This window comes from Neltuma alba, unplaced genomic scaffold, assembly GCF_004799145.2.
Source record: "Neltuma alba isolate B1F8T4 unplaced genomic scaffold, ASM479914v2 tig00005777_pilon, whole genome shotgun sequence".
Taxonomy (NCBI): domain Eukaryota; kingdom Viridiplantae; phylum Streptophyta; class Magnoliopsida; order Fabales; family Fabaceae; genus Neltuma; species Neltuma alba.
In genome coordinates, this window is record NW_021634229.1 from 1 (window position 1) to 279,003 (window position 279,003).

General features: G+C 35.4%; 40 protein-coding genes and 2 pseudogenes across 53 annotated transcripts; 22 read left to right on the forward strand and 20 right to left on the reverse strand.

Annotated features, from left to right (window-relative positions):
• Positions 1-6,236: 6,236 nt before the first annotated feature.
• LOC114748702 (protein SPA1-RELATED 3) lies at positions 6,237-13,281 on the forward strand. Of its 4 annotated transcripts, XM_028937151.1 has the most exons (9): positions 6,237-6,333; positions 6,675-7,059; positions 7,096-7,740; positions 7,899-8,056; positions 9,041-9,986; positions 10,069-10,215; positions 10,347-10,658; positions 11,978-12,037; positions 12,788-13,281. In XM_028937151.1, the coding sequence occupies exons 2-9, from the start codon at positions 6,880-6,882 to the stop codon at positions 12,974-12,976; spliced, it is 2,637 nt and encodes an 878-aa protein (XP_028792984.1). In that variant the 5' UTR covers positions 6,237-6,333; positions 6,675-6,879; the 3' UTR covers positions 12,977-13,281. The 4 variants fall into 4 exon arrangements, with proteins under 4 accessions (XP_028792984.1, XP_028792983.1, XP_028792985.1 ...); XM_028937150.1 differs by having other exon boundaries at positions 6,675-7,740; XM_028937153.1 differs by lacking the exons at positions 6,237-6,333; positions 6,675-7,059 and having other exon boundaries at positions 7,618-7,756.
• Positions 13,282-14,807: 1,526 nt separating this feature from the next.
• LOC114748705 (beta-glucuronosyltransferase GlcAT14A) lies at positions 14,808-18,943 on the reverse strand. Of its 2 annotated transcripts, none has more exons than XM_028937158.1 (5): positions 18,652-18,943; positions 17,492-18,128; positions 17,225-17,300; positions 17,021-17,136; positions 14,808-15,577 (listed from the first exon to the last, which is right to left on the reverse strand). In XM_028937158.1, exons 2-5 carry the CDS (start codon positions 18,048-18,050, stop codon positions 15,078-15,080), a joined length of 1,251 nt encoding a protein of 416 aa, XP_028792991.1. In that variant the 5' UTR covers positions 18,051-18,128; positions 18,652-18,943; the 3' UTR covers positions 14,808-15,077. The 2 variants fall into 2 exon arrangements, with proteins under 2 accessions (XP_028792991.1, XP_028792990.1); XM_028937157.1 differs by having other exon boundaries at positions 18,635-18,943.
• A 12,343-nt stretch (positions 18,944-31,286) lies between these two features.
• On the forward strand, positions 31,287-41,876 carry LOC114748703 (proton pump-interactor 1). Of its 6 annotated transcripts, none has more exons than XR_003740495.1 (13): positions 31,287-31,431; positions 32,053-32,460; positions 33,212-33,397; positions 33,517-33,696; positions 34,206-34,400; positions 35,507-35,605; positions 35,745-36,260; positions 36,342-36,652; positions 38,781-38,893; positions 39,158-39,289; positions 39,376-39,449; positions 39,554-39,659; positions 40,459-40,527. XR_003740495.1 is itself a non-coding variant. In XM_028937155.1 (10 exons), exons 1-10 carry the CDS (start codon positions 37,714-37,716, stop codon positions 41,593-41,595), a joined length of 966 nt encoding a protein of 321 aa, XP_028792988.1. In that variant the 5' UTR covers positions 37,626-37,713; the 3' UTR covers positions 41,596-41,876. The 6 variants fall into 6 exon arrangements, 3 of the variants coding, with proteins under 3 accessions (XP_028792987.1, XP_028792989.1, XP_028792988.1); XR_003740497.1 differs by having other exon boundaries at positions 36,342-36,634; XR_003740496.1 differs by lacking the exons at positions 39,376-39,449; positions 39,554-39,659; positions 40,459-40,527 and having other exon boundaries at positions 39,216-39,290.
• Positions 41,877-42,032: 156 nt separating this feature from the next.
• Positions 42,033-42,719, reverse strand: LOC114748677 (protein GRIM REAPER-like). Its single transcript, XM_028937125.1, has one exon. The coding sequence runs from the start codon at positions 42,717-42,719 to the stop codon at positions 42,237-42,239; it is 483 nt and encodes a 160-aa protein (XP_028792958.1). The 3' UTR covers positions 42,033-42,236.
• An 11,689-nt stretch (positions 42,720-54,408) lies between these two features.
• On the forward strand, positions 54,409-55,503 carry LOC114748676 (VQ motif-containing protein 4). Its single transcript, XM_028937124.1, has one exon. The coding sequence runs from the start codon at positions 54,421-54,423 to the stop codon at positions 55,321-55,323; it is 903 nt and encodes a 300-aa protein (XP_028792957.1). The 5' UTR covers positions 54,409-54,420; the 3' UTR covers positions 55,324-55,503.
• A 2,552-nt stretch (positions 55,504-58,055) lies between these two features.
• On the reverse strand, positions 58,056-63,555 carry LOC114748706 (probable bifunctional methylthioribulose-1-phosphate dehydratase/enolase-phosphatase E1). Its single transcript, XM_028937159.1, has 12 exons — positions 63,232-63,555; positions 62,684-62,820; positions 62,439-62,534; positions 61,466-61,585; positions 61,270-61,359; positions 60,909-61,085; positions 60,530-60,685; positions 60,064-60,213; positions 59,886-59,987; positions 59,671-59,780; positions 59,469-59,587; positions 58,056-58,340 (listed from the first exon to the last, which is right to left on the reverse strand). Exons 1-12 carry the CDS (start codon positions 63,464-63,466, stop codon positions 58,249-58,251), a joined length of 1,584 nt encoding a protein of 527 aa, XP_028792992.1. The 5' UTR covers positions 63,467-63,555; the 3' UTR covers positions 58,056-58,248.
• Positions 63,556-64,691: 1,136 nt separating this feature from the next.
• On the forward strand, positions 64,692-71,081 carry LOC114748710 (uncharacterized). The gene is made up of 12 exons (XM_028937164.1): positions 64,692-65,018; positions 65,474-65,538; positions 65,723-65,821; positions 66,264-66,396; positions 66,728-66,787; positions 66,886-66,945; positions 67,852-67,974; positions 68,650-68,721; positions 68,897-69,034; positions 69,317-69,472; positions 69,829-69,933; positions 70,427-71,081. The coding sequence occupies exons 1-12, from the start codon at positions 64,794-64,796 to the stop codon at positions 70,460-70,462; spliced, it is 1,272 nt and encodes a 423-aa protein (XP_028792997.1). The 5' UTR covers positions 64,692-64,793; the 3' UTR covers positions 70,463-71,081.
• Positions 71,082-75,772: 4,691 nt separating this feature from the next.
• On the reverse strand, positions 75,773-86,088 carry LOC114748709 (early nodulin-like protein 2). 2 transcript variants are annotated; one of them, XM_028937162.1, is made up of 3 exons: positions 85,993-86,088; positions 77,311-77,473; positions 75,794-77,158 (listed from the first exon to the last, which is right to left on the reverse strand). In XM_028937162.1, the coding sequence occupies exons 1-3, from the start codon at positions 86,074-86,076 to the stop codon at positions 76,029-76,031; spliced, it is 1,377 nt and encodes a 458-aa protein (XP_028792995.1). In that variant the 5' UTR covers positions 86,077-86,088; the 3' UTR covers positions 75,794-76,028. The 2 variants fall into 2 exon arrangements, with proteins under 2 accessions (XP_028792996.1, XP_028792995.1); XM_028937163.1 differs by lacking the exon at positions 85,993-86,088 and having other exon boundaries at positions 75,773-77,158; positions 77,311-77,550.
• LOC114748708 (protein DETOXIFICATION 18) lies at positions 80,890-83,625 on the reverse strand. The gene is made up of 7 exons (XM_028937161.1): positions 83,158-83,625; positions 82,179-82,717; positions 81,932-82,018; positions 81,803-81,859; positions 81,456-81,694; positions 81,228-81,346; positions 80,890-81,126 (listed from the first exon to the last, which is right to left on the reverse strand). Exons 1-7 carry the CDS (start codon positions 83,470-83,472, stop codon positions 81,031-81,033), a joined length of 1,452 nt encoding a protein of 483 aa, XP_028792994.1. The 5' UTR covers positions 83,473-83,625; the 3' UTR covers positions 80,890-81,030.
• Positions 86,089-86,304: 216 nt separating the features above from the next.
• On the reverse strand, positions 86,305-91,743 carry LOC114748707 (protein DETOXIFICATION 18). The gene is made up of 8 exons (XM_028937160.1): positions 91,463-91,743; positions 88,967-89,364; positions 87,689-88,233; positions 87,436-87,522; positions 87,309-87,365; positions 86,973-87,211; positions 86,746-86,864; positions 86,305-86,632 (listed from the first exon to the last, which is right to left on the reverse strand). Exons 2-8 carry the CDS (start codon positions 89,276-89,278, stop codon positions 86,537-86,539), a joined length of 1,455 nt encoding a protein of 484 aa, XP_028792993.1. The 5' UTR covers positions 89,279-89,364; positions 91,463-91,743; the 3' UTR covers positions 86,305-86,536.
• A 1,681-nt stretch (positions 91,744-93,424) lies between these two features.
• Positions 93,425-95,373, reverse strand: LOC114748694 (probable 3-hydroxybutyryl-CoA dehydrogenase). The gene is made up of 3 exons (XM_028937142.1): positions 95,320-95,373; positions 94,158-94,270; positions 93,425-93,794 (listed from the first exon to the last, which is right to left on the reverse strand). Exons 1-3 carry the CDS (start codon positions 95,371-95,373, stop codon positions 93,425-93,427), a joined length of 537 nt encoding a protein of 178 aa, XP_028792975.1.
• Positions 95,374-97,067: 1,694 nt separating this feature from the next.
• On the reverse strand, positions 97,068-102,195 carry LOC114748717 (protein DETOXIFICATION 18-like; annotated as a pseudogene).
• On the reverse strand, positions 101,642-105,022 carry LOC114748718 (protein DETOXIFICATION 19-like; annotated as a pseudogene).
• Positions 105,023-108,200: 3,178 nt separating this feature from the next.
• On the reverse strand, positions 108,201-110,923 carry LOC114748712 (3-hydroxybutyryl-CoA dehydrogenase-like). The gene is given in 5 exon segments (XM_028937166.1): positions 108,201-108,530; positions 108,533-108,848; positions 109,214-109,326; positions 109,502-109,723; positions 110,642-110,923. Coding segments are annotated over 5 exon segments (948 nt in total). The 5' UTR covers positions 110,885-110,923; the 3' UTR covers positions 108,201-108,476.
• A 1,118-nt stretch (positions 110,924-112,041) lies between these two features.
• LOC114748715 (uncharacterized) lies at positions 112,042-113,249 on the forward strand. The gene is made up of 2 exons (XM_028937168.1): positions 112,042-112,752; positions 112,838-113,249. Exons 1-2 carry the CDS (start codon positions 112,375-112,377, stop codon positions 113,108-113,110), a joined length of 651 nt encoding a protein of 216 aa, XP_028793001.1. The 5' UTR covers positions 112,042-112,374; the 3' UTR covers positions 113,111-113,249.
• Positions 113,250-114,580: 1,331 nt separating this feature from the next.
• Positions 114,581-115,646, forward strand: LOC114748716 (squamosa promoter-binding-like protein 3). The gene is made up of 2 exons (XM_028937169.1): positions 114,581-114,934; positions 115,141-115,646. The coding sequence occupies exons 1-2, from the start codon at positions 114,615-114,617 to the stop codon at positions 115,322-115,324; spliced, it is 504 nt and encodes a 167-aa protein (XP_028793002.1). The 5' UTR covers positions 114,581-114,614; the 3' UTR covers positions 115,325-115,646.
• A 2,115-nt stretch (positions 115,647-117,761) lies between these two features.
• Positions 117,762-118,800, forward strand: LOC114748714 (uncharacterized). Its single transcript, XM_028937167.1, has one exon. The coding sequence runs from the start codon at positions 117,817-117,819 to the stop codon at positions 118,513-118,515; it is 699 nt and encodes a 232-aa protein (XP_028793000.1). The 5' UTR covers positions 117,762-117,816; the 3' UTR covers positions 118,516-118,800.
• Positions 118,801-119,569: 769 nt separating this feature from the next.
• Positions 119,570-122,544, reverse strand: LOC114748711 (protein RICE SALT SENSITIVE 3-like). Its single transcript, XM_028937165.1, has 7 exons — positions 121,911-122,544; positions 121,773-121,823; positions 121,407-121,535; positions 121,074-121,179; positions 120,859-120,900; positions 120,669-120,725; positions 119,570-120,447 (listed from the first exon to the last, which is right to left on the reverse strand). The coding sequence occupies exons 1-7, from the start codon at positions 122,039-122,041 to the stop codon at positions 119,743-119,745; spliced, it is 1,221 nt and encodes a 406-aa protein (XP_028792998.1). The 5' UTR covers positions 122,042-122,544; the 3' UTR covers positions 119,570-119,742.
• A 21,952-nt stretch (positions 122,545-144,496) lies between these two features.
• On the forward strand, positions 144,497-154,016 carry LOC114748725 (serine/threonine-protein kinase 25). 3 transcript variants are annotated; one of them, XM_028937176.1, is made up of 21 exons: positions 144,497-144,702; positions 145,319-145,459; positions 145,711-145,767; positions 146,651-146,678; positions 146,764-146,886; positions 147,586-147,697; positions 147,833-147,870; positions 148,013-148,066; positions 148,471-148,539; positions 148,668-148,784; positions 148,913-148,981; positions 149,464-149,543; positions 149,823-149,951; positions 150,026-150,272; positions 150,688-150,777; positions 150,889-151,053; positions 151,829-151,953; positions 152,044-152,176; positions 152,470-152,594; positions 152,704-152,877; positions 153,726-154,016. In XM_028937176.1, the coding sequence occupies exons 2-21, from the start codon at positions 145,365-145,367 to the stop codon at positions 153,763-153,765; spliced, it is 2,070 nt and encodes a 689-aa protein (XP_028793009.1). In that variant the 5' UTR covers positions 144,497-144,702; positions 145,319-145,364; the 3' UTR covers positions 153,766-154,016. The 3 variants fall into 3 exon arrangements, with proteins under 3 accessions (XP_028793009.1, XP_028793010.1, XP_028793011.1); XM_028937177.1 differs by lacking the exon at positions 144,497-144,702 and adding an exon at positions 144,796-145,208; XM_028937178.1 differs by lacking the exons at positions 144,497-144,702; positions 145,319-145,459; positions 145,711-145,767; positions 146,651-146,678 and having other exon boundaries at positions 146,805-146,886; positions 147,574-147,697.
• Positions 154,017-155,449: 1,433 nt separating this feature from the next.
• LOC114748719 (ribosomal protein L11 methyltransferase) lies at positions 155,450-159,306 on the forward strand. The gene is made up of 7 exons (XM_028937170.1): positions 155,450-155,710; positions 156,374-156,457; positions 156,967-157,107; positions 157,320-157,385; positions 157,585-157,752; positions 158,250-158,558; positions 158,864-159,306. The coding sequence occupies exons 1-7, from the start codon at positions 155,450-155,452 to the stop codon at positions 159,011-159,013; spliced, it is 1,179 nt and encodes a 392-aa protein (XP_028793003.1). The 3' UTR covers positions 159,014-159,306.
• Positions 159,307-165,405: 6,099 nt separating this feature from the next.
• LOC114748696 (ethylene-responsive transcription factor 4) lies at positions 165,406-166,596 on the reverse strand. Its single transcript, XM_028937144.1, has one exon. It carries the CDS (start codon positions 166,382-166,384, stop codon positions 165,758-165,760), a length of 627 nt encoding a protein of 208 aa, XP_028792977.1. The 5' UTR covers positions 166,385-166,596; the 3' UTR covers positions 165,406-165,757.
• A 5,594-nt stretch (positions 166,597-172,190) lies between these two features.
• On the forward strand, positions 172,191-174,062 carry LOC114748695 (putative pentatricopeptide repeat-containing protein At3g15200). The gene has a single exon (XM_028937143.1). The coding sequence runs from the start codon at positions 172,196-172,198 to the stop codon at positions 173,873-173,875; it is 1,680 nt and encodes a 559-aa protein (XP_028792976.1). The 5' UTR covers positions 172,191-172,195; the 3' UTR covers positions 173,876-174,062.
• An 829-nt stretch (positions 174,063-174,891) lies between these two features.
• On the reverse strand, positions 174,892-176,944 carry LOC114748698 (30S ribosomal protein S20, chloroplastic). Its single transcript, XM_028937145.1, has 3 exons — positions 176,775-176,944; positions 176,465-176,634; positions 174,892-175,393 (listed from the first exon to the last, which is right to left on the reverse strand). The coding sequence occupies exons 1-3, from the start codon at positions 176,908-176,910 to the stop codon at positions 175,163-175,165; spliced, it is 537 nt and encodes a 178-aa protein (XP_028792978.1). The 5' UTR covers positions 176,911-176,944; the 3' UTR covers positions 174,892-175,162.
• A 4,655-nt stretch (positions 176,945-181,599) lies between these two features.
• LOC114748720 (protein CUP-SHAPED COTYLEDON 2-like) lies at positions 181,600-183,773 on the reverse strand. Its single transcript, XM_028937171.1, is given in 5 exon segments — positions 181,600-182,193; positions 182,475-182,641; positions 182,644-182,757; positions 182,872-183,057; positions 183,723-183,773. Coding segments are annotated over 4 exon segments (1,056 nt in total). The 5' UTR covers positions 183,053-183,057; positions 183,723-183,773.
• Positions 183,774-192,021: 8,248 nt separating this feature from the next.
• Positions 192,022-194,217, forward strand: LOC114748700 (uncharacterized protein At4g28440-like). The gene is made up of 2 exons (XM_028937147.1): positions 192,022-192,404; positions 193,733-194,217. Exons 1-2 carry the CDS (start codon positions 192,149-192,151, stop codon positions 193,918-193,920), a joined length of 444 nt encoding a protein of 147 aa, XP_028792980.1. The 5' UTR covers positions 192,022-192,148; the 3' UTR covers positions 193,921-194,217.
• Positions 194,218-194,599: 382 nt separating this feature from the next.
• LOC114748721 (uncharacterized) lies at positions 194,600-195,112 on the reverse strand. Its single transcript, XM_028937173.1, has 2 exons — positions 194,846-195,112; positions 194,600-194,755 (listed from the first exon to the last, which is right to left on the reverse strand). Exons 1-2 carry the CDS (start codon positions 195,110-195,112, stop codon positions 194,600-194,602), a joined length of 423 nt encoding a protein of 140 aa, XP_028793006.1.
• Positions 195,113-196,698: 1,586 nt separating this feature from the next.
• LOC114748691 (signaling peptide TAXIMIN 2-like) lies at positions 196,699-197,396 on the forward strand. Its single transcript, XM_028937139.1, has 2 exons — positions 196,699-197,077; positions 197,184-197,396. Exons 1-2 carry the CDS (start codon positions 196,974-196,976, stop codon positions 197,305-197,307), a joined length of 228 nt encoding a protein of 75 aa, XP_028792972.1. The 5' UTR covers positions 196,699-196,973; the 3' UTR covers positions 197,308-197,396.
• Positions 197,397-197,416: 20 nt separating this feature from the next.
• LOC114748692 (homeobox-leucine zipper protein ATHB-52-like) lies at positions 197,417-199,243 on the forward strand. The gene is made up of 2 exons (XM_028937140.1): positions 197,417-197,946; positions 198,067-199,243. Exon 2 carries the CDS (start codon positions 198,488-198,490, stop codon positions 198,956-198,958), a length of 471 nt encoding a protein of 156 aa, XP_028792973.1. The 5' UTR covers positions 197,417-197,946; positions 198,067-198,487; the 3' UTR covers positions 198,959-199,243.
• Positions 199,244-199,849: 606 nt separating this feature from the next.
• Positions 199,850-203,833, forward strand: LOC114748726 (E3 SUMO-protein ligase MMS21). The gene is made up of 8 exons (XM_028937179.1): positions 199,850-200,020; positions 200,501-200,572; positions 200,844-200,954; positions 201,055-201,165; positions 201,991-202,130; positions 202,896-202,981; positions 203,056-203,252; positions 203,768-203,833. The coding sequence occupies exons 1-7, from the start codon at positions 199,931-199,933 to the stop codon at positions 203,187-203,189; spliced, it is 744 nt and encodes a 247-aa protein (XP_028793012.1). The 5' UTR covers positions 199,850-199,930; the 3' UTR covers positions 203,190-203,252; positions 203,768-203,833.
• Positions 203,834-204,759: 926 nt separating this feature from the next.
• On the forward strand, positions 204,760-208,203 carry LOC114748673 (uncharacterized exonuclease domain-containing protein At3g15140). Its single transcript, XM_028937122.1, has 6 exons — positions 204,760-205,062; positions 205,899-206,101; positions 206,524-206,604; positions 206,846-206,962; positions 207,232-207,355; positions 207,779-208,203. Exons 1-6 carry the CDS (start codon positions 204,829-204,831, stop codon positions 207,977-207,979), a joined length of 960 nt encoding a protein of 319 aa, XP_028792955.1. The 5' UTR covers positions 204,760-204,828; the 3' UTR covers positions 207,980-208,203.
• A 2,514-nt stretch (positions 208,204-210,717) lies between these two features.
• On the forward strand, positions 210,718-219,234 carry LOC114748693 (uncharacterized). The gene is made up of 6 exons (XM_028937141.1): positions 210,718-212,418; positions 213,293-213,433; positions 213,562-215,308; positions 216,081-216,385; positions 216,705-217,561; positions 217,664-219,234. Exons 1-6 carry the CDS (start codon positions 211,126-211,128, stop codon positions 218,895-218,897), a joined length of 5,577 nt encoding a protein of 1,858 aa, XP_028792974.1. The 5' UTR covers positions 210,718-211,125; the 3' UTR covers positions 218,898-219,234.
• Positions 219,235-221,063: 1,829 nt separating this feature from the next.
• LOC114748678 (sufE-like protein 1, chloroplastic/mitochondrial) lies at positions 221,064-222,251 on the reverse strand. The gene has a single exon (XM_028937126.1). The coding sequence runs from the start codon at positions 222,187-222,189 to the stop codon at positions 221,080-221,082; it is 1,110 nt and encodes a 369-aa protein (XP_028792959.1). The 5' UTR covers positions 222,190-222,251; the 3' UTR covers positions 221,064-221,079.
• A 2,573-nt stretch (positions 222,252-224,824) lies between these two features.
• LOC114748674 (uncharacterized) lies at positions 224,825-226,568 on the forward strand. The gene is made up of 2 exons (XM_028937123.1): positions 224,825-225,369; positions 226,075-226,568. Exons 1-2 carry the CDS (start codon positions 224,878-224,880, stop codon positions 226,501-226,503), a joined length of 921 nt encoding a protein of 306 aa, XP_028792956.1. The 5' UTR covers positions 224,825-224,877; the 3' UTR covers positions 226,504-226,568.
• A 537-nt stretch (positions 226,569-227,105) lies between these two features.
• LOC114748701 (uncharacterized) lies at positions 227,106-229,445 on the forward strand. The gene is made up of 4 exons (XM_028937149.1): positions 227,106-227,616; positions 227,912-228,130; positions 228,869-228,894; positions 228,980-229,445. The coding sequence occupies exons 1-4, from the start codon at positions 227,248-227,250 to the stop codon at positions 229,218-229,220; spliced, it is 855 nt and encodes a 284-aa protein (XP_028792982.1). The 5' UTR covers positions 227,106-227,247; the 3' UTR covers positions 229,221-229,445.
• A 727-nt stretch (positions 229,446-230,172) lies between these two features.
• LOC114748680 (uncharacterized) lies at positions 230,173-232,593 on the reverse strand. The gene has a single exon (XM_028937129.1). The coding sequence runs from the start codon at positions 232,266-232,268 to the stop codon at positions 230,385-230,387; it is 1,884 nt and encodes a 627-aa protein (XP_028792962.1). The 5' UTR covers positions 232,269-232,593; the 3' UTR covers positions 230,173-230,384.
• Positions 232,594-233,605: 1,012 nt separating this feature from the next.
• On the reverse strand, positions 233,606-238,152 carry LOC114748683 (reticulon-4-interacting protein 1, mitochondrial). The gene is made up of 7 exons (XM_028937132.1): positions 237,734-238,152; positions 236,716-236,943; positions 236,375-236,448; positions 236,031-236,190; positions 234,805-234,924; positions 234,573-234,681; positions 233,606-234,003 (listed from the first exon to the last, which is right to left on the reverse strand). The coding sequence occupies exons 1-7, from the start codon at positions 237,950-237,952 to the stop codon at positions 233,822-233,824; spliced, it is 1,092 nt and encodes a 363-aa protein (XP_028792965.1). The 5' UTR covers positions 237,953-238,152; the 3' UTR covers positions 233,606-233,821.
• A 1,082-nt stretch (positions 238,153-239,234) lies between these two features.
• On the reverse strand, positions 239,235-243,994 carry LOC114748687 (RNA exonuclease 4). 2 transcript variants are annotated; one of them, XM_028937135.1, is made up of 9 exons: positions 243,852-243,994; positions 243,677-243,752; positions 243,484-243,562; positions 242,543-242,624; positions 242,098-242,206; positions 240,392-240,480; positions 240,229-240,293; positions 240,027-240,105; positions 239,235-239,814 (listed from the first exon to the last, which is right to left on the reverse strand). In XM_028937135.1, exons 1-9 carry the CDS (start codon positions 243,918-243,920, stop codon positions 239,644-239,646), a joined length of 819 nt encoding a protein of 272 aa, XP_028792968.1. In that variant the 5' UTR covers positions 243,921-243,994; the 3' UTR covers positions 239,235-239,643. The 2 variants fall into 2 exon arrangements, with proteins under 2 accessions (XP_028792968.1, XP_028792969.1); XM_028937136.1 differs by having other exon boundaries at positions 239,709-239,814; positions 240,197-240,293.
• Positions 243,995-247,692: 3,698 nt separating this feature from the next.
• LOC114748690 (28 kDa heat- and acid-stable phosphoprotein) lies at positions 247,693-251,241 on the forward strand. The gene is made up of 8 exons (XM_028937138.1): positions 247,693-247,890; positions 248,586-248,623; positions 249,097-249,159; positions 249,255-249,338; positions 249,420-249,454; positions 250,049-250,134; positions 250,717-250,782; positions 250,866-251,241. Exons 1-8 carry the CDS (start codon positions 247,824-247,826, stop codon positions 250,898-250,900), a joined length of 474 nt encoding a protein of 157 aa, XP_028792971.1. The 5' UTR covers positions 247,693-247,823; the 3' UTR covers positions 250,901-251,241.
• Positions 251,242-256,920: 5,679 nt separating this feature from the next.
• Positions 256,921-260,530, forward strand: LOC114748681 (probable E3 ubiquitin-protein ligase ZFP1). Its single transcript, XM_028937130.1, has 6 exons — positions 256,921-256,963; positions 257,624-258,380; positions 259,172-259,566; positions 259,692-259,778; positions 259,880-260,041; positions 260,140-260,530. The coding sequence occupies exons 2-6, from the start codon at positions 257,630-257,632 to the stop codon at positions 260,284-260,286; spliced, it is 1,542 nt and encodes a 513-aa protein (XP_028792963.1). The 5' UTR covers positions 256,921-256,963; positions 257,624-257,629; the 3' UTR covers positions 260,287-260,530.
• Positions 260,531-261,815: 1,285 nt separating this feature from the next.
• On the reverse strand, positions 261,816-263,735 carry LOC114748688 (ras-related protein RABA1f). The gene is made up of 2 exons (XM_028937137.1): positions 263,298-263,735; positions 261,816-262,361 (listed from the first exon to the last, which is right to left on the reverse strand). Exons 1-2 carry the CDS (start codon positions 263,516-263,518, stop codon positions 261,926-261,928), a joined length of 657 nt encoding a protein of 218 aa, XP_028792970.1. The 5' UTR covers positions 263,519-263,735; the 3' UTR covers positions 261,816-261,925.
• A 7,304-nt stretch (positions 263,736-271,039) lies between these two features.
• Positions 271,040-274,913, forward strand: LOC114748682 (homogentisate 1,2-dioxygenase). Its single transcript, XM_028937131.1, has 9 exons — positions 271,040-271,402; positions 271,493-271,723; positions 272,145-272,224; positions 272,795-272,962; positions 273,116-273,291; positions 273,414-273,483; positions 273,597-273,751; positions 274,110-274,193; positions 274,479-274,913. Exons 1-9 carry the CDS (start codon positions 271,188-271,190, stop codon positions 274,704-274,706), a joined length of 1,407 nt encoding a protein of 468 aa, XP_028792964.1. The 5' UTR covers positions 271,040-271,187; the 3' UTR covers positions 274,707-274,913.
• Positions 274,914-276,095: 1,182 nt separating this feature from the next.
• LOC114748685 (pre-mRNA-splicing factor ISY1 homolog) lies at positions 276,096-277,499 on the forward strand. The gene has a single exon (XM_028937134.1). It carries the CDS (start codon positions 276,249-276,251, stop codon positions 277,164-277,166), a length of 918 nt encoding a protein of 305 aa, XP_028792967.1. The 5' UTR covers positions 276,096-276,248; the 3' UTR covers positions 277,167-277,499.
• The last annotated feature ends 1,504 nt before the right edge of the window (positions 277,500-279,003 follow it).

Here is a 279,003-nt window from a genome sequence, read left to right on the forward strand (position 1 = left end):
TTCGATCTAGGTGCACTTCGATCAATTATTTTATTTATTGAAAGACGTATCCAACTATTTTGAAGTTAAACACGCTAATTCAACGAAGAATATTATTTTTTGTCAATTGTTGTACCTATAGGTTAAGGTGATAAAAGCTAAAGTAATTAACTTTAGCTAAATGAGAAATCATATGATTTGAGTTGAAAACCAGATCACCCACTTCGTGGTTAGATGACCGAATATCCACTAATCCTATAATAAATGCTTGACACACACTCTTATCACTTAACAATTATCATTGTCATGATTTAACTTTCCCCACAGAACCAATCTTGGGACTAAAATTCTCTGTTGGGGGGCCGACTTATTTGTAATATTTATAGTTACACTGAGAAAAAGTTTAAAAAAAATTTCATTTTTTATAAGAGGCAAATACCGGGATTTTTATGTCTAATCTGCATGTGCACAAAGAACATCTTAAAAAGAGCTCTCAGCTTAAACTGAACAGAAGCTTAAAATATGGGGCTGTGGTAAATTGACGTACTCATTGATAATTTGAACTTACTAGCCATGCACAAAAAAGAATATTGCGGTTAAAAAAGTCAAGTCTTTTTGCTTTCAACATCATTCACAGTTAAAGATAGCATGATAGATAATTCTAATTAATTGGATGATATTGAGTTGTAGTACATGTCAAATAAAGTAAAAAGTATTACTTTATTATTTTACTATTTATTTGCATTTCTAGTTACTACCTACCTGGCAATTATATTACGACATTAATAATAATAAATTTTGAATTCATGTTGGTATAAATTCAAGACCAACTATTGCATTATTTGGAGAACGGCATGTAGTAGTTATCACAAAGACAAGTTAGGAGTAATCATCAATGAACAAAGTAAGAGGGCCTCTGTATATGATGTGAAATGTTAAACCTAACTGAGATCACTTTTTGGAGTTGAAAATTGACATAGTAAATCACCAAATAGGCAGGCATATGGATCCCACCAGGAATCTTGCTCATATCTTCCTAAAGAATAGGGGTCATCTAGTTGACTAGTTGCTTATTTTTATTGTCTCACTCACACAACACTAGACAATGCACCACTCATTGCTAGACATGATGGGTAGTGGTGGGACAGCCTTTTCCATTGTCTTAAAGTTGACATTTTTGCCATATACAAAACCTGACTGTTCCAATAATTTTAACATGCCTCTCATCAATGGCTGCATCAAAATATATGTACTAAACAAATGTTATAATTGTTTCCTCATTACCTTTTCTCCCTTCAGTTGCTTCATGATTATCTGCTTCTTCTACTTGAGTTTAATTCCATCATATATATATATATACACACACACACACATATGCATTGCTCACGTAATCTGTGATCTTGTTACATGTTGAGGTAATGCTGTTAATATTTCACGGTACAGAAGCTACTTTTGGATTTTAGAATTGTTACAGGCAGTGATATGGTTTTCGTTCTTGAAATGAAATTGGTGGTTATTTGACCTTAATACTGCAGTTTTTGAATGTGATGCAACTTTATCAGTGCATGTGAGGTAGGGTTTGGCGTTGTTTGGCGAAGAATTTGTCAATTTTTATGATGGTTTGTGCATATGCGGTGATATGCCATAAATAATAAAGGTTACGTTCTGTATTAACTTTCTTTTTTTTTCATGAGTTGCGTGTTAGTAAATGGATTGATACTCTGATAATCAATAAACAGATTCAGTTACCACTCGTTGAATGTTATTTTCACACACTAATCCATTAAAAACTGTCTACTGCAGAACTCAACTCATACAACTGCTCATACAACTGACTGTTTCATATTTCATGCTGCTGATTGGTTATGCTTTCAGATCTTGGTCAGAAAACTAGAGCCCTTTTAATTTTTTCTCTTGAAATATTGCGTCTTCTTCTTTGTAACAGGAGAGATTATGCCCCCCCATCAAAAGCTAGAGTTAGAAGTTCAACCCTCATTTTTGAAGAAATTAAACTCCAGGATTTCCCACTGATCCTATTAGCCATTAGGCCATCTCAAGCTAGCTGTGTAGGTTACTTTCCGTATGACGTACTGTTTTTTTAACTCGTACCTGCAATATCTAGTACACGGCCATTCTTGTAAAGCTCCTCACCTACCTATTACCTTTAGATTGTAGGATGCTCTAGCAGGATGTCTTCCACACGTTAGAATCACTCAGAAATGTATAGGTATGATGTGCCTTATCTTCCTTATCTTTTCTTCCTTCCTTATCCGCTTTATTCTCAAATACTTCGTTGCTATCGTTTTGAATTCATCAGGTAATGAGTTTTATTTCTTTGTGGCGTGATGAACTATAATCATTTGGATTAGAGGATATATTTCACATCATTTCATTCAAACTTGCTTGGGTTAGTTAAAATCTATATACAGTACCTTTGGATTATATATGCAAATTAACTCATGTTTTGATCTTAGTTCAAGGTCCAACTTGGGATTTATATTGGGAAGTTCAATTTAACTTCCAACCATATTTGGCTACTTTGAAATCTATGTTTTATAAACTAAAGGCCTTCTAAACCCCTAAAACCCCAATTTTCCTAACACCGCTTAGAGTATGTTTGGATTGACGTTAGGTAAAACTGACTTCTAGCTCAACTGACTTTTATAATTGAAGTTAGAGTAAAAATCAGTTAGGGTATGTTTGGATAAGTGTTTTTAAAAAGTCAGTTGAAAAAGTTAAAAATTGTTTAGATGATTAATAGAAAAATTAATTTAATTGTAAAATGACTAAAAAGGGTATGGATTTTATTAAATAGTAGTGTTTGAAATTTTATGTTTTAATGTGATAGTAGTTTAAAAAAATACGTAAAATTTTATGATAAAATATAAATCGTTTATTTATGAAATTATAAAATAAAAAATATTGTCTGAAGAAAAATTTGAAAACCTATTGTAGATAATTAATTAAATATACATAATGGACAAACATGAATATAAATTAAAATTCATCTGATCTGAATAAAAGCTTATTATGCTAATGAAGGAGCTGAGGCAGAGGGCAAAATGTGGCAGTAAATCTGGGATGTCTCATTTTAATAATCACTGTTTGAAACTGCAGTTTGAAAAAAATCAAATTTTTTTCTCCTTGTTGAGTTCAACTGAGATTAAAAGCCAAAGTTAGTTGGAAAAGTTAGCCTGACCAAACAACAGTTTTAGTCTAACTCAGTTTGCAACCTCAGTTTCATATATTTCAAGGCACAACTGCAATTTCAAACTGCAATCCAAACATGTCTTTAGAATTGGATATGTAGACTCAGTTTTGCAAATTTACTTTTGTTTTAACTAGGTTATAAATGGAATTCCAAACACAGCCTAGAGTGATGAAATGTCTAGATACAACAACTCTGTGATGTAATATCTCAAGGAACTAAGTAAAAGTTAAGGATGTTTACATAACAAACACTCAAAATGATGTAGCAAGGAGAGTACCAAACGGATTGAGAGCCATCCTTGTTTTGCCATTCTTCTAATAAAATAACGGATATTTAAAACTAATAAGCATCTGTGATTTTTCTTTTGGTGAACTGAAGAAAGCCCCAAAAAAGGCTTCGAATCTATTTTGAGTTTGGCTCTGTGCTTATCCTGCTCCACAATTTTTTTTCCCAAAAAAAAAAATGAAAGATTTTGGGAAGCATATTAAAGGAACATTCTAGTAACATGACTTTGATTTTTTTTCCCATATTGCGGTCTCCCTTATTTTTCTCCTTAAAAATTGTATGGTGCGTGGTGACGAATGATCAACCGCTACTGTATAGTTCATAATTAATTTTATGGTTGATGCAAAGCATTATCTTTCATTGGTTTCAGTTTGGAAAATTACACTCAGGTCCCACAGAGTACAATTAATATCAAAAAGGTCCCACGAAATCGCGAAATGATCTGAATTCCCCGGGACCTGTGTGTAATTAATTCTAATTGTGAAATTACCTACTTACCCTTGTTAATTTTATTGTAACAATTCGTTTACAATCTCAACAGTGGCTGTTAACAACCCGAGAAGACGTGATTGACAATCTCGGCAGTGCTTATGACAACTCACTTTGTGGAATGCCAGGGGCGTTGTTGAGGTTGTTAACCACCTCTTCTCAAGTTGTTAACAGCCACTGTTGATGTTGTAAATAGGTTCTAATTTTATTTACAATCTCAACAATGCTGTTAACAACCCGAGAAGACGTGATTGACAACCTCGGCAGTGTTCATGACAACTCACTCTGTGGAATACCAGGGGCGTTGTTTGAGGTTGTTAACCACCTCTTATTGGGTTGTTAACAGCCACTGTGAGGTTGTAAATAGGTTCAAATTAACAAAGGTAACTACGTAATTTCACATTAGAATTAATTACACACAGGTCCCTGGGGACTTCAGAATCATTTCGCGATTTCGAGGGACCTTTTTGATATTAATTGTGTTCTGTGGGACCTGAGTGTAATTTTCCCTTTCAGTTTTCTCGTGAGAATGAAAATAAAAAAAAAACAGAAAATAAGAGAGAAAATGGCAGCCACATTTTTCTTAAGTTAATTAATGAGATTTGAAACTTGAAAAGATCAAGAGGGAGAGAGAAAGAGAGAGGAAGAAGAATCCAAAGAGAGAAACAGGCAAAGTGCATTTATGAGATCTCACAAAGGTGGTACTGTTCACATAAGATCACAAACAGTTTGCAGATTCGAATGCAGTGGTCCGAATTAAACATGAAGCTCCGGTTCTCTTTGCCATACGTTTTTTTTTTTTTTGGTTTTTGGTGCCACTAATTAACTTCATAACCTAACGCTGAATCTGCAAAATTGTTTGATTATCATATTTAATAGTATAAAATATAACTTTATTGATAAAAACTTCAAAAATATATGTTGAGGGTCGATCGAAAGAATCAATCTTTTTATCATATGCAGTAATTTAATTTACTGAGTATTAATCAACAAAAGTGATGATTTTTTACAATGTCACTGAAGAAAGGCTACAAATATATATTTGTGTAGTCAAAAACCATTAAATCAATTTCAAAGTTGAGACCTTTCATTATCAGCATTAAATTACATTCTCATACTGGCCATACAGCTAAATACCCACTTAACCAAGTTTGGTATAGAAAAAATGAACATTGGATAGGCATTTAAGTGGCTGTCAATCTGCCATGCCATGCCGTGCCAATTAATATAATTAATATAATTTGAATTGCACTCATAGAAGCAACTTCCTGAAATTTTGAATAACTAATGACGAAAATAATGTTTCCATCTTGAAGAGACCCTGAGAAAAGATTTCTGATATAGTTACTATTATTCCACTGTTCTTCCAGATCATTCAATGTCTATTGCACAGAAAATGACAAAAACTAGAGTCTGGTAAAAAAAAAAAAAATAGAAATCGCTTAATCCTAAAACAGAGAATTTTGCATTCTCCGAAATGATGAATTATACGGAAAGCTCGAATGTTGGAGCTGACCCACATTTCAGCGCTTCCCATGTTGATATTGGTTTTACAAGTAGGCAAGTCTTCACATTCATCCATGCATTATCTCGTCTAGTTCAGCAGCTAGCAATAAAAAAGTATCGTAATTAACCAATGATTACCTGTTAATCGGCATTGATTTTATTGAAGTTCTCTGTTCAATAAGGAATAATTTATATTATTTGTGTGGAATTGCCCACTTTTTACAATCTTCTACTGACTTTTTTGGATTATTAGATTCGGTTCCGCTGCTTTGTTCAGCTAATCTCGATATTTTTCAATTGTTTATTGGTTCGGCTTCGCCAATGATTTTCATTTTCCTCTTTGGGTAAGGGGCGTTGCTTTCCAGGACAAGGCACCAACTTTTAGTAATTACTGGCGAAGGTTATTTATTATTTAAATTTTCATTATATGGCCCACCGATTATTAAAAAATTACTCAACTGGCACTTTCCATGGCTTCCTAGAGGGCATGGTGGTGCCACGTCGCTTATCTGGAATAAAGCGCGAGGATAAGAGTGCTCTGGATTTAAAAAATACAGTGAATGCAATAAAGAAATGATATTAAAAAAAAGGGAAATTCCGTCAAAATTACTTTTTTATTTTTAGAGGACGAGATAAACAGGTGCTTTTTTCATAATTCTCAAAACGGTTTCTGCAGATTTTTTTTGTTTTGTTTGTCTGCTTTTCCTTTTTTCCTTTTTTATTTTCTTTTCATCTGAAATGCGAGGAATTTATGAGGCTGTGAAGCTTCAGGGTGGCTATGTATCAAGAAAAAAAATAGTTCTGTGCGGTTCCGTTCTCAGTCTGGCCTAGCTGAAGCAGGGGATCCTCCTATGGTGGCTTTGGTATACTCTCTCTCGCTCCCTCCCTCACTGTTACTTCTCTACCGGTTGATGTATATAACTATCTGTGTTTTTTGTTTTGTTTTAATTTCTTAATGCGCTATGGATGCATGGGGTTCTGATGAATTTGAGAATTTGTAGTTCATTAGAATTTGTAGTTCATTTCGAGAGCTCTATTTGTGCTATTTTGTTCTGGAGTTTTCTGTACATCAACTGGGAAATTTGTGATAGATTTAGCGTTTTGTTTCCGTTTTCTGACTGTTCTAATTTGTTCTCCTTACTAGGTAATCGCACTGCTGAAATTGCGTTCTGAACAGTCTGTGAATTGTGTTGGTGCTTGGCAGGAACTTCTCATCACGTAGATTCTCCACCGGCGGATAAGTTGATCATGATTTTGGGATTTTTATGTTATCTCGGGAACCATCGAAATGAGTTTTTAAGTCACGATGTCGACGGTCGAGGTGCAAGACTGTAGTAGAAGTTGGAGAACTCCTCCGAATATTGGATGCGAATTTCGCGGCTTGCATGCAACTCAAAAGTAAATAAAAAATGGAGGGTTCTTCTGGGTCTGGTTGGCAGAAGTCTGACAGTTCTAGGGCATTCAATACTTCTGGAGTCTCAGACAGGAACACAAGGCTTCTTTGTCCTGAAAAAAACACCACTTCTGGTGAGGCGTCACAGGACTCAGGTTTTATAAGAGAAAGAGATAGAATAGGGTTGGCTCAGGGTGATCAGCCCACACGCCTGGGTGGTTTATCTGGGGCGTGCGGAGGTGATGTATCAGTTGACCCTTTTGTTCACTCTATAGGATGGGGTGATATTAGCTTCAGACAGTGGTTAGATAAACCTGATCGGTCTGTGGATGTCTATGAATGCTTGCACATATTTAGGCAAATTGTAGAAATTGTTAATATAGCGCATTCTCAAGGAATTGTTGTTCATAACGTGAGGCCTTCCTGCTTTGTCATGTCATCTTTTAACCATGTCTCCTTCATTGAATCGGCATCTTGTTCTGATTCTGGCTCAGATTCTGTAGAAGATGGATTAAACAGCAAAGCGGCTGAGATTAAAACACACACATCTCTCCTTCCTCATGGTGTGCATAAGAAAATAAGTTTAGAGAGTAAAGATATTGTACCTGTCAGGACTTCAATATCTGCTTTGTCAGAATCTAGCTGCATGCTGTCCAGTGCAGTATACGCAGCCCGGGCATCTTTAATAGAAGATAGTGAAGAAAAGAAAACCAAAGACAGGAGAAAAGGTGACGAATTAGAAGTTGAGAAACAATCTTTTCCAATGAAACAAATACTATCAATGGAGACAAGTTGGTACACTAGTCCCGAAGAGTTAGCTGGCGCTCCAAGTACATGTGCTTCAGACATATACCGATTAGGGGTTCTCCTATTTGAGGTTCATAATGAAAATTGTACAACTCTTATTTTAGTTTTTATGTTTTAATTGCATGCATCCTGTTTCTGTATTATTGTAATATAAATAAAATTGACTTCTAAAAGGTCCTATATAGCTAGTGCTGTTTTTGCTGACACGGCTATTCTGCTTGTGACCAGCTATTCTGTCCGCTCAGCTCAAGAGAAGAAAAGAGCAGAACCATGTCAAGCCTTCGACACAGAGTTCTTCCTCCAATGTTACTTTTGAAGTGGCCCAAAGAAGCTTCATTTTGTTTGTTGTTACTGCATCCTGAGCCTAGCTGTCGTCCTACACTGGGGTAATGTCTCCTTTCCACTTAGTTCCAGGATATAAAAAATCTTAATTAGGTTAGGTCCTTGTAAGCACTTAGTTCTAGGAGATCAAATATCTAATTAGGTCCTTGTAAGCTTCTTCTACTTGAGATCTTTGGTCGGCTGATATTCTGAAATCAGTGTCTGCTCATATTAACAGCTCATAATAGTGAACTAAAAAGATAAAGTCTATATGTCTTGTAGTAATTTTTGCACTGATGTTTTTCATTTGAATCAGATTATATTTTGAAAAGGAGTTTAGAAGCTTACATATGTATGTGTGGATGTGTTTGTGAAGGGAAGATAGGTTATGAATTATTTACCAAAAATTATATGTCTAACATGCTAATCAAGTCGAACCACTTTTGGTTCTATTTGATTGCATAACACAAGAATTTGCAAAATGATTAGGCTAAATATGACCTTTTATATTTTCTTTGAAATATTAATGCGCCCTTTAATCACCTTTAGTCTCGCTGAGAGAATCAGCAGAATCTTGCATCATAAACCACTTGCACATCTGGCATGTAGAATGATAGAAAAGGAAATGTAATGGGAGAAAGTGATTTTATAGATTGTAAATGACTCTTGTACCCTGATTCTTAAGTTATATTAGAAACAAATAGGAGTAAGTATCATATAGGTATAAAAGACATTGTACACACTTTCCCAATTTCTTCTTCTTTCCTATCAATAAACCGAATGGGTGGTAAGAGCAGGCATCTGGTATTTGCAATCATTTAAGACAAAGTTGTACAGTCTTTGTTATTCTTTGCTTTCCTGTAGGTAGAAATATTATTGTTTATATGCGAAATTCTGCATTTGAATTGCTTTCATAAACTTTAATATGTGGTATGACTGGGAATATGGACCTGACAGATCAAAATATCAATAGTTTTGCGTTAAATTAAGTAGATACTTTTTTTTTCCCCAAAAAAAGAAAAAATAAGATTCATCTCCATTTGCACCAGGGAGTTGTTGCAAAGTGATTTCCTCAATGAGCAGAGAGATGATATGGTAGAACGTGAGGCAGCAATAGAGCTTAGAGAAAGCATTGAGGAACAAGAGTTATTACTAGAGTTCCTCTTGTTGGTTCAGCAAAGAAAGCAAGAAGCTGCTGAAAAGTTGCAACATACTGTTTCTTTTCTGTGCTCAGATATTGAAGAAGTGACCAAGCAGCAGGAAAGATTTAAAGAAGTTGCTGGCTCTGAACGAGGAAGCAATAATCATTCAGCACCGAGCTTCCCGTCCATGACTGGCATTGATAGTGAGGATTCTGCTTGTCTAGGTAGCAGAAAACGGGTGAGGCCAAGGTTGCATGTTGACAACATTGAGGAATGTGATGATAACATAGGTGATGATCGGAGAAATTGTGGAAGTGTTCTTTCAAAAAGTTCTCGGCTAATGAAGAACTTCAAGAAATTAGAGTCAGCATACTTTCTAACCCGATGCAGACCGTCCTATTCGTCAGGAAAACCAGTGGCTAGACATTCACCTTTAAGAACTGATGGTAGGGGTTCCTTTGTCATGTCTGAAAGAAGCTGCATCAATAACTTGACATCAAAAGAGCACTGCAGGGACAGTAGAAGTGCTTGGATAAATCCTTTCCTTGAGGGTTTGTGTAAGTATTTATCATTTAGTAAGCTAAAGGTTAAGGCTGACTTGAAGCAAGGAGATCTTTTGCATTCCTCCAATCTTGTGTGCTCGCTCAGTTTTGATCGTGATGGAGAATTTTTTGCTACTGCTGGAGTTAACAAGAAAATCAAAGTTTTTGAATGCGACACAATCATAAATGAGTGTCGTGATATCCACTATCCGGTAGTGGAGATGGGTTGCAGGTCAAAATTGAGTAGTATATGTTGGAATACTTATATCAAAAGTCAAATTGCTTCTAGTAACTTTGAAGGTGTTGTTCAGGTAGGCTAAGGCTTGTGCTAGGTTGTCTGATTTCTTATGACAATATCATAACTTACATTATTTTTTATTTTTTTGGATTCAGTTATGGGATGTGACAAGAAGTCAAGTGCTATCTGAAATGAAGGAGCATGAGCAGCGGGCGTGGTCTGTTGATTTCTCATCGGCAGACCCAACAATGCTAGCAAGCGGGAGCGACGATGGCTCAGTCAAGCTATGGAGTATCAATCAGGCAATTCCATTTTTGCACTTGGTGGATGTCAGCTTTGAAACTAAACGTACTGCAGTCATCTATTGCATGCTTAATATAATTAATTCTGGATGTATGATGAGTTGTTTCTCTCACTTGGGCTGGTACTGCAGGGAGTTAGTATTGGCACCATCAGAACGAAGGCTAATGTGTGCTGTGTTCAGTTTCCTCCGGATTCTGGTCGATTCCTTGCATTTGGTTCCGCAGATCATCGAATATACTACTATGATCTCCGCAGCCTAAAAATGCCCCTCTGCACGTTAGTTGGACATAATAAGACTGTGAGCTACATCAAATTTGTAGACACCATGAACCTTGTCTCAGCATCCACAGATAACACTTTGAAGCTTTGGGATTTGTCAATGTGCACCTCTCGCATAATAGACACACCAATTCAATCATTTACAGGTCACACAAATGTGAAGGTGAGTTTGTTTCTGACTGTAAATTTGTGTAAATTTGTGTATTTAACGCCAAATTGCATTTAGTGTGAAAATTATTTTGAGTTAGGCCTATTGAGGAATTTGGTTTATTATGGGCTCTTTTGCTCCATGCTGGTACTATTTAGTTTGTTAAATTCATAAATGGAAAGCAACAAATAAATGTGCATTACGTTTTTTTCCCCCCAAAAGGAAAAAAGGGGGGGACGAGTTATAGCATAGTCAAAGGAACTCGAGTAAAGATCAATACCACATAAAGAAATGGGCGCTTGTGTGTAAGATTCTCACGAATCTTTTCAATCACACCCCAATCTTTTTTTAATGAAAAAATGATTTGATCAGAAATGGAGTTTGATTGCAAGGAAAGTAAGGTAACTGGAGGTTTTCTGTATCCCTGGAAAAATATATTCTTCTAGACAGTGGAGAAACTTTGTGATATGCTTGCTATATTTGTCTCCAGTCATTCTCATTTGTCCTGAGTTAAAATTTGATCTTTTCTAACTTCACAAAGATCAACTTCCCAATTTATGAATTTCCAAGAAGGCTGGCTACTATCAGAAATGTGGATTCGATAAAGTTGTGGTGTATCTAGAAATGGATTTCGTAATTAAGAGGTTTTCCAAGCCTAGGCTCTTAATCTACTTCTATTACTAAGTTTTCAATGGTTAGGCAGTTAGGTCCTTGATAAAACTTAGCAAGAGTATTATTGAAAATTACCATGTTCTCTATAAACATTCTTGTCTTGACGAAAGAATTGGATAGTTGCTTCTACATAGCATTGCGATACTCCCTTTATCCATTTTGGATGGGTCTTTGTCATCTTATGACTAGATAATCATGGATTCAAGAGTCTTTGTCCAAATCATATGGAGATCCAGAGAGAATCATTTCATTAACTATTAGGCATTTTAATCTTTTGGAACAACTTACAAATTTATTAGATCTTTCATGGAAGCCCTAGATATTGCAGATAATCCCAAGCAATTTTAAGAATGGACAGTTGCGTGATCACGGACTTGTGGTGTCTTTTTCTTTTTCTGGGTCAATGTCTTTTGAAATCTTATGACTGTTTCTATAATATCAGTCCATGAAGTGTCTCATCTTGATCTGCTTTACGAAATCCCATATCCTGTTGGAAATCAATTTGCAGACTTGCCTGCAAGGGACCAAGGTTGAGCATCTGTATGAGAAACAGATGCAAAATTGGGCCATGTCTAACTGATTATCGGAGAATTTTGTGTTCCGTATTTTAGACCAAGTGGGACATTTTGTTATCTTGCTGATTCATTTTTCTTTGCTTGCAGAACTTTGTGGGGTTGTCTGTGGCTGATGGTTACATTGCTACCGGTTCAGAGACAAATGAGGTACTTCATAAGCTCTTTAGGTGATCTTAGAGGCAGTTATAGTATATATTTTTCTAATTGAATTTCGATCTTTTCGATTTATTTTACTCCTCCGGTTCTTATTATAAGACCCAATTTGACTTTTTATTTGGTCCTAATTATAAGACCCAATCCATTTTGTCTCTTATATTTATGCATTTTTTTCCAAGATAATCCTTCTAATAATGATAGTTTTAGCCAATATACTTAATTAGCAAGGATATTTTAGGAATGACAACACTTATTTATTATAAATAACCAACTTAACTTACTTCCTTAATCTCCTCAAATAAGTCAATTGGGTCTTATAATTAGGACCGGAGGAGTATTATTTATGTTCCAATAAAGATGCATTGCATTTGCTTCTGCCTTTCTCATAGCTATAATTGACAGAAGACATTATCTGATTCCGAGAAGCCCCTGTGGCTATAAGTGTATGCCTTATAGCATGTCTTGAGAAGTGGGCATTCGTGAAAAATATCGTATTTTTGTATCTTAATAGGGAGGGGTGTGTCCAATTCAATGGTAGCAAATGTATCTGGCATAGTGATATTAACAAAGAATACCCGTCATGTGCCTTCTTCATTTTGCTGTTTGTCTGCTCTGGTCGTGCTGAAATCTTGAATCCACCAGATCGAGATATATATTACCCTGTTTTCCGTCGTTTCTTAGTTTTTCTTCCTCATTGTCTCCTATTGTTTTCCTTCTCATGTCTTATGTTGTGTGGATTAGGTTTTCGTATACCACAAGGCATTTCCCATGCCGGCATTATCATTCAAGTTCCAGATGACAGACCCACTTTCTGGGCATGAATTGGATGATTCTTCGCAGTTCATCTCTTCAGTTTGCTGGCGCGGCCAATCGACTACCTTACTTGCGGCAAATTCCACCGGAAATGTCAAAATTCTGGAGATGGTTTAGTCAAAGGTTGTTTGAAATAGCAGATTGTTGGTGTACATGAGGTGACAGAAGGGGGGCTTTCGCCTTTCTGTTTGCCTTTAAAAGAGGGGGGCAAAAAAAAAAAAAAAGGTTATAGAGAGAGATATACAGATTCTGTGATTTACTTTTGAAGTTGTAACATAACAAATTTTTGCATAAGATCATAGCGGAAGCAGTCACAAAGGAGAGTGAGATTGATCTTTGTTAAAAGATTTCTTGTAGATAAAATTCTATATTAATGAGAAGAAAAGGTGGAAAATGTTTAGATTTTATTATTATTATTACTATTTTGATCTGTGTATATTCGCCCCTGAAAGAATTTCTCTTTGTATATTATCTCCATAGATAGAAACCGGTTTCAATGTTGTGCGATTCCCATTCAATGGTTTAAATTTTAGATTTTCTTTGCCCAAAATTTTTTATAGATTTTCTAGATACTGATTTTTAAATAAAAAAATAATTTTTGAAAAAAGAGGCAGTTGATGTATTATTTTTATTTTAAATTTTGCACACATTAAATTACATTCTTAAATTATGAAAATAAATTTAATTTAATCTGGACTATTTAGATTCAATGCACATCGCCCCCGCATGAACCTTTTGTTTTACGCGAGTCAGCTGAAAATTTTGCTACTTATCCCCCCCGGGGGAAAATCCTTATAAATCCTAAGAAAAGAATGGCGAGAATCCCAAAAAAATATTTTTGAATTTTAAAATTTTAAATCCGTCTTACTTATTACACTTTAATAACAATTAAAAACACTTAAAAAACAAATAACAACACACTTTTGTAGTCATTTGTGATTTGAGATTTTGAAATTTCAGATGTTTTTTTTTTGGATTTTTTCAAAAGAATATCCTACTTACTAAAAAAATTTAATAATAAATGAGGAGCATCAACTTTTTTGTTCATTTCCTCTATTAAAAATTTGGAGCTTGTCATTTTTTTTGCCACTAGAACTACTGTTAGTAAAAAAATTTATAATTATATTCCTTTCTTGAAATTACATAAAATTTTCCCTATTTTTTTAATACCCAGAGAGAAGATTTTGGTACTTGTTCGTCACTTATTTTGACACACAATGAATTAATCGAGTGTTCTTTCATGAATTATTAATTCGTATTTTTATATTTTTAAAAAATACTTTTAAGACAAAATTTCTTCCGAAAGCACGTTTTTTAATGCTTTTTTTCAGTATGCTAAACTCTCCCAATTGTTTGTATTTACTAAACTTACTTTATTTTATGTTATTCTACCTATTAATCACACTGATCAGAATTTGACCCAATGTCTAATTTTGGCGCAATTGATTTTTTTTCCCCCCAAACAAAAAAAAAACGATATTCGGAGGGATCAAGTGGTCGAACACAGATTTAGATGCACTTTGCAAGAATGTAAATACAATTAAATCGTTCAAATCTTTTTGAGAATATTTTTTAATAAGCTTACTCGTATAAATATTTATTAACCAAAATCAAATCCATCTCAATTTTTTTTTATTGCCCAAAGTATCCTCCCATTCAAATGTTAAAAGACTAATATCTCAAAGTACTGTCAAACACTGTAGTAGGATCCCTTCTAACAGTTTTTTTTCCCATACATACTGTCTTAAAAATCGAACCTAAACCATCACTTGTTGGTAAATCCACCTCGATTAAATTCATACATGTTTTGAGTGTTCTTAGGGTTGTGTTACTATTCGACCCAAACAAGGGTTTTGCATCGCTAGGCTTGAGATTCGAACCCCAACCCAACGGATTGGCTTCGCCCCTGCCGTTAAAAAAAAGAGGATATTTTAAAAAAAAAAAAAAAGAGAAGAAAATTTTGATTCCGAACAACACCATCTTATAGTAATAAGATATACGTAAATACTCAGTTATTTTTAAGAGAACTTAATCTCCCTTATATTTAGAAGTTAAAAAAAAAAAATTACCAATGAGACTGAATAATGTCCTAAAGAATTGGGTTACAGTCGCAAGTTGCCACTCCAACATCATAGCAATCTGCTGGAACGACGTGCGGCCATGAACAATAACATCAGAAATTCCATCTCTCTGCTTTTTTCCTCCCATGAATGGAATCCTATTTACACTGATTCACACCGACTCTAGCCCTCAATACCAACCTCCCCACAAGGCTTCTAAGCCTCAAAGCTCCAGGACCAGGTTTGATTTCGTTAAGGTTGCCGACCTCAGAGCATGCAGGTTTCCCAGAGCACCAACCACCAGGTGTGAACATTCCTGCTTCCCTGTGCAGCAAATCCTTATCAATCAAATCCAATGCAGCGTCGTCTTGCTTAAACTTCCTAGCAAAAGGAGCATTGCTTGCTATTATATTTCTTGTGTCGTTAATGTTAAGGACACGCGGGTGTTGTCTTGGGGGGTTGTCCCATGAAATAAAGTGCAAGTCACTGTTCACTGCGGTTTTTGCAAATTCAGGGACGTTGCAGATGACCGTCTGAAAATAGCCTTCTGGGGAAGACACAAAGTTTGTGTAGTACATTAGAAGTGTCCTAGGCAAGTTGTCCCAACCCCATACAACGTATTCCACAAATGAACGTGACAGAACCATCCATGCTGATCCTGCAATTTAAGCTAATCTGATTTCGTCAAACACACCTTGCAAACCAGATAACAGATTGAGAATCACTCATACATAGTATGGTTCAGTCTGTAATAAGAAAATCAACTTTTACTTGGCCAGTGATGTCTTATCATTACATCCTTGACATGCTTATATGTTTATACACGACATACTGAATAAATAAACCGACCAAAATAGAGATTTGTCGGCAAACACATATATATAGAGCGGGGGTGGGGGAAGAGATCCAATATGCATAGAAGCATGATAGGAAGATTCTCGGTGAGATCCATCTTAACGTGAATGGGACACCAATAGAATAATTACCATTTGAAACTGCTTTGTAGCTGATTTAGAAAACCTATTAGATTGCATCTCCCAAGAGACTACTGCCATGCAACACAGAAATGGAAGGATATTCATTACTAGAAAAATGGGACAGTTTCAAGAATCTAAATGGGGTTGAGTGGATATGGAACTTCAAGAAGGCAGATCAAAAGGATAACACCACGAAGGTACCAAGGAACCCTCATTACTTATGTTTGCTGGGACCTTTGAAAAGCAAGATTTTAAAAAATGTTCTCAATTGAAAATAACAACAGAAATCATTATGTTAATGATAGTTTTCACAGAGCCTGTACAGATATGACCGTTGCTGAAAACTCATTTATGCTTAAAAGTTCCTAAAGGGAAAATTCTTGGTCGACGGTGTTCACCAAACAGGGGAGAACATAGACAAGACATTGATGGTTCAGTAAGCAGGGATGTACTGAGTACTTGCCGCAGTTCAGGCCGCTAGCCCTCTGAAACTAACGAACTTTAAGGAGTGATAAGGGGTCTTGCACTATGTTGGGGGAGAAGGGCTGAAGAAGAGGTCCATGTTTTCACTAGTTATGCAGAAGATTTCAACTTGGTTACAAGACATAAGACAGCAGAGCATCCTTAACGAGATCTGATTGAACAAAGTAGGATGCTATGGACTAGGAACTGAAATATTTCAATTACTTTTATCTACAGAGAGGCTGGCATGGGACATGATAATGTAGATGATTTTTGCTCCATTGATCATTCACTGCCTTGTTGCAAGGAGATGTTGGATGATGAAAGGTGGTTAGCATTAGCTTATGGATAGTTGTTGTGTATTCTCTCATTTTTTTCATCTATAGTTTCGTTGTCCATCCCAGACAAAAAAGAAAGGCCTATTAGAGTTCCATCTGCTCATACAAAAGAGACTTACAGAAGTTATCTAAAGTATAAAGAATGCATGAAAGCGGTCTTTTGAAACATGAAAAAATGGGAGCATCCGCAGAATCCAGTGGCTTAGATTCTCTTAGACGTACCATTTCGAAATTAGCAGAAGTGAACCTTTTGAAAATCAAGCAAACCCAAAGATCAATCACTATATGGACAAGCAGATGAAGGAGTTGAAGGGGAAAGCTAACCAGTGAATAGTTTAAACGCAGTAGGCAAAGTTCTTCCAGGAGTAACCCAAAATATATCAGATTTGTTTGCCATGTAAAGCCCTGGGTCTATCATTAAAGGCTTTGCTCTTTTGTCACTGCAAATCATGGTTCAATCAACAGTATAAACAAATCAAAACTTGTCTGTTTCAGGAAGCAGAAGCAACACAGGAGAACGGGGCTTACAACTTCCATCCCAACTGACTCATGTGCTCAATGAAGTTAAGATTTCTGTCTAAACTCCAGAAAGTGTGCAGAAGATCTGAACAATTTGAAACAAGAGGGTTAGAAACAGAACAGACAGACTAAACAAAGAAACTGAATGGCAAATATGCAATTTGATCTGATGCAGATACAAAATCACGAAGATGAATAAATCTAAACGCTATATCATCCAAGGATTGGTCTTTATATAGACTAAATATTAAAACAAGCACAAGATGAGAAGCTAACCATCTTGGGTCACAAGAGGATAGTCTGAAGCACTGAGATTAATAAACCAATCCCAATCTTTATTTCGCTTAAGATGAATGGCACAAGCATGAAGGGTGTTAGATACCATGGTTGGTCCTCTATAAGTGACCATATTAGCCTTTTTTATCATAAAAACATTTCCAGTTTTAGCAAACAGAGGTTGCTTTTCAATTCTAGAAGCAAGCTCCAACCTTTCCTCCAATGGCGATTCAAGGTCGAGATGAACAACATAGTAGTTCCGAGGGTGGTAGAGAGCGAAAAGGGTCCTCCAAAGCTTATCCAAATCACCCTTTGAACCAGAGATCAAATAGGCAAAACGAGGAATCGCAGGTCCAGAAGGAGATAGAGGAGGAGAAATCTTAGTCTCCACAAAAACTGAGGATGATGTCTGGTTTGCGACCGTAAGAGATGAGACGAAGAATGAATTGATTGAGCTTATTGAAGAGACAAAGCCGGTTTTAGAAGAAGCAGCTAGGAGATATATAAATATTGCAGAGCTCAAGAAGAGAGGAAATAGCCATTTGTTCTCCATGCCCATTACTGAAAATTCTCATTCATCTCTCACCCTCGAATACACCATTAATAGCTGAAATGAAGTTGTGCCTTCGAATAGTCTCTGTTAAATCAAAGTCAAATATCAGACTCAACACATAAATCATGGTCTAATTAGAAAAATGACAGGCAGCGATGTAGGAAATTAAGACGTGCCTAACCACACGCATTGCCAATAATCAGGACAAAGCCTCGAGCATAAATATTATCGTCATCGTCAACTATGAAAGAAGAATGAACCAGCAGTAAATTAATTAAATGGTTCCTAAATTTTTCTTCCTAGCATAAATGCCATCATATCCTGGCGATAGATTTCGCAGGTTTCAGCACAGACACCGGATTACAGAATTCTATAGCCAACAGTATTTCTAATTTCCAGTATAACTGGAGAGAGCGAGAGAGGGAAGGAGTTTCTGGTGAGCCCAGGAAAAAGGATCATCAGAAGAAACAGGACAATACCCATTAAAAAATAAAAATAAATTTTCTGACAACCCATTTAGTAAGCACAGCAGAAACATTAAAACACAAGCTGAAATATGCAAGAAATAATCGATAAAACACAGAGCAAACCAGTTTCTGAAGCAGACCAAAGTTGCAGCCGTCGGGGTTCAGGATCAAGGATGATTATATAAGTATCAGGAAAAGCTCGATTCAGAGATAGACTCGCTGAGAGGGCCAAAAAGGGTATCTTTTTCACAAGAACACAAGAAGAACGTTGGTAGGTGTAAGAGTGAAGTATTTCAGTTTGACAGAAAGAAGCCTGAATCTAAAACATGAGTTTAAAGGCGTTTCTGTCACTGAGAGAATCAGCTGGGAAGACGGGAACTATATATAAGCAAAAATTAACTGTGGCCTTTAACCGACAAATTTTGTTGTGTTGTGTGATTTTCTTGTTTTTCTTTTCGGCTTCCGAGAGAGATGGTGCTGTTAAATACAGCCCTATTCAGAGTTCAGAATAGGGACCCCTTTATGTCAGGTTGAGTCAATGAATAGCAGGCGTCGAAGTGTCAAGCAAGATGTTGAAATACTCAATGGTAAAAAGTGAATGAATCTGAAAAAACCTTTAAAATACTTTTTAAATTAAAAAAATAGGTAAAAAATCCCTATTTAAAATTTTAATTAGTTAAAAAGACCTGAATAAATTTGAACAAGTACAATTATAATTCGTGAGTATAACATATCTTTCGTTGTATGTAAATAACTTTCATATTGATCATTATTACACATCATAAATGATATATTGCACACACAAATCATACTTGTACTTATTCAAATTCAGATCCTTTTGACTAATTGAAATTTCAACCAAAGATTTTTTACTAATTTTTCCCTTAAAATTTTAAAATTTTAAATAGGAATTACCAAAAAAAAATTGTATTATTATTTGTGTAGTCAATTCCTAGATAATAATTAAGACTATTTTAAAATTTAAGAATTTAAAATATATATAATAGAATTTTGTGTTTGCGGCAAAAATTAATTTGTTTAAAGTACATATGACAAAAAGTAAATTTTTTTATAAAGTATATATTAAAATGATTTTAAAGGGGCTAAAGTTGGTGTCAAAGTCCACTAAACTTACTGAAAATTATTTTAAAAAATTCATTTTTTATATAAAGATGCTACCTTTTTTTATGCTTCATCATTAGTTGCATGGCTGTGAGGGTTATAATGCTCTTGGTTAGTATGTGCATCATAATTTTGTAGATCAAGTAAAATTTAACATCATGATATTATTTTCTTAATACACTTTAGCACATCAAATACTATTGTCACGTTGTATACGCCATCTTAATTTTATTCATAACTTTAAAATACTAAATGCACTATAAATCAATCAAAAAAAATAACATTGGAATACTAAATACATCATAAATAAAATTAGAAAGTTTAATGTAACTAAAAAATAACATATGCTTTGCTTTATCCTAATTTTTTGGTAACCTTTCGGTATTTTTCTTAAAAAGCATCTCACATTATGTGAGAAATGGAGTTCTTTTCTTTTTGCATATCCACCCACTTATTTAGGGATTAAAGTAGTAGTAACTCCTTCGCTCCATACATAAAATAATGTTTTTTAAATGAAATTCTAATTCTAATTTCTCCCTCTGCCTAAGCTTATAGCAATAATTATCTTTTTAACCACGTGCTAGTAAATTAGATCTCCACTTTCTGTAATCTTCAAGATTAAAGTGATCAAACAAAGACCTTATTTCTGTAATCTTTGATACAAACAAAGAGCTTCTATTAAACCGAATATTGAGTTTTACGTAATTAATTATGTCATCCGCTGTGTAAGCTAACACGGTCTTCGTGGATTTTTTTTATGCAAAGGTAAAAGAATCTAAATTTACGGAATCATTATTGTTAATTAAAAAAAAAAGGACGTGCTAATTTGGTGTAAGTTATTTTTTTTAATAAGAAATTTTGATTATGAGGTGGGGAAATTTTAAATACTAATTCCACTTTTAAATATAAGACGTTATTTATAGTTTATAAATAAAGTATATTATTGTTACTTTTTATTAAAAGTAAAAGACTAATCACTTAGCGGAATCTTTGGACTTCGGGTGCAGAGGACGTGGCCAAAAGCGTCAATTTTAAGTTTTTTTTCCCCAAGAGATTAGGCTGCTGTGCAAGTTTGAATCCCTGGCAGATAAATTCAGACTAATTAAGATTAAGGTTTGATTGAGAAGAAAATATCTTTCCCCAGGGTGATTAATTTGACTAATTATGAAAACACAGCAGTTTGAAAATGCCCCTGCCCAAGTCTAATCAAGTACCTGTAAAATATTTGTCCCATCATTGATATTAAATAAAAAAGTTCAAACATATTAACGAAGTTTGGCACCTCAAATTATTCAGACCTAACTCTATTCACGCTAATTTTGACCTTCTTCTTAAAATTAGTTCTTTTTTTTTGGCCAACCTTAAAATTAGTTCTTTTACCATAATATAGTTACGTGATTAAGAGAAAAACTAATAAACAAAAAAAAAACAAAAGTGCGCACAAAGTTAATTTTCATATTTACATTTTTTATCCTAATTAATCTGGGATCAATCAAAACAAGCATTTAATAAACTACATAAATAATAAAGTTATCTAAGCTACAATAATTCATTTGTAACTTTAAGTAATACTTACTCTAATTTGGGTCAAAGTCAATCATCCGGATTACAATACACGGTATTAAATCAATTAATAGTTAATCAAAAGAAGGGAATTTTCTGAGTATGAAGCTAAGGGCGGTTATGGGACTTTCAATTATGACAGAAAATTAAGGATAGTCAAATGATTTGCATACGTATATATATAAACGAAATTAAAGTTCAAGCATGACTCTTTAAAAAATAATTATTACCGAAATTTTAATACAAGGAAAATAATCATGAAAAATCAAAAGATTTATTGGGTCATGTTAAATTATAGAAACGACATATTTGTTGATTTTCCCATCATATAGGCCTTCGTGTTTCACTTATCTTTAACTCCTGAAATAAGAAAATTTTCTTCACAATTAAGAGACACTAATAATTTTTTCACATTCAAATTAAACTCACGTTGTTTAAAAAAAAAAATACACTTTCATATATTTTTGCCAAAAAAAAAATGAACGTATCTTTTTGTTGGCCTAACACGTTCATTTATTCAGCGAGTACATTTTGGCCTAAAGTATGCAAAATAATAAATCCATGTGGGTCCCTTCTTAAATGCTTCCGCATGTACCTCACATTAATTTTCAACAAACCTTTTTAAATGATTAAAGGTGTTTTTCAAGAGACTCAGAAACAATATGTTAATATTTAAATATTTTTATCATGTATTTATTTTTAAGGTTTTTTATAATTATTTAGAATCCAATATTTATTTTTCTGAAAAGAATATTCGGTTTATTATAATGATAAGAATTTCACGTGTGTCATAGATTTGTAAATCACTTCAAGCTGAAAAAGTAAGAATATAAAATTAAATGGCTGGCAAAATAAATATAAAATTAAGTGAACACGTGATTCGCGTCTTTTCCTTTGGAAGGCGTTTAAAATCTGTATTTAATTATTTGAAAAACAATATGCGGCTGATGATAAAGATAAAATGTTTAATGACTTTAATTACTTCAAACTAGAAAAGTAAGAAATTAAAATAATTAAATCCGCATGCAAATTGCGTCTTTTTAGTAGACGCTTGAAGTCTTTAACTCTTTATTCATTCGGTTATTGAAATTCGACATGCTGCTGTAAATAATTGATATGAATTTCGTGTGACTTAAGGCAGACTACTTCAAAAAAGTAAGAATTTACGGCAGCGATTTTAAAATTAATATTAGTTATATATATATATATAAGACATATTCTATATATTTAACAATTTTGATTAAATTAATTCTACTGATATTTTTTTCAATAATAATCAAACATGACAAAAAAATTAAAAAAAATATATTATATTAATTAATTTAACTGATATTTTTAATCTATTCAAAATAATTAATTACTCACTGTAAGGCTACGAAATATTTAAATGCCAATGTAATTTGCGTCTTTTCAGAGAACAAGATTAAAATATGGAATAAGGAGCCGGGTCATGGGATCCGTACTTATCGCGCATGTCTGGGCCTGATCAATCAGTTACGCTTTCTCTCACATGATGTGGCGCTACCCACGGAGTCAACGATGACTCGTCATGCTAAGATGGTCCAGAATCTAAACTCATGATTCCTGGATTTACCAAAATAATTTTCACTATTTGAATCCGCTCTTGCCAAACTTTGTAAGTTGACTTTGGTAAGAGAGAAATTAAACAAAAAGAAAGAAAACGAGAAAATTTTAATAAACTTAATTTAAAAAATTTTAAAAAGTTGAATTAAAATATTTTAATTAATTTTTATTAAAATTTTAAAACCTCACTTTTTCACTTTTTTAAACAGAGTTTATTAGAAATTTTCTTCTCTCTCCCCTCCAGTTCCCTTACAACAAACAGTATCTAGATTTAGTATTTTTATTTTCTTAGTTTATAATGTTATGTGAACAGCTAATTGTAAATTTGATTGAATTCGCTCATGAGTTGGCTTTTTGAGTTTATCAAATTTATGAGTTGCATGAGCCAAGTATTTACGTGACTGAACTTAAATTAGAGAATGTATGAGAAGACTGAATCCAGAAAAGATAAAAATTAATAAGTACAAACTAATGCTAACACAAACTTTGAATTTCATCAAAAAAATTTACATCGAGCATGATAAATTATGAATATTTTTCTTATGATGTTTCTTTACCTCTATGGGGTTTTGAGCATTTTATCATTTACTTTATTAATATGACTGCTTTATGTTAAAAAAAATCAATACTTTAAATTTGAAATATATTTAAATTAAATTGTTGTGGTTTTTTTATTTTAACTGTTTATCATGATTATTTATTGATAAACATAAACTAGTAATTTTTTACAAATTTATTGTTCAAGCTTATGATTCGAATTTACACCTGCGTCACGATTTTGCTAAAACCAGTAAGGCAGACAACCTGATTGAACTTTTGACCAAAAAAAAAAAGACAACCTGATTGAACTAATAAAATATTTTTGCTTTTTTTTTTGAAATTCAATCTTTAATAACTATGAGGTACCGTTTGGTTCAGGGTTTTTGTGGGGAAAGAGAATGCGAGGGGAGTAGGTAGAGCTGTCAATAAGGGCCAGCTCGGCCCTGGCCCTTCAAGGGCCAAGGCCTAAAAGGGCCGGCCCTTTAAAGCCCATATACCTTAAAATTATTTAATTATTAAAGCTCGGCCCTTGGACATGCGGGCTCAAGACTTAAAAAGACTGGCCCTTTTATGTTATTTTTTAAATTTTAAATTCTTTTTAATTATTTTAAAATAAAAAATAAAAAAACAAAACTTCTAAGATTTTTTATTCAAATTATAAATATAAGTAAAATAAATTAGTGGTGTATAGAAAAAAAATTAAATGCCAATAAACTATTATCCAAAATTAAAAAAAATCAAAATATAACAAAACACGAAAAACAGAAAGATAAAACCTAGCAGTTAAATATTAACAATATCAATATAATTATTATCTTTATCTTCATCTTCATCAGTATCATCAAGATCAGCAATATTTGACTGTTCTTTACTACAAGTGAGCTCTTCTTCAGTGATAAAAATATTAAGATTTTTGTCTTCATTTACCTTATCTAAAATAAAACTATGCACTAATTATAAGTACAAATAAGAGTCTGAACATTTTTTCGAATAAGAAAAGTTTTACAGCTATTATGGTGATTAAAATGTTAAGAATATCAGCTACCATTTTTTGAAAGAATTGAAAATTGTTCTTCCACAAGTCCAAGACATCTAATTCTTTTCAATTATCTTGCTTAAGTATTGATTCTTCTAAGTATTTTTTTAATTTAAACTTATTCATAAAAAACTAATATATAACTTTATAAATATATTGATTATAATAAAAAAATAGGCGGGTTTAAAAGGGCTAGCCTTTGGTCCTAAAGGGTTGGCCCTTTTATTTTTGAACCCTATAGGACTAGTCCTTTTAAGCCCAATTTCCTTTTAAACCACCTAAAATACAAGCCCGACCCTTCACTTAAAATGGCTTAAAAGGACTGGCCCGATGAGCTCGGCCCGTTTTGACGGCTGTAGGAGTAGGCAATAAAGGCATTTGGGGTTTTTTTTTCCCGTCTTTCTCTCCTTCAAGAAATAGGACTGTGTAGAAATTCTCCTCCGTAAATAAGTTTGTGAAATAATAACAGGCCTATAGAAGTGCAGAACTAGAATAGCAAGAACTTCTCTGATCTTTAAATATATAAACTAGTTAACAGATTTACCCCACATAGATATATACACACTCATATGATATTATTTATAAAGTAGAAAGAGAAGGTTTTTTTGTTCTATTTATAATTCATTTCATTAAATTTTTATCATAAATGTACCATATTGTTCTTCATTTATTATAGCGTAGATAATTATTTTTTCTGAAAGAAGTATATATTAAATAAGGGTAAAGTTAGAAAGTTGCTATATTTTAATAAAGAGTTAATGCAGTTTAAGGTTTTTCTTGATCTATGTGAAATATTGAAAGTATCTTATAAATAGAATTAGAGGAGTATATCATATAGTTTTATGTAAAATCTGAATTCAATTTATTTTTTAAACTTATAATTTTCTTAAAATATTCTTATTTATTGTGCAAATTAGTACGTAACTTAATTTCTTTTTCTTAATAGCAGTCGGTGTCTTGGGAGTTATATTCCTAACTTAAAAGGTGTTTGGTAATCTTCAAAAGTCCTTTTCAGAAGTATTTTTTTGCAAAACAAGACAAACTCCTCCACATATTTATTTCGTAAACCGTAAAAACGCTTTTAAAACTATGATTTGGTTTCTATCCAAACACCCTTTTAATGTTATGTGTAACATCCTAAAAAAAAAGAGTTATTTTTTTCCCAAAAAAATATATATTATATAATATTTTATTATTATTAAATAATAATATTTTATTAATATTTATATATAAAAAAATACAACACACCCCAACTTTTCCACCAAAGTCGGTGGAAAAGCAGGGTGAATTGAAGGCGAAGAAGAATTTTGAAGTGGGTAATTAAAGAGGGAGGAGGAAAAAATGGGGAAGGATAATAAATGAAGGTAGAAAATTTGGGGTGGACGGTTGAAATGAGAAGGATAAATAGAGGAGGGAGTGTTATGTAGAGTAGAGAAAGAGAGGGTGAGAGACGCAGGAAGAAAAAGAACAAGAGAGTGAGTGAAGATTTATGCAAGTACGTTGCTAGCATTTGGGGATCATTTAAGTACATAAAAACACTTCTTTCTATTAGATTTTTCTCTATGAATGTTTTCTATATATTAGAGCTTTATATTAGTAGTATCATTATAATGTTTGGAGAAAATTTTGTGATTTGGGTATCGAGTAAGTATTGAGTTTCGAAAATATTTGACTGTAGAAATTTAAAGATTTAGTATTAAGAAATTTTAATCGGTTTAGATTTATCCATTTATTACCTATGGTATTTAAAATCAAATTTATTTTGTTGAAAAATCTGTCATTTATGATATATATCATATTTATACCGATTAAAATTAAGTTAAATAATTTATTTGGGTTGTTTGATATATTATTAAAATTTTAATCGATTTATATTTGTTTATTAATTGTTTTGAGAATTTTAAACTAAGATTTTCATTGGAAAATGTATTATTCAAGATATATATAGAATGTTTTTACCGATTAAATTTAAGTTAAATAACTTATTTGGATTACTTAATATATTATTGATATTTTAATCGATTTAAAATGTAAAATGGGTTAAGACTATATTATTAGAAAAATTTTGAAACTGGAAACTTAAGTTATAAATTAAGATTCTTACAATATTAGATAAAAACAATATTTTATAAATATTTATAATTTAAATGAGTTATTTGGGTAGAGAAAAAAAATTGTTATTTGAAGTAAGAATTTTTGGATAGTAAATATATGTATAGATATTATTAATAATAAATTCTATGTAATTTAAGTTAATTATTTGTATGTATATTACATTGTATCTATATTATTTGTAGATTATCTTGTACTTCAGAGTTTGTAATTTGTGCTCTTATTTCTCAAGCTGTGAGGTTAAACTTGGAGTAGAGGTAATCGGGGTTAATTTATTTTATATACATGCTTTGGATTGTAAGGTGTTTATGATGTTTTTATTTTCTCAAGTTAATTTGTGAAATTATGCCTATGAATAAAGAGTATATTTTCTTATATGACAAATTTTGGTGAAGTGGGAAGTATGTTGATTTAAGTATGCTTGAGTTGTGCTTTATTATAAATCTTGTTTTCTTGTGGTGCTGAATTTTAATATACTAATATTATGTTATAAAAAAAATGCAAATGTGTCGTATTTTGTTTGGAATTATACCATCTTACTTTGAAAAATTAGAAGATTTTTAATATATATATTATGACTATGCATGGGGTTCATATGTGGAGGTTGAGATTTTGTTATGTGGAGGATAATTGTTCTTGAAGCCCGCGCGGCATGCCTATACTATGGATCCCAGTGTTTGGCTTTTTTGTTAGACCTATGTAGTTCTTCCTTTTCCTTGGCCCAGAATTGAGAACGAACTCTTGGGTAGACACCTCTTGCACCATAGTCCATTCTTGGGCGGTGTAGATATAGGAGGGGGCCCGTTGCTTGATGTGAGTGGGGTGACCTTTGGCCAGGTTACTCAGCACAGAAAGCCCAGGTCCTTGTCAAGGAGTCATAAGGAGGAGCAAAGTGATGGAATGACATATTTCATTGTGTTGTTGCATATATGTACTTTTATATGAATTGTGTTGTGGATGGGGAGATATACAACTTTTATGTGATTGTATCTATTAAAGTATCATTTATTTCTTAAACTATATTTAAGCACTACTTCACTAACTTACCATCCTACTTCTATATGTCATAAATTAATACTTGGTTACTGGGACTTTACGTCTCACCCGGCTATTCCATCAATGCTTTTCAGGGGAGCCATCTAATTTGGCTCGGCGCAAAGGAAAGCAACCAGAGGTATAGGCGAGCATAGCCTAGTAGTCCTCTTCTAGTTTAGGCATGTAATGTTATGTATATTGTCATCTTAGGGCCCATGACTGTGTTGACGTATACTTTCTTTTGTTTGAATGACTGTATTTGATGGAATGCTGTTAAAATGACTGAAGGCCATAAGATTCTGTTGTATGTGATACTCTTATGTGTATGACTTATAGGTTGGGTTAGGCACCCTATGTTTCTTGTGTCATAAGTCTTTGTGAGATGAATATTATGTTGGGCTTGTGGGTGGTTACTATGCCCTGAGGCTTTGTTCTAGATGTTGTTAAATCCATAGGTGTTTTATGTATCCTGAGCCACTTAGGATGTTTTTGAAATAAGTCAAACTCTTTATAGTCATGGTAGTATTTTAACACTCTAACTCAATTCTTGTTCTACCATGATTATCATTTTAAAAATAATTTTATAATTATGTATTAAGAAGAGGTCTTTTCATTATGTTCACGCGAGCTACTGGTAACCTCAGCACAAATAATACATAGACACATATTTTAAGCTAACAGGTCAGCAGCATGTAGTTAAATTTTAAGAAAAATGACAAAAAAAATTACCAAAATAAAAAAATTACACACAAAAACCGATTTATAAAAATTATTGTGATGAGTCATTATTTACAATTTTTTTATTCAGCAGTTTTTTTTTACCATTTTTTCTAAATTTTAATTCGTCCCATGGTAAGAAATTAGTCACTTTCGCCTGAACCAAGCCTTGCCCGGCTCTTCTCGAGGTTCACAAATATTAAATCATTTTCCAGCGGGGCGAATATATTTTGCTTAGGAGCACGTGCATGGATGTGCTGTCGAATATTCTGGAGATAAGGCCCAAAGAATATAATTAATAATAATACAAGAAACTTATAAGCACATGCACATTTCATTTGTTTTTTTGGGGGTTAACAAACACACATTTCATGTTATTTGTCCACACTCTGGTACGTCTTTAATGGGCCAAGTATAAAAGTCAAGACCATGATCTGTATTCCTACTCAAGGGACTTCCTCCATTACCATTTTCTCCTCCTTTGGGGAAAAAAAATGCTCAAATTAAACCAAAATTCTTAACTAGTCGGCAACTTTTAGGGGGTGTTTGAATAGAAACCAAACCATGATTTTAGAAGTGTTTTTACGGATTACGAAGTAAATATGTGGAGGAGGTTACCTCGTTTTGCGGAAAAGTGCTTCTGAAACCGCGGTTTTGAGAATGTCAAACACCTCCTTAGTATCCTTGATTAAGGGGTATTTGGATTTGTTTAAAAGTATTTTTTTGTAAATTGAGACATATTTCTTCACATGTTTATTTTATATACTGTAAAATTATTTTTAAAATCATAACTTTATTTCTATCCAAACACCCCAAGTGTCAAAATCTAATTCTAAACCAATTAAATTGAGGATTATGAACAACGGATAATATTTGCATCCTTGCCTTATTTTACAAGTAGGGAAAATCATATATAGATTCGAAATTAAAAAAACAAATACTTATCACCTGATAACTTTTTAAAAATTCAATTTTGATGGTAGGTACTTAGTACCAAAAAGATCACTCTAGACCCAATATTCTTTGGTTCAAATTTGAATTTCAGTCCGCTCCGATTCACAATTTGCCACTTCCTAATATGACAGGCTTTTATTACGTAATTTTGAAAATTTATAACTTATTTGTTACATATCCAGAAATTATAAACTATGAAATTAAATTATTACTTTATTATTGTTGTTATTATTATTATTTGCAGCCATGGGAAAAAATTATAGACACGTCTTTAGCAAAGAGTTACACCGGGACCAGCCTGCATGGTACAGAGTAGTTTTCAAGATCTGCGTGACACGAATGAATGTCCTTTTTTTTTTTTTTGGGACCAGACACTGATGAATGTCTTGGCAAACACAAACAAGAAGACAAGTCAAAGATGATTGTAAGAAGGCCACGAAAATAAATAAAGACAAGTGAGTAAATAAATAAAGCTCATAATTGGAGAAAGGTTGAAAACTTGGATCAAATCACATTATACCCCACTCGTCAATTGTCACGTAGTGCAACGAACTCGCTTTTACCAAAGAAAACAACAGACACATTTTTTTCTCGGCAAATCATTGCAAAGGACTTGATTTATAAATTAATTATTAAAAAGTTCCTCAGATTTATAATAAAAAATTAGTGTAAAGTTTCCGCTTAAAAATTTTATTACTAAAAAAGGATTGAATTTGAGTACTAATACTTTCCGTACATGAAATCCCACAAAGTCAAAGTATTGATAAATTATGTGCAAAAAAACATATAAAGTCCCTCTAACCAATAAAATTTGTAAATATAAATTTTCCTTTGATTTTTCTAATTTATAACTTGCAAGTATGTATTATTTACGTAATACAAGTTTACAACTAAAAAGATATTTGATGTAAACCAAAAAAAAAAGATATTTGATGTCATTTATCACTCAAATAATATAAATATATAAATAAAATAATAAATGTTTATTATTTTTGATAGAGCAAACGCAACGCATGTTTGGACCGAAGGAGAAAAGAAGTGGACAAGGGCAAACAATAAACAATAGATGAGACAAGACAAGGGACGGGCTGGATTGAGGAATGATGGAGATGGATTTACACACGTCACACGTGTCAGATTTAGCTCAGATAGAGCTAGCAAGGGCATTTCTGTAACATGAATATAAATTCTTGTGGGCCAAAAAAAAAACTCCAGTCATTCATAAAAGTCCTAATTAACTAATTAGAGGAAATTAAAAAAATTAATTAAATTATTTATAATAAATTTATTTTGTCTTTCTTAAAATATTTTTATTAATAATGTGTGTTTAAATCATTCAATCATAGTAACTTTTTAACGAATACAATTATTATAAGAATTATTTGAGGATAAAATAGATAAATATTAGAGACAAAGTAAATTATATTCTTATATTTATATTTAGATGAAACTAATTACCATATTAGATTTTAATTATAAAATATAAATAAGATTTTATAATTAAGAGGCTGTTAGAATTATATTAAACTACGCATATATAAATTCTAAACTCCTTCAGTCGAAATCCTGCACTTGCACGTCTCTCTCTTTCTGCAACCAACTAGCCACGGCGAATGGAATCTAGTGCGTCATCTTTGAGACCCCCGATCTGGACGTACTCTAATAATTCGCTTTGGTATTAGATTACGTGAAAAAGTTACACCAACAGCTAGTAGAAGATGCTTTTTCAAACAGGGCATCTCGACAATAAATTTTTTTTTTTAACCAAGCATTTTTTTATATTCATATTACGGGCTCCCCTGTCTCTTTCAAAGATTGTTTCATTTTTTATGGCCTAAAAATTTTCTTGGTATAATTTTAAATAATCATTATCTTTTATGAAGTAATTTTTAATTTTTTTTGTTTTAAAGTATATATAATTCAAACAAAATATTTAGCCGATAAATTCAAATTATTTAATATTAAAAAAAAAAAGGAGCAGTCCAATTCTTTTACTGTTGGACTGTTGGTACTTCATGATAGAAGATCAGGTCGCGAAATCCGGCGTTTAATCTTGCGCCTTCGCTCCATATTATAAAAGGCGCAATATTTATGTATTTCCGCCTCTGTTTCTCTGCGTGTAGCCTCAGTGGCTCCAAGAGCACAACCGAGCGAGATCGGATCAACTTATGTTTATACCGCCTGAGCTAAATTTGGAATTGCAGGCCACTCGTCTAACGCGTCTTTCTTCTGTGCAATCTCTCTCGCTATCGTCCGAGTAATTAACATTCGATCCTTTTCGTGCTTTTTTCACTGTGCACTGGTGTTCTCACCGGATCGCTTGTTTAGTGCTAGTTTTGTTTTGCTTTGTGTTTCAAATTTGTCTTATGAGCATTGCATGGTGAGAACGATCTTTTAAGGACTAAGGTATTTAGAGTTTTTGATGCCACGTGCTTTGGATTTTTCTTCGCCGTCTTCACCAAAATAGGACTTGGTTTTGCACCAGTGGTTTGTTTATGTAATAATACCCGATCTTTGTCTGGCAGCTAGATTTCATTGTCTAACGAGGTAGATTGTTAATTATTTCATTCGCATGATTGATATGGAGATTTTGGTGCTTAGACTCCTTTGTCTTAAGCATTTTAGTTCAAATGCTCAGTGAGTTAGTATAAAATGATGTATGATTGATAATTGATAAAATGGCGATCCTGTCATTTTTATCCGCAATGCATGCAAATGTTTCTAATTACTTATCCCGATCAACATTCATTTTATTCTTCTTCTTTATGCATGTTCTAGCATTATTGTACTTGCTTGACTAGCTTTTGGATCAATTTATTGAATTTTACCTGTTTCTGAATCTTACACACTCATACGTTGGGTCTTCCTTTGGAATTAGGTTTCTTGGGTATTTTGAAGCTGTCTTCTTGTTTGTGCCATGGCTGTTGAGGTTGACGGGTTTGAGATGGTTCAAGGCCCGGAAAAAGGTGCTGAAGGAGACAAAGCTGTTTTGCCTGGAAAAGTAAATGGACATTCGGAAAAGGATACTGTAGTAGCTGAATCCTTAAAATTTGGGTCACATGAAGACGAACCTACCAAAGAAGGGAATAAAATTTCAGATTCCATTGCACGCAAAGATGCAGTTGAAGATTGGCCAGCTCCTAAGCAGATACATTCTTTTTATTTGGTTAAGTTCCGGCCTTATGATGATCCTAACATAAAGTCTAGACTTGATCAGCTCGATAAAGAGATTAGCAAGAAAAATCAAACCCGGTTTCAGCTCACTGAAGCTTTGAAGGCAAAGCGGGTGAGTTGAGAATTTGTTGGGATTACTATGTAAATTTTGTTGTGTGCTCCCCCTGGGGGGGGGGGTGTTTGGGCAGGCTTTTCACTAGCGAATATTCAGTCCCTTTCCCCATTATATTCACCTCTATTGAGCATTGCCTTTGCATCAGGTAAGGCATACATTTATCATCCACTGGTCATAATGGCATCGTATACAGAGGATCTAATTTTTATAATTATTGCAGCACTTGGCCGCTTGCACTTTAAGTTAAAAAAATCAAATTTCTAGTTGTCTCTTCACCATTTTATCGTTCCTTATCATCACAAGGTCAAATATTACTATCCTGACGCTAAATTCATATTTGTTTTGTTGGTGCGACACATGTGCATTTAGGTCACGAACTTTCTCTTTCTTGTCATATTAATAAACGTACTTGTGAATGATAAAAGGGATATTTATGATAAATCACTTCGACAGCTTACGTTGAGAAACTCTGGCCAAGATGCATGTAATGTTAGGATTTGTTCTCAGGCCTGCTTGGTGATGGATGTTAGTATCATCACAAAAGTAGACATGACAAGACTTGAAACAATGTTGAGTGAAGTCTCATGAAAAAATTATCTTAAAATTCATCTTCCATTATCTCAAATAGCAGAGCTTTCATATCAATTAATGATGGGCTGTTGTTTCCTGGGAAGTTTTATATTCATGCAATGAAATGGCATGCTAAACTCCATTAATTTAACCTGTGTGGATATTGTCTTTACCGCAGTCAGAACGAGCGGAATTAATTTCTCAGATTAAGGCCCAGAGAGATAACGATAGGCAATGCCAGAGTATATTGGATGACAAAAGAAAAGCAATTGAACCTCTGCAGCAGGCACTGGGCAAGTTGCGTACACCAAACAATGCTGGTCGGGGTGGTTTATGCTCATCTGAGGAGGAACTGAATGATATTGTAGGTTATGTTTATCAAGTTCTCTTAAATGCTAAATTTGGCCCTTTGTTGTTATTGCAATTATTCATTGACATCTATCTCCTTTTCACCTTTACTTCCATTTTTATTGGTGAATGCAGATCTATGGATTGCAGTACCGGATACAACATGAGAGCATTCCGTTGTCTGAGGAAAAACTACTCCTTCGTGAAATCAAGCAGCTTGAGGGAACAAGGGAGAAAGTTATAGCTAATGCTGCCATGAGGGCTAAATTACAGGATTCACTTGGGCAGAAAGAAGCCATTCAAGATCAGGTTAAGGTAAAGCAGCTTTATTTTCATTTGATTACAAGCTTTATATTTTGTTATAGCGATGCCTCTTCATTCTTCATGTGCTGGAGATTTGATGGGCATTTGAGTGAAGCGGGGAACCCTCGTTTAGGTGAGAGAACCTACCTATTCAAATACTCCACAGAGTATCCCATACTGCTCAATCTTGGAATTTAGTCATTCTATACAACCTTAATCTCCATCAATTGGCCCCCCTTAGAAAGCTAATGTCTCAGCAGTTATACTTGATGACACTTCGTTTTGTCCCTTGCCTGCCACAACCCTCTGTGATGTAGCCTTTTCTGGACCTGGGCATTTAAGTGAGGTGGGAAACCCTTCCTTAAAAAGTAGCTATTGAGATGGGAGAACTGGCTTATCTAAATACCTCATAGAGCATCTCATGCTACTTAATGTGTGGCTTAGACATCTTCTACTGCCTTAACTTCCGTCATAAACCTTTACAAAAGAAAAAGTTTTTTATGTATTCTTTGTTATTGCAGGTTATAGGTGGGGATTTGGATGGAGTAAAGAAGGAGAGAGAGATAGTTCGGTCCAAAATCAAGCAACTTGATGATTCTCTGAAAGTCTTAGACAAGGATATTCAGTCTTTACAGGATGAACTAACAGATGTCATTCAGAAGAAGGATAAAGATTATGAGAGCATTCAGCAGCTGAGAAAACAACGTGACGAAGGGGTGTGTCCACTTTCTTTTTGATACCATACATATGTTGATGTTTGTTTAAACATTGTTTTCCTCGCATGTATTATTAAGTAGTTGTGTGACATGGGATGTCCTGTGCAATTAAATTGCAATGTTTATTCGGAATCAGAATGACAAATCCTATCTTTTTAATGAAATCATATCCCACATTAAGTCAAGTGAGACATTTAATTGGAGTAGGATGGATGGTTTTGACTCTCTCTCTCTAATTTTCAAAAATCTAAAATGGGATGAATGGTTGTGATTCACTTGATATCAAATGTAAGTCATGTCCACTCCATTTTCATTTCATCCTTTTTAACTCAACTCATATTTCACTACTGCTGTTATCATTCATGCCAAGCACACCCTTAATCTTTTTAGTTATGATAAAATAAGTGGCTTTTGATTTATAGATGTCATTGTAGCTGGAGCCTTGAAGACTGAAGTTTTACTAGATAATCAATGTTTAATTAGTCGCTTATGGACTCATAAGTGTTAGGCTTACGGGAGAAGGATGAAGAGAGAATAACTCAAGGGTCACAGGGGGGCCCAATTCTGGGTTACCTGCTGATGAAGTGGAAGGAAAAAGGGGAAAATGTATTGTAACTGACCATGCACATGAGGAGTGATGTGGAGGTGGGAGAGTAGGTCACCAGAGGAAAATAATTAGGAAGGATGTGGGTCAGAGAAGGGCAAGGAAGAATTTGGCTGGGAAAAGTGAGGTGTCATTTACCTTGAGTGCTAGAGTTCTTTGCTTTGTTGTTTTATTTATTTCCCCGAGTTTATAGTTCTTTGCTTTGTTCTTTTATTTATTTCCCGAGTTTTCTTTCTTTTATGGTTTCCATCTCTAGTCATCTGAGACTGTCAATTTCCATTGATTCGCTGTTTGAAGAGGATTACAGCTCTATATACATAAATAATGCCAGAAATACTTCTGGTTGCATCATATACCAAACCAGGAAAGAAGAAAATGACGAGTGAATTTTACATGCTTGATGTACCACTTAAGTCCTTATTTCTGAGCTCAATCTTTTGTGAGTTTTATGTAGTCCTGCAGAATAAATTATTTATTGAACTAATTTTACCATGTTGTTCAGAATACTTACTTCCACCAAAGCCGTGCCATTTTGAATAAAGCGAGGGAGCTTGCTGCAAAGAAAGATATTAAAGCTCTTGAGGAACTTTCACAAGCAGAGGTTCTACTAAATGCTACTCATTCTTAGGGGCACCATAAGATATCAATAGCTGCTTTGCTTTCTATTTGCCTAATTGTGTTCTCCTGCTTTTCTATATGGTGTTAGGATGTGGTTAATTTTATTTATTTTTTGGCTCTAGGTTGAGAAATTTATGTCACTCTGGAACAGTGACGAGACTTTTAGGAATGATTATGAGAGAAGAATTTTGCCTTCATTAGATATTCGACAATTGAGTAGGGATGGACGGATTAGGAATCCAGATGAAAAGCCACTGTTGGAAGAGTCAAAACCGTCTGAAACTGATGCAGTGCCAAAGATCAGCAAAAATCAGCTAAAGGAAGAGCCCAAGTCTTCCCCGAAAGATAGTTTGCCAGCTCAGAAGGTCCAGAATGAAGCCAAAAACAAAGAGAGAGATTTGAAATCTAAGCTGGAAAATAAAGAATCAGCAGAAGCTGATAAATTGAAATTTGAAAAGCCACTAAAGGAGAGTGTTGTCAAAGAGCCTGAAATTGATCCAGCAAAGTTGAAGGAGATCAAGAGAGAAGAGCAAATTGCAAAAATGAAGCAGGCCTTGGAAAGGAAAATGAAGTTAGCAAAGAAAGCTACAGCCAAGGCAGCTGTCCGAGCACAGAAGGAAGCTGAGAAGAAGCTTAAAGTAATTCTTTCTTTCCATCTTTCTTTGACACGTTTTATTTTTGGTTCTGTAATCTAAACGTGGTTCCTTGAGTTCTTTTAGGAGCAGGAAAAGAAAGCAAAGAAGGCGGCTTCTGCCTCTGCTCCCATTCCCAATCCTCAGGAACCGGCAGATGTTGCAGTGGAGGCTACAGAACCAGAAAAGTTAGATGAAAATGATGATGGCCCGGTTGTAGTGAAGGAAAAGGTCCAGAAAGAGAGTAGTATCAGGTCCAGGGATCGAACAAAGGGCCGTGGCTCGTTTCCTAAAGTTATTTTGAAGAAAAAAAGGTCTAAAAATAACCGGGTGTGGGTTGCATCTGCTGCTTTGTTACTGTTGCTCTTGGTGGTGCTCGGGTATTACTATCTTTACTGGTAAAGTTTGAGTGTAGAAAGAATTGTAAACCAATTTTTCAGGGCTAGTTTGTGAGGTTAGCCAAGTTATTTCTGTTCTCTACACATTTCCTGGGGTAAGGGATCAAACATGCCAGAGCTGGGTTTGCGGTCAAGCTGCTTTTGTTCGGGAACTCGTTCACGTGTTAGTCTGACTTGGTGATTTTTCAATTTTTTTCCTCCAGATTTTGAGATGTTGCGGGAAGCTTGCATTTTTCTGTTAGTTAGTATTCGTAGGAACTATAATATATACACACACTGTACATTTTACTTTCATTAATATCAGTAAACCAGGCTAGCATCTGGATTGTCAAGTTATACATCTATGTGTGATGCTCAATAATTTAATGTGTCAAACGACTTGCTTCTGAAATTTGTTGCAAAATCGAGCCCTTTCACTTTATGGGGGCCTAAATGCTAAATGTTTTTTTTTTGGGTTACATAAATGCTAAATTTAATAGACCTTGTGAGTAGTTTTCGGGTAGTATTTTTGGTTGTGTGGTCCCTTTTGGCATCATGAACTACAGAATAGTCATGCACAGACAATTATGATCATGTACTTATCAAATGCTTTTGTTTGGTTAGTATAGGAACCGAAACAAAAGTATATAAAAATTAACATCTTTTACCTAAAAATAATTGTTATTTATTTATATGATTTTATATAATTATCTGAGATATGATATTATTGTATTTGTATTGGCTTTGAGCTTTATTTATCTGATCGAGGGAATCTCTCTTAATATAATTTTTTTCCCCAATCTTCAAAGTTTGAATCTTTAACACTAACGGAAAAGAACTTAATGTTTGAATCGCCTACATTATTTTATTTAATATTGAAGAAGTTGTACTACTTTTATAAATCTAAATTTCATAAAAGAAATTCAAATTTTTTCGTCGGCCTATTACGACATCGTTTTCGGCTTTTGGCCCATTCGTGAAAAATTTCCCGGATTTCAAAACTGCCAAATATTTTTTTGGGCACCGAAAACGGCCAATTTTGAACTTCCGGTGCGGTCGTGTTGAGGAAGCGCGCCCCCGCCATGGCCGCCGCTAGCTTTGTAACGCCCCGGTGTTTGAGCAGAGCAGCTCAGGCTTTTGCATTCTCTACTTTTCCTCGTTGCGACGCTAAACTCTCTTTTCGGCGGACCATTTCCTCTGACCCGTTCGCTGCTTCCTGTCCTTCAGGTCTGGACTTATCCGTAAAATTTTTCCTTTCTCCTTCGTTTTTCTGACAGGTGTTCTATGTAATTTGATAAAGAGGGTCTCGTTGGTGTTTAGATGTTTCGTCAGATTCCTGGGATAAACTTTGATAAGTTGAAATTTTCTTGTAATAATGTTTGTGATGCGGAAAGAAGTCTTCCTTATTGGCAGCTGATATGGCTGAAATTGACAGTTGGACACACACCCATAAAGTCATAATCATACTGCTTGGCGCTCCCATTAGGCTTTAGTATGAGGGTATGTGAAAAACCTTGTCATAATAGAGGCCCTTGCTAGTTATTAACGAAAACATCTAGGAAGCAATAGAGGACCTTGTCAGCAATGACGTACATGCCAGATATATTCTGCATTCGGGTAATAATCATGGTTAAATAATACTCCTCCGGTCCTAATTATAAGACCCAATTGACTTATTTGAGGAGATTAAGGAAGTAAGTTAAGTTGGTTATTTATAATAAATAAGTGTTATTATTCTTAAAATATCCTTGCTAATTAAATATATTGGCTAAAACTATCATTATTAGAAGGATTATCTTGGAAAAAATGCATAAATATAAGAGACAAAATGGATTTGGGTCTTATAATTAGGACCAAATAAAAAGTCAAATGGGGTCTTATAATAAGGACCGGAGGAGTAATATATAACGATATATTTTATATTTCTCTTGCTTCCCTGAACAACCAGCCACTTACAAGTATTATCCTTTGATCATCTGGCTGAAAGATGCTTAATAGGTGATAGCACGGCAAAGGTTTATGCGCGATATTTTCTTCAGAGCTTTTGAACAATTGTTCATTGTTATATGCATTAGTTGTATGATAGATTTCTTATTTTCATCTCAATTATGACATGCTATTCACATTTTCAACGCTTTATGACTTGCAGCTTCAGGTGTAAGCCAGACCGTACAAGCTTTGAAGGGACAGGAAGGTGATGTGCTACTCAGGGGAGTAAAAGAGAGAAGTACGATAAAAGAAGTGAAGCATATTCTTGAGATGGTACTATGCAGCCTTTCTCTTCAATCTAGATTACCTCAAGCATCTCTTAAGAAGCCTTGGAAGTTGAAACTCTTTCCGTGTCATTCTAGATATATCGCCGTTGTGTTTGTAAATTGACTGATTCATTGAGTTATCTGTACTGAATTGGAAGTTTGGAAAGGGAGGGGAGTTCATTAAGTTTTGAAATTCAAGGGAGTTATCTGTGTTTTGGCGTTACTGTTTAATTCCTTACCCGGTTGTCAGCTGTCATCCATTTTATTATAGGCTCAAAGCGCATCATCTAGACGAGAAGTTCTTCATACAAATTTTCTTACTCCTCCAGTGCTGAAGGAATCTATGGAAGTAATGGGAAAATTAGCTGGTGTGAAAGCAATTGCTCAAGGAGGTTACCCACAGGTAACTATCTGGATAAGTATTTTCCGTTGCCTTGGGACATAAGTTCTCTGTGCTTGTATATAGACATACACTCAAATATTCTCCAGGCTGAACGCTGCCGGATTTCTGTTGGACATCCAGAAGAATTGACAAGTGACCCTGATATAATTGCAGCATTGAGGTAAGTCTTGTAATTTCCTACTTAGTAAATTTGCAAGCTCGCCAGCACCCATTTTTAGGTTTCTAGATCCCTTTCTAATATTTACCTAAACTTTCTCTTCTCAGCATTACAGGAAACTTTCAGTTTGAACCTTGTTCTCATGGAGACTTCCTTGGTGCAATCCTTGGTACAGGAATCACCAGAGAAAAACTTGGAGATATAATATTGCAGGTATTTCTTTTCTTCCATTTACTACATTATATTACAGAAGATTCTGTTTGAACTTGCTTTCAGTGAACAGAAAGAGGCTTCTAGTAACAGATATTTATTAATATTACTAGTCTGGATCTGTAAGATTTCTTATATCCAAACGAGGAATTGTAAAATCTTACGAGGAGCAGCAAAAGCTGGTTTCTAAACATCAGTATCTTCTTATGGCACATTTTGACATAAATTTATATTGTTTGTGTTATAAAACACTTGTATTTCCTGAGCCAATAATAAATGAAATTCATGCTGATGGAATAAACTTAAGCCAATAATAGCTAGCAGTCAATTGCGTTCCAAAATCTGTTACTATCGTTGATTTTATTGTGAATTTTCAGGATTTCTCACTTGGTCTTAATATCCATTTCATTTCAGCTTATTCACAAATAAAGCTTCCTTTTTTCTCATTCTTTCTTTCAGCGGCACCCATTAGGAAAATCATTCATAGAATGGATCTGAACAAATTCAATTAATTATGTCTTAAAAAAAATCAAATCTTTATCTGGAAACCGAATTCAGGAAGAAGGTTGACAAATTCCATACAAATAGGTGGTTATCTAGTAGTTGGCTGAAATTCAAGTGATGGCCTCAGCTTGGGATTATGTTCTCACATTCGCATGCATTCTGATTTCTGTGTGACTCTATCCATATCCAAAAGCAGTTCTTCAAACCCCCCCCCCCCAAAAAAAAATCCCCTTTCTCCCTTCCTTATAGTGCGCAGATGCACAGATTTCAGTGATTTAAATTTGGTTTTGCTACCCAGGGCGAACAGGGTGCTCAGATACTTATTGTTCCGGAACTTGTTGAATATGTCATATCATCGCTGGGTAAGGTAGTGTTGTTTTACTGTTGCTGTATGGTTTTTTTATTGCTTACTTTTCTCAGGAGACATCGATTACCAAAACAAAACAAAAAAGGTTTCTGTTATAAACATTAATAGCATATCATTATATTTCTAGGATATGAATATTAGATATATTATCCATGTTGTTCTGATTGCATCTCTCTTTTTAGGTTGGTAATGTTCCTGTATCTTGCAGCAAGATACCATTAATTTCTCTTGATTATGAACCACCCAGGTGCATCACTAGTTCTGGTTTCAACTTCTTTTTAATTTAATAACATTTTTGTAACAGACTACCAATTTCGTCTGCTGCGCAGAACCAAGTCATTTAAAACCATAGAAGCATCATTAAGAGTTGATGCGTTAGCAAGTGCCGGGTTCAACATTTCACGTTCAAAGCTAGTTGACTTGATCAGGTAGGCAATTGCTTACAAATTGTTTGTTGCACATGGTTAATTAGATTTTCTGCATAACAGGGTAAATCTCTATGAAAATTGCTCTGTTTATAGATAGAACCCGTCTAGCTGTAGCCACACTTTGATAAGATATATATCTACGGTTTGCCTATGAGCTTAAATTTCTCTGGTCGAGTGTTGAGATGTTTCTGGTATGCACATTTTTTGGGATGAACTTGTGCTATATTCATTGGATTTTCACCACAAATCCTATATATATATATATATATATATATTTTTTATGGTAAGGACCTAGATTTGTGTGATAACGATAGCGTACAACTCATGCTTGTAGCGATGGGGCTGTTCGTGTTAACTGGGTCCCTGTCTCTACCAAAGGAGCCACGCTCAAGAGTGGGGATATTGTATCTGTTAGTGGAAGGGGAAGATTAAAGGTATGATGCCGATATTTAAAGAAGGCAAATACCATCTGATCTAATCAAGCTTGATCTTACCCGTTTTTGAAGTGATGGAATGTGAATCTTCCGATAGTGTTTCTAGACAGTTGTTCCAATTGCCCCGCTTTATTTTGATGCAGATAGGAGAAATAAACTCAACAAAGAAAGGAAAGTTTGCAGTGGAGTTGATTCGATATTTGTAAAAGGTTTCTGCAGGAGCTCACTTTTAACTGAGATAATCCTTCCCGTGGAAGACATGGTCCCCTTGGAAAATAGTGGAAAGAAAGAACTTTAATCATTTGATGTGAAGATTGTGATTATGGATGAAAATGGGGTTAGTGGATCAAGTTGCAGAAGAGAGTCGGGAAACTCAGGGTGAGAGGAATTGGTCGTATAATGGAAATTATACGCGTTTATGAACATTTTTTTTATCACTCATGCTGACAGCATCTTTTCCTAAATTTATGCCATTTGCGTACAAACACACGTTTTGTGAATGTAAAAAAAAAAAAAAACTTAAAAGGAGTGCAAGAACGGAATTATATAACACAAATATATATATGTACACACACATACACACACGAGTAAACAAAATTAAGCACCTGGCAAAATCAAATCAATTGTAATGCCGTGAGATAGTTCAATTATTGAATCCAACCCATTTCTTCTTCCTCATACCTCTTCATCATGTAATTTTTGGAAAACTGCGGAAAAAAGTATTATCCAACAAAATCTTAAAACACATTGAGACATAACCCTCTACATCTCAAAACTGATTGTGTTGAAGCTTGGAAGTTTAGAAACATTAACCTTCCAATAAATAAATTTATAATTTTGTTAAATTTCAAGCATACCCACAAAAACCATTGTCACAAGAAACTCCAGCAGAACACTTCTTGTTACACTTGCCACAATGGCTTCCACCATTGAAGAGCACATTGGTGCAAATTCCATTGCAGCATCGCTCTCCTTGCTTACACTTATGACCACATTGTCCACAGTTGTTCTTGTCGCTAAGAACATTGCGACAATGCTTCTTACAGCAGAAAAGCAAGCCTGTCCCTTTGCTTGATGGTATCCCATTGCAGATATTGTGAGCGACACTGGAATTATCACAGCGTCTGCCTTTCTTTATAATTATCTTGCTGGCCAAGAACCTGCTTCGTGTTCTCAAGTGGGAAAACAATGGTGGGTCAACAACGTACTCTTCTTCTTCTTCATCCGTATCTTCTGTACCTGTTGAAAGGGCCATTTGGGGGTGAAGAGATAGAAGGACAATAAGGGTGGTCAGAATAATGGTGGTAAGCTTCATGAGGGTCTTGGCCATGGCTGGCTAAAGGTGTAAGCTTATTGTTTAGTTCGAGATGTGTAAGAAGGTTGAGATTTGGAAATTTAAACTCAAGTTTTTGTGATAAAATATTGCAGAATCTTAGGGGACGAAGGTGTGTTGCTTGGAAGATGCATGAGAATTATTCTATTTTGGCAGTGCTTCTTCCCTAATTATCGGCTTAGCATTACTGAGTTAAGCTTTAATTGATTAGAATAATTCTGCACAAAGTTGCATTCTAAGCTGATGAAAAAAAATTGTTTTCGCCGTTTCTTCTTAGATTTGGTACTCTGGCTCAAGGTGTTAGGCTGGTAATTAACTTCACAAATTATAATAAATTATCGTCCATTAAGGTTGGCTTGACTGAAATTTAAGGTGTTATATCAAATTACCTTAGTTAACTGCAGCTAACAATTCACAATCAAATCAATAATTTCTGGTAATCTCTGCGCATAAAAACTAAGATTTATTTATCCTGAAACATCACATTTTCATTGTTAGATTTACACAGTTAATAGCGTGGTTTTTTATATACTAAAAACAGAATAGTAAATGGAAATTTCATTTTAAAGTTTCAAAAGTCATGAGATTCATCTGCATGGAGTCACATATCATTTTGGACATCACAACAACTTATTTCTATCTCACCAAGAAAACCCATAGACACATGAACCTAGGCATAATTTTCTGGCTCAAAAACAGAATCTTTGGCAAAATTTATATTAACGGAATTTGACTACACCCAGAAACAAGAGCCACATACGGTGGTTTATCTTCAACAAGACCTCGTAATTTATCTTAGGATTACCTTAGATTCACAATTAGCTAGCTGTGGAACGGACAAAGAAAAGCTAAAAGAAACTCGAACAAAATGTGATGAGGCATGCATGTTAAGGCCAACATGTTGACCATGGAAATATAAAGGCAGGCACACATGCAGGGGATCTTGTTTATCGGCAAATATGTTGACTTTTGAAGCCAATGCTATATCCTTGCATACATATGGCTTGACTTTGTAAGTCTACTCTTCTGCCCAATTGCCCATTCCCTCTAATATTCTTCACTCCAAATCATTCAATAGCATACCCTTACAGTCCAAGCCACAAATATACATACACATATGTGTGTATATATATGTGTGTGGAATTTATTGCCTCCACTTCTTGACCTAGAAAGCCATGGCCAGCTCTAAAATGTACGTTGACCTTGTAGAGTAAATTAAGGTTCGTTGCATGTTGTTAGCAGTTAATTACACGCAGGTTTCTGATGCTGAATACGAAATAATTAGTCAATGCTAATTAATTAGATTAGATTGTCCGTGATCATTTCTGAACCTAGCTAGCTAATAGCTACATTTCAATCGCCTCATTCGACTTATATCTGCTTCTAGAAAGAAAGGGTTTTTGAATTTTCTAGATATGCACATATAATATTAGGCGACTTTTTAATAGTCAATTATTACGTGGACTACACTAAATAATATTAGTATTCCTCCGGTCCTTAATATAGGACCCAATTCTTAAGTTGGTTTTGGTCCTAAATATAAGACCCTTTCTCATATTTATCGATTTTCTCTAAATTACCCCTATGAATACTCCCTCAACTATAATCAAGTAAAAGAGGGAGAGGGAGTATTAAGAAAGACGATTATGGTATTTTAGAAAAAATATGTCACTTTTCTTATAATTAACTAACTTACCTAACTTCCTTAATCTAATCAAATTAGTTAAATGGGTCTTATATTAAAGAACGGAAGAGCATATGCTTATTATTTGCATGAATGATCCCGTTTTAGATACACAACTACCAACCATTAATAAGGCTCGATACCTACAAACTCGTAAAGTCGTGGACTTGGGCACAAATTTGGTCGAGACATATAGCTTCCACGCAAATAAACTGTAACTGATTATAATCAAATTCCGAAAAGCTATACCTAAATTCACATTTGAGCATGTGCATATATAACTATCATATGCAAATTTAATTTTCATAAATATGAAGAACCATTATTCATTTTCAACAAAATTCTGCATTGATGTTGGATATAACAAGAGGTTCTTTGAGAAGTAAAGTTTGACTGACTTACCAAGTTTCAAGTTTTTAACCTTCTTCTGGAAGCTAATTTCGTTATACAATTAAGAGCGCTTAATGTGAATATATGTCTTCTTATTGAGAAATAGAGTTTGACCTGTTAACCTACAGGCAGTTTGAGGCTGATAATGACGTAGCTAGCTAAAACAATTATATGAAATCACGTTTTTAGATTGAACATTTCCATATGCTCCTCAAGTTCTTAATGTAAAACCTATTTAACTAGTTTAATTAGATTAAAAAAGTTAAGTAAATTAGTTAATTACAAGAAATATGACATGTTTTTCTTAAAATACCATAATCATCTTTCCTAATATTCTTCCTCCTCCTATTTGATTATAGTTGAATGAGTATTTATAAAGGTAGTTTAGAAAAAACTGATAAATTTAATAAATAGATATAATATTTACGACTAAATTCAAATCAACGATTAGATTATATATATATATATATATTAAGGACCGGAAAAGCATTCCTTAAATGTCAATGTATTATGTAACTTCACTGAATTTTTTTTTTTAAAAAAAAACAGATGGCTTTGATGTATATCTTGTGAGAAGAAATTAAACTAATTTAATGGCCATATTGAATATGTTCGTGCGCGCGTAAATGTAATGTGGGGAAAGGTAAATTGAAATAATATATTCTGACGGTCCCCTCTACAACTTGTTCGTTTTAATTAATTTTCTCTTATATATATTTATTTACTTTGCACAGACCATTTTGTCCACTCATATGTACGTTTGCCAGAAAAGCAAGTTTGAAGGATGGCAATACAAAAATTAATGGATTAAGAATAAAATATATAAAATTTTCAAAGCTGCATGTGAAGGCAAGTAATAACAGAACCGTTTCAGTATTTCACACGCAACCCACATAACATTTATAGCAATTCAACGAAGTGTAACCTAAGAAAATTAGAATTCAATTCCTTCAATAACAGCAATACGTTCGAGTTGCGCAAGTCAATGATTAGTTTGGTCAAAAGATCAAACCATTAATTTGAATAAAGGATTCTTAAAATATCATAAGAATAAAACCGCATATAATATAACCAATGGAATATGACCTAGCATGCATCTGACTTTAATAGAGGGAAAGAAAACGAAAGGTTTGGCTTCCATAATCCAAGCTATATGTAGAACTGAGAGAATTAGGTACCGTATTTTAATTAAGTTGGATTAGTATGTAAAATTGGTAATACTCCTTAAATGAGCAAAAATATGAAAAGAAATATAGTTAAAAAGCGGGTCAAACTGGTAGCCACTATGTTTATATATTGTTTCTGAAAAAGAAAAACCCAGTTTGAATGTTTAGTGCGTGTCATGTCGTATGCATCAAAACCTTATTTTTAATTCTTCTTTAGGGTTGTCTTTCCTTTCTTTTATGTATGTGGAGGGATGAGAGAAGATCTTTAGGGCAAAGAGAGTCCTAATTAAGTGGGGAGTCCTTGGGGTCCTATATAATGATTAGATAGACTCAAGACTAATATTGGAGTGAAAGGAGGGAAGGAAATTGCAGGGAAAGTGTTTGAGCTACAAGGTGGTGGGGTTTCATATTAACGTCATAATTGAAAGCAATCATAATCGTTTTAGGCTGTGTGGGGCCATTAAGTTTGACTGAAACTAGTGTTTTCATTTGCTTTGCTTGACGGAAAGGGGAGAGGAGGTTTCAGAAGCAAAATAACATCATATGTATATATATTGTCCTTGAATCTTGTATCGCATTCTCATTAAATTCAATATAAAAAAGTTACTTTCTTCTTGTAACAGATACACTCGATCGAAGGGAAAAAAAATAAATTAGGTACAATAATTTCTTTGGTGTCTCTATCCCGAACCACATTTAGAATCATGGATCATAACTTCCAAGTATTTATTAGGCTATTTAAACGAGAGTGGATTTGAAGCGATGTGAAAAATATCATATTGGACAAAGTTAATTAGGATTAATAAATAATACATATGAAGGGGAAAGCCTCATATATATACAACTAATCTTTATGATTTTAAGTTGAGATGAATATGCGGTCATATAAAAAAAAGAACTTGAAATAATCATATGAAAAGTAGGGGTGATGCCTGCTGAAAAGAAAATGATAGAAAACCATTGAAGATGTACAAAGAAAGCCATTGAAGATACCAATACAAAAATTAGACCCGACGGTATGAAGTTTTTAAAAAGTAACAGAGGAAAATAGAAGAGAATGCTCAATAAAGTAATTGAATATGACTTTCTGATTAACAACTTATATAAAGTTTTGGTCATTGATAGAGTATAATCACATCATACAATTCACATAATTAATTAACCTCACCTAATAAAATAAAACTGATGGTTGTTATTACAGGGAGTCCTCCACCACTTATCGCCTATTTGTTCTCTCTTCAAGGTTTGCTCTCCTGTTCCCAACAGTATTAATATCAATGGAGAAATGTTTGAAAGGACAAAAATAGAGGTGTGTTTCCCCTCAAAACAATATGTCTGCAAATACAACCAAACTTCTCTTCACCCAGTAAGAAGCTTCGTTCATGCTTCTCTTTGTGTCATCCTTCCTAATTTCCCCAATCTTCATATCTGTCTGTCTACCACTTTGCGTACACAAAATCTAACCTACTATGTATATATCCTCTCCAGTCCAACTCCACTACAATCATATGGATATATCTATATATATAGTGATCGATCAGATCCCCCAGTATGCATATACCCACTATTTTCGGGCTAGGTTTGATTTTGCTGTGGCTGATACGATTTGAAGGTGACCATTTGCTTTGACCTTGTTCCCTCTGGTCTCTGGTATGTCGTCGTCCATTCATTCTGATCCACCCATCTCGTGCTAACTTCCTTTTTCTCTGCCTTACACTGACTTTAATTTAAAGACATGTACCCTCTAATTAATAACCAAATCTTCCATATAATCTGAGATGACAAGTCTCTTCTCTTAACTTGTACTCTAGCATCAACACGAAGGAGTGATTTCAAAGTGAAAACGTACTTCTTAAATAAACTACTACTTCACTAATCTTTTCTTCGTAGTGATGACATTATTAGTATTTAATTTATATATCTGTGTGGTCTTTCTTGCAACAAATAGACTTCTTATTTTGATAGAATTGCTGTGAGATTTAAAGATAGATAATTACTAAACAAATCTCAATAACAAGTAGACATCATTTTTTACTTTAAAACTTGTCATTGTATGCTACTCAGTTGTTATGAGACTGCTTAGTAATTATTTTTATTTCTTGTGAGCTTGTAACAATTCTCCCTTTTATTTTTTATCTATTAGGATGAAATGATCAACGATAATTTCTTTTAAAATATTTGAATTGAGAAAAATTAATACAACTGATGAGATCGATGTAAGAAAGTTGAAATTAAAGTTTTAATTTCCTAATCATTCAAAAAAAGTTTAATTTCCTATGATTTTGTTTAAATCCTACATCGGAATGATGTTTAACTTTTATAAAACCGAAATCAGACTTATTTTTCACTACTTTATATTAACTTCAACTTTGAAGATACAAATGATAACCATCAATAACTTTGTTTAGGCGTGGGTTCGCAGAACACCTCGCCGAAAGGGAAAAAAACAAAGAAAGAAAGATTGATTACTAAGTTACAAAAAGTGACAGCAAAAGCAGATATATCCGCAGGGACAGTTGAGAATTGCAGTTTTAGGTTATTTAGCAGAGGAAAGATGAGAGACAAAGAAATTAAAAAAAAATGATATATGTTCCTTTGTGGGTTTGTCTTGTGGAATTTGGCCAACCGAAAAGTGAACTGTACCAAGGAAGTTAGTCAAACCTTGCGGCTTAGGTAGCCTTCCGTGATTGAAACTGAATAATTTTGGTTTGTTGTTTTTGCTTAAATTAAGATATAGATGAAAAAGATGGTCACCACCAAAAAAGAAAAAACAAAGAGTCGTATAATGTAATAGAAAAAGATGGTGAAGTACATAAAGCTCAAACCCATGTGGCTACTTTTAGGGTTTCAGGCTTAGACCGGCTGTGACGGTGAGATCATTAATTAAAGGTTGGCGGACTCTTCAAAGTCATCCTTCTTTCAAACCACCATTGGTTGTCAGTTGTCACCACCCTCCTCCTCCTTGCATCCGAATTTATATTCCGAGGCATCTCTTGGCTCCACCATGAGAGGTCACAAGAGCTAGCTAAGTGACTTGGTTTTTGTTTAAAGTATTTAAATAAAAATCAAATCATAATGTATATAAAGTAAATATATATAAAAAAATTTATTTCAATTTATCAAAAAATGTTTTTAAAAAATACTTCTCGTTATATTCAAACACCCCCAAAGAGTAAAATATTTTCTCAACTTTATTTAGTGCTTTGTTTAGAATTGTGGTATTAGGATGTTTTAAATAGTTATTTTAATCATGATTTATAAAATACAAAGTAAATTTTGTAAAAAAATTTAATTTCAATTTATGTGAATGTGCTTATATTAAGTAGTCCTAAACAAGTGCTTATACTTAAAAGTACGGAGAAGTATTCATCTGATGTTATTTATATGTCACTTTCAATATATTAAATCTTAAATTTGATCTAATTTTACTTTATAATCTACTCTCTCCGGTCCTAAATATAATACTCATTTTGTAGTGTAAAATGGGTCTTATATTTAGAATTGAATATTATCATATTTTTAACTTTGTCCTTGTGTATAAAATAAGGTAAAATCGTACATTTATGTCAACTATATGAATTATAAATAGAATTAAAAAAACAAATACTACACTAGACTTCAAAATCTTGTCCTTGTAAATTATAATATGAGTGATATTTGGAAAAGGTGCTCGTTAATGAACCACTGAGTTAATCACTCCGCCACCCCCCCCCCCACCCTTTAAAAATACTCAGTCAAGCCAGCCGGCCAATCATCTCTCTTCCTATATATACTAATGTTTTTTTTTAGGGCTCGAAGTCACTCGTTTTATTTATTGTGGATAATGAAGATAATTATTATAATAATGTGCCCTTAGTTTTTAACAGATGTGTGATAGCCAATGGAAACTGCGCACGTGTACATATGGTGTGGAAACTAGTGAATGCATGCATGCATGCTCATGACAGAACGATGATAAAAATAAATTACTGATGAGAGGTTTGTTAAAGTTGTAGCATCCCTCAAATTATTTTAATTATTTTTCGTATTATATATATGCATATGCCTGTATCTATTAGATTGGCACGAATCTGCTAATTAATTAGGTTTTCGGATATATGTGTGTGTGTCAGCTGTTTCTGGACATGTTATCATCATCTGGTTATTGCGAATTCTAAATTATCAAAATAAAAAAGGTAATTAAATTAAAGTAAGAATCCATCAACTAATGGGTATCCAGCTTAATTATTAGTTTTTGTTAATCAAATTCATAGATTAGATGAGTATTATAAGCGTGAAAATAATTAACTTTTTGACAATTATACTGAGAATTTAGTTTGGGCATAATTTATTCTGCAGGTCGGATAAATTAAGAGAGCACACAAGACTGAAGACAGACTATGCCATATATACACAACAACAACAACCACAGTTTTCTAATTAATACTACTACCTTCCGTCCTTAATATAGGATCTTGTTTGACTTTTATTTTGGTCCTAAATATAAGACCCCAATCCATTTTGTCTCTAATATTTATGTATTTTTTTTCAAAATGGTCCTTCTAACAATAATAGTTCTAGCCAATACACTTGATTAACAAAGATATTATAGGAAAGACAACACTTATTTATGACAAATAACTAACTTAACTTCTTTCCTTAATCTCTTTAAATTAGTTAACTAGCTCTTATAGTTAGAACCAGAGGTAGTATTATTGTTTTATCATTGGGAATTCAATTCTTATCTTTTTCTCTCACTCTTTTTGTTTTTCCTTTTAAAGAACCATTTAATCCGGTAATTCTTGTATCAGTTTTAAAAAAAAGAAAATCCGATGGTGCGTACTTGTATAATCTCATACTCTTAATTAGATATCTTTGAGTTAGCTGTGAATAAGTAATTTTGTGTTATATAAAGTAAATATACAAGAAAAATTATATTGTCCTGTAAATCACCAAAACACTTACTTTAAACTGATCAAACAATTACATAATATGAGAGGATCCAAATCTAAGAGAATTGTGGCTTAATTAACTAACTTTAGAATATATATGATGAAATATGATTTATTCGTTGGTCAAGGTATAATAGAAATAAAGCCAAATAATTGGTATTCCTAGTCATTATTCTTCAATGCTTACTCATTTTCCACTCACTGGGTGGCCTTGGTATCTCTCACTTTCTTCCCCCTCTCGAAAATATCTGCATCACACGTTTACACATTTCACCATCAAATCATCAAATTCAGAACTCCAACCAAGAAATTAAAAACAACAATTAATATTTTTTTTAAAAAAAAATAATCTCTCGACTTTCAACAGCCTATTACAAAGCCAATCCACTAAGTCATGAGTTGTGTTCTAATTATATTATCGTGTATGTTTCCCGCATCCTGAGGTCGATGATATATTACCTTTTCCCTTTCTGAGAATTCAATGTAATTAACATTTATGCTGTGTGATTAATTATTACAGACGACGATACAGTGTCCGTTGCTTTTCTGGCACTTAAACCAGCAATCAAATTCATAATAATAATATTTTTTTTTTGGGATATAACAGATGTACATAATGAAGCTTAAGAAGGGATTCCCACGATCTTAATCATAATTAAATCCTTAATGACGGCAATTAATTAATTATACCGAACCAGTAAAGCAAGCCGGGGCATTGTCTTGTTAAATTAGATAATGTGCTAAATTGGCATTGGATGGAACGGTCCCCAGCTTCCCTGTCCGCTCTTTGAAAATCAGAATGTGATTCTCTTTTTTCTCTTTTTAATTTGATTTGATCTTTTTGAAAAAAATAAAATGGTGGGAAAGTATCAGAAGCACTTAAGGTTAAGGGAGTGGACATGAATGAAATTTGGTGAGGGCAGTGAGATGCTGCGTGGTGGGAGAATGAAAAGCGGGTAAATTAGGATCCGACAAGTACTTCTGCTGCATTTGTTTTGGGAACCGAACTGATTCACTCCATAATTGCAACCATTTTTATTATAATTTAATCACTCCCGTTCTATATACACTAACGCAGGACTTTCCCCTCTCCTAAATATATGAATTTCATAATTAATTTATAAAAATTTAAAAAAATAGTTGAATTAGTTATTTTTAATAAAAAAATTATTTGTTATAAATATGTGGTAGTTTTTCCAAACACCCATTTAATCATTTGTACAATTAGTGAGATTGTTTTGAAAAAGAAGAAGGATAAAGGAGTATCCGGTATTTTAATGTTATTTTTTTGATGCTATGTTATTTTTTAATTACATCTAACACTTTAATATTATTTTTAAAAAAATTATAAATTTATTAAACAATATTTGAACCAAAACAAGCTCCTTTGTTAGCAACTAGAAGGAGTAGTACTGGTACTCGTCAAAACTATAAAATGTAGATATTAAACTACTGATTCATACCAGTAAATAACCCTCTATTAAGTTGGAAAATAGATACATCATTTTCTGAATAAATTACATCGAATATGTATGTGTGTGTGTGGAAGTTAAAAATATTTACGTATTAAAAGAAAAGAATATTTTTTTTGGGGTGGGGATCCTTTTTGTCTTTAGAGTAATTTGTCTGTAGTTGGGGTGACGACAGGTCGACAGTGGGGAAGAGGTTTGAATAGTTGACATCCTATAAGGGGATTTGGGCAAAGCCTCTCTCCTATTGGACACTTCCCTCTCGCTTTATTCTTCTTTCCTCTCTCTTCAGCCCCAAATCTGACCTCTACTACTATATCTATTTATAATTTTTTATCCTTATATCTATATATAATATAAAAAATTATTCATTCTTATATACTACCTACCTCTAGTTCTTAATATAGGATCTTATTTAATTTTTATTTTTATTCTAAATATAAAATCCCAATTCGTTTTGTTTCTCATATTTATCTATTTTTTCTTAAGATAGTCCTTCTAATCATGATAGTTCTAGCTAGTAAACTTGATTAGCAAAAATATTTTAAAAAAAACAACACCTATTTGTTACAAATAACTAATTTGATTTATTTCTTTAATCTATTCAAATTAATCAACTAATTCTTATATTTATGACAGAATGTAGTATTAAAATACATAATTTTTTTTTGTTACTTATTTTTTTTTGGTAAATGACTACTCAACATCCCCAAGGCATGAATCTATTGCCAAATCCTTCAACACGCAACTAGTTTAAACTCAAACCTTTATTGTGAGAATTAAAAAAAAAAAGACAGAAGAACAATTTTCAAGTGGGCAATGTTTGAACACAACATAATCAGACATTCATGTGAAAAAAAACTGAAACCTGCTTTACTGTGAGATCAAACCAAGAGGAGCTCTCTTATGCATCTATATTGCGCATAAACTCAAATAATTATGCTTAAGTGAAACTAGGTCTTCTTCACTTAAATTAGCCTCCTTTGGTAATCTATTATCATTAATTTTGACATATGGGGTTAAGTATTAATTCGAATATAATTAATTTGATCCTAATAAAACTGATCATCATAGTACTGATGGATTTAAATTAAACCAAAAGCGAGGGCTCTATTAAATGAACAATGTTTGATTTTAAAATAATTGATATACATCTTATAGAATTATACATTGAATAGAGATAATGTTGTGCATGCACATATAAAAACAACAAGAAGAAGAAAAGCAACAACCACTCATGTCCTGTGCAAGAAACTAGTATTTATCACACAAGCATATATAGCATATAATGCCCGTGTTAACACTTAACAGTCTCTTTTTTGATTTCATTAGACGTAGCCTAAGGAGTAATTAAGTGATCAATAAGTAAATAATCATGATATGTTCACTTTTGCAAACCATATATATATAAGTGTTACTTACAAGTAAGGACTCCCAAAACAAATGAGTCTTTCGATTTTGCCTTCATCTTCCTTCAACCTCTTGAGATTATATTTGGCCTCCGTAACACACAAACCCACACTAACAATAATGCCTACAATAACTATTCTGTGAAAATCAATAACTCAATCATTGTTATAGCCAATATTGAATCCCAAAAGTGCCACCACACAGAAATCAGATGGCCCTACTTTAATTTAACATCTCACAACATGTAGCCATCCATCCATGTGGAAATTAAGAGACAAAGCAAGTTGCTTCTTCTACTGAAACTCCTCTCTCTCTCTCTCTGTTCTTCAGGTCAAACAAGAAAAGCCACAACCCAAACATAACTTTTCACCTATTCAGATGTGATTGTGATGATAAACTAATAATAATAATAATGATATGAATTCATTGGATCAGAGGAGTTGCAGCACAAAAGTTCTGCAGAATTCTCAAATCCGTGCTCACCAGATTGCAGTATATATATATACACACAGAGCAGCGGCAAACATGAAAAGAGAGATCATGGAATGGGAATCCCAATATGGAAATGAGAAGGAGCAATCCAATTAGTACAACAACACAAGAGTCTCAACAAAGTCAAAGGGACTGATGTATTTTAAAAAACCCATTATGATGACTTTCTTAGTGCTGTGGTGTCCACAGAGAGATTCCCTCAAATTCCTCATTACACCACCCAACAACAGTTCTTCATATTTACTCATTTGCCCCTGCTTTTCTCCGGTTCTATCTATAAATATCACTTGCCTCTGCCACGGTTCATATTTTCTCTGCACTTTCCGGCGCTACCACCTTCCTATCTCAGGCCGTATTCCTTCAATGGAGATCATGTCCAAGTCAGTGGACAGAGACCATCATCATCAGTCTTTTATGGATTCGCCCAGAAGCAATGTCAGCTCCACTACCGCCAATGGTGCTCCCCAGATTCCCACGCCTCCTCTCACCCCTACCACTCCCACTTTTCCCAGATCTGACTCCAATCCTTATCCCACTACCTTCGTTCAGGCCGACACTTCTTCCTTCAAGCAAGTCGTTCAGATGCTCACCGGTTCTTCACACCCACCATCTCAAGATCCTGCTTCTGCTCCTCCTCCTCCTCCGCCGTCCTCCGCCGCCAAGAATTTCAACATCCCTCCGGTGAAAACGGCCCCGAAGAAGCAGGGATTCAAGCTCTACGAGAGGAGGAACAGTTTGAAGAATAGTCTCATGATCAATACTCTTGTTCCTAATTACGCTCATAGTTCGGGGTTTTCGTCTCCTCGCAAGCCGGAGATCTTGTCGCCGAGCATTCTTGATTTTCCGTCGCTCACGCTCAGTCCCGTCACGCCGCTCAACGACGATCCTTTTGACAAGTCATCGCCTTCGCTCGGGAATTCGTCGGAGGAGGAGAAGGCAATCGCTGAGAAAGGGTTTTATCTACATCCCTCGCCCATGTCCACCCCCAGAGACTCAGAGCCACAGCTTTTGCCTCTCTTCCCCCTCACTTCTCCCAGAGTCTCCGAGTCCCCTTCTTGAGCTTTAATTGTTGTTATGGCTGATTCCGATCATAGATTATTGGGTTTTTTTTGAATGATTCTCAGAAAAAAAAAAGGGGGAAGAGGTATAGAGCTTGGTCTAATTGTAAAATTGGCTTCTTTTTATTCCATGAAATTGCAAAAGCCCTGCTTTGTTTCACACCCATTGATACAGTTCTCTCATATTCTTCTTCCATGAACCTTTTCATATATATATATATATATATCTTACTACGAAACAACACATCGTAGGCCATTATAGATCGAGTTTCATAGCTTACTATGATAATTATCATCGCAATCAATCAGTGTTCTTTTTACTGTGTTCGCATCTGTCAGTGTCTGTGTTTTGTGTTGTACCCACCATAGCATTAGTTTCAGACCAACCATTATAGAGAAGGCGTAGATTAGAGAGAAAGAGACTCGACTCATCAGAAGAAAAGTGAAGAAGAGGAAGGTGGGTGGGTCAAGTTAAACGAAGGGTGAACAAGTCACTCTCCTTTGAGGTTGGCTGTTGAAATTTCTTTATGAAGATTTAGTTTTCTAAGCTATTCAAACCCAAATTTGATTTGATCATTTCTTTTTCCCTTTTCTCTGACTCACTCAACTTGGAAGCAGCCCCCGTTTCTGTATCAACTTGACAACTGCTAATCCTGAATCCCAAATTTATAAAAGCAAACACCTTCAGCTTCTGGGTCTGGCGAATGGTAATTTTTCTACGCAACCCCCCCCCCCCCCCCAAAAAAAAAGGTTGTCCTCATATTTGATTGATTTGTATGTTGTGTGTCAAATATAATTCACAATTATACTATGATGTCATATAATATCCGTGTCAATATTCGTATTCTTATTAGATGTTCTGTTTTTATTTCTTTTGAATCATCGAATCTGAATTCATAATACCTGGCAAATATTGATCCAGAATTTGAAATGATATTTTTCTTTCTTTTTTCCAAAAAGAAAGATATTTACATGAAAATCACATTTTGGAACTTTTTTTCTGATGGAAAGATATCTGAAAATGGAAAGAAAAATAAGAAAAGTGAATAATTGAGGTATTGAATCACTGCTGTGAATTAACAAGGTCAGGTAGTGAGAAAGAGACAAAGGATTTTGAATTAAAGTTTAATTAATTGAAGGAAAAAAGAAGGATAAATGGAGGCAATCATGCTAGTTGCTGAATCTGTAACATTAAGGTCCCGAAAGCAATTATTAATGTTTTTGATTCAAACTATATAAGATAATAAAGCAGCCATTTTTCTTTATTATCTTTCTTTTATTTTGGGGTTGGTCTAGAGATTGTGAGGAGAAGCAACAAGTCAAGGAAGATTGACAAAATGACAAGAGACGAAAGGCTAAAGATGAAGGCAAAAAAGAGGGTAGTGGGACTTTTGGTTGGAATGATGATAATTAGAGAAAAGTTAAGATAAAAGGAAAGAAAAAAAATGAAAGAGAAAGCAAAGGGTAATAACAAAAGGTAAGAAAATGTGAAGACTTCGGCTTTTGCTTTTTGTGTGGCCCATTTGGACTTTGTTTTGTCATTTAGGGTACAAATTGGTTTTAGGTTGGACCCAATTGTTGGTGCATTGAACTGAAAATCGGCAATGTTTCTTTACTGCAGCTTGGACCTCACTTAGTACACGTTTCTCTCTTCACTTTTTCAATTTTTTTAATGACAAAGATAGCAGTTAATTAGGTTGTTTGAAAAGAGGCCAGGTTAGATATGATGGACGAGAAAGTTTTAAAATTAAAGGACGATGTAAGAGAGTGCATTCTAGCTGAAGTTCAAAAATATCTCTTTCTCCAAGGATCTTATCTTCTAACTCATCTAATCAAGCAGGATCAAGGGCTAAAATATCAACCACTCTGTAGAGAAACGTCACACTGAGGGAACCTTGAGATCACTCTCGTGTGATTGGTAGAAAAATAGGAACATATTAGTAGCGTGTGGTAGTATCTATCTCTCACGACCGGCCAACGAAATGAAGGGCACTTTTGTTCATCCATAATCTTTGTTTTATCAAAAAATCAGTCACAGATTTTAGTCATTTTCTAAAATTTCAAATATTGGTGATTTTTAATTGTCTTCAACTCTTTCAGACGGTCTACAATTCTCATTTTTCCTTAAACGTAGATGATACTGATTCTTTTTTATTGTTTTCGGAAGAATTATTACGAGGTCTTGAGGAAAAGAATGTAACTATAAAAAATTTCATAAATAACCAGTGACAAATTTCATCACAAGAAATTAACATGTTCATACTACTTATTATTAAAATTTTTTATAATTATATTATTTCTGATTGCTAGATAAATAACTTACGAATACTAAAAAAATTAGTTAAATAAATTATTTATAATAAATAAATATTGTTTTACCTAAATTATCTCTATCAATGCGGAAGAAGACCTAGCAAGCATTATTTATTATTTCAGGTTCCCGAAGAAAAACGAAGTCGTTCGCACTCACTTGATCTCTACAATTTTCATGACAGAAGTCAACTCCAGAGTTGGCCTAACGATTTTTATATTGAGATTAGACATTCACACAAATTTTGGTCCCTCGTGAAAATTATTAAGCGCTCCTTCCAGCAAAGATACAATAGAAACTCACCACAATTGATAGAGACCTATTTTAGTTAGCTTCTTTCGGTAAATATGCATTCATCTGAAGTGTGAGAAATTTATGGAAGAATTCTTCACAAGCATCATGAAAGTTCTGTCCTAGTAATGTGGCATGAAAGAATTGTGAAACTGACAATTCTGATCATTTATTTCCTTAGCCAACTTGGATTTTACAACAGTATCATAAAGACGAGGTCAGCTACGAAAACCATCCATTTAAGCAAATATCTCACAACAACATTTCCCTTAAAGGTGTCAAAATTACAATACCCACATCCATAATGTTGCATTGCGATTCCTCTCAGATCTCCAAGAAGGAGTTGATAGTCTTGAATCCATGATTTTCAGGAAGAGATCCATTTCCAGGCCGAATAGAAATTATCACCTCCAAACCTGAAATATGGACGATTGTAACCGAATCAATGTGAGAGGACAAATGAAAAGGTTCTTATTTGGCCGCATATATTACTGGAGTCGTGGAAAAGACTTTAATACATTAAATACTTGATATATTTCACTTGTATAATATGGAAATTAATTGATATATTTCACTTTTACAATATGGATCTTCTTCCCTATCAAGGTAAATATCTAGAAGCAAAGACAAAGTGCCATTGCTGCAATTCTGCTATTCCAACGGGTCCCTTCATATTATGCTTTAAGTAAGTAAATGAAAAAACTAATTGATTGTCGTAGTTTGATATCTATCGGACATTTATAGGCACACTTCCAAAACCATTTAATTCATGCAGAATGTTGAAATAGCATAAACTATGCTTAGCAGGTAATAGGAACCAGTGGTCCACTTTTTCATTCACTTATAGTTTGATTTTTATGAGAGACATTTGGATGCTTTAAGTAAGAGTTCAACTAATGCACAACCGTTATACCCCTACGATTAGGCTTTTTGACGTGCCTATTAGGTGGGGATAAAAGCAGTGGCTTATGGAAGAAAACAAATACTCTTCCAGTCCTTAATATAAGACTTATTTAATTAATTTGATTAGATTAAGAAAGTTAGGTAAGTTAGTTAATTATAAGAAATACTCCTCCGGTCTTTAATATAAAAATCAATTCTTGAATTAGTTTTGGTCCTAAATATAAGACTCATTCCTTATATTTATCAATTTTTTTTAAATTACCTCTATAGATACTTCCTCAACTATAATCAAGTAGAAAAAGGAGAGGAGGTATTAAGAAAGATGATTATGGTGTTTTAGGAAAAATGTGTCACTATTTTTATAATTAACTAACTTACTTAACTTTCTTAATCTAATCAAATTAATTAAATGGATCTTATATTAAGGACCGGAGGAGTATGACATGTTTTTTTCCTAAAACACCAAAATCATCTTTCTTAACATCTCCTTTTCCTCTTCTACTTAATTATAGTTAAGGGAGTATCCATAGAGGTAATTTAGGAAAAACTGATAAATATGAGAAATAGGTCCTATATTTAGGACTAAAATTAACTTAACAATCAGATCCTATATTATATAAGCCTGAAAGTAAAGCAAGTACCTGCTGCCTTTGCAGCCGTAGCTTCTTGATAAACGTCAGTCACAAACAAAATATCGGATGGTTTATCAACACCAAGAGATGCAGAGATTTCAGAGTAACTGCATGCCTCTCTTTTGTTCCTGAGTGGGGAAAAAGACTTCAGCATGAAAGGAGGTAATTTTAAACAAGAATTGTCCAGAGGCAACAAGAAGTTGAACATTACCCCACTGTGGTGTCAAAAAATCCAGATAAATATTTTCTTAGGTCCCCAAAGTTTGTGTTTCCAAATATAAGCCTTTGTGCCAACCTGCTACCACTAGAATATATGTATACCTGTTGTATTGATCAGAAATAGCAATTGAAATATCAGCAATAGCTGCATGAAAATTAGGGTAAACAGAAAAAAGTTACAGCCACAAGAATAAGTTAGATGTAAACCTTTATGCCCAAGTCATGCCACTTTTCCAAAGCTTTTGGTACATCATCAAAAACGATTCCCTTCAATTCATTATTCTCATAACCAGTTCGCCATATATGACCCTGAATGGCTAAATGTCAGCTATCGTCCATGAGAACCCAAAAAACCACATAAATATGTTGAATTTAATAATGATACCTGCAACTCTTTCAAGGCAGTGATCTTTCTATCAGCTTTAATCATAGCTTCTACATTTGCGACCAAAGCAGTAATTACCTCCTCCTTCCCAGCATCATCAGGTGGGATAGGGACAGCACCCGCAACCCCTTGTTCCAGGTCACTTTGAACCTGAAATTATAATAATCAGTATTTTAAATTTTATGAATATAACGTACACATACAATTCTCTAGTTTTCAATTAAAAATAAATTTCATTACCCTTTGTTTGAGACTCAAGAGTCAGGGAAGGAGGGCTAGTCCCGGGCTTCACACTTCCCTTTCATACATTTAAGTTTTCTTTCTGGCCGATTCTTTCCAGAATCAAGTTCAGTTCCGCCAGTAAAAGCTCAACACTCCACACAATGGTATTACGGTTCAATGCCTACCCCACATGTTCCCATCACAGAATTAGAATACTATAGCATTACAGATCTATAAATTTTACCTGGGACCGAAGTAATTTAATATCATCTTGGGTCTCGGGGGCATCATATGTAGCAGATAGATGCCTCCTAACATTGTCACGGGCATAAGGGAAGAGAACCTCAGAAACAAATGATATGGGAGTAGTAGTCCCTTCAATGTCAAGAACAATGCAACGCTGCAATCCAGATAGATGAATAATTACAATCTAGTTTACAGCGATGGGGCACATTACATGTATGAAATGTAAATATTGTCGGAATTGTCCATTAGCACTTCCAGACGGAAGAGAATTAGAAGTTTGTTTCCGTAATTTTAAGGAAATAATACTAACGATAACCTAAGTTTTTAAGTTCTAAGGATTTAAACAGAGGGGACTGAGGAGGGTTATGATAACTCACTGGGAGCAAATTAAATTCCCCATTAGCTTTCCTTGCCTTAACTGACACATCTGACTCTGAATAAATCCTTCGATCACTTCTAACACTTTGGATTGGACCATGATCTGGAGTAGACCAGTCCAATCCCATCTGGTGAAGCTTGAGAGCAGCATCAAAGAGGTAATGGTAACACTCAGACTGAAAGAAAAAAATAATCAATTTATCACGAAGCATGTTGAATAAACTACTCAAATGACATAGAGAGCCAGGCATTGTCCTCAGGAGAGTATCATTTCTTCAGGAAATGATAAGCATAAAGTTCAAATAAAAGTTGTAATAACAAACTTTGCTTTCCTTCAAAGTTATTGTGGAAAATGCAAACCTGAGTTTTAGCATTGATCCACGAGTCTCCCCAAACATATATCCCATGGTTACGAACAAGCACAGCTGTGGTTTTTGGGTAGGCTTCAATCTAAAAATTGGAAGTTTAGGTTATCTCAGCAAGCCATATCAAATACAATAAAAGACCGTACAATCTAAAAGCTGACTTAACTTTCATAAGAAAACTAGAAACATACAGCTTTCGCAAGAGATTCTGTAAGCTCATATTCATAGGCTGTGTTCTCTATAATCGGGATCACAAGTTCATCATAATAGCCATGCCCCTTGATTCCTTTTATCATTTCCATGTGAGTGATCTGCAATTTGTGGGAACAAGCATGACTATATGATGTCTTGTAGAATGAGAAAATATAAGCATAGGAAAGAGGTCCAACATAAAAGAGAAACTTTAATCACTTCCAAAAAAAAAAAATCATTAAACTGAAAATATAATAAGCTATAACAGCACAAGAAAATTGCTAAAAAGGGGGGGAAAATTACAAGGATGTGAAGAAGAGGCTTGGCACCATTAAAAAAGTTAGTTCACTTTATGAAGACAGCATAATTAATCTATTAGCACAGTTATATATAAGGAGCTGGGTAGGGAGCCACACACAATTATAACATCAGATACATTTAATATCTACAACTTAATAATGACTCCCCTGCAAAAGTCAATTCAACTTGAACAATTTATTGCCACGGGTCAAAATGGCTTTTTTATCATCCGATTCAGAAATCCCAGTTTTTTACGTTTATCTTTGGATTTTCTCATCATTAACAAGAGGCATGAGAATATAAGTTCAGCAAAAATGCAACCATGATGTCTCATTCAATTCCGAGATCCTATAGTGAACAGCTCAATCTGATGTCATAAGAAAACGTTATAGGCATCTAACACTTTGCAAATTATCTGATAGCCTCCCCCCCCCCCCCCAAAAAAAAACAATAAAAATATTTAAAATGATTAACATATACTTACATTTTTGCATGGCCTCTACTTGATGTTCACAAAGTCACAAACTATCTTATATCCAATACCAATCTCAATCACTCCCTTCTATCCTTAATATTTGGATTTGATCGCAAACATCAGTCAGAGATCTAAAGATTACAAACATGCAAACCATGATATTGAACCCGCTTCTTTAATCTCAAGACAACACTTACTCGAAATTCTTTTGATAGGGGATTGATCATTGTTACAAGACAAGATTCTATCCCATGACTATGAATGACAGCCCCAGCATCACGCATTTGGTATGCCTGGAAAGAAAGAAATTGCAGGACGATATAAACAAGGGCACTTCAATAATAAGTCTAATATAACTGATTTACCATCACTTCATTCAAAATCTTCAAAGCATACTAATTCCACCTCTGCCAGAGATCAATAAAAAGCAAACTAATTTTACCTTCATGAAGAGTGGACCACAGTCAGAACATTTCGGAGGTTTATGAGGGTAAGGCTTAGGAGAAGGTGCAGACAAGACCGATCCATCCTGGGACAACACGTACATATCCTCTGGTTCCATTCTTTCCTTCTGGACACCTGCACGAATCAGAAAAGAAAAGAAAAAGAAAGCCACGTTAAATAGCTAGAATTTCAACACCATTTGCTCAAGAACCTATCTTCATTACTAAAACTACGCTGACCGATTCACTGAGAACTGAACCCCAAACTGAAACGCAAGTACCGTTATCGGGCATAGTGATACAATATAAACTGATAGAAGTATCAAAATAGGCTGGCCCATGTTCCGGATCATCGACCATGAATTGAATAAATCCAGAAACCAATCGTCCCAAAAACAGACTAGGAGTATCAGAAGATTCAAACTTGAGCTGGCATATGCATACTCAGAGATCAACAGAATATAACATCACACGTATATCATCAATCACAAACAACGCACACCAGAAATGATAAAAGCCAGAAGAAAATCGAAGGATTGATTAATACCTGAAGGGGACATGATTATAAGCTGCTGAGATTTAGGAACAGAATCATCGTGGACCTTGACAGTGATGCTGCCACCGGTGCCAGAGACCCATCCCAGATTGTAGAAGTGGCGACAGAGTTCAGAAATCAAAGCTCTGGTCTCCTTCACAGCCTTGCCTTCCAGGTACGCCTGCGACGTCGTCTCTAACTTGCCTCCGTTCAGAGCCACCGCAGGAGCTTCTGCCATTGCTGCCATGGATTCTTTTGTGAGACACAGCGAATCCACGGAGAAAGAAAGCGAAGGAGAAGACAGTAAATTTGCCGAACTGAGCTTACTATGGAGGCTATCTACGAAAACAAAAAGTGCGTTGGGATAAATATCAGTGCAGTAATTAGTAGTGGTAATCAATAAAATTTGTGATTTAATGTGGTTCTTGTTTTCTGGTATCGAGATGCATACTGATTGGGTGCGTGTGGAGAATTATGCGGCTCCATAATTAATTTGTTTAGGAAATCTGCATGCTGTTTTTGGAATTAATGTGGGATTTACTGTGCACCCGAGAAAATAACCTGACTCTAATTTATTAAAAAAAATAATCAAGTGCTAGTTTAACAACATCTTATAATTAGGCTGATAAAAAAAATACATTTATTCAGGGGAAAATTCTATGATTTGTCCCTCGAATTACTTCAGCATGAGAAACTTACATGTTGTGGCATGATTCATGTGATGTGGAGTCAAATGATGGGCAGGTTCATTGTTCAGTTATATAGAGAAAATAACCTTATATTTAAATTTAAAACATTATTAACCTTATATTTAAATTAAATAATTTTTTAATGCCAACCCGTTTAATAGAACGAAAAATAATATTATAAAACAACGGATCAGGAATAAAATTATATATTTACATAATAAATTTAGTTAGATGAGTTACTTTTTTTTTTTAAAAAAAAAAAAAGAATCATCGCCCTCTCCTCCTTGTAGTAACGAATCAGGCGAAAGGGGTGTAAGTTTGACCCGACACCGACCACGTACGCAAGTGCAACGAATGTATGCCTTCTCAACTTTGGGGGAGCCCCAGGATTTTATCACTTGAGCTGATCCGTTCACTTTTTTTTTTTTTTTCTGGATAAATTATTACATTGACTTGGTTCATTTTTTTCTTTTGTTTTGGCGTTCATAAAAGACTTGGGTAATTGTTTAAAAACAAGGGCTTACGTAATTGCATCGCGTGGTCCACGGTGACACCATATAAGATGGTTGGATTTTTGCCACCCAAAAAAATGGTTTGGATTGTGCTTGGGATTTAGAATGGATCTTATTTAGGTCTATGGGCTCTAATCACAACGAAATTGGGCTTGATACTAGTAAATTATGGGCCAACACTGGCGCCATTTCATGGCCCATTAAGGAGCGAGACGTCTGTTTGGCCACAGGAGCATTTTATTTCCTCGAACGCTATTCTTCTTCGGGCTAAAGTTCGAAGCTTTAAACTGTAACCGGCCAACCGCGGCAAGGATGCCCGCTAACTTTATCCTCTCCGGGTAGTGCACACTCCGTCTGAAGCAATTCGACAGCCATGTCGAGAGGGACAGACCGTCTGGTGAAGAGTGTTCAACAGTTCATCGGGGTTCGGTACAAGGTTTTTTCGACTCGTTATGGCCAGCAGCTCATTGACATTTTTGAGTTCCCTATTAAGCTCGTTTTGTCTCCTTTCACTCTGGCTTTCGACATTGCCGGCTCTGCTCCTCGTGGCTTCGGTGTTCCTGAGCTTATCTCTAAGCTTTCATATGCTTCCGTCTTCGTATGCTCTTTCTCTGCATTTAGTTTATTTCAGCTAAGAGCACTGCTATTCTATTAAAATCCTGAAGCTTTCGATGTTATTTTGTCATCACTACATATTCGTCTTCAGTCTTCAAGTTTTTCTGAAATTTACCAACTTTTATAAATTCTTCAGAATTAGTTGATTTTGACTCGGGGTCGTTTATCTTCTTGTGTAGTTTGACTTGTCCATGTATCTTCATCTGCGAATTCCTTTTTCATCATCTTGAGTATTTGAGACAAAGTTGATAAATATTCAACTTCTCTATATTAGATGGTGGGAATCATTTTTTTAACTTAAATTATGGTCAGTGGGATTTCATTTTGTTATTCGTGGGAACCGTATCGTTTGAAACAGCTCCTTATTAATTATTTGGTTTAATAATTGTTTTCCTTGAAAGAAGATTAATCAATGTTTGCTGCATGGTTTCATTGTAGGCTATTGCAACCTTGGGGACTTATGACATTGCATTAGAGATGGGCAGAAAGGTGATATGCCAAAGGTACATCTTGGTATCCCTCGACAGTTTTCTCATTTCAGCGTTTTATTCTACTTCAGAAGTTTCTGACTACATTATGCATCTAACTTTTCTCTGAAATTGTCTGTGATGCTGGAGCACTCGCCATGAAATAACTTGTGTATTGAAATCAAGGTTGGTTAATTTGTAACTCAACGTTTGACGGCAGGAATTGTCGAACATGCAATGGATGGCAAGCCTTGCGGTGTACAATGTGCCGAGGAACTGGAATGGTGCATTATCAAGTTAAAAATTACAAATTGAAGAGGTAAATTCCCTCTCTATGTCCATTTGGAGAGGTTGCCGGTGACATCAGTATTAATTCATAGTACTTCAATCTTATACTTATGATAAGGGTACAGGAATTATGAGGATGCGCAACTGCAGCTAGAACAGAATAAGAATTAAAATATAGTACTATATAAAAAACAATTGAATTTTAGTAATTAGGAGGAATACCAATATTGAACGTCTATGGTTCAACTTGGGGTAAATCTAATACTGTTTCTTCATCTTTTCATTGATCCTCTGCTATTTTAGTTACCTTCATCTTAGATGATGGCAGTTAGCTTGAGGGTTTAAATTTTTCTATAATCGTTTTACCAGTATTTGCATTCTCATTGGCTTCAGTATTGTTTTGAACTCTTAGATCTTACATGATTTCATGTGGCTCTTTACCTGTTGCCCTTTTTCCATGTGTTCTTAAATAGTGGGGAGAAACCAACTGCTGAATCTGTAGCAGATGCCATTGCTGATAATCGGGCCGAGTTAGTGCATCTGCCATCCTCGTTGGGTTTCACAACACCATTACCATCAAAAGACTGTCCCTCATGTGATGGAACGGTAAGAACTGGGTTTTCAGGCAGCTATGTTGTGGACATATTTGGTTGACTCATTCATTCTAATTAAATCTGCAGTACTTCATAAGTAAACTGAGGTTTTTTTTTTTTTTTTTAAATTGTTATTAAGAGCTACTTCTCGGAAGAATAATTATCCTCTTTACCCCATCCCTCATCAGAGAGAGATGAGTGAGTGATTGACAGTTTAGTGAGTAATAACTACATTGGAACATCTACTCTTACATTGATGTGTAGACACAGGCTTGCGTCCTTAGACAGCTTAAACAGTTGCAATGTAATCCTTCAATTTTCAAGTGTCAAATTTGCTGATACAGGGAGTAATGAGCTGTCCAGAATGCAAACACAAATTACAAATTAGGATCTCTGCGGATGATGTGAGTTATTTGTTGATTTAAAGCTGCTAGGTTCTTTGTTCTATGTCATTGTTAATTTTTATATTCTCAGTGTTTCTATAATTCCTTTCTTTGTGTAGATCATGGAGCCCCCGTGGACAGCCTATAATGTGTTGAGAAGGATGGAATATCCCTATGAGGTCAGTTTCATAATTCATGTAACATCTACTTCTGAAGTAATGCAATATTATTAATATATTGTGTGATATGAATAGCTATAAATATAAGACCTAATTCAGCCTTAAACTCCAAATTTGTGGGCGGCTACATTAGCTGTTTGATTGTATTCCCTCCTACCTTGCCATTATTTATGTTTGTCCCCTTATATATTGTAAATAAAATTTTACTCAACAATTTGCAAGACGAGGAACTTTGAAAACCCATTAACATGTTTAAGATGTAGGCCTCAATTGAGAGAGAGAGAGAGAGAGAGAGAGAGAGAGTCGGTGAGGGCTTAATAAAAGGAGACAATTAGAGTGCAAGAAGAAAATCCTCAAGATAGAAAAGACGAGCAGATACTATAAACAAGACGAAGAGGGCTAAAATAAAAGAGACCGAGATTGAGTTGTAGAAAATTCAACAAGTCTGAGCTTTACAGTTGTACGCACTACAATCTGTTGCTTTCTAATGTTTTTCTCACACAAGGGAATACTTTGCCCATATTATTTATCTCACTCTACGTCAAACATGGGTTACCACACCCTTACCATACATTGATTCTACCGGCCATAACACTGGGGTAGGTTATCATAGTAATTCAGGTTTGAATGATCAGGCTTTCTTTTTAACCTAATATTGGATTGTAATAAGTATTTGCATCAAGAAATATTCAACAACAAGTTGTTTAGTTGTGATATTGACAAAGAGGATGTGGCGTGGAACATTTTCCAATTTGCATCGATGCTATACTCTCCTTACTCTGTCACCCATAGTAGTGCGTGTTCTCACATCTTTCCATGTAATATACACCTCTCTCTGCCTGCAAATCGAGGCTTCTCATCTCATTCATATTTGAATTTGTAACATCAATCTTTTTGGGTTTTCAGCACATTGTACACAGTATGAAAGATCCCAGTATTGCTGCATTTTGGCTTATTACCTTTCCTCAGATTATGGGTGGATTTAACTATGATGATGAGGTGAAGCAGAAAATCTGGTGGCAGTACAAGGTTGTTGGTTCATTTCCCTCCCATTGTTTTACATTGAGTTCAATTATCCATCTATTCATTTATGTCCTTCTTGGGTCTTTAAATATGCTTTTTCTTTCGCTACTTGCATATCCTTATTTCTTATATTTTTTGGATTCATTGGATTCATTCCTCAGTAACCTTAAGGCTGTGCCAGTATGTGCTAGTGTACATACAAGATAATGTGCTTTGATTTGAGGGTGTGAAGGCCCCAGTTTTTTAAATCTCTTCTAGCCGATAAGGTCTCATGATCAAGGCAGCATCTCTTTACGGTTGTGCCTGTGGTGATGATGCAATGAGAATCAGCATGAAAGAATTGAAAATGATTAGTGAAAATTTGTGAATGACAGCTTGTAAAAGTTAAAATCACGTAAAAGTTATTCTTTGGGTTGAATTCTGTGCTCTGCAAGGCATAGGACAAAATTGAAAATGTCAGGAGGCTTGTTATACCTTTGGCTATATGATTGGTTGTGTTCCTTTCCATGTTCTGTTTGCTGTTGACAACAGTTATGTGATCAAGCTTTGCAAGAGTTGATATGGTGTCTTGTATTTTAACTTAGCATTCTCTATCTCATTTGTACAATTTTTTTTCTTTCAATTTTATATTTCCATTTACCATTCTCAATATAATTTTCTTCCTTCTGCGGGTGGACCTAGGAATCCATGCGATATGATCAGCTCCGAGATGTAGTGGCCAAACGGAAACCTGGGTGGGAATATCTGCAGGAAGTAAGTTTCAAATTCTTCTTCTAAAGATTGTTTCTTATAACAGCGTCTATAGACAAGGTGAAAGAATGTATAAAGTTATGAAATATCAATTTTTTTCAGGTCGCTAATTATCTGTCTTCCTATTAATCAAATTTTGCAGGGCTTTTTTTAATTTGAAATCATATTGTAATTTCAGGCCTTGAAATCTATAGACCCTGAGCGTGCAAGGGATGATCCTGTTATAGTGAAGAGTGTTCCCCACTATAAGGCTAAGAAGGCCCTAGAAGCAGAGGTTATGAAGCTTGATCCTCCACCAAGACCTCCAGCTTGGGGTGTGCGTATCCACTTCTTTCCTGCCAATATGCTAGTTTAATCCTTTTTAGAGCATACCTGTCAGACCTCCTGCATAGGATAAACTGGCAAGATTTTCACATTCCAGATTTCTTTGGTCTTTAAGCTTAAGCTTAGCAGTAATCATCGATCATTCTTTCTAGAATGCTCACTTTTCATTTCATTTAGTTGTACATTTATTTGTGTTATATACTCGAACAAGAAAACAAGTATAGAATATTATCTGCTCTGGAGTGAAATGTAACTAATTGCAGAGCTTTGGCAGGAGCTGGACCTTCCATTGAATGCATCCTCTTGGAGCGAGGAGGATCTCAAAGATCCTCAGAAGTTCTATGAAATGACTGTTCTCCTAAATGCTCAAAGAGAAATTGCTGATAAAATCTTGGATGCGCAATGGGAGACTAAGTGGCGACAAGATAAGGTTAGTGATCTTTGTCTCATTCATCCTGTTTGTGTTTGTGTTGAATCTATGTCCAACAGCAAGCTTCTGTCTTCCTTGTTCGGGAGTATTCCTCTTTGTTTCTGCTGTTTGTGGCTTACACAATTCATGACGGTATTCTTGAGTTGCTTCTGATTTGACATTGCCAACTACTTAGTTTGTCGGTGGTTTACGGAGTTCTATGCACTTACACCACTTCAAGAAGTTGCTTTAGGAATCAGTCTCTTGTAACATTACAAACTTTTTAAATTGGACAATATTCTTCCTTCCCTGTTATTCTATACCTCCATGCTAACACATCTTTGGTGCTTGTTACTGATGCTTGATTCGGTCCACAGGTGAACGAGATGCTGGAGCAAAAGGTGCGGCCATACATTCAAAATATGGACAACGCAGTCCTTTCCCAGCCTATATTGTTGCAACAACAAACTGAGGATAAGAAGGTATCGCCAATCTCCCCCTCCCCTTCTTCTTTCTTTTATTACCCTCTTCCAGACTCAACTTTTTTGAATTTTCCCTTCTCTCTAAAGTCTTGCTTTTTGAATAAAAGAAAATGAAATAAGAAGCATTATGAACAAAGTCATATTAGTTTCGGTGTAGTATTAGTCTGGTTCACATCTTCTCATGCACTATAAGTATGTGTTGACAGGTTGCTAAAACTTCTGAGAAGGCTTAAGTTTATGAATAGGCTACATTTGAATACGAGCATAAGGCCTCTAAATTTAGGTTAACGTGCAAATGAAATTGCTTAAAAAATCCCTGGACAATGGCTAGTATCATTTGACATGTTTATGTGATTAGGATCTCAGAAATCCTTGTACAAAAATAAAGATCGCGCTTTTGATAACTAATATTGTAACATGCCCGATGCTACATTTTTATCCTCAATAAGACCATGTTTTGACTGCCTATAAAATATGCATGTTATTGTTGCAGAGGCGCCGTCGACAACGAAGGTGGTTCTTCTTTTGACAAACGTGTTTATGGTTTTCCTTAGTCAGTTGTTCATTCAAATCCTGCCCACCTAAGGATTTGGTCATTTTTCATTGGTGTAAGTCTTAATACAGTGCCTGTGATCTTATAGTTATGGATTTATACTGAGAAGTTGTTTTGAGCCGTAACGGAAGAAATGTTAGCATTTCTGAACAGAGAAACAGGTTGCTGCATAGCGTGACAAGTATCATGAACCACCGTGCTCCCAAAGCTACACGTATCACGGGATTATTGACTTTTTTCCAATTCAAATTCACTTGATCAACCATTAGAGTCACTTATAGGAAGAATAGTTCGTTGTGCGTGTTCACCAATATTTTGTTTTCCAGTTTGAAGTGGAAGACAGTAAATGAAAAGTAACCTGCTTAACCCGTTTTAACGTGGTGAGGATCTAAGGACTATGAGCAAAGTCAGAAGAATTTTTGTCTGGTTAAGAAAAGTTTCAAGAGCAAACCTTTCACACCCTGAAGTACTGTTGAAATGGATGATAGGTTACATAAAGCTTCCGAAATCTTTGTAATCTTGACTTTTAAACGATTTGTGTGTGTTTTTAAGAATAACATTAATTTCTGAGATTTCAGTGAAGGTGATAATATCAGGGTGGTTGTCGGTTGAAATAACGTCTTGTTGATCTCTTCAGTGAGCTTCGGCCTCCAAGTGTTGAAAAGTGACGAGGCCCGATCCATTGCCGACAATGAAGGAGTTTAATGCGTTCTCACTTATTCACAGTGATTGAAAACGACATGACCGCGATCCTCTGTCTCAATAATTCAGAAGAAAGGTACCATCAACTGTTTCGGAGGCACCATTGAAGATTAGGGTACGGGTCTGCGCTCAGCGTTCCTTTTCTGATCTTATCAGCAGACCCGTTTGTGATTTCATTTAATAGATGCTCCCTCCTTACTTTTTATAAGAGTTGACCAAATTATGTTGATAAACAAATTGATTTAAATTATGTAAAATATGCTCTAATATTAACATAAGTAGGGGTTGAAAAGAAATATTAAATAAAAGAAAAATAGAAACTTAGTGCAAAAGAGATTGGAGAAAATATCTAAGTAAGAAAAACTATAGCTAAAAGTTACTATCTGTTATTATCTCTTATGGAAAGGAGCCGAGGGAGTAACTCCGGTATAAACTATGAGGCATGCTTTATAAAATATGATGTTTTAATGATAGTTGAGTCCGCGAGGGAAGATGAGTTGCCAATACTTTATCCAAAAAAATTATAAATGTAATAGTCTCATCACAATTTTTTTCCCCCTTAAAACATACGTATCCTCTTATTAAAGCAATTCTATTCAAGATACTGTATGGAATAAGATGTGAAAGTCTCAAGCCGGTCCTTTTTTTGTTTTTTAAATATTATGATCTGGTTAATTCGGTTCAAGATTTGTGACTTTTTCTGCCTATAAAGGTGCCTCTTCTTAAACTTGAATTTGAGTATCTCTTTCTGAAATTTGAATTCGACATCCAAAAGAATTTAGTGGGATTTTATGCCGTTAAATCAACTCTTTGTCGGTGCCAATCCTAATAATTCAGAAAAAAAATTCTCATATTTCAATTTATTTAGATATTTTTAAATCATCATTATCATAAAAAGTACTAGCATTTGACATTAAAATGATGTTTTTTAACGCACAATGTCGTGGTCGATGTTCATGAGAATCCCGTGTCAAATGATAAATATATGTGTGGATGTGCTGTTCTCTTATCTTCTTTCCTTTATTATACCAGACACTCCCCAACTTAGTTTCTGTAATTTTATTTTCTCATTGTCTTTCTTTATAAAATTAAGAAAAAAATATCATAAAACATCTATTAAATTTCAAACGGTGTTGACTATTCTTAGACATGTATTGGCTATTCTTGTAAAGGTTCTCATATGCTAAAATTACTTATTTTTTATTTTAAAATTCAGCAGGTGTTTTTTTGTTATTTTTTTTCTAAAACTAATTCACATGGGAAAAAATTAAAATTTAGTACATGATGAAATAAATATTTAAGCCTAAAATTACTGAATTATCAACACCTCCTACTGTAATTTGTCGGCTTTTATAGTTAACTCTGGATATGGATAGGGATGAAAATGAAGGAATTATCCAATAATGATGAATTAATTCCTTTGAGATAATTATGGAATTATAAATTGAAAATTAACATATCTGAAAAATTTACAAGTGGAAAAAAAATGATCATGATCTTGTCGTATTGCCTGTAATCATGACTTTGGAGCGATTAGTATTGATTGGGTGCCGGAAATTTCCAGCTATTAAAAGTTGGGCAATGCAAATTATTTTACTGCAAAAAAAAAATAGTGAAAATGGTTTATTATTATTATTCATATTAAATGATTTTATCCTCTTACTCAAGATTTTAAGGGTGTTTGGATAGAAACCAAACCATGATTTCAGAAGTGCTTTTACGGATTACAAAGTAAATATGTGGAGGAGGTTACCTCGTTTTGCGAAAAGTGATTTAAAACCATGGTTTTGGTTTTACCAAACACCCCCTTGTCCTCTCATTAGTCTTTAATGGGAAAAAATAAAGTGGAAATATGAGCATTACTTATTTATTTACAGTACACGTGGAATGATTGTGTAAGGTCACACTTTAATGATTGGGGGTCCGGACGGCTGATTATCTAGTGACACGTGGAACAAATTATAAGGCTTTTAAGAAAAAGTTCAATTTTACTTTCTGTTAATGAGTTTCGGGAAAAAAACAATATACGAAGAGTCTGTTTAAATGCTAATTATAGGAACAAAATTCATAAATAAGCATTAATGACTCTTCAATAAAAATAAAATATATATATTATACATGACTTTTTTGGTGATCATTATATTAATAATACTATCAATTTTTAATATAAAATCTAATTAATTAATTTTAAAAGATTAAAAAAATTAACTAAGTTAGTTATTTATAATAAATATATTTTTTTTCTTATAATACTCTTACTAATTATTTGTATTAACTAGAATTATTATTTAATGAAACATTTAACATATATAACTATTATAACAACTACTTTAAAAAAACTAAATAAATATAAAAACAAAATAAATTAAAATCTTATAACTTTAAAATTGTGTCGCTTTCATAATGGGGAGGCAGGAGCATATCATTGTCGACATAAAATGGAAGCTGCTTTCATTCGATCGTTAAATAATTCCATCTTCCTGGATTTCACTTCGCCAGTATTAATTAATCCGACAACCTCTAAATTATTCATTCAATTATTAGTATGTATTTTTCATTATTCCTACTTCATAATAATATTGTAATATAAAGACTGTATATTGTTATTTATTTATTTTTTAAAGACGGGTGAATATCAATCACTAGCAGTCTAGTACAACTCATCAATGAAATTTTGAACACTGTACGTTTGCGACTTTTAAAAAAGGTTACATCATTAACAAAAGATGCTCTCTAGTTTCTGACTTTCTTGCGTAGATAAAGCGATTTTTTTTTTGGGCTATTTATGTTTTTTTTTTTTTTTACCACGATGAGAAATAACTTAGCTATGATGAGCCTCTGGAGGTTTCAGAAAATGAAAAGACGATACCAATATTGACGCCAAGAGCTAAAGATCTCATGCGGTCCAAATTCAGGACCCACCCGTCCTTTCCCGTGTCCGGCATTGGGACCACACCTTCACATCTAATTAATATAGTATTCTTGTATAAATTTATTACAAAAAAAAAAGTCATATTTTACTGAAATAATTGATAATTGATGAAATGGTTTACCTCAAATTTCATACGTACACTTGTGAAAAATATCGCTGGGGAGCCGACCAACGTATAATAAGAGAATTGTTATGAAATCTTAATTAATAAAAAAAATATAATTATTAAAAACAGAGTAATAGTCAATGACAAACTTTAAAATAATAAAATAATTACTTATTTCTTATTAAGACTTGTTAGTAATTACTACCTCCTATTCTAATTATAAGACATTATTATAGTTTATAAATAAGATCTTATAATTAGAACTAAAAATAATATTTTTTTTCTTAAAAATTCATTATGATTGTAACACGTATCAATTTGCGATGCGGGAAACTAAATATGCAACCAAATAATTTGTGAAAAGTTCTAGTAACAAATAATAGTACAAATAGTCATAGATATGAAATGGCTGACCTTTCTATCACTACTTATAATAATGGCTGAACTTTCTATTGGATATGAAATGTGACAACTAATCTTGGAAACAAATTAAATATTCCTTACTTCTTAATATAAGATATCTAACTAATTTGATTAGATTAAAGAAGTTACGTAAGCAAGTTAACTATAAAAAATATGACATGTTTTTTCTAAGACACCGTAATTTTTTTCTTTAATATCTTCCTTTTCTCTTCTACTCGATTATAGTTAAAGGAGTATTGATAGAGATAATTTAAAAAAATTAATAAATATACAAAATAAGTTTTATATTTAAAATCAAAATCAACTCAGTAATTATGTAAGACACAACAATAATAATTTTGAGACAGATAGAGAAAAAAAAAAACATAATTTTTGGTTCGAAAATGCCAATTTTCTTTTTAAATCCGCATATCCATTATTTAGAAACAGGCTTGGCTAGCGTGACAAAATTTTCCACCCGCCAATCTCAAACTACTAATATGTCTTTATAATTAAAATTGTTATATGTTTTTCTTGCAAACGATGTTAACGGCAAAGTCTTCCATGACCAATATGATTGCATGGCAATGGGGTCGAATTATAAAGAGGTTTGTTTCTGTCGGAATAAAAAGATTCTAAATATGAATCTCTACTCTTCTGTTTCCTCTCCCAACAAATTATCTAATATTCATCCGGCATAACCTAATTTAAAAATTGATATTAATCCCAATATAAAACTCATTTGATATGTTTATCAACCAATCACTTAAGAGACAGGGAAAAAAATTTAAAAAATGATTAAAATATTTTAAAAAACATATCATATTAATTAATTTAATTAATATTATATCATTTGGGTGAATTGGTAGCAGAAAGGAACAAACTGAGTTTTTCAGCCCCCATTCAGAAAAAAGAAAGAATTGAGGGAAAAAAAACCATCAATGTCGGTGTGATCCCGTTATCATCAGTGTACATGGACACGAGATACATTACAAGTCATTAAAAATCTAAACCCTAACTATAATTTATTTATAATTGTCTAAAAATTAGTGCAGCCTTTTCTTCTACAGGCACCAGTAAATTTCAACGGGGATTTTAAAATTGAATTACCGGAGGATAAGGTGAGCACCAAACAATCAAACATAGAATCAGAGGATCCAAGAAGTCACAAATACTGAACTGAAACACATACATGCGGATGTATAAAAGTACGAGATGAGATCTCTTATGTCCAAATAATAACAACAGCAACTAATCACAGAATCATACGAGAAAAATTAAATACACAAGTAAGTAACAATGATAATAAAGGGTCAAAGAATTTAACTCCTAATAAATCCTTCCCACACACAACTCTCCGCTAAATAATTTTAAATGTTTTTTAGTGTTTTTTTTCCCCACTAAGCACCAAAAATGGCAATGAGCCCAGCACCGACCATAATAGTAACTGCATACCCCGACAAGTTCGGAGCTTTTTCAGCCCATGCCGATGATGGAGCCGGCGTCGTCTCGTTGGACGCTGCGGGTGCCATAGGACCTCCTGCTGGGCCCGCCCCCGGTGCACCTGATGGAGTGGTTCCTGTAGATCCCGGTGGGGATCCCATAGGTGACGATGATGCTGGTGAAGTAGCTGGAGATGATGCTGATGGAGACATCCCCGGTGAAACCATCGGAGGACTGCCCATTGGAGACGCTGCTGTCGGAGATCCTCCGGGAGCCATAGATGGTGGGTTTGGTGTCATGGATGGAGCATTACCCATTGGAGGCGACGCTCCCGTCGGAGATCCTCCCGGAGCCATAGATGGTGGGTTTGGCGTCATGGATGGAGCATTACCCATTGGAGGCGACGCTCCCTTCGGAGATCCTCCCGGAGCCATAGATGGTGGGTTTGGTGTCATGGATGGAGCATTACCCATTGGAGGCGACGCTCCCTTCGGAGATCCTCCAGGAGCCATAGGTGGTGGGTTCGGTGTCATGGATGGGGAATTACCCATTGGAGGTGAATGTCCAGGGGCATTGCCCGGCGCCATAGGTGGTGAGGATGGTGTCGTGGATGGAGAATTACCCACCGGAGGACTGTTCCCAGGAGATGGCGTTCTAATAGAGCCTCCCGGTGCCGGAGATGGTGGAGAGGGCGATGTGGATGGAGCTTTGGGAGAACTTCCGGGCGACGGAGTTCCCGGGGCGAACGGCGGAGGGTTACCGGACGGGGAGGGAACGGTAGGCGTCGTCACCGGAGAGCCTGGAGGTACAGGGATGACTCCACCAGGAGAAGGAGCTGCCGGAGGAGTAGGCGATGGCTTTCCCGGTGGTGATGATGACCGGACAGCCAAGACAACAATCGTCAACTTCTGACCCTTCTCACAATTCCCATCTTGTCCGCTGATAAAGTAGAAAGGTCCAGATCGATCAAACGTGAACTGCGAATTACCATCATCGAACTTCTTGATAGGGTTCTTAGTATTACACTTGTCGTAATCCTCCTTGTTCACCTCCAACACCGAGTCCGAACCCTTCTGGTACTTAAACACTGACAACAACAATGGAAAAATATCAGTGTAAGCCATAGTGGTGCGTCCAGTAGTAATCTTTGACTTCACCTACTAAGAGGAGGAAGACAAACTTAAAACAAACAGAAAGACGAAATTGAAGAGCGGGAATGAAGCTAGGAGAAGAACTCACCGAGAACGTCGTTGACCTGAAACCTGTTTCGAGAAGACCATTGACTGTAACTCTCAGAGGGGTTCAAAACCCAACCATCTGTGTTACCGACGTAGAACATACGAGCATGGGAGAGATAGAGAAGGCTGATGAGGAGAAGGAGGAGGAGGAGAGGTGTGCGAGACTCCATGAGCGGAGGAGATGTGATCGGAAAGTGGAGGTAGCAGAAGAAGAAAGAGCTCGCAGGGAGGAAGAAGAAGTGAGAGGTATAAAAAGAGGAAATGATGAAGGGGAAAGGACAAAGATTACCCGTTGCATGGGGTAGATGAGAGAGAGGGATTGGAGCATGCGTGTAAAATGCGAGGGTACGACGTGTGTAGCTGAAGTCACCACACGTGGCGACATATTAGTGGGTTAAAGGAAACGGAGTTAAGGTGGTAGTAATAGTGATTGGACTAGAGCTCTCTACCATGCCAACATGGTGGGACTGCCTTCACTTTGTTGCTCTCCTTAGCCCTTGCCCGTTCTTTTTTGAAAAGATGATTTCTTTGGTAATTGAATTTTCAAATCAGTACATTTTAATCTTGATAATTTAAAAACATTTAAAATCTTAATCCTTAAGTATCATAAAATATATTTATTTTGCAAAATATAGAGACAAATATTTTAAATAATTAAACTATAAAAATTAAGTTATAATTAAGTCAAAATTATAACAATTATATTATACTGAATCAAAATTTTGGGACTAAATTACAACCTAGTCATAATTATAGAGATCAAAGCTTTCTTTTTTTTAATTATTCTGGCAGTCAGATCATCTTCAAAATCACATGAAATTCTGATTAATTCATACTAAATTGAAAATGATCACAAAGGCTCCACTGGCTGTAATTGTTGAGTGACTTGAGTCCATCGAAATCCTCAAACTTATTAACCGTATGCACAGTTAATAATAATATAATAATTTCTTGTCTAATCTTTCGGAGAGCGAGCTCAAATGCCATTAGTTGGACAATAATTGTCGAGATTAATAATTAATAGAGCGAAAGTAAATAATGATTCTACAGGCTTTGTTTTTCACTTTCGGCCTTGTTCACTTTTTCTCTGCGCTTTTACGCGATTCCCTTTTTACCATATAAGCCGCAGAGAAAGTTTGCATTTTACTTCATCAATTTTACTGATGGGTGTACATGTTGTATTTGCTTTTCCTGGTGGTTGGTTGAGTAACAAAAATGTTGTATTTTCCTTTACCTTCGTTGGAATCTAACTCATGCTATATTTTCTAACCCTTCTCTTCTCCGGGCAACTTTTTTTTTTGTTGGTAAATTTAAACAAAAAAAAATTCTTTGAATTAGTTCGTTTTATATAGCTTATATTTATAAAATAATATTCTGCCAGCTGAGATTATAATAAATGTTGTCTGGTAAACACGACTCAGGGCATGAGATTGAGAGAGACTGTTCTATGGTTGAAAATCAAACACGTGTCCTACCTCTCAAAATCAATCGTTTTAGGGTTCATAAACGGAAAAGCTCAAATTTATTAGGTTGGTGACTTTTTGATCTCTTCCCTGTAGACTTTTTCCCCGTGGATTAAGTCTTTTTATGAAAGTTTCGTGGCTTCTCATTTCATATTTTCTCAAATTTTTATCGCTTTATTTCTTAGTACTGTGGTAGTATGAATTAATCAGCCGACATCATAACGTTTACTTGACCATGAGATTGCTGTCAACGTGAATTTAAGACGTTTTGATATTTCAAACACTAAACCATGCAAGCACTCAGCAAACTTTCACAATCTTTAGATTATTTAAGATGTTAATGTTCTTTTCCTTTGTAAAAATAATTTCATGTTATATAAATATTTTTATTGTTTCATTTTCATTTATGTTTGGAAAAATTACAAATAAAGACCCCTCAATATATAAAATTGTGATTTGGGACCCTGAATTTAGAAAATAACAAATAAGGACCGGGTCTCACTTTTGCAAATATGAAATGTGGGTGAAATGTCTGAAATGCCCTTCAGTTAAATTGTGATTTGGTCTACTGAAATTGTAATTCGCTAAGGTGAACTTGTCATTTTTCACAGTCAACTTCTCATTTGGTATACCCTCAGCCAAATTGTGATTTGATCTATTGAAATTGTCATTTGCTAAAATGCACTTGTCATTTCTATAGTCAACTTGTCATTTGACTGAGAGGTATTTCAGACATTTCACCCATATTCCACATTTGTAAAAGTGAGACCCAGTTCTTATTTGCTATTTTTCAAATTCAGGATCTCAAATCTCAATTTTACATATTAAGGAGTCTTTGTTTGTAATTTTCTCTTTATGTGTTTGCAGACAGATTCTCAAGAAGCTATGTCCAGTTCAAACACATATACAAGCATTAAGTTTAAACGAAAAATCGTCAAAGCTTTATAGTTTAATGACACCAAATGCCTGCCCTAGGTACTTCTTAAGCGTATCTATAAGTTCAAACCTCTCTACAGGGTAATATACTATATAGCTATGTGAGTAATTAAAAAAAATGGACAAAAATGATTTTTCTTATTGTTATTTTTATCAATCCAAACATATTATAGATGTGATTGGATTTCTAATTTTTTTTAGATATAAATATTTTCTTATTAAAAGTAACCATGTTCGAGATAATATTAAATACTAAATGCAAATATTTTTTTAAAAAGAAATTCAAACCTTAAATCGTGATTACTTGAATTTCTAACCTATAAGAAGGAAGGTGAAACAAGAGGTAGCATACGAGTTTTGGCCAAAAAAAAAAAAAAAAAAGAGGTAGCATACGAGTAATGACACATCTAGTTTTGGTTGGACTATGTGCCAGTAATGTGATAGAGATCCATGAGTGGTCCAATGTCTCTCTCTCTCTAATGTCCATTCACTTGGATTTTTTTTCCCAGCTCCTTCCTCCATTAAAACTTTATCACACGTGTCTTTTCTTTAAAGGAAAAATTACACTCAGGTCTCACATAAGATAATTAATTTTTAAAAAGTCCCTGAAAATCCCGAAATGATTCTTAAGTCTCCAAGAACCTGTGTGTAATTAATTGTAATTGTGAAATTACCTATTTACCCCATTAATTTGAACCCAATGTAATTCATTTACAACATCAACAGTAGCTGTTGACAACCCGAGAGGAGGTGGTTAACAACCTCGGCAATGCCCCTGGCATCCCATAGAGTGAGTTGTCAGGAGTACTGCCAAGATTGTCAACCACTTCTCAATAGCCACTGTTAAGGTTGTAAATGAATTGCTGCAATAAAATTAATGGAGGTAAATAAGTAATTTCACAAATTACAATTAATTACACACAGGTCTCGGGAGACTTGAGAATTATTTCGAAATTTCAAGGACTTTTTTGAAATTAATTGTCTTCTGTGAGACCTGAATGTAATTTTCCCTTCTTTAAAACGAAAAATCCATCCAACTCCAAACTGATATTTTACCCATTATTTATTCTGGTGTATGGCTACTTGATCAATCTCAATATCTTTTGACCGGACAAGAGAAAGAAGCAGAATATTATTTAAGATGCCGTTCGTTCGTGCTTCATGGTGATATTCTCGAGCCATAAAACAATTTTGGCTGTTTGATTCTCATAATAATCTTAACTACAGTTTGACAGTTGAATTCTGATTAAAACAAAAAGTTAACTAACTTTTGGAGCCGTGGAAGCAATCACCTTAGTGTTTTGTGTTACCATCTTCAAAACTCACGCACTCAGTTTTTTCCATCTGCCAAGCTTTATGAGGACTATGAAAGCTGTAACTTGGCATACCAGCCCACAAATCACCCCAATCCATAAGCCCTGTATCATAAGAAGTTTATATGTATATATTAGATGACATATTTATATAACAAGGCTCAACCTGCTTGGTCAGTAACGGAAAATAACTGAGTAATTCTCACCTTGACAGTTAGGCTGGTCATAAATCCAAGGATGCAAGATATTGGTAAGCCAATGAAATAAAAAGTTCCTAGGTTGACATATACAGCTAGGTGTTGCCAACCACATCCTCTGGCCACACCTGACAATATCAGAATCAATTATTTTCTGATTATTTGAACAAAACATATGAAGAACAAAGAACAACTGCAAAACACAGCTTCAATTTCTAGGTTATGAAAGATTTGAACCTGATAAGACGCATTGCGCAGTATCAAGAAGTATAGAAGTTACAAGTAGAGGTGTCATGGAAGCAAACTCTTGTCTGATCACAGAACTGCTATTGAACAGTTGAACCCAGAGGCCATGACCAAATGATAGTGCTATAACAAAACACAACGCGGGAATGATAGAGAGCTTCAGTGTCACACCCATGGCATGCTTGGCTCCATCTGGGTTGTCTGCTCCAAGTTCATTGGAAACCCTTGTGCTGTGTCAAGATTCTAACTTCTTAATAAATGTAACAAGAATGCCAATTCAGGAAGACATGAAACAGAATATAAGGAACGGAAACTATGTGTCGTTAATTATTTCTGACCTTGCCGCTGCACTCATAGAATAAGAAATCATGTAGGCAAGGGCTTCTGTATTGACGCTGCAGATATAAATGATGATTAATAAGACTAACACAAAGCCTAAACAAAAAGCAAAGGCATCACAGTCATACCATATTGCAATCAACGAAGTGGTTATTTCTGGATCTGGCAGTAATCCCGCTAAGAAAACCAAAATCTCGAAGACCCAGTACTCCAAGCTTGCATAATATAAACATACAGTATGATTCATGAGTTCAAAGTAATACATCAAACTGAATTGAGATTACATTCACTAAAAGTTGTACCTGTATCTGTGGTTAACGAAGGCATTGCTAATAATGGAAATGAGTGAAGCGGAAGGTAAGCAGAGAAACATACCAGACCATACCAGCAGAGGGAAGAGCTAGTTTCAATACAGTGAGGACGTAACTAAATGACTGAAAAGAGAACCCTTTCCAAGTATCCTTGAACTTCCTTGATTTTGTCACATACAATGCCAACAAAAGAATTGCTACCCAAAAAGTGATAGAAACTGCAATCGGAGCACCCTTAAAACCCAAAGAATTGACCAAGGCATATAAAATGCCAATATGAACAAATAGCGGAATAGATGAGATGACCACCAATGGCATTACAACAGATTGTGTCTGAAGGAATCTCACGAAGTTTTGAATCAAGCCATATGCAAATAATCCTGGGATACTAAACCTCATATAGACTGCAGCTGTGCTTGAAATGTCTGCTGATTGATGAAGCAAGATAAAGATAGATTTTGTGAAGAGCCAAATGACGGCTATAATGGTGGAGAAGATGAGGGATATGATGCAGCAGGCTTGAACATAGATTCCCAACATTGCATATTGTTCTGCTCCAAATCCTTGCCCGCATAAAGTCTCTAGTGCCCCACTTAACCCAATCTGAGACATGAATAAAGGGAATAGCATGTTACGTTGTAAGAACTTAATCCTTAACTATAATGCTTGACGGACCTAGCTCTAAAAATTTGTAAAGTAAGCCATACTTTCATCTCAATTTTGTTATCACTGTATAAGTGCATGGCATATCAGCTTAATTTCTAAATCATATTTCAAGAAGCCAATCCGATGGTCCCATTGCCTTTTTCAGCAATATCTCTCCCCCATTTTTATTAGCCTCTTCACCCACACGTTTCGATTCTTGAAAGCACTGTGAACTCTATCTTTTTCATGGGTCTTGCTTGCTTACCAACTAGTCAACGCATTTATTAACTTCTTTTAATATATGTTGAGGAATTTATAATCGCATTGCAGTGTAGCTTCCAGTTTTAAGAATATCTAATGTGGGAAAATAAGCATACAAAAACGGAAAAGACTCTTACCATAACGGCGGCGCCGGTGACGGTGGACCATGAGTTACCCAGAGTAGCACCAGCAAGTTGAAGGACACCAAGCTGGCCAGCGAACATGACAGCAATCAAGGTGACTAAGAAATAGGACACGTTAGTGAGAATCATAGGTAATACAAAAACGATTTGATCCTTGGCCTCCTTCAAGTCCAGGATTTTGCTACCCCAGCCATGGACGGTGTCAGTTCTTGTGTGTTCTTGTCCTTCCTCTCCACCATTAGTGACCTCTGGTATAAGAGGCCTCCTGGATTGTGTCTCTTCGTCATTTGAACCTCTGTTTCCCAACATCTTTTTAATCTCGTTTTCGCTATCCTTTCCTCTGCTCTCTGCGTGATGTATTGAATCTAGAGGAGTCTGAGAGTACTTAGAGACGAAGGTGAGAAGCGGAGTGATGGGACTATTCACACATGTGCCTCTTCTGCGATAATGCCGCCAACCTAACGGCTCTTCTCTCCTTTTTTTTTTTTCACCCCCAATTTTTGTTAACTAACAGTTCGGTATCTTGTGCTCATAAACCATGAAGTATGCAATTTTATATATTTTTATATGATAATTTTATATTTTTTATGAACGTAAAATTTACAACCATGAAATGGTGCAGTTTTATGGTTATGAAAATATAAAACTTCACCCTTTCATAACTAAAAATTCAAAAAGGCTTTCTCTTTTTGAGTTTTGGATTTAGATTTTGCTCTATTCTGTTTTCCGCCAAAGATTTAGATTTTGTTCAATCGTTATTTTCCATCTATAATAAAATATACATACTTTTCCGGTTCTTAATATAAGAATCATTTAACTAATTTGAAAGTGACACATTTTTTTTAAAATACCATAATCATCTTTTTTAATACACATCTCTCTCTTCTACTTAATCATGGTTGAGGGAGTATCTATAGAGGTAATTTAGAGAAAATTGATAAATATGATAAATGAGTCTTATATTTAGGATCAAAACCAATTCAAGAATTGGGTCCTATATTAAGGACCAGAAGAGTATATTTTAAGTTAGAGGTATAAATTTATCCTAAAAGTTTTTCACTCAGAAACAATATTATGAAAGGTTTTTTTGAATTGAAGGTTGCCCTGAAAGTATTAAAATGGAGCAATGTTGTCTGTTACCATTGCAAATTTTACCAGTGAATGTTAGTTTTTAAACAGGATGAAATACCATTGCTATGTCTTGAAACTTTTGGAGCTATAATATTAAACCTGAAAAAATTTTCGTGACAGCATTAGTCCTAAGCAAAATCTTCCAACATAAATTGTAACTTAACCCTGCGTTATATTTGTTTTAATTTGACAATTATATTCCAACATAAATTGTAACTTAACCCTCGTTATATTTGTTTTAATTTAACAATTATATACTAAGGACAGGAGGGATTTTTTTTTCCTTTTTGCCATAACTGGTGTCAATTATACTTTTTATACAGATGGTATCCACAAGTCAAACCTAAGTGAAATAAGGGAAGAGTTTGTTGTCGTTGGACCTCGTTACGATTTGACAATTAGAATTTTTTTTTGGGAAAAATGACAATTAGGTCCCACTGGAATTAAATACAAAAAGTCCCTTAAAATCATGAAATTATTTTAAAATCCTAAAAAAAATTTTGCATTAAATTTTATTTATTTACTTACCAAATTACCCTTTTGTTTTTTTTTTTTAAGTTTGCATTGACAACTGAAAGAGCAGTGGTTGACAATTCAGGGTGCAATGATTGACAACTATCGTGGCTGGTTTGACAACTTATGGTGTGATATGCTAGAAAATGTGTTGTCAAACCAGCCGCGATAGTTGTCAATCCTTGCACTCTGAGTTGTCAACCACTGCTCTTTCAGTTGTCAATACAAATTTTTTTTAAAAAAAAAAGATAATTTGGTAATTAAACAAATAAAATTTATTGCAAAAAAGTCCCTTGAGACTTCAGAATAATTTTATAATTTTAAGAGACCTTTTTGTATTTAATTCCCTTGAGTGGGACCTAATTGCAATTCTCTTTTTTTTTTCTTTTGGACCAGAATTGACAATTACATATTGAGTCATGCTTTGCATGGGCATGGGTTTTATGTCGTGTCAGTTGTCAGGTCATTTACCAGAAAGTTTTTTATGGCATTGAAGACGTACAGCCCAGATTTTTTTGTTTGCTATATTAAATCGGAAACTTTTAAATCGTTCCATAAATAAATCTCGACCCTTTCTGCAATGCCAAAGGTAAAGAAAAAAAATCAGCGATTTATAACTATCAACAGCGAACGCTTCTATTTTAACAAGCAAGTTTACAAATGACTATTAATGGCTTCATTTTAATAAGGAAAGAAAAAATAAATAAAAAATGGTCTTCAATCCAACCTATGCAAGGATCTTGTCTCTATCTAGATCTTCGAGTATGATCTATTGAACAAATCAACTTACGAAAATATCGGATTACCTACTTGTGGGCTATCTTTCGAAAGCTAAATCCTACTAGGAATTTCCCTCGTCAACTTCCAGATGCTGGTAGAATTCTCTTTCCCAGAGAAAATAATTAACACTTGAAAGTGGAAGTTGATTGAAATAAGCCTTATACTTAATACGGAACTTGCTGCTTATCCAATAAAATAGACCAGAAGGAAATGAGCATGACAGGAACAGGATAAATTATTTTGCATTCTTAGCAGTTAAAGGCAATGTATATTTTGAAACTAGCATCCGGACTTCATTTGCATATTCAGGAAGCAAGACAAGTGAGAAGCAGAAAGGAAAGAGAGACCAACAATCAAAGATATAAACTTCCATAATGAGCATTGACTCTTTATCAGTAGGGTCACTCTTTCTTTTTCTGTTTTTTTTCCCTCTATCTCTTCCTCGGTTTCCAAACAGCCGCTTCCTTTTGGGTTACATCGCCCACACATAATTCAGAAAGTGCACAACTTTCTTATCCATTGCCTTAGACAGAGATATTCCTAAGCTGGCAATCAATGAGAATACAACCTTCAAAATATGAATTTAAGATTTGGACCATTAGACATAATCTCAATATGAAGAACCTAATTTCAAAATTTATTGTTTAACACCACCTTCTAGCTCGCTTTCTCCGTTTAACACATCCTTATTCTAAAATGAAGCATGCAGCATAGAGGTATCTCTTCCAACTTTATGCTCAGAAGTCCTTACTGTCCCATGAGATTTGCAACTTCAAGGCTCAGTATTGATAACAATCTTACTTGCGCCTTCAGCAATGGTGTCATAATTATCGGACAAGACGGAAACTTACTACCACCAAAATGATGCTTGCGGTGAATTGAAACAAGTTAACATGTTTGCCAAGTTAAAACAAAAGTGGGTTGCTGGTATTTTTTTCCCTTCCGTCTCTCATACACTCAGTTTAGTCCATTTGGCACGCTTTGTGAGGAATAGGAGAGCTAGAGTTTGGCATGCCAGCCCACAAATCAACCCAATCCATAAGCCCTACATCGTTAAAAAAAAAAAACGGATTATTTTTTAGAGAGTACATATTTATATAACTAGGCTCAACCGACTCACTCTGTAACGAAATATAACTGAGTTTTTTTTTTTTTTACCTTCGCACGTAGTTTGGACTTAAATCCAAGGAGCCAAGATATTGGTAAACCAATGAGATAAAAAGTTGCGAGGTTGACATATACAGCTAAGTGTTGCCAACCGCATCCTCTAGCCACCCCTGAAGTATCAAAATCAATTCTCCTCTAAAAGATCCGAACATAAATCTGAATATCAACATAGAAAACTTTGTTTCAAGATTCAACCTTCGGTTACAAGGAATTCAAACCTGATAAGATGCCTTGTACAGAATCAAGTAGTATAGAAATTGCTAGTAGAGGTGCCATGGAAGCAAACTCTTGTTTGATTACAGAACTGCTACTAAATAGTTCAATCCAGAGGCCATGACCAAGTGAAAGTGCTACAACAGCACACAAGGAAAGAAAGATAGAGAGCTTCAGAGTCACACCCATGGCATGCTTGGCTCTTTCTGGATTGTCTGCCCCCAGCTCATTGGAAACCCTAGTGCTATGTCAAGATTCTAACTTGTCAATACATGTAATGAGAATGCTAATTCAGGAAGACATGAGACAGAATAAGGAGACTGTGTTCCATTATTTCTAACCTCGCTGCTGCACTCAGACCATAAAAAATCATGTAGGCAATGGATTCTGTGTTGACACTGCAAATATTGATGAGGATTAACAGGACAGACACAAACACACACAAGCGCAAAAGCATCACAATCATACCATATGGCGATCAATGAAGTGGTTATTTCTGAATCTGGCAGTAATCCAGCTAAGAAAACCAAAATCTCGAAGGCCCAGAACTCCAAGCTTGCATAATATAAACATACAGTATGATTCATGAGTTTAGAGTGATACATTAAACTGACTTAAGATTACACTCTCTAAAAGTTGTACGATCTATATCTGTGTCTGTAGTTAACAAAGGCATTGCAAATGGAAATCGGTGAAGTGAAAGGTGACTAGAGGAACATACCATACCATAGCAGCAGAGGGAAGAGCTAGTTTCAAGACAGAAAGGATGTAATGAAATGAATGAAAAGAGAACCCTTTCCAAGTGTGCTTGAACTTCTTCGCATTCATCACATACAGTCCCAACAAAAACATGGATACCCAACAAGTGATGGAAAGTGCAATCGGAGCACCCTTAAAGCTCAAAGATGTCAAATGGACTAAGGCATATGCAATGCCAATATGAACCATCAGTGGAAGAGCTGAGAGGACCACTAATGGCAACACAACAGATTGCGTTTGAAGGAACCTCAATATGTTTTGAAGGATTCCATATGCAAATAACCCTGGGATAACAAACTTCATATATAGAGAAGCGGTGCTTGAAATGTCTTGAGATTGATGAAGCAAGATAAAGATAGATTCTGTGTAGCACCAAAAGATGGATATAATGATGGAGAAGATAAGGGATATGATGCAGGAGGCTTGAAGATAGATTCCCAACATTTCAAATTCTTTTGCTCCAAATCCCTGCCCGCATAATGTCTCTAGTGCCCCACTTAACCCAACCTGAGAGAAGAATGAAAGGCATAACATGTTATAAGAACTTGTTTCTAAACTATTACGCTTGATGGACCTAGCTCTTATAATTCTTAAGAAAAGTAGGCCATACTTTCATTTCATACTTTCATTTCAGCTTATTATCATGGAATAAGTGAATGGCATATTAGTTCAATTTCTAAGTCATACGTGGAAAAGCTGTCCTACGGAAAAATGCAATAGAGTTGAGAGAAAACTAAAATCAAAGCGCTAATGTGCAAGACCATAAAAGAAAAACAAATTAAGGATTAGCAGCACGTGGCTCCTCATACAAGTCAAAACGCATTAGGCTCTCACACTCAACTAGGGGATTTGAAAGCACTTTAAAGTCCATTCATTCCATAAGCCTTATAAGCCATTATCTAGCATACGTATGAACTTTGAATATGCTGAATAGAATGAAAGTGAAGGAGAATACCCAGTTTAATACTGTCTTTATAAAAAAAGTGAGGCGATAGAAGTTACAATGAAATTAGTGGTGCAAAACAGGTATGAAATATCAAACAATCCCATTTAGGAATTGCCTAACCTACCCATTCCATAACCTTTTAACCATCCAAGAGTTTGAAGTATTTCAAACACACTGTACACTGCCAAACGCCCCCTGATTAGAATATTCAGAACCAAACAGCAGTGCACTTCCAGTGTTTAAGAATATTCTAGTGTGGGAAAATAAGCATACAAAAAGGAAAAAGAATCTTACCACAACGGAGGCGCCGGTGACACTGAACCACGAGTTGGCTAGAGTGGAGCCAGCAAGCTGAAGGACACCAAGGTGACCGGCGAACATGACAGAAACCAAAGCGACTAAGTAATATGACGCGTTTGTGAGAATCATAGGTAGTGAAAACATGAGTTGGTTCTTGGCCTCCTCCGGGTCCAAGACTTTGCTCCACCACCCATAAACAGCGTTAATTCTTGTGTGTTCTTGTCCTTCTTCCCTAACATCAGTGACCTCTGATAATAGAGGCTTGGATAGTGTTTCTTCGTCATTTGAACCTTTGTCTTCCAGCATCTTTTCTATCCTGTCTTCGCTATTCCTTCCTCTGCCCTCTGCGTGGTCTTGAATTGGAACTTGGGTTGATCAATTTAGAGAAGACACTGAGGCAATAAAGAAGTGGATGAAAATACAGGCAAGATCTTTTGTTTACTTTGTTGACCATATCAAATTAAAAATTTACAAATATAATGAAGCCGGTGCACGGACACTTGACCTTTTCTGCTAATCCACATCCACAATGTAAGAACAAAAAAATGGCTGGGCTGAATATCTGAGCATTATTTTTTTTCTCCCATTAAAACATAGTTATCCTCACAATTATATTTAACGTACTGTCACATATTAAATATAAATAAATTTTGATTTATCATATTATGAAGGATTAATCTATTCTGTTAGACCTAATTTTTGTTCAGTGTATGTGAATATTATTTGATTGTAGTCTTACGTTCAACCAGTTGTCCTTTTTTCTGATGACGATGGTAATAAAAAAAATTGTGGCAGTTGCGGTTTGGATTTAATGGGGGCGACTCTCTATTAGAGTATATGTTCTCACTCATAATTTTTTTTTTCAAAATACTACATTCAATTTTTTATACGATCCAGCTGGCCAAAAAAAAAATTCTAAGACCAATTAACCGAATCACATAGTTTTGAAAATATGTTAACATTAATTAAAAATAATAAATACATAAGAAATGTATTTTTTTTTCCAAATACTATTTATAAGAGGGGAGCTTCAGAGAAAAATTATGAGGAAAAAAAATAATTAATTAAGGATAAGATTAATAAAAATGTATTTAATATTTAGACAACACCAAATTGAATTTTATAAAAAAATACTGGACCAATTTAAAATTTTGAATTTTATAAGAAGGAGCGGACGCAACAATTTGTTGACAAGTTGCGGGTTGCATTAGCGGCTCTCCTTATTAGATTACTATGTTCTCATTTATAAGATATTTTAGTAAAATATTTTAATGTTTTATTTAATAAATTATTTTTAAGAAAATAATAATTCATTGATGACTTTCTTCGAAGAATATATTTTATTAATAAGTGTGAGTTAATTAAGCATTAATATTAAATGAATGATATTTTTAGAAGTTTATAGTTTTTTGGAACGAAATTAAAGTTTTTAACTACATTTAATGAGATTTATTGATTTTCATAATTCATTAAAACTTTCTTATAAATTGATCAGGTAGAGAGTAATATCTATTATATTTTTACGATTTCTTATTTAATTTTTTCAAATAGAAAAATAATCTCTTAATGTTAAAATAATTTCTTTTGATTCCAATACAAATCCCTACCTACGCTACAAAAGCGTCCCGTGTTGAAATGTTTGTTTGTTTCCTACACTCGAGGATTCCAGAAAAAGACACCGTATGGGATCAGTTTGTCAGGATGATCAAAAACATCATTAATACGTCTTCATTTCTAAGAAAATAAGAAAAACACTGTGAGCTTACTATCAAAAGTTATCAATAATACTCCTCCGGTCCTTAATATAAGACCTAATTATTGAGTTAGTTTTGGTCTTAAATATAAGACTCATTTCTCATATTTGTCAATTTTCTCTAAATTACCCCTATGGATACTTCTTCAACCATCATCAAGTAGAAAAGAAAAATGGGGTATTAAGAAAGATGATTATAGTATTTTAGGAAAAACGTGTCACATTTCTTATAATTAACTAACTTACCTAACTTTTTTAATCTAATCAAATTAGTTAAATGGATTTTTTATTAAGGACCGGACGAGTAATTTTTTCTTTAGATAGATGCATGTACAAAAATTAGTACTCGAACCGTCACTCGTGAAACTCGCTTTAAAGAGTGTGTGCTTTTTCCAACTCCTACATAATCATAAGTAAAGAAAAAAAAATCATCCCACATACTTAACTTTTTCGTAGAACCACTTGGGGAAAAAAAAAACTAATCCACACATTGAGCGGAAAAAAAAAATTAAAAACAAAAGAGTCAGATTTGATGGCGGAAGAAAACCCCGGGGGGAGGGGTGCGGGGAGAGAGTAGAACACGCAAGTTTATGGATGACTATTAAAAGCTTCATTTTAATAAGACAACAGAGACGGTATTCAATTCAAACCCATGCAAGGATCTTGTCTCCATCAACTCTGGATCTTCTAGTATGATGTAGTAATAAACAAGTAAACATGTGAAAACCTTGGATTACCTCTTTGTTGGCTGTCTTTTGAAAGTTAAAAAGCTGCTGTTTCTGCACTGGGAATTTCACTTGCCAACTCCTAGAGCCCGGATGAATGTTCTTTTCCAGCGAAAATAATTAATATGTGGAAGGAGATCGGAATAACTTTCATACTTAACACAGAACTTGCTGCTCAGGTTATTTCTAGGCCACTATCTCTGTGAAAATTTTGGATCCATACAATAGAGCAGGCCAGAAGGAAATGAGTATGACACGAACAGTATAAATTATTTTCCATGCTTAGCACTTAAAGCCAGGGCATTGTGCATTTTGAAGCTAGCATCTAGATCGCATATTCAGGAAGTAGAAAGTAAACTCAAGATTTTGAGCATGTTTAGAAGACGAGTGAGAAACAAAAGGGAGAGAAGATACCAACAATCACAGACAAACTTTAATGATTGAGCAAGTATCAGTAGTGTCACTCTTTCTTTTCTTCCTTGTTTTCTTGCTTCTCTTCTTTCACTTCCTTGGCCTTTGGTTTTCCCTTCCTGGGCTTCAAGAAGCAGAAGCATGAGCAACAGGGGCACTGAAACAAGAACTTCATCTCCTTTCTTGCTCAGATCTCAAATCCCAGACAAAGGAAAACGGAAAACGGAAAACGGAAAACCTCAGCTTCCGAGCTTTCTCTCTCTACTTTCTTTTCTTAGCTATTTATGCTACACACTTTCTTTCCTCTCAAGTCTTGATCCAATCCTTGTCAACTATGATGCCTACCTAGTAATGATGACATCTGTAGAGCGATTAAAGGGTGGCAGGTAGGTCTAGCTAGGTTGAAATTGGGGTGCTCAAGGATGACTAGTAATAAAACTTCTGATAAAAATATATTAACAAAATAGATAAAACCATCAACCCATGAAATTAAGATTTGAATCCCCGGCGGTGTAATCTTAATACGAAGAACCTAGTTTCAAGATTTACTTTTTAACACCAAATTCTTCAAGGCTCCTTCCTCTGTCTAGCTGTAGTTATACATCCTCTTATTCTAAAATGATGAATGCAATATGCAGTTGTCTCTTCCAATTAATTTAGACTTAGAGTGTGTTTGGATGAAACCAAACCGTAGTTTGAAAAAGTGATTCTGGAGAATAGATTCTGAGAAGAATAGATTCTGAAAAGAATAGTTGTTATCAGAAGCACTTTTTATATATACAAATTACTAAAAAAAAGACATAAGTTAATATGATAATTACAGAAAAATAGATTTTATGATATATTTTAATTTGAAAGAATAAAATTGTTAATAATATATTTTTTATTAACATAATTAATAATACATAAGATAATATAATTAATAAATAATTAATATGTATATATATTTATAAAATATAAGATTAAATATGTTTATAAAAAAATAACAAGATACATATCCTATAAGCTCTCACACTCTCCCTTTTTTCTCCAAAAGCAAAAAATTTTTGTTTTTTCCAAAATCACGGTTTTGGCCCTAAAACCATGGTTTGTGCAAATTGGGTGGGTGTTTGGGTGATTTATCACCCAAACCATGGTTTGAGTCCCCAGACTATGGTTTGGGGTGTCACCCAAACAGTGCCTTAGAAGTCTTTAACGTCTAATGAGATAAAAGCCTGGAACTTGTGGATTCACCATCTTACTCGCACCTTTAGCAATGGTGTAATCATTATCGGACAAACCAGAAACTTCCACCCAGATGATGCTTGCGGTGAATTGAAAACAAATCTCCCAGAATCTTAGAGTTCTACAAAATGATAACATTTTACAGCACTTAGATTGCCATCGGCCCATATGTCCTATGATTATATTTTTGCTAAGCATTTCCTTTCGTACATTGCAATCTCATTGATTTCAGTAAATGCCAATTCCAATTTCAGTTGTTTGCCTCGCGAGCAGACACAAAGTTGCCATAAGACTAATCCGGATGAGCTGCTTGGACATTTTATTTTCAAACCGTGCAGCTTAGAGTCGAGAAGATGATTTCTTCCCCTTGGGCCCCCTACGATAGTCATATACCCCAATACCTCGTTTTCTTCCAAGTCGGCCAGCATCAACATACTGAATTAGTAGAGGGCAGGGTGTGTATTTATTGTCACCAAGGCCAGCGTGAAGAACTCTCATTATTGACAGGCAAACATCCAATCCAATGAAGTCTGCAAGCTCCAAAGGACCCATTGGATGGTTAGTTCCCAGCTTCATTCCTGCATCAATATCCTCTTTAGTTGCAACTCCAGTGTAAAGAGCAAAGAATGCTTCGTTTATCATCGGCATAAGGATTCGATTCACTATGAAGCCAGAATAATCCTGAGAGGTTATTGTTGTCTTGCCCAACCTGCATGTTTTGAACTAGTAAATTAGAGCAAACATGTGATGATGTCCTTATCAAGCTGTGTCTGACATAAGAAGGGCCAGAAAGTGTAAATAAAAAGAGAGAAGTGTAAAAGGAGAGGAAGCTATATCAGCTTCAAAGGGCATCCAATGTCCAGTCTACCACATCATGGTCAAACACACAGCATTTAACTGTTCGTGTTTACATTTCTTTGTGGGGCAGAGCAGCAGGAGGGAGATTAGAAAGTTAAGGTTATAAAGGAAAATTAGAATAAAGAATTAGAGGAATCAAGATCTTCAAGAAAGGGCAGGGGAATTAAGGGGAAAATTACATCCCTTTCACAATGGAGAATGGTAAATAACTAACCTCTCAGACAATGCTTTTGTTGCCTTGAATGTGTCTTCTGAAGTGTCTGCGCCTCTCACAATCTCAATCAGCTTCATGACAGGAGGCGGATTCATAAAATGCATCCCTATCACCTACAGATAAAATCAATTACTTTTAACAAATCATTAATGAGCTCACAGTCATCAAATGGACTGAACCATCTGTTGAAGCAACAAATTCTGGTAGCAGGGTTTTAATGATAAATTCTGATTTTAATATATTATTTGATATTTTTTTAGAGATATTTATCAATTAAAGTGGGATAAATTGTATTGATTGTGGGTATTTTGAATCAAATACTGATTACATGAAATTAGAGATTTAATAGGAGATCTTATCATATTTTTATCTCTTTTTAAATAATTTATTTTGGACCTTGTAATAGTATTTCAATTTATCTTTTGCAGGCCTTAAAAAAAAAGAAAATAAAGATAATGAGAAAACTGAAAGGAAGGGAAAAAAAATATAAAAAAGGGAAATTGGAAACACAGCTTGGATGGCATCAGATTATAATATTATCTATATTTTTATGGATTCAAAAAAAAAAGCCACGGAAATTATCCACACCCAATCCTTCATATTTGATTTGGATATATATTATATCCCCTCCTTCACGCAGTATCACGACCGCCTCTCTCCATTCCTTTCCTATATATACCACCGAGCCATGACACACTCACACACCCTCGTATCCTCTCCACACGCATACACCCACGCTGCCACACAACTCAATTTCTTTCTCCACCAGTTTTCATCCTTTTCCCTTTCGGCCATATTCACACCCCACTCATACGCCGTACTCATACACCCGCATACCATCAGACCGCGACACTCCAATTCCATTCAATCACCCACCATCACTATTCATCCAATTTTCATACCTCTCCCGCCTCTCTCCATTCCTTTCCTATATATACCACCGAGCCATGACACACTCACACACCCTCGTATCCTCTCCACACGCATACACCCACGCTGCCACACAACTCAATTTCTTTCTCCACCAGTTTTCATCCTTTTCCCTTTCGGCCATATTCACACCCCACTCATACGCCGTACTCATACACCCGCATACCATCAGACCGCGACACTCCAATTTCCATTCAATCACCCACCGTCACTATTCATCCAATTTTCATACCTCTCCAGTGGTGAACAACAATTTTTCACATTCATCCTTCCTCCATGGCCTCATGGATTCTCACTCCTTCAAATATTGTAGATGCTGCTAGAGTCATGAGAGGCTAATTTTCTTGTGCTTCTTGAAGATGGAGGAGTAACTTGAACTTAGAGCTTCAATTAGGGGAGTATTTAGTTTTCCAATTAATTTTTTTCTGAACTTCATTAGATTTTTCCTGTGTTAGGAATATTTTTGATTTGGAGACTAAGATTATGCGTTATAATTTCTGTTAATTAGATTTTGCAGTTTAATTTGAGTTGTATTACTTAGAATTTGAATTTATATATATTCCTTTGCATTCATTAAAATTATTTTATCTGGCACATTATTAGATTTTATGATTGAGATGTATTACAATTGAGTGTCTTCGTGAGCATTCTTTGAGAGGGGAAACAAGTTTTATTAGCTCAATTTAAATTGCACATCAAGTAATTTTTAAAGGTGACTTAATAACCTGATTACTATCTACCGTTTAGGGTAGTAAGTGTTAAGTTTACTTGACCCAAACCGTTTTTGGGGTTATTTCTCTTAACTTGTGCATTATTTTACTTCCATATCTTTATTAAATAAGGATAGCTACATTCGTTTTCAAGAAGCATTCTCATTACTGATTTTTGAAAAGTTCAAATTTACATTTTTCATTCTTTCTTTATTAAAATACCCAAAAAAATAGTTTAGATTTATTTCTTATTTCATAATTAATTTTATTAATTGAAAAATCCTTTTTCAACCCCTTCCTTTTTCAACCCCCTTTTTTATTCTTTGTCACTTAGTTAACTTAGGATCTAATAAAAGGTTCTTCAAGAGACACGACCTGAGTTGTATTTACGCCTGATAATTTGGTTTATTGTAATTTAACCCAAGACGACTAAAAAAGGTTCAAATCACCGAAACTAAATCTGTAGCAATGAAAAACAAAACTTCAATCTCAAAACATGAAATGCATCCTATAAAAAGACTGTTATGGCTGCTTGTTGAAGATGCCAGACGAGTGATTGAGATGGAACTTGTATTAGATGCCAAAATGGCAGACAGATTCTCGGGAAGCTATGTCAAGTTCAACAAACACGTATACAAGCATTAAGTATAAACGAAAAATCGTCAAAGCTTTATAGTTTAATGACACCAAATGCCTGCCCTAGGTACTTCTTAAGCGTATCTATAAGTTCAAACCTCTCTACAGGGTAATATACCATATAGCTATGTGAGTAATAAAAAAAAATGGACAAAAATGATTTTTCTTATTGTTATTTTTATCAATCCAAACATATCATAGATGTGATTGGATTTCTAATTTTTTTTAGATATAAATATTCTCTTATTGAAAGTAACCATGTTCGAGATAACATTAAATACTAAATGTAAATATTTTCTTTAAAAAAATTCCAACCTTAAATCGTGATCATTTGAATTTCCAAACTGTAAGAAGGAAGGTGGAACAAGGGGTAGGGTAGTATACGAGTAATGACACGTCTAGTTTTGGTTGGACTATGTGCCAGTAATGTGATAGAGATTCATGAGTGGTCCAATCTCTCTCTCTCTCTCTCTAATGTCCATTCACTTGGATTTTTTTTTTCCAGCTCCTCCTTCCTCCATTAAAACTTTATCACACGTGTCCTTTCTTTAAAACGAAAAATCCATCCAACTCCAAACTGATATTTTACCCATTATTTATTCTGGTGTATGGCCACTTGAACAATCTCAATATCTTTTGACTGGACAAGAGAAAGAAGCAGAATATTATTTAAGATGCCGTTCGTTCGTGCTTCATGGTGATATTCTCAAGCCATAAAACAATTTTGGCTGTTTGATTCTCATAATAACCTTAACTACAGTTTGACAGTTGAATTCTGATTAAAACAAAAGGTTAACTAACTTTTGGAGCCGTGGAAGCAATCACCTTAGTGTTTTGTGTTACCATCTTCAAAACTCACGCACTCATTTTTTTCCATCTGCCAAGCTTTATGAGGACTATGAAAGCTGTAACTTGGCATACCAGCCCACAAATCACCCCAATCCATAAGCCCTGTATCATAAGAAGTTTATATGTATATATTAGATGACATATTTATATAACAAGGCTCAACCTGCTTGGTCAGTAACGGAAAATAACTGAGTAATTCTCACCTTCACAGTTAGGCTGGTCATAAATCCAAGGATGCAAGATATTGGTAAGCCAATGAAATAAAAAGTTCCTAGGTTGACATATACAGCTAGGTGTTGCCAACCACATCCTCTGGCCACCCCTGACAATATCAGAATCAATTATTTTCTGATTATTTGAACAAAGCATATGAAGAACAACTGCAAAACACAGCTTCGATTTCTAGGCTATGAAAGATTTAAACCTGATAAGACGCATTGCGCAGTATCAAGAAGTATAGAAGTTACAAGTAGAGGTGTCATGGAAGCAAACTCTTTTCTGATCACAGGACTGCTATTGAACAGTTGAACCCAGAGGCCATGACCAAATGATAGTGCTATAACAAAACACAACGCAGGAATGATAGAGAGCTTCAGTGTCACACCCATGGCATGCTTGGCTCCATCTGGGTTCTGCTCCAAGTTCATTGGACACCCTTGTGCTGTGTCAAGATTCTAACTTCTTAATAAATGTAACAAGAATGCCAATTCAGGAAGACATGAAACAGAATATAAGGAACGGAAACTATGTTTCGTTAATTATTTCTGACCTTGCTGCTGCACTCATAGCATAAGAAATCATGTAGGCAAGGGCTTCTGTATTGACGCTGCAGATATTAATGATGATTAATAAGACTAACACAAAGCCTAAACAAAAGCAAAGGCATCACAGTCATACCATATTGCAATCAACGAAGTGGTTATTTCTGGATCTGGCAGTAATCCAGCTAAGAAAACCATAATCTCGAAGGCCCAGTACTCCAAGCTTGCATAATATAAACATACAGTATGATTCATGAGTTCAAAGTGATACATCAAACTGAATTGAGATTACATTCACTAAAAGTTGTATCTGTATCTGTGGTTAACGAAGGCATTGCTAATAATGGAAATGAGTGAAGCGGAAGGTAAGCAGAGGAACATACCAGACCATACCAGCAGAGGGAAGAGCTAGTTTCAATACAGTGAGGACGTAACTAAATGACTGAAAAGAGAACCCTTTCCAAGTATCCTTGAACTTCCTTGATTTTGTCACATACAATGCCAACAAAAGAAGTGATACCCAAAAAGTGATAGAAACTGCAAGCGGAGCACCCTTAAAACCCAAAGGTGTCAAATTGACCAAGGCATATACAATGCCAATATGAACAAATAGCGGAATAGATGAGATGACCACCAATGGCACTACAACAGATTGTGTCTGAAGGAACCTCACGAAGTTTTGAATCAAGGCAAATGCAAATAATCCTGGGATACTAAACCTCATATAGACTGCAGCTGTGCTTGAAATGTCTGCTGATTGATGAAGCAAGATAAAGATAGATTTTGTGAAGAGCCAAATGACGGGTATAATGGTGGAGAAGATGAGGGATATGATGAGCAGGCTTGAACATAGATTCCCAACATTGCATATTGTTCTGCTCCAAATCCTTGCCCGCATAAAGTCTCTAGTGCCCCACTAAACCCAATCTGAGACATGAATAAAGGGAATAGCATGTTATGTTGTAAGAGAATTAATCCTCAACTATATAATGCTTGATGGCCTAGCTCTAAAAATTTGTAAAGTAAGCCATACTTTCATCTCCATTTTGTATCACTGTATAAGTGCATGGCATATCAGTTTAATTTCGCCATCATATTTCAAGAAGCCAATCCGATGGTCCATTGCCTTTTTCAGCAATATCTCTTCCCCATTTTATAGCCTCTTCACCCACACGTTTCGATTCTTGAAAGCACTGTGAACTCTATTTTTCAGGGGTCTTACTTGCTTACCAACTAGTCAACACACGTATCAACTTCTCTTAATAAATGTTGAGGATTTATAATCGCATTGCAGGTGTAACTTCCAGTTTGAAGAATATCTAATGTGGGAAAATAAGCATACAAAAACGGAAAAGACTCTTACCATAACGGCGAAGCCGGTGACGGTGTGACCATGAGTTACCCAGAGTAGCACCAGCAAGTTGAAGGACACCAAGCTGGCCAGCGAACATGACAGCAATCAAAATGACTAAGAAATAGGACAAGTTAGTGAGAATCAGAGGTAATACAAAAACGATTTGATCCTTGGCCTCCTTCAAGTCCAGGATTTTGCTACCCCAGCCATGGACGGTGTCAGTTTTGTGTGTTCTTGTCCTTCCTCTCCACCATTAGTGACCTCTGGCATAAGAGGCCTCCTGGATTGTGTCTCTTCGTCATTTGAACCTCTGTTCCCAACATCTTTTTAATCTCGTTTTCGCTATCCTTTCTCTGCTTCTGCGTGATGTATTGAATCTAGAGGAATCTGAGAGTACTTAAAGACGAAGGTGAGAAGCGGAGTGAGTGATGGGACATATTTACACATGTGCCTCTTCTGCGATAATGCCGCCAACCTAACGGACTCTTCTCTCCATTTGTTTTTTTTTTTCCGCCCCCAATTTTTGTTAACTAACAGTTCGGTATCTTGTGCTCATAAACTATGAAGTATGCAATTTTATATATTTTTATATGATAATTTTATATTTTTATGAACATAAAATTTGCAACCATGAAATGGTGCAGTTTTATAGTTATGAAAATATAAAACTTCACCCTTTCATGACTAAAAATTCAGAAAGGCTTTCTTTTTGAGTTTTGGATTTAGATTTGCTCTGTTATGTTTTCAGCCAAGATTTAGATTTTGTTCAATCGTTATTGCCATCTATAATAATATATATATTTTAGGTTAGAGGTGTAAATTTATCCTAAAAGTTTTTCACTCAAAAACAATATTGTTATGAAAGGTTTTTTTGAATTGAAGGTTGCCCTGAAAGTATTAAAATGAAGAGCATGTGGTGGTACCATGAAAAATTTTAACAGTCAACTGTTTAGTTTTTAAACAGAATGAAATACCATTGCTATGTCTTGAAACTTTTGGAGTACAATATTAAACCTGAAAAAATTTTATGACAGCTTTAGTCCTAAGCAAAATCTTCCAACATAAAATTGTAACTTAACCCGCGTTATATTTGTTTTAATTTGACACATTATATTCCAACATAACTTGTAAACTTAACCCTACGTTTATTTGTTTTAATTTGACAATTATATACGAAGGACAGGAGGGATTTTTTTTCCTTTTCCTTTTGCCATAACTGGTGTCAATTATACTTTTTATAGAGATGGTATCCACAAGTCAAACCTAAGTGAAATAAGGGAAGAGTTTGTTGTCATTGGACCTCGTTACAATTTGACAATTAGATATATATATATATATATATTTTTAAACCAGAATTGACAATTAGATATGAGTCATGCTTTGCATGGGCATGGGTTATTATGTCGGGTCAGCTGTCAGGCCATTTACCAGAAAGGTTTTATCGCATTGAAGACGTACAGCCCAGAATTTTTTGTTGCTATATTAAATTGGAAACTTTTGAATCGTTCCATAAATAAATCTTGAAAGCCAGAGGTAAAGACCCAAAAGAAAAAAACCAAAAAGAATTGGTCCAGTTAATAAGGAGTCGGCTCATAACCTATAAGGTCGTGAGTTTGAATCCCGCTGTCGATATGAAAACGTTGTTAGTAGGCGATCTGTAAGTACTTCTGTAAACGCTCTCTAAGTCTAAAGCATACCCTAGCCCTGGTGAGTCCCAGGACCTAACTCACCTAAACTTTTTTGTATAAAAACAAAGGTAAAGACAAAAAAAATTCAGCGATTTATAACCATCATCAGCGAATGCTTCTATTTTAACAAGCAAGTTTACAAATAACTATTAATAGCTTCTTTTTAATAGGAAGAAAAAAAAATTTTAAAAATGGTCTTCAATCCAACCTATGCAAGGATCTTGTCTCTATCTAGATCTTCGAGTATGATCTATTGAACAAATCAACTTACGAAAATATCGGATTACCTATTGTGGGCTATCTTTCGAAAGCTAAATCCTACTAGGAATTTCCCTCGTCAACTTCCAGATGCTGGTAGAATTCTCTTTCTCCAGATGCTGGTAGAATTCTCTTCCCAGAGAAAATAATTAACACTTGAAAGTGGAAGTTGATTGAAATAAGCCTTATACTTAATACGGAACTTGCTGCTTATCCAATAAAATAGACCAGAAGGAAATGAGCATGACAGGAACAGGATAAATTATTTTGCATTCTTAGCAGTTAAAGGCAATGTATATTTTGAAACTAGCATCCGGACTTCATTTGCATATTCAGGAAGCAAGACAAGTGAGAAGCAGAAAGGAAAGAGAGACCAACAATCAAAGATATAAACTTCCATAATGAGCATTGACTCTTTATCAGTAGGGTCACTCCTTCTTTTTCTGTTTTTTTCCCCTCTATCTCTTCCTCGGTTTCCAAACAGCCGCTTCCTTTTGGGTTACATCGCCCACACATAATTCAGAAAGTGCACAACTTTCTTATCCATTGCCTTAAACGGAGATATTCCTAAGCTGGCAATCAATGAGAATACAACCTTCAAAATATGAATTTAAGATTTGGACCATTAGACATAATCTCAATATGAAGAACCTAATTTTAAAATTTATTGTTTAACACCACCTTCTAGCTCGCTTTCTCCGTTTAACACATCCTTATTCTAAAATGAAGCATGCAGCATAGAGGTATCTCTTCCAACTTTATGCTCAGAAGTCCTTACTGTCCCATGAGATTTGCAACTTCAAGGCTCAGTATTGATAACAATCTTACTCGCGCCTTCAGCAATGGTGTCATAATTATCGGACAAGACGGAAACTTACTACCACCAAAATGATGCTTGCGGTGAATTGAAAACAAAATAACATGTTTGCCAAGTTAAAACACAAGTGGGTTGCTGGTATTTTTTTCCCTTCCGTCTCTCATACACTCAGTTTAGTCCATTTGGCACGCTTGTGTGAGGAATAGGAGAGCTAGAGTTTGGCATGCCAGCCCACAAATCAACCCAATCCATAAGCCCTACATCGTTAAAAAAAAAAAAAAGGGATTATATTTTAGAGAGTACATATTTATATAACTAGGCTCAACCGACTGACTCTGCAACGAAATATAACTGAGTTATTTTTTTTTTACCTTAGCACGTAGTTTGGACTTAAATCCAAGGAGGCAAGATATTGGTAAACCAATGAGATAAAAAGTTGCGAGGTTGACATATACAGCTAAGTGTTGCCAACCGCATCCTCTAGCCACCCCTGAGTATCAAAATCATTCTCCTCTAAAAGCTCCGAACATAAATCTGAATATCAACATAGAAACTTTGTTTCAAGATTCAACCTTCGGTTACAAGGAATCTTTGTTTCAAGATTCAACCTTCGGTTACAAGGAATTCAAACCTGATAAGATGCCTTGTACAGAATCAAGTAGTATAGAAATTGCTAGTAGAGGTGCCATGGAAGCAAACTCTTGTTTGATTACAGAACTGCTACTAAATAGTTCAATCCAGAGGCCATGACCAAGTGAAAGTGCTACAACAGCACACAAGGAAAGAAAGATAGAGAGCTTCAGAGTCACACCCATGGCATGCTTGGCTCTTTCTGGATTGTCTGCCCCCAGCTCATTGGAAACCCTAGTGCTATGTCAAGATTCTAACTTGTCAATACATGTAATGAGAATGCTAATTCAGGAAGATATGAGACAGGATAAGGAGACTGTGTTCCATTATTTCTAACCTCGCTGCTGCACTCAGACCATAAAAAATCATTTAGGCAATGGATTCTGTGTTGACACTGCAAATATTGATGAGGATTAACAGGACAGACACAAACACACACAAGCGCAAAAGCATCACAATCATACCATATGGCGATCAATGAAGTGGTTATTTCTGAATCTGGCAGTCATCCAGCTAAGAAAACCAAAATCTCGAAGGCCCAGAACTCCAAGCTTGCATAATATAAACATACAGTATGATTCATGAGTTTAGAGTGATACATTAAACTGACTTAAGATTAAACTCTCTAAAAGTTGTACGATCTATATCTGTGTCTGTAGTTAACAAAGGCATTGCAAATGGAAATGGGTGAAGTGAAAGGTGACTAGAGGAACATACCATACCATAGCAGCAGAGGGAAGAGCTAGTTTCAAGACAGAAAGGATGTAATGAAATGAATGAAAAGAGAACCCTTTCCAAGTGTGCTTGAACTTCTTCGCATTCATCACATACAGTCCCAACAAAAACATGGATACCCAACAAGTGATGGAAAGTGCAATCGGAGCACCCTTAAAACTCAAAGATGTCAAATGGACTAAGGCATATGCAATGCCAATATGAACCATCAGTGGAAGAGCTGAGAGGACCACTAATGGCAACACAACAGATTGCGTTTGAAGGAACCTCAATATGTTTTGAAGGATTCCATATGCAAATAATCCTGGGATAACAAACTTCATATATAGAGAAGCTGTGCTTGAAATGTCTTGAGATTGATGAAGCAAGATAAAGATAGATTCTGTGTAGCACCAAATGATGGATATAATGATGGAGAAGATAAGGGATATGATGCAGGAGGCTTGAAGATAGATTCCCAACATTTCAAATTCTTTTGCTCCAAATCCCTGCCCGCATAATGTCTCTAGTGCCCCACTTAACCCAACCTGAGAGAAGAATGAAAGGCATCACATGTTATAAGAACTTGTTTCTTAACTATTACGCTTGATGGACCTAGCTCTTATAATTCTTAAGAAAAGTAGGCCATACTTCATACTTTCATTTCAGCTTATTATCATGGAATAAGTGAATGGCATATTAGTTCAATTTCTAAGTCATACGTGGAAAAGCTATCCTGCGGAAAAGTGCAATAGAGTTGAGAGAAAACTAAAATCAAAGCGCTAATGTGCAAGACCATAAAAGAAAAACAAATTAAGGATCAGCGGCTCGTGGCTCCTTATACATGTCAAAACGCATTAGGCTCTCACACTCAACTAGGGGATTTGAAAGCACTTTAAAGTCCATTCATTCCATAAGCCTTATAAGCCATTATCTAGCATACGTATGAACTTTGAATATGCTGAATAGAATGAAAGTGAAGGAGAATACCCAGTTTAATACTGTCTTTATAAAAAAAGTGAGGCGGTAGAAGTTACAATGAAATTAGTGGTGCAAAACAGGTATGAAATATCAAACAATCCCATTTAGGAATTGCCTAACCTACCCATTCCATAACCTTTTAACCATCCAAGAGTTTGAAGTATTTCAAACACACTGTACACTGCCAAACGCCCCCTGATTAGAATATTCAGAACCAAACAGCAGTGCACTTCCAGTGTTTAAGAATATTCTAGTGTGGGAAAATAAGCATACAAAAAGGAAAAAGAATCTTACCACAACGGAGGCGCCGGTGACACTGAACCACGAGTTAGCTAGAGTGGAGCCAGCAAGCTGAAGGACACCAAGGTGACCGGCGAACATGACAGAAACCAAAGCGACTAAGTAATATGACGCGTTTGTGAGAATCATAGGTAGTGAAAACATGAGTTGGTTCTTGGCCTCCTCCGGGTCCAAGACTTTGCTCCACCACCCATAAACAGCGTTAATTCTTGTGTTCTTGTCCTTCTTCCCTAACATCAGTGACCTCTGATAATAGAGGCTTGGATAGTGTTTCTTTCGTCATTTGAACCTTGTCTTCCAACATCTTTTCTATCCTGTCTTCGCTATTCCTTCCTCTGCCCTCTGCGTGGTCTTGAATTGGAACTTGGGTTGATCAATTTAGAGAAGACTATGAGGGAATAAAGAAGTGGATGAAAATATAGGCCAGATCTTTTCTTTATTTTGTTGACCATATCAAATTAAAAATTTACAAAATATTACCTCCTATCTTTAATATAAGATCCTGTTTGACTTTTATTTATCCTAAATATAAGATCCCAATCCACTTTGTCTTTGTCTTCATTTTATACATTTTTTTTCAAAATAGTCCTTCTAACAATGATAGTTCTAGTTAATACACTTGATTAGCAAGGATATTTTAGGAAAAACAACACTTATTTAGGATAAATAACTAACTCAACTCAACTTACTTCCTTATTCTTCTCAACTGACTCTTATATTAGGATCGGAGATAGCATAATGAATCCACATCCACAATGTAAGAACATAAAAATGGCTGGGCTGAATATCTGAGCATTATTTGATTGTAGTTTTACGTTCAACCAGTTGTCCGTTTTTCCAATGACGATGGTAATAAAAAAAATTGTGGCAGTTGCGGTTTTTAGAGTATATGTTCTCATTTATAATTTTTTTTTCCAAAATACTACATTCAATTTTTTATACGATCCTGCTGGCCCAAAAAAAAAATTCTAAGACCAATTAACCGAATCACATAGTTTTGAAAATCTGTTAACATTAATTAAAAATAATAAATACATAAGAAATGTTTTTTTTTCCAAATACTATTTATAAGAGGGGAGCTTCAGAGAAAATTATGAGGAAAAAAAAAATAATGTATGAAAAAAATAATATAATTAATTGAGGATAAAATTAATAAAATGCATTTAATATTTAGGCAACACCAAATTGAATTTTATAAAAATACTGGACCAATTTAAAATTTTGAATTTTATAAAGAGGAGCGGACGCAACAAATTTTTGACAAGTTGCGGGTTGCATTAGCGGCTCTCTTTATTAGATTACTATGTTCTCATTTATAAGATATTTTGTTAAAATATTTTCAATGTTTTATTTAATAAATTATTTTTAAGAAAATAATAATTCATTGACGACTTTCTTCGAAGAATATATTTTATTAATAAGTGTGAGTTAATTAAGTATTAATATTAAATGAATGATATTTTTAGAAGTTTATAGTTCTTTGGAACAAAATTAAAGTTTTTAACTACATTTAATGAGATTTATTGATTTCATAATTTATTAAAATTTCTTATAAATTGATCAGTAGAGAGTAATATTATTATATTTTTACGATTTCTTATTTAATTTTTTCAAATAGAAAAATAATCTCTTCATGTTTAAAATAATTTCTTTTGATTCCAATACATATCCCTACCTACGCTACAAAAGCGTCCCATGTTGAAATGTTTGTTTGTTTCCTACACATGAGGATTCCAGAAATATTGATTTTCATAATTCATTAAAATTTCTTATAAATTGATCAGGTAGAGAGTAATATTTATTATATTTTTACGATTTCTTATTTAATTTTTTCAAATAGAAAAATAATCTCTTAATGTTAAAATAATTTCTTTTGATTCCAATACATATCCCTACCTACGCTACAAAAGCGTCCCATGTTGAAATGTTTGTTTGTTTCCTACACATGAGGATTCCAGAAAAAGATACCGTATGGCACTAGTTTGTCAGGATGATCAAAAACATCATTATACGTCTTAATTCTAAGAAAATAAGAAAAGCACTGTGAGCTTACTATCAAAAGTTATCAATAATAATTTTTTTTCTTTAGATAGATGCATGCACAAAAATTAGTATTCGAACCGCCACTCGTGAAATTCGCTTTAAAGAGTGTGCGCTTTTTCCACCTCCTACATAATCACAAGTAAAGGGAAAAAAATCATCCCACATACTTAACTTTTTGGTAAAACCACTTGGAAAAAAAAAAATAATCCACACATTGAGCCAAAAAGAAAAAAATGGCTGTCTTTTGAAAGTTAAAAAGCTGCTGTTTCTGCACTGGGAATTTCACTTGCCACTCCTAGAGCCCGGATGAATGTTCTTTTCCAGAGAAAATAATTAATATGTGGAAGGAGATCGGAATAACTTGCATACTTAACACAGAACTTGCTGCTCAGGTTATTTCTAGGCCACTATCTCTGTGAAAATTTTGGATCCATACAATAGAGCGGGCCAGAAGGAAATGAGTATGACACGAACAGTATAAATTATTTTCCATGCTTAGCACTTAAAGCCAGGGCATTGTACGTTTTTGAACTAGCATCTAGATCGCATATTCAGGAAGTAGAAAGTAAACTCAAGATTTTGAGCATGTTTAGAAGACGAGTGAGAAGCAAAAGGGAGAGAAGATACCAACAATCACAGACAAACTTTAATGATTGAGCAAGTATCAGTAGTGTCACTCTTTCTTTTCTTCCTTGTTTTCTTGCTTCTCTTCTTTCACTTCCTTGGCCTTTGGTTTTCCCTTCCTGGGCTTCAAGAAGCAGAAGCATGAGCAACAGGGGCACTGAAACAAGAACTTCATCTCCTTTCTTGCTCAGAGCTCAAATCCCAGACAAAGGAAAACGGAAAACCTCAGCTTTCGAGCTTTCTCTTTCTACTTTCTTTTCTTAGCTATTTATGCTATACACTTTCTTTCCTCTCAAGTCTTGATCCAATCCTTGTCAACTATGATGCCTACCTAGTAATGATGACATCTGTAGAGTGATTAAGGGTGGCAGGTAGGTCAAGCTAGGTTGAAATCGGGGTGCTCAAGGACGACTAGTAATAAAACTCCTGATAAAAATATACTAACAAAATAGATAAAACCATCAACTCATGAAATTAAGATTTGAATCCCCGGTGGTGTAATCTTAATATGAAGAACCTAGTTTCAAGATTTACTTTTTAACACACCAAATTCTTCAAGGCTCCTTTCTCTGTCTAGCTGTAGTTATACATCCTCTTATTCTAAAATGATGAATGCAATATGCAGTTGTCTCTTCCAATTAACTTAGAAGTCTTTAACGTCTAATGAGATAAAAGCCTGTAACTTGTGGATTCACTATCTTACTCGCACCTTTAGCAATGGTGTAATCATTATCGGCAAACCAGAAACTTCCACCCAGATGATGCTTGCGGTGAATTGAAAACAAATCTCCCAGAATCTTAAAGTTCTATAAAATGATAACATTTTACAGCACTTAGATTGCCATCGACCCATATGTCCTATGATTATATTTTTGCTAAGCATTTCCTTTCGTACATTGCAATCTCATTGATTTCAGTAAATGCCAATTCCAATTTCAGTTGTTTGCCTCGCGAGCAGACACAAAGTTGCCATAAGACTAATCCGGATGAGCTGCTTGGACATTTTATTTTCAAACCGTGCAGCTTAGAGTCGAGAAGATGATTTCTTCCCCTTGGGCCCCCTACGATAGTCATACCCCAACCCCTACCTCGTTTTCTTCCAAGTCGGCCAGCATCAACATACTGAATTAGTAGAGGGCAGGGTGTGTATTTATTGTCACCAAGGCCAGCGTGAAGAACTCTCATTATTGACAGGCAAACATCCAATCCAATGAAGTCTGCAAGCTCCAAAGGACCCATTGGATGGTTAGTTCCCAGCTTCATTCCTGCATCAATATCCTCTTTAGTTGCAACTCCAGTGTAAAGAGCAAAGAATGCTTCGTTTATCATCGGCATAAGGATTCGATTCACTATGAAGCCAGAATAATCCTGGGAGGTTATTACTGTCTTGCCCAACCTGCATGTTTTGAACTAGTAAATTAGAGCAAACATGTGATGATGTACTTATCAAGCTATCTCTGACATAAAAAGGGCCAGAAAGTGTCTTCATTAAAAGAGAGAAGTGCAAAAGGAGAGGAAGCTATATCAGCTTCAAAGGGCATCCAATGTCCAGTCTACCACATCATGGTCATACACACAGCATTTAACTGTTCGTGTTTACATTTCTTTGTGGGGCAGAGCAGCAGGAGGGAGATTAGAAAGTTAAGGTTATAAAGGAAAATTAGAATAAAGAATTAGAGGAATCAAGATCTTCAAGAAAGGGCAGGGGAATTAAGGGGAAAATCACATCCCTTTCACAATGGAGAATGGTAAATAACTAACCTCTCAGACAATGCTTTTGTTGCCTTGAATGTCTCTTCTGAAGTGTCTGCGCCTCTCACAATCTCAATCAGTTTCATGACAGGAGGCGGATTCATAAAATGCATCCCTATCACCTACAGATAAAATCAATTACTTTTAACAAATCATTAATGAGCTCACAGTTATCAAATGGACTGAACCATCTGTTGAAGCAACAAATTTTGGTAGCAGGGTTTTGCCGAAACAAAATCTGTAGCAATGAAAACAAAACTTCAATCTCAAAACACGAAATGCATCCTATAAAAAGACCTGTTGTGGCCTGCTTGTTGAAGATGCCAAACGAGTGATTGAGATGGAACTTGTATTAGACGCCAAAATGGCAGAACTCTTAGCAATCTTGTCTAGCTGAACAAATAAAGTTTTCTTTACATCTTCTGATTCTACAATAGCTTCAATGATAAGATCAGCGGAACGGAGGTCTTCCATATTCGAGATACACCTCAGACGCCCCAAGATATCAGAACTCTGTGCCTGTTAGACTTCGATACTTAAATTATAATGACCAAAACAATGAAAAATACTAAATTCATAAGGAGAATGATTTTCTATAGTAAGTTAACATAAAAGGGCATCGCACATGTTGATCTACGAAGAATTTTATCGAATTTTACCCACATAAGCATTTTTTACAACAGTTCGACTAATAATTCTGGGCTTGCACGTGATGTCACTGTCTTTGTAGCCCAAGCTGGGACTAAAGCATCACTCTCTAAATCATCAAAACTTGGCCTTCAAAAAATGAAAATTTAATTCCAATATTCGATAAAGTTGGTGATGCAGGCTTCCCCCCTCCCGGGTTTCAACTTAGAATGGCCGCCTCTTAATTTAGAAAAGCGACTAGTATGATTAACAGGAGCAGAGAAACATTAATATTGATCTGATCGATTTAGGGGGTCAGGGGGTATTAAGTGACTACATATTCAAGATCAAACGAGAAAGGAAAATACATGACAGATGGAAAGCAGTATCACTCACTCAGACCCCAATTCCCGTTCGAAGGATACCATGCAAAAACATCCAATATCCGCTTCCAATCAGTCTTGATGCTTAGAAACATCAACACAGTAGCAGAAGCTAGGTTCAATAATTCTTCACGAGCTTTTTAGAGCCATGGCAAGAAGTTGAAGAGGGGAAGTTTCTTACATGGGAGAGACGACCTTTGGAAACAAGAAAGATTGATGGAGGCAGAGATAGAGGAGGTGGCTCTGACGAGGGCTTGAGGGTCGGTGTCGAAGAGGGAGACGTTGATACCATGCATGGCGGCAACCTGCCGCTTCCAATCAGTCTTGATGCTTAGAAACATCAACACAGTAGCAGAAGCTAGGTTCAATAATTCTTCACGAGCTTTTTAGAGCCATGGCAAGAAGTTGAAGAGGGGAAGTTTCTTACATGGGAGAGACGACCTTTGGAAACAAGAAGATTGATGGAGGCAGAGATAGAGGAGGTGGCTCTGACGAGGGCTTGAGGGTCGGTGTCGAAGAGGGAGACGTTGATACCATGCATGGCGGCAACCTGGGCAATTCCGGAGCCCATTTGGCCACCTCCCACCACTCCAATCGTCTTGATTTCCGCCATCTCAACGGGTTGGCCGAGCTGCACAGTGAGTTTTCTGCGCCAGGAAGAGAGACCCATGAAATGGTTGTCCTTTGTGGATAGTGAATAAGAATAATATTTATATTTTATTCTTAGTAATTACTGTTATCTCGTACAAATAATCAAAGTATGTTGATTAAAAAAACAGTTAAAATTAGTTAAGAATAATTCATGTGTAGAAAGTATAATTTTTTTTCAAAAATACCCTCATTAATAAGGAGAGAGCATGAGTGAGAACAATTAAATTATTAAAATAAAGAGAAGTGGGAGGGGGAGAGAGTGTGAGTTGGAGATAATAAATATGGATAAAATAGAAAATTACCACAAAAAAATAAATAGAAACAACTTTTAAGTATCTCCTATATATAAAAACATGCTATAAGTATCAAATATCTTTTATAATAAAAAATGGGAGTAGTACTAAATATGAATGCTAAAAATTGCAACTTTAGTGGGCACCAACCCCCGGACCAACCCTTTTGGTAATGTACTAATTATTTTGTCCATGTGCAGTGTATATACGGCTAAGATCAGAGATTTCGGACATCCTCCGTGGCGCATGTCGCAATAACGGGGCCCAGAGAATGGTCCCCTATTATGGTCTTTTTCTTTTAAGTAAGACAAGAGGAAAGCATTGTTGAGGCCTAACTCAGCCATTTGTTGGCCCATGTTTTTTGGGCCTACTAGCCATGAAGTCATAATGGAAAGTAAACCAGAAAGAAAATGTCTGAGTTTTTTTTTTTTTACTCAAAAATATCCTCCATCCAAATAGTAAAAGACTAATCTCTCAGGTACTAAGTACTATCAGGCACCGTAACGGAGGACCCTCCTAACAGTATTTTTTCCATACACACCACCTCAAGGATCAAACCCAGCAGAATTTTAAGGTATCCAATTCCTTTCTACTTAAACCAATATGGACCAACACTTGTTGGTGTTTGAGCTTCTTTTTTAACTTATAGCCTCTGCATGTTACGGGGGGGAAAAAAAGCCTTTACATCATATTAGTATGCGTATACGTTATCCATTTGGTATGGAAAAAGGGATGCAAGTTTTATTATCTATTTTCTCAAACAACTCATAGAATCTGATGAACTTATTAAGTGGACATGATTCGTAAGTGTTAAAGAACGGATCTAAAATCCATGTGGCTGAATAGACCGTACATATATATTAGTATATCCTTTCCTTCTTCCTTGCTAGGGTTGCAGATTTTGCAGATGCTTACAAGTGTCCTGCAAGCTTCAGAGCTACATCTCCACGAGTAGATGACTCATTCTCATCATCTGTGCTAATTCCACCACGTGTCACCGACCCAATTACCTCTCCCCCATCTTCCTTTCTCTGTTTTCTACCCTCTTTCACAATATTATAAGTCACCCAATCACACAATCAACCCTCGCCACCATCTTCACAACGCCAAACAGATTTCCCCTTCTCTCGCCTGCATAATTGTTTCTATTCTTTAGAATTAAAGGTTGAAGGGGTACTATACCCATAATTTACCATGTTGGATCCTCTTGAATTTGATGCTTTCCTTCCTATACTCACCGGTTGCAGATTTTGCACATACTTACAGGTGTCAAGCAGACTTGAAAGCTAAATCTCCAGAAGTTCATGACTCATTCTCAGCATTTGTGTTACTTCCTCCGCCACGTGTCACCGACCCAGTTACCCTTCTCCATCTTCTTTTCTCTGTTTTGTTTTCAGCTCTCCCTCATAGTATTATAAGTCACACAGTTGCACAAATTCATCATCTTCACTCAGAAAAAAATGGCAAACAGATTTCTACTACTCTCTCTCCAATTCACCAAACAATTCTCCAAACCATCCATTCATGTTTTCCTTCAATCGCCTTGATCACCACCAGCTCAATGTGCTTCTCAACTGCTTATCCACGCCCTCAAGTACTGTGATCTGGTCCAATATCTGCATCAATAGTTCAGTATCATTTTCAGTTTTTCTGAGATCCTCATAATTTTTTTTTTCCAGGGTCATGATGATGAGGGTAGTGGAATGTCAGGGTACGTGGCTGATGCAGCAAAACAAGGGACAAGGAAAGCAACTGAGGTTGTGGAGAGTGTCGGTGGAACAGCCAAGGAGACAGTGGATATTGCATGGGACGCTACAAAGAAAGCTACCCAGAACATCAAAGAGACAACTACGGCAGAAGCTGATACCAACGTTGTTGACACAGCAGAGTACAGATGTGCTGAGGATTTGACGGGCCAGCTTGGAGATGGATGTGATAAGACAGAACTATAGCTAGTGGCAAGTTTTGTACGAATATTAGGTTCAATTTTGTGCTTTGTTTCCTTTTTCTAACAAGCTGTGACGTTCACTTACTTTGAACTAGTTGTAAAGCGAAAACATTGTAGAAAAGGAGCTTGATATTTTGAACCAGTGATCATTGATCAGAGGACATTACAGATTCATAAACTAGTTAGTTTAAGCCATTGAACTTGTATTTTAACTAGACTAATTTCTTGACAAATTGAGATATAAGCGGATAGATTCTGAGACTCAAGTTGGCATGAATATTTTCTGGGAAAAAATAAGTCAATTATGGACCTTTTGAGCTTATCACTTGTACCTAAAGTTGGCCAGAATCAGATACGCACAAGTCCTCATATAAAGTAGAGTAGCAAAAATGACAAGCCATGAATCAGAGAAAAGACAAGTTTAGAAAAGCGCAATAGCAAGATTTTCTGTATCTTTCAATAAGGCTGAAAGGAAACTTCGTGATCATATACTTCATAACTCGGCTGTGAAAACCAGACGCAGGCTTTAGGCTTTATTCATCCAAAAGCTTGGGACCAACAAATTCTATGCTACTTGAAGAATGTTCTACCACTACAAGGCTTTCTCTTACTTTTGTTCTTCCACATTAGAATTGTTCACAACTGTACTGCACAACGCAAAAGAAAACAACAACGAAAAAAGGACCCTTGGATATGATATCACAAACGTATTCTTCTTAGTCCACCTTATTGCAAGTCTTAACTATGTGACAAACAGAAGAAGAATAAAAGGAAGAGCGGGGGACCAAGCCCACTCACTAGGAGAATGATAGGTGTTACATTCTGATTCTCATGGACAAAAGAGGAAGAGGAAGAGGCAAGCAATGCAGAACTGAAAAATCTGGCGGATGTATAATTTTTATTTCTGCAAGTCTTGACGATGCTTAAGATATTAAATCTAGTGCATAAATACGTCACTGTCCTGCTGTACGTCTTAGATTAATGCTTGATCTTACCATTGATGAAGTAAAACCAAGTAGAACAAAGAGATAATGCATACCTAAATCCACTCAAAAGTTTTGCAATGTAAAAGTACAACAGGACTTAAACATAGGGCATAATCTTCCTATTTCCAAGTGATCTTCAACATCAACAATAAAGCATCTAGAATTGACTAGCTTGTATTTATCTGTGAGCCTATCATTTTCCAAACACCACCCATACAAGATCAATTCCCACTTACTGCAAGATTCCAAAGGTTCGTGTGGAAAATTACCAGAGCATCCAAAATCCTCCATCATGCCCCCATTGCCTCTCCTATACAGATACAGGCCAAAAAAAAAAATCTTAAATTGATACTTCTTTTTTTTTTGCCTTTTTTAAACTTAAATGGTCTGGACACTCTTAATCACCTTGTCTTTTCTACCTTTCTGCTCCCTATAATAACCTCCTTATTTCACTTCATTGCTCTTCAAAGTCACAAGTTTCTTCCTCATCATCATCATCCCCGCCTGTTTGTCAGGCGCACAATGGACAACAGAAGTATAGAGAGGAAACGACCATTCAATGAGAAGTCAAAGGATAAAATAATTGAAAAAGCAGAAGACGAAGAAGAGGAAGAAGATGAAAGGAAGAGTGTTACTGGTAGTCATGTAGAAGACGAAAAGAAGAAAGGGGTTGGTGGGATTAACAGAAGAGGATCAAGTGCCTGTCAAGCAGACAGGTGTGGAGCTAACTTGGCTGATGCAAAGAGATATCATCGCCGCCATAAAGTGTGTGAGTTTCATTCCAAGGCGCCTGTTGTGATCGTTGCGGGCCTGAGGCAGAGGTTTTGCCAGCAATGTAGCAGGTGATTCATCCTAGTCATCTCTTCTCTTCATCTGAATCCCTAGCTTCATCATTTTACCATCAATGTTGGACTTGATCTTCGTGTTCTCTAACATTAAATTAGGAATTTTGCTTCTGAAATCCATTGTTTTTCTCAAAGAATCATGATTTAAATCTGCTGCTTTTATAATGATCATCTTATAAGGTACTATGATGGGGAATGTGCAGGTTCCACGACATAGGGGAATTTGATGAGGCAAAGAGGAGCTGCCGGAGGAGATTGGCGGAGCACAATGAGAGGCGGCGGAAAATTAATTCTGAAACTCACAATGATGGCGGCGAAAGTCATCATCAGAAACCAATGGAAGGGCGTTTCAGGCATGTTGATGACAGAGGAAGAAGAGTGAATTAGATGGACGCTAATTCTGGGAATTGGAGCAGCAAGTCTTTCCATATCAGATAAAGCTAAAGAGCTCAGCAGCAGGCTCTCTGTCTTCTGTCATCTTCTGCCTCCTTACCTTGCTTGCCAAGGCACATGCATAACAGCTTCTGTTATAAGAATAAATAAAGCATCCAACTCACAGAAAATGGTGCATTTTTTTGTTTTTAGATTTACAACATGTGAACTAGTTTGAGCGTCCCTTATTTTAGTGATCTCTACTCCTAATAAAGAACCCTTTTTTTTTCTCTGCAATAGAGGGCTAGAGTCCGAAGAAGCTAACAAATTAACAATGACGGGAATCTAATCCCAAGCACGCGTCATAGATCAATAAATTCTGGGTCATGTAATAAAACAAGTCTTCTTCCCCCAAAGAGGAGATTGTTTATTGATTCAAAATAGGTTTGATAATTTGGGCCAAAGCGAACTTGTTTCCTTCACAACACTGGACGTAAAGCAACAATGAAGTGAAACATTCTGTAGATTTGGTCATTGGTCCATCCTACCAAATCCAACCCATAGGCTAAGTACATCCATAAGTCCGCAGGCCTAAGTCCCAACCAAGTTTAACGGAGTTTCTATTTTAAAGTTAGGAACTGTCCTCACGCAAATGACAAATCATTTAACTAATGTGAAATCCAATGAAAAAAAATTTTGTAATATTTTTGTTAAAAACATCACTTAATTATCTAAAAAAATCATTTCAAACTTTATTTCAATGAAGTTTAAATTGTGTTAAAAATTATAAATTTAATTCATTCCAAATTGTATAAGCCAACTACTTCAATTACTCAGATGTCTATGCTATAATTATTACATTATATAAAAAAATTTATACATATATGAATAAATTGATGAAAATAAATGTAATTGCACATAACACATGCTCATCTATCAAGCAGGTTGGTATAGTATATGTTTATTTGTGAAGATCATATGATTAATTAAAAAGAAACACACACACACACTGTCTCTCTCTCTCTCTCTATCTTCTTCTTATTATTATTTCAAATAAATCGGTATACAAAAAATAATGCAAAAACTTTGGCAAGTAGGTGCATAGAAAATGGTGCTTGACAAATTCAAAGGTATAGTCAAAAGAGAGCTAAATAAAAATGGAGTCATGAAAATCATGGAGGCTCTTAAACAAGGCTGTGTTGAAACCGATGGGGTTTGCCTCATAATAGGCTTCACAGGTGTGCTTTGCAAGTAAGATTGAGAAATAATTTGCTTGGGTTGGATCAAAAGACCAACACGATAAATCTGGCTGACCTGTGGTCCCAGAGGCATCATCATCTAAAGTGGGACCCCATGTCTTCTTCCTCACAAACCCTAATCACACAGACCAAGCTATTCCCTAATCCCCACTTTGTCCCCTCCTTTAATTTCAGACTCATCGTCAAAGAGAGCCCTTTGATCATAATCAACACACTCCCACATCCCTCGCCTTATTTTATATACCTTTGACAAGAGCCTTTGCTTCCTCCTGCAATCAAAGCTAGCCAATTGCGCTATACTCTTCCCCACCACCACCACTCCTCACACATATATATATTTATAGCCTCTCTTTTTCCTTTTCTTCTTTCTTCTTTCTTTTGTAAATATGCTTTAATATGTATGGGAAAGGGCATATTTGGGACTCTGTGTCACTTAGAAAAACCAAAACACAAAAAGCGAGCTGATCAGAGGGGCTATATATTGTCACTTGTTAATATTATGAGTAATCTATTCAATTGTACTTGGGATTAACGAAGACTGATGAATCATAATCAAACATGTTGTGATGGCCAAGAGACATTATGATTCTGCAAAATTTCCCACTTTCCAAACCCACTAAACCCTCTTCATCATCCATCAATCTCATTATATATTATTATTCACCACTACCCCATCTGTCATCTAATCTCCCACAACAAAAAAGCCTTCGTCTTTGCAATCATAGGTCATTTCCCACATTATTTATACACAGTACTAATCTATCCCAAGCAAGTTTAGTTATCCGCCACCATTTATCTATTACTTCAGGCTTGAAAGTAAACGTCAAGAGAACTTCATATTCTCTTTTCTAACGAGTCATCATCCAATTTTAATCCGATATGGACACATTAATGCAAAGAGATCATTTGTGTTTTCTTCCCCCTTTTTAGTGCAAAATCATGTGGCATACACTTACACATGTGAGAGGCTTAGAGCATGATTACAAACTATGTTAAACTTAAGATTGAGTTGTCGTCCTATGCCTTACATTATTCGCGCCACCTTAGTCTTCTCACTTTGAACCCAACATAACACCTTCTTTCCCTCCCACCATGTCCCACCTTCCTCTCTCTTTCTCATTTATTCCTCGTATCTTTTATATATATAAATGCTTCATCAACCTCACTGATCTATTCATCACTGCCAGTGTATATATATACAACCACACACCAACCGACCCTCCACACCCAGTACACCAGGCCACCTCCATGGCAAACCACCACGGGCCGCGGCACAACAATGGCTCCGGCGGTGACTCCTTCTCCTTCCCTAGCACTCCCAACCAAGACTCCTGCGCCGGGGACGACGTCGATGACTTTGAGTTCGGATCCTTAACCCCGGACTCTCCCTCCAGCGATCCATCTAGAGCCTCCCCGGCCGATCATATCTTCTTCAACGGCCGCCTTCTTCCTCACTCTTTCCCGCCACTCCAACCCCACCCCACCATTCTTCTCTACGACCATAATTCTCGTGCCGTGAGCCGAACCAGTAGCAAGAACTCGCGCTCCATGGTGTTATCATCGCGAAGTAACAGCACCAACAGTAGAAGCAGTAGTTGCAGCAGCGCGAGGACAAGCTCGAGTGATAGTTCTGAGCGAAGGTTGTTTTATAGCAGAGTGTCGTCGTCCGGTGGGAGACCCTGCCAGGGGAATAATAAAATGGCTTATGGATGTTCACAGAGGTGGCAATATATAACACCAGTGCCGGCCACCGCCTTGAGCCGAGACTCGTCGCTTCGGAGGAAAGGAAAGAAGGAGGACTTCGTGAACAAGAAGAAGAAGAGGGAGGATCAGAGATTTCCGTTTGGCCGGAGACTTTTCCGGTGGATTGTGATGGCATGCAAAGAGTGCCACGCCTTGGAGCCGTCGAGAAAAGAGAGAATAAAGTTGCGAGAGAATGTGAAATAATGATATAGATTTTAATTTCACCAAATTAACTAATTTAGTCCTCATTTTATATTCTCAAAACAAAATAATAAATGCACAGGTTAATTTGCAAATTCGTTACTTGTTAGTTCTTTCAAAATGCTGAACCTTCGGAGGAAAGAACTGGCATATATTGCTCTCAAATTCACTTGTGTATTTATTAAATCTCTTGAGAATGCGGTTAAATGTTTAACCTGTTCACATTTGTACTGGTGAGCTTTTTTTCCTTTTCCTTTTTATGGGTGCATCATATCCTATTTATATATATATATAGGATCCTCGGCTCTAATATGATGATGTGCATATCAGCTTAGCCCTTGATTTGATTTCTTTGTTTTTGCATATGGATGCGAAAAAATACTTTTGTTTCGATCTCCAAGGATTGACCAAAAGGGTATATAGTTTGATTTTGAGACATTGTATGAAAGAAAATTAAGATTTGCATTGGCTTGTCGGTCATTGAGTTGTTCTCTTATAAGATCTAGTAGATATATGATCTGATATCACTATATTATTTTCCAAGGTGCATACCTAATCTAGGCAATCCCGGTAAGGGAGATAAAACTATGATTGAAGCGGGTGGCTGATTTCGAATTTCTGTACGAAAAATAAATGGACTGCCCAAAGCGTAAGCTGCTTTCTTTTAATCGAGTACTTGTTTTGAAACATAGCTTTCATCTTTTCATGGATGTAGGAAGTCAATAATGGTGGGTACGTGAACACCAGGGCATCCAGGAAATTTGCTTGCTTATTTTCGATTAAGATTAGATAGAAAGACAAACGACAGCAACGTATGAAAATTCTTATCTTCACGTTATATTCGTAGGTACATTATTCCGATCAGGATCAATCCGATCAAAACTGGTCATAGAACAATCCAATATGAAGTTCTTTGGAAAAATTTTCGTTCCTGTAATGGATGAAGTTTTCTTCCATACATGCCACTGAAATTGCAGGCCTCTGGCACCCTGCATTGTAAAGTATGGTATACGTGGGGAGTTGGATGGATCAAATGCATAACAAAGGAAGCTTTATGTGAAGCTGAACTTAAAGGAATGATCATTACTAAAGTCCGATTAGGTCAAAACACAAACACAGGATTACAATGTGGAAGAAGGCAAAACACATGGTACGGAAAAAGAAAAAGAAAGGAACACTAGTAATCAACCGTGCCTACATACAAACACCTTCTCATCCTTCTTCTTCCGTCTACTCCAACAAGGTCTCCATGACATCCGAGTACATACCTCCTTCGGGATTCCTATACTCCACAGGCGGTTGTTGTTGCTGATGATGATGATGATCCATGGAGGTTGATGAAGAAGATGAAGCCACTCTAGCAGGTAGAGTGAAGCTCCTCTTGAACTTGTCCATTTTCCTCCCACTTTCTGTCTGGTGGTGGCTGTCCAAGCTCAAGAACTCGTTAGGGTTTGAGGATTCATCTGGTTTGTTTTCTAAGCTCTCTGAATTGAACAAGAGCTTGGCAGCATCATCATTTTGTCCTGTGAGAGCATTGAAGAAGGACAGTCCATTTGGCCATTTTATGTCATTCTCATTCTCTCCCATCATGTCTTCCATTCTTGCAGGTTGATCAGCTGACGAATGATGAGCCATCAGAAACACATGGGGCTCGTCTTTGGTCTGTGGGAACCCTCCAAGTCTTGCCGTATGTTGAAAATTGGGTGAGGATAGCATTGAAGCTGCGGCTGAAGCTACGAGTGGCCTTTGACTCCAGTTGAAAAGAGGAGGAGGCGCTCGAATCGGCATGGTGGAGGACGGTTTTGAAGGGAGCAAAGTTGAAGATGAAGTGTTTCTTGTTGAAGAGAAGAGCTGTGAGAGGTAGAACCCAGATTGATACCCCAGAGATTCGAATGTATGCCTCATTCTCAGCACAAAATGGAGGTCTTCAGGAATCTGAAATTAATAGCAAATCAGGATATATATATATATACACACACGTCACAGAATACCATAGTATGTGATGTTTTGAAACTAGAAAGGTATCTGTCATCTTAAAATCAGTATCACAGAGAAATCCACTGACATCTCAAGACCAAAATGTACGGTTAAGATGAACAGGTATTAAACACAAAATGTGAGCGTGTGAACGACAGAAAACGAGTGGTGGTACTCACAATCTTGCAAGAGCCAAGTTGGAGAAGGCCATGGCCAGCTTGAATTACAGCGATGGTCTGGTTCATGAATTGAATGCCAATAAGAAATCAAAGCTAAAAAAAGACTGAAACTTGAAAGCTCTTTTGCAAAGAAGCTTTCTGGAAAACCAATAATAATGTCAAGATTTAACATTGATTCTCTTTTGCTGACCTGAATGCCTGATTCAAACTGGTCGGTCCATTCAGGAGGGAGCTGCAATTAATGGCATCAAAAAGAGAGGGGATTGAGTCAATCAATCACTACGTAGCTACAGATAACCAAGAAAAAGGCTAAAATTAAATGCTAGATTCTCTTGTGCTGGGAAAAAAAAAATTTATATTTTAAAGGGAAAAGAAGGAAGTGAAAGTATCATCGATTTATCATACAGCATCAAAGGAACTCTGCCAGTAGTTGGAGATGTTGGGTTCACATTCTGTTGGCTCTTTGAAGACCCACTTGTGGCACTTATCAGATGCAACCTTTCCCATCAGCCTATTTTTACAACCAAAAAAAAAAAAAAAAAAAAAACCATTTAAGACCCAATCAGAAACACGGACAAGAGATGAGAAGATGAAATTTGCTTAGTGTACTAGCTTTTAATTCCTTCCAACCACATGGTATCATCAATCAGATGTTGTTGGTCGGAGACGCAGAGAGACAGGGAGAGAGAGTAAATAGTAACAACCACAACAACATATAAACACCTACCCAGTACCCACCCTTCTCCATAATTATATAACTGAATGGACATTTTGCTGAAGGCTTTTCTGACAGGATCCTCTCCTTCCATCTCCTCCAGACAATCTGAAACCCTTCCTCGGCAAAACCCATCTTCCCACATCAGCATCCTTCGCACAAATTTCACCCAACAAAACGCACGTCAATTCATAAAAATATCTAATTTAAACAGTTCAGAGAATCACTAATGACTTAGCATCAAGTTTTACAAAGTTATGTAGCTCGTAAGAACAGAACTGTACACTCTGTTTGGATGCCAAGAAAGTAACCAAGAGAACAAAGAGCAAGTTAGCTGGAGCTGAGTATTTTAAGAAAAACAGAGAGAAATTAAGAGAAAAGAAGCTTACAAGCTGCCGTTATCGTCCCCAACCTTGCAGCCATTACCTCCTCTGACTCTTCTGCAAGAAGAAGAGGAAGAAGTTGAGGGAATGAAACCATGGCATTAGCAAAAAGAAAGGAAAAGGAGAGGAATAAGAAGGGCATACGGGCGAGGACGGATGGTCCAGAAGACAGAGTAAGTCCAGTCTGAGTTGAGACAGACGGTTCTGAGGGCCTCATGAAGGGCCATCATCCCAACAGCTTCTTTGCTCCTATCTGATGCTCCTGAGCCCACCATCTCTTTCTTTCTCCCTCGTTCTCTTTCTAATCTCACTATATACCCTTTTTCTCCACCCCCTTCACTATTAATTCCCTCCCTTTTGTCTTCTTTTTTTTTTCCCCTCCTTCCTTCCTATTCTTTTTTCACCTCTTCTTCTTTACTGCGTACGATCTCTAAAACACCTCCCTTTTAGCTGCTCTACAATGCTTAACCACCCCAGAGAAGACCAATTCTTCGTCTCAACCAAGTTGCTATCTTTTCATTTCAAACTTTACTTTGGAATTACTTTTGTGCTGTGAGGTCTGTCCTGAGTCTGTGAGAGGATGTGCTGGCCCAGAGAAGGTTAGTTCGGGAGGAGGAGGGAGGTGAAAAGAGGGATTGGGAATGTAGTAAGTATGTAACCATGAAACGCTGTGGGGACAGCCTTTATCCTTTTTCTCTGTCTCTTCCAGAGCGCAACACAGGTGAAAGGAACGGGGAAGGAAGAAGAGCCAGCTCGCGCTCTCTCTCGCCCCCCCCCCCCCCCTCTCTCTCTTCTCTACCAATTCACATTTTTACCCTTTTGTCTCTTCCACAAAATTCATCTTCAGAAAGTAGGTTACTTTGGACTGCTAGCTCAGCTCTCTCCTTGATATTTGAATCCCATTATTCTCACCTCTCTTTTACTGTCCCAGGACGCATCAATCATCGGATCCTGATCTTCATATGCTGCGGGCATTACTCTGATGACTTAAAATATAAATTAATTATGTTAAAAAAATTTAGTTATATTTAATAATAAGTATTAAAAACATTTTAACATGTACATAATTAATAAAAATGTTTTAAAAAATTATAAATTTAAAAAAAAAATATTGGAGTTTTAGACTCAGAATTAAAGTGAACTTTTTATCTGGTTTTTTATATCATGTGCCGGTAATAATTAATTTATACTTTTTGAGTAATATCTGGCCAACAAAATTGTAAATAGTATCATTTATAATAAAAAAAATTTAAGAATGAAATATGTCACGAAATTTATGTTTTTCTATTAATTATTTAAAATAATTTAATTTCTTATGTAAGTGTTTGTATTTTTTTTAAGTGTTTGAGTATGATGCGAACTCAACATATAATATCTGATCCAAAAAAAAAAAGAACTCAACATATAATAAAATATAGAGCAAGAAAAAAGTATCTCATATTATTGAAAATGACATTGATCTTTCAAATTCGTGTAATGCACGAAGAAGGATGTGCAATTTCATTTACCTACCGAGAAAAATGATATTCAATTCCAATCTGCTTTTTGGGATGAAAGGGGACTACCGGCCTCAACGGAGAAGGGCTCGCTTTAGATTTGGTGATAAGCATGTCCTTTGAAAAAAAAAAATTTAATTCCATTTCTGAGAAAATTATTTGATGAATAAAGAGTCCTAGTATTTATATACTGCAATAATAACTATTCCTTAAAAATACATGCAAAAAATCGACTAGTTTCGTTTTAATGCAGAGGTGGGGGAATAGAGTCCCAAAGGTGAAGATCTAATTTTACCATATTTTATCTGCAATATTCTGTTGTTAAAAAAAAAAGGGACAAACTTCATTGTTATTTATTAGTATAACTGAAGGGGTTATATTTCCAAATATAGAGTAACACTTGTGTCTTAATATATTTATTATTATTCACTAGACGTGGAATAATAGAAATTGCATGATGCATGCATATGTGATTTGTAGCTAATTTTTATATCAATTTTGTGCTTGCTTTATACGAATATTAGTGATGCTCATTGCCCCTCCAATGAAAGATAAATACAAATTCTCCATTAAGTGGGGAAGTAAAACTTATAGAAAAGAGCTTGGTTCAAGAAAGTTATAATTTGGCCAAAAACAAAGAAAGAAAGAAAGAGGGTAATTCAAATAATTTCTCTAATATTTTATATTGATGTACCTAAATACCTTTCATAATTAAAATCCTTAAACACAGAATTTGTTTAATGACACAAAAATATGCATCTTTTTAAAAAAATACTATTACCGATTCTTAATATAAAAACTTGTTTGACTTTTATTTTGATCCTAATATAAAAACTCTAATCTTACTTTGTTTCTTTTATTTATTTATTTTTAAGACAGTCTTTAATAATAGTAGTTCTAATCCTTTCCTTTAATTAGCAATAATTTTAGAAAAGATAACATTTATCCATTACAAATAACTAATTTAATTAATTTTTTAATCTACACAAATTAATCAACTGATGTTATATTAATTACTGAAGTTAGTACTTCTTTTTTTTTTTTTTTCACCTGAAAGGCTGAAAGCATTTCTATTTCGTTCTTGTTCATTTGATGCGTGAAGACATGCTTAGGACATCGCGTCGTGCACATAATGGCTTTTTAGTGAAAGAAAAGCTGCTAACTATCAAATAATAATTAGAAAAATTATTACGCGGTACATATAACAACAAATTTTAATATTAAAAATAACAACAGATTCATATTACCATTTGTTGTTGAAATTTCCTTCATAATTACATGTCGAAATCTTACAATAATTTATCCATGACATCTTGAGTTTATGTATATCTAACCTATCACGATGTAACTTAAGAGCATGAATCAATTGAACCCTTAAACCGCTTTAAGAATTTTATATTTAGCTAACACAATGTGCATTACAAAACTCTATAGACATTCATTAACATCAAATATAATATTGATAACCAGGTCGTGTGCATAGAAAATGTTTTGTTGAGAGGCAAAACCCATTTCGATGATCTCTACGTCTCGGGAGAATTAGTCTTTGGCTATTGGTTAGGGGATACCTCTAGTTATACCAAAAAAAATATTGATATATATATATATATATATATTCAATCATAATTTTATACTTTTTGCTTTAGCATCGATTTAAGGAACACAATCACAAATAATGCTCTAGTGGGGGTGCGATAATATAGAAAAAATGAACCACTTTGTGGACGAAAAACGCCACGACCCATCTAGTCGATAAAACGAGCTTAATTTATCCTCGTTATTATTTTTTAATAAAATATTAATTAACAAGAATTCAGACAATTGACCTTATGAAATCCCACCCACCAAAACAAAGCACATTTGGTATTATCAAGAGTTGATCCAGTTAATAAGAAGTTGGTTTATAATCTATAAAGTCATAAATTTAAATCATAAGTATTTTATTTGTAAGCGATTTGTATTTAAAAACAAAAAAACAAAGCAACGTTTGGTGATCTCTATCTCACACACGCACACTCGTTGTCTCGCGATGAACACAAATAATTAAGAAGACGAATCTGTTCCATGTAGATTCTCCCTCATGTTTAAAAATAGTATCATTATTTTTTAGAAAGTTTTTATTATGTTTAAAAGGAAGAGGATTGGAGACACATTTAGGGGGTGTTTTTGGATAGAAACCAAACTATGATTTCAGAGTGCTTTACGGATTACGAAGTAAATATGTGGAGGAGATTATCTCGTTTTTGCGGAAAAAGTGCTTCTGAAACCACGGTTTGAGACACCCAAACAGGCCCTTAAATAAAAATAAAGGGAAGAAATTTTAATTTAAATAAATTTAACAGTTAATAGTTCTTTTTTTATAATCTCAATGGGTTAGAAGTGACTTATATTCTGGAAATATGACTGGTTTGGATGTGACAACTACTGAAGGAGGGGCTCTGAGATGAGTGCGATTTGGGGTGAAGAATTCCAAACAGGGCATTAAGGAGAAGTTGGTAATAAGAAAGCTGCAGGATAGAATGACAAAATTGAAATACGGGGGGTGGCAGGGAGATCTTCAGCAGTTAAAAGCTAGCGATCAGAGGCTTAGATTTGGATTAATATAATACCCATACTTATCTCATAATCTCATTATTATATTAACCTATGTCAGCACCTCCTTCACTTAACTACTGTTTATTTAATCTCTATTTTTTTTTTCTTTCTATTATTACTGTTGGAACTGCAAAAAGCCCTTGTCCCCACCCTCCCGTTCTTCCTTCCTGTTAAGGCATTGCGAATTTCCAATTTTACCCCTATGAGAAAAAAATATTATGCCTTCAAATCAACATTTGTTCCCCCAGTTTATTATAAGTACCATTCAACCACTTATGGTCCTGTACATGCCTTTTATTTTCTATAACACGACAATTTTGAAAAGTGTTATAAATTTACATTTTACGCTGGGGATTTAATCAAAATTCAAAGTGAGTTAGAGATGCATTGAAGTGCAAGATGGTAATTTAACAGAAGACTGGTCAAAACCCAAAAGCAAAGAAAGGAGAGGGTGGCCTCATGTCATCTGCATCGGAGTTCAGATGCAACCTCAGCTACTCATTCCCAATTGCAGCTATCCCTATTAATTAATTAATATAAATATCTACGCCCTCTGTGTTCTGCAGCTAATTAATTAAATTAACAATACGGAATATTGAGATTAAGCTGTCACGTGCACACGTGCCTTGCCAGTGAGTCGGTGCCTCGTTTCCCTTAAAGTAATGCATTTTTAGCGCACGATTTGCGGGACGTTGCGTCCCCCCAACCTCTCATCTATAACCCCCTCTCTTCACGCGCCATCACTTCACTCGCCATAATCCACGCTCTAGGCCCCTGTGCCGCTTGCTGCAGCCCGTACGATTAGAGCGTGCTGCTTATCTGCGAGTGAGAGAGCGTGAAATGAGGGGGCAAACGCACGCGTCAGTCTACATCGTTCGGCCTCTCTCTACTCCGCATTGACCGGCTCAGCCCTCGCTCTAACCTCCCCACGACCATATCTTTTGTGGACCCCACTCCTAAATCCTTTTACAAAATAAATCCTGACAATTAATTTTCCACTTAATTCTTTATATTTCTTCAAATCTAAAAAATAAATCATACTCTTCACATTTATTTATAACACTATTTTTTACTTTTCCATATTTTTATCAAGAATTAATATCTTTTAAATACAACATAATTTATAACACGATCTTTCAAGATTTTGGAAATTTCAAATTGAAAAGGTTCATTTTTTTTAATCATTTATGATATATTGTGTGTGGCATCGCTTCTTTTATTTATTTTACAGACGTTCTAAATTTTATCCTTATGAGGCTGTTCTTTTTAACTCTTTTATTGGTGGGGAGTCATTTCAGAGAGTTGCTTGTGAAGAATTAAATAATGAATTTAGAATAATATAATGATAATGATTGAGGGAGAATTCGAGGGTTATGGCAAACTAAAAGAAGCCAGAGTTGAAAATAATGATACGCCACAACTAAATCTCGTTGGATTCTCGTGTTGAGCTCTTGTCTTTACTTCAGCTCCCGCATGAGACAAAAACAAGGAGGAGCGATCTTATACCCTATGTATGCATTACCTCATCAGTGAATTTTAGCAACCTATCTCACTTTATTCAACTAATAATTCCTCTTATGCTCGTGTTGTTTTTGTTTTAATTGATTGATTAATGGTTAGGTGAAAAACCAACGAGCACGTACTCGTTTATCATATTATTGTTGCATCAATTGTTTAATCACTCATCCCTGCAATCCGATCAATTTTGGTTTTAATCCCTGAGGTTATAATCATAAAATATTGGTCTGAATTTAAATATAAGAACCAAAATAAATTAAAAAAAAAATTGTTAAATTTTAAGGATAGTTTGTTAAACTCTGATCAGATGCTTATGAAATTATAGAAATTTAAACCAACAATTTGTGATTAAAAAAAACCAAAACTCGATCAAACTATACGGACCAACAATGGTAACAACACATAATAAAATTTAAAAAATTATCAAAAGTAAATTACTTACTAGTTATAAATAATACTTTTCTGATTCTAAATATAAGACTCGTTTTGTAAATAAATTTTATTACAAAATAAGTCAAGAGTAGTAATAATAATAATAATTAACAACTTATATCACTTAACAGTTTAGTTGAAATGAACATCGTGTTTAAAGAATTCAAAGAATATACAGTAATTGCTTTATAAATCTCGAGTCAAATAGTGTTTGGATTGTTAAGCTAACCACACCCCAGCTAATTCACCACTTCTGTCTTGTCAAGCTTTTATATATATATAATATATAATATATATTTATGAGCACACATATATGTTGTGTCCAAACTGTATCAATATGGGACCTGTTTGAAATAGTTTATAAGCTTCTTATAAGTGATTTTTTAATAATAATTTACGAAATACGAGACAATATGTGAAATGAGTTTTGTCTCGACTTATGTGAAACGAATTTATGGGGGATTTCCACCGTTCTACCAAACAGGACCATGATATAATTCTCACTTAAAATTTACATGAATTAATCCAAGCTACCAAATAAAAAAAAATGTGTGAGGGGCTTAAAACTCGTACTCTATGTCATTGTGATATAACAAGCTGATTATCATTGCCATTAGACAAACTAATAAATCAATATTGGCGGACGAATCTTTGATTAATTAAATCCATCAAATAATTCGAGAAACGATCTTCTTCCTCCTTGTGGTAAGAGGAATATGCAGCCTCTCGAGTCTCTTTCCTTATATAACCCAGCGCTCCTAATCTAGATATATTACCCAATATATTACTCTCTCTCATCTTTATTATAAACTTCAAATAACTCATTCATTGATAATGAACAATTAGTTAAAACTAATTAAAAATAATAAATAGGTTAGAAATAGATTTTTATTTTCAAACATACCCTCATAGTAAATAAGAAAATGATTAAAGAGAATGCAATAAGAAGCGTGATAAGAGAGAAATAATTAAGGGTGACGTTGAAGAAAATGCACTAAATATCAAGACAAATCTAAATTGAATCTAATAAAATGGATCACACTTTTTGTCAAATTTCAAGCTTATAAATAAGATAGAAGAAGTATAATTTTGCAATATCCAGGTCAATAAAAAAAGGAGGGGGAAAAAAAGAAGAAAAGGAGCATCAGGACAAGAATCGAAAGGGGAAGGTGGTGGGACTTTCCATTTTGGGAACAGTAAGTATAAAATGTGGAGGGTTTGACTTACATGGCAGAGGGTTGGGAAATTACTAGGCGCTTTCCCAACTAGGTTCCATTAAGGTAAGCAAATCAAATCAAAACCCAAATAAAAGCTAACTTCAAGTAAAATCTTATCCCGCTAATTTAGTCAAAAGTTTCAGTTTCCCACTTCAACCACGCATACATAGAATCCAACCCAAAGAAGTACCATCTCATTATTTGTTGATTTAACTTGCATTTATAATCGTGCATCTGCCTCTGTTCTTATATTAAGCTGGCTGATTATGAGTAAATTAAAAAGTTTGTTAAGTTAGTTATTTATAATAAATAGATGTTATTACTCTTGTTAATAATATATCTTAGCTATAATTATTATTTAATAGAACATTTAACATATGCAACTATTGTAAAGATTTTTTTAAAAAAATAGATAAATATAAGAAATAAAGTGAATCAAAATATTATATTTATACCCAAATTAAATATCAAATTAACTTTTATATTAACATCTGAAAGTAGTATTACTTATTCAAAGTTTGAATTAGATCGCCACTTGTGCGTTGGCAAGCAAGTAAGAAAAGTATAGATGACAAATAGACATGCAGTTGTTTTGTTCATAGATAACAGTTAATTTGATATTTAATTTAATTATAAATATAAGATCTCAATTTATTTATCTTTTATATTTATTCATGTTTTTTAAAGTAGTTGTTAGAATAGTTGAACATGTAAAATGTTCCATCAAATAGAAGATACATATAATATATATGACTAGCAAGAATTTTATAGAGAAAACAACATATATTTATTATAAATAATTAATTTAACTAATTTTTTTAATATATTTATAAATTAGTTATCTAAATATTATATTAAGGATTGGAGATACAGTTGTGATTATTAAGACTTATCACATGCATGCAATATCACGTGCACGTCTCTCGATATTTATTTAGCGCAGCCCAAATGAGCTTTTGGTCGAAATCAAGCTTCCTCTTTCTCGTGGAGCAACAGGTCAATAATCAAGCCTTTCCTCCAATCAGCTACATTCATTAATTCAATTTTCCAATTTAAAACTTACTTTAACTATTTACATGTTATATATATATATATTATTACTCCCTCCATTTCTTATTATAGAGACATTTAATGCTTATGGTATGTTTCTATATATAAGAGACACTTAAAAGTTGTCTCTTTTTTTTTTGTATTAATTTCTTATTTTACCTATTTATTTTGTCTCCAACTCATACTCTCCCTCCCTCCCACTTCTTTTTCTTTTAATAATTTAATTGTTTTCTTCATACTCTCTCTCCTTATTAATGGGGCATTGTTGGACAAAATATTATATTTTTTACACATTAATTGTCCTCAACTAATTTTAACTGTTTTTTTATCAACGTAATTTAGTTATTTTGTCTCTTATAATAAGGAACGGAGGGAGTAATATTTAGAGTTGTAGAATTCAGAAATTAGTAAGGCCTTTTAAATGTCGTTATTATTTTTATCTTCATTTTACTCTAGTATCTTAATAATACTGGGTTTCTTTGCATGGATTATATATTAGAACTGTTGTTAATTTGATATGGTGATTTATTACACATACTAGCACGCGCGCGCACCAGAATATAATATGAATATAAAGATCAATTTAAAATTTCAGACCGATCGTGCCAGGGGTAATTTGAATATTAAGTCTCGGATGACTTGAGGGGAGCAAGTAAAGGAGAAAATGACAATGAATTACGTGTTAAATGATCGAAAAATGATCTGATAGATATGGAATATTCTTATTAATAGTTTTGCATCTTAGCTGTAGGCAAACTATATACTATTCTTATAGTCTTTAATACAAGAAATAATTTAACACTCTCCGTTCCTTATTATAAGAGACGAATAATCGAATTACGTTAATAAAAAAAACAGTTAAAATTAGTTAAGAACAATTAATGTGTAAAAAGTGTAATTTTTTTTTCAAAAATGTCCTCGTTAATAAGGTGAGAGAGCATGAGAGAGAACAATAGTAAATTATTAAAGAAAGAGAAGTGGGAAGGAGAGAGAGTGTGAGTTGGAGACAATAAATATGGTAAAATAGAAAATCAACACAAAAAAGTAGAGACAACTTTTAAGTGTCTCTTATATACAGAAACATGCTATAGGCATCAAATGTCTCTTATAATAAGGAACGGAGGAGTATTTAATTTAATCCTAATATAAGACCCAATTTACTTTGTTTCTTGTATTTTTTTTTTTAAAGTAATCCTCGTAGTGGCTACGCATGTTAAAAGTTTTATCATCAGCTGACAATTTTTATTAATACATATGATTAGCAATAGTATTTTAGAAAAGACACATGTTTATTACAAATAACTAAATCAACTAATTTTCTTAATCTACTCAAAATAGCTAATTAACTAATTCTTATATTAAAAATAGAAAGTAGTATGACATCCGGTTCTAATTATAAGATATTATTATAGTTTGTAAATAAAGTCTTATAATTAAGACTAGATACAGTGTATTCTAAACTTTAATTAAGACTAGTATATCATATAACGTCTTGATGGCAATTTTTCTGCCAAGGCAGGTATTAGATTGTCCAGTCCATCACGTTCACACCCACATTCACATCCCATAAAATGAGCTGGTATGTTAAAAGTTTTATCATCATGAGGTGACATTTTAATTAATACAGTTTTAATTAATACATATGATTAGCAATAGTATTTTAAAAAAGACACGTGTTTTATAAAATAACTAAATCAACTAATTTTCTTAATCTACTCAAAATAGCTAATTAACTAATTCTTATATTAAAAATAGAAAGTAGTATGACATCCGGTTCTAATTATAAGATATTATTTATAGTTTGTAAATAAAGTCTTATAATTAAGACTATACACAGTGTATTCTAAACTTTAATTAAGACTAGTATATCATATAACGTCTTGATGGCAATTTTTCTGCCAAGGCAGAGTATTAGATTGTCCAGTCCATCACGTTCACACCCACATTCACATCCCATAAAATGAGCTGGTGTTTTGAAATTAATTATGGTAGGTATGACGGAGACTTTTCTTGTTTATCAAAATGAAAAATGCAAAATTCACCTATATTGCCCCGCCCCCGGCGTTTTCAATCCCCATGTGAAAAATGATTTAAATTGATGGAATGAGACATCAACAAAAAATGTATAAATTATACAACGGTTATATAAATACTGTTGAAATCATACAAACATCTTATGACATAAAAACTAAACACATATTTTAGTGTTATTTGGAATATTTTTTAGTGTTTAAAAATATAAATATGTACTTTTGAAAAAAGTTGGCAGATGGTAAAAAACCGTAAGAAAAAACAAAAATGAACGGTGAAAACCTAGGGGGAAAATTAATTAATTAATTCCAAAATTCCGGTTTTTTTTTTTAAAACCTTTATTAAACTATAGTCAATAAAGGCTGAAGATCAATAACTAGAAAACAATAATGGAGTTGTTTGAAATTAAAGAAAATAGGCTAGAGCGTAGGGAAAGGACCGTGTGAGGATTAATATTGTGCATATAAAAAAAAAAAATCAAGTACACAGGTTTGAAACTGGAAAGAATATATATGTATTAATGTTGGATTTGTCAGGTTCATGACTTAGGTAGATCCCCTCAGTGTCAAGTGTTGCCTAGCGCCCTAGCCTTTTCCATATTCAAATTAAGCTCAACTCCAAGTTAGACTTTACATGCCTTGTCTCAAACCAAAAACATGTAGGAATCCTTAAAATTTTTTTTTAGTAAAGAGGGCCAGAACACGGATATTCTGTGTGTGTACGAAATTTATAAGGGATAATTTCAAAAAAAAAAACATCTAGAATTTTAAAATATCATATCATAAATGATTATAAAAATATGTTGTCATTTGCTTTTTAAATATTATTCATTATTATTCAAGTGCAATAAACAAAATTGATTGGAAATTTTAAAATTTTAAAATATTTTTTTGGGATTCTCCGAATTTGTAATGCACTGATACTTTTTATGCATAAAAATTTATCATATCATTTTCATTAAGTAATTCTTTAATAGGAGAGTTTTTCCCAATTTTTTTTTTAAATAGGAGAAGGCTTTTAATTAAGTAAATCAAATTAGTAATCAGCTGATCGCCTGATTGCCAATATTAGGGGTGTTTGGATGGAATCAAAATCATAGTTTTAAAAATACTTTTACAGTATACGAAATAAATATATAGAGGAGTTTATCTCGATTTGCGGAAACGTACTTTTCATAAATACTTTTGATACTTCTAAACACCCCCATAATGTACTAACGTTTTGAGATTTTTTTTAATGAATAATTTATGTGTTTTAAGAATAACGGATCTTTCAAAGCCTAAATATTAAACAAGGCACCCGTTAAAACTATGCATGCAAGATTATATCATATAGAATCATAAAGCCTAATTTATAGACTATAAATAATATTTTATAATTAGGACGGCAGGCAGCACTTCACTGTTTATTATTCTTCATCTTATCCAAGGATCTTGGCAATTATTAACGAAAATGTACCTTTAGTTCTTTTTTCCCCTGATTTTATATAATGTTTCATCTCGATTTATTATAAACTATTTTTGAGTTTTATAATTTTAATATTATTAGTTTTATTTTAAAAAAGCCGGCATCAAACTTTAAAATTTTTGACAAAATACTCGCAGGTGTTAGTTAACATGCATGTTAAATTCAATTTTTTAAATAACAATAATTGACAAGAAAAAAAGGTATTACCTGGAAGTAATAATATTAAAGATAGAGAATTGAAAAAATAATTTATAAATTTAAAAAAAATCAAATTGAAATTTGACATGAAATTAGAAGATCAAATGTCGGGCTTTTTGTCGCGATCCTTTCTCGTTGAAAGGCAGAAATTGCCTTGATGAAAATCAATAGAATTCATCCATTTTGCACATGAATTATTATTCTAATTCCCTTGTTAACAAATTATATACTCCTCCCATCCTAAATATAAGATCTATTTAGTAGTATAACTTGTACTATAAAATTAGTCTTATATTTATAACTAGAGAAGTATAATTATAAGATATAATAGGCTTGATCGGTGAACTTTACCTACCCACCCCCATCTTAAGTTATTCACTTGCATATGTACATATTAATACAGGGACAGTGATTAAATCCTTTAAGTCGATCACACATGTCAAGCATGCACGTCACGTAGAATTAATGGCCTGCATATTTTGAACCATATTCCTTAATTAATTAATGTATCTGTGTGTGTGTGTGTGTGTGTGTTATAAGGTATGGAATATGTACCACATATATATAGGTGGGGCATTCTTTTAAAGTTGGATTAAGGAACTTGAGCATGCCATGGAGAAGCTGTAAATATATTTATTTATTTATTTAAACAATAGTCAAACTAAGTGTCTAGCAACGCACGTTATATTCCAAGCTATCCATAGTAGCGTTATATCTATATCAATATATTGGGGCATTCTTAATGCAGAATCTAATTAAGGAGTTGATATTAGTTTTATATGTAAAATTTATTTTAAATATTTATCAATTTTTTCTCAAATTAATCATATTGATATTTTCTTAACAATGATCAAATAAGAAAGGAATTGAGAGAATTGAGAAAGATGATTATAATATTTTAAAAAAACACATATCATATTAACTAATGTTTTTGATATAGTCAAATTAATTAATTAGATCTCACTCCACACACACATATATATAGGGGTGAGCAACGGTTTTCGGTGCGGTTTTCGGTGAAAACCGAAAAACCGAAATTTCTATACTTTCAAGACCGAACCGAAACCGAAGCACCTTAAATAGCCGAACCGAACAAAACCGAATTAGTTCGGTTCGGTTATTCGGTATTGTTCGGTTATTGGGCTTTTTTATTGGGCCTTTTTGTTGCAAACTTGTCCACTTAAAAAATTGAAGCCCAAGAAACCTTCTGCATAGTATTTCTTGTTATTTTGGGCATAAAAACAAGTTTGAACTAAAAATAAACAAAATTATTACAATGAGGAGGATAACTCTTTTTTTTTTTTAAACTACAGAACTGAATCAGAATCATGCATTAAAAAAAAAAGTTTGCAAGAATATAACACGCATCCACTGATCCACATATGAGAACATAAAACGCATCTCCATAGGCCACAAAGCAGCAACTAGCTGTGATCAATCCATTGATTAAAAGTTCAACAAATATCCACAGACCACAAAGCAGCAACCAGCTGCGATCAATCCATTGGCATTGATTAAAAGTTCAACAAATATCCACAGAACACAAGCAAATATCCAAAAGCGGACAGACCGCATGCTACAACTTGTATCAGAATGAGACTTGATACAATCAATCCATTGATCAAAATATAAACTAGATAACTCTATTTAATATTGCTTGATCCAACAAAAACATAATAAAAGTTCAAAAAACATGATAATTTCTACCTTGCTCCCTGAATGCCACCTACAATTACAACACCAACAAAAAGTCAATTAAAAATCATAATCTGTAATGATATAAAAATGATAAAAAATTACTTGCAACTCTTGCAATTTGCTTCATATTGCATCTACAAGATATCAACTGTTGCCTCCAATGCAATTTTTTGCAAATCTATCAATTAAAAGAACAAGATTAGACTTAACTTCATATATCAAAATAAATACAGTATTATTCTTACCAAGATATGATTTATGAAGTATTAGTAAAATATTACCAAGCTCTATTTTTTGTATATCATCATCTGCTTCTTCTACAAGATATTGCAGTGACAACCTCAACCAATCTTGAGCACAAATAAGAGATTGCACAACTTTGGGAGTTAAAGAGCTCCTAAATGAATCTAGAACTCGTCCTCCTGTGCTAAATGTAGATTCTGAGGCAACAGTAGAAATTGGTATAGCCAAGATATCTCTTGCTACTAGAGAAAGAATAGGGAATCTTGGACTATTTGGCTTCCACCAACTTAAAATATCAAAATCATCTTTTCTAAGCTCAATTTCTTCATTCAGATATCTATCAACCTTTGTTCTGCTGGTTTTCCCACCAAGATGCTCATCCATGAATAATTGCTCCTCCATATCAAGCAATTTTCTAACCTTCAAAGCAGGGTCATCATCATCATCAAAATCAACTTGTGTGTCACGCATTGACTCTTTTTCAGGTTGTGTTGAGGGAGGAACACTATGATTGTATTCATTATATAGAGAAACTAACACTTCTTTAATATGCATCCCCAATTGTTTACCAACAGCATTTGTATACATTTTAGACAAAGCAAATTGCACCCAATCTAACTTGTATCGGGGATCAAGAACAGCAGCAACATAAAGAAGTTTGTTCATTTTCATAGGATCTCCCCAATACTTATCATACTTCTCTTTCATTTTTCTTGCTATGTTTGCTAACTCCATCACATCACTTTTTCTCCACTCATCCAAGATGCGGTACAGCTTATAAATTTCATAGAAAAAACAATTAGATGTCACAAAAAGAGAGCCAGAAATACGTAAAGTAAGATCATAAAAATGACCTAACATAGTGGTTAACCTCCTAACATTCTTCCAATCTTCAGCTTCAGGCACTCCTTCCTCAACTTCAAGGTCAAATCGAAAATAAGGATCTTTATGCTCATATCTTTTAAAAGCAGCCTCAAATTTTTGGGCAGTGTCCAACATTAAATAGGTAGAGTTCCACCTAGTAGAAACATCTAAACACAACATTTTTTTACTCTGAATCTTTTCATCCTCACAACTTTCTTTAAACTTTCTCATTCTAATAGGTGACTGCCTAATAAAGCGAACAGCCTCCCTAACCTTTTTAACTGAACACCCCATTTCTTTCAGTCCATCAGTGACAATTAAATTGATTATGTGTGCAACACATCTCACATGCAAAAACTGACATTTCAGAATCGAACAGCCCCAATTTATGATTTTTTCTTCCAAATATTGACATGCCAAATCATTAGAACTAGCATTATCCACTGTAACTGTCAACACTCTTTCAATTCCCCATTCAAGTAAACATTTTTCAATTTCCATTCCAATATCCCTCCCTTTATGGCTGGAAATAGGAATGAAATTTAAGATTCTCTTTTTCAAAGTCCATGTGTCATCTATAAAATGAGCAGTAATACACATGTAATTTATTCTTTGGATAGAGGTCCAAGTATCAGTAGTAAGGCAAACCCTTTGTTTTTTACCACCCAAGTACTCTTTAAATTTGACTTTTTCATCAATATAAATTCCAAAACAATCCCGAGCCACAGTCCATCTAGATGGAATTTTAAATTTAGGTTGAGCACATTGCATAAATTGCTTAAAGCCAGCCCCCTCAACAAACTTGAAGGGCAATTCATCAGTGATTATCATACATGCCAAGGCTTTTCTAATAGCTTCTTGATCAAATTTCCAACTAAGAAGACCCATCTTATCATCCTCTACATTAAAATTTATATGAGACTGTGCAAGTTGATCAGGAGGGGGCCTCAATTTACAGATATTCACGTGGTTGTTAAGTGCGGTAGTTCCATTCATTTTTGGATCACATTTAATATCACTTCCACAATAATTACACTTACCTCTAATTTCACCCGCATCATTCACAAATCTAGTGAAGTGTTCCCAGACTTTTGATCTTAGTTTCATGGCTTTTCTTTTTCCAGCCCGGGTTGTTGAAGGCTTATTCTCAGTAGCTAAAGCTTGATTTTTTTCACCTCCTCCAATTGTTTGGTCAGCCATGGTTTCACCTTCACAGTATATAAAATGGATCAGAATGTATACCGCAAGAAGGTAATAATGCGTGTACATTTATATTAGAAATCATCTTCATATAGAATGAAGAAAAACGAAATAGAGAATCATTAATAAAAAAGAGATCAAAACAAAACGATGAACGCATGAAAGATGAAGAAACAGAACGGTGAAGTGTTGACGAAATCACGGAATCGCAGGTTGAGTAATAAAATCTTTAATCTGAGTAATATACAAGTTTACTTACCAGAATGGAGTAATAGATTGAGTGGAGATGCTCAACCTTGATGGAACACTGGACGACGGGATTGAATAGTACAGAAGATGCTCAACGGCTTAAGTCTCAACCTTGAATGAACGGAAGACGGAACTGAACGGCGAACACTGAAAGCACAACGCCAACCAAACAACAGCACTAAATAGCAACCGAAGATGCTCGACCGTGACCGAACCGAAGACAGGACTGAACGGCGAAGAGAGCACAATGTCAACCGAACAAGTAACGGTGAATGACTGAAGAGGAAGCGAGGAGATGAGGGTTCAGTCGATGGATTCGAACGGAGAAGGTGTGAGGATTGACCGATTGAGGAGGTAAGGCCGTGAGGGAGCAAGGGCAGAGACTGAGAACGATTGAGAGATTAGAGAAGGGTTAGGGCTCAGCTCAGTTTCTTCTTTCTTAACCGATATTGAGACTGAAATTCGAATGAAAGGGGGTTTTCAATTTTTTCTTCTTTCAATTATTTTTTTTTTAAAAACCCCCAAGTTAAAAAAGAATTGTTTTTAAAATGCATCCCTCCGGATTTGTCCATTAGTCAGCGGCCCATGTCCATATGATATATGATACATCTGGTCCAAAAATATAAATATCTTGGATTTTTCAAATGGAGCTAATAGCCTAATAGCCTAATATGATGTTGTTTTGAATTATTTCGGTTTTTTCGGTTTAAACCGAAATTTTTTATACAAACCGAACCGAAAACCGAACACTGAAAATAATTAAAAATAAAACCGATAAAAACCGAAAAACCGAAAAAACCGAACCGAAAAAACCGAATTATGTTCGGTTCGGTTCGGTTATCGGTTTCGGTTTGATTTTGCTCACCCCTACATATATATTTATATATGAGTTGTCTTCGGTGAGGATCACATATAGATATATACGGTGTGACGTCGAATTCGGCATAAATTAATATGAGCCCACTAGTCTAGGCTCTACTGGTAGGGTGTAAGGTCATGGACAATGGAACCCAACTCACATTTTATTGTTAGTGATGAAATGTCTGATTCTAAATATAAAAATTAATTTGATTTTTAATATAAGATTTTAATTTATTTTATTTTTTATATTTATTTATTTATTGAAAGATAGTAGACATGATGATTATATATATTGAGGAGTTTTAATTCTAATACACGTAATTAATAAAAATATTTTTTTAAAAAATAACATTCGTTTGTTATGAAAAACTAATTTGATTAATTTTCTTAATATTTATAAATTAGTTATTTAGTTTTTATACTAAAAACTAAAGCTAATACTTCCTTTGTTTCTTATCATCACAATAGATATTTAACTAATTTAGATGGATTAAAAAATAAGATAAATTAATTATTAAATAAGATAAATGTGAGGTGATCTTTTTAAAGTATTTTCTGGCTTGTAAGTAAGATAAATTAATTTAAAAAAATATATATAAATATAAGAGACAAAATAAATTAAAATACTATATTTACTCTTTGGTTTGTCAAGTCAACTCCCAACCGAGTCAACTTTTATATTAGAAATATGACTTAGTAATGTTAATATATTAATTCAAATCCTTGTTCACTTTGTGCTCCTTCTTTGAAAAATTGAAACTTAAGATATTATAACTTTTTTTTACACTTATTAAATATTTAGCATTATTAACTCATATTCCTGTATTATTATCGGGGTAAATTAAAGTAGCACTCGTGACATGAAATAATTTTTTTACTGTTTACAGAACCTGAACTGGATGTAAGTATTAGAGCACGTTGTTAAATCACAAAAGCTAATAATTACTGGCTAGTCGAATAATAATCCATGATTTGCGAAGTGACTTATTTTGCAAATGCATGTGACTAAGCGCAGAAGGTATTGAAGGAATAATCGAATATGTGTCACGTGAATTCACACCCACGAATGTCACGCAGAGCTCGACTCCATAATTCATGTTTTAGGGATGATTGATTAACCACCACCACCACTAATATGATCCGTAACACTATTTTCAGTCATTAATGTAAAAATTAATTGATTAATTTGGGTAGAATAAGAAAATTTATTAAATTAATTATTTATGATAAATATATATTGTCTTCTTTATAATATTTTTACTAATACCGTGTATTGGCTAGAACTACTACTTGATGAAACATTTAACATATACAATTATTATGAGGACTATCTTAGAAAAAATAGATAAATACGAGAGACAAAGTGAATTTATGTCTTATACTTAAAACCAAATTAAAAGTCAAACTAACTCTTATATTAAAAAATAGAGGTAGTATAATAAATCAACTCATATTCATCACAAATAGCAAATTTAACCAATTTTTGTAATCTATTTAAATTAGTTAAGTAATTCTTATATTAATGATCAATTTTCTCAATATAAAATGTGAAATTTACTTAATCTTACCTAGATGATGAAAAAACATATAATACTAGCTCACGTGAATCTCGGACACCTTATATTTGTTCCATTTTTAAAATTGATATCCTGCTTTTTGAAGAGAAATCGATAATTACATAGATATTATTTTATTAATAATAATATGCACGGTTCTTGACCATATTTTTTATTTTTAATTTAATCTTAAAATATTTATATCTAAGTAAATTGGTCGACACTAAGGTCTTCTAATTTGTGCCCATCTCTGCCAACTTGCATTAGCCTCTTCAACTATATCCCACCTCCAACCCATCTCTAAAATTATCTACAATGCGAATAAGTCAAACCCCATTTTATTTTATTTTCACACACTATACATATTAAATTTTTTTTGTTCGGTCCAATTATCTTATTTTCAAATACTAAATCGTGCGATCTGCTTATTTATATGTAGAAAAATAATACTTTCTTTTACTGAGTTTAAGTCAACCAGTCAAATTGACTACTAATAAATTTATGGGTTAATATACTTTTTAGTTTTTTAAGTTTGTCTTCATTTTTGTTTTGGTTTCTCAAATTTTAAACTATAAGTTTTAGTCTCTGAATGTTGGATTACGAGGACTAATGTTGTAAATGAAAAGAAACTTGAGGAACTAAAATATATAGTTTAAAATTTAAAAGATCAAAATCAAAATAAAAATAGACTTGATGGATCAAATTTTGTATTGCCCCTAAATTCATTTAATAAAACAAATATATAGAGCGCGTTGTCCCTTCACCGGAGCAACATCTTTCACTGTAGTGCTTCTCGGCATCCTCCCCGGTTTTAAAGATAAACAATAAATATCTGGGAAAATCATAAAACAAAATCATTAAAATAGAAAAATTACATTCAAGAACCTATTTATAAAAATTGTTGTCAAAACCTACACTATTGTTATTAAAACACATACTAATATTGTCATGGGTCTTAATCTACAATTTTTCTATTTCGGTGATTTTTTTTGCTATTTTTCCTAATTATTTCTATCTTGTATCCTGGCTTTAAAAATTAATGTGTGTGTGTGTGATATTTAAAAATATAATAAAAACATAAAATGTCCTCCGGTATTTTTTTTTTTTTAAATATAAGTTAAGACAGGAAAGGAGAAGATGGCCACATTAGTAGGCCTGAGCAGCGTGGGCCATTCTGAGGCCTCTTCTTTCATTCCACAAGCCCACAATAAGCAGATCCTTCCCTTTCTGGGCCAGACTAAAAACAAGGGCCTTTTTTGGGCCATGTGAAAATAAGATTTATAACTATTTTTTTTCATCCCTTGGGCCACGATAACTTGTTGTGTTGCCCCCAACGCGTGATGATATAAATATAATCGGCACATTTGTCTTTTTTCAGTTATAAAACTGATATTTAAGGGAAAAAACTGATATTTTTATGTCTTAATCATATCAAAGCACTTCTCAAAACCAAGACACGTTTTAAAATTCAACAAGCATTTATAAAGTCAACAATCCTATAATATAATGACATGAAAGCTCTACTATAAATAAGAAGTCATAGATTAAATCTCACATCCAACGTAATAATTTCTCAATTAGTTGAAAGCTTTATGTAATTATATAATTAACTTTAAAACTAATGTCCAAGATTAAGTTGGCAACATTAGGTGCAAGTAAAAAGGAAACAAAAAATCAGTTCAAATCATGCTACGTAATGTCCTGTTTTGCACTTTTTCTTATTGCTTTCTCTCAGACTTTTGCCCCACCTTTGGTACGAAACCTTCCAAAACTTAACATTGACAATTTAAACATTTGGAGGTGTTTATATGAAAACCAAACTATAGTTTCAGAAGTGCTTTTACGGTTTACGAAGTAAATATGTGGAGGATTTTATCTCGTTTTGCAGAAAAGTACTTTTGAGAAGCACTTTTGAGAGTTGTCAAACACCCTTTAGTCACACACACTTCATTCTATGCTTTCACTTAATCAGCAATTAATCACACCCCCACACATTAATTGAAAAGTTACTTTGCATTGTTATAATATGACCATCTGTCTAGTTTTTAAACCCTGCAGATAATCTTTATTATCTGCCCTTGAATATACTGCATCTGGTTCTTAATATAAAATTTTATTTGACTTTTATTTTGGTCTTAAATATAAAACCCAAATTCACTTTGTCTCTCATATTTATGTATTTTTTTTAAAAATAGTCCTTCTAACAATAATAGTTTTAGCTAATACACTTGATTAACAAAGATATTTTAAGAAAAACAATATGTATTTATTACAAATAACTAAGTTAATTTTTTTTTAAATTTTCTCAAATTAGTTAATTAGTTCTTATAAATAAGACCAGAGCTGGTATTAAACAAAACAAGATTAATTAGATTACGCACACAGAAAAGCCGAACTACCGTAGGTGGCAGTATTCAAATTAAAAGATTAAAACGTCACCAAATATTAATTCAACTAGAAGTTCAATTAATTATTGGAAGATGGTGAGATGCTGAGAGTATTAATGGTTGGCTCCATTCAGAGCCAAGCTGGTTTGCTTTCGTATACTGACACATCAACAAATGTTTATTATCACTGCCTTTTTTTTCCATCCATAATAAATCAAACAACCAGCTTCACACATGAGAAAGTTATTAGGAGAAGGTGACACCCCAAACCATGGTTTGGGGAATAAATCACTCAAACACTCACCAAAAAACCAAAACTATGGTTTTGAAAAAAGCAAATTTTTTTTGCTTTTGGAGAAAAAAGAGAAAGTATGAGAGCCTATAGGATATGTATCTTGTTATTTTTTTTATAAACATATTTTTTATAAACATATTTAATCTTATATTTTATAAATATATATACATATTAATTATTTATTAATTATATTATCTTATGTATTATTAATTATGTTAATAAAAAATATATTATTAACAATTTTATTCATTCAAATTAAAATATGTCATAAAATCTATTTTTTCTGCAATTATCATATTAACTTATGTCTTTTTTTAGTAATTTGTATATATAAAAAGTGCTTCTGATAACAACTATCCAAACACTCTCACTTCTCAAAATCACTTTTTCATAAAATCTATTCTTCCCAAAATCTATTCTCCCCACAATCTATTATCCAGAATCACTTTTCCAAACCACGGTTTGGTTTCATCCAAATACACCCTTAAACTAGACACATAAAAGGATGTGTTGGGGAAAAAAAACTTATTTTGATAAGTTCTTTGGAATATATATAATACAAAGAAAGCTAAAAATAGCTTTTTGGCCCTCTAATCTTTTAAACAATTTGACTCCAAATATTGTCATGTCTATGTTGAAAATAGCTCTGCCAAGGCATTTTTCTTTCTCTTCTACATAGTCAAATTTTGACTTATCATTTCTTTTTTAAGCGTGTAGCATGTTAATTTAAAGACATTTGAATTTAGGACAGTCAATATTAAATCGGCAATAATGGTACAAATTTTTTTTTTTTCAAATTTAGAATTTAGAATTGAAATATAGATATGTGTGTGCGCAAATCAAGGCACCCTTGCACTATGCACAATGGCACATGATGATGTTCGCCCATCATATGCATCAAACAAATTATTAAAATTTTAAATGCCATTCCCACTCGAGGGAAAAAAAAAAAACTCTCTTCATTAATTAAATTAGATTTATGCATTAATGATGCGAGGCAGTTTAGTAAACATAACACCACAACATTCTTTAGGAAAAAAACATCAAAACAAAGAACAAACTGCACGCGGCAAAAATTACAGAGAGATTATTACAATGCTCAAATTGTAAAATCACAAGGTTCAGGGCTGGATCAAAGGATGAACCGACGAAATACATTTTCTGGGAATAAAAAGGAAAATGCCAGGAAATCACATCTTCAAGTTTCAACTTTTCAAGTGATTTTCCAACTGTAGCATACAATCATTGCTCTAATGTCGTCTTGGATTTCTCCAACTGGGTCGACGATCCGGCCCGAAAATTTCTTTGTAACCTCAACCGGAAATTGGAAATTTAAATAATAGAAAAACGAAGCACGGAGGAGCAGACGGGGACTCCATTTTAACAAACAGGCACAGTTGCTTCGATCCGTTGAAGCTCCCAAAGGCCTCTGCTGAAGGAGGAGGCCCCAACTGCAGCTACGTACAAGGACAAGTGGGGACATACATACTCTCTGAGAAAGCCATGGATTTGACGGAGAGATCGACGGCTTAAACCCGCGAAAGCTAAGCTCCCTCCTTTGTCCCAATCTCATTTATGGGTGAGTTTGAATCTCGATTAGCTATCTCAGCCCATAAGACATTCCAATGCGATAAAGACTCGGGGACTATCAGAAGCTCACCAACCCGAATTCGAACCCCATATGGGATGGTGTGTTTCGCTTTTCTTTGGTTTTCGCCACTGAAAATTTTAGTGTTATCGCGCATTCAATTACCACTGGGTGGTCACTTTAGCGTCCCACTTCCGTCGAGCAAACACCTGAAGTGCATCCAAGCTCATATTCTTACTTTTAGCTAAAGAGCTTCATTGCATTGTGTTTTTGGTTGTTTTCTGTTCTTAAATTTCGGTTCCTTTTTTTTTTCCTTTTTTTTTTTTTTTCCTTTTTACCCCTTCCCAGAACCTTGGTTGCGGAAGAACTGAGTTTGATGGTCTTCTTGTATGCACTTATTTGAACATTATAGTGATTGATCGATTTATTTCTTACAATTGCTATTCCAAAACTTGGTGTTCGAAGTCAATGGTTGGTTGCATGAATTTCCACATAAGGTCATTGTCTGAACATTTAGTTTGATCTGGGTGATGTACTACGAGGGATATGGGGACATGCGGATACTTATATTCACTATATGCCTCAGCTGTTCTGTTTGGTGTTTCAGATACATGTGTAGCCAGTGTATAAGGCTTTGAAAGTTGCTCCTCAGAATGGTGGACGCAGCAGGTTTGGCTGAGGCAGCAGGATCAAGATTCACTTCACTGGAGCTAATTGGACAGGGATCATTTGGGGACGTTTATAAAGGGTAGGTGTTAAATTTTGGGCTAGTACCTTGTCACTGGAAAATTAAGCTTGAGACCTTTTTACATTGAGTTCAAAGGGGTGCTTCTAAATGCACTTGGCCTAACCAGTGAGTTTCGCGAGTAGTTCTGTGAATTTTCCATCTTTCTGTTTCTGCGCATGCAATATCGAGGATAATATTATTTATGATAATTTTAAACTTACTTTGAAATTAACATTAGTTAACCAGTGTTTGCTGTGCTTTCTTATTTCCAGCTTTGACAAGGAGCTCAACAAAGAAGTTGCCATCAAAGTGATTGATTTGGAAGAATCGTAAGATAATACTTTATGCTTCTTGTTGTATTGACTGTTGTTTTGCCAATTCCTTTTCTTTGATAGAATATTCCACCATGGTTTTCTGCAAGACTGGCGTATAGGGACTTTAACTTAGTGGCTCAGAATTATGTGTCATAATCTGAGTGGTATAAGGGAGAATAATTTAGCTTCCCTTGTATTTCCTTGATATGCTCCTTTTTCCACAGAAAAAGAAGAGTTTGATTTGTGCTAACATGCGGCTTTCATGGTCAACAAGGGAAACTTGAAGGATTAAGAACTACTAAGTATTGATATAAGTTCAGAATTCAAAGGGAATGATTAGACTAATATGTATACGTAATTTTAGCTACTTCTTCTTGTGCTTAGTGTAGAACTTATAGCATATGTATGGAAATAGAACTATGGTAACTTTTAGGGTCTGATGTTGCTGAAGAGAAACACATACAATGCCTAAAGGCTACAATTATTCTCAATAGGTAAGAACTAGCACCTAAATTCCTGTTTGTTACCTGGCATCCCTGTAAGTGGCGCTACAGCCTACAGTGCTGCAACAGAGTTTCAAATCCTTCCATACCCATTGAGTTTACTGTTCTTTATTACAAGACTGAACTTGTAACTCAGAAGTTTTCTAAGTTATGATATGTTTCTGAATTCTGATGCATTGCATATTCTTAGAAAGTTTACTGTGCATGGTAAATCGTGGGGCATTTTGAGGTTGGAGGATTTTCCTGTGCTGGATGTTGTAGTTCTTATATAATCCTTTCCCCACTTTCATGTTTTGCCGTGTTGCACTCAATCCTTTTCCTGCTGTTTATTTTTGATAAAATTTTGTTGTCACTCTGAGCTGCTTTATAATGAACATTTTTATTTTCTAATGCAGAGAGGATGAGATCGAAGATATTCAAAAGGTATAGTATGAAATAACTTGCACGTGACTTTCAACATACCTAAATGCTAAATGATTAATTATTTCATCAAGTTAATCTTTGGCAGGAAATTTCTGTTCTGCAACAATGTCGATCTCCATATATTACTGAGTATTATGGTTCCTATCTCAACCAAACTAAACTTTGGATAATAATGGAATACATGGCTGGCGGCTCTGTTGCTGACCTAGTAGGTTACTTCTGTTGACTTGATTTTCTATGCTTGCTGCATGAAATTTTTTACTGTTTCTCCTTTAATGTTTACTTGAAGTACAGTTGGTGACTAGAGAAAATGGTTTTGCATGTGTACATTTTCAAAATACATTTATGAGTCTGCAATTGGACGCCCTACTTATTGATTACTGTTATGTCATCATATTTGGTTCAAATCCCCTTGGGAGCAAGTAGGGGGGATGATCTGCACAACCTTAGTGGAGCCTCTGATGGACCGAAGGAAAAGTATTGAGAGGACTTTGTGGTGTTTAGTAACCAATGGAGAACAGATAAAAATTCGATGTCTATTGTCATTATGCTTTATTTACCTATGATTGATACTGTGCTACCATGACCTTTCTCACTGTCAGTGACCAGACAAGTTTTAGATTCCTGTTGGTAAATTTAGTTGTTCTGGCTATGTTACATCTTATATACTCAATATTTTTTTATTGGTTGCTTTCATCTTATTTGTTTTTGTTATTTGTTGTTTTTTGTGAAGGACTTTTTATTCTCCTCTTCCTTGTCTTTTCAAATTCTTCATTTGGTTATCAAGAAATACTTAGCCTGCTCATTTTTATTTTCTCCTTTATTTATGATTTGTGTATTTTTAAGGGTAATTTTACATATTGAATTATGATATGATGTGTGTTTTTCTGTGGAGCTAAAATTGTAGCTCCAATCAGGTCCTCCACTTGATGAAATGTCAATTGCTAGCATTCTACGGGACCTGTTGCATGCAATTGATTACTTACACAGTGAAGGAAAAATCCATAGAGACATTAAAGGTAACATCCCTACTCCTCTTTCTTTGGTTGTGAACTGCTTTTGCCTTTGGCTATTCAATTTCAGAGTCATGGACTTCACTCCTTTTGTTTGCATTTAGCTTTTCTATTGACAACATTTACCTGCCAATTTTGCAGCTGCAAACATATTGTTGACTGAGAATGGTGATGTGAAGGTAGATGTCTTGTTCTTGGAGATCTATATTGTCCAAGCTAATTATGGTTCCTTTGATAGTCAATGAATCTGTTGAAAAATGACACACTTAGGTTTGGACTCTCATACGCACATGAATATTCCATGATTTTTGTGATTTGAAGGTTGCAGATTTTGGTGTTTCTGCTCAGTTAACAAGGACTATGTCAAGGAGAAAGGTAAATGTATTTGCTTAAGATCAAATGCAAATGCTTTATTGACATAATTGGTTTCTTTTCCTTTACATTTAGATTAAAGCTGACATCCATTCTCTTTTGAACTTGTTACCCCACTCTTAAGTCTTAACCTCTTTTCTAGAGCCCTTTTATTTTGTCTCCTTGCAATTAGATAATGAAATTGGTCGTACATTGTACCCTTGAAGGATACAGGACTAGAGCAATCTCTGGTGGATTCATGTGATATGGGGCATAGTGAATTTCCAATTGTTGTTTTTAATTTTAAGCTGTCTACTTTTCTGCCATTACTTTATATAAGTGTGTTTGTAATCTAACAATATGTATAGGATTTTTTATCTGTACTCTTCATCTCTTACTGTATGTGCTGATTTCTTTTCAAACAACAGACGTTTGTAGGAACCCCATTCTGGATGGCACCGGAGGTCATTCAAAATTCAGAAGGATATAATGAGAAGGTTATCTTATATTTATTTTATAAGTCTTTTGTAAATTCTTTTAAGCCCATATTTTGATTGTATCTTCTTTCTTGGCTACTGTTCTTCTAAGATCTCAAAAATCATCACCAGCCATTTTGTTTGTGCAGGCAGATATCTGGTCTTTAGGGATCACTGCAATTGAGATGGCGAAAGGGGAGCCTCCACTTGCTGATCTCCACCCAATTAGAGTTCTTTTTATCATACCCCGAGAGAATCCGCCCCAGGTTATTATTTATATCCAACTCTTTGATCTTTCATGTTTCTAAGTTTAACTATTTTTTGTTAATAAGGATTTGCAGATAATGTAGCTTTTCCTAGTTTGAGAGTTGATTGTTGATATTCATATGTGCAGCTGGATGAGCATTTTTCTCGTCCCATGAAAGAATTCGTGTCTCTGTGTCTAAAGAAAGTTCCTGCTGAGGTAAGTATCTATGCATCCACACACCTTCTCTGGTTTCGTTTTGTTTCTGTGGGCTGCATTTTGTTAATGAGCAAGTTTTGTTTCTAGCTTTAATTTTAGTGCGAAGGGCTAATAGAATGCTGTTCTAGGATGACTATTTGCTTCAGTTTATCAATCCTGTGAGGAGCCAGAAAAAAATTTTCATGTTATCGAAGTTCACACTAAATATGCTTGTTTGTGACATCTCATATTTCTTTCTTTCTTTTTTGGTTGAATTTTATATTTTTAATATTCCTGGAACAGGGAAGCAAGTAATCTTTAGCAGTATGTCAGTCTTTCCTCCTAAATTTAAAATAATGGGGATAATTTTATGGCTTTGATTGAATATTTCCTGGGGAAGTCATTAGCTGATTGGTGCTACTCTTTTTTTTTGGTGGGGAACTGCTGTAGTCTCTCTGTCACCTTTGCTGTAATTTCCTCCTTTCTAACTTCTTCAATTTCAGAGGCCAAGTGCTAAGGAACTTCTCAGACATCGTTTTATTCGGAATGCAAGGAAAAGCCCTAAACTTTCGGAAAGAATAAGGTGCAAATTATTGCTAATGATTTTTGTGCCTTTCTTTTATGTAATTGACTAACTATCTATTTTACTTTGGCTTTTAGTTTTTTTAATCTGATTTCTTTCTATTTCTTTTTTGTATACTTTAGAACTCAACTAAATATGAGATATGTCTGAAACATTGGATCATCCTTTTTTTCCACGTGCACTTCGTAGCATGTTTTCATGAGTAGAAAATAACAATGTGTGTGTGTGTGTGTGTAAATTTCCCCAGCTTGTGGTTTAACATCCTGCTTTTCATGATAGGGAGCGTCCAAAATACCAAATAAAGGAAGATCAATCAACACCTAAAAATGGCCCTCGAGGGGCAGGGGAGGGATCAGATACTATGAAGGTGGTAAGAGATACAAGGGGCGAAGAAGCTCAAAGACCTAGGTAGGTTTTTACCATTGCTCTAATTTCTTCCTGCTTAACATTGAATTTCTAACAGGAGTTTTTCTAATTTGCAGTGGTCAGGGTAAAAGCGTGAAGAATACTGGATGGGACTTCAGCATTGGCGGATCACAGGGTAGTGGAACCATTCGCAGTTCACGCCCACCTCATAGTCCAGTAACTGTTAATCAAAGAAAAACTTTAGAGAGTGGCCATCAAGGGGCATCTGCCTACAGAAGTAGATTTAATGAACCTTCGGAAACTACCGCTGGAAAAGATGTTAGGGCTTACCATGATGAGCGCAGGGGCAATCACCTGGATGATGTAATTGACTCTTACTGTGTAGCCTATTTATCTTTGGTGAAGTTTTCTTATTAACTGAATGATGTATCAGGTATATACATATGTTAATATCAAGAAAAATGGGGCCTCTTTGGCAGTTTCTGGAACTTATTATTGATAATTAAAGCTGAGTCCTGGACTCAGAACTGCACGTTTCTTGGATATTTTGACCCTAAGCCTATGAAATATTCAATTTCCATCCAGTACCTCTGCCCATTTGGCAGATGCATAAACAACTTAATGTCTGGAGTATAATTTAGACATTTAGTATGTTCACCAAGTCAATTATGCTCGAAGTTTCAGTCACCTGTGTAGGAAGGTGAACACACTACATTTAATAAAGCATGATGTTTTAAGACTCAACATGATTTTATCTTCTGAATTGTTCAAATTGCAGGATGAATTGTCTGGCAATGAATCAGGAACTGTTGTCATTCGATCTCCAAAAGGATCACATCAATCATTGAGTCGTGATCATAGCTCTCTGGTATTCTTTTTTTTTTTTTTATTTAAAATCTGAGCTGACCCATTAAGAGGCTGATTAGCTCTTGGCTCTGTTCTATGAGGTCACTTGATAACAATTTTATATACTATGCAGTCTAGCAGCAGTTTTTTCTCTCTTGAAGATGCTTCTACTGGCGGAACTATTGTCTTCCGTGGTCAGCATGATGACTCTGATTCGCAGACAGTGAGATCCAGACTGGTTCTTGAGGAGAGAACTTCAAATGCCTTTCTAGAGGATAGTGCTGCAAATCTTGCTGAGGTTCTATTTCTGATATAAAAACTTTGAATTAAGGGGTGCTAGAGCTCGGCAAACTGGATCTTTTATCCTTTTCTTTTTCTTTATACCATGCATATGGTTAGTAGTAGGACCCAAAGAAGGTCTTGGGAACCCACCCATAAAAATACACTCAAGGGTTGAAAACCACCCGCTCTTCATGTACCACGCCTACGTAAACCACATGGCCAGAGCTGCTTCTATTTTAACTAGTATGAGGAATTAATTCTTTTAAATTTTTTAACAGTTTTTTGTGCACAGCCCTCAATCCATTATTGTTAGCAGAGGCTATTTGATGTAACTTTTTGCAAGATGAAAGGGGGTGTTTGGGATCCCCCAAAAGCACTTAAAAAAAGTGTTTTCATACAAGCCGAGACAAAACTCCTCTCAGACAGTAATTTCTATAAAATCACTTCTGAAAAGCTAATCCAAATACCCCCGAAATCTCCGTTCTTTAAAAATTGCCACACCTACCATTCTGTACTACTTGATGTGGAATTTAGGCATCTCATTACAACCAATCCTTATTAATTACCTGCATAATTACATTTCTAAATTCATATTTGCTAGTTTCTTATACATTTTGTGGTTTATCTGCATTTTAAACCCCCTTTTCAGAGGATGTCTGAAATTTCTACTCTTTTTGTTCATTACTTCATTTACATGTTTATTATGGGAGACTAGATATTTTTGTGATTACTTGGTGAAATTAACATCATTTATTTTTGACTGTATGTTGTTTCTTAATTTGTTTCCCTAGGCAAAAGCTGCCATGCAAGGAGGAAGGAAAGGGAATGCCCGGGATAGAGTTGTGGTGGGAAAGGTCAATAATGATTCACAAGAAGGCAGGAGAGACCAGGCAAGAGGCAGCCCCGATTATTCCAGGTGCACCCATTATCTACAACCATAAAATAGTTGTTTTTTCTGCCGGTGAAATAACGATGTGATAATAAATTTTAGAACATTCTGTTGCAGATTATCTCGTGACTATGTGGATGTGCAAAAGGGAATTTCAAGATCTCGCCATCCTTGGGATGATGAAGAAAGTGCTAAAATAATGTCATCCTCTGTACCATTATCCAATTTGGTTATTCCTTCTTTGAAAGAGGTGAATCCAAATATAGATTTTACTTTTAGCATTTGGAAGCAGTCTGATGGAGCTAAACCGTTAAACCAGTTTGTGATGCCAAATAGAGCATTGAGTTGATAGATTGTGTGTGAAGAATGCTAGTTTCCACAATTGTGATGACTGCAGCGAGGATTATTTATTTGGACATCTCTGTTTTGATTTGAGGTCCATGATGAAAGTTGATATGTCCTAAATGAAGATAAATATTTCACCAGCCTTCTATTCCCCCCCCCCCATTTGTTCGTTTAATTATGGTGATGTTCATTTTGTAGGCTGTTGCTAACGATCCAGAAGGCTCAATTGTAGAAGAAGTCGTCAATTCACTTGTCAGCATGGAGCGGGCAAATCCTAAATCCTCTGATCTTCTTCTCAAAAAGTTGCTTCAGCGGTTGGCAAGGTTTGCTTTCTACAAACATTCACCACACAAACCTGTTGATGAAAATTTTGATTTTTTCAGTGCAATACTTGCTAGCCCGTTCCCTAAACGACAAATGAAAATTGTGCAGTTCAAAGGAATCTTCATTGAAGGAGCTTCAGGAGCTGGCCGGCGACTTATTCAGCAAGTCAGCTTCAGAAGAAACTCGAAACACAAGTGCGGCAACTGATGACCGGGGGAAGCAGCAGAGAAAGGATACTCACTCAAGCAATATAAGCCCACTAGCAAAATTTCTTCTCTCCAGGTCTACAGAAATTGTTATTTGCCTGCTTGATCAACTTTTTTTTCCCCCCAAAAAGAAGTACATGTTTCTGGAAATTCTCTCTAGTTGACCAAGTCAGTCATGAATGAATGAATGAATATGTGGCTTTCACTGATAAGATAAAACTTATATAAATTTTTCTCAAGTTCTTTATATCTACTAGATTAAGTTTATAGGTAAATTTAGAAATACAGGCACACATTTTAACAACTGCCAATAGCCAAATAATAAGTGCCTATATTTCATGGGTAAATTTATAGGTGCAGATACTCATTTTAACAACTAATAATAGTAACATAACTAGTGTGATTGGAACTTGACCTAATTAATACTACCTCCAGTCTTTAATATAGGATCTCGTTTGACTTTTAGTTTGGTCCTAAATATAAAACCCCAATCCATTTTGTCTATAATATTTATGTATTTTTTTCCAAGATAGTCCTTCTAACAACAGTAGTTCTAACCAATACACTTGATTAGCAATGATATTTTAGGAAAGACAACACCTATTTATAACAAATAACTAACTTAACTTTTTTATTTAATCTCCTCAAATTAATCAACTAGCTTTTATAATTAGGACCGGAGGTAGTATAAACAACTTGACGCAAGTTTTGTTCTTATTGAAAAATGGATCTAACGAATTTGTAAAATATGTATTCTATGACCGGTTCGGTCTGCCTATCTTTTCTGAACTGATATTTTGAGGAATACACCCCCACCTACTCCATTGCTTTCTTTCTCTTTTGGCATTTAGATTGGAGGTTTTGATATGGAGGAAGGAGAAAGCTCATTTCTCACATCTACTGTGTGGCTTTTTTGTTTCACAGATGGCAAGGTCAAGTCTCAAGGGATCTAAATCCAACTTAAGCGGGGAATGATTGGTGGTGGACCTGTTTTTGTGTTTACGTATTTGTTTTCTGATTAAATGTACATAGATCATTGTAACAAGTTGTTTTTGTATGTTCTATTGTCATTATTATTATTCTATTTCTTTTCCTACATTGTTTTCTGGCCTCAATAGTGACAGTAACGCTGTATAATTAGGGGTTTTGCTCATTGACGTCATAATTGTAACATACAACCATTAATTCGAATTTACAGATAGTTTTTTCTCCGGACTTTATGCTCACTTGGATTGGAGGAGCTTAAAAAAATACTTACGCATTATAAGGAGTAAATATATGAAGAGTTTGTCTTCCGAAGACACAAGTTTTATGAGAATGAGCCGTTACGTAAATTGGCATCCCGGTTCCTATTGTTATCTTTTCTTCTTCCTTTTTTTTTTTTGATGCAGCACAAAATATTCTTAACTCATTTTGAGTTTAAAACCAATTTTTGTTAGGACCAGAGCGTTAAGGTCAAAGTTTTTCGAACAAATTTTGAAATTTAAACTTGTGTTTTCTTTCTTAAAAGAGACTATTTATCATCTCAAACAATTTTATTGTTCTCTTATTTTGCTTGAGCATAATTCACTTTTATTAAATATCAACACTTTTTGTTTTTGATGGACAATGAGTGAACCCATCTCATTGCATACTCCTCCGGATTTTGCATGAATTTAATAAATAAGTTTATACTGAAAAATAAGTCATGGTTCAGAAAATAAAGAAGTTTATATTGAAATTAAATATATTGATACTATATTAATAAATTAAATCACTCACAGCAATTTTAAGCAGTAAGAGTGGATTGAAATTAGAAGTTTAGAATTCAAACACTCTTTTGTAGAAAAGATATCAATAAAACTAAATATGAATTTTGTGCATCGTACAACATCTAAAATATAAATCACACTTATTATAAATACTACTCCTCCGGTCCTAATTATAAGACCCAATTGACTTATTTGAGGAGATTAAGGAAGTAAGTTAAGTTGGTTATTTATAATAAATAAGTGTTGTTATTCCTAAAATATCTTTGCTAATTAAGTATATTGGTTAAAACTATCATTATTAGAAGGATTATCTTGGAAAAAAATGTATAAATATAAGAGAGAAAATAGATTGGGTCTTATAATTAGGACCAAATAAAAAGTCAAATTGGGTCTTATAATAAAGACCGGAGGAGTACAATTTATTATAGCTTTTGTATTTGATATTGATATTATTTATTTATAATTGATAATTTAATATCAGCGGGTGGGATAAGTCATGGAGTGTCTAGAATTTAAGCTCTCTTGACCCACAAAAATAATAATTTAAAATAAATTATTTTTATTTAAAAATTTAAAACTTAACTAAAATATTTTTTTTTATGTATAGGTATGTTTTCATTGAAAGTAATTTTATATTTGGTACACAATATTAGCATTTTTTTCAGTAAAAATTTAAACCTTAATTTGTCGAGGGATCAGTGCCATCCTTGACTAAAATATCATAAAATAACTTTTGCCTATCCAATAACAAGAACAATATTCTGGTCAACAAAAAAAAAACCAAGAACAATATTCAAATTTATGAAAAAACATACTGTATGTCGAAAAGTTACATCCATTTAAAATAAAAAATAATACTATGAATTTAGAGGAGCAAGTTGTACTTCAGACACGGTCATGGCATCGTGGCTTTTCCTCAGACGGCTTGCCGTCGCACTTGGAGCTCACTCACCCGCTCTTTCCCGTCGCCTCATTCCCTTGTCATCTTCTCTGTTCAGTCACTGCTCTTCATCTCCATCCTGTTTTTCAAGCTTCAGACTCAGGAACCAATGGCTACCCCACAGGAAGATTTCCGCAACTTCTTCGGAGGCTGTAGGAGACTATTCCCTTGCCACGCCTTACCTTTCGGTTCTAATTCACTGTCCCAAAGATGTCGCAGTAAGCTTTTATCTCTTTTATTTCTTTTCTCATTCTTTTGATGTGATGAGTCAAGCTTTTAGCTCTTCAGCTGACAAAAGTTCAAAAATTTGAGTCACCCATGGCGTGAAATGAGCGTATGTTTCATTTATGGGTTAGTACTCTTGACTGGTGTTTGACTTTTTTCGTTTTCTTTAGTATGTCTTGTCAACTTTGACAGGACACGAATATGGGCCAAACATATGATATGTGGGTCTTCTGCTGGTTGCTCAGCAACCGAAAAAAAAAAATGCAATACTCAACCTCCCATGTGAAATAAATGTTTGTTTCCTTTATGGGATTCTTCTGATTTTTGACTTATGTTTGTAAAATGGACCGAAACGTATAAAGGTGTTTATATATGTGAGCCACTGATATAAACACTAACAAAATGTAAAATGGAATATTCCATTGGCCAATCACAAGAATTGTTAATGTAGTTGACCAATCTACTAAACTTAAATGTCATTATTGACCAATCTCAGCAAATGGAGCACATAAGCTATGCTGCATTGTTAATGTAGTTGATCTTATGTGAAAAGAACGATGAACTAGGCTGCCATAATAAATTTAGTTGTACTAAAACATATTAGGGTGGTGAACAATTTATAATGTTTGACGGGAATTCCTCCTCTTTTTCACAAGGATGGGCTTGCAGACGCTCTCTTATGCTTTGGCGCAAGTTCTGCCAGCACGGATGAGGATGATTTCTGTGCAAATACTGATGAGGTACAATTTTGTCCCTTTTTTGGGGAATAATATTTCATGCTATATTCTCTGGCTTCTCAACTGTCATATTGGACCTATACTTAATTATGGACAACGTTTTCATATTAGAAAATTGGAATTAGGCCAATGATGGCAATAGATAGAGTATCGGATGAAAATCATATTGAGTTTTGATATTTATGATTCATAATGTTTACGGTGTCTAGTCTATTTGGTTATTAGAGCTATAAATGAATATCAAGCAAATAGTATTTTCGAGGTCTTGAATTATTAATAAATCTTAGTTCTAAAATTAAGCAACATGTAGCAAATCTTAACTCCTTTACCATCTAGCAGTGCTCATATTGGAAAATTTTCTAGTTCCCCTAAACCAGAGAAATAATGTGCTGCTGTTGCTTCATGCCATTTATATGTGTCTACATAAAACATCAGTAGAATATGAAAAATGTTGGAAAGCAAAAGTATTAATAGACTTATTTTGAATTCTTAGAGAACTTTAATTTATGCAGGTTTGCATTAGTTCCATTTTCCCTGAAGATCAGGACATAAATATGTGCATTTCACTCGCTGCTGATTCCATTGGTTTGAAAAACACACCAAGATATGAAGTTAAAATTGGTGAACATGATGACTGGGTAAAGAAAACTCAGGTCAATCTCTGCTCTCTGCTTTTATGCTTCATTTTTTTCACTATATTTATCTTATTATCATTTTCCGTCTATAGGGGCTAATTCCCCACATTATCTAGTCTCTGTTCAGTTATGTGTATAGAGCAGCTTTGGAGCTTTGAGATTACTCGTACTCAATGCCAGAATTTATCATTGCAAATAAGCTGATCAAATATGACTCGCCATTTTTGCAGGAATCATTTCATCCAGTAGAGATCACTGAAGGTCTATGGGTTGTGCCCAAGTGGATAACTCCTCCTGTATGTTGTTACTGTTGTTGATCATGCTTAGACAATCTCTCCACACACGCTTGCACGCGCACATGTGCGCACACAAAATCTAGTACATGAGGTCTTCTTATATACATCAATACACCTAAGTTCGCTGCTTTCTGGGATTATTAGTCTTTTGTCATTATCAAACAAAGACATGGAATCAGCTATTGCTTCACTTATACAGGATAGTCAAGCAACAAATATAATTCTGAATCCTGGACTAGCCTTTGGGACAGGAGAGCACCCAACTACTAAATTGAGTCTATTACTCTTACATGGCTGCATAAATGGGGGAGAACACATACTGGACTATGGCACAGGCTCTGGAATTCTTTCAATTGCAGCGCTTAAGGTATACACTTGTTGATAAGCACACCTTAGAATTTGAAGAGTTGCGAGGCATGCAAAATTATTATATTGATGCCCATACTGAGAATGGAAAGCGAGATGCTCAAGCAGCAGCAGAACCAGGGATACTCTTGTGGTCTTGGTACATTGCATAGTCTTTTCATCCACGTGGACTGTTGAATGCAGTTGTTAAATGTTAAGGATGTGTGATATTTGTTCCAGGGTCCTCATGTGTTAGTAGGTTTGTTTTTTTGATCGCCCTTAATTTTTCATAATACTAATAACATGGATTTCTTGAGAAGTTGTTGTTCTGTTTTCATAATATGCACTTCTTTTTATTTTGAAGTCAACCTTTTTCTTATGTTTTAAGATTCAGAAAATAGTCAGGATTATGCATCATGCATTAGTATTTTCATGCTCTTTCTTTACACTCTGCTCATGCTTTGTATTTATACCAGCTGACTCTTTAATTCCCATTTTGCAATATGGCTGCCACGCCAGTTTGGTGCTGCCTTTGCTTTTGGAATTGATATAGATTCTCAAGCGATTGCATCTGCATCTCAAAATGCCACCCTAAACAACTTAGGACCAGACAAAATGCAACTGTATCTTTTAACTGAATCGTCCCCTTCATGCGAAGCTGTGGAAGGACAAAACAGATCTGAGATGACAATTGCTACAGAAAAGAACAAGTATGATGTGGTTGTTGCAAATATACTCTTAAATCCTCTAATAGACCTTGCAGATCAAATTGTTTCTTATGCAAAACCTGGAGCAATTATTGGTCTCTCCGGCATCTTATGTGAACAGGTGAATTTGAAGTTGATATAATGTAAAAAAATTTCTCTCTCTATTCGAGATGTAGCCTCCCTTTTCTCTCAAGTTGCACGGGAGATTCTTTAAGTAGACCAAAATAATCACCAATAGAAATGTAAGCACATCAGATTTTGATCTATTGGGAAAATGTACCTTGGACATACTTGCGTGTCTATTCATAAATGATTTGGTCCATTCGTCTTTTATTAAGCAGGTCTACCTGAGAATTACTTTGATTCTTCTGGAGACAGGACCAACAAATGATGGGAACACTTAAATGTGATTGTTTTTTGATGCAGGTTCAATACATCTTAGAAAGATACTCACTTCTCTTGGAAGGCACAGTAGTGTCGGAAATGGATGGTTGGGCTTGTGTTAGAGGCAGAAAGAGAAGTAATTTGGTTTGTGGTAGCATCATCTTTAATACAAGTAGTGGGAGGCATCTCTGACCTGCCATACCTTGAATTGTGATAAAATTTGCAGATAGATTCCCCAGTTTCATTCCTTGAACTGCTCTTTAAAACATTTTTTCAAAGAAAAAAAATTGTATTATTCTCAATTATTCTTTTTCCCCTTTTCAAATTTGCAAGAGATACGCAATGTATTGTAACAGTAATTCTAGAATCCAAGTGGGGCGTCAGAACAGAACTCATATTGTGCTTCTATTTTTATTTTGGAGACAAATTTGTTTTCCAAGATCACGTTGTAGCTCGGTCATGGTCATTGAATTTCTCAATGCTCATCTGAACTGCAGCTAGAACAGTGTTATCTGCATTCTTGTTTACATCAGATGTTTGATAAAACTAAATCTAAGAATGATCCTGAATTTCGTCTTGCCCGTTATTCAAGTGAGCTCGGATACTAATGAAGGACACGGCAAGAAGGGAAGTCATGAAGAGCAGAACAGTATCCTTGTGATTCTCATGCTCATTGCTAACCTGAGGCAGAGAGAGAGCGAGAGGGAGAGGAATTTCAGGAGCAGGCCTATGAGTAGGTCTCACATTTCCCAGCCACTTCGGTGTTGGATTATGAGACCCTATTTATAGGATTGTCTGAATAGGGTTATGTTGCCTCCCTCAACTTTCTGCGGCACTCGTAGCATGACGTTGATGCTTACCAGAACCAGCTTCACAGTCCCCATTAACACTTGTTTCACTGTTAATCATTCCCCCAAGCCAGTTAACCTGTCCCCTTTTACATCTGTATCATTAGCAAAGGACTTGTCTTTATTCTTTTTCCCCCCACAGTTGGTGGTGGCCTCACATGACGCATAGTTGTACACACACGTATTACTTCCGGTTCTTATTATAAGATCTTGTAATTAGAATAAAAAATAGTATCACTAGATCAAATCTAAGACAGCGTTAAACTTATACGAGAGTGGCTCGCTCAATTTGTATGTTGGTGATAAGGAGCATTATGGAACATTGTCTGGTTGTCCAATCCAATTCCCTTTGTCCAGCAAAGTGAGTGATGATCTAGCCATCCCTCACTGCCCCAATGTTGGTTGGACAAGGTAATCGTGACCATAATTTACAGCCACTTCTCTGCTTGGTCTCATCTCTGCGTAATCCCCTCCCCTCTTCAATGGCAATAGCTTAATGCACTCACTTGGTATTTTTATCACATTTGTTCCGGAAATATATTATGTGTAAAAAAAAAAGGGGTAAATGCTGAAAAAAATCTCCCTTGGAAATATTTGTTGCCCAAAATTTTTTTGTACTTAGGTCATTCAACTTTCTTTTTTGTATGCAACATATTTTTTTTACATGCAAATTTCTTGCTTTGATGATTTACGCACATGGTTGAAGAATGGTTTCACCCGCCTAGAGAAAAATTAGACCATTAAAACTATTTTTCCTTATTAAAAGATTGCGTCTGTTAAGATGAGCTGCGCATCTTTTTTTAAGAGAAAAAACAGAAGGCAAATATTTACAAATAGGTCTTATATTTAGGCACTATTATTTACAAGTGAAGAAGATTTTTTTTGGGGATTTAGGATAAATTTCACGTAGCTTTGGTTATAAATATTTTAATTAAGGAGTTGATTTAGTTAGTAAAGAGTTAGCTTATAACTTATAAGGTAATGAGTTTGAATCCCGCTGTTGGTACGAAGATTTAATTAATAAACGATTTGTAAATATCTCTATAAATATTTTTTGAGTCTAGAAATATATCCTGAATTTTCGGATCTGATTCACTTAAACTTTTAATACAAAAAAAAATTAATGGGACCATTTTGAGCAATTTTTGTTTTGAAGAAATCGGCGTGACGGGCACGAAAGGAAAGAAGAGAAAAGAGGAAGAGAAGATGCGGGCGAATGGAATCGGGGAAAGCAAAGGGAAAGATGAAATGAAGGCTGCCATGAAACATCCTTTCCCAGGTAACGGATATGGATTCTGTCCATTCAGACCGACCATAAATAAATAAATAAATGAAAGGGCGAATTGAAAATCCGCCGACGCGCCGATGCCCACTCTAACTGTCTGTCCATCATCAGACCCCACTGGTGGCTCCGTACTCTTTGCCCGCTCCCCTTCCCACGTGATCCCCTCCACGTGTCTCCCTCCCACCCGCTCTTCCTCGGTTTCATGGTACCCCTACATCCCCCGCTTGGCCTTTATCTGCTTCGCCCCATTCCTCCCCCGTGGGACCCATCCCCTCCTCGCGGCCGCCGCGCTCCCTCCCTTTTCCTGGCCCCTCCTTTTCTCCACTCATCTCAATTTTTTAATTAATTATTATAAGAAACAACAATTAATTGCGGCCGCCTGCTTGGTTCCCCCCATCCTCCCCCGCTCTTCTTGCCATTGGATCTCAGGAAAAGTCACATGAATAAATCTGAACTTGTCACCGGATCTTCAATCGCAGGACTGTTATTTTTTCAAAAAGCAGAAGGTATTTTGGTAATTTTGTGCATGAATATGTTTTTATAAATAAAATGTCAATAGGTCTCCCTGTTTTAATTTTTGGTCATTATTATATATAAAATCGTGATACAGTCCAGATTCGTATCTCCATTTCGTGTGTCTTGAGGCCTCCCTTTTGCCGCCATTTGAGCATATTTAAATGAATAATAACTCGGCCGCTTCCTTTTTCTTTTTAAAAAAAATTCGGGGGAAACATTGGCGGCGCTCATTATAAATGAAAACAAGGGGATTGTGCCGGAATTTTGGTGCCATATATAAATGATAGTAGTAGTTAATAATTCTATCTAATACGTATTATCAATAAAACTTATTTATCATAGACAATTGACTTAATAAATTTTTTTAATATACTCAAGTAGTTTTTATACTACCTCTGGTCCTAATTAGTGACTAATTTGAGGATATTAAAGAAATGAGCTGAGTAGTTATTTGTCCTAATAAATAGGTGTTATCTTCCATAAAACATCCTTGCTAATCAAGTGTATTATCTAGAATTATAATTATTAGAAGGATGATCTTAAAAAATTGAGTAAGTATGAGAGACAAAGTGGATTAAGGTCTTATATTAGGGAAGAAGCAGGGACCGCAGGTGAAGGATATGAAAATGGCGTAAAATAATGAGAGGCGCACAGTGAGGCCAACAAAGGTGGTTGAACATGAGAATTGAATACGACAGCGCTTTTGGGATGAAGGCATGGAAGACGAAGAGATGAGAGTGAGCAGGAAAGTAAATGGAGGACACCATCCAATCCACAGCGTACACATTCACACATACTCCTTCTAATCCGTATCTATCATATCGGCGGCCATTCTGTTTCTGACTGTGTCTGCAGGTCAAAATAATCGGTTCTTGGGCGATATCATGGTTGATTCGCCGAATCATATATAACAGTACCTGAAATTATTACGTTTCTTTTATTCAAAGGGCACAAAGTTGGAACGTGATAGGTGACCAGATGGCCGCAATACTTTTTTTAAAAAAGTGGAAGGGGGGGGGGGCAGCGAAATTAAGAAAAAGATAAGACGGATGGTGGGTAGTATAAGAAATGAATATATATATTAGGTTGCGTACATGCAGGGCATGATCCTCATTAAAAAGGGGGAAAAACCAATGGGTTAGTATTAAATTAAGAAAAGGAAGAAGATAAAAGAGCGCAGGAAGGGATTAGGATTGGAGAGGAGGGGAGGAGAAGGAAGGGAATAAAAGTGGGGGGCAGAGGGAAGAAGCAGCGCTGAAACATCACGTGAAGACAACATCAACTCCGACAGCTGCATAGTCAACACGCTCATCCCCTTGTGGGCCCCCCCACCTCCTTTTACATGTCGCCTCCTCATTGGCCTTCTCTTCCCCCACCCGCGCGTTTTCGCCGCCCCTGCCGCCTCCCTCCAACTCATTATCACTACTCGTATTTGCCTCCATTTAAAACATGCGCTTGAATTTCTGAACGTAAAAACTAATTATTTAATTTAAATAAAGTATACTAAATTTGTATTATTTTTTTTAGAATATCCTTACTCGTTTCATGTGTATTAATTAAAATCCGTACATGTACCGTTAGGAAGCGAACCGGTATTCTTGCCCTCCAAAATGATCCACCATTTAAACTGAAAAAAAAAAAACAACAAAAGGTGGGTAAATAGGAGTATTAACAGAAATATGGGTAAGCGAGGGATGACACGTTGGTGGAGCCGGTATTGGGCGTAGGATTGGGTTGCATCGAGATTCGCAGCACCCCAATACACGACAACGAATCACACCAATCACGAGGTAGCGCCCTGAATTTTATACCTATGCCCCGCCTGCCAGTCCTCCTTCACGCTATCCCTTCCCGTTACAAATAAATACTGCCAACCCAAAAAAGAAGAAGAAAAAACTACTGAAAACGTTAACATAACACTTATAATATGAAACCCTGCGTAAAGATGAGCATGTTAAAAAATAAAAAAGAATTGCTTGATGATGTTATCCTCTGTGTCATTGCATTAGCCTTGAGTTAAAGAGGGGGTTGTGGGAAAACTGGGTAGTTTCATGGGCAATAAAATAAGGCGGCCAACGGAATTGTGATTTGTGAGCCTGGTGTTGTGGTACTTTAGTTGTCAGCGTGTGCTCCATTTATTTGAAGTTTGACCAAACCCTACTAATAATGTGGTTTCAACCCTGGCTTGCTTTTCTGCTCCTTCAATCGCCACTATCTCCGGCAGCACAAAATAGGAGTACACTGTACCAAACTTTGTGGCCTTTTCCACTCACCAAATGCCTACTCTGTTCTTTCGTTTTTTTTTTTTTTTTTAATATTTGCTCCCAATTGTTGTGGCACATAATGCATTTTGTCCTATCCTACGCCTGTTTTTCAACTCCTCCGATATAAATGAGTTGAAGAATAGAGGCAAATTAATGCCGACAAAATATGCAAGCTCACTCCTTGTTTGTACTATTAATTTTTCCCCCTGTTTATTGCTTTTTATTTTTCTTTTGAATTATTTTGCTAGAGCAGGTTAAATAGAAAAGTTAGAAAAGAAGGAATTAGATGAGAAAATGAATAATACTACCCCTTGTCCTTAATATAAAATCCCGTTTGACTTTTATATTGATCCTAAATATAAGACCCGAATCTATTCTGCCTCTTATATTCACTATATTTTTTTAAGATAATCCTTCTAATAATTATAGTTTTAACTAAAATATTTGATTAGTAAGGATATTTTAGGAAAGACAACACCTATTTATTACAAATAACTAACTTAATTTTTTTCTTAATTTTTTCAAATTAGTCAACTGACTCTTATAATTAAGACCGGAAGTAGTATAATACATTGACATATCCCATACGCGTCGCGCCATCCTTCAAAATTTACCACCACTGATCACTCCCCGCCGCACGCTCCATGTAATGATTCATAATATTCTTGCCGCCTTTTTTACTCCACGCAAACCCCCGGAAAAAAAAAAGGGCTTCTTAACGCTCCCTCTTGTTTGAATGGGGGGTCCACAGTGACTCCAGAAATGCTATGCATTTTTTTTTGCCACAGTAACGTTTTCAAATCTAAAAAAATATTTATCCGGTTCTTAATATAGGATCTAATTTTTAAATTAATTTTGATATTAAATATAAGACCTATTTTTTTATATTTATCAGTTTTTTTTAAATTACTCCTATAAATACTCTATCAACTATAATCACGTACAAAAAGAAAAGAGGTATTAAGAAATATAATTATGATATTTAAAGAAAAATATATTATTTTTCTTATAATTAATTAACTTATCTAATTTTCTTAATCTAATGAGTCTGGACTGAAGGAGTATTCAAACTCAAATCTAAACCGTGTGTGTGTGTGTCATTTTAAGATGAGAATTTATAAATTTCTCATAAATTTAAAATGTTAAGAATAACAATGTACTCCTCCAATCCTAAATGTAAGACCCTTATATATATGTATAAAGGTCTGACATTTAGAACCGGAAGAGTAGTAGTTACCAGTATAATTTAAAAAGGAAGTTGTACTCCGTATATCCAAGCCAACAAACAAATGAACAAATGAAGGCTAATAGCAACATTGCGTCGCCTATCATCTTAAGTGAAAAATATGAACCAATCAGGAAACAAGAGACCCACACGACAATGCCCAATCAAACGCGCAACAATGCCGGCGACATGTCTGTCAGATCTCAACCAACGTAATCCGTAAGGACCACGTCAGTTGCCTTCCTGTTTGGTTCATCGGAAAATGCACGAAAATCCCACCGCTTCACCAACCGCTTCTTAAATCCTGTTCCTCTTTTTTTTTTTTTTAACAAGCCCCGACCCAAATGGCATCCCTCTGCTCTGCATAATAATTTTACCATTTAACCTGTAACCATTAAACCTACTCTCGACGGCGGAAATAAGCGAGCTCACCAAAAGGTTCAATCTTTAAACGAGATCAGAAATAGAATTAATTTTATATATGGTCAACATAAATTGCAGAAACAACAGTGAGAATCTCCTAATAGCTTCTCGGTTCGCCCAAAAAAAAAAAAACAAAACGCCTGCTTTGGGTTATAATCTATATACACATCCGCTCGAGTCATCCTCATCAACAAATCCGAGCATGTCAGCTACGTCCTCGTACACGAACCCCCTCTGTCTTTGTCTCTCCGTAGAGAGTGGTTCTGTTCTTCCAAAATGGTTCACTAGGAAAACACTCATTAACAGTATTAAAGCGATGGAATGATGGTGGGGAAAAGAGATCTTAAGCCGTCAGGTCTTCGAAGCGAGGCCAGATCAAGCAACTTCCGCCGGAGGAGCAAGGTTAAGATCGAGATCCAGAAGCCTCCGGGGCTGGGGAGCACGCACATAGTCCACAACAGACGACGAGTCGGAGTCACTCTGCGCACTACGGGCGTCGGGACGTAAATCGGTCACCGGGCGGTCAAACCCGCACATCTCGCGGCGGCCAACGCTTTTCATGTTGTCAGCCCTCGCAAACGCGTCGAAGAACACAACGGGACGAGCCACGGGGATGAGGGGAAAGCCCGCAGCACCGATGCCGGTACAAAGAGGCGTGAGGCTAAGGTCTAACGGCGGCGGAGACGAAGAATCCAGGGTGCTGCTCTGGCTAGGACTGCGGGTGGAGTTGTTGGTGTTATTTACAAGCTCAGAAGGAGTGGGGAAATTGGTCTTGGCCTTGGCTCCACGGAAGTCCCGCGCAGCTTTGTCGTAGGCACGCGCCGCCTCCTCAGCGGTGTCAAAAGTGCCAAGCCAAACCCGGGTTTTCTTACCGGGGTCCCGGATCTCGGCGGCGTAACGGCCCCAAGGCCTCTTCCTGACGCCGCGATAGCGAATCTCTTTGGCGGAGAGAGTGGGGTCGGTGGGTGCAGCGAGGGAGATGGGTGGGTCTCGGGGAGCCATTGGAAAGGGAGCAAGAGAAATAAGAGTCCAGAGAATGAGGACGAAAGATGAAGGAAAAGACGGAGACAATGTCTGAGGAAGAGCAAACGGAGTTGGAGGCGTTATATAAGCGAAGAGGAAGAAAGAGAGAGAGTGTGGGTGTGTGTGCGTGCGTGTAATAAAGCTACGCTCCTTTTAGGCGCTTGACGCTTACCCTCAACGTGGCTTCCATACCACATTCCACTTGGGTGGATAGTAATAGTATGCTCGCCATTCTCCACTCCTCTCCCGCCACTTTCCTCTTTACCCATTATATCCATTCCCCCCGCCCCCTCCTCATCCCACTTTCACTTCCCACATCATTATTCTCTTCTTTTTCCATTTAAATTATTTTGTATTTTTATTTAATAATATATTATCTCTCAATTTTATATATACTTAAAATTGTTCCTGGGTTTAAGCTTGAGATTGATGTGATCCATACTTCGCTTCCATATGAATAAATTGAAGTTATTCTGCCTAATTCATTTAACTCATTCGATCTATTTTAAATTCAAAATTTGTTCACAGCTTTACCAATATTAAATGAGAGTTTTGAAAAAAAGAATAATCATATTTAACCATTCATTACTGAAATAAAACTCATAAATAAATATTAATTACTTTTCACATAATTTATATTATGAACCAGAGTAAGTGCTTCTGATATCATTATTCAGTATATATATTATTTGGATGCTTTATTTATTCCTATTTATAAAGTATAAATTTTTTAATACAAATCACTTTATTAAATTCATCATATAATCTCATAATTCATTTATTATTTTGTAGAGTCTTATTTTTTCAGGAAGTATACACATATATATATATATCAAACTGGAAGAAAGATAAGAAAAAAATACAATGATGTACTGCTACTGAGATGGGGGGTGCTGCTAAGGTGGGGGGCGGCACCTGAAATAGAAATGAATGGGAGGTTGAAGGGAGCAGGAGGGGGGAAGCAGTTTACACGTGTAAGGAGAGTGTGGTCCAGGGGAGAGGAAAGAGAGGGGAGCGTGTGGGTTGGCGCACCACATGATCATGATGAGGCGCCCTCAGTTCAATTCAATTTATCCAAATCCAAAGCCAAGGGAAAAAAAAACAGAGAAAGAGAAATATTCGACTCAGTCAACGAGGTGTGTTGACTGCACCGTATGCGTGCAAAGGGCCGCGCCGCCCAAGCCGCGCGCATGGTGGGTCCCGCCATGAATAATTGCTGCGGGCGAGGAGGGGCACGTGGCGACGCCGCGTCATCTCTCCTTAACGGCGGTTAAAAGCCGTCTCTGTCGTTAAAACGGAACAAAGGCGCTGTTGTTGTTGCCTCCGACGGAACATTTGTCGGCATGCCACGCCTCCTCGCCGCGGGAGACGGATCAGCATGCGTGCGTGTACATCTCTGATTGATTGGACCGAAAAGCCCCCCCACACCCCCAGAGACACGAAAATAAAATAAAATAAATAATGGTATCTGACGGCAGAGAAGGGAAGTTGAGTTAGGATGAGAACACGTGGAGGGGTGATCCCTGAAGGGGGACAGGAGCAGCCGCCCCACTGAATATGAAAATTCAAAAAGACAGGAGAGTACTGCCGCCCTTAAAGTTCCCAGCGCCAGATGTGGTATTCTTATCGTACTACTAGGGACAGTACAGATGCTCTTCCTTCGGCCTCCAAAATCCTTTTTAATTTAAAAAAAAAAATCTAAATTAGGGGTCTTTATCAAATACTCATTTGATCCTATTTATAAGGTACTTTCAGTTTTTTTACACAGACCAAAAAAAATTTTAAACTTTATTAACTCTTATTTAAAATTTAATAAATTTTTAACTTTATCTCTATTTAATATGCATTATACCTCATATAAACAAAATCAATGCAATAATAAATAAGGGGTAAAATTACACATCTATATAAAAAATTTCTCCCAGTGCCCTCTAAACAGGACTAAAAAATGCTTTCTTTCTCTACCCTGTAAATAGGACCAGAAGAGTATTATCCAAGAAATGAAATTTTTTTGGGGGGCAGAATTATTATTACATCTCAAGAAAAAAGATTAATTATCTAAAAATTTGTTAACAATTTTAAAGTTTGTAATGACAAATGGAAAAAGACAACATATTTGAAATCACTTGTCATTATGATTTTTTGATAATTATATTTTTTGGATTTATACTAATTTTTTCTTTTTTTCCAAAACCTCTACTGAATTGAACATGCTTTTATTTATTTAAGAAAAAAATCAGTGGAGATTATGGTTTGAAGATTTTATTGATTAAAAAGACCGAAATTCAAATATTGATGCTTTCTGTATATAAAATCCTAGAGGTCACAAATACTTTTTATGTATAAAATCTTTTTGTCAGTAAAATTTTTAAAAAGGAATTTTTCAATGACTTTATTTTATTTAAATATTATTTATGAAAAAATTTGTTAATTTAATTATTTGACCGAATTTCAATTTTTCATGCAAGCTTATAGAAATTGCCCTAGTTCGGAAGTGACTTTAATATCATATAATATTGAATTATATTTTAAAGAAGAATTGTTTTTGCTACATAGAGGTATTCTTTTATTAAAAATAATTATATTTAAGATATTCGTGAACACCTCTCGTAATAAAAATTCAAATATCGATTTGCTAAGTTATGAAATATTCGCCCCTTTCACTAGATTTATTATACAAATAGAGCACAAAAATAATGCATGGGTCCAAGTATTAGGTGAGACTTGGAGGTAGAGTGTAAGTAGATGTGGGGCATTCAAATTTTCATAATATGAGATAAAAAGTGTGCTTTTTAAATAATTTTTAAGATATTCGTTCACTAATTAACACGATTCTTAATACTACCTCTGATTCTAATTATAAGATATCATTTATAAACTATAAATAAGGTTTTATAATTAGGACCAGAAGTAGTATAAGAGTTTGTTTGACTTCTATTTTTATTTTAAATATAAGACTTACATTCACTTTGTCTTTTATATTTATTCATTTTTCTAAGATAATCCTTATAATAACAATAGTTCTTTCAGTACACTTAATTGGCAAGGATATTTTAGAAAAAATAATATTTATTTATTATAAATACTAGTTTAACTAATTTTTTAATCTATTCAAATTAATTAACTAACTTTTATATTAAAACTGTAGGTGATATTATAAAGCAACGCTATTAATATGTGACCGACAAAAATGTGTAATTGAATTCGGCAAAAAAAATAATAATAATATTAAAACAGTGTAATTAAAAAGCGTCAGGGTTTTTGTGGCGAACTACTGAATTGAATATGAACGAAGCAAAATTGATACGCTGCTGAGTTTGGCAGCAGGAACACAACTTAACTGATTTATGTTAATGGCATCGATGTGACCTTGGCCTCTTGCCTTTAATAACAACAATTACTACTAAATTTATTTATTGGTCTATTTCTGTTGCTGGAATTCCAAAATAATAGTAATAATAATACAAATAATAAGAATAATAATTAAAAAAATGCCTGTGTGTGTGACAGCATGGTTTTAACTGTCGATGTGACAAAGAAACCCCAAAAATTAATAACGAAAATGATACTGACTTTTGGGTTATTATATATATTTAAACACCGTTTCTCATATCATAACACTGACGGGTTATCCACAGAATTACCATATTGGTACAGTTTTTACTGTTTTCGAAGCATATTAGATCCTCCGTAATTGTCACTCATTTAATTAATTTGTCTCTTAATTAAACACTTTCCGTTGATAAGTCACTCACGTAAAGATTTTCTTAGATGCTCCCCTAATCCCCATCCCAAGATAAAGGTAATTGAAGTGGTTGATGCCAGTGTGTGTTACACAAAAAGAAGCAACCTTCTTTCTTCTTTCTTCTTTCTACCTCTTGGAATTGATCCCTGCCTCACCTCAAAACAAATGGGTAAGATGCTCATCTCATGATAAGGACGGCTTTAAATTTCTTAGTTGCATTTTTTTAATAATTTTTTTAAGTGTGGTTGTGATATTTTTACTTTTAAAAAAATTATTAAAAAACAAAAATATACTATTTTATGACATATTAAAATGTTTCTTTTTCTTCTTTATCCACAAGATAGCCTGGGGCGCTTTACCCATCTTTTGCAATTAGAGATGCAAACTAGAGATGCAATTAAAAAATGAAGTCTTTTATTTTTGTATTGACAATTTATTGTTACTTAAAATTGACTCTATATCTCATTTTACCAAAACGGTTACTCCTAACTTTTTTCCTTGTTCATTATTGATTTGTCTGATGCATTGTAAGGATATTATATAAACTTTAATTGTCTGAGAGGATTATCTGTTAAGCTGTCTAGCGTGAGTAAAGGAGGAACATTCCAATTTTACATGATTATTATGTTATACTCCTCCTGTCCTTAATATAGGGTCCAATTGTTGAGTTGATTTTGGTCATAAATATAAGACCTATTTATCATATTTATCAATTTTCTCTAAATTACCCATATGGATACTCTCTCAACCATAATCAAGTAAAAGAGGAAGATGGGGTATTAAGAAAAATGATTATGATATTTTAGGAAAAACGTGTCACATTTCTTATAATTAACTAACTTACCTAACTTTCTTAATATAATCAAATTAGTTAAATGGGTCTAATATTAAAGACTGAAGGAGTATTAATTATCTCTAAAATCACAATCAAAGACTCAGGTATGTTTTGTTGGTTTTTAACTAATCTCTTAACTTTCATTTCTATGTCAATTCTCATTCTGCATGTCAAGTAAATTTTCTGGTAAGCATATCACATGTATCTTTTTATTAAAAATAATTTTGTTCGAGTCATTATTGAGTACTAAAACATAGACATATCTTTTAGCATAGATTTGAATCTCACCGTATTATAAGAGACTAATTCGTCTTATTAAATTCAACTCTCGTTGGTTCTATTTCTGCATGTCAGATATGGCAATTTGGAGAAAGAATTCAATTAACTGTTATGAATCGAAGGCCCGTGAAAGCCCACCTCTTCTTTACACTGCAGTGACCAAAAAGCATTCAATTCACAACAAATGTAAATTTAATCCTTAATGTCAGATTTAATCACTTAATTTAAATAGATTAAGAATATTAATTAATTTTAAAAACATCTTAATTAATTTTCTTAATTTTTTTCTTACTTGATTATTATCCGGAAAATATTAATAAATTTAATTTAAAATAAAATTAATAAACATGCAAAATAAATTTTTCATATAAAACTAATACTCCTCCGGTCCTTATTATAAGACCCAATTTGACTTTTTATTTGGTCCTAATTATAAGACCCAATCCATTTTGTCTCTTATATTTATGCTTTTTTTTCCAAGATAATCTTTTTAATAATGATAGTTTTAGCCAATATACTTAATTAGCAAAGATATTTTAGGAATGACAACACTTATTTATTATAAATAACCAACTTAACTTACTTCCTTAATCTCCTCAAATAAGTCAATTGGGTCTTATAATTAGGACCGGAGGAGTATTAATTTTCAAATTAGATCATACATTAACATAATGAGGAGTATTAACTATCAGTTTATAATGTAATGATATTAAAATAAAAATAAATTTACATCTCAATCCTCGACAGAGAATATTAATCCTCTGTTTCTTTTGGATAAAAGGACAATTTTATTCAACTAAAGTAAAACGATTTCATTAACAAAACAAAAAAACGACAACAACAACTACCATTTCATGGCGCCGGCGCGAAGTTTGATGTATAGAGAGAACGGACCGTAAAGAAATGGGAAATGAAATACAGAGGAAGTCGAATGCAATGGCATGACTTAATCCCGCGTTCCCAACCATTTCCGTTTTGGATTAACCGGAGCCCCGCAGGTTGCCGCCGGAGCTGTGACGCCAAAAATATGCCGTGCAAGATCCGGCCGCTGCTAACAATAGCATTACTCAAATCTTCGTTCAACCTCCGCCTTACAGACTGTCACTGTCACCATACTGTTCCAAAGTCTTTACTCTCCCACCTTCACAAATTTAGTTATCTCCGACTCCTACAGAACCCAAGTTCTGGAACTTTGATTAGAGCTAGACATCCCCAGCTTCTTCGATTTCTGGGAATCATTGGCACAACTCGATTCGTGCATTCCGTTGCAGACTTTCGAGATGCATATGATGAATCAGCTGTCTTCGTTCAGAAACTTCTAAAATTCCGAAGGGACAAACCGACGGAGGAAATCGAGCGAGCTCTCGATCTATCTAGGTTCGAGTTGAACCATGATTCTGTTTTGAAAGTTCTCAGGAGGCACCGTTCTGATTGGAGACCAGCAGTGGTGTTCTTCCGCTGGGCTTCTAAGGCAGGTGCTAGAAGTCGGTATACTCCTAGTTCTGATGTTTACAACGAGATTATTGACCTTCTTGGGAGGGCGAAACGCTTTGAGGAACTGAACCAGGTGTTCGATGAAATGTCTAGGAGAAAGGGACTCGTAAATGAGGTGACCTTTAGGATTTTGCTTTCTAGGCATGCTGCTGCACATAAGGTAGAGGAAGCAATTGATATATTCTACAGGAGGCAAGAGTTCGGGATGGAGCTTGATTTGCCAGCTTTTCAGACGCTTTTGATATCTCTGTGTAGGTATAAGCACGTGGAAGATGCAGAGACGCTGTTTCGCAATAAGATAAACGAGTTTCCGCCGGATATAAAGACATGGAATGTCATTCTCAATGGTTGGTGTGTTCTTGGGAATGTCTACGAGGCAAAGAGGTTCTGGAAAGACATAATGGCATCTAGATGCAAGCCGGATCTTTTCACATATGGGACTTTCATTAAGGCTTTAACACAGAAGGGGAAAGTGGGGACGGCTCTGAAGTTGTTCAGAGGCATGTGGGATAAAGGTATGGTCGAACCAGATGTTGTCATATGCAATTGCATCATTGACGCACTTTGTTTCAAGAAGAGGATTCCCGAGGCTCTTGAAGTTTTTCAAGACATGAACAAACGAGGGTGTCTCACTAATGTGGCAACTTACAATTGCCTCATCAAATACATGTGTAAGATTGGACGTCAGGAAAAGGTGGATGAATTAGTAAATGAAATGTTACAGAGAAAAGGGAGCTGCATGCCCAATGCTGTAACTTACAGTTACCTGCTCACGTCGGTGAAGGGGCCGGAGGAAATTCCAATGCTGTTGGAGATGATGGAGAGAAATGGATGCACCATGAATGATGACATATACAACCTGGTTTTAAGGTTGTACATGGGATGGGATTCTGAGGTTGGAGTAAGAAAAACATGGGAAGGAATGGAAAAACATGGGTGGGGACCTGATAGGAGATCGTATACAATTATGATTCATGGTCACTATGGAAAAGGGAGAACCAAGGAAGCTCTGCGTTATTTCAGGGAGATGACTTTAAAGGGAATGGTGCCTGAACCGAGAACTGAGAAGCTCCTAAATACCATGAACTTAGATGAAGCACAAAACAAGAAAACATAAATAGAGGCATTGGAAATCTTGGGTTGGGGGCAGTGTACCAGAGATCTCTTAGCCCTAAGCAATGCCTCCTTCAACTCGTAATTAATTTAAGATAGTTGGAAGAAAGCAAGTAGTTGATAGACAAGGATGTCATTGCTAATCAGAAACTAGAAATGGCAGAGAAGAACCACCAGTTCAACATGGTTAACATCAAACTATTCACAATGTCTTTCCTGCGTGACAGTTTTATTATGGATGATTGTTTCATTCCAAATCCAAATACTCGCATTGACAAATTTTCATTCAACGAGATGTATGTTAGTGATTTTTATTACAAACGTGTGAGTAATCCTGGTCACTAACAGTGGTCTGATTCGGGTTATCCTGATTATTTTAGATCAATTAAAAAGAGACGATCCAATTGTTCCTTTAACGAGATGTATAGGTAATGATTTTTATTACCAACATGTGAGTAATCCTGATCACTGATATTGGTTTGATTCGAGTTATCCTGACTATTTTAGATCAATTAAAAAAGATGATCCGATAACAACACCGGAAAAATATAAGAATCCCTATATAGAGAGATAGATTGTAATGTTAAGGCTCGGAAGGAGGAAGGTTAATTCTAATTCCCACTTGTGTTTAACTATTTTGCAGCGAACATTTTTCACGAACAGAAATTGGCTGGTTATAGCTGCACATCAATTTTCCTCTCTGTTCTTTTCTTTCACCGCCAAGAGATGTCCTCTTGAAAACCCTAGAGCAGCAAGGCACAGGATTACGGTTGAGGGTGAACTCGTCACTCCATAGGTGCCAAAGGTGACACTAGCAGGACTCAATCATCAAGAGGCAAGGTGATTATGGCCAAGTTCTTGTATATTCATATGTTGATGCCAACGAGTTATTCTGTATTTCTATGCATTGAGTTTGACCATTCGTCTTCGCAATCAAATTAAATTTTCTCTTGCGGTCAATTTCTCCATGTCAGTGAATAAAAGCAAGCGAAAATAATCTACAGCCGTAATGCCTTGTGCTATGTTGCAATCACCATAGTCCAAATCTAATAAATGAATTAGTCGTTACCATGTACTCAAACATTACAAAAGGGGAAAACATGAAAATGCTATTAAATAATGTCATGATCTCACATAGTACGCAGGGAAAATCAAACCATTTTGGGCTAAATGCACAAGACTACATACAATGTTTGAACTGATCAGAAAAGTACCCTTGGCCAAAGGAACAAAGATACAAGCCTCCCTTAGAAGCCCTTTCCAATCTCTTCGAATTACTGAAAAGATTGTTTCATGCACTGGCTGCAGGAGTTGGGGTGTACCAGCCATGATGGATTTCCACAGCCTTCTTACTTCTGGAAAGCCGCGACTTACGCCTTGCTCCAGTGTTTCTATGAAGCGTGCCTACTTTCACTGCTTTGTCAATTATTGAAAATGCCTCTCCAATCAGTTTCTCAATAGGGAGTATTTCTTCTGGTTGTGCCCCAGATTTCTTCCTAAGCACATCCAATTCTTCCAAAACCTGCAGAGTGAAGATCAGGATTAGAAACCATCAAACATCACCCATTCCAAAGAAATATTGATGAAAGCTAAAAGTTGCTTGGAGGAATAACAATAGAGAATAAGACAAGCTTCAAAAATAAACTAAGATGGATGCTAGAAGACTTCTGAATCTTATACATGGAAATAGCAGTCCTGGAAAGCAGACAGACATGCTTATGCTTCTGCTTAATTGACTCTAAAGAAGGAAAAAGTTAACAAACAGCCCGCCACTCTAAACTGTATCTTACAAGAGAATTATTTGTATAGTCAAGCCAAAATGTCTGTCCCACTCTACGTTTATTAAGAGTGACAAATACTAGGATATCGGTACATTACTGAATACTAATTGGCATGCTAATTTGTTGGCGAAAACGTCACGATCTTATCAGAGGAACTCCAACACATATGAGCATGCACTAAAAGATTAATAGAATAAAAGAAATACACATCTCCCTACAGTATATGTTAGCGGTCCCAATACATATGCCAATTTGATTCAAAATTTATATATCTGAGGGTTAAGAAAGCAAACGAGAAAGAAGCTTAAACCACCGCGATTTCACAATCATATTTATAAGCAGCATCCCCATATGTAGCCTGAAGGCACATATTGGCGTCAATAACCAACTATCCCAAACGCTTAAGCTCTCAACAAGAGGCCAGATATAGGCTATAACTTTATTAACATCTCTAATATTTTTCCTCGTGCAAGAGCCCTTAATGCTTGAAAGTTAGACACAGCATAAACTCACGAAACCTCATAGCTCCCGGATGCTTAAATCCTATGAGGAAGTCTCATGACTGAATTGTTTTTTTTCCCCTTAATATCTCTCGCAACCCGGTTCAGCTTTTAACAAGTCTAACGCAATTTAAGCCCATGAACTGTGATTGTTCCAATGTAAAGCATGATATAGCCCCCCTTCGCCCCAACAAAGTGTAAAATACAAAGATGAAAGAAACCTTTCATCAAGCAAAGAGATTCCGACAAGCCAAAAATGCTCTCTCCATAGAAGAAATGGAGTTGAAGAAAACGCAAAACATAATTGAGTACCTTCTTCATGCGGGTTTTGATTTCGGATTTTCGGGCCTTGTTATAAACCCGGCGTTTCTCGGCCTGGCGAGCTCTCTTTGCAGCCGAATCGGCCTTTCGCTTCGGAGCTGCGTCACAGACCACGGAATGCCGAATCGACCTACTTTGTAATGTGCTCAGTGACAAGCAACCTGAAAGCCAAACAAAAACCCAGAATTCAAACTCCACCATATCACATTCTACGCATTCTTCAGCTGAAAATACGGAAGGAAAAAGAACACAATTGAACTTGCCAAGGGAATTAACAAAAAGTGCGAGAGAAAAACAATACCTTCCGAGAAGACGTTATAAGAAAGACTTCTGGAAAAGCTAAGAGAAGCGGAATTAGCTGGAGAAGAAGTGGAAGTAAGCGAAAGGGTTCTCATTTTGGAGGGAAGAGTAAGCCATGAGCATGAAACAGTTGCCATCCCTCTTCCTTATCGCAGAGCTCTGCGGGCAGCTCTTTTCTTCCTCTCTCATTATCCCTTATCGTCAGTGCTCGAAACTTCGAATCACATTTACACTACTACCCTCGACTTGGTGAATTTTTTAACAATTTTTTAATGTGTTTTTTAAAGATGGAGAATTTTGTTTCCAATTTTTTTTAATAAAGGTGATTAAAGAGAAAATTAGAAAGACATTAACTGTATTTAATCAACCAAATACGAGGGAAGACACTTCATGTCTTTTTCTTAGACCTTTCCCTCCAAGAAGAGATTTTTGTTGAAACAGAAAAAAGTCTTGTTATAATCTTTGTTTCTCTATTGATTCTTCTTTTAAAGAGAGGAAAATCTTGTTCATAAAGATAAAAAGTATACTATTAATAAGTGTTAATTAATAAATGGAAATAGTATGCCCGCTGCAATTTGGTATAATTCATCACAGGGTCTGATTAATATAGGATTTCATCATTTTAGAGTAGGATTTAATATGTGCAATATTTTTTTGACCAAGAATATGTGCAATATAAATCCTTACCAAATATATATAAATATATATCTATATGTGCCATATAAAAAGTTTCCTTTCGACCAAAAAAATACAAAAACGTCCTCAGCGGGTGCCGTCTTTCCTGGCCCAACCCAGAAATGATTAACCTGTTCAAGCCCAGTACCTTTTTTCTTTTGAAATATGAATCTCATCATCAATGTGATCATTATCATACTCCAAATACGCCCATTTTGTAACAGAAAAAAATGCAAAGTTTTTTAGGATTAAAAATGTTCTTTGTAAAATTTTGGTCAAAAAATGTTATTTGTAAACATAAAATTTAGTTAAAAAAATATATTTCAAAAAGAAATGAGGCAGTGGATGCACAGTAATGAACAATAAATAACATAATTTCTTGCGTAAATCTTATTAGATTTTTTTTTCTTGTTTTCTGTGGATGAACTTATTATGCTGATTTCATTTTTTTTTTCACCAGTTGATTTTTTGTTGTTAATCCTACTCCAATTCCACCCTGCTCTAGAAAAGTTCAATTAGGGTGAAAATCCACACCATAAGAAGAGCTGATCAAGGTGGCGCTGCTTGTTATAGTTCCATCAAATTTTGAAGGAGTTAAGTTCCAACCTCAAATTTTTGTCAATTCACCCCCCCCCCCCCGGGTGTGAAAATTGGCATGGAAGTAGAGCATTTCTAAGGGCCCAGGAACTATTCAAATGTTGCATCGTAACTCACAAGTAAAGGGGCATAAAAGGTGGATTTTGAAATACTTTATCTCATCGCAGAAGGAAAGCTCAAACGGGGTAAGTAAGCGTAAATTCAAGGACCAATGAAGAAGAAGAAGATGGAAAGAACAGAGCCCAAGTACTAATCGTGCTTTCTCTGTTTCCAAGCTTGATGATTCCCTTGTGTTTGTAGAAATGCCAAACCCTAGCTTTTGGCGTTTGGACATTAGCACCTGCCTATTATTCTTTGCCTTGTTATATCAGACCCATCACAAAGCAGGATAAGCCATGATGCACATATATTGCTAGGAAAAAGCTTCTCTCTCTCTTTTGTTTGAGACCCACCAAATGTTTGTGAAAATGTCCAAAAGTTTTTGCATTCAAACGTAGTACCTCGCGTGCCATTCCATTTCTATGTTCAACCGCAGCTGGCTCATCCTGCTCCCTTCTGCGTCTTGTTCTATGGCCTAAGGTCTCACAGACTCGCCCCCACCATCCATATCTGGTACTGTACTCATTGCCTTCCCAATCATGCACAGATCACACCCCCAATTTTCAACCTTAATGTACCTTAGGGTCCACTGACCATTTCATCATCACCATCATTATCATCTTTGCACCCCCATCACAGCCTTCCACGTGGCTCGTCCAAAGTACTAGAGCATCATGATGCTCTGCATGAGTGGCTCTCTTCTGCAACCACCCGGTCTGTTGAATGGCGGGAGCAGAGCAGACGAGGACGTGTGTTTTGTTGTTGGGAATTAACAAGTCATGGCCTTCAGTGAAATGCTTCAATGGAAGTGTTTCCTTATTGAAACAACCATCCTCCTTCTCCATTTCTGTGAAAGTCACAAGGTTGCTAGGTGATTGTAATGATTTGTTTGCTATTTGGAGTGTGTTGTGATCCCTATATAACTGATCACCCTTTGCCTTGTGATTTTTTGGATGATGCTGAATGATGACCCCCACAACATTGTCTTGTTTATGTTGCCTGATTAAAAAAAAAAAAATACAAACCATCCAAGATGAGATTTCACATTATACTAGCTTTAATTAACCACGAAAAGTACGGATAATTCTCTTGTATTTAAAATAAGCGATAGACTTCAGTGTAGAACTTGTTGGGATATGAATATTCTGTTAATAAGATTTAACACAAAATCTGCATAAGTATCTATTTCTCCAGCATGAGACTGCTCCTTGGAAAGGGGGAAAAAATATAATTGGTCGCCCTTAATTTGCCTTGTGAGTTATTATAATATACGACGCTCCCCATTTGTTTCAGCATGTATGACTCTTATATTTGGCAAAAAGAAAAGAAAATGACTGATCACGCTTGAACTTGTGATCGATGATAGTCCAAGATACTTCCAACCTGCTGATTTAGATTGCATAATATAAGAATAATGTATCATTCCAAATCCCTGTGATGTAATGGCTCAATAATCACAAAGGGAAAGAGGGTACATTTCTAGCACTGAGTTTTTATCAGGGTACATTTCTAGCACTGAATATTTATCAGTAGGCAGTCCAAATAGTAAAATTCATTACTGAATGCTATAGTTTACTTAGCAAACGAGTTCTGGTAGATTTATCTTTCATAAATTTAAATGCAAAGAATATATGGGCAAACGTCAAGAGAATTTAATTTACATGTCTGCTTGATGCTGCATTTCAAAGAGAACATTGATTACCAATACCAAACCCATAATCCAACCTGTCATATGTTATGCAGATTTTATCCTTCCATGGATATGGGCGGTGTCATGTGCTTCCAACTCTTTTTAAGCAGTTACAGAATTATTTGGAGTCCCCACAGAGAAGAAAAAAATGTGAAGGGGGAAGACCCGAAGGGGTTGGTGCATTTAATTGAAGTGTGTGAGTGGTGATATGGTATAGTTTGGATTGATGGGGAGGCCTGCCCTGCCCGCTGTGAAAGGTTGCAGAAGAAAAAAGGAAAAGCAAAGATAAAAAAAGAAAGAAAGTGAACAGAGAGAGCATTAAATTTGTCCCTTCCCAAGTAGGGTTGGTGCAGCGACTTAGGCACAGTAAGTCCCTCAGTCTAAAATCCTAGACTCAGTCTCAGTGCCCCCACGTGAAAATGAACCAGAGCCACCCCTTCTTCCTCTTCTTCCTCCTCACAGGACCATCCTCTGTTTCACTTTGTACGTACCACTTTCTTCCTTCTTCTCTTCTTCAACTGCCTATTAAATGATGCTGTTACTTGTTGGGCAAGACCGAAACGTTCAAACTCTCTGATCTTTTATCCATCTGGGTTAAATCATCCAACTTAATAATAACCTCTCCCAGTCACAGTCTCTTTCTTCTTCCACTGCTAGTCTTTATCCCCTTCTTACGTACATCTAAGCTTGATATATATGTGAACAATTTTGTCATAAATTTTGTATTAAAAGGTAAATGCCTTGGCCGAACTAGTTGCGTGGTAATGATTAATGATTCTTGTTTCTTCTATTTTTCCATCCAGTGGTTCATTACCTCTTGTATAACAACACATTTATGACCGGAGGGTGAGTATATGGCGCGAGATTAGTCTCTATATTATCAACGCATATTCAAACCATACATCTCTTCATGGGGATCTGTCTGAATATGCTGTTATTTTTATATCTAAAAAATGTTCGATTTGGAAGTTAACTTAGTTGAATTGGCATGGGATTCGGAAATTATTATTAATTAGAAGTCACTATAAAATAAATTTTATGTTTAGAATCTGAGCTATTATACCGTGAAGTGAATATATAGAGGTGAAAGTGTATTTTCATAGTAAACTATGAACTGAGTATGAACATAATCTTTTCTTTTTCAAGAGTAAGAACATCATGAGCATGACAAGTATAAGAACCTGGCTTCAGTACTGACATAAGTGCTAAATATCAAGAATAATGTAGTATGCCATCGGAGTGGGGAACAAATGAAAATTTCACTAAATTGAAGGGAAAATGAATGGAAAAAAAAAGGTTAGTTGTCATTGAGAAAACCAACAAAAAGTACAAAACAAAAATGATTGTCAAGTTAACGAAATTACTAAAGCTTTTAAGTCGTTTCCAAAGAGACGTTGGTTCATATTTTGATCCCATTAAAGCCGACACCATAATAATACTCAGACCAGATAACCTCTTGAGCAGATCATCGCCAAAATCTATTGTCGAGTTCTGTTGCAAAAAGTTGCCAAATGATCCTGCGCTGATACAACAATGAGTGGAAACAAGATGCTTCGATTTTATATATATAATAATGAATGGATCTGATTCATAACCCCGATAAAATTGACAGCACCAAAACATCCTTAACAATAACGTACATTAAAACTCGCTAAAATCTAGAAACGCTCGAAAACATCATCAAACCCACAATAATAGAAACATACATAGATTTCAGGTCTAATCCCCTATCAGTCAGCTAAGACATAAAAGTCTAATGGAAGACCTAGTAGCCACCCCACACGTAATCAAGCTCCGACGGACACAGCGCCATGCCAGAACCACCACCCGCTACAGTCTGCTCCTCCGGCTTGGCCCATCCGTTCATGTCTCCACCGGAGCCACCGTGAGCTATGGCCGGAGGTAGAAAAGGCAGTTGAAGATTCTCCTGCAGTGACCTCAGGCTTGGAAACGCAGGCACACCAACGTTGTTCTGGAATCGAGCAAAGGGGTCCAGAGCTATTTGCTGCGGCGGCGGCGGCGGAGGAGGAGGAGCAAGTTCATAGCTAACATTGGAGAGGTTGTTGGCGGCAGCAGACGCAGAGAATGTGGAGAAACAGGACACGTGCTCCCTCGGAGTAGTGCTGCTGCCGTCATAGGAGCAGCTGTCACGGTCGTTGGCGGCGGCGTAAGGAGACGAGTCAAGCAGAGGAGGTAGGTAAATGGAGGATGGAGAACTGGGTTCTGGGTAGAGGCTCATGTTAACAGAAGAGCTCATTCTTGAGTTAGTCTTCTTGGAGCCACTGGCGGAAGACACGGCGGAGCTGCCGTTCCCAGAGGAGAGACTCTTCTGGAAAACACGCGAGATGACCCATTCATCCTGATTCATCAAAGGAGAACCATTTCAACTTAGCATTATCAGCAACAAAAGGGCTGAAAGAAACTGAACAGCTTTAATGAATACATTGCCCTAGACGAGAACCAAGTGTTCAAAAATGGGGATAAAAAGGTTTCATGCATTAACAACAGTAAAAGAACCCTAATTAATATAGACGCCAAAGGGAAGCAAGATTCCACCGTGTTGTTGAACTTTTCGCTGCAGTACTGAGGGAAACAACGTTCTGAAAGAAAAGGAAGAGTGAGAGAGAATGAGAGAACAACCTTGGAGCTGCGTGAAAGGTAATGATAAGCAAATTTTCCTTCAAGACGATACTCATGCATGACCCAGTTGCTCTTTTCGCCTTTCGGAGCCCTACCTCGGTAGAAAACCAGAGTCTTCTTCATGCCCACGAGACAGCAAGTTTTGGAGCTATAAATCTCCCTGTCTTTCCAGTGGCCTTCCAGTATCCAGCTTCTGTAGCCCTATTAGTGCGCAGGCCAGTTGGGTACTTTCGGTCTCGGAGGCTGAAGAAGTACCACTCTTTCTCACCCATCTTCGCCTTCTCTGCCAACATAGAGAAACATGAATTCAGAAGTTGGCGCATAGAGGTATCATATTCATCAACTCTAACTACTTCACGCTGCAAAAGAAAAACAGAAGCTGAAAATGAAGACTAACCAGGAAGCTCCCACGGCTCACACTTGTTAAGATCAACTTCAGCAATGGCTCTTCCTGTGAAGGTGTTGTCAAGAACCTTCTTGAGGAGGTAAAAAGTAATGAGCTCCTCATCAGTTGGGTGGAAGCGAAACCCAGGAGGCAGATGGGCATCACCGTTATCGACACGGAAGTAACAATCCATCTCAGCTGGCAGACAGAAACAGAAAAACGTGGAGAGCTTTTGAAAGAAACCCTGAACGAGAATATTGGCCCTAACAGCCAAATGGACTCAATATATATAATAAGCAAAGGAAACAGAGGAGAGAAGAAGTTGACAACTTCGGTTTCTCAGTTTCCCTATTTGCTGGGATATGGAGTTTGGGGGGATGGGTGGTTTTATAAGGGGCTTTTTTTGTCATGATGGGGATTTGATGAATCGAGGGGCAGGCAGAAAAAGGCCAAGAAATAATAATAAGGGAGGACGCATGATATGATATGGCTGGAAAAAAAAACTTTAAAAAAAAATCTGTGTTTTCTCCTCTCTCTCTCTCTCTCTGCTCTGTGCCCTGTCCTGTTCTGTTCCTAATCTCTCTCTCTACTCTGCCACGGTCCTTATCATAAAACCCCATAGCTAGAGAGAGAGTGAGAGGGCTCCCCCTGGGCTCTGCTTTGAGTATGCGTGCGTGCGTAGTAAGTGTGCAGGTATTCCGCTGTCAGTGAGGAAAACGAGCGCGAGGGAACAGAAAGGAGTTTTATTATTATTCATGAGAGAGAGAGAGAGAGAGATGGACATAAGAAGAGAAAAAAGATTTATGTGTCTTTGCAATTAACAAGAACAGGATTACAATTAAAAAACAGGGAGAGATTTTCACCTTATATATATCGATAAAGCTGTTTCATATCTTCTTTGTCAGCACAGTACAGAAAATAAAATATTCAGATACAGCAACCAAAGCCAAGTTTATTACACGCCAACTTCTTCTCCTTCTCCTCCAACCCACCCGTCTCTTTATCTCTCTCTCTTCTTTGAAATTTTCATAGCTTTCAACTTGTGATTCACTGATGATTATTAGCGCTTTTTCTGGGTATGTGGTGCAGTGCGTTCTGAAGAGTTCTTGAGGGAGGTGGCTGGGTATATCTCTGAACCCGAAACGGGGAGGATTTTGCAAAAGGGTTTTGCAGTAGCAGGAACCAAGCAAGGCCCCAATCTAATAATATGGTTTCGCTTTTTCATCACTGATGTTTTGCAGTTACTTTTGCTAGTTATACGGGACTGTTTTTGTGCAAATGATGTTACTGTCACACCCTCTGCAATGCAAACGCAAAAGACAAATAGATTCTCCTTCTCAATGCCTTCAATAAATGCTACCCAAAACAAATACAATAGAGCCTTCAGATTTCAAACACAAACCACCGTTTCTTTTAGAGAATTATAAGTCTTAATAAAAAATAATTATAAAAAATATTAATAATATTTAAAACAATACTTAATAACAAATTTTAAAATAGAGAATAACAAACTTTAGAATATGTTTTGTAATAAAACTCGTTGTAACTCCTTTCATCTTTTTTTTTCCTTTCAAAATTCAAGTTTTTTTCTTTTCTTAATTTTAATTCTTTTTTTTTTTGAAAGACTGTGTTGAATGATTGAGAGTTTTATTTAAAAAAATTGTTACGTGTGGCACAGGAGTTGTTGAGAAAACCTGAAAGGTGGCCAACTGCTGATTGAGGGACTCAGTATATAACTCAGCTAGTCTAATTTATTGTAGCCTCGTCCTGTCTTTTTCAATAATGTAGTAATTGTTTATCTGTTTGCACAAGTTTTTTTTTTTTTTGAGTTGAGTCGGATATTAATTTTCATTCTTAAGCCTTTCTCATAAATTCCGACAATATTTTTGGTTTCAGTAGGGAGGATATAATATTCTGTATTTAACTTATATTTCACTCAAATAAAGATAAAAGTACCCTAGGAATCCTAGAACGTAATATCGAAATTAAGAAGCTGAGATGGAAATTTAAAAAAAAACACAATTATAAATATTTGTTTAACATTTTTAACTTGTACGTTTTGCTTTTCAAACTTAGCTTTAACATATAGAAGGTGTTTGGATGAAAACCAAACTATAATTTTAAAATATTTTTATGATTTACGAAATAAATATGTGGAGGAGTTTTCTAGTTTTGTAAAAAAATACTTCTAAGAAGTAGTTTTGAGATTGCAAACGACCCTTATAGGTTGAGTTTCCAAGTTTGTTTTATATTTTTACGTGAGGAGGGCGTGTTTGCCAGTGCCTTATTGTTTTGAGTGTGAGTAAATAATCAAGGTCCTTCTATTCCTGAGTTTTAAAGTGACTTGTTTAATTCTTTACTATTACGTATTCCGCTAAGCTACCAGAATTATTCTTCAGTTAGCAAATGGTCTGCTCACATTCGGGTTTGTTTGAAATCGCGGCAGCAACTCTTAAAAACATTTTTTAATTGTAATTATAAAATAAAAAATAATGTATGAGCAAAATTTTATTCGATTGACGTAAAAATATTTATAAACTCTAAGAAAGCATACGTAAATAAGGCTTTCATATGAGTGTTCGGGTTTTCTCAGAAAAATCATTTTACACTTCATGAAACAATTCTTTATAGGAAAAATGACAAATAAAGAATCCTGAATTATCAAAATTACAAGTAGATCATCTGAATAAGCTAAATTGCCATGAGGGACATAGTCCCATAGTATAAATATGAAATTTAGTGAAATGTCTGAAATACCCTCAACCAAGTTATGATTTGGTTACTGAAGTTGTCATTCGTTAAAGTGAACTTATTATTTCTCATAGTCAATTCTCATTTGGCATACCCTCACCCAAACTATGATTTGGTCTACTGAAGTTGTCATTCGCTAAATGAACTTGTTATTTTTTATAATCAACTTGTCATTTTGCTAATGAGCATTTCAGATATTTCACTAAGATTTCATATTTATAATATGAGACCGAGTTTTTATTTACTATTTTTCAAATGAGAGTTTAAATGTAATTTTACGTGTTGGGAGTCTTTGTTTGTCATTTTTTTCTTTATATACATATTTACTTTGCATAATATAAAGTTTAAACCTTGCTAGTGGGATGAAAACTGTCCAGTAAATGAGAAGTTATGGGTTGATTGCTATTTATAATTCCAGGTCGTGGTAATTATCCTTTTAGTTTTAAAAAAATACCCTCCGGTCCTTAATATAGGACCAATTCTTAAGTTGATTTTGGTTCTAAATATAAGACCCATTTCTCATATTTATCAATTTTCTCTAAATTACCCTATGAATACCCCCAACCATAATCAAGTAAAAGAGGGAGATGGGGTATTAAGAAAGATGATATGGTGGTTTTAGGAAAAATGTGTCAATTTTCTTATAATTAACTAACTTACCTAACTTTCTTATCTAATCAAATTAGTTAAATGGGTCTACATTAAGAAAGGAAAGAGTAGCACACTTTATATATATACATGATATCCACAGGAGAAAAGAATTATTTTTATCTGGTAATAATACAGGGCCCATGATTATTCACAGGAGTGATGTTCGTCCTTTCAATATCTCAGTATTTGCTATCGGTGGTCCCCTTATTTCCAATATTTAGACCTGCTCTGCTTAACAACAATTCAAAATGTCATAAAATGGGTCTTATATAGGAAGAATATATTCACATTAGTTAATTATGTTTTAGATTAAGAATAGAAGGAGTATTTGTGGACCCTACAAAGTTTATATATGATATTTGGATTTGTAGTTTGTGGACATCATAGATTATTTTGAATATAGTTTTATTTTTAGGGTTGATTACATGAGGTTTTAAGTAAAAAAAAACAAATTTTGAGATGTGTTTTATATATATATATATATTTGGATATCTGGTTATAATTTTTCCTTATTTTTATCATGGGTGATTAAAGTACGGACGTTGAGAAAATTGAGAGAAGAATGGAAAGAGGAGGGTTGAGAAAGATGGAGGAGGTTGACTTGACCGACCTGTCTCCTGTGGCCATCATCCCCGCCCTCAAATTTACGCAGCGAGTGTTTTGCGTATAACTCTGGTTTTCTAACCACTCTCTCATTCTCTCTTATTAACAAATCCCTTCCTCTTTTTCTGCCCTTCGTACACTCTCTTAGTACCACCGTCCCTCTCTGTTTATTCTGTCTAATATAACTTATTTTATTCATCCGAGCAAAACCATGATTACATATTTTGATTTAGCATTCCGATAAATTTCACTGCTTCTTTTCCTTTTTGACCTCCTTCATATATGTGACGCTTTTTTATGAGAATAGAAGTGGGTTCAGCGTTCTAATTTTTTTTATTATGTATTTAGTATTTTGATTTTAATTTTTTGATGCATTTATCGTTCTAAAGATTAAAGTGCCTGATATAACTAGAAAAATAATATCAAAATACTGAATATACTAAAAAAATAAGATTATAGTACTAAATGCATTGTATAAGAGATCAAAACGCTGAATGTACATTTTACCAACATATACTACTTCCGGTTTTAATTATAACACTTAGTTGACTAATTTGGAAAAAAATTAATGAAGTAAGTTAAGTTAGTTATTTGTAATAAATATGTGTTGTCTTTCCTAAAATATTCTTGCTAATCAAGTATATTAGCTAGAACTACCATTATTATAATGATTATGTTAGGAAAAAATATATAAATATAAGAGATAAAATGGATTAGAGTCTTATATTTAGAATCAAAATAAAAATCAAATAAGGTCTTATATTAAGAACCGGAGGTAATATCGTAGTAAAGTTGATATCAAATCCAGTACTCTTATTTTTATAGTTTAGCATTGATATATGTTAGTCTTTCTATGGATTCCTTAACTGTCGTTCTTTATTGATTATTAGTATGAGTGGAATACTTTCATAGTAATGATTTTCTTCATGAGCAATGCTTAACATAAAGCAGCCAAGCTGCACTGCTTTTAACTAAAGTTCAAATCACCAGTGCCCCTCGGCAGAGAATCGTAGGCACAAGTTCAAATCCTTTGCTTCACGAGGAGAAGAAAGAGAGAAAAGTTGGAAATATGGGAGACATAAGTTGAATCCGATCCCAATAATATTTGATTTATGTCAACCCTTATTTTTACTCTGTACGAATCAAGGGTCCATGAACTGAATGTGTTTTCCTTATCAAGCTAAGTTACGCTATTCACGAGTTTTCATTCCATGATTTTAATAATTTCACGATCTCTCACTCACTCCCTCCCCCCCTGCGCGTTTGCTATCCGTGGTCCAGACTCCTCTCCTCCGGACTTGCCCGTTGTTACGTAAAAAAACAAAAATGATGTGCATTAGAAAAAGGAAACAACATATATATATATGGACACATACACTTTTTCATATCAAATAAGCCTTTAAAATTACCACGGAACATTTGGATCAATTGATATAAATTGACTCAGCTTAATCAAAGGTTACAGGTTTAATTATTTGGAAATGCGGCAGTATAAATGTTGGGACTGCCGAATTCTATCATGATCTCATCTGAACTAGTCTGATTTGTAATTTTTTAAAGTGCTGGCTAGAATTTTTGTGAAAAAATAACAGTGTTCTGTATAAAATTCCAAAAGCAAACGATGATAATTTTATGTATCAATTATTGCTTTGGTATAAATTTATACTTTTTATAAAACTAATCTCTATTGAGATAAGATTATTGAAATTAACTTGAGAGTTCCTACTCAAAGAGAAGAGCATTTATCATATCAATAAGTTATAAGACTATTGACACTCATGCAATAGTGGTCTTTTTCTTTTAACAATTCTACTTCGTCCTTATATGACATCCCGTTGTATTAATATTTATCTGTTCCTTAATATAGAATTTAATTATTAAGTTAATTTTAGTTATAAATATAAGATACGTTTTTCATATTGATCAATTCTTTTAAAATTATTCTTATGGATCTCCCTCAACTATAATTAAGTAGAAGAGAGAGAGAGGATATTAAAAAAGATGATTATGTGTTTTAGAAAAAACATGTCATATTTTTATAATTAATTAACTTATTTAATCTAATTAGTTAAATAGATTTTATATTAAAAATAAAAAGAATAATATTTTTGCGTTTTACTGTGTGGGAATAACAATGGGAAAAAAATTGTGAGACACTGAGGAAGGATTTAGATACAAGAAAATAAAAATAAGGAGGAAAGCAGAGATATGCCATCAAATCAGTCGAATCGAAAGCAAACGGAACAGGAACAGTGAGAGCGGGTAGCGTGATATGCTATGACCCGATTGATGCTCAATTTGACACTTCACTGCTCCCCACCTTCCCACTTTGATATTCCCGACAATTACCCGACCCGACCCACATCGCCCCCACTTTAGTCGCCGTCCAATCACCCGATTAATCTGAATTTGAGAGCCGCTTACACTAAGACAACTCATAAACTTCTTCCCAGGATGACACGTTTTGATTGATGGATTGACCCGGTTCTTGTCCGCCCGGTTCGACTCCGCCGGAATTCAACCCCAGCTTTACTGCCTTCTGTCTTCACCAGTCACCCCCGCTCTCGTTCACCTTTTCTGCTCACAAAAATCAAAAGGAATCTCCCTCATTATTATTATTATTTTCTAAATAATTAACATTAATAAATCATTAAATATGAATTATGTTAAAGAGGGGGAGGAAAACACAGCGTTTACAAAGGGACGAGGGCGCGTGGGTCGAGGAACGAGGGGACGGGGACGTGGTTGGGTGACGCGCGTGACGACAAGCTTAGGTCACAATCCGCCGCCCTCCGGCTACGGCGCTTCGGGGTTCGAGTCTGAGGGGGCAGGGGGGTGAGTCAGGGGGCTCACCATTTATAAATAACCAATAATTGTGTGGGGAATCTCCGACACGTGTCGTCTTTAAAACCGTTGGCTCGTCAAGGGGTTTAGGTTGGGTAAGGACCATCAGCGCCGTCCGATTCATTTATTGGGTGGCTGCTATCATGTCACCGAGACTAGGAGTTGTACTGCTTATTAAAGTCGTATCATTTTTACTGTCGCTTGGTTAACGCTCTGTTTGGATGTACTCTTCATGTTTTGAGTTTTGACCTCTTCATCATCCTACTCCCCCCCTAATTATTTCACCAGGTTTTGTTTGAGTATCTGTATTATGCCCGTCTCTTGATTGCCAATTTACTGACTCACTCTTGCGTCTATGTTTTACTTTATTGAAATTATTTCAAATAATTTCGTCTTATATGAAATAAATATGCAAGTAGCCAACATCATATGCGTGTGTGTGTCAGCATCTATCTAAGCATGGCAAATGTTGGAAGAAAAGAGATTTTTTTTTTCTTTACTGGGTTTGTTTGGATTGCCGTTTATAACGGCAAAAATATTTTGAAAATTGTAAAACCGAGGTTACAAATTGAGTTGGACAAAAAATATTGTCTGACTGGACTAACTTTTCTAACAAACTTCTGGCCTTCAATTTCGGTTGGACTCAATAGAGAAAAATATGACTTTTTAAACTGCAATTTCAAATAGTGATCATTAAAAATAAACATTCCATATTTACTCTCACATTTTCCCCTATGCTCCATCTCTTTTGTTAGCATGATGAGCTTTTATTCAGACCAAATGAATTTTAATTTATATTCATGTTTGTCCATTATATATATTTAATTAATATCTACAATGTGTTTTCAAATTTTTCTCCGTAACAAATCTTTTTATTTTATAATTTCACAAATAAATTATTTATATTTTATCATAATAATTTATGTATTTTTTTAAAACTATTATCATATTAAAAACATAAAATTTCAAACATTACTATTCAATAAAGTACATATTATTTTCAGTCATTTTACATCTAAACTAACTTTTCTATTAATCATCCAAACAACTTTTAACCTTTTTAACTGACTTTTTAGAAGTATCTATCCAAACACACCCTAAATGACTTTTATTCTAACTTCAATTACAAAATTTAATTGGGCTAGAAGTCAATTTCGTCAAACGTCAATCCAAATATATCCCAAAACGTGCTGAAATGTCGGGAATTTTTTTTTTGGTTGGGTAAAAGCCGAGAACCAATTCTTAAAACTTGCTTTTAACTTTCGAACAGAATCATGCCGACGTGATAAGGGCCCGAATGAGGTTCGAATTGAATGGACAAGGGCCTTCAGTTATTTTCTGATGGCCCAAATTCATCCATACCGTCCTCAAAACCATTTTTTAAAAAATCATTTATTAACTATTTTTTAAAATGCGAGAGTGTACGATAGTAGTATTATTTTCTTGAAAAAAAAAACATAAGTGTTAAATTTTACGCTGTAAGGTACTTGTATTTTCAATTCAAAACTTTGACAATAAATTTCTTACATTTTTAAATTTAAAGACGTAATTAGTTAATTCGAGAAACCTCATACTTAATTAAAATGAGATTTTTTTTAGTACTACGAGATAAAACTTGTTTTAGATAAACTAATTTAGACATATACAAAGTTATTTATACAAAAATAAAGTATCAATTGTCAGTAAATACTACATTTTGTACCAACAACTTTGAGATTTAGTTGACTAATTTAAAAAGATTACTTAATATATAATCATTTTGAAATATTTATATGCCATTCTCAGATTATATAATTTAAAAAACCAATAAACATAAATAATTTAAAGTAATTTTTTTAGTTTTCTCAATTTTTTTAAATTAATAAATTGATTCTTATATTACAACAAGAGGTAGGAAATTTTTTTTTTGGCCTGGTAGTAGTAGTTTATAAACTTGATTTAGCATAAATCATATTTTGATATATATATTATAAGTGACAATAAATAAAATTTATGACAATACATAATCAAGTTTCTTGAATAAAATATATTTTGTGTGTGTTATACTACAAAATAATGTGATTTTTAATTTAACTTTATATCACAGATTGGGCATACTATTGATTTTTGATGATACAATAATGATCCAATTTCCAAATAATAAACATTTAACAAAAAAAAACATTTAACAAACACCAATTTTCAAAGAATATATCCATACTTCAGGTAAAAAAAAAGAATATATTTATAGAATATATTCATACGAAGTCTCATAAATAGTACGTAGTTATAGTTCCACACAATAAAAACGTAGGTACTAAGGGTCGGTGTTGGATGCGAGACGCTTGAAAAGGCGAGAGGAGAGCCGAGGAGTAGCAGAGAAATTCGTTCCCAACCTCCACAGTCAAGCTCGTTCATCTTCCTCTCTAGGGTTTCATTTTATCCTCTGATTTTCGTTCGTATGGCTACAACCACTGGGCCAAGACGACAGCAGCACGGCAATGCGAGACCTGCACTGAGAAAGCCCGTGTTCGTCAAGGTAGACCAGCTCAAGCCTGGTACCAGCGGCCACACTCTTATTGTCAAGGTTCTCGACTCCAACACTGTCTTGCAGAAAGGTCGTTCTGCTTCTCAGCATCTCCGCCACACTCGAGTCTCTGAATGCCTCGTCGGGGACGAGACTGGTTGCATTCTTTTCACTGCCCGTAATGAACAAGGTACACCTGGCTGTTTGCTTCTTTGGTTTTATTGATTTGTTAATTGTTAATTACTATTAAGTTTGTCTCGAGGGAAATCGAGCAGAAAAGATAAAAATGGTGTTATTTTTTATGTTTCTCAATTTGTGCGGCAATCAGTGTTGAGGAAACATATTCATGTGATCTTTAATGTTTTTTTTTTTTTGCTTCCCACTTCTTTTTGTGATCTTATTTTTCGTCGTTACTCTCATTGTGCGTCGTTTTTTTTTTGGTGGAAATGTGTGTCGTATTTTCATTTGAAGTTTTTAATGAATAAATATATATATTTTTTTGTCTTGGTTCATCTCGTGGTTCATTGTGAAAGCTTTGGGCTGGGGCTGTCCAGCTCAGGTTCAAGATGACGAATCGATATTTTAACTTTTTGGTTCTCATTCCTCATGTCAATATGTCAAAATCGTTTTTCGATTCTCGAATTAAGGTTTGCTTTTTCTTAGTGGTCTAGTGATGCGCTTAGTTTTAAATGAATTAAACTATCTTGAATTTTTCTTAACCTAAATATAGTGCTGATCGTGTTTAGCTGAATATCATCATTCACATCATCAACAGTGTGGCAACTGATCTAATTTTTTGTAACTGTAAGAAATTCCAGGTGCCAATAATGGCCCTGATGAGTATTTTTAGTCTATTAACGTATTGTGCATATTAGTGTTAATTTTCTCAGTTCGTGGTTTTTAATCATGAATAGATGCATTTACATAATATAAGCAATCGAGTTTGTTTGACGCCTTTGCGATCTTTCAATATCCAAACATAAATTATCAGTTGTATTCCTCTGAATTACCATGCCCGGTTCTGTTGCTATCATTCTGAACATAGGGTTGAAAGGCTTATGATAGAACCTGTTGGAAACGTTGCTGTAATATTGGCATAGTGGATATATTATCTGATCTTGTACAAATCATTTTCATTAGTTTGCATGTGGGTACCCTGGCTTCAAGTTTTGGTTCCCTGATAGTCCTTATGCACTGCAAATGACTTGTTTTATCAGTTTTATGGTTACAAGCATTCTTTTTTAACATGAGGATCAAATGCAATTCACAATCGAGGAAATGAGTCATAAAGATGATAAAACTGATAAGCTTGGCTCATACTATGCCGTCTTGTGATGAAATTTTGAAGAATAATGTTGGTATCTTTGCTGTTTTAGTATTCATCAGTTTAGTTCATAGGTAGGCTGGCAATTCACCCTTTTTTTTTTTAAGATCTACAAATCATTAAGCATATATTCTGATTATATGATTTAATACTGTTAAGTGCTAAGATCATGTTTACTTGCTTCCTATATTCAGTTGATACTATGAGACCTGGCGCCACCGTTATTCTCCGGAATGCTAAGATCGATATGTTCAAGGGATCTATGAGGCTAGCAGTTGACAAATGGGGCCGTATTGAGGTCACTGAGCCTGCAGAATTTCTGGTCAAGGAAGATAACAATCTGTCGTTGGTTGAGTATGAGCTCGTAAACGTGGAGGAGTAACTACGCTTCTTTTGGCAGCTGGCATAACATCATAACAGCAACTTAGTTTTTGATGGACACTGGTGGTTTATTTGGTCTCCTGGTATCTTGCTCTTTCCTCGCACGGAACTTTTGTCTCAAGGAAGAATTTCTATCAGGGATCAACCTATCTTTTGTATTTTAATGGGATAGCCTAGAGTTAGATTTTACCTGGGGGTGTAGGCAAAATCAGCTTCTGGACTGTCAGTATGGTTTGTTCTGTAGTCATGTAAACATGTTAGTTATTGATAATAGTATGTGCAAATTTACATATTCAAATTTCTGCTTTCCTCCTCCCAACCTTTCCTTGTTTGCCTTAATTACAAATTGCAGTTGATGGCAGGGAGTACCAATTATTATACAATTACTGATCACTGATTGCTGATAACAATTTAATTGAAGTCATGAAAGCACTTACGGAACTTGCGCAATTGCAGATTCTTGCTAGTAAAAAGATATTAATTGATAAAATTCAGTGACAAAATTTGAATCTTGTGTAGGTTATGTTGCATTTGTATCGTGAATTATTTTTTACTGCCCTAGGAATGGCCCTTGACGTTAATTTAATGCAACAACCTTCATAGCGCCATCTCTGGTTGAGAAAAGTTGAACCTTAGTCAATGCTCATATCTGAGTTAATTCAGCGATCACACTCACATACTCATATAGAACTCAGGATTTCAACAGCATTTCTACAGGTTTGGTTTGAGGCTACAGTGCCAGCCAAGACCTGTTGTGGCACAGGCAATTCTGGAGTTCGTTCGAACAGCTTCAAACAGTAAATGACTGAAGCCTTTATAGCACTGTCATAGTGACCCTCTGAACATAGTGAGCAACAGGTGGAAACTGTTTCTGTGCTAGAAGTGAATGCTGAGTACAATCATGAAGGATTCTCTTTGACTCGCACTTGCATTCTGAAGAAGCTTGAATGTCTTCGCAGAAAGGTTGTGTCCCTCTCTGCGCAAGCAATGGCTATGAGGGCCAGCCCTTGGCCATTTGCTGACTTGCTGCTAGGATCTGCTTGAACGCACTCTCTGCAAATTACTGGCTCTTCTGTTTTGCTGCACAGTGTGCTGATCAAACTCTCATCTGATGTCGCCATGGCCAGGCCGTTGAGGTTGTGGTACGAGAAGAGTAGGAAGAAGATCAGAAGATGGTCGGAGCTGGAATCCATTTTGAATTAGAATAATCTTTGATGGTTTTTCAAGGTTATATGAAGGTACCAATTTTTGATCTGTTACGACCCTCAGGATTACTTCCTTGATTTAAATTGGGCTAAGATAAAAAGATAAGGAATCTTCTATAAATACATGTATTGCAGATAATAGCATAGCAATATTGCGGCAGCGGTGCCTACTGTAATTCCTAAAGATATTTAGCAGTAAGGTTGAGGTTGTGGTACGAGAAGAGTAGGAAGAAGATCAGAAGATGGTCGGAGCTGGAATCCATTTTGAATTAGAATAATCTTTGATGGTTTTTCAAGGTTATATGAAGGTACCAATTTTTGATCTGTTACGTCCCTCAGGATTACTTCCTTGATTTAAATGGGCTAAGATAAAAAGATAAGGAATCTTCTATAAATACATGTATTGCAGATAATACCATAGCAATATGCGGCAGCGGTGCCTACTGTAATTCCTAAAGATATTTAGCAGTAAGGTTGTTGGAAATTTTGGATTTTGTTGGATTTTAGTAATCGACAATGACGATGGCCTCTTGCTTTCATTGGGGCATAAGAAACGGACAGACACAAATCTGGACAAGGAGAGAAACAAACTAACTGAAAAACCAGGAAAAAAAACAACAGAAAACAGCTATATGCCTAAGCAACACAGATCAGCTTCCTGAAAAAGATCAAATATTTCAAATTGTTCAGTCACTCCATATTTTCGTTGTGTACGTGTGGGAAAGGAGAAGATTCTTCACAAAGATGGGGATTTTAAGCCATTTTATTTTTATCCCCGATTCTTTTTCCCCTAAACCAATATACTCGTATGTGCACTTTCAAAAAAAAAAAAAAAGAATTATACCTGACACACTTGAATTGGGTGCAGTGAAATAAAATATGTGGCCACTGACAATGACGCATTTTGATTTTATTGATAACCGGTTCATTCAATAATTTATACGCATTTTTTCGGTAAGATAAAATGAACTCTTAAATCCACGTTACAATTTTACGAAGGAAAATATGATGATTGATGGACACATTATTCCCAAAGGTTAATGATAAAATAAGATGGATAATTAAATAGTCGAAACATTGTTATTATCTTTTCCTGATAATTAAACAATTAGAAATGAGAGTTAAACCAACACATGATTTGAAAAATGAGCCGCATGATGTACGCTTTAGAAAACAATGTTATGTATGTGTGTGTGTGTGTGTGTGTGTGTGTGTGTGTCGAATTGATATTAATATTGATTTGGATATCATGCTGTGTAATTATACTGCGATTATTGTACTGATTCCTTGTAGATATTTTTGATAAAGCACAAAACGATAATTGATGACAGGCTTGCTTGAACGTAAATTTAGCCATGGGAATTCTCGAAGTCAAACTCGTTTTTTTCTCCTTTGGCACATGTGGATGCTTGCGGAAGACTGAAAGTGGAGGGTTGAAAAGAGAATGGTTTTGGTGACCAAAAAGTTCATTCCTGTTGAAGCTTGACTCTACAGTTTTATTCCATTTCGACCCCACAAAACTGTAGTGGACTCTTTAATGTTATCGTCATTATCATTACTCGCAAGAAAAGTCTTTGATGGCCTGCTAGTGCACCAGACTGCAGTTGTTCTGCGCTTTGATATTTCCTCTCTTTTGGCTATAAAACTTTGTGGGATCTCCAACTGCTGAACACCAATCTTTCAGTTCAAAAGAGAAAGGTTTTCTAACTTCTGTGAATTCATCCTGGGAAAGGGATACTTCTGGAGATCTTAATTCATCAGTAATTAAGTTGGTCTGTTTCCAGAAAGGGCTTTGAATTCTACAGAAACAAAAGCAGCAGATAAGAGAGAATCAACAGAGGGGAGAACTATGGGAGAGTGTGAATGCAGACCACTAGGGTTCTTGATAGGTCTACCTTTTGCCCTTGCTTCCTTGCTTTTATCTTTGGTCGGTGCAGTTATTTGGATCATTGGGTAAGTTTTCTCTCCTAATATTCTTTTCCATTTTACAGGATTTTTTTTTTGAATTTATCAACATATATTACTACGATTAAATGATCCTATTTGATATCTATGACAGGTCTGTATTGAGTTGCCTGTGCCCTTGTTGTATATGCTTTGCAGCATTAGCAAATTTCGCAATGGGACTTATCAAACTTCCAATCCAAGTGATGCAATGGTTTATTGATAAGATTCCTTGTTGATGTTCACTGATGACTCGATGCAAATCTCTCATATTTATTGAATACAGATAATCTAACTTAATTTCTATCTATTTTTTTTCCCCCAAATTGTTGATGAGGTTTTTCTTAAATTTTGTTCATTTTTAATTCTCTCTTGCACTCTTCATTTCATTGTTATATCCACTTAAGATTTATATTAGACAATATCAGAACTAGCTTGCGTTCACCTCGTAATTGGTCTCTCAGCTGAGCTGGTGGGACTTGGTTCTAATTCTTTCTTATTCCCACCGACAAATGCTAACGTTTCAAGTGGATAAGACATCACATATTATAATTTCTGATGGAAACCAGAGAAGATCATCGTAATGACTATTCGCACGTTGACTTACAAATTGACTGGATAAAGTGCATGCATTTAGGATAAGAAGAAAGGCACATCTGATCTTAAGCAGATTCAGTGAAGGGATTGCAATATTACATCACTGCTTGAATATTGAAACACTTTTTGTTTTTGATCAAGGGCTGATCTCCAAATAATTTACTACTGTACAAGGATGCATGAACTATATTGCCTCAACAACCAAGTTGTGATGCAAGGGTGGGCAACGTTGTCACCCTCCTAACGACATAACATAAAGTCCATGATGTAACCACTCTGAAGTATAATTAATTCAGAATCTCCTTATGGAATTAAGATAATGTAGCATGAAGTTTTACTTGCATCAATGGAACAACTGAAGTTTCTGCATCGTATCTTGTCTCTTGCTGGTGGTTTTGCAGGCTTGTGAGATATGTCAGCTGATGTTCTTTTTGAGTCCGCCTCTTAAGTACAAAACTATTATGAGAAATAATGATCTCTATTATGATCTTTTAGACTCTGCAGATTAACAATTAAGTTGCCCTAAACTTCAACCTCGTTTTGTGTTTCCAAAAAAAAAAAAAAAAGAAGAAGCTGATTTCACAGTTACGTGATGTTTGATAGTGAAAGTGGTAGGACCAGTTGGATGACAAGTTCATGCACAATCCACAACTTAAGCAGCCCAGCCTACGCATAGTAATCTTATTTTAATGCACCAAAAGTCTCTTTGCTCAGTTTACCTCTGATGTCTGATGTCTGAAAGCTTATAAAACAACATAGCCTTCCAACCATCTCTCATCAAAAACATACTCAAAATTCAATCTTCACAGCCTCCAACAAACAATGGATAATTTCTTCTTGTCATTCCAACACCAGAAACACCCAGAGAAGCTCAATAAAAAGAGGCTGACTGAAGATCAAGCGGCCATCCTAGAGAAAAGCTTTGCCTGCAGAAAGAAGTTGGAGCCAGAGCAGAAATTGCAGCTCTCAAAACAACTGGGTGTGCCTCCGAGACAAATTGCAGTATGGTACCAGAATAAGCGAGCTCGCTGGAAGACACAGAGTCTTGAGGAGGACTATGGTGCCTTGCAGTTGAAGCTAGAGAATCTCATGGCAGAGAAGAAACAGCTTGAGAGAGATGTGGAAAGGCTCAAGGCCGAGCTGAAGGAGGCCAAAGAGATGTTGCTCTTCATGAAAGGTGAAGCAGAAGCTAAAACTCACAGTTCTTTCGCTGAGTTTTCATATAATTGTGAAGAGGTTATGCAGGTTGAAGAGCTTTATGCTTGTTTCATGGGTCCCAATAAGTTCCTCTGAAATTAAAGTTCCATAGGACGCATCACTCGATGCTTATTAGACTTCCTTTCTTATCGTACTTAGTAGAAGAATCAAACCTTGTGTTGACAGAAAGATAATATCGGTCTGTTCATTTGGTCATGGAATTGTGGGGTCTCCAAAAGTTACTCCATTTTTTCCTGTAAGGGGTATGCATATTGCATAAGCCTGGAAATAAAAATGACCTCCTGGCTACTGAAGGCAGCTCATGATCTTTGTAAAATCCAAAATTTCATGAATCAATACGACGGCTTATTGCATCAGTAATCTCATTTCTACGGGGACTTGTACGCATATAAATACACAGAATTAGAGTACAGTAAATGGAGAAAAATTTTGGGTTGAGAGGTTAACTTGCTCCGGTCATTTGTATGTCCAGCCATTTTGTTTCTTTGAAGAAGTGCTTATTAAAATAAAAAGAACGGAATCTGAAATTAAATGCTGTGCACTAGATAGATAAATAATACTCCTTCAATATCAAAGACCTAATTATTGAGTTGATTTTGATACTAAATATAAAGTTTATTTTTTATATTTATTAGTTCTTCCTAAATTACCCTTATGGATATTCCCTCAATTATAATCAAGTAAAAAAGAGAGTAAGGATATTAAGGAAGATCATTATGGTGTTTTAAGAAAAACATGTCATATTTTTTTATAATTAACTAACTTACCTAACTTTTTTAATCTAATCAAATTAGTTAGACAGGTCTTATAATAAAGATAGAAGGAGTAATATTGTACATATTTTATTTTTTTTGGTACAAAATTTGCAATATTTTAAACTACATGTTTTAATATGGTAAATTATTTTTCGGGGCCACTGAAAATACCGTTTTCGTAAATATCACGAGGGGCGAGCGGGGCCACGATTTAATGATTTACTGAAGCGCTCGCGCTCCCTCCAAAATTCCATTCCACTCGGAGCGGGCAAGGGTAGGTGATCGGAGAGCCATGGCGTCGAGCTCACATGCCAGTGGCGTTAGTGGAAGAATAAGAAATGCTGCTTCGACTTGCTGCTCGGATAATCTGTCTCTCATTACTGTAACTTCCCCTCTCGTTCAACCTTTGTTTAATTCCTTTTTCCCTTGATTGCGGATGCGGAATGCTTGTTCAACTCTGAGAAGCTGATTTTCCTTTGCCTTTTCCCATTCTCAAAGTGGAAAATATATCATCTCTTGATCCCGTTATCTTACGGAATACGGAATTAGTTTCTTGACTGAGTGGTTTCTTGCTTGCTAAGAGCTCAAGTTTTCTTTTCGAAAGCGCATGCTTTTGATCGTTTCTGTTGTAAAACCCTCAATTTACTATGTTAGTGACACTTGCATTGGAATTCTTGTCCGAAAAATTCCTAAATGTGGAAAATATCTCCCCCTTCGGAAGCTGAGATCAGTGAGCAAAGATTGCTTCTGTAAAGGAAGATAGTTCATTACGATGTTTCCTTCTTAATTTTTCCCAACGAAGTTTTGGCTTTCATTTGCTGGGTTGTGCTTGATTCGGTGGCATCCTGTGTTATTTTTTCAGGATACCCGAAGGATTATTGGTTTGGTGAAGGAAATTGCAGTTGATTTGGAGAAAGATAAGCAGTCTGATATGGTACTCTAAATATCATTTCTTTGTATTTAATCTCATTGTTTCCTTTTCCCCCTGCTTTCTTGTTTGACAATGATGCCAGGAGAGAAGCATGAAAGTCTGAAATTAATACTGCCATTACTGAACTATTTGGTTCTTACAAATGATTATGTGGAGAGAATTTATTCATTTTCTAATGATAAAGAATCTTTCTGTTACTGAATTGTGATTCAAAGATGATGGAAGATCAAGCATTTCTGCGTTATTTACATATGATAATTGTAAAATATTTTAGGTGAAGGAGCTTGAAGATGCAGTTGTGGAGTTATTGGACAAATCTGAAGATTTTGCACATTTTTCATCTGCGATTCAGTCTGTTGCTGACAGATACCAGCCAGGAGAAGAGGTTTTTGGTCTGCATTTAAGTTCTTTGTTTGTCTGATGACGTCTTGTCTTCTAACCCCCTCTTTTCTGCAAAACCTTGTTTATTGATTTTCGATATGCAGTTGACTGATTTTAAGAAGTTGTTCGAGGAGGATGCTTCAAAGGTAAAGGCCAATTCATCTTCAGATCCGAAAAGGAATCCCTTAATGCGCCAATTTAAGGAAGCTGTTTGGGTATGTTACTCAACAGTCTTAAATATAATACTCCCTCCGTTCCTTATTATAAGAGACAAATAACCGAAGTGCGTTGATCAAAAAAACAATTAAAATTAGTTAAGAACAATTAATGTGTAAAAAGTATAACTTTTTTCCAAAAATGCCCTCATTAATAAGGAGAGAGAGCATGAGAGAGAATAATTAAATTATTAAAAGAAAGAGAAGTGGGAGGGAGAGAGAGTGTGAGTTGGAGATAATAATATGGGTAAAATAGTAAATCAACACAAAAAAGTAGAGACAACTTGTAAGTGTCTCTTATATATAGGAACATGCCATAAGCATCAAATGTCTCTTATAATAAGGAACGGAGGGAGTAGTTCATATATTTCTGAGGCTATAGGATTTTCCTGTTTGAAGTTCATGCCATAAAATGATTAATAGAAATGGAGTTGAAAAGTTGGAAAACCTACCACTTATCTAAAATTTAGATTTTTTTTTTTTTTAATTCTAGCATAGATTTTAACTGCCTGTCTATGGTGATATTCAAGTGCTGCCTCTGATAAGTATATTTTTCTTGCAATGACATTGATTGTCATTGTTGTTGTACTGGGCTGAGTGCCTCGGTCAATAGTAGGACTTTTCAACTTTATGTCATGAATGTAATCTGCTGTGGATGTTTCTGTGTAAACTGTTATATGATTATCTTGGTAATTAGGAAAGTTGTTTGTGGCACATATGCAATAATGTCAGACTACTGGTACTCAAACTTTTATTCTATTGGGCTGTTATTAAGCTGAATTCCTGCGGGTATCTAATTTATATGCCTTTTGTGTTTTGCGTTAGAATGTTCATCATGAGGGCCAGCCAATGCCTGGTGAGGAGCAGGAAGACATTGTGATGACCAGCACACAATCTAATATTTTGAATACGAAATGTCCAATTACTGGGAAGCATGTCACTGACCTTGTGGAACCTGTTCGAAGGTACCATATGATCAAATTCAAAGCATATGTTTCCCTTAATAATTAAATAGCATAAAATGCATGCATGTGTATGCACCTCTTCATTTGATTGGTTGAGGGTGGATAGATAGATGAACTTTAACCTGCATATGGTGGGAGCAAATTGACTGCGTCATGTCAACTGGACAAGCATGATGTTTAGTCACGCCGGCTCTGTTCTCTGTGTGCTCGGCAGCACATTTACCTTTCAGGAAAGTGCTCGTTGGCACAGTTAAGTAGGGCTTCGTGTTGACTCAAATTTCAAGCAGACATTGGGGTATTATAAGAATCGATCCTGCTGCTACATAACATATGAATCACCTATATTTCGAGGGACCTCCATTGCCTCTATCCTTTTTCCCACTATGCTCCTACATTCCCTCACAAATCCCACATTTTCTAAATTGGTAAAAGTCAAGTCCCTTGCATGTTGAAAGTCCAGAAGAATTCCTGGATATTTATAAACCTAGAAGTCCCTAAGTTGTATCTGTTGGAGAGTACATGCCTTGGAGATGAAAGGAGGCTTCATGGTGAGGGATAGAGTTATATTACCATGTCTCCTGCTTCTCCTTGATAGTAACATTGCTGTGAAATAAAGTTTGTGAAATGGTGAAATTAGTGTTTTTGAACTATCAACGACCAAACATTTTGTCCTCAAGGGCTTAGGCGTGGATGCACATTGATATATATTTTATATGCAGCTTACAATTTTCTTTTTATTTCTGCTCCATCTATGCATCAACGCAGTATGGAGTGTAGGCATGTATATGAGAAGCAGGCAATAATGCAATTTATGCGATCAAAGCACTCTCGTGTTCCATGCCCAGCAACAGGTAGATCATTGAATTCTGGTAGCCTCCATGTTCTATGCTGCCCTGCAAAAACCAAAATTTGTTCTTTTTGTCAGGTTGCCCAAAGTTCTTAAAGGTAGATAAGGTGGTCTCCGATCCGTTGTTACTGGTTGAGATTGATGAAATGCGCAGAATGGGAAAAGGACCTGGTTCAGTTGAAGATTTTACCGGGCTAGATGATGATGAGTGACTGATGAAACTAATCACAGAATTTTTATTGTGAATTTTGATAGAGTTAAACCTCCAGCTCCACCAGGATACGTGCTTATCACTTCTGTTGTTGATATGTGTGTGTGTGTGTGTGAGATCTGTACAATCAGGAATTAGCGTGATAGTCTCCGCATTCTAGACTGTTGTTTGAAGTTGCTGCGACTTGCGAATCTGCAACATGCAAAGGCCAATCATGAGTGACGGTTCCTTAGTGCATACACTTGAAGATCATTGGTAAACAACTCCATCGCGTAGTGGGGATGACACTTTAATATCGCACATAATGATCATCAACCTGTGACTAGATTTGCCATTTTCACAAAGCTACTAACATTTAATAATTTATCTTGGATGACATGGAAAATCGACTTTTGCACTATGACTATAATTTATACACGTACACAGAAGATCTAAATGAGTCGTGCTAATTTTAGTTTGGGAGCTGTTCAATTCTTTTTACTTTTTTATATTTTATAACACTCCATGGAATGTAATCAATAAAGAAGTGTTTAACTTATAAATAACTTTTATAATGCATGCTTGCTTATTTTGAGCCACTTTTGAATGTTAAATAACTGTAGTATTAATATAGAATGACGTCCAACGTTACACAAATTAGATCCATCATCCATGGTTGATGTGTTTGAGGTTTTTTTTTTGTTTTATCTTTTTTGTGTTTTTTTTTCTGGGGGGGGGTGGTGTTGTCAATAGAACTTAATAACTAGTTCTTTGTTATACATGCCAATAGCGTGTTAAACTAGATACTTCCCAAGCAATGCTCGAGCGAGATTAGTTTTTTTGTAATATTAATTATACCAATTTTTTAACATTTAAATCTTGTCGAAATTCATGAAAAACGTAAATGAAGGAAAAATTGCATGCAATTCAACATATATATGAAGATCACAAGATTAATAAAAAACAATGAACTAAGAAGGATAAGAATGAATAATGTGACTTACAAGGTTTAGGAGGAGTTTGTGAACCACACAAGAGCCACTTTAAAAAAAATATTTCTATGTAAGTTGAAATAAAATTTTTTGTAAAATTATTTTGAAAAAGCTAATCTAAATACTTTTATAATAGTGACATTTTTTTTAAGATTAATATAATTTTTGGTCCTTCAAATTTGTTGTCATTTTGCTTTTGGTTATTCAAATTTCAAAAGATAAGTCTTGGTCTCTCAAATTTTTTTATTTTAAAATATTAGTCTTTATAATCTAATAAAAATATAGATCATGTTGCCTCTTCAAGGACTAAAACCTATAGTTTGAAACTTGAAAAACTAAAACCAAAATAAAAGCAAATTTAAGGGATCAAAAATTTATATTAATATATTTTTTAAATAAAATTACCTAAAACTAAATCATATCGAAGTATTATTATGTCTGATTGACTAATTCTCTCAACATAATTTTAATTTTAATATTGATATTAATTTTAGTATATTGTTAATTTGTAAGTAATGAGGATGAGAATGCCAGCGGGGATTTTGTGGCGGGGAAAACCAAGAAAAACATAAATTTCCGTCCAACGGGACGATTGCATGTCGATCCTCGTCCTCCACAACTCCATTACTTTTCTGATATGTGTCCGCGCACAAGCGAGTGATATCGATAATGGCGATTTATAGATCACCTTTGAGCAAGGTTTTCTCGCACGGCTTAGTTTCTGGGTCGCCTCTTAGTCTTATCCCGAACCATCTCTCGCTTCACAGTACTTCACCCCGTCCGTTGCGGTCGCTCACCCTCTTTGCCTCTCTTTCTACTACTTACCACGATGCATCTTCTTGCAAGGCTGATTTTCGCTGGAAACCTATGTGCTTGTACCACACGCAGGGCAAGTGCACCAAGGTATAAGCTTCTTTCACTGCCCATTTTTGTATTCCCCATCTACATTCTCCAGCGGAGGCTGCGTTGAAATCTTTGTGGGACCTCAATCCTGAAGTTGTTAGTGATAGATTTTTCTGGGGTGTTTTTTCCCTTACCCGTGCTTGTTTGTTTTGGTTTCTGGAAAATTAGATTATGGTATGCTAATGTCACGTGTGGTACTTATAAACCTTCGTTTGCATGCCACGTGTTTGATAAATTGTCTTCAAAAGTTAATCATCGACTGGACTTAGCTGTGTAATCGTCACCTTACTGTATTTACGAAAATAAAATGTCCGAAGTCGTGTCTCGATGAGATGCTTTCCTTGGAATGGTCAGGCCTTCTCAAGTTCTTGTTATTGTTCAATTGCTCAGTTGTGAGAACTCTCTCTCAATTTGGACGTAGCTTAAATTGTGTACATTCGGTGATTCCAAGGTCAGCACTTTCCTAGAGAGTGAACCGAGTGCCATCAAATGGACATGCCATTGTCGTGCACTCGATATATTAGCTTGATTTTGCACCACCATAGTCAATCATATGCTTCGAACCAGAAATGATAGTGTTGCGGAAGGCTTGTTAGTTTCGTTTAATCGCGATGATTCCTCAAAACTATCTTGCAATACTGATCCGGTATCATGTTTAGTTCCTAAATGTCTAGTAAATATATGAGTAAATTTTTGAAGAAAACTGTTGAATTGAATCGATTAGAGTATGATTGGTTCCTGGAATATAATTCCTGCCGCATGGGAACTGAAAAATCTGTCCTTGCAGAAAGTTTAAATTTTTGTATAACATTGGTTTGGCCAATCCAAATTTGCAGACTGACGATCCTATTCACCTAGAGAGGTTCAATCATGATTGTTCACGGGAGCTTCAATTGAATACCGCTGATTTACACAAAATCTGCTCTCAAAACTATGACTTTTTCCTCGTGCTTGATTTAGAGGGTAGGGTTGAGATTCTTGAGTTCCCAGTTCTAATGATTGATGCAAAAACATCGGAAGTTGAAGACATCTTCCACAGGTTTTAATCTGCCACCTTGTAGCATGTCTAGCAGGGTAAAGTTGTGTGACTAGTCGCGATGCTTTGTTTATATTTAGTTATAAATTGCTATTTATTTTGCAACTTCAATAGTTCTAACAAAATGTTCAATGCTAGAGGAAGAGCTTTTGCACATGCATTTCTTGGAGAGTTCTAGTGATGCTAAATACAACCATTATCAAGTGCTTTAGAAATGCTCGATTGGTTAAATGCAATTGTGGGTTCTTGATTTGGACATTTAAATACAACACGATTGTTTGTCTAGCACCATACAAAGAGATTAACATAAATCCATGTTGTTTCTTGGCGTAACTTGTTTTAACTTACAATGAACATATGAGGGAAGAACCTTCATTTTTTTTAAAGATTCATTCAACTTACAATCATTCTTTTCTGCTTACCAGGTTTGTGAGGCCCTCAAAAATGAGCGAGCAAAGAATAAATGAATACATTGAAGGAAAATATGGAAAATTTGGAGTTGATAGGTATTTAGTTTATTTTACTTTAATATATCCGTATTCATACGTGCATTTTGCATAAATTCTTTACTTTGTTTTGACTGCTTCTCTTCAATTTGTTGCAACAATACAGGATACTTAACAGTTCGGCTGTTCTGATTCATTCATGATACTCTTTCTTTTTCAAATTTGATTGTGTATATTTTTTTTTTGGAAGAGTTTTTTGAACATTGCTACTGGGAGATTCATAGAACATTTTTATTTTCAGGGTTTGGCATGACACAGCCATACCATTTAATGAAGTTATTCAACAATTTGAGGCTTGGTTGGCACAGCATCATTTGTGGATGGGCGGCAAACTCAATCGAGCAGCATTTGTAACTTGGTGTGTTTCATCAGTATCCTGTTCACCCCATCGTCTTTCTGGTTTTCTTCTTATTATTCATATTTTATTGTTTTTCATGTGTTCCTTAGTAACTAGATTCAAATCCCTCGGGTGAATGCGTGTAATGGTTTCAAATTTCGGTCACATTGATTTATTTGATAGAGAACCTATTATTTCCTTTTTTTTTGGGCCCGCAAGAACCTGTGCGATTTCCTTGCATATATAGATCTTTTTCTCTCACAATACATGCCATTCTTTTGCTTTTGCAGCGGAAATTGGGATTTGAAGACAAAAGTCCCTCAGCAATGTGAAGTGTCAAAGATAAAGCTTCCTCCTTACTTTAGGGAGTGGATTAATATAAAAGATGTCTATCTGAACTTCTACAATAGAAGGGTAAGTTTCAACATTTGAAGAACTACGGATAATATACAAGAATACTAGCTGTAATAGAGCTGCTACAAAACATGAAAAATTACAAGAAGCAGTGAGGCTAAATTCTGAAAATAAATCAGGAACTAAAACAGGCTAGAAAAGAAAAGAAAATGCCCGAACTAAGTCCTGCAAATAACTAGATGATGGACAATAAATAGGATGAGCTGTCAACAAGACCCTGATTTGTTAACAAGGTAGATTGACCCTTGATCCAAATGTTTTATTTTTAACGAGAAATTAATTATATAACTAAATACATTTTCCCATGTATTACGCAGAATCTAAGATGAATTGCTATATTCATCATTGAGAAATAGTGTGACTAATTATTGTTTTTGTATGATATATTGGTCCATTTTGAATTTCTTTGGTAATGGATAACAGGCCACTGGAATGGTTACAATGATGAGGGAGCTAAAGATACCGTTGTTGGGAAGTCATCATCTTGGCATTGATGACACAAAGAACATAACAAGAGTACTACAGCGCATGCTTGTAGATGGTGCATTCATGCAGATTACGGCAAGGAGGAATCCTAATTCTCCTGGAGATGTCAACTTCTTGTTCAAGAACCGAATCAGATAGTGTAAATTTAATTGTTCGAATCTGTTAGTTTTTTAAACTTCGCAGGAGAATCTAGCAGATTTAATGGTTTAGTTCAGTTAAGATCTTGATTTTATTCAAGAGAGTAATTCCATATTGCAGTTATAGCCTTATAGGTTTGTAGAGTAGAATTACAGCGATGACTGTGATTCTGGGAACTCTTGCAAGGCCGCTGATATTTACAAAAGGACGTCCGCATTTTGTCAGAGCACCGTATTAGGTCAAGACTTGTATGTGATTCTTTATAAAATTAAAGAAACGAATAATATGGCACAAAAGAAACAAAAATTAAAGCAAATTCTTTCAAATATTAAGGTGTTCGGTCGCTCCCCCCCCCCCCCCCAAAAAAAGAAAATTAATATTCCATCTTTCATGCCTCAATTTTATATATAACAATATTAGATCATATTTAAATATTATTACAATAACTTATTTTGTATAATTTTTGTTCATAAAACTCGAAATTTCAAAATTTCAAGAAAAATTGACTTCATTTCGCTCAACTAAACCATCATTAATAATATTTGGTGTTTTTAAGGTTTAACTGCAAGTTCTCTTTTTGTTGAAGTTGACCTCTCAAATACTTTAAAAAACATGTGAAACAAGTAAATAGTAACTAACTATTTAAAATGTTTTTATATTAAAAATATCAATTAAAAAATTAATTACCGTGAAGAAGATTGCTATTCAACTAAAATTAAATTGATTGATTGATGATTACAAGCAGATGCCTCTTTTTAAATGAGCGATCTAAGTTCAGTGTTAATTTATTTTTTTTAAAAAAGTGGGCATAACGACTAAAAATAATGGAATAATTAGTAGGAAGAATCAAGATTTGAAGGTGCATTGCAGATTCTTGCAGGCCGTTTAGAGATTCCTAAAAGTTTTCTAAAACTCAATGGCAAATCTATAATGTAATTGACTTTCAAGACTTTATTCTTCTCCCAAAATTAACGGAAGAAAAATCACACTAAATGGTCAACTCAGAGTCAATCATATTAAAATAATATAATTTAATTAAAAATAACAAAATATAACAGTAATAGTCACCAATAACAAAATAGAAGGAAATATAACAATAGCTTAATTATAATAATAACAAAGTATAATGACAATGACAATTTTGATCATTATAATTCATTAATAACTACTAAAATTAATAATTATTGATACCAAAATCGTCATTAAAATTCATTCAAATCCATAGTGAATAAGATATTAAGAACTGAATGAGAAAAAATAAGAAAAAATAGGACGAATATCAACATAATCATTTAAATCAATTCATTACCAGTTCATACCGATCCCCCTCTAACTTAACCAGTTTGACATCGGTTTAACTCCTGCCTGATTCAACGCCTAAATCAAACTAGACCACTGGCATGTTCACTAATTTTCGGTTGAATCAGCTGATTCAGTCCATTTTTATTCCTTGCTCAAAATTTCTCTCAAAATACATATTATCTTTAGTCCTAAATATAAGATCTAGTCCTAATTTTTTTTGTCTCTCATATTTATTCATGTTTTCACAAAGTAGTCCTTATGGTGATTATACATGTTAAAGGATTTTTATTTTATTATACATGATTAACATGGGTATTTTAAGAAAGATAATACACATTTACTACAAAATAATTAATTTTTAATATTTACAAATTAGTCATCTAGTTTTTATATTAAGAGCCAATATAGTATTTTATAACATAATATATTTTATTTAAATTAGTTATATTTTTATGTAGTTACTCTAACTAATTATATACTTCTTAACTAATCAATCTAATTTCTCTAACTGATGCCCTTTATCGAAAATAATTTTAATATTTTATAAAAATAATTAACTTCAACTTCACTTTATTGACACTTTATTGATTTGTATAAACCTATTATTAAATATTCACAATAAGAAGTTATGAACAGGAAGGAGGTTTTTTTTTTCCCTCTTTAAATCCTTATGCACATCTTTCTAAATTTCATTGCTCTAACCTCAGGGAGTTTTTCTTTTTGTGTGGGGGGAGAGGGTGTCATTGTGGGAGAGACAATAGAGCCACTTGTCAAAGTGCCGAATGTGTAGAAAATAGTTCAGCAAGTGTTGAACAACCTATTACATTTCACCTGTTTCAGAAGTAATGACACATTTTTGCTCATTTCCCCCATTATAGATGCATCACATGTCATTCCCTTTAATTTTGTCTCATTATAATTGCATTTAGAAGACACCATCTTACCACAATACAATTCAATTATAATTTTTTTCCCGGGAAAAAAACACAGACACACACACAAAGTAGTCCCCACCAATTAAAAAAAAAAAAGTCGATGTAATTTTTGAATTTTTAAGAGAGCCGTTGCCCTTTTAAAAAAAAAAAAAAGGAAAGGAAGCAGCTCACATTCCTCCCAATGCCCTCCCTCCAATTTGCATGTTGGTGTCATGCATTGTTTTTGCAAACTCCTATATTTGGCGGCAATACTTAGTTGTCTCAAAAATAAATTACACAAAATTTAGTGAAAATACTCCAATTATTGTGTCTATTGCAATTCTCTCTGCCAGCGCGTGTCTTTACAACCCCGTGGTATTCGGCTCATCAACGGCCCAGATTTCTTCTTTCTGACCTAACCTCGGGGTCTTCATCACGCAGCTCTCACGCGCGTGTTCATCAGCTCTGAGAATATCAGCGAAAACCCTCTCTGTTATTCAGTCTCACGCCCTCGCCTGCCCTGGGAGTAACAGCAACACAGCAATTTCTGAGAAGAAAAGCCCTGAAAAAAAATGGATGAAAGCTTTTGGGAAACCATACGGAAAAACCCTATCGTCATGGAAGCCCTTTGAATCCTGGGAAAACTTCAGAGCAAAAGCTTCGCCAATTCGATTTCTAGGGTTTCGGTTTTTCTCTCATTTTTTTCTTTCTATCTTGGATCACCATGCCCGCTGTAACTTGGGTGTGTGTGATGTTTTTCTTCTCAATCAGCGTGTAGTTGATCACCCAATTGGACGACGAAGACAGTCGATCAATACCTTTTTGCTACGTCTGCAAGTCTTTAGCTGTAAATAATCGTATATAAGCTCGCAGATAAAAAAGAAAAGAACAAGAAACCTGGGTAGATAGTGTTGGCTTCCCTGTCTTGACATGCGATTATCGCCCGCTTCCGGTTCGTCATTGGACCAGAGGAGACTTGATCGATCGGGGTCGCGGCTTCGGAAGAAGCACAAGAGGCTAGACGCAATATGCGAAAGGGAATATAATCGGAACCATAGTGAATTGAATGATGACGGTGATGGGGCTGGTACTTCGGGCGCTGATACAGAGCTACGCCGCAGCTCAAGGGTTCGGCGAGCTCCAGTTGTGCTCGATGCCTCTCCTCCTCCCCCTAAGAAACGGCGGAAGTTAGGTAAGAATGTAATGCTGAGTAGTGTGAGCGATGATAGGAGCCCAGCACATGCGAACCAGAGTCCTGGGGAGGTAGAGTGTCCAGGAACATGGAGTTCAAGGTTGAGATCCAGGGTTAAAAATGTAGGTTTCACGGTGAAGGGGCAGAGGGAATCCCCGAGTGGTAAAAGGAAGCTGTTTGAGGATATGGACGATAGCAGGGACAATGGAAAACCGGAGGTTCCAGAGATTAATAAGAAAGAGGAATTAGAAGGTGGGATGCCGAAGGTCGTTAAATCAAAAAGACCAGGGAGGATCAAAGCAACAAAACATGCTGAAGAGCATACACATAATGAGTCTCATGGCAACTTGGATGAGAGCAAGAGTCAAGAAGTGGAGCTTATTTTGAGCCAAGATGAGGAGGATGCTTCAATTTCAGGATCTAAATTGTCTGATGAGAATGTAGTGGAAATGGTGGATGGGGATACCTCTCCAAAGATGGAAACCAGCCAGAGAACCATATGTGATAATTTGCAGTCACAGGAGTTTAATGGTAATGTTGAATTGCCTCCAGTGTTACATGTAGATAAATCTGTTGATCAATTGGAGAGTGCGAAAGAAGGTGAAAATAGAAGAGACGCTGTAGAAATTGTTGAGAATCTGACAAAGCAAGTAGAAAATGAAGGATCTATCAATAAGGAATCTGCAGCTGACGAGAAGACCTTGCAAGATGAAAATATTGTAAAAATAGACAAGCCCAAACAAGCCTCAAATGATATAACTGACCAACCACGTATTAGAGAAGGCAGAAGGTGTGGTTTATGTGGTGGAGGGACTGATGGTAAGCCTCCAAAAAGGTTAGTTCAGGATAATGGTGAGAGTGAGAATGAGGCATATAGTGGGTCATCAGCATCTGAGGAGCCTAATTATGATCCTTGGGATGGTTTTGGTGATGAACCTGGCTGGCTTGGGCGTCTCTTAGGTCCTATTAACGATCGCTATGGTATTGCTGGGATATGGGTTCATCAGCACTGTGCTGTTTGGAGTCCAGAGGTCTGTTTAAAATCTAGTGTATTTATAATCCTGGTTTGCATCATGAAACTCTGCATATGTGGGCTTCACATGGGTTTAGTATTATAATTACGGCTTAACAGGACTGATTTGCTAAATTGTTACTTGTAAATTATACAGCAGATGACGCAGGGCTAGCTGACTTCAGGAGATGCGTGCTTAAAGAAGACAAAATGTTAACTTGATTGTAATTCTTAAACTGAAGTTATTTGAGGATTCTTAAGCATAGCTTTCCCCTTCTCCTCCATTGGCTAAAACCATGGGTTCTTGCATTTTCTGTGATAAAAGCTCCTATGTTATGTAATCCTTTAATTTATAGGTGATGTTTCGATGCAAAGGAAATTACTTATCAATGTAATGACTACCTTAAGAAGCTCATTAGCTGAATTCTAAAAGAGAATCCATGAAAGTAATTCTAGGTCAATGGATGAAAATCAATTTGAATGTTTCACTTGAACCAAATACCCCCAAAAGCAGTATGTATACATATATGGCATAGAATCATAAAGCTGCCTAAACCTCAGAAGCTAATCAGGAAGAAGTTCTCATAAAAGTTCCTTCCAAATGGATGTGGCTTCCAGGCTGTTGTTTCCAACTTTAAATCATAAAGAATAGAGGGAAGATAAAGAATTCTTTGGAAAGCCTTCATAAGCGGAGGCTTATGTTATATATTTGCAATAGAGTGGAGGTTGGATTGCTTGAAATACAACTGGTGCGGGACTTTATAAGTGTAACTAAATATGGAAGATATACTGTTACTATTCAAAATAACTAATGATATTCAGACACTACATAATCATCATAGTAGGATTGAGCTTGTACTTAATTTCTTGTTCGCTATGACATGCTTTTACAGGTGTATTTTGCTGGCTTGGGATGCTTAAAAAATGTGAGGGCTGCTCTTTGCAGAGGAAGGGCATTGAAGTGCACACGTTGTGGGAGACGAGGGGCTACTATTGGTTGTCGGGTTGATCGGTGTCCAAAGACGTATCACTTGGTTGGTCACATGTTCTTTGTCTAAGGATGACATGCGCAAATATACTGAATTTTCTTGATTTTGCTTAAAATAGTATTTCTTCTTCTGCCAATCGGTTCAGAACTAACATGAGGCCTATCTTTTTTCAGCCTTGTGCAAGAGCAAATAGTTGCATCTTTGATCATCGCAAATTTCTTATAGCCTGTACAGATCATAGACATCTCTTTCAACCCCAGGGTAATCAATATTTAGAGCGGATAAAGAAATTGAAAGCTAGAAAGATGAAGTTGGAGGTGAGAAAGCTTTCAAATGATGCTTGGAGAAAGGATATTGAAGCAGAAGAAAAATGGTTGGAGAACTGTGGTGAGGATGAGGAATTTTTGAAACGTGAGAACAAGAGGCTTCATCGTGATTTATTGAGGATAGCCCCCATATACATTGGTGGTCCTGACTCTGACGGTGAAAAATCATTTCAGGGTTGGGAATCTGTTGCTGGGCTTAAGGATGTTATCAGTTGCATGAAAGAAGTTGTCATTTTACCTCTGCTGTATCCTGAGTTCTTTGATAATTTAGGTCTTACACCTCCAAGGGGTGTTCTTTTGCATGGATATCCTGGGACAGGAAAAACTTTAGTAGTGAGAGCATTGATAGGTGCGTGTGCTCGTGGTGATAAACGGATTGCATATTTTGCTCGTAAAGGTGCGGATTGCTTGGGGAAATATGTGGGTGATGCTGAACGCCAACTGAGACTACTATTCCAGGTTGCTGAAAAATGTCAACCTTCTATAATATTCTTTGACGAGATAGATGGATTGGCACCAAGCCGCACTAGGCAGCAAGATCAGACACATAGTTCTGTTGTGTCTACACTGCTTGCTCTTTTGGATGGTTTGAAATCTAGGGGTTCAGTTGTAGTCATAGGTGCAACAAATCGTCCTGATGCTGTTGACCCAGCACTTAGGCGTCCTGGAAGATTTGATCGTGAAATTTATTTTCCATTGCCATCAATGGAGGACAGAGCTTCCATTCTCTCGCTTCACACACAGAGGTGGCCAAAACCGATCACTGGATCCTTACTTGAGTGGGTTGCTAGAAAAACTCCCGGATTTGCTGGGGCAGATCTCCAGGCTCTCTGTACCCAAGCTGCCATCAATGCTTTGAAGAGAAACTTCCCTTTGCAAGAAGTGCTGTCTGCAGCTTCAGAGGAAGACTCTGGTGGTAAGCGCCTTCCTCTTCCGTCCTTTGCGGTGGAGGAAAGGGACTGGTTGGAAGCTCTATCATGTGCACCTCCTCCATGCTCCCGGAGAGAAGCTGGGAATGCTGCAAATGACATAGTATGCACTCCTCTTCCCACCCACCTCAAACCTTGTTTGTTACAACCATTATGCACTCTGCTTGTATCTCTGTATCTTGATGGACGCCCATGGTTGCCACCTCCTATGTTTAAAGCTGTAACAAAGATTAAAAATGCTATGATTTCTGCTCTGGACCAAAAGAAAATTTCTACTGATCAGTGGTGGTTGCATGTTGATGATTTTTTTCAAGACACAGATTTTGTTGCCAATTTAGGGAGGGAACTCACCTGTGCTGGCATTTTATCTGCAAATGATGGTCATGCTGGTTCTTGTGATACTGATGGTGAGGTGAAACTTGAACCTTCTAGAATGCACCATGTCAGCACATGTAGTGGTTTATTATCAAATATGTCATTTAAGATGATGAAGAAATCAGGATTTCGGATATTGATTGCTGGAAATCCCAAATCTGGTCAGAGGCACCTTGCTTCCTGCCTGCTGTACTGCTTTGTTGGTAATGCTGAAATTCAGAAGATTGATATGGCAACTATTTCACAAGAAGGACATGGAGACGTGGTACAAGGAATTTCACAAATACTGAGTACGTTTCTTCCCATCTAATGTTGCTTTTTGGCATTTCAATTTTTGCTGATAGATGCCTGAAAAGGAGTTTTGCAACTGAATGAGATTTGAGAGTACTATCTTGTAGCCTTCAGACTCCATGAGCTTGCGCTATGTGTGATTAAGAAAACTGGGCATAAGTGTATTGCATAGAGTTAAAATGTGGAAGGTCTGTTGCTTAGGGACTAGAATGGGGTTTACTTTATGTAAAAATTTAAGGTCTCTAAATTTTCAAAACAAGAAGAAATGCCATGTACCATTGCTAAAACTCGGAGATCTATGTGTAATTTAATCTTGCCATTATTTAGAATTTGCAGATATCTGTCACCCACAAAAGTCTTCTGAGTTCTCTTTTACTGACAATAACATACCTATAATGTAAATTTTTATGTACTTAATATTTGATCATGAAATGATAAGTTGCTTCATCCTGTTTCTGCCACTATTGGAGCACATATCATTCCTCAACAATATCACATTGCGCTTCAGTGTCTACGGCATCACATACCATAACTTTTATGTCATGACAGTTTTCAAAGGCCAGGAATGCTAGGGGATTAAAAGTTTTGAAGCTCAAGCCACTTCTTGCTGAACTCTAGTGTTTTGGATGATTCTTTAGCCACTTCTTTTTGCTGTTTCTCCTGCTTTTGCTTTATTGTGTGGCTTTATGAAAGTATTAATAATGAGCTCTATCGTAATCTAGATGTAGCATATTTTAACTCTGATTCTGAAATTTTCTTTTCACATGGCAGTGAAATGTGCGGGTGTGCAATCGTGTGTAGTCTTCATGCCAAGAATTGATCTGTGGGCTGTGGAGACTCATTTTCAGGTTGCTGAAAATTCTGTTTACTGCTCCATGAATGATCAAGTTTCTGAGATGGAAGAGGCTTGTTTAACACGGAGTCAGGTTGTTGAAAAGAAAAATGAATTTGATTCAAAGAGAAGGAAACCGGTAGATATGGCCCAAGGTCAAGTCATCTTAAAGGCTTCACAGGCCTGGATGTCATTTATTGAGCAGGTGGAGTCCATGGGTGCATCTACATCCTTGATGATTCTGGTACGGATTCTCATATTGCCTGTAATAAATAATTGCCCTCGTACAACTGTTCCCTTGATTTCTGCTCCATGTTTTTCAACCGTCTTTTGGGCTTAATTCATTTCCTATTAGGAATAATAATCATGTGACTAAATCTTATAAACTAATGCTTACAGCAGTAACTATTGATACTTAAGATACAGTTATTTGTTCATAACATTACCAGAAGTTTTACTATGGTCAACAGTTTTTCACTCAATTTTACTTGGATTATTGAAGTGGGTTATTATGCATTACATATAATTTTAGAACCTCATATCTCAGCTTCATTTGCGAACAGGCTACTTCAGATATTCCATATTCGGAGCTTCCATGTAAAGCAAGGGAGTTCTTTTGGAGTCATCAATCGAGCTGCAGCCAGTCTGCTTCATTAGTGCAGACAGTGCCTCGTTTTTCTGTGCAGACTGGGGGGGACTTTAATCATGATGTCATGATCAATCTATCTGCAGTGGAGCTGATGAGAAATGTAATTGAGCAGCTGGTTCAATTGGTCCACAGAAAATCTCATTTGCATATTGGAGCCAGGAAAGGGCACTTAACCTATGATTCAGTTCAAGGCTGTAAAGATATGACATGTCTGGGAAAAGATGATGGATCAGTCAATGGTGATAAGGTTAAAGTCCAACTTCCTGAACTCTCTACTAAAGTTCCACAGCCACCTAACAGTAGGCCACTGAAGCAAAAGTCTACCCTGTTGTTGGCAATATCAACATTTGGTTATCAAATTATTCGGTTCCCTCATTTCGCAGAACTTTGTTGGGTCACATCAAAACTCAGAGACGGTCCTTCTGCTGATGTAAGTGGGCCTTGGAAGGGTTGGCCTTTCAATTCCTGCATAATTCGTCCTGGTAACCTGCAAGACAAGGTGGCTAATTCTTGCAGCAATAGCAATATTAAGAACAAAGAAAAATCTGGTATTGTCAGAGGCCTGGTGGCTGTTGGTTTATCAGCATACAGAGGTGCATATACATCTGTTAGGGAAGTTTCTAGTGAGGTACGCAAGGTTCTTGAGATATTAGTTGGGACAATCAACACAAAAGTTCAAGCTGGTAAAGAAAGATATCAATTTCTTCGTATTCTATCGCAAGTGGCTTATTTGGAAGATATGGTCAATAATTGGGCCTATTCCTTGTTGAGGTATTATTTTCTTTCTCCTATTAATATGCGGGATTGTTTAATTACTATATATTTTTTGTTTTGGGCATGGACTTGGATTAACAATAATCCCTACCATTTCAGTCTTGAGCAGGACTCCCCAGACGTGGCAGTAAAACGTACATCAACTGGTGTCGGGTCATTAAACGGCCATGAAAACCTACAAGCTGAAGATGGGGATTGCCAATTGGTTGCTCCCATGGGAGATCACGAGCCAGAGAAGCTGGAGAAAAGTCCCAATGTGATGTCCGCCAAGCCACCTGAATCTCTTGCCTTGAATAACACAAATGATAATGTGGATAATGTTGATCATGATGGCAATGGCAATGTTTCAAAAGGATCTCCACAAAATAGTTCTTTTTCAGATGATCATGTTAACAACCCTGCTGCCATGAGCCAGCTCGTTGATCCAGTTACATTTGTGGAGAATGGCACACTATCTAAAGTATCTAAATCAGGAACAACGGGAAATCCTGCAATGATAAATGGAGAAATTGGGCCTTTAGAAGGCTCAAAACTCGCTCACACTGTCTCTCTTTCAGGAAATGAAGAGTTCAGATTGTCAAAAGGCTCAAATGGATCCCCATCTACCCACTCTGTTGCCCTTTCTGATAATGAACTTCACAGTGCCTGTCAAGCAGATGGTGTTGAGATTAAAGACTCCCGGATAGCCTCTATTACTGTTCCCAGCTTGTCGTCAGTAGAGACTGGTATTAAATTAAGTGGTGGTGACTCTGGTGCAGATGCCAGTGCTCTGGAAGTTAGTGACTCTCCGAGTAAAAGCAGTGATCATGCTGAATCTGGGGTTGTCTGTTTGTATCGATGTTGCCCTGCATGCCTCGACAGTCTTCTTCATTTGACACGCAAAATCCTTGCTCATGAGTGTAGCTTGAATAGTCGCAGTTGGACTGTGGAAGATGTCCATGATGTTCTTGTATCATTATCTGTGGATCTTATTTCGGCGGTTAAAAAACTTTATTCTGCTGAAGATTTCAATGAATTATCTGATAAAACCCCTGGCCACGCAAAGTCTGAAGTGCCTCTAGGGTGTTCAAAATCAAGAATGTGTAAACCCAGAAATCCAGACAGGGTGTTTGTGCCGGCTGAATGTGTGTCTCACTCCACAAGCCAACATACAGCCGGAAGCAAAGATACGGCGTTGAATGAATCGAAGCTTGATTTAAAATTTGTTTTCAGAGATGGTGTACTGGTTCAAATAGACCCTGATAAAGATGGCTCTCTTCACTGTAAATTTGAGACCTTGTGCCTTTGTTCTTTGAAAGAGTTGATAGTAATGACGAAGCACCCTTTTGGTTGAACTATTGTTTCATATCTTGGATTGCTTAGCAATTTTTTGGTGCTGATGCGGCAGCTATATATCAATTTTTCTTTGAGAGTAAAATCATAATTTTGGTTGACCACGAATACCTTTGCAGTTTCTTCCAGTTCTTACATCAGCAGCGATCAAAGATCCTCTAATCCCCCCTGACTACTAACTTAGAATTTTGACTCTCTGTAGAAGCTAACCTCTCTTGTAAGTATCTATTTGCGTAGAAGATTTTCTTGATCATGTAATTACCGAACTGCTCTTTATTGTAAACATTTGCTGCTAGAAGCTATTGCTTGTCGATACAGGTTATCTTTTTGCCATATTTTGCTTATTTACTGCCTTCATGGAGTGGGTTCGCTTTCTTGGATAGTTTGTTTTCTGTCATGAATTCATTTTAAAGTAGGATATATTATGTGAATATGAAGTGCTGAGTTTTTGGGGTTTCCTTGGAGTTTGAAAGCGAAGGTTAATCTTGCGTAGTGCGTACACATAATTAAAAATTTAAAAGTTACCGTCTAATAAACGGAAAGAGCAGCAGAATTCGTGACCCCAGCTATATGAGGTGAAAAATACCCTTTTTTGACATCGTTATTTCTTGTTCTAGCTTCAAAGGCTAACCAGAACTCTCAGATTTTTCTCCTCATCTGTCCCCTTTGAGATAATTTTACCCCGCTCTTTCCGATTATATTCATTGTTCCAAATAATCTCTCCCTCCCCCCCCCTCTCTCTCTCTCTCACACACACACGTGAAATAAAAATGGCGAATCTTTTTAGAAAAATTATAGATAAATCCTTCATTAAAAATTTAATTGGCAGATGAGACCTAAGATGATTGATTGCACAAGGAAAGATTAGTCGCACACAAAGGATGATAAGTTGCGCAAATAGAAAATAGTTTGCATAAGATTATTTAGATATAAAGAATTAGTTTGTACATAGAAAAGATGACTTGCACATAAGAGAATTTCATTTGCACAAACAGAAATTGAGTTGCACATTACACAAAGAAAGATCATTACACACAAGAGAAGATACATTGCACATAAAGAAAGATAAGTTATACACAAAAAAAGTTAAGTTGCACAAAATCCTTAAATCCCATTTGTCAATTAAATTATTAATGGGGGAATCCCAATTTTCCCATCTTTTTATATACCTTCTTTTATATGATACCAATCATCAACATCAGAGAACCACATAATTTTTAACATAAATAGTGCAGCTACTTTCTAGTTTCATGTAATTGTTTCCTTTCAATACTTGTTCATTGATCAATGAGTAATCAATATCAACCCAAACAAATGCATTGAATTTCAGCCTTCAATAGCTGAATTCTTTCAACAAATACATGGTCTACGCCCGTAACTAAATCTGGCGCGATCAAAAACTTCACACAGGTTTCTCACATAAAGCGAAAGCCTAGGAAGAGAAAATGATCTTCAAACCGGAAAGGTTTGCATTAGTGGGTCTTAAGATGCAGATAAGGGGAATGATATTTGCCACAGCTAAAATAGTTGTACACTAAAAAGGCTATAGACAGTAAAGATAGTTAATCTAAACTGATGGCTTCATACAGTGTAAGAGGCAAGGATGAAGCATGAAGGAGTCGAAATAAGTAACCAAAAATCCCAACCATGACAAGCATAAAAACTTTATACGCAGCCTTTGGTCTGGATAGCTAACCAAAAAGTAACAAGCAGAATAATTAAGGTACAATGAAAGCACAAGTTTTCTTTATTTCGGAGGGGGGAAAGAGAGAGAAATTATACAAGACAACGACTCTACCCAATTCCATTAAAATAGAGAAGACATTCACTTCCAGACATAAGGCATGCGAGAGATTTTTAGGCATGGAAGATAATATGATTCAATCCGTTCGAAACGCCATTATAACATATTCATCATCCAAATTCTTGCTTAACAAGATAGAAGCCAGACAGTAGTTTTGTGCTTTTAGATGTGACTCATGAGTTTGGAAAGGATTCTAGATTCAAGTAACATTGATTTTTGCAACTCAACTTCATGCACATCCAGAATTTATTCGCAAGCATGCTTCTAAAAATCACCGTAATAAAAATATCCTGTAGAACCTCAGCAAGCATTTTCTAACTACCTTTCTTTCTCAGTACAATAAACAAAATGAGAGCATTGCCCATAGCAATACAAATTTTCATCCTCTATTGACTTCAGATGGTGTTTTTGCCTCAATTGACAAAGCATGCAGCCCAGACTGTAATTCGTCTTGCAAAAGGTTATAAATGAGCCTATGCCTCTTAATTAAACTCTTCCCCTCAAACTCTTTAGATGTAACTTTAAGGTTGAAGTGTGTTTCTCCATCGCTTCCTCTAGCACCTGCATGCCCTGCATGCTGATAAGAAACATCTTCAACTTGTAATTCAACAGGACCAAGTTCCTTCTCCAACTTTTCCTTGATCCTCTTTCCTCTGCTTCCCAGAATACCAGAATTCAATTCAGTAATATCCGAGGACTTCTTGTCCGACCCTAACTTATTACTATCACTCTCAGAACTCAATCCATCGTTTGAGCTCATAGAATCTCCTTTGCCGGAATTCTCAACAGAACTTTTACTTCCCAACTGTGAATTTGAATTAGGGTTCACATCACCACCTTTTTCAGCTTCTACGTACAATAGAAGTGCCTTTTTCTGCATCAATTTCAACATATTCAAAAATCCATTATTCCGGGACGGAGTCAAACTCTGCTGCAGCCCCAGATGCACCACAAAATCTGGCGAAATTCGGACAACCTCAGCGACTGGGCGACCCGAAAGCCCTTGAACGAGCAAAGCGGCGAGTCCCTTAGTAAGATCGGAATCGGAATCGGCTTCGTAGAAAACATTCTTGTCTGGGTCGAGGAAGGCCCTCACCCAAACCTGGGAGACACATCCTTCGACTTTGTTCTCCCTGGTCTTGAACTCCGCATCGAGGGATTTGAGATTCTTGCCGTAGAACAAGAGCTGTTGGTACTTGGCCCTGGGTTCCTGCACAGACTGGAAAAGCTTGACAATTTCCTGGAGTTTGGGAGGCAGCTCTTCAAGGGGTTGCAGAGAAGAAGAGGTTGATGGTGCAGATGGCGGCGTTGCCGATGGTTTCGCAGGGATTCTCTCGAACGTGATGGGTTTGAAGAAGGCAAGCTTGTAAGAAGAAGATTGCAAGAAGAGGTTTTGACAAAGCCGAGAGCGTGGGATTCGGGAAGAAGCGAATAATCGAAAGGAACAAGAGGATATAGAATTGGCAGACATGGTTGCAGGTCCAGCCATCGACGGCTCACCCACTGTGTGGCAACTGATTACCCGGTTCAATACAACAAAGGAGCGAGGGGGGGGGGGGGGACCTTCGCATACAAAAGCGCTTGATTGGAGCAGCAAGGAAGAGCATGGAAGGGTAAACGCGGATAAAATGTCCTCGACGCGACAAAATGCAATGTAACATTAAAATATGTCAATTTTTGAGAAGTTAAAATATGGGCATGTGATATAATATATAAAATTATTTTTTATATATTTAACAAATTAACTATTAAAAAAAGGAGTTTTACTGTTTGCAAAAATAAAAAAGCCGAGAGGATTTCTCTTTTTTAGGTGACAGAGAGGATTTGAAAATACTCCGGTAATCCTTATTTATAAGATATTTTCTGTATATTTTAGACAGATTAAATAATTTTTAAAATATAATAATTTTACAACTTTACTTTCATTTAATATATATATGTTTAAAAAAATAAATATCTATCTTATAGCAAGCAAATATATTTATGTTAAAAATTTAATAAGGTGACTTACAAAAATAAATAAAAAAAATTCTTTCTATGCGAGTAAATCAGTCTTGTTTTGGGCCTCATAGTCTTTTTTCTTTACAAAACTGTTGGTGGGGATGGGCTTACCCCCAAGTTCTACCCAAGAATAAAGCGCCGGCCAATAACGCCCGAACGCACGACCCGGCACCATACCTAGAACTGAGAACTTCAAAGTGTGTTCCCCACAGATGCCTCACCAAGCTCTGTGATGGAATCAAACTCTCTCCCTAACTATTGAGAATAGGTGTTTCCCGCTGAAACGAGAAATGGTGAATTGAGGTAGAGCAGGCCAATGATCCTGTAGTCATTTGGCCGGCTATTGAAAGAAAAAGCTTGCATCTTTTTTGCAAGTAATTTTATGATGTACGAGATAAGTATGTGTATGTAAGAGGGGTTTTCAACGTGTATGAAAATTCTTTCTTTTCTTCAAATGCTTTTAGAAGATTACCGAACAGACCAGTAATCTTATTTAAGATGAAGTATGTACGCCTATTTAAAAGAACACAATGCACGCCTGCAAGGGTTGGGTCCGACTGGTCGCAAACGGGAGCGCAAGGCGCATTCTCCTACCAGGTCATGGGCTCGATTCCTGGCGAGGCACCCTGGGATTAGTTTGGCCGATACGCTGGGATACCCTGAGTTAGCGATAACATCCTACTAAAAAAAAGAACACAATGCACCATAACATGATGATTGTTATCTGCTCTGCTCCTCTAGAGGAGAGATATACAGCTACTGACATGAACCATTGGATTAATCATCTGTCTCACGCTCGGCCACATCACCAAGCAACTTGTTCGGTCAGAAGAATTGAGAAAAGCATCTGTTACCACTCACCACAGTATCAGATTATCTTTTTGGGACTTTCCCTGTAGTCAACAAAACAATATAAAACTCGAAACAAGGCAGTTAGATTCACTTGGAATATTTTAATCTCTGGCTTTGCCTCCAAGAATCAACAACATTATTAAATGATGACAATCCCTGTTCAACTGAGTTGGCAACTCCAAACCCAAAACGTCATAAACTAAAGTAAAAATAAAATAGTCTATCCCTATTATAATGTATCTGCAACTTCACAAACCATTAATATCCCATTCGCATGCTAATAGATTTAGATGAAAAGAAAGTAAAATATAATAAAATGAACCATTGCCCATTCGCATGCTAATAGATTTAGATGAAAAGAAAGTAAAATATAATAAAGTTAACCATTGTACTGTTATAATAAAGATCATGTGCATTAAATAATGGTAACACAAACGGACACATAAACTTGTGCATTTCCTAAATTTCAATGGTTTTGCAGAGATCTTGGATATTAGCAGAATGACTATGAAATCCAGCCTAAGAATGAAGGGACTTCTTTGCCAACTCCATAACATGTTTTATTTGGCTGTCATTTTGCAGTAAGCTGAGAAAGAAAGAGAGAGAGAAAATTAGGTTTCAGAAACACAATAAACAAAAGGGCCCTCACATGGGGCTGTGCTGGAATACCTGTGTCTGCGCCGAAGACATCGTTATTCGTCCCTACTCATTCATTTTCAACACTCCACACACACTGTTTTGTTCTTTTTCCAATGAAACATCTAATGGTTTATAATTAGTTTTAGTACTGAAATGAGCATAAATAATTGATTTCTTTTTAATGGGAAAATCTGGAATTCATGACCTCTATGATAGGCTCATCAAACTCTTTCCATCCATGACTTCAATTTTTTAAACACACAGCACTGTGTTTTGAACTGTAAGCTCATCATGGAAACTAGATAATAAAAAGAAAAATCGGAAAACACATGGGTCACATCTCACGTGACCAATCTCATAACCCCAGCAGCACCATTCTGAGTTTTTTTGGGAAGATATTTCGCAGCTCTCACTTCATTTAAGGATCAGAATTCTGAATTCCCAATCAAATCATATGATATGTTCTGGTTCACATTCAATATCCAGTTACGTAGGTTATGAATTAATTAATTATTTAATATTCCTCGTCTTGATCCATGACCTCTCTGACATTATTGATTTATTTAAGGTTTTTTCTTATGTCGCTTGACAGAAAATACTTGATAGACATTTTACAGATACAAAAGGGGCTTTGTAATATAAATACAGTAGCAGAGAGAAAGAGGAAAGCTGAGTTGAAAAGGCCATGGATCCAAATGATGAATCTACTGGATCATCTTTCTGCAGGGACGAAAAAGTGAAGGCCATGGATCTTTTGGAGGAAAGCTGGTTCTTTGAGAACTTGTTTAACACAAGGAGACCAAGGATACCAAGATGTAACTCTGATCCGTGTTCTTCCTCAGGCCTAGTTGGCGAACCTGTGTTGCTGAAGGGAAAAGACTCTGATGAAGCAGCCAACACTTCATCAACAAGTAAAGTGACGGAACTGGAAGAAGAAGGAAATTGTCAGACAGGAAGCAGTTTTAGCAGAAACAGGTTGGTGCACCAATCATCAGATCCTCTGGTGCTTGAAGCTGCCATTAAAGCTCATAGCGGAGAGATGAAAGAGGTTGATAACAAGAGTGAGGGCAATGGAAGGAGAAACAAACTGCTTAGAACACCATCTTTACCTCCATTTGTTGGCAGAGAAGAAAAGTTTCAAGTATGTGATCACAGACCTGGCAAACAAACCTCAAAGGTACTGTCTGTTTATCTTCAGCTTTCCTTTTATAGAGGTGGACGAGATATGTTCTCTGTTCTCATTTTCTTGCTTCATTAAAATACACATGTTTCTGTGGCCTGTTCAAAGATGCCAAAAGTATGCTTTTTTGTTTAATACATAGGATTAACAATACTTGTGCTCTATACTAAAATCCAATGAAATTAAGACACCTACGCCTGACATACAGGCCTGGGTATCAAGAAGGACTCCTGGCATTTGGCAGATTCAAACGTCTGTCAATTTCGGTGTTTGTGAAATTCTTCATTGATTCTCTTTTTGTATAGTGGGTTAACTTGGGAAAAGGCCAAAAGTTCCAAGCATTATGTAAATTCATTTTAAACGGAAACAGGCACCATATGTATTGGCTGCTACGATGCAACTTTCCAGTAAGATCAAGGCCTTTGTAGATCATCAATACTAGTTCTCAACGTTCTGAGAATTCATCCTCCTGCAAAACAAGCAACTGTCGAGCTCTTACTTGATTCCCTTTTTTCTAACAAGTCAGTCCAAGAGGCAAACAACAAAACTTCTCAGCATAAAATAGAACCATTTCTTCATAGGAACAAGAAGCAGCATAATAATTTTCATATTGTCATTCCAAATAAACACTTGTAAAGTCAGGTTCAAAGTTAAAACTCCAACAACCACAAGTAATTCTGACAATGATTCTATTGATGGCAGAGTTACAGCATTCCAAGAAGTCGACTTGTGAGAAACACAGAGGGAGAAAGCAGCTTCGGCACAGAAGGCATAAAAGAGATGAGAAGAAGGTACTTGAAACAGAGGACGATGAGGAAGAGCCTGAGCGATCTGGAATTTGAAGAAGTTCAAGGGTTTAAGGACCTGGGATTCTCATTTGAGAAAGAAACAATAAGCCCAAGTGTAGCCAGCATTATTCCAGGCTTGCAAGAGAAAGACAGAGAAGAAACAGAGGAAGACAAGGCGGTGAGAAGACCTTACCTATCAGAGGCATGGCTGGTACAGAGTTGCGTTCTTCCTCCTCCTCCTCCAATCCCTACTTACACTGCAAGCAAATCTTCCAAGGACATGAAGCAACATATCAAGTTTTGGGCCAGAGCTGTGGCCTCTAATGTCCGCCAAGAATGCTGAACTTACCATTCATTATTGACGCAACAAGAAAAACAACTCTGCAATCTATTCCTTTCGTTTTTTTTTTTTTTTTTTTCTCTGTTTTCTTATTCATCTCATGTCCTGGCTCCGGGGTTTATGTTTACAAGTGTTGACAAGTCTTTAAATTAATCATGACAATTTTCTCACAAATATTTTTTTAAAAATTAATTTGTAAATTATTACTACGATAATTAAGCATTAGACTATAGATCACTCCAAAAAAAAAAAGACTTTGCATTTCAGAAAATCACGGAAAGAATTTTTATACAAGTAAATAACTTTAATAAAAAATAAAGACAATGAATTAATTTTTTTATTAAAATATGATAATAAAGATACCTAGCATTTTGTTGTTGTAATTATTACATCTAAAAATGAGGAATTTCAAAATACGTCATAGATAAAGCGAAATTTGAAAAAAAAAAAAAAACTTTCGTTAGCAAAATAAAGGTAGCAATGATCACGAAATATTGAAAAAGGAAACAAGATTTTTACTTGATCGCTTTTCCAAAATATAGAGAAAAATAGATAATAGTGTATGGATATCTTCATTTCCCACCAAAATCCAAAGCTGAGATATTTACAGAAAGCCTCCGCTTCTTTGAAGTAGTCGAAGAAAGAAGCAGACCCAGCTCCCTGATCAGTGTGGTTGAGAAAGGGAATCATAATCACCATTCTCCTTCTCTCTATCTTTTTTCTGTAGCCTTTTCCTCACTATCTGAGATGTTGCAGTCCCACTGCTACCACCACGTTCTCTTCTCAAACCCCTCTGTTCCTTTATCTCTTCCTCATAACCCCTCCTTCTCTCTTCCTTTATCTTCATCCCCTTTTCTCAATTTTCTTCACAGACCCACAACTCTTCACCCTGTTTCAGCCATTCCTCCTTCCTCACCATGGTTAACTCAACTTGCAGAACTCGCGGCTGCTGCGGAGGATGGCCCCGTCGAACTTCCAATGTCTATGCCTTCCATTTTCGCAACTGCCGACGAGCCTTCTACAATTCAAATCGCTACCAGTGTTCTTCTCACGGGAGCCATCTCTATCTTCCTCTTTCGATCTATCCGGCGTCGAGCAAAACGTGCCAAAGAATTGGTACGCTGCATTTCTTCATTATAATTGTTCTCTAGTTTTATATTTTATTGTAAATTTCCTATATTTGTGTTAACTGTCTATAAATATGATCTTAATTGCTCATTTCTTCAATAGTTTATATAGCTAATAAAGTGACAAACAAGTTCAATGATGTAACTTTAAAGGCCACAATTTGAACTTCATTGGTTCTTGGAAAAATTGGATGTGCTGCTTTGCTGTTCATTTTAATTTTGGGTACTTTCATGCTACGGTGAATCAATTTGTATTTTCGATGACATGAGGTTGGTGGGCGTAGAAATTTAGGTCTTCTGGAGTGAAGAAGTCATTGAAGGAAGAAGCATTAGATAACTTGAAAGCGATGGGGTCAACTTCGATTGGAGCTAAAGGTCCACCTTCACCTGTTCAGGCATTGATAGGGGGAATATCAGCTGGTATTATTGCTCTTATTCTCTATAAATTCACTACAACCATTGAGGCAGCTCTCAATCGCCAAACAGTTTCAGATAATTTCTCGGTTTGTCTCTTGCCTTTCTATTAGTAAGTTATTTTTATGGTTTGCATTCGGATAAGCAGTGCTTCAGAGAGAGAGGGAGGAAAGAAAAAAAAAAAAAGAATGGATCAAAGAAAGAAGCCAGAATGTCAGGTTTCTGCTGTCACCTGAATAACTAGGATATTGCTACTTGTTGATTATAATGATGGTAAAAGCATTTTATGGGAGTGATATTTATCCCCGTTAGTTTCTTTTTTAGTTATATTAATAACATTGTAATTCTCTAGAACACTTAAATGCAAAAAGAAGAAGCTGATATTGCAGATAAAGAAACAAGGTATCATAGAGACAATCCAATTTATGTCTTGCATTTTGTTAGGATGAAATTCAAATGCTGAAAGGAATTGTGGCTATAAAAATTGTGCACATCAGATTTCTGCCTTGAAAAAGTATCTTTGACCAATGAAGAACCCTACAAATGCATTGCCATTTGCCAGGACAAAAGTGAAATGCTGGCCATGTGTCTATTTAATCTTGAAATGTATCTTTGGGATCTCAAGCAAGGAAAAACAGAAAACATTGTGATCCCACAGAGAAGCATTTTTGTTGAATTAACACAACTGATCAACTCTTTTAAATTCTGCCTTAGACATTGTCTGAAAGTTGCTTTTCATTGCCAGCCCAAGCCCTGTTTTTTTTTTTCCCCCCCCGAGCCCACTCTGCCCTGCTATCGTCTGATTGTGAAAATCTTGTGCTTTTCAGGTCCGCCAGATAACAATCACAGTAAGGTAATTCAATTCCGTTGCTTATCTCTCAGAGGCCTTTCTGATAATTTCTTTAAAGATCTGTTAATCATTTGACTTCTTAACACAGGACAATAGTGAATGGCTTGTGCTACCTTGCTACATTTGTTTTCGGCATCAACTCCATAGGTTTGTTCCTATATTCTGGCCAACTTGCCTTGAACTCCCTTATGGAAGATTCAACTGAAAAGAAAACTGAAAGCCAAGGCGTTGCACAGCAAGGCTTATCAAACTCATCAGTTGAAAGCCCGGCAAATAATACTCAATTGAGCAGCAGGACTGAAGATGAAATTTCAAACGACAAACAATAATGAGAGTCTAATGAAGTTGAAGTGGAGGATGGTCCGGATCCTCTTACTGACTTCCAATCTACCTTCCATGTAATTATCAGTCTTAATATAGAATGTGGAAAAGATTTTGTAGAGGCTACCTTATTTCATTTTCCTCTTACTCCTCAGAATTTCAAAATTATTTGAAGTTTGTTTTAGCTAATTAACTAAATCGCGTGGATACCTTGTTGGATCGTCCTATTCCCATATTCTTCTCAATGCCTTCACGGCTTCACCAAAACTGTGCACCACATATTTACGCGGCTTATTCCAAGGGGAGAAAGATGCAGAGCGCAATCAACTTAAACTGAAAAATTTTTGTTGCGCAAGAAACAATTTTCGTGTTGGACAGGTTTACCGTTGTGTTATCATATTGGGGTAATGTGGAGTAGTGTAATTTGCAGTTTGATTTTAGTTTTCTTGTGTCAAATCATTATGAAGGCAATCACGGTAAGTAATAGTACACCTGCATTCAATTCTGTCATAACGTGCTTCCTCTGTTTATTCTGCATTCAGTTCAGTCATATGTGCAAAGAAGCGTGACAGTGAAGGCACAAATGGATGAACTTTCAAGATTCTAACAAATTTATTGCCCACCAACGATTTCCACCTACTCTTCAAGGCATTACTATGATTAAAATAGTGTTTAGGTAAAAACAAAATAATAATTTTAGAAGTATTTTACAGTATATAAAATAAATATATAAAAAAATTGTTTTGATTTATGAAAAAATATTTTTGAAAAATACTTTTGGATTAGCCAAAAACCTTTTTATGCCGCCTTTTTAATCAATTAAACCTCATTTCAGAATAGCAGGTTTTATAATTGTTTTGGTTCTTTTTTATAAAAAGGAAAAGTGCAGGAATGTTGGGTCTAATAATCTAGTTGATACCATTATCATGTACATTTGACCAATTAACTCCTCTGAAGGACTGAGGCTTGAAAGTCAAGCTTTATGAACTAGTTACAGAACCAAAGGGAGCACAGGACAAAGCAAATAATTGCCTGAAAATTTGCTGAAACGATCCTTGAAAAACTAAACCAGTAATGTCACTATTACATAACATAGGACTTGCTAAAATTACCAGCGCAACGTTTATAATGAGCGATGATTATTTTAGAAATTTTTAAAAAAGAAATTGAGGTCAAAATCCAACCCCAGCCGCGCCGATCCCAAGCGTAGCCGATGGATGGTGCGACTCCAGCTTTCTGCTCTTCCAGAAACAAGCCTCTGGCGCGAGAATAGCCGCTGATCTCATCGGCTCCGAGTTACAGCGCTTGAGAACCAACGGCTCGCATGCATTGGATTCCCCCAGCTTCTGTTCTATCATGGTCGCCATCGACATTCCCGCCGCCGGAGCCGGATATGAGCAAGACGACCTCGGGGGCTGCGGCAGCGGCGGTTTAGAGTCGACGCTGATTCTCTTCCTGCGCTCGCCTCCACTATCCTTTTTCTTCACAGGTTTCTCTGGACGCCGCCGGATGAAGTCCGTATTACTAACCCAAGTCTCCTTCGAAACCTCCATGGACAACTTCGGCTCACACATCATCAAAAGCAAGCACTCCGGTAAACCAGAGCTGCTTCTCTTGGGTTCTGATTGGTTCTCTCGCTCCTTTGAATCCAGATTCACCCTTTTATCTGGGAGTTCTGGGCAATCAAGGTCAGGTCTATTTTGGGTTGCTGTCTCTTTGTCTTCCCGAGGTCTCTCTGCAGTGTCTTTCTCATCCTCCTCAGGGGCCTTTGTTGAAATGTCAGCCATTACTACAGGGGAGGAAGCACGCTTTGCGTCTTCTTCCTCTGTCAGTTTTTCTTTACCCTCCAGGAGCATATTGGCCTGAACGTCTTCAACTTCTTGCTTTTCGAGATCAACTTGAACTTCAGAAGAAGGCACACCAAACAAGGTTTTACTTTGCGGATTACCATTTACTCCTCCATCCTCTGGTTTTTCTTCTGGGATTTCCCTACTGTCAAGTTCAAAACCCTTTGTTGCTTTCGCTTGTACTAAACCATCTGGGATTACTTGCTCTTCACGAGCACAGTCCTCTCCTATTTTGGTTGGAATTTCAGTATGTCTCCGCGCTTCATCTTCTTCTGCTTCTCCTTCTTCATTACCATTATACTCTCTTTGATCTTCATCTTTCTGAGCTGGTGACTCCCAAAACCGATTAGCCAGAGCTGCCATCTTCACAGGATCAGATCTGCACCTCATCAACAAAAGAGCATTCTTTGGCGGAATGCATATACTCATCCTTGCCTTCTCTTCTTCCCCAACAAATTCATCTTTCTTGACCTCATCGATATCGATATCTTCGAGCACATGTCTTCTCCGGCTCCCTTCTAACCTATCCGTTCTATCTTCCTCTCCTTCTTCTAAAGCCGCCAGCCATCCTGCCAATGCAGCCCCACCACCGGAGCCCCCCGTCCCTCCTCCTGCCTTATCCTCTTCATCTTTCTCGCTTGATTTACAAGATGACCAGCATGGAAAGAAGCAGCTGTTAAAATCAGCTCCAAATCCCCTCAGAGCTTCACAAATTGTCAGAGGAAGATGAACCCATCTCTGATTCCGGTGAGGTAAACACTCTTGTCGCAAATTCTGATGATTCTGATGCTCAAAATTCTGGCTCTTTTGTCCTCTGAGATTTGAGTTTGCCGCAACACGAAAACCCTGGTCTATTTTCCTAAAGCTTGCTTCTTGTCTTCTGATGGATCTTGTTCTAATCTTCTTCCCCTGTTTTCTGGTTCGCACCCTCACCTGTCCAATGCACGTCACCTTAGGGGAAGAAGGCTCTGGATTCTCAAAAGTACCGCCTTTTTTCTTGCCCACCGTTGGGAACATTGGAGAAGCTTGTCCGTTTCTGATACTCCTATTGCTTCTAAGCTTCCTGCTTAAGGAAGAAGACAGAGAAATCTGAGATGGTTCTCTATTACCAGTGCTGCTGCCTGGGCTGAGAATACATTTAGATGAGAACTTCATGGTCTTGGATGAAGAAGACAAACAGGAATCGAAACAACCGAAGAAGAGCTTCATTCATGGGATCTCTGTTGTGTCCATTTCATTTCTTTCAACAAATTCCACTGGCGTGGGCATTGACAGGAGAATGATTTTTGGGGATCATAAACACATCTACTATTCAACAAGACTGCCATTGAAATGTGGAAAGAGATTATGGATGAAAAAAGATCTTTTCTTGGGCGCCTTTCTTTGCAGAGAGAGGTACTACGGGTTGCAGCTTGCGGGTCACATATGAGAGAGAGAGAGAGAGAGAGAGAGAGAGACGTTGCTTGTCTTTAGCAAAATGTAACTCACTAGCTGTCCTTGGGTCTGGTAGCTGTTTATCAATGATTATTTATTTATTTAACAACAACAATAATATTTCCCTTTTACCCGCCACAAATATCTTAAAAAACCCACCACAAAGAGCAGTTATTTTTTAGTTTGCTGCTATTAAGAGGCTGGGGTGGAGTGGAAAAGAAGCGTGAGAGGGTGAGAAGAAAAGAAAGAAGATGAATGGATATGCAAGTTTGAGAAGTAGACAAAAAGAGGGGCTCCGTTGAAATTGATATCAGGCGCGGCAAATATTTTACACCAATCAGACCACATCGTAGAAAGATTCCGTAAAAACTTAAATAAGGAGAAATTGCGAAATTTAAAATATAAATACCTTAAATCTATAATTCAGAATGCACGACTGGAACTTGTCTAAGAGAAATGACAGCTTTGCTTGACCCAACATCTGCACCAGAACCAAACAAAAAGTGCTTTGCAGACAGCATTTCTCGAAAAAATAATTATAAAACCCTTATACTAATGTATAAAGGTCTTATACGCAGAACTGAACAAGTAATTTACAATATTGTGATTTGAGGCAATAATTCGATACCTAATCTTCCCAGAAAGGGTGCGAGGTATTGAAAGCTGAAGACTTGAGAGGGTCCCCTCACTCTCAAAACGGTCGAGTCTATCCTTTGAAAGTTTATTGATATTTTACTGAAAAATAGATTAACTATCTTTCCGTCACGTGATGGCGAATATCTTATTTTCTTCTAATCAGTGCCACCTTGTGTTGGTATTGTTATGTCTCTTTTAACCGCTCGACGCTGGATTTCAAAATTACCGTGAACAATTTTACCAATTCAAGTCAAATTGTGAGAAAAATGGTGCCTTGCAAAGCTGATGAGATCTGGCCATTTCAATGACAAATATTGCGTAACCCGAGCAAGTAGGGCTGACATAAACAGCTTTGCTAATGGTTAAGCTATTTCCCGGACTTCAATTAACAATATAAGAGAACATGGTTAATGAAAGGGAGTGCATCGGGCACATGGCGTTATTCCACAGCAATTCCAAGCTGATGTGAAAAAGGATACAAGGAAGTCCCCATCACATAGCTTTCTCAACCAATATACAGATTTATGATTGGATATTATGAATCAGATTTACAAAACTTCCACTTTATATCATACAGAAAGAACCAGGAAAAAAAAAAATGAACAACTTTTTTGGAAGGGGAGACGAAAGAGTGAGGGAAAAAGGAGGATTCTGGTTGAAGCAATGCTCATGAAGTCATGATGCTGAGGACTTCAACTAAGTTCTAACACTACTTTACCAGGAATGATCTTCTTGTCTTTTGCCTCATGAGCATCTTTCACTTGTGTGATGGGAAATGTTTTATCCACAGGTATCTTCAGCCTCCCAGCTTCACATAGCTTCCGTATCTCAATTAAACCTTCAAAGTCTGCCCTCATGTATGTCCATGAATATTCTGAATCCAACAGATGAAATTGGCCTTACATGACAGTGGTATTTTTTTTTTTTCAAAAACAAAAAATACAGCCCTTCACAGCATGAGTTGTCATAGGCTCAAAGCAAGGAAATCATTACGTTGTCATTTATTCATAGATTTTCCTAACAATGTAAAACCCAGGAGGGGGGAGAAGATGCAGCTTGGTCCTTATTCATAGCCTTCGAAGGCAACAAAATACGGAACAAAGAAAATCATAAAGCACAGAAATATTGGTGAGATTTGTGGTGAAGGAAACTATCACACATACAACAACAAGAAGTAACTAACTTCTATAAAGCTTGATATCAATGTTTCAGCGTAAATCATTAATAGACTATAAAGCTTGATATCCGTGTTGCAACCTAAATCATTAATAGACTTCTGAAATCTGTAAAAGAATTATGTGGGCACCAACATCTGAAATCTGTAAAAAGAACTTGTTTTACGTGAGCATACCCAAAAAAGTGCAAATCAAGTGTCAACATCAAAATGTTGACACAAATTCTTTCATATAGAGTGACAACAAAATTCAGACTGCCATCTGTTACCTATTCCATGAGAGTATCTGTATTGAATCTGTTTTTTCAACTGAACAGCTGTAGCTATAGGAAGCCCAACAGCCAGTCCATATCTATCTGCCAATGACGCTGCCTCGCCCTTCAAGCAAAGATAAGAGAGTTAAGTGGCAGACATAGCTATTGAAAAAGAACACATATGAAAGTTCATTTTAATGCGATGGGCCCAGATGGCAATAGAATGAGATGAACTTTTATATGTTACCTGAAGTGTCATGTAGTGCCCACCTCTCTTCAGAAAGTTTATGCCATATCTTTCTGTCTCTGGTACACCAATAGTGTCCAAAACAGCATCAAACTTTCCCTTTATAGCCAACTCAACATCCTGTTCATCAAGACCGGTTATAGAAAACTGGAGAGCAAGATATTCTCAGCTTTCTTATTGGTCGTACTAAGTAGTATTTACATCTTCATGGCTTTACAGACCTATGTAATAGCTACTTAAATAAATTCCAGATTCATAAGCATAAAAATAATTGAAAGGATAAACAACTACTCAGCAAAAGAAAACTGCAAACAACCACAAACCTTATCCTTTTTCTACAAGTAACTATTAACAACGAGAAGTTTATAGATCTCCCATCTACAACTTTGTTCCCAGAATTGCAAAAAAGTAACATTACTTTTGTGCATTAAGTATGATTATACAACTTGGGGTTATATCTAAAATTAGAAATTTTAAACCGGAAAAAAAAAACATGTTTTACATAATTAGACGCCCATTTTCTATTCCACTCCATCTTTCTCCACAATTATTTTCATTGTAATCCCACTTTCAATCATGTTTTACTGCTTTCGCAAACAATTAATATATCAATTTTTTCAGAATGTGCCACTGATGCATAAGAAAGATAGGGAAGAGAGAGGGAAAGGGAGAAAGACAGAAGAAGAGAGGAGAGAGACGAGAGAAGAGGAAGAGAAACAGAGAGACTCAATTCATCTAATCTCATAAAATGATTAAACTAACCCTTCTCTCTTATGCCTCTTTATAGACCATAGTTCCTAAACCCAATTAACTAACTAACGACCTAGTTCCTAAACCCAATTAACTAACTAACGACCTATTAATCTCCCTTAACTAACTCCTAACTAACCTCCCTTATTCATTATATTTACATATCAACCCCACTCTCATATACCTACAAGCTTGACAAAGCACTTTCTTTCTCTCTAATTAAGGTCAATCATCAGCTACATTTGTTAAAGGCCAGAACCCAGTTGTCTCTGCATTCATCATCCCTCTGTTAACCCCACTTTCTTGTGTTGCCCTTTCAGGTTTACACAAGCATTTATGCTAAGTTTGTTCATTGTCCTTTTCATTAGTTTACCTTTTTTGGGGGAAAAAAGAATTTCCAATAATATTGTCTGTGTTAAGATCAAGGTATCTGAACTAAAGGCTAGAAATAACATATAACGCAGATTCATCACTACCTCAGCAACATAGTCCACAGCCTGCTCTGCACCAGCATTTAACATTCGATCAACGCTTTCGCTTCCACAAGTAGTTGCAACATGGCAACCAGCAGCTACTGCAAGCTGAATTGCCGCAAACCCAACTGCTCCTCCACCACCCGCCACTAATATCCTTTGTCTGTTGAGCATTAAAAAAAATTGGTGCCATCAGTTCAACAAAAGAATTTAGGAAAGCAACACTAGATCATTTAGAGAGTGAAACAAATCTACAACTGAAAACTCTAAAGCACAAAAAACAGTATGTTAACTAAAAATAGTTTATCTCCAATACAAAACACATAATCTCACCAATATAAACATACCCCTCACTTATCCTGGCAGTACTTTTAAGAGCACGCCAAGCTGTCAACGCAGCAAAAGGAATGGCACTTGCTTCCTGCAAGACCAACGTATTAAAGCATATCCCCAAGGGCCCAAAGTAAACGAGAGAAGGGGGAGGGAATTTGTATCCATTTGTTTAATGTCAAAACCACTGACAACTCTATAACAGATATGACTGTGAAGCCAAATGAATAGGACCTGCCTTGGCAACTATTATGGGTTTCTTAGACTGACCAAAAACAATGACGAGTAGAAGACCATCAAGATGGGACAAGTAAATAAGTAGTCACTCTTGCACAAACTGCGAAAGGAAGATGCATACCACATGCGAAAGAGAACTTGGTTTTACTGTAACCTCTTCATCCGAGAGAATTGCATAGTCAGTGTATGTTCCCCTTATGGCAGTTGGATGCAATGCACCAAAGACCTCCTGTCCCACACTCAATGATCGCACTGAAGCTCCAACAGCTGCAACCTCACCACTGATATCACGACCCAAAATTATTGGCAAAAGTGGTTCAAAAATGGATCGTCCATAACCTGATCGCATCTGAAAGAAGTAAATTTTAGAATGCTTATTCCAATATATAAACATACACATACAGTGCTGCACAACTGAAGATAATTTTTTGTCAAATGTTACTAGCTATAGATTTGCTAGCGAATCATTAAATTTAACATAAAATACTCAGTCATATAAATATAGTAAACAAATTTTATTTCTGTTTCCTCACACTTGAATGGCATTAACACCTAGAGATAGACAGTTTCAAATTTTATTTTGTTTTTTCTCTAACTGATCAACTTGTCAATAGTTGACCTACCGCCCCTCCCTTATTGCATGTTCAGACTTCAGATATAAAGTTACCCCGTAATTTTAAACTGAAATAAGCACCTTAGCAGAAAAGATAAAATGTTTCAATACAAACCGGTTATACCTTATGTACGGAGTAGTGACATTAGGTTTAGCAGTGCACCAAAATCCATGTTCAGAACAACCCAATTTAATAGATGACGAACATTTGCTTTACATGTTAATGGTAGCTTTACAGTGATGAAGAATGAACCAAACAACCCATCTTTCAATTACATTCCTCTAAATTAGTTTCTTTGAGGCAACTAGCAACTTTGTACGAACCAGACCAGTGAACGAAGCCCAGCCTCAATATAAGGGAATAAAACAAGTAAGTGATTGCGTATCAACAAACTGTTTGCAATTTTTCTCCCTTACATCCAAGATAACAAAGCTCTAACACCCTTCTCAAATTACACCAATTAATCAGCAACCACTTCCCCATTATCAAACAGAGTGAAGAAGAGGTGAAATCAGTAGAACTCACTCGAGTATCTAAGGGATTGATAGAGACAGCTCGAGCGCGGACGAGGACCTCATTGGGCTTGAGATCAGGAACAGGGACATTAGGATGAAGCTGAAGCACCTCAGGACCACCAAACCGCGGCAACAGCACGGCTCGGCAGCTGGTAACGTAGGACCTGAAGGCCGCCTTGTAAACTGAACCGAACAATCGGCGATGACTAAAAATTCGCATCTTCTCCATTATTGTTTGCCAGTCTTGGGATTCAAATGTCAAGTTCAGAGCATTAGAAAGAAAAGTAGTTGTCTCTCTTGTTTAGGGCTTTGGCTCGGTCATGTGTGCATGATGCGAGAGCCAGAGAGAGAGAGAGAAATAAGGAGAACGTGTCTGTGTTCTAGTCCGCACAGAAAATAAAACGAAGACTCGAAGAGAGAGAGAGCGAGTAGAGAGATGGCTTCGTTACGTTGCGTTTAAATGACCAGAGGATCAGTGTTAATGGCGCCGTTGGCCGTTGCCCTCCAGGAAAGAAAACCCCGGCCCGCGGGACGACGTGTCCATTCTGGGGTTTACGATTTTTCATTTTCTTTTCAACGAATGAAATTAATTAAAAACAAACTGATCTTCAGCATCTTTGTCATCACAGTAATTATTATTCTTTCAAATATTAAAAAATGATCAATTTAATCCTTAGTTATTAAATTCCTTAAGTAATTTAATAAAAAACTCATAGATTCTTTTTTCTAATAAAAAGTGCAGTGGCCATTATCAAATAACTTGAGTCCCAAGTAAGTGGGATCCTAACAAAGGAAATGAGCGTAGGTAAGCTTTGAGTAATTTATTTTCCTGGCAATAGAATAGACTCTAGGTGGACAAAGCATTGGAGCAATGTTCATTCATAATATTAGTCTTTTTAAGCTATTGCTATTTTCGATCCTTAATATAAGAGTTTGTTTGATTTTTATTTTGATCCTAAATATATTTATCTATTTTTCTCTAAGAGAGTCATTGTAATAATAATAGTTAACCAATATATTTGATTAATAAAGATATTTCACTGAAAATATTATCTATTTATTATAAATAATGAACTTAACCAATTTTTTTAATTTACTCAAATGAGTCAACAAACTCTTATATTAAAAATCAAAATCAAAAGTAGTATTAAGTATTTCTTTTATACCTCTTTATTTACTCTGATTTAAATTTTCATTTTATTTCTAGATACATGTTTTGTTTCAAATTTTATGATATAATTATGACTTATTCTCAGTAATACTCATACTAGATGGAAATTGAAAAACATTAAACAGAATCCCAACATACACATTTCATGAGAGCTTTAACTTTAAATGCTCACAACCTAACAGGATTAATCTGATGCGCAAAGTGATTTGGGAATACCTTGAATTGAAAAAAAAAAAAAAAGTTAAAATTCAAAATATTATGAAATTAAATGGATAATCTAAGTGAAAGGAAAACTAATTCTTACGTAGTACATCAATTCTACTTTCTCCATTCTAGGAAGTAGGAAAACAAGTACATAGGAACCAAGGAAGTATATTGTCATCGTAAGTCGTATGAGAATACAAGTTCAAATTCTATCATGATCTCATTCTCTCTCTATACTCTGAACATTAATACATAATAGTCCTAATTTTGTAGGCTCTGGAATAAAACCGCACATTCTTCAAGATATTGATGCCAAAATGCCATATGGAGTCTCAGGGGGAGAGGGAGAGAGAGAAAGAGAGCAAGTTTAAGAAGCATGTCATCGATCTTCTTGAGGTTACAACAAAAATCAACAAATACGCCTTTCCTTCATAGCTTATAATTTCTAATAAATCAATTTCGATCATTCACGACAATCACAATTGAAAATTTGAAATGGAGCTTCCCTGACCACAAAATTTCGAAAGCGTAAAGGGTAGCTAATGCTATGATGCATCTCCCGAGGCATTCCCATCTGGAGAAACTTCCTTCTTTTGCTTCTTCTTCGGCCTCCGTTTTTTCTGCTTCTGTTTAAGTCGAAATTGATCTTTTACACTCCTCTCCCATTCTTTTCTATTCCTTTGATAAAGCAGCATAGCAGCACGAGCATCTTCTATCTGAAACAGTAAGAATGCAGTCCACAAATTAAAGAATCACTTTTGATGGTTTCTTCACATCCGGTTTCACAAATATGGACTGACTCAAGAATTTAACTCAAAAAACTTAACATGTCAAACTTGTTTACAGTTTAACATTACATGATTACACTATTCAAAAAGTTTCATCTGCATGTTAATTTAACATAGTCACAGAAGTTTGAAGGACTAACAGGACAGTGCTCCCCAGATTGGATCTTAGCACCCAGAAGTTCAGCAGCAAGATGTCGAAGTGCTCTTCTGCTACGTGATCTGCGTGAACCAGAACAACAAATTTGTTAGAAGGCAATGCAGGAAGAGTTGAAATATAAATTGGGGGGGGGGGGGGAATTAAGACGCATGCAGGCAGGCAGAGTTAGATCAGTAAAACCGCACTTTAGAAATGGTTGGTACTCAGAGGTATCTCGAATATCCTTCTTGGGATGACTTAATAATAACGCCTGCCAGATACAATCTAACAGTTAACATAACTCACTCTGATATGAAAACAAGGGAAGGGGAGGGCAGGGGGGAGAAAAAACCCGCTGAAACGCCTTACCTTAAGATCATTGTGCAGGGCATGTCCCACAAGGACCCTGCCTTTGATTAACTCTGCCACTTTCTTCTGAACCGCCCAAAAATCCTTTGCTACAATTTGTATCATTGGCATATGCCTCTCCTTATCAGTGTTGAGAACATAACGTCCCTCGTTCATTTATCAGATCCAATCAAAGATCCAGCAAAATCTTAATCCTTCAAGTATTAAGCATGGAGTAGCTGCCCTTAAAAGTTGAGCTCTACCAAGTTGAATATTAGTTTTTTTATTATTATAGGCAATATTTCCCTTTTTTCCCCACCATGGGTGGCAATAGTTCCTACCGCTGATCTTCACATTAAATTATATAAATTCATATTATGTTAGAAGCCATTGATTGAACATCGTTTGAGGTGGTTTGGACATGTGCAAAGAAGACATTTAGAGATGTTGGTGAGAAAGGTAGATCAAAGAGTTTGGAGTCCTTTAAAAAAAAAAACAGAGAAAGACTGAGGAGAACGCTCAATGAGATTATTGAACGAGACTTTTTGATTAACAACCTATCTAAAAACTTGGTTGCCAACCCCACCTAATAGGATAAGATTTGTTGTTATTGTTGTATGTTAGAAGCCATGGGAGTAAAATACCATCATGCTTGAATTGTAGCATTTTGCAATTTCTTTATACTCCTCCGATCCTAAATATAAGACCCTTATATTAGCATGCCAGCTCACCAGTGAGCCACTAGAGAGCAATGAAATCAAGGTCAAGCATATAGGAGACTCAAAAAATTCATGGATAATGTCTATATTTTTTATCAGGGAAAATATCATAACATCCCCAACGGTCAAAACTCAAAAGTGAAAACCCATAGTTCAGAGATCACCTTTTTCTTCAAGACTAATGACAAGAGGCCTGAGATTATTATACCCCATTAACCATGAAAGAGAGTATTTTATGATGTCACTAGTTCCATGCTTCTTGTTAAGCGGCCAATGATGGGAGTGCAGACTGTGAGTTGTTTCAAGGAAATTCAAAACTTACGGACTACAGAAAAGAACAGCAGTTTCTGATATAGCTGCTATAGCTGCTGGTCTTAAGAAGACATATAAGAGGAGAGTTGGTAGGAGGTTTGGTGAACAACCGAGGGTAGAAGATGGGGAATATGCCGAAGTTCCAGAAAAAGGGGAACAACTCTAATGTGCAGCCAGCTACTAATCTTTTGGGTCTAAATCCTTGTATTGGGGTAGGACTATTTTTTGGGGTTTAATACGTGTTGTGGGGGTGGCATTGGGGCGAAGATTAATTCTGGAAAACTAAGTGTGAGGAGAGACCTGGCCTCTCGAATGCCATGGGGAGCCACTGGGTTAAGCTATATTCCTTGCATTATTAGTGTTCTTTTGTAGTGGTGATTGCTGTTCTGTAAATTAGGAAATAGGGCTTTGGCTTGAATCAGGGAAGCTGATTGTATCTTTGATTCAATTCTGAAATATTAATATCAAAGCCTCAGAATTTTCCTCATCTATTATTGTTCTGTTTTATTATTATTGTTGGCCTGGGCACTGGTTTGCTGAACATCGACACAGGGTCACAACAGTTTCCAACATTAAAAAGTTTGTAAAGTCACCCTGAATCATAGGTTTTCGACCTCAATATCATTAGATGTACACTATCTTGTTCTCCGCGTAACAACTATATTTAGAGTGGGGTGAGAAGAAGAAAAACCCTACCTTTTCTTAAGTCCCGAGATCTTATGCCACTAATTTTGGTGCGGAAGTCAACAACGCGCTCCACTGGTCTAACAAATTCATCATAAATAACATTTCCCCACCTATTAACCTGCCATGACAGAAATAGTAGTAGAAATCCATACCAAACTAGGTGAGTTGTCAGTATCGAGCCAAAATCATTATCTTCACAATACAAGGCAACTCTTAAAGTTGATACTTGATGGCATTTCTTCATAAAATTTGACACCACAGAACCAGAGTCGTAAGATTTTATTTAATAATGTAACCCGAATAGATTGAAATGATGCAAATTCATAATAGATTAATTACTTCACTAAACCAAACAATATGTTTCTATAGAGTCACCAATGCCAAGTAATTTGGGGTAAAACATAATTTTACATGCATAAAGATTATGGCAAGATGAATGGAACAAATTTAATACCAGGGTTACTCTTCCAAGAGCACTTCTGTTTCCTTGACCAACACCAACCATTTCACAGTCCATGGCTACTGCATCGGTCAGACTGCCAGATGGTTAATAAGTTAAAGGATAGCGGTATTCAAACAAGAGTAGAATGCTTCCTAAAAAGGTAGACGTTGAAAAATTACAAATACACAAGAACATATTTAGTTAGAGCACAAGATGACATTAAACCCATAATGGAAGTCTTAACAACAAAAATAAAAACGTAAACGTGTAGCTCAAATTTACAGATTTCGTTTATATTAGTATAGTATGCCATCCCGTGTCCACCAAACATAAACTATCTTAATTCAAAGGAATTCCACAACACGTCTCAATAAAGATCATTGAATCAAATATCATTTAAATTAACAACAACAATCTTCAACCCGAAATTCTAGAGCCCAGTGATATTGCAAGCACTGTCTTCTCTGTCTAAAGCCATACTTTCCTTAAAACATCTTGCAGTCATACTGGATAATCTCCTCATTTTATCTTCAAGTGAAATAAAGTTCTTTGGTCTTCTGCGCTATAATCCAAGTTCAATCCCACTCCCACATTATTTTTTATTAAAAAATTAACAATGTTAAATGAAAAAAAAAGATTTTACAACAGTTGGTTTTACAAAAATACATGAACTAATGAAGTCAATCTTTTCAATAAGCAAAGCATGATAAATTCAATAAAAGTTTTGAAGTAATACATAACATGAAAGAAAGATGCATCTAATTTTGATGATTCTTAATATCTCAAAAGAATGAAAATGAAAGTCCAATCAATTCCCAGAATCAAAATATTAAACCAACATAAACAAAGGATATGACTTTTTCTGTTACAAACAAATGAGGTAACTTCAATTGCTAAATATTCAACAGTAGCCGAAGACATCATGAAGTCACAGCAAAAATAAGAAGAACCACCTGGAATCATCATTTACAGGGGTAAGAGGATTAATCTGAGAATCACTGGACTCTGCATCTTCCCTCTCTTTCCGCTTCCCTGACAAAACAAAAAAGCAAAAACTCTCAGCTTAAATCACTTGACACAGCAGTCCTCAATATCTTTAGTATGGACCAGCCGTAACCAACAGAAGATGGGGAGGAAATATATTACCCAGTACTGAGTTTGGGGCCTCAGTTTCTGAGTTTTTGAAGGGTCTTGAAGCATCAGAGGCACGAATTTTGAGCTTCTACATTACATAACATAAACACCAATGAATGATAGCAGTCCCTTGAAAGACGATCAATAATGTACATATGCTTGAAAAAAAGAAGGTTAAGAAAAGTACTTGTTGGAGTTGAGTCCAGTTGGGATTCAGCTGCGCGGGCTTCGGTTTCTTCCTTGGTTCACCACCCATCTGCTTCAAATCCAGAGTCAGGGTTCAGCTGTTCCGCGGCAGCGAGAAGTAGTTATCACTCGCGCCGACGACGCCGTTTATATAGTTTGAACTTTAAATTTCCGGCAAAAAACACAATAACGCAAAATATTTTGACTTCTCTTTTTTTCACCGACAATTTTTTAAATAGGCATGCACAATAAGCTCTTTTAAAATAGGGAAAATTTTACTGAAGGACCGTTGAAGGCAATTAATTTCCAATAGCCCCCAAAACAATTTGAGAAGCCACTGCAGGACCATGGGGGTGAATTGATATTAATTTCAAAACTAAAAAGACAGTGTTGCCCCTCAAACTATTACTCTGAAATTTGAAGTCTTCTCTCTCTCTCTCTCAACTCTCGATATCTGAAGCCCCCTCTCGCTCACTCTCTAAAAATTCCAGTTCATGCAGTGAAGGAGATCATTCACCTCACTGTCGCTACTGTTGTGCTGAGGAAAGATTTTGCCATCGTCATTGCTCTGCTGCGGAGAGCCTTCGTTGTCGCCCTTGCTCTAGCAACGAGAGCCTCCATCACCGCTCTTGCAAGTGTTGGACGAGAGCCTTTTGTGTAGATATGAAGCTGGTTAAACTAGAAAAGCTTGCAGGAACGCGAACTCTACATGAATTTATTGCTGAATACAGTTTGTTTTTATTTTAATAAACAGCTATTTTTGTGTACATATGAACCTCAATATGTATTTTTGGAATGGTTCACGAAGTGGCTATGACAATCCGTGAGTTGAAATCTATTTTGTATGGCTATGAATAGATGGAGAATTTCATGATGGTACTTAGAGGTAAACTGCCCTAAGTACTGAACTGAAACTAGCTAGCAACTATATAAATGTGTGAACAAATTAATCGACTTGCAAATGGACGTATTTTTATTGTTAATGCGTGTATTCTTATTGCAAAGTTCCTAATTCCACTTGTAAACAGTCACTTCCAGATTTGTGAATTGACGTGTTCAACTTTTTAAATGAAATAAATCTACTTGCAAAAGGACGTATTTCTATTGTTAACGAGTGTATCCGTGTTGCAAATTTCCTAATTTCACTTGTGAACCCTCACTCCTAGGCTTGTGATAAACTTTTTCAATTGAACCAGCTCACTTGCAAATGGATGTGTTATTCTTATTAATATACACATCCTATTTGTAAATTTTCTAATATCAGTTACAAATGATCCCTCCCAGACTTGTGAATAATCATGTTCAACTTCTTAAATTCAACTAGCTCACTTATAAATAGACAAATTCTTATTGTTAATATACTTATCCTTCTTGCAAATTGTTTGACTCTAGTTGCAAATAGTCCCTCCCAAACATGAATTATCATGTCCAACTTCTAGAATTCAACTAGATCACTTGCAAATAGACGGGTTATTGTTGTTAATATGCATATTCATATTGCAAATTACCTAATTCCACTTGTGATTAGTGCTCCTCAGACTTGTGAATAATCATGTATGACTTTTTTAGTTATATTAGTCCATTTGTAAATGGACAAGTTTCTCTTGTGAATCAATGTATCTTTATTGCAAATTTCCTAATTCTAATTGCCAATATGACAACCAAATACCTATGACATCAAAGTGTTAATCAACATATTCTTATTGTAAATTTTCTAATTCGAGTTGTCAATAGTACATCACATACTTGTAAGTTAGTGGGGAAAGACAACAAATTGTAATTAATTGACATGTAACCTACTCATAGTATATTCCCTAAAACAAAAATCGTGCAAATTCTCCATACACAAATTTTAACACATTATGTCATTGTTTTGTTTTTTATTGTCTTTATCCGTTGAAGTAGTTTGCAATAGCAACTGATTGTGTATTTCTTTTGGAGTAATGAGTCACCACAACTCAGACTTTAGTGAAGTGTATTATTCTTGTGACACAACAATAAGTACTGTCAATAGATTAACACAAGCACATCAATGCAAACTCAAAATAATGAATGAACTCATGAGTAATAGAAAATGACTATCACACAAAGGATATTGTGACTACTGCTTCCTAGGCAATTTGCAAGAAGGATAAGTATATTAACAGCAAGAATTTGTCCGTTTACAAGTGAGCTAGTTGAATTCAATAAGTTGAACATAATTATTCACAAGACTGGGAGGGATCATTTACAACTGAAATTAGAAAATTTGCAAATAGGATTTGTATATTAATAAGAATAACACATCCATTTACAAATAAGCTAATTCAATTGAAAAAGTTTATCACAAGCCTAGGAGTGAGGGTTCACAAGTGAAATTAGGAAATTTGCAACACGGATACACTCGTTAACAATAGAAATACGTCCTTTTGCAAGTAGATTTATTTCATTTAAAAAGTTGAACACGTCAATTCACAAATCTGGAAGTGACTGTTTACAAGTGGAATTAAGAACTTTGCAATAAGAATACACGCATTAACAATAAAAATACGTCCATTTGCAAGTCGATTAATTTGTTCACACATTTATATAGTTGCTAGCTAGTTTCAGTTCAGTACTTAGGGCAGTTTACCTCTAAGTACCATCATGAAATTCTCCATCTATTCATAGCCATACAAAATAGATTTCAACTCACGGATTGTCATAGCCACTTCGTGAACCATTCCAAAAATACATATTGAGGTTCATATGTACACAAAAATAGCTGTTTATTAAAATAAAAACAAACTGTATTCAGCAATAAATTCATGCAGAGTTCACGTTCCTGCAAGCTTTTCTAGTTTAACCAGCTTCATATCTACACAAAAGGCTCTCGTCCAACACTTGCAAGAGCGGTGATGGAGGCTCTCGTTGCTAGAGCAAGGGCGACAACGAAGGCTCTCCGCAGCAGAGCAATGACGATAGCAAAATCTTTCCTCACACAACAGTAGCGACAGTGAGGTGAACGATCTCCTTCACTGCATGAACTGGAATTTTTAGAGAGTGAGCGAGAGGGGCTTCAGATATCGGGAGTTGAGAGAGAGAGAGAGAAGACTTCAAATTTCAGAGTAATAGTTTGAGGGGCAACACTGTCTTTTTAGTTTTGAAATTAATATCAATTCACCCCCATGGTCCTGCAGTGGCTTGTCAGATTGTTTTGGGGGCTATTGGAAATTAATTGCCTTCAGCGGTCCTTCAGTGAAATTTTCCCTTTAAAATATCAAGCTACCTTGTAGTTATTTGAAAGTCACAGGTTTACTTGTTTCATATGCACAATGGCTTCAATAAAGAGGGTTTAAAAAAATTTTGAATTAATTTTCTAAAAAAAATGTGAGTTAAATACTACTTCCGGTCTTAACTATAAGAACTAGTTAACTAATTTGAGGAGATTAAAAAAATAAGTTAAATTAGTTATTTGTAATAAATAGATGTTGTCTTTTTTTAAAATATCTTTACTAATCAAGTGTGTTGACTTAAACTATAATTATTAGAAAGATTATATTGAAAAAAATTATATAAATATAAGAAACAAAGTGGATTGAGATCTTATAGTTATGATTAAAATAAAAATCAAATAAGATCTTATATTAAGTACCGGAAGTAACATATGAGAAAGTTTTGTTTTGATTCAAATAAAAACACTTTTTTAAAACCATCATGAGTTGTCATAAATATCACGTGGTTTGAATGTATTGTAATTTCTCCGGCAAAAAATCTTATAATATTTTTAAATATAAAAAATGTGTTTGGTAGTTCATAAACGATCTCCCTTTTCTGATTTTGTTTTCGCGGAACCTGATGCTCGGGCGTGGCCGCGAAGCTGAGTCCCACTCAGAGTAAGGAATTGATACCCAAAAAAAATCATAAGAGGTTCTTACAAATACCCAAGTCGCCTGGGAAGCAAAGCGTTCCTCCATCTCTTCCTCCCACACTTCGTAATTCTCTGTGTCTGAAAATGGGAAGAGGGAAGTTCAAGGGCAAGCCCACTGGTCACCGCAACTTCTCTTCCCCGGCTGACATAGGTACTCTCTTTTTTCTCCTCTCAGAATATCGCATTAACTCTCCAATTCTTACTATATCTCAAGGTTTGATTGCACTTCATAGACTTAGATCTATAAACTTCTTTATTGTAAGAATTGATCAGTTTGATATGACTTGTTTGTAAATTTGACGTGTTATGAATTTCCACTTGTGGGGTGAAACGTGTCTAATAAAATATATGATGTGTAGTTGAGCTGGACGGTGGTATTTTCAGGTTCTGTGGGAGATTGGGGTGACCATACGAGTTTGTAGTGGTCGGTCAAAATTTGATATTTCTTGAGTCAATCATAGGGACCCTCACCATTATTCAACGAAGTAGGAATTATCAATTATATAGTTCCGATATCCATCTAAAAATTTATATTTCAAGGTGTAACTGAACAAGAAGAACAGTTAAGTAACAGGGTGACGAGACGAAGTTTCCCTGAGCGAAGTTCTTCAACTCTGTAACAAGTCTATGATTTTGGGTTTTGCATGGCGACGAATTTAATCGAGCTTTTTGCACATGGCAATATTGTAGAAATCTCGCGATGCTTTTCTAAGAAGTTTCAGCTTATTCTCTTTGTTTCGAGGCTTTATTCTTATATCGCATGCTCATGTGCTCTGGCCTTGTTAAATAGTGAACTATTGCTAAGATTTTTTTTTATTTTCCTTTTTATGATTCAAATGGATGAAGCTGCCGGCACCTCTAGACGGCCTCGTACTTTCAAACGGGTATATTTCACATCTTAAGCTTCATTTTGCTTGATTATTTTCCTTAATTGCTCGTGCTCTTGTGCATTGCTGATTCCTAGCAATTTGACCATTTTTTGCATCAATATTTAAATATTGAATGATCAACTCTTGACCACTCTCCGATGACATTGAACCCTGTTATTTAGTCATTTTTTCCTTGCGTTTTTTTTTTTTACCCTTCTGTATGTTTAATAATCAGTATATAAAGATTGCAGTTGTGGAGTGCTTCACCTCGTAGCCATAATCTCCTGTGATCCTTGTTGTTGACGTGCCTCTGTTGGTCTATTTCTTTTTGTTTGTTTTGTGATCCCCCATCCTGTAAGGTCTATTCATGGATACTGTTAGCAGCAGCCTAGTGGAAGTTGAGGAATATTTGGACCTTCTGCTCGTTCACTGTGTGTGGGTTTGTCTTTTCTACTTGTATGAAATTGCAACTACGCTGTTTATGTTAGGAAGAGGCAGAAGAAGAAGTAGAAGTAGAAGAATTAGAGGAGGGGGTGGAAGAAGAACCTGAGGTTGGTGTTCACTACTGCTTTATTTATTCCTTCTGATTCAAGTAACTTTAAGTTCACTTACATTTTCCGTTGGGCTGTCCTCCACCTATGGGCAGAAGCGCAAAGGCACTGAGGGACTTATTGAGATTGAAAATCCTAATTTAGCAACAGTGAAGAATGTGAAGGCCAAAGATGTTGATGTGAGTTTCATTTTTAGTTTTCTTCTTGACGATATCTTTTGGTGATCTAAAATTTTGCTGAGCTATTTATATCTTTTACAGATTGAAAGGAAAACTGAACTCTCCAGGCGGGAAAGGTAAGCTTTAAAAGTTTCTTTGGTGGATACAGAGTGACGACTTACTTATTTTTGCTGACCATGCTTCTGTATGGCTACTGACTGACTGTCATTGTGAAGTTCAATTTCTATTTTCTGTCTTAAAAATGCTCACCTTTTAATGACCGGGTTATCAATGTTGGCACATTCTGTCAGTGGCAGTTTTTCTGGTTTTTTTTTTTTTGAAGTCATAATTGCTTTCCGAAAGTACCCTGGGGAATTGTCTTCATCATATGGAGTTTTGCTTAATACATTTGCTGAAATAATTGAACAACGGCACAATATATGCTGTTAACTGCGAAGAAATATTCGTACCTTTTTATTGGGTAATGAAATATTCTTAATGTTTTTACTTTTGTGTTTCTTCTTAAATAAATTCTTTTTAGACTGTGATTAAAAGTGATAAATTCTCGTCAGCCAAAAAAATCTATTTGAAATGATTAGATCACATGAATCATGCCATCAAACAAATTATATGATCAATTAAGATGATGTATACTTGCATGAAGACTCCGGTGCTTGACTTTTGGCCACATAGACCTCTACATTTGGACTTGTTCTCACAGTTGTTTGCAGGGAGGAAATAGAGAAACAAAAGGCTCATGAGCGATATATGAGGCTACAGGAACAAGGGAAAACAGAACAAGCAAGAAAAGATTTAGGTAATTTTTTGGTTATTTGCAAAACTTACCCTCTGTAAAATATCATGTTCCTCTTTCATGAACCATGGAATGCAAAATTGGTGATATTGACTTGATAAACGAACACTTCATTACTGCCTTTTTTTTTTTTTTGGTGCTTTACTGAAATAAGATTATTCATTTTTGTTGTATTGTGAGATAGGAGTATCGTGAATGATTATTAAAGGTCAATCGGTCAGGGATGTAAAATTTATATTTAGCACATCACGTGATATTGATCAGAGAGAGGGAGAGAGATTTTCCCAATGGCAATATTTCTGTCTTGCAATGTTTTGTTAAAATATGGATATCGATATTGTGGTTTGGTTTCCAGCGTCTCTATATTTCAAATGTCTGACGAATTCTAGTCCTCCTTTAAGTTTGCAAATTGGTTGAGTGGCATTCTTTCTAGAGCAATTTGGTGGGGCCATGGTGTATAGTTTTCAACCTCAAGTCATGTTCTTTCATTGTTGAGCTTATCATCATCAATCATCTGTTTGTCTTACCTTTGCAAAACAGATCAGCTTGCAGCATTCCATTTTTTCACATTTTCTTTTTTTGCAGAACGACTAGCCATTATACGGCAACAGAGGGCTGAGGCTGCAAAAAAGCGTGAAGAGGAGAAGGCTGGTAAATTTCTTTCCCCTCAATCTTCTTTCTCTCAACCAGAAAAGAGCACAGAATCCACCAGAGTAACCGTTAATTTCTAACAGCCCGAGAACACAAGAAGGCAGAGGCACGCAAATGAAGAGATCTGAAGGAGAACTCTAACGACATATTTCCCTTCTCACAAAGTCACAACCCACCACCCCATAAACATCAAACTCTCTCTCAATCAGTATCTAAAACAGGGTTCTCATCTCTTTGCAAGTTGATCTTGCTTATGAAAATTTCACATTCATATCATGTAGAACATACTTTTATCTCGTGGACCAAGAACACCTCTAAGATGTTTCTGTATAAAGGGGTGAAAAACTGATCTGAGGATGTTATTTGTGCATGTAAACCATTATTATATTTCAATTGGGGTACAAGGTTTTGCAAATTGACGAGTTTATGCAAGGAATATACTTTATTGATGTTCTACGTCCCTGGTTCTTCTTAACTTTGCTTCATTCCATGTGCTTTTCTGTCGGCTGTGATTTTTATTAGTACATTTCAGCAGCCATGACCATAGACAAATGTGCATGTGCAATAGAATTCCTTGAACTTATCAAACCATCGTCGCATGGCATTTTTTTTTTTTTGGGGCCAAAACATAGCGTAGTTTATGAGTCAAGTCGATATTATAAGGCTGGTAAAACCCGCCAAATTTTTTTTTTCCTTCTTTCTTTTCTTTTTCTTTTTTTTTAAGTGTTAGCAGGTATACTCCTCCGGTTCTTAATAGATGACTTAATTCTTGAGTTGGTTTTAATTCTAAATATAAGACCCATTTCTCATATTTATTAATTTTTCCTAAATTACCCCCATAGATACTTTCTCAACCATAATCAAATAGATGAGGTATTTAGAAAATTATAGTGTTTTAAAAAAAATATACTACCTTTGATTCTTAATATAAGACCTTATTTGACTTTTATTTTGGTCCTAAATATAAGACCTAATCTACTTTGTCTCTCATATTTACTCAATTTTTTTCAAGATAATCCTTCAAATAATTATAGTTTTAGTTAATACACTTGATTAGTAAGGATATTTTAAGAAAGATAACACCTATTTAAGACAAATAACTAACTTAACTAACTTCCTTAATCTCCTCAAATTAGTTAACTGGTTCTTATAATTAGGACCGGAGATAGTTTCACTTTTCTTATAATTAACTAACTTATATAACTTCTTTGATCTAATCAAATTAGTTAAATAGATTTTATATTAAGGACCGAAGAAGTATATAATAAAAAAAATAAAAATACTAAAAATGATATAAAATATTACAAATATTCAAACAAAAATTTCAACACAATAAAAGACAAATAATATATGATTGTCCAGTTTCTTAATATGATAATACACAAATTCACATTTTTTTTCTAATGAAACCAACGAGTAACACTGAATAATCCTCTTTAGCTAATTATTTCTAATAGTAATGAAGTTTGAAGTAGAAGCCTTCCTTATTTTCTCTTTCATTATTTATTTTTTTTAAAAAAAAGGTGGTTGACTGGCCGATTGGCCCACAGGTTGGCAGGCCAACTTACCGTAAGTTCGGGTTATGACAGTACGGGTTATATTTTTTGAGGTAGTGGTGGGTTGATTTTTGGCTAATCTTAACCCACCTTTTTTTTGCAAGTTGGTAAGTTGAACCTATAGGTTCAACTCATATTACCGGCTAGAAAATGCTCATTAAATGATTTTTATAAAAAGTAATAATTTTTTTTGGAAAAAATAACAGTGTCCGTGAAATGGAATTGTATAAGTAATTATGAGAAAATAATTATTCTTTATAAACAGTATTGGAATTTGTTTTTCACATTGGATGAACAACTTGTTTTTCTTTAAAATTTACTGTCATGTGCATATTAAAAACAATTAACAATCTATTTTAGCCCCACACGAATTATTTTAGAATATGTTATCTCGTGTGTATTAAGAACGTAAACAGTTACTTGTTTAATTGTTATAGAAATTATTTTTTTAAAGTTTGTTATCTGATGCATATTTAAAATAGAAAGAATACTTTATTACTTCAAGATGTGTGATCCGTTTGCAAATACTTTATTACTTCAAGATGTGAGATCCGTTTGCAAATTAAGTTTAAACGGTGTGTTCTACTTAAAATTTATTACCCGTGAATATAAATAACTGTGTTATTATGTTTAAACTAAAAATTCAAATAACACAATTTTTTCACTAGATTGCGTCGTATAATTTTACAATCTGTGCAAATTAAATTTATAATTTCAGGACAAGTCTTGTATCTATTTTCTACTGTATGTCAATATTTACAACCTGAACATAACTTTCGAAGGAGCTTGGAAGTTGGAATAGATTCTGATCATAATAAAAACATAAAATCCACTGTATTTTTTTTTATTTGCTTATATTTAACATATTAATTAAATCGCTGAATATATTATTTCATTATCTTTTTCTGGTGATAAGAGGCTAAGAGCCAGTATTTCAATTATTTATTTATTCAGTGGTGTCGAGGACACAGATTAGATTAGGCAGATTCCCATGTGGACTGGCAAGAAAGAGATGAAGGCACATGGCTGTCGTCGAAATCAGAAAATTTTTTTTCCCAACATCACATAAAAATTAAAATAGAGAATATTGAAATGATTTTTTTATTTTATTAAAAACAATAATATTAAAATATATAAATAAATAATTTAATAAGATAAACACCCGTGTTGCACTATTTAATACTCCTCCGGTCCTTAATATAGGACTCAATTCTTGAGTTGGTTTTGGTCCTAAATATAAAACCTATTTATTATATTTATCAATTTTCTCTAAATTACCCCTATGATTACTCCCTCAACTATAATCAAGTAGAAGAGGGAGAGGTGGTATTAAGAAAGATGATTATGGTGTTTTAGGAAAAATGTGTCACTTTTCTTATAATTAACTAATTTACCTAATTTCCTTAATCTAATCAAATTAGTTAAATGGGTCTTATATTAAGGACCGGAGGAGTATTAGTAATAAGATTTATCTTAGATTTTATATACTGACCACAATTTAGTTATATGAAAATTTCTTATTCTTTCCCTTATCAAATAATCATGAAATTGATTTTATAAGACATTAAAAAGTTTAAAACAAAATGAAACTATTTTTTATAATTAGAGAGGTTAAGCTCAGGCAAGAGCTGTAATGTGATCAGCAAATAACTTTCCATTTATAGATAACTTATTTCAAGGTTATTGGGTAATGAGGCTGATTTCCTAAAATGAACTCTAGTAATATATATAAAATGAAATATGAGACAATTAGTATAAGAATTATTATAAAAAATGAAAAAGGAAATAAGACCCTCTTTTTCTTTTTTCTGTCTTTTTTTGGGCCAACTTTTTCTTTTATCGTTAATCGTCAGTTTGCTGCAATCCTAGAGGGACCCACTTGAAAATGTCATATCATCTTTGTATTTTTACGGGGAAAAAAAGACAAAAGATTATACTTTGGCCCTTATGCCCTGGCCAGCTGGCCCTTGCCCTTTTTCACTTTTTAAAAAAATTATGCGTTTAATTTTTTTTTTTGGTCGGAATTATGCAAATTTGAGTTTAACCGCTATTTATCGCCCCCTTCTTCCATAAAAAGACAAAAAGTACTTTCTTTTTTTACTAAAATAAAAAGTTATCATATGAAAAATAGCAAATGCAAGACAAAAATGGAAATCTGAACTTTCATACAAAGTGTCTAGACTCTAGACTCTTCTATTTCTTTCCTTTTTGGTGGTATACTAATAAATAAAAAAATCATAGAAAAGAGCAAGTTTCATGGGAAAATCCAAAAAAAAAAATAACTGTAGAATTTTAAAATTTTAAATCACTACTAGTTACTATACTCCTAAAAAAAATAATTACACTCAAAAAGTAAATGACAATACATTTTTATAGTAATTCCTTATTTAAAATTTTAAAATTCAATAATTATTTTTTGGGGATTTTTTCAAGTTTCATTTGTAGGTATTGTTAACTTCATGTTTTTGGCTTAAAACTATATTAAGGGGAAAAAAGGAAAAAGTTAAATGAAACTTATTTATTTAATTTAAAAAAAAACCCGAAAAGATAGAGTGGAAAGAGATTATTAGTTATTAAATAGGTTTTCTTTGTTGTCATTATTAGTTATTAAATAGGTCGAAAGTGGGTGTGTTAATCACCGCCAAGCGCCCAAAACGCATGATTGGATTGTCAACCTAAAATACCTAATCTCAACCTTTAGCTTCCATTAAATTATCAACAAGATAAGAAAACCACTCATATAATATAACTATTCTATTGCCTCTTGTTGTTAAATTAAATAAAATGATATTCTCACTTAATGTCTATTTTTCCTTTTAAAAAAATCATCATTTCATGATACATTAGGCAGTGTTTTTTTTTCCCAAAAAAATAAATAAATAAATATTGCCCCTTCTTCGTGTTATCATAAACTTGCATCACTCACCTGCCATAATAGTAACTCCAGAGGGGTTTGACTTGGTTATGTGTGCGTATTATACTTCATCTATTGAATTAATTAATTTAGGTAAGTTAATAAAATCTAATCAATTAATTAATCACAGTAGATGTGATATACTCATCCGGTCCTATATTTAGGACGGGAAAAGTAATTAGTTTATAAGTTTCATAAAATAGTTAAGAAAAAAGAGGATAAATATGTGAAAGTGAAACAAAAAGAATTCAGATATTATATTTAAAATCAAATTCAACTCATACGTATGTTTTAATGGGTATTCAATTCACGTAAATTATTATTATTCATAAGTTATGAATAATAAAATTTACCTGAAATTTTATACAAAGCACAAATCTAGTTCTATTATGCTATAAAGTAACCCGTTGAAATTAATTTGTGGTTTTTATGTTATGCCTTACTCAATTTTCTTATTTAAGATAAATTTATAAGTTTACTTCTATCTTATTAACTGGTTGGATTAACTTTACTGTTAGAAAATAAAAAGAAAAAGATGCAAGTAAAGTACTAAAGAATAAGGAAAAATGAAAAAAAAAGGGAAAAAATAATTTCCATGAAAAATGCTCATTCCTAATTACTGGCGGAAAGACCATCACTTGCCTTCTATGACAAGTAATTTCTATTTGCCGGGAATCTCCTTTTTCCCTCCCTAAATTATAGACATGGAATAAATTTCTCACCCAATATTTTGAATTATTTTGGTTTTAGCTGCAAATTAGAGATTTTGAATTGATGATTTTTGAAATGATCATAATTATCATAATTTATTTCTTAATTATGTTTTTTTTTTAACTTGGCTTCCACGGATGGTGGATTGGTGAAAAATTTAAGAAGGAATAAAAAGAAAATCCTGATCCTAAGATTTAAAAAGAAAATCCCGATCCTAACTTAAGAGAAGGAAAAAGGAAACCACGAGATATATTTTAGATATTTAACAGACCAGAATTGCTCACGAAAGCACGATCCTCTCTCTTACCCGCGCTCTTTCTCCTGCTTTCTCTCTCTGGTAAATTTGTTTCCTTGGCTTCTTCGATCACAGATTGTGATCATCTCTAGCTTTTGGTTTCTTTCTACGGTAATTGGGTTTATCCCCATTCGTTTTTTCCTTCAAGTTTCGTTTCTTTGCCTGTAAATTTTTGTGTTTTATGGTTATTTAGGGCTATAAATTTGATGTCTTGATCATCGGGTGAAAGCAAGGAACTTGCATTCCTGGTTTATGAAGGCATTCACTGTAGCCGATTTTAATTTTTGATATTTCTCTTCGGACCCAGTGATAATATTTTCGTTTACTGTTCGCCAGAATCGGTTTCCTGGACGTTGTGAATTATATTGACCTTTGAAACTCGGAAGTTGCAAGCTTTGCATGTTTAGAACGTGTGGTTATTGAACTTTGTTTTAGTATGTGGTGGGTGATCAATTGGGGATGAATGGATGATATAGTTGGATACTTTCTTCTTAAGGTCTGGTTATTTCTTGTTGGGTACTTTTTTTTTGGTGCAGAGCTTTAAATTTTTCGATGAAGCCATATGCTTTTCAGGAGATTTTTTTCCTTCACAGAATGATGTAATATTTTCCTTGTAGTCCGAATATAGGATTTTTTTGGGGGGCACTGTTGAATGATTTTTCGGTATTCACCTTTCATTTGGTCTTAAGGAAATCTGTTCTCAAAGTAAGTTACCCTTGGAGTATGCTGGAAATATACGAAGACAATTTAAGAATTCCTTTGTCGTTTTAGGCTGAATGGTTTCTAATGAAATGGGACTTACCATTCTCGTTTGACTTGTTCTTAATTGTGATCTGTCGTTTTGTTTGATGAGAGTATGTCAAGAAGTTCCTAGCTTGCAACAAAATGTCATTATCATATGTGTTGGTGTTCTCAGCTTCCCTTTACTTTGTTTCTGTTTTATAATAATTTTAGTCTGACCGAATGTCTTTGAGGCTTAGCTCAATATGGCTCTGAGGTTAACCTGAGTTTGAGACATTGGTGGCATGCGCTTTTTTTTTTTTTTTTCCGTTTTTTAATCAGCGTTTTTCTTTTGTTGTTATATCATCGGGTTGATAAATGGGGCACAATCTTGTCAATTATGCAAATTCAAAATTAAATATTTTACATAAAAATAATTGTGAATCGTGGATAATTGAAAGAGAAAGTGAAAACAAAAGGTAAGATTAATTCATTATTTTATCTATGTATTTAACAGACCCTTTACTAGATGAACATATTGTTGCAATCTCGGAACAAGTGAAAGTGGAAAAATGCTGAGAGCTCTTTTATTAGTCATTCATATGGTTCAGATTGATTTATTCACCTAATATGATGAAATTTCAGTGTCAGATGACTGATTTGGAAATGGATCGACGAAGGCAAGACTATTATCATTCTGAACCCTGTATTATTCTGAGGGGGCCCAACATCTCACAGCCAAATATCCGCTCAATGGTGGCAGCTTCAGGAAGCACTAGTAATATTGATTCCCACTATTCGTCAGATGCTTATGACAACGGTTTGCTGTATGGGATGACACAGTTTAATGGGGTTCATCATCTACCCAATCCTGATGTTGGTGCCGCTGCATGTTCTAGCTTGTTTTATTCTGCAATTAATCCCGCCTCTGGTGCTGGTGTAGTACCTCAGCCCATTAATTACCGAGCAACTGATCAATTGCCAGCTCCAGGCACATATGCTGTCTCTGGAATTTTTATGGATGATGCAAGATGCCCATACAAACTAAAAGTTATTGAGGGCATCAGAGGAAACTACCAACATTTTAATGCTGCAGCTAGTTCTTCAGTAGCTCCTCCAAATGCAAGGCACTCTGATGGGGTTCCTGTATCATTTTCTTTACCTCAATTTAGAGGAAATCACGTTCCATCACTTGTAGAAATTGGACCTCATGGTAGTGTGTGGAGTAGATCTGGTGACTCAGTTATGGTGCATGAACACAACCATTTAATTCAAGGAAACTACTTGGGCCAGCATTTTCAACCAGCTCCACCTCCCTGGTTGGACCAGCAGTTGAACGGTACTAACAGTGAAGGACATAATATGGCCTGGAATCAGTCCCATTCAATACCTCATATGCAAGGTGAAGATGATATTTTTCCCTCTTTCCCTACTTCTCTTTGTCACTTGATGTTCTGTTAGTGAATAACTCATGACAAGCAAGAGGCCTTTTCTAGGTTTTCTGATGAAAAGTGAAAACTATAGTTTTTTTATTTTTTAAAATATCAACCACGTTACAAATATGAAGATCAATGTCTATTGCAAAACATAAACTGTTAGTTTGTTCCTGTAAGGCCATTGTTGAAAGTAATTGAATGGAGAGGGGGGATAGAATAAACTTTCCTTCCCCATGTCTTGAATTTGTATTATAAAATGGAAGAAATTCCTTCCCTTGTTTGGGAGCTTAAACAGAATTCATGGAATGGTAAGTGTTATAAAGCTACCAAACTATGCCAGAGCAGAAGACAACCTTCATGTATCTTTGGACTGACTGGCATAAAATTCAAACCTTACCCTCTCCCCTCTTTAGCTTGAAAAACAGAAGGAAATTTCTAACATCAAGTTACAGTGTTATAAATTATATGAATAAAATTTCCAAAAGTTTTTCTTTTCTGGCTCTCTGGACAGCGGACAGATTTTGTTCAGTCTTAATTTTGAGGCATAGGTATACGTCAGAAGATATTAGCTGAAGATAAAAGGGAGAGTTGCGTTCCTATTCCATACCCTGCTTCCTGCTTTATATTTTAAACTTGAAAGCTGGGGTATAAGTTTTCCCTTCCCTTTTCATTGATTCCCATCATTTAAAAGAATGAACGTGATGCCATGTCTGGATTTGGACTTGCTGACGCTTCCTCTTGTTCTGTTACTGGCCAGCAGCTGTTAATGGAAGTTCATTAGAAAATGCAAATACAGGTATGCAGAGATATCATGATGCAGCTAGCAACAGAAGCAGCCTCAGGTTTGCTCATCCTCCTCCTGTTAACCACCAGCACCATAATTATCAACTTCCAACTCTGCCTATGCAAGGAGTAAGGGGCCACAATATCAACTTTCACCCTCCAGTTACTGCAACTGCTTACAGAGGGGTTCCGTCAAATTCTCCGCACAGTACCATTATCCCAATGCAGAATGGTTTTGGGTTGGGTGCTAGGCACGTTGGCCCTGCAACATCAGCAAGCCAACGGGCACATCGTTCTCATAGAGGAGTCGTGCAGGATACATCTCTTAGACATCACAATTCCCGTCCAGTGAGTTTTCTCCATGTTGATGTGAGTACTCTAACTCTTATATTATTTTTATTCTGTAATTTGTTGTCTTTATGAAGACTCGACTTGGTGTCTTCACATTACTTGAGACGTTGGTTTCATCATAAAATGAATGTTAACGCATATAGGATGTTGCTTTGCTTGATGGCGTGGAAAATTTAGTTGACCATCATCATGGTGATATGCGTTTGGACATAGAGGATATGTCTTATGAGGCAAGTGGACTAAATCCTGATCATGCTTTATTATCGTAGTGCTGAAATTTGAATTTGTGGAAATTTCTTCTGTACTGATTGCACTTGGAACCGGACCATAGGAGCTTCTTGCTTTGGGCGAGCGGATTGGCAATGTGAGCACGGGTTTATCAGAGGAAACCATTACCACTCAATTGAAAACAAAAACTTTCGAGTCCTCTGCCGCTAATCCGGAGGAAGCAGCTTCTGAGGATGAAGAAACCGATTCTTGCATCATATGCCTGGTATTGAGCAATTTTGTAACCAAAAATCCAAACTTTATGGAATAATTGTGTTCACAATGCACTAAGTTAATCCCTGGAATATTTGCGTTTAATTTCAGGACGAATATAAGAACCAAGAGACAGTGGGAATTCTCGACTGTGGGCACGAGTATCATGCCGTTTGCTTGAAGAAATGGTTGCTGCTGAAGAATGTCTGCCCCATATGCAAATCAGAGGCATTGACTCCTAAAAGGAAGGACGTATAAAATTCAACGTCAAAAATTTCTCTCCCTCTTCCCTCCAATCCTTTTGGATGATACATTATTTTTGAACAAAATGCATATTTGTATATTTACATGCACATATATACACTATAGACGTTTACACCTCCCAAACTCATTTATTTATCGGCACCAGAACATTGTATCTATCAAGTTGTACAGACTTTGTTCAGCGTGGCGAATTAACAATATTTGACATCGAGTAATTATATAATTCTCGATTTTCTCATGTGGATGGTACATGGAAATCGCAAAGTTCATAATTAGGAGTCCTTGTGTTGCATGCACACTGTTGGTTGCTTAGTTAAGCGTTTGATTTGAATCACCTCTCACTGTATATAGCAGCTAATTACTACCTCTGGAAATACCAATTATATCTTTACTGTTTTCGGTTCTTAATATAAGAATTAGTTGACTAATTTAAGTAGATTAAGGATATTAATTAAGTTGATTGTTTGTAATAAATATATGTTATTTTTTTAAGGTATTCTTACTAATCAAATGTATTGATTAGAACTATCATTATTATAAGTATTATCTTGGAAAAAAATGAATAATATAAGAGACAAATTGAATTTTTACATTTAAGACCAAAATAAAAATCAAACAAGATCTTATATTAAAAATCTCTTATATTAAAAATTATATTAAAAACCAGAGGCAGTATTAAAAGGTCAAAAGTGATACTCCTCCGGTCCTAATTATAAGACCCAATTGACTTATTTGAGGAGATTAAGGAAGTAAGTTAAGTTGGTTATTTATAATAAATAAGTGTTGTCATTCCTAAAATATCCTTGCTAATTAAGTATATTGGCTAAAACTATATTATTAGAAGGATTATCTTGGAAAAAATGCATAAATATAAGAGACAAAATGGATTAGGGTCTTATAATTAGGACCAAATAAAAAGTCAAATGGGGCCTTATAATAAGGACCGGAGGATTGTTTTTCTCTCCTGAATACAAACGACCTAGGAATTCTAAGGGCCTGTTATTTCTAATGCTTTATCAAGTAGTATTGTGTCACGAAGGCTTGAATGAGGGAGATATCATTCATAATTCGTGTATGATAAGTGTAGTTTTTATATCCTATACAAATATATGTGTGCCCATTAGACTCTTGGTAATTGCCTTACTCTAGTTAGCGTTTCAGTGGAGGGAGGGACGTAGCCTTGTCATGCAAGGCTAGATTTGTGTTCGTGTTGAAGTAGGGTGTCTAAGAAATTTTCCATTAAGAGGAGTGTCGTTATGTATCACCTTGAAACTAGTTAGTCTTCGTCATCAACCAATTAAACAGGAACGTTGGTCAACTAGAAATTTAAAAATAGTTCATATATAATAGACTGTTCCTAAACTAGGGCAACAAAGTACAGCAATAAAGCCGAAGATCTGAAGTGAAAAAAAAAAAAAAAAGTGAACGAACATGAGACCGAAATATTGACCAATCAAAGCCCCACATAAATGTCATATTTCTACCACTCAAACCTCTAATCATCTTCCGACATGTCCAAGGTCTGGTAAAAAACACGATCAGTATGCATCAAATTCAGCTATAATATATTTTTTTTGGGTGGAAAATAATGGCAATACAATCAGCAAGACTTCATTGATTATAGTCACTTATTTTAAGACGAGCAGCAGCCAGCTTTCTTAACATCTGAAACATCGTCCTTACCCCCAACATTTATGCTTTGTCCCTTGGGCAAATCTGCAGAACCATTCCCTGCTGCTTCAAGTGCTTTTCGACAAACCACGCCATATATTTGGGTTAGCACTTCGGTGAATGCATTCTCAACATTCATAGACTCGAGGGCAGATGTCTCCATAAAGAAAGTATTTTCCTTTTCCGCAAAGGATTTTGCATCTTCAGTGGACACCGCTCGTAAGTGCCGTAGGTCTGCTTTGTTACCAACAAGCATGACGACAACATTAGAATCTGTGTGATCTCTCAACTCCTTCAACCATCTCTCGACATTTTCGAATGTACTGTTCCGAGTGATATCGTAAACAAGTAAAGCACCAACAGCTCCTCTATAGTATGCACTCGTGATTGCCCGATATCTGTGGCGAAAAAAAAGAATCACGGTTTAGTTCAGCTGGGGGGCTCTCAAATTTAGACGAAGCTCAGACATTTTTATCATTCAGATTTCAGATTGCAGGGAAGGAATCGGTAAAAAATTCATAATGATTATAACATGTAGATTAATGAATAAATAACTGTCAACAATGTCCGGATACAGTTATGATCGACTAAATAATCATGACTAGAAGATTATGCATACATATCACTCTCGCTTACATCATATCAAGAACCATTTCACCCAGAAAGAACTATTTTATTCCAAAGTCTTGAGCCAGAAAGTGAGGGCTCATGATTAATTTTCTTATACTATCCAAAAAATAACTCTCCAACCTTCTAGCGCACAACCATATTTATCTCAACAGATCAATATCGTAAGATAGATGGATAGTCAAGCCACAGCGACATCTATAAACCTGCTCTTTACCTTCTCTTGCAAATCAAATGATACTTCCAGCTTCTTTTTATATTTATTTTTGTTTTCTGCTTTTATTTTATTTTTTGCATATAAATTCACAGCGTAGAGCAGAAACATTGGATATACTGCCACTTTGTTTTGTAATCCTTTCATTTGCGGATGAAAAAGATCAAAAAGAAAAATAACTCATACTTGCCTAACTTTAAAATAGATCTACAAACAACTGTCTTATCACCAGTTCCAACTTTTAACTCTACATTTAGAAGCAAATCTATAAGCTTCCATTTCACTTCCAATCATAATTGAGAATAATTTGGATAATCAGTAACCGAGGCGAGAATAATTGAGAAGCAAAGACTAATCAAATTACCAATATCTAGAGTAAAGCAATCCAATTGGCTACCTTATCATGGTAACTAAAACAAAGAGATCCATGGCCTGAAATTCATTTCAGATTCATACATTCCGCTAAAAAAGAAGAAAAGCGAAAACTACTAACCTTTCTTGGCCAGCAGTGTCCCAAATCTGGGCCTTGACCATCTTGTCGTCGACACTAATGCTGCGCGTGGCGAATTCAACCCCAATCGTGGATTTAGACTCGAGGCTGAACTCATTTCGAGTGAATCGAGAGAGGAGGTTGGATTTGCCAACGCCAGAGTCTCCGATCAGAACCACTTTGAAGAGGTAGTCGTAGTCATCTTCGGTTCTGTAGGCGCCCATTGTTTGAAGCTGGATCGGGTCGGATCAAGATTGCGAGGTGTGAATGCGTCGGAAAAGAACATATACAACAAGCGACGCTTCCGAGAGGGAGAAGGAAACGGAGGTGAAATTGAAAGAGATAGGGAAGGAGGAGGAGGAGGAGGATCGACGATGTCTTTCCTTCTCTTTTCAAAATGCGAGTGTTTTTGAATTTTAGACTTTGATTGGACTTGTTCCGAAAGATCTTCTCTCCTCAATTGAAATTTTATACTCTCTCTCTTTCTCTCTATTTTTTTCCCAAAAGATTTTCATTCCTCTCGTAGTAAGGGGTGCTTGGAAGCTGATACAAAAAAATTTTCACATCCTTATTTTATATTTAAAGATTATGCCAACAAAATAAGGATCTCAATGTAATACTCCATTTGGTTTTTATTATAAATTTTAAATAACTAATTTACAAATAACAAATAATTAGTTAAAATTAATTAAAAATAGTAAATAGATTAGAAATACATTTTTATTTTTAAATATGTCTTTATAATAAATGAGAAAAGGAAGAAAGAGAATGGGTAGAGAAACGTGATAATAGATAAATAATTAAATGCAATATTAAAAAAGTACATTAAATATTAAAACAAATCTAATACATCCCTTCCCAAATTTGAAATTTATAAATAGGATTTAAGAGAGTAGTTTAAATTTTTTGAATTAAAAATATAATAAAAATATTTTGAATGTAAAATGATTATAAATACATGCAATGCATGTTTTAGTTAGTTGTATAACTTAGCTGCTGCTTTTTTAGGGTTAGGAAATATGTTCCTTAAGGGGGTGTTTGGCAACCTCCAAACCATGGTTTCAGAAACACTTTTCCCCAAAACAAGGCAAATTCCTTCACATATTTACTTTGTAAACCGTAAAAGCACTTCTGAAACTATGGTTTGGTTTCAATCCAAACACATAATAAGTTGGATAGAAGAAAATCCTAACTACTTACTTAAACTGTAAGAATATTTACTGTTTACAACAATTTGCCTTGAGTTGGTAAGCTGGATAGAATTTTTCGTTATAAGTCATCACAATTGCATGGTCAATCTTTTCAACCATATTTTCATATTCACTACAAAAGAAAGCTGAAATTAGAAATGTGCACTAGAATTTGTTATATACTAACACGAGTCATAAAGTGATTGAAGTTTTGTTGTGTTGTTTATTGTCTCGAGCAAGTTTTTTGTTCTAACGAAATAGAAATGAAGTTTGCAATCATTCTTATAGCTGATTCATTCAATTTGGATCCGTTTATTTCAAACAATTTTACGTTATATACAAAATAAATATATAAAAATGTTTTTACCTTGTAAATTATTTAAAAAAATTACTATTTGTAGTAAAATCAAACGGATAAAATGGCTAGGGGAAAAAGCATAGTTGTGAATAACTTGATTAACCTCTGGCGCAAAAAAAGCTCGTTCCGTGGATCTAGGCATGTGTACTGAAGGTTCATAAGTTCGTTGACCTTATTTTCTGTGCCAACAAGAAGTTAACATTATTTTTTTTTGGATTACTCCATCCGGTATTCCAGGAAAATAAGCGTCTTTCAGCCGTGACAACGTCCCCAAACTAATCCGGATTCGGGGGCATGCAAGGATCCATACGGACGGCGCCCCCTGACCCCTTAGAGTGCTGCTTCCCACATCTCGAACCCGAGATCCGTGGTTAAGCTAGGACGACCCCAGCCAGTCGACCTAACCCCGCGGGGTTAAGAAGTTAACATTATTAAACACAAAAACTGAGTTAAAAACAACAAAGAAAACCTGCTTCAACGTAAAAAGCCAACTAATAGAGGGGGGGGGAGTTAACACAATACTAGCCAACCCCACACCTATCAGTATTACACAACAAAGAAACAACAGCAGTCATTGCAAAGTTTCTTCCTGCCTTAGGATCGTTCTCCAAAAGCCAAGCCAGAGTGTGTGCCAACGGTTTTGCCCACCTTACAAAATACATCTCTGTCATACTTCACAACAAATGAACTAGTAGCCTCAAAACTCCTCAGCTCAACTAAGACAGAAACAACATAACAAAAAGGAGCAATAATGCCAAAGAAATAAGCAGACATCAAAATAACAAAAAAGCTCATGAGGACAGTTTTGCAGCTTAATATTATAATGGCTAAATCCTGACGCTTCACGAACCAAGAAAAAGACCAGAGGGGGTGGTGATCTTAAGATTTGCTCTACAAAAGAGCCCAACCCCTTTATTGCCAGAGATGCTTCAACAATTGCAGCTTTCAAACCCTCCTCTAAAGCAAGAGAAGAGGAAAAATCTCTGAAAGACTATATAAACTTCCATGAGATCACATAACCATCTAGAACTAAGCCAAACAATGTTTAGCCACAGCACAATCCATCTTTTACCCTCCTGTTTCAGCATAAACTCCTTAGTTATAAATCTTGCAATACTAAAACAAACATAAGTTCTGGTGGCATCTATCTCTTATCATCTTTTACCTTACTAACAATTATTTTGGTGTTCATAATCAAATTATCATTCCCATTCAAACACCAGCAGAACAATTCGGAGATAATGTCTATAGCATTTATCATTTTCAAGTTAATTTCATTGATTCTAATAATATAGGCAATGTCTTTTGACAAGATCACGTCAGCAACCAAAATCTCATGCAAAATCATGTCTGCGTCACCAGATTCATCACTTGTGACAATAATTTTTAAAAAAAATCCAAAAAATACTTTTAAAATTTTAAAATATCAAATAACGAATTACTAAAATAATTTATTGTCATTTTTTTTAAATACTGTCAATTGTTATTAAAATATGGTAAGTAATATTGATGTGAAAATTTTAAAATTCAAACGTATTAGATTCTCTCACGATTTCAATGCTTCTCACTTTTCAGTTAAACATGGTTGATTTTTGTGGGTCTGTGAGAACGTGGGGTTGAGATATTTTGAGGGTTTTAGTTATTCAGTTTTGCTTTCCATGTGAAAATTAATGGCCCAGCATGACAATGAATGATGTGATACTTTTATTCTTAATATAAGAATTAATTTAATATCTAATTTAGAGGGTGTTTGGGTGATGACCCAAATCATGGTTTGGGGAAAAATCACCCAAACACCATAAACAAAAAAAAACCAAAAACCAAAACCATGGTTTTGGCAGAAGCAAAAATTTTCTGCCTTTGGGAGAAAAAAGGAGAGTGTGAGAGCTTATGAGATATGTGTCTTGTTGTTTTTTTTTTTGCCCAGGCGGATATCCCTTCCCAATTATTCATCTCTTTCTCATTGTTTCAAACACAGTACGAGGGAGAGCCTGAGAGTAGATCTCAATAATAATATGACTTTAACACCCCCCAATTATTTTTTTTATAAACATATTTAATTCTATATCTTATAAATATATATACACATATTAATTATTTATTAATTATATTATCTTATGTATTATTAATTATGTTGATAAAAAATATATTATTAACAATTTTATTCCTTCAAATTAAAATATATCATAAAATCTATTTTTTATGTAATTATCATATTAACTTATGTTTTTTTAGTAATTTGTATATATAAAAAGTACTTTTGATAACAATGTTATCTCTTATATTTATCTATTTTTAAGGTAATCTTTATAGTAGTTGCACATGTTAAATGTTTCACCAAATGATAATTTTAGTTAATACACATGATTAGTAAGAGTATTTTAAAAGATATAACACTTATTTATTACAAATAACCAAATTAATCAATTTTTTAATCTACTCAAATTAGTTAACTAGCTTTTATGTTAAGGATTGGATGTAGTACATTTGAAGTCTCTAATCCTAAAATTGTTAATCTTGATAAATTTTTATAACAATCATGTTTATTTTGAAAATTATATTTAACATGTTAGCAGTTTAGAATGTTTCATCAACATTTAAGATTTTAATATTATTATTTTTCAACATCATTATTTTTTTAACTGTTTTAAAATTAAAAAACTGAAAATATATAAGAGATCAAATTAACATATTATATAAATTTATAGGACTAAAATTTTTTTAAAAGTGCTTTTATAGTACTCCTCCGGTCCTTAATATAGGACCCAATTGTTGAATTGGTTTTGGTCCTAAATATATGACCTATTTATCATATTTATCAATTTTCTCTAAATTACCCCTATGGATACTCTCTCAACCATAATCAAGTAGAAGAGAGAGGGGGTATTAAGAAAGATGATTATGGTATTTTAGGAAAAACGTATCACATTTATTATAATTAACTAACTTACCTAACTTCCTTAATCTAATCAAATTAGTTAAATGGGTCTTATATTAAGAACCGGAGGAGTATATGAGGTAAATATGTAAAAGAGATTGTTTCGTTTTGGAAAAAATGCTTTTTAAAAGCCTTTGTTGGTGTTACTAAATACTCTCTTAGTCATTTATATTTTCAATTTTTATATTACCGTCCCTTTCCTCCATATCTCAGTTCTACGTGACAACATTTTCTTCCAACTCCGCTCCAGTTGGGTATTTTTTTTAAATAAAATTTAAACAAAAAAAAATTAAAGGGCTGGCGAGGACCGACAGGTAGGGGTGGAAACAGGCCAGGCCAGGCCAAGCTTCACCCTTAACAGGCTAGGCCTGTGTTGAAGCCTACCGGCCTGAGCCTGGCCTGTGGCCTGTGATAGGCCTTGTGTTTAGCCTAAGCCTGGCCTGGCCTGGCCTGGAGCCTGTTAAAAAGCCTGAAAGTTTTGAAAATTTCAAACATACATAAATTAATTCAAAATTATAATAACTCAATCTAAATATCTAATATTCAAATTATAATAATAGGCTGACTTTAAAACTAGGTTTTTGAGGAGAAGATGCAGTCAAATAAGCCATAGATTCTAGACGAAACAACCTATAATGGTCAGCTAAAAAAATCAATCAATAATAACATAATCCATTGATGCGTTCTAATCACTTTTTGAAAAAAAATTTCGAAACTAGCAAATGAATTAAGGCAAATCATCTTAGACTTAACAACGTCATTCATAGACCTGAGACTAAAAGATATGCAAATCATCATATATGGGCATCATTCAACAGATTGCACTTCAATAACACTCCTAGACAACCTATCTAGTTCAAACCAAAATAATAAATGGCATCCTCGAATAGATAAATTACATCCGTCAGCACTTGAACTCTTGAAGAACCATAGCAATTTAAGTTTCAACACTTGAAGAACTAAAGCAATTTAAGTTTTGATCATCAAAAAGCAATTTATGTTTCAAATAGTAACATCTACTATCAGAACAAGAACCATCCTTCCAGGCAAACATAGAATGACAGAGCAGAGAATATTTCAATTAAAATATCCCTAAAAGAAACACAGTAGTGGATAACTAAAAAACCAGCAAAGCACCGAGCATTGAGTACCAGCACTAGCACCAGCAGATTGGAAGTCGAATAGCGAACAATGAACAGAGGTCGAAGGTTGTTAGATTCAAACTAGGGTTCTTCGAATAGCTTGGCTTACCTGGCTAGATGAGTCATGAGGATTGACGAGGAAGAGTTGTTGACGTCAGTGATGGTTCAAGCTCCGACCTCCGAGTTGTGGCTTGTGACTGTGAGGATTGAGGAGGAGGATGACTAGACACCTTCGATGTTGTGGCTTGGGCTTGGGAGTCGACGCGGCCGAGGATATGGAGATCGGAAAGCAGAAGCCATGAAGATTGAAGAGAGGTAGGCGACTACGTGACTGAGCGTCCTTCACGCCGATGCTAAGCAACTGAGCGACGCCGGTGAGCACGAGCACAAACCGTGGAGTCGAGCGCCTGTCTGTTTGACTCTGAGACTGAGGTAGGAGAAGGAGACCAGAGATGGAGAGTCGATCTGAAAGGTGAGACCATGACTCTGGGACTGTGAGGGTGAGAGTGAGAGCGGCAGTCCAAAATTGAAATGAAGATTGAGGGGAAAACAAAAACCTAAGGGAATTACGGAGTAAATAATTTTTTTTTTGCCAATTTACTTAACAGGGTTTAAAATTATATATCATGTAAATGAAGTATCAACAAAACGTAATGGTACAGTGGTGAAGTAACTTCTTACTCACTCACAAGTCCTGGGTTCGAGACTTACATTTTCCATAACCCAAATAATATCTGAAAAAACATAACAGGCCCAGGCTGCCTGACAGGCTTTACAGGCTTCTCATGGAGCCTGAGCCTGGCCTGTTAAATGAAATAGGCTTCTAAAAAAGCCTGAGCCTGTGTTTTTTTTAAAACAGGCCTGGCCTGATCAGGCCCAAAACAAGCCAGGCTATAGGCCCCTGATAGGCCGCCTGGCCTATTCCCACCCCTACCGACAGGGGAAACGAAAGTCACGGAGAGATTTTTAATTATACTGTAATTGTACCTTTTACCCAAGGGGCGGAGGCTGTAGAAGGGCAGTAGGCCCTTCTGTTTTATTCTATTGTTCTTTTGTCTTTCTAATGGTATCCAGTTTTCATTAAAAAAAAAATTATACTGTAATTATTAGCAGCGTGGACAAAGGAAGCTGCGTTTTCGCTTGTCGCTTCCACGCTGGCTTCCAAACACGTGTAATGCGTAGGTATGGTGATCCTCTAGAAGTGTGCCAGAATGGCACCTACGGGCAGATGGCAATGATTAGAGCTTTTTCTCCACATGGCAGCCATATCTTGCTGCGACCGTAGATTGGAGCCCTTTCGCCCCATCATACGCTTTTTCACTTAATTTTGTCCCTACCCTCATCTTTTTAACTGCTCCAACTCCTACTGACAGATTCGGTGGAGATTTTTGTCCCTCAATGTAAATCACCTCATTATGTTTACTATATAAATAATTTTAATTTAAGTTTTAATTTATTTTTTATAGACTATTATTTTCTTGAAAGAACACACCCATATTCAACGGGGAGAAAATTAATTTTAAAATAAACTTAATGATTTAAGGTTGGGAAAATGCCAAAAAAAGGATCACTGAAAAAAAAAAATTATATGCAGGGACTGATTTATAAAAATTATTGTCAAAATATATACTATTATTGTCAAAACACATACTAATATTATTATGGATCCTTATTTATAATTTTTTTCATTTCGGTGGTTTTTTATAACCATCTTTCCTTTAAAGTTTGTTTTATTTCCATGAAATATGGTGGGAATATCTTATAAACATGATTGGTGGAGTATCTGTCAATTGGTCCCACTTTTTTATAGTACATATTTATGTTTTATCATTTTGAGAAAATCATTATAAAATATAATTATTAAAAAATTTTACCGGTAAGTAAACAACATAAATTTTACTATTATTCACTGAAACTTGCAGTCAACTTGTTACCAGAATTTTTAGAGAGCACTTTCTGCATAAAAATTGTCTGTTACTGGATAAATCTGCTTGTCAGTTACGTAACCTATTGATGATCTTTTATTTATTTATTTTTAAATGAAATCTTTCGATAATCCATCGATGACAATCGACAAATGCATCAATATCCAAGAAGTTCACGCATTTCGAAATTACCTTGTTGGCCATTTTACGACTCTCATCCTCCGTCACCCCCCGTTGTGTCGTCGTCACCACCGCGTCCATCCTCTTTTGCACTGCACAAATGGCATCTTCCTATTAATCCAACATCGAAGCACGTACGATTGGGTCGTATCGGAATCACATGGGGCACCAGAGTAGTGATCCTGATGCCTCCCTCGCTGGCGATGACTTCCGCTTTGACTACCTCTCCGGCTTCGGCAATCACTTTTCCTCCGAGGCACTCGCCGGAGCTCTTCCTCCTGACCAGAACAGTCCTCTCATTTGCCCCTATGGCCTCTACGCCGAGCAAATCTCTGGTACCTCTTTCACCTCCCCTCGCAACCTCAATCTCCGCAGGTCAGTTTTACTTTATTTAAAAATGTTATGAACCTTGGGTGTGTTCTGCTTCTGTGATCTGTTGACTTCTCTGTATTCTGGTTTGGGCAGTTGGCTTTATCGGGTCAAGCCTTCGGTGACCCACGAACCGTTTAAGCCTCGGGTCCCATCGAATGGGAGACTCTTGAGTGAGTTCAATCAGTCGAACAGTTCTGCAAACCCGACTCAGCTCCGGTGGAAACCCGTGGATATACCCGATTCACCCAAGGATTTTGTGGATGGGCTGTTCACGATTTGTGGTGCTGGCAGCTCATTCCTACGTCATGGATATGCTATACACATGTAATTTATTCACATCTTACATTTATATGATGATTAATTTTGTTTCTGGTTTACTCTGATTTTCTGCTCTAATTGACAACATCTTTTGGAGCCAATTCTTCTTCTTCTTCTTCTTAGATAGAAACTTTTTGTGATTGTTGTCGGGATGTTGTTGAAATTCTATTTCCCAAGTAATGTTTCATGTAACATAATATTGGTTGCTCAGCTTGCGATTTGCACAATTCAGTTGCATAAAATGATTGCTTTCTATTAGAGATGGTAGCTGTTTGGATAAACATCTTTTTGTGATTGGCTTGGACTATTTATATTTTGTAGGTTCTGTCTTCCTAAGAATGTCGTTGGTATGACACTTTGACTAGTTGATATTCTGATGGTAAAATTTGTCCTTTGATCATGTGGGTAACTGTTATATCACTCATAGGTACACTGCCAACAAGTCCATGGACAATTGTGCTTTTTGCAACGCTGATGGCGACTTCCTTGTAGTTCCTCAAAAAGGAAGTAAGTGATCATCGTTAGCTTGTTGTTCACCATGGCTGAAAAATTGAATCCTATTCGCTCACTGAAGTTATAATTTGTTCTGAATTGGCATTATGTGATTGCGTTGCTAATCTATGCCTAATGAACTCCAGATCTTATCTTCTATTAGCCAAAAAAGAAAATGCCTATTAATTTTTTCCCTGAATGAAATTATGAAACAGAAAGCATCAAATTGAACAACAAACTTTAGTGACTACTGATTTTTTTTAGACTTGGTATAATTATTTTTCAATTGGAAGTTCATATTTTTTTCATGCTTTCTGCCCATTGGATCTTCCTCTGTTTGACAAAAGGTAGTCACCACATATCTGACATGAGATAGTTGTTCTCGCATGAAATAGTATAGACATTGGCATGCAGTCATGGACTCTGAACATGGTTGTTCACTTGTTTGTGCTTCCTAGGTCATAACGTATTATGTTTCTAGATAGATAGGATAACCATATGATCCTAACCCTTCCTGGGTCATTGCTATGGTAAAGTATTCGTTTTTCCTTTTTCCCTGCTCAACACGTTCTAATGTTTCTATAGGGCTCTTAATCATGACTGAATGTGGAAGATTAGAGGTTTCCCCTGGTGAACTAGCTGTATTACCTCAAGGGTTTCGTTTTGCTGTTTCTCTGCCTGATGGTCCATCCCGTGGATATGTTGCTGAGATTTTTGGTGCTCATTTTCAGCTTCCTGAGCTTGGACCCATAGGTATCTTATCTCTTTTGTAGTTGTGGACTTTGAGCTGACAAATTCTCCGTGGCATTTGCTTTTAAATTTGCATTACACATGATAATTTATACTTTATTGAATATCTTCTATAGCGCCTCTATGAGTAAAGAATTGAGGTTCATTGCATTTTAGGTGCTAACGGCCTCGCTGCTCCAAGGGATTTCCTCGTTCCTACAGCATGGTTTGAAGACAATTCCTATCCTGGCTACGCTATCATACAAAAGTTTGGTGGTGAACTATTTGTTGCAGTACAAGATTTCTCTCCATTCAATGTTGTTGCTTGGCATGGTAACTATGTTCCATATAAGGTGTGCTTCTCTTCTCGTGTTGGTTAGACAGCCTGTGTCACATCAAGTATCTCTATATTAAAGCCATCATTTTCTTGCTGATTTGTTGGGTGTATCCTGATTTGGTTGCATGTCATTTGCAGTATGATCTAAGCAAATTTTGCCCATACAACACTGTTCTGTTCGATCATAGTGACCCTTCAATATTTACTGGTATGCATTGTTCGATTCCTTGCTTGCTTTTTCTCTTTTCTTTGCATTCTTTCCTTAGTTCCTTAATGCAGCGGAACGACTTTTTTTAACATCTCTAAGTCTTATATGCACAGTTTTGACTGCACCAACTGATAAGCCCGGAGTGGCACTGCTTGATTTTGTCATCTTCCCACCTAGGTGGCTGGTTGCTGAGCACACATTCCGGCCTCCATATTATCATCGCAATTGCATGAGTGAATTTATGGGCCTTATTTATGGTGGTTATGAGGTGCAATATTTAATTTTTTTTTTTTTTTTAACAATGGATTGATGTTTCAAGTTTCAACAAACCATTGTTTGTCTTGTAACTCAAGGAACACAGACATTGTTACATACACCAGAAAGAAACACTGCAACACAAAATCCGAAGCACCTGTTTTATTCTGAATGATACTTTGTGTCTTATACAACTGTTTGACTGGGTTGCTCTAAATTTTTTGATGTGAAGGATTATGGATAGTTGTAATCTAACTTTAGACATGGAGATGACTATAGTGTTCCTGTTTATAGATTGTTTCTCAACGAGTCAATTGTAGGCAATTCTTTTCTTTTAATGACAGTGCCTAAAACATCGCGTATCCTTTCAGGCAAAGGTTGATGGCTTTCTCCCTGGTGGTGCAAGTCTCCACAGCTGCATGACTCCTCATGGTCCTGATACTAAGTCATACGAGGTACGTAGGTCTTGTGCAAGGGGGGGAAAAAAAAAAGAAGGTCATCCTTGCTTCTTCTCTCTGTGTTCTAGAGAAAAGGGGAAAAAATCTGACATTTCTATCAAATTCGGTAACAATGCGTGAATATACTTTCTAACTCGGCACCATGTCACTGACTTGAAAAGGCTTTCTTATTGAGGAAATTGCTGCCAAAAGTTTTTCGTCATTCGGGGGCAGAATTAAGAAGCATTTCTTACTTACTATATAGGATTATAGCTTGCAATAACAAAATGGATTGGTTCACAGGCTACCATCGATCGTGGGAAGGATGTAGGACCTCAGAAAATCACGAACACAATGGCTTTTATGTTTGAATCGAGTTTAATACCTCGTATATGTAGATGGGCTCTGGAATCTCCATTCATAGATCATGATTACTACCAGTGTTGGATTGGCCTGAAATCTCATTTCACACTTCATCGCGCAACAGATCGTGAAGCAACCTCCTTGCAGAATGGACATGATGAGAAGTAAGAAAAATGCTTGCAGGTGATTGTGATCTAAAATAGAGAAGAATAAAGAGGAGGCAGATTCAGTATTTGCCTTCGTTGTGTACATATTTTAATGTACAGGATGCCCAATATCCGTCTATCGTAATCTTTACCGGTGACATAAAGAATATGTGTGGCTTTGTCTGTGTAGAATATAAATAAATAAATAATATATTTTCTTAAGGTAAAATCCCAGAAAAAGCCCCTGGAATATACTAAATCCCAGATTGGGTCCTTAAATTTCGAAAATGACAGAATGGGTCATTGACCCAATTGTCATTTGTGAAATTCAGGCGAATTGACATTTTTGCCCATGAGCAAAAGTGAGTAGTTATTCTCTAAACAAATCTAGGTAACGCTTACAATGTTCTAGTGATTACAAGATTCGTTGTAGTTAATAATAAGATACCTGACAATAATAAGATACCTGACTATGAAAAAATGAGTAGTTATTCTCTACACAAATCTGGATAATGCTTATATTGTTCTAGTGATTACAGAATTAGTTGTAGTTAATAATAAGACACCTGACTATGAAAAAGTGAGTAGTTATTCGCTACACGAATTTAGGTAACACCTAAACTCTTATAGTGATTTCTTGAATCATTGTAGTGAATGAATAAATGAGGACAAAATTATCAATTCGCCTGAATTTCACAAATGACAAATTGGGTCAATGACCCATTCTGTCATTTTCGAAATTTAAGGACCCAATCTGGCGTTTTCCATATTTCAATGACCTTTTTTTGGGATTTTCCCTTTTCTTAATGTATATTTGTATATGTAAAGAATATAATTATAGCGATTACAATCTATCATCGTGTGTTTGGAAAAAAAAAAATTGAATGTACTCTATTTATTTATTTATTTTGAATATAAGAGATCCAAGCAATAAGTAGATAGTTTTGCGTCTTTTAAAAATTACTATAACATATAATAATAAGATAAGCGTGTATTTTTCAAGATAAAATATACCATATCTTAATTAAAAAATTTAATAACAGAATATAACTTCTAGTTCTAACCCACTTTTTTTAATTATTGAATTGCAGGATCCAATTTCACCAAAAAAACATTGAGGATCCAATTAAAATGAATTAATGAAATAATCTTTGGCAAAAAAAAAAGAGAAAGAATTACAATCAAATCCCACATAAAAAAAATAATTACCAAAAATTTCTAATAACAAACTCAACAGCATATAATGACAAGTCTTTTAATGAGAATGACAACTTCTGAAACTTATTTTTCAGTTGTTTTTTTTATTTGGGACCTCATTATAATTCTTTAAAAAACGTATGGATATTCCCGACTCATCAGGGAAAGGAGACCTATGGAAATAAATTAATAGAAACACATATAAAGGCTCGTGTTGCCCGGTATAGGGTTGGGATTTTGGAGATTGATTTGGGAATTGGAATACTCGAAGAAGGTACAGTAGGAGAGGAGAGCCCTGCACAGCTGCAAACTGATAAGAGTAGAACGAAGGAAGTAGAATTCTGAATCAGATTATTGGTTCAGGAAGATGGCTCGTAATGAAGAGAAGGCTCAATCCATGCTCAATCGCTACATTACCCTCAAAGCTGAGGAGAAGAAGAAGCCGAAGGAGCGCCGTCCTTACCTCGCCTCCGAGTGCCGCGACCTCGCTGAGGCCGACAAATGGCGCCAGCAGATCATGCGAGAGATTGGACGCAAGGTCGCTGAGATTCAGAACGAGGGTCTCGGCGAGCACCGGCTCCGCGACCTCAACGATGAGATCAACAAGCTCATCCGAGAAAAGGGTCACTGGGAACGGCGAATCGTCGAGCTTGGTGGCCCTAATTATGCCAAACACTCTGCGAAGATGACGGATTTGGAGGGCAATATCGTAGATGTTCCTAATCCTGGTGGGCGTGGCCCTGGGTATAGGTATTTTGGTGCTGCAAAGAAATTGCCTGGGGTCAGGGAGTTGTTCGAGAAGCCGCCTGAGCTCAGGAAGAGGCGAACTCGGTATGATATTTACAAGAGGATTGACGCGAGCTATTATGGGTATAGGGACGATGAAGATGGAATTTTGGAGAGGCTTGAGGGCCCAGCAGAGGAGAAGATGAGGAGGGAAGCGGTGGAGGAATGGAATAGATTGGAAGAAATTAGAAGGGAGGCTAGGAAGAGTGTGAAGAGCGGGGAGGTGGTAACTTTGAGTGCTACTGCAGCTGCTAGGGAGCTCTTGCATGAAGAGGAAGAAGATGTGGTGGAGGAAGAGAGAAAGAAGGAAAGGGAGATGAGGGAGAAATTGGAGGAAAACGAGAGGCAGTTTGTGGTGCATGTGCCTTTGCCCGATGAAAAGGAGATTGAGAGGATGGTACTGGAGAAGAAAAAGATGGAGCTCTTGAATAAGTATGTTAGCGAAGGTCTCATAGAGGAGCAGAATGAGGTGAAGTCCATGCTTAACATTCAAAAGTAGATTGCCGTGTGTCCATGGAATTAGAGCGGCATCAGTTTTTGATTGGTAATTTTTAGCTTCTCCCTTTACTTAAACATTAGAATTAGAACTGTATCAAGATCCTAAACACCGAGAAGAATATTTTGCCACTTGCCTCCTTGTAGTGGATGCTTTATTCATTCAGAATAGGGAGATAAACCATGTTGACAAGTTTCTTTTTTCTAGCTCTGAGCAGTGCGGTTTTATGGTGTAATTTTCATGTTCATTCCATTTTCTTGTGTAATTAATTGATATATACTGTTGTGGTTTACTTTATACTTTGCGTTGGTCATTTACTACCTTACTTAAAATTTAGGGACCTTGTGGCCATTTCGACTCTATTTGTAGAATGTCTGCTCTGGCTGATTGTTCAGTTCCCTTATAGTGAGTGAGTGCCTAGTCTTCTCGTTTTTAGAGCCCAGTGCAACAAGATCTTATGACTCAATAAAAGTTCAGTGAGTTTTGTTTTCCCTTAAACATCAACTTCTTCCAATTACAAGGCGCTGTTGATCTATTTTATTTCTAAATTCAACTTCTATAAACTTATAATTGAATTTTTCAATTCTGTTCATTGCATTGACGTTCGTATAGCTCTCACTTACATAGAAAGAGGCAAAAAATAAAAGAGAATCAGATGACTCTTGGGAGGATTTCAGTATAATCTACCTCTATGATGCCACTATATGTAAACCGTAGCTGGGCAATGTTTTGATTCTTGCCATATGAAGATGGGAATTTTTCTGACAAGGTTATTTGCTACACAGAACATTGCATCAGCTTAAGTAGACATGAAAATATTTGTTCTCTCATTCAGGTTAGATCATTGTGATATCTCCTGAAGAAAAATCAGCTTAAGAGTTTGCGTTGTTCTGGAAGATTTTGGAGAATTGTGGTTTTATTTCCTTGTTAGACCACATTTAGAAGCTGTGATTGTTGATCATCTTAAGATTTGCTCCTGCTCTCCTGGATGTAAGAGCTTATAGTGTGGATTCCTTCTGGAATTTTTGAATTTTGTCCTTGATTCTTTCTCTTATTCTAAACTTCAAGTGCCTGGGTCTGGGCAGGATAGAAGGAAATTAGTTGTAAAGTCAGGACGTGAAAACTATCATGTGATTGTTTAGTTGTTTCTTTTCCAAAATGTTGAAAAGAATTGAGTTCAAGTAGCGGTGCTGTAGGTGGTTTTGTTACATAACAGAAAAGTAGGGGTTCAATTTACCAATTTAAATGTTCTCTTTGGGTAGAAGGGGAGAAAGAAGAAGTTTTGGTGGATTGAGTTCTAGGTCTTATCAAGGTCAAAGAAGGTCTCACGACTCTTAGTGCTTATAGACGCATCAATAATTACTCGCCAACAACTTCCTCCATCCTCCCATTGGAAACGGGATTTGGACCTATGTTTTTGTAGGGATGAGCTGTATCCTTATTGACTAGATTAATCCTTATTGGGTAATTAAATGTTTTTTATTCTTGTGTTTTTGGGAACATTGAATTCTTTTGATTAAGTTACCGAGTGAAACATCAACTTACAATGTAGCGTCTGATATGAAAGTAGAGCAGAATAGAGTTGCCATTGATCACTCCTTGATAGGTCGTCTCATTGATCAGCAAAACTTGATTGAGGATATTCTGTCTACTAAGATTTGGGTATTCTGGCTGCTGAAAGGAGAGGCTGTTTACTATGATGTGGAAACATGTTTGTTTTCAGTTGTTGTGGACAAATGATATTCTTGAAACTGGTGCCATTCGTCCTTTACGAAGGTGGCTACTGAATGTAAACCACTCCGATGTCTTCTTTCAACAGAGTAGGTGCCTCGATTCAACT

Excerpts from the sequence above, each read along its gene's own strand:
- LOC114748702 (XM_028937150.1), top strand. The coding sequence starts at position 6,880 with ATGGAGGGTTCTTCTGGGTCTGGTTGGCAGAAGTCTGACAGTTCTAGG. Across the intron at positions 7,741-7,898 it reads TAGGGGTTCTCCTATTTGAG|CTATTCTGTCCGCTCAGCTC; the intron begins GTTCATAATGAA and ends GCTTGTGACCAG. Across the intron at positions 9,987-10,068 it reads ACTTTGAAGGTGTTGTTCAG|TTATGGGATGTGACAAGAAG; the intron begins GTAGGCTAAGGC and ends TTTTGGATTCAG.
- LOC114748705 (XM_028937158.1), bottom strand. The coding sequence starts at position 18,050 with ATGGGCATGGAGAACAAATGGCTATTTCCTCTCTTCTTGAGCTCTGCA. Across the intron at positions 17,301-17,491 it reads TCCTCTTGTGACCCAAGATG|ATCTTCTGCACACTTTCTGG; the intron begins GTTAGCTTCTCA and ends CAAATTGTTCAG. Across the intron at positions 17,137-17,224 it reads AGTCAGTTGGGATGGAAGTT|TGACAAAAGAGCAAAGCCTT; the intron begins GTAAGCCCCGTT and ends CATGATTTGCAG.
- LOC114748703 (XM_028937154.1), top strand. The coding sequence starts at position 32,092 with ATGGCTGTTGAGGTTGACGGGTTTGAGATGGTTCAAGGCCCGGAAAAA. Across the intron at positions 32,461-33,211 it reads AAGCTTTGAAGGCAAAGCGG|TCAGAACGAGCGGAATTAAT; the intron begins GTGAGTTGAGAA and ends TCTTTACCGCAG. Across the intron at positions 34,401-35,506 it reads GAAAACAACGTGACGAAGGG|AATACTTACTTCCACCAAAG; the intron begins GTGTGTCCACTT and ends CATGTTGTTCAG.
- LOC114748677 (XM_028937125.1), bottom strand. The coding sequence starts at position 42,719 with ATGGCCAAGACCCTCATGAAGCTTACCACCATTATTCTGACCACCCTT.
- LOC114748676 (XM_028937124.1), top strand. The coding sequence starts at position 54,421 with ATGATGACTTTCTTAGTGCTGTGGTGTCCACAGAGAGATTCCCTCAAA.
- LOC114748706 (XM_028937159.1), bottom strand. The coding sequence starts at position 63,466 with ATGGCAGCAATGGCAGAAGCTCCTGCGGTGGCTCTGAACGGAGGCAAG. Across the intron at positions 60,214-60,529 it reads TTAAATTACTTCGGTCCCAG|GTTCAAAGTGACCTGGAACA; the intron begins GTAAAATTTATA and ends TTATAATTTCAG. Across the intron at positions 59,588-59,670 it reads TTTTTTGACACCACAGTGGG|GAACAAAAGAGAGGCATGCA; the intron begins GTAATGTTCAAC and ends TTCCCCACTCAG.
- LOC114748710 (XM_028937164.1), top strand. The coding sequence starts at position 64,794 with ATGTCGAGAGGGACAGACCGTCTGGTGAAGAGTGTTCAACAGTTCATC. Across the intron at positions 65,019-65,473 it reads TTTCATATGCTTCCGTCTTC|GCTATTGCAACCTTGGGGAC; the intron begins GTATGCTCTTTC and ends GTTTCATTGTAG. Across the intron at positions 66,397-66,727 it reads GTCCCTCATGTGATGGAACG|GGAGTAATGAGCTGTCCAGA; the intron begins GTAAGAACTGGG and ends TTGCTGATACAG.
- LOC114748708 (XM_028937161.1), bottom strand. The coding sequence starts at position 83,472 with ATGTTGGGAAACAGAGGTTCAAATGACGAAGAGACACAATCCAGGAGG. Across the intron at positions 81,347-81,455 it reads TGCGCAATGCGTCTTATCAG|GTGTGGCCAGAGGATGTGGT; the intron begins GTTCAAATCTTT and ends TGATATTGTCAG. Across the intron at positions 81,127-81,227 it reads TGACCAGCCTAACTGTCAAG|GGCTTATGGATTGGGGTGAT; the intron begins GTGAGAATTACT and ends CTTATGATACAG.
- LOC114748709 (XM_028937162.1), bottom strand. The coding sequence starts at position 86,076 with ATGTGTGGGCGATGTAACCCAAAAGGAAGCGGCTGTTTGGAAACCGAG. Across the intron at positions 77,474-85,992 it reads AAAAAACAGAAAAAGAAAGA|TCTCGCACACCTCTCCTCCT; the intron begins GTGACCCTACTG and ends CCGCTCATGGAG. Across the intron at positions 77,159-77,310 it reads TCAGGTCAACGACGTTCTCG|TGTTTAAGTACCAGAAGGGT; the intron begins GTGAGTTCTTCT and ends TGTTGTTGTCAG.
- LOC114748707 (XM_028937160.1), bottom strand. The coding sequence starts at position 89,278 with ATGCTGGAAGACAAAGGTTCAAATGACGAAGAAACACTATCCAAGCCT. Across the intron at positions 87,212-87,308 it reads GGTCTGAGTGCAGCAGCGAG|CACTAGGGTTTCCAATGAGC; the intron begins GTTAGAAATAAT and ends ATCTTGACATAG. Across the intron at positions 86,633-86,745 it reads AGTCCAAACTACGTGCGAAG|GGCTTATGGATTGGGTTGAT; the intron begins GTAAAAAAAAAA and ends TTAACGATGTAG.
- LOC114748694 (XM_028937142.1), bottom strand. The coding sequence starts at position 95,373 with ATGAGGCCATGGAGGAAGGATGAATGTGAAAAATTGTTGTTCACCACT. Across the intron at positions 94,271-95,319 it reads TGTTGTTCACCACTGGAGAG|GTGATAGGGATGCATTTTAT; the intron begins GTATGAAAATTG and ends TTTTATCTGTAG. Across the intron at positions 93,795-94,157 it reads ACAAAAGCATTGTCTGAGAG|GTTGGGCAAGACAACAATAA; the intron begins GTTAGTTATTTA and ends CAAAACATGCAG.
- LOC114748715 (XM_028937168.1), top strand. The coding sequence starts at position 112,375 with ATGCTTTCCTTCCTATACTCACCGGTTGCAGATTTTGCACATACTTAC. Across the intron at positions 112,753-112,837 it reads CTGCTTATCCACGCCCTCAA|GGTCATGATGATGAGGGTAG; the intron begins GTACTGTGATCT and ends TTTTTTTTCCAG.
- LOC114748716 (XM_028937169.1), top strand. The coding sequence starts at position 114,615 with ATGGACAACAGAAGTATAGAGAGGAAACGACCATTCAATGAGAAGTCA. Across the intron at positions 114,935-115,140 it reads TTTTGCCAGCAATGTAGCAG|GTTCCACGACATAGGGGAAT; the intron begins GTGATTCATCCT and ends GGGAATGTGCAG.
- LOC114748714 (XM_028937167.1), top strand. The coding sequence starts at position 117,817 with ATGGCAAACCACCACGGGCCGCGGCACAACAATGGCTCCGGCGGTGAC.
- LOC114748711 (XM_028937165.1), bottom strand. The coding sequence starts at position 122,041 with ATGGTGGGCTCAGGAGCATCAGATAGGAGCAAAGAAGCTGTTGGGATG. Across the intron at positions 121,536-121,772 it reads GGGGACGATAACGGCAGCTT|GATGCTGATGTGGGAAGATG; the intron begins GTAAGCTTCTTT and ends ATTTGTGCGAAG. Across the intron at positions 120,901-121,073 it reads GGCAGAGTTCCTTTGATGCT|CTCCCTCCTGAATGGACCGA; the intron begins GTATGATAAATC and ends CATTAATTGCAG.
- LOC114748725 (XM_028937176.1), top strand. The coding sequence starts at position 145,365 with ATGGTGGACGCAGCAGGTTTGGCTGAGGCAGCAGGATCAAGATTCACT. Across the intron at positions 149,544-149,822 it reads AAACTTTCGGAAAGAATAAG|GGAGCGTCCAAAATACCAAA; the intron begins GTGCAAATTATT and ends TTTTCATGATAG. Across the intron at positions 150,778-150,888 it reads GTCGTGATCATAGCTCTCTG|TCTAGCAGCAGTTTTTTCTC; the intron begins GTATTCTTTTTT and ends TATACTATGCAG.
- LOC114748719 (XM_028937170.1), top strand. The coding sequence starts at position 155,450 with ATGGCATCGTGGCTTTTCCTCAGACGGCTTGCCGTCGCACTTGGAGCT. Across the intron at positions 157,753-158,249 it reads TTTCAATTGCAGCGCTTAAG|TTTGGTGCTGCCTTTGCTTT; the intron begins GTATACACTTGT and ends CTGCCACGCCAG. Across the intron at positions 158,559-158,863 it reads CCGGCATCTTATGTGAACAG|GTTCAATACATCTTAGAAAG; the intron begins GTGAATTTGAAG and ends TTTTTGATGCAG.
- LOC114748696 (XM_028937144.1), bottom strand. The coding sequence starts at position 166,384 with ATGGCTCCCCGAGACCCACCCATCTCCCTCGCTGCACCCACCGACCCC.
- LOC114748695 (XM_028937143.1), top strand. The coding sequence starts at position 172,196 with ATGCAATGGCATGACTTAATCCCGCGTTCCCAACCATTTCCGTTTTGG.
- LOC114748698 (XM_028937145.1), bottom strand. The coding sequence starts at position 176,910 with ATGGCAACTGTTTCATGCTCATGGCTTACTCTTCCCTCCAAAATGAGA. Across the intron at positions 176,635-176,774 it reads TTATAACGTCTTCTCGGAAG|GTTGCTTGTCACTGAGCACA; the intron begins GTATTGTTTTTC and ends TTTGGCTTTCAG. Across the intron at positions 175,394-176,464 it reads TCAAAACCCGCATGAAGAAG|GTTTTGGAAGAATTGGATGT; the intron begins GTACTCAATTAT and ends TTCACTCTGCAG.
- LOC114748700 (XM_028937147.1), top strand. The coding sequence starts at position 192,149 with ATGGCTACAACCACTGGGCCAAGACGACAGCAGCACGGCAATGCGAGA. Across the intron at positions 192,405-193,732 it reads CACTGCCCGTAATGAACAAG|TTGATACTATGAGACCTGGC; the intron begins GTACACCTGGCT and ends TCCTATATTCAG.
- LOC114748721 (XM_028937173.1), bottom strand. The coding sequence starts at position 195,112 with ATGGATTCCAGCTCCGACCATCTTCTGATCTTCTTCCTACTCTTCTCG. Across the intron at positions 194,756-194,845 it reads CAAGCTTCTTCAGAATGCAA|GGTCACTATGACAGTGCTAT; the intron begins GTGCGAGTCAAA and ends CTATGTTCAGAG.
- LOC114748691 (XM_028937139.1), top strand. The coding sequence starts at position 196,974 with ATGGGAGAGTGTGAATGCAGACCACTAGGGTTCTTGATAGGTCTACCT. Across the intron at positions 197,078-197,183 it reads GCAGTTATTTGGATCATTGG|GTCTGTATTGAGTTGCCTGT; the intron begins GTAAGTTTTCTC and ends TATCTATGACAG.
- LOC114748692 (XM_028937140.1), top strand. The coding sequence starts at position 198,488 with ATGGATAATTTCTTCTTGTCATTCCAACACCAGAAACACCCAGAGAAG.
- LOC114748726 (XM_028937179.1), top strand. The coding sequence starts at position 199,931 with ATGGCGTCGAGCTCACATGCCAGTGGCGTTAGTGGAAGAATAAGAAAT. Across the intron at positions 200,021-200,500 it reads ATAATCTGTCTCTCATTACT|GATACCCGAAGGATTATTGG; the intron begins GTAACTTCCCCT and ends TTATTTTTTCAG. Across the intron at positions 201,166-201,990 it reads AATTTAAGGAAGCTGTTTGG|AATGTTCATCATGAGGGCCA; the intron begins GTATGTTACTCA and ends GTTTTGCGTTAG.
- LOC114748673 (XM_028937122.1), top strand. The coding sequence starts at position 204,829 with ATGGCGATTTATAGATCACCTTTGAGCAAGGTTTTCTCGCACGGCTTA. Across the intron at positions 206,102-206,523 it reads GTTGAAGACATCTTCCACAG|GTTTGTGAGGCCCTCAAAAA; the intron begins GTTTTAATCTGC and ends TCTGCTTACCAG. Across the intron at positions 207,356-207,778 it reads TGAACTTCTACAATAGAAGG|GCCACTGGAATGGTTACAAT; the intron begins GTAAGTTTCAAC and ends AATGGATAACAG.
- LOC114748693 (XM_028937141.1), top strand. The coding sequence starts at position 211,126 with ATGCGATTATCGCCCGCTTCCGGTTCGTCATTGGACCAGAGGAGACTT. Across the intron at positions 216,386-216,704 it reads CTACATCCTTGATGATTCTG|GCTACTTCAGATATTCCATA; the intron begins GTACGGATTCTC and ends ATTTGCGAACAG. Across the intron at positions 217,562-217,663 it reads TGGGCCTATTCCTTGTTGAG|TCTTGAGCAGGACTCCCCAG; the intron begins GTATTATTTTCT and ends CTACCATTTCAG.
- LOC114748678 (XM_028937126.1), bottom strand. The coding sequence starts at position 222,189 with ATGGCTGGACCTGCAACCATGTCTGCCAATTCTATATCCTCTTGTTCC.
- LOC114748674 (XM_028937123.1), top strand. The coding sequence starts at position 224,878 with ATGGATCCAAATGATGAATCTACTGGATCATCTTTCTGCAGGGACGAA. Across the intron at positions 225,370-226,074 it reads CTGGCAAACAAACCTCAAAG|AGTTACAGCATTCCAAGAAG; the intron begins GTACTGTCTGTT and ends TATTGATGGCAG.
- LOC114748701 (XM_028937149.1), top strand. The coding sequence starts at position 227,248 with ATGTTGCAGTCCCACTGCTACCACCACGTTCTCTTCTCAAACCCCTCT. Across the intron at positions 227,617-227,911 it reads CAAAACGTGCCAAAGAATTG|AAATTTAGGTCTTCTGGAGT; the intron begins GTACGCTGCATT and ends TGGTGGGCGTAG. Across the intron at positions 228,895-228,979 it reads CAGATAACAATCACAGTAAG|GACAATAGTGAATGGCTTGT; the intron begins GTAATTCAATTC and ends TTCTTAACACAG.
- LOC114748680 (XM_028937129.1), bottom strand. The coding sequence starts at position 232,268 with ATGAAGCTCTTCTTCGGTTGTTTCGATTCCTGTTTGTCTTCTTCATCC.
- LOC114748683 (XM_028937132.1), bottom strand. The coding sequence starts at position 237,952 with ATGGAGAAGATGCGAATTTTTAGTCATCGCCGATTGTTCGGTTCAGTT. Across the intron at positions 234,925-236,030 it reads CTGTGGACTATGTTGCTGAG|GATGTTGAGTTGGCTATAAA; the intron begins GTAGTGATGAAT and ends CTTGATGAACAG. Across the intron at positions 234,004-234,572 it reads CAGATACTCTCATGGAATAG|AATATTCATGGACATACATG; the intron begins GTAACAGATGGC and ends TGTTGGATTCAG.
- LOC114748687 (XM_028937135.1), bottom strand. The coding sequence starts at position 243,920 with ATGGGTGGTGAACCAAGGAAGAAACCGAAGCCCGCGCAGCTGAATCCC. Across the intron at positions 243,563-243,676 it reads GGCCCCAAACTCAGTACTGG|GGAAGCGGAAAGAGAGGGAA; the intron begins GTAATATATTTC and ends TTGTTTTGTCAG. Across the intron at positions 242,625-243,483 it reads CCTGTAAATGATGATTCCAG|TCTGACCGATGCAGTAGCCA; the intron begins GTGGTTCTTCTT and ends ACCATCTGGCAG.
- LOC114748690 (XM_028937138.1), top strand. The coding sequence starts at position 247,824 with ATGGGAAGAGGGAAGTTCAAGGGCAAGCCCACTGGTCACCGCAACTTC. Across the intron at positions 248,624-249,096 it reads GGCCTCGTACTTTCAAACGG|GAAGAGGCAGAAGAAGAAGT; the intron begins GTATATTTCACA and ends TGTTTATGTTAG. Across the intron at positions 249,160-249,254 it reads GGGTGGAAGAAGAACCTGAG|AAGCGCAAAGGCACTGAGGG; the intron begins GTTGGTGTTCAC and ends ACCTATGGGCAG.
- LOC114748681 (XM_028937130.1), top strand. The coding sequence starts at position 257,630 with ATGACTGATTTGGAAATGGATCGACGAAGGCAAGACTATTATCATTCT. Across the intron at positions 258,381-259,171 it reads TTCAATACCTCATATGCAAG|CAGCTGTTAATGGAAGTTCA; the intron begins GTGAAGATGATA and ends GTTACTGGCCAG. Across the intron at positions 260,042-260,139 it reads ATTCTTGCATCATATGCCTG|GACGAATATAAGAACCAAGA; the intron begins GTATTGAGCAAT and ends GTTTAATTTCAG.
- LOC114748688 (XM_028937137.1), bottom strand. The coding sequence starts at position 263,518 with ATGGGCGCCTACAGAACCGAAGATGACTACGACTACCTCTTCAAAGTG. Across the intron at positions 262,362-263,297 it reads GACACTGCTGGCCAAGAAAG|ATATCGGGCAATCACGAGTG; the intron begins GTTAGTAGTTTT and ends TTTTCGCCACAG.
- LOC114748682 (XM_028937131.1), top strand. The coding sequence starts at position 271,188 with ATGGGGCACCAGAGTAGTGATCCTGATGCCTCCCTCGCTGGCGATGAC. Across the intron at positions 271,403-271,492 it reads CGCAACCTCAATCTCCGCAG|TTGGCTTTATCGGGTCAAGC; the intron begins GTCAGTTTTACT and ends TGGTTTGGGCAG. Across the intron at positions 272,225-272,794 it reads TGTAGTTCCTCAAAAAGGAA|GGCTCTTAATCATGACTGAA; the intron begins GTAAGTGATCAT and ends ATGTTTCTATAG.
- LOC114748685 (XM_028937134.1), top strand. The coding sequence starts at position 276,249 with ATGGCTCGTAATGAAGAGAAGGCTCAATCCATGCTCAATCGCTACATT.